Here is a 203,616-nt window from a genome sequence, read left to right as displayed (position 1 = left end):
TACATTTGGCCATTTCTCTGTCACAACTATCACACAAGGAGTGTCAACCCAGCACACTATTACCAAAATTCATGTACTTATAGCAAGCATCAGTTGAAATTAAAAACATACTATTATCAATTTATAATATTTTCATGATTATAACCACTTCTTACCGTCAAATCAATATTCAGTGATTGCATATCAAGTACAGTTCCTTGCAATTTTGCTATTTTTCTAGTACAAAGCTCTTACTATAACCACGAAAATTATTAGTACATTTTAATAATAACAAAAATTATAAAGCACATACCCTTTGCACAGCGCCAAATCAAGTGTTTGATTTTTCTCAGTGCTTTTCAATTTTATTGGCAATGTATCAGAAAACACTGGGAAAGCTTTTCTCTATTTCTGTCCTTGTTACAAATATTTACAAGGGCAAAATTTCTTCATAAGCATTTATCTTTGTATGTTTTTAGTAGAAAGGCAACCTGCCGTTATTCTGATTTTTAAATTTATTTTAATAATAGTTGAGGCTCATTGAGAAAGATCAAAAAGTAGGGTGTAATTTCTTTTTTCATCTATGATAATGTTGAAGTGAATTCCCTCATTTGAAGATAATTTAGAAAGGTGACATTAAAGCAGAGACATTTGCAAAGGAGAATTAAAATGGATGTGTTTTTAATCAGGTCTTACTTTCACACCAAGGAGCTCCTGCATTTAGCATGCTAGATGTGCTCAAAGAGTTCAGTCATGTGTAATAGAAGCCCAGTTAGGGAAAATAACTGAGTCTCAAACTCAGTCTTTGAATGCTAACCTAACCAATAGAGCAGATAAATTAATATCACCATTTAAACAGAAGAACAGAATAATTACCAGATACTTAACAAGAATTTGGTTCCTAATCAATTCCTAAGCTACTAAAATTAAACTGGTTCATGAGAAAACATACACTTAAAACATACACTTAAAACATAAGCACTTGTTCCTAAAGGCATCATATAAAAAAATTAACTAGTTCTAAAATGATTAAAGCCACATGAGAACTTGACCATACTAACAAACTCCTTCTACTGTAAGAATCAGTTTAAAAAAAAAAAAAAAAAGAGAGAGAACAGTAGAAAATAAAATCAACAACATTACTATATTATTCTCAGAGTGTCTGAGATCTTGCTAGTTCTGAGGATCAAATGGTGAAAGAGAGCAATCTATTAACAGACTTATTTTGATAACAGCAGGCTCACTCTAGTGAAATTACATTACATCTTATCAGAACTCCAATCAGTTGAAAAGTACTAGCTAGCTAGTCCTCTAAATCATTCTTTCAGCATGCTAACACTTCGTAATCTATTTTTCTATCCAACCCTCTAAGAAAGCTAAATAATTTATTCCACACTGTTTTTAGTTTTCCAGAAATGCATATAATGGCTGACATTTTCTTTTTTAAAAATCAATTCTTATGTTTCTACAATTTCCCTGGAAATTTGATAAAAGTAAGTTTTTTCTGTGAGGAACTAATGCTAACATACCTAATATTTAAAATTATGAATATAATGTGCTATTTACAGCATTGATTAAAAAATAGTAGACGGGAGAATATTTGCAGGTATTAATCATGGTTGTACCTATGCAGTAGATGGAATTTTTTTTTAGGTTTCTATTCATCGATATTTCAACTTTTCTTTGGTTAACATGTATTGCTTTTATAATTAGAAAAAGTTATAATAAAGTGACTTTTGGAAGTCAGCACCTGGGTTACTTTGGTCAGAGTTTCCTCTGAAATGTTGATACATTAAATCAACATATTTATATTATCAGATCCCACATGAACAAAATGTTATTCTCTGTTAACTCAGAGATCTCACTGAACCTTTTAAAACTCTCCAGCTAATCCTCACATGAGAAAACACTTAACCTCTTTTTCTTAAAGATAAAAGTTTTTATTAAAATATAGCTAACATACAATATGGTATTAGTTTCAGGTATACACCACAGTTATTCAACATTTATATACCTAAAGAAGTGATCACCATGGTTAAATCCAGCAACCATCTGACATGGTACAATGTTATCACAATATCGTTCACTGTATGTCCTATGCTGTACACTAGACGTTCCCAACCCCTGAGACCATCGCTGGTCTGTGACCTGTTACGAACTGGGCTGCACAGCACCAGGTGAGCAGCGGGCAAGAGATGAAACTTCATTCTTTATTAGCAGCCGCTCCCCAGCACTAGCATCACCACCTCAGCTCCACTTCAAATCATCGGGCTTTGGATTCTCATAGGAGCACCGGTTCCCGGTGCCAAAAAGTTTGGGGACCGCTGCTGTACACATCCTCATGACTTATTTGTTTTATACCTGGAAGTTTGAACCTCTTATTTTCTTTCACCTTTCCCCCCTTTTTTGATTTTTCAACTACAGTTGACAGTCAATGTTATTTTATATCATTTTCGGGTATACAGAAAACTAAACCTCTTCACTTTGAGTGATACACATTAGCCAAAACATCCCAGGTCTAGGCAGTTGAACTTTTAAACATCAATAAGTAACCAGAATATAAATAATATAAATCAAGGCTACTGACTAATTTAGAGAAGACTATTCAAAGTTCATTCAATGGAATCTCAAAAACAATAGTACTAAATGTGTTCAGCAACTTGTTACATATGTATTGAAATTTCAGATTTAGGGTTTTAAGCTCCCATGCCTCTCCTGTCAAAGGCCTGGTTCTACCTTGAAGTAGAGAATGAAATAAAAAAAATTACGTACTCATTCGAAATGTTTTAAAACTGTTTCCATTTTAATTCAATTATTGCTATTTAATAGTAATGCCTCTTTAAATCACATAATTGCCTCAATATTTGGCATTAATCTTTAGGATAGTAATGATTGCTAATTTATATAATATTCAATAACTAGACGCTTGAAATCTTTTGGCTTAAAACCACATTCTATTTAAAGACTAAGTAGGACATGGTGCATTTCTAGATACTGGAACTTTTTTTAAGGCTCATCAACAGTTAAATTTCAGTATTTCGATAGAAGAGATAATAGATTTTTTTCAGGTCATATACTACAAAAATCCTGAGAACCATCCCTTACACTTCTACTTAGAAAATACTTAAGCTAAAAAGAGAGAATGCCTCAAAATAACTCTTTAAAGATGCTAGATTAACTTAAAAGGGTTTTTCTAAGAAAACAGAAACAGCAAGAGTCATAACTAAAGATTTCCCTTAGACTGTTAGCTGGTGGGAGGGGCATGGTGAGATGAACTAAAAAAAAAGAGTTTGTGTTTTCCCCAACCGATGGTAAACACACACACAAACATAAACCTTTTACTTTAAAAGAAAATTCATCCGAAAAAAATGTCTTTACACCAAGGTACTTTTATTCTTCACAGTTTTCAACTTATAGTTTCCCTCAAGATCAGTTTCCAGAGAGTCTATTATACAGCACACACGAACTTTGATTTTACACCAATTCAAAATTATAAAAGTCAATATTTTCTTCTCTTTATTTAGTAGAGTTATCCTTGGTGTAGGAACTTTGACTTTAAAAACTCTCACTAACCATAATTTGTTAAAACAGAATCTCTAACAGAAATTCAAAGAATTCAGAGACCTTTGATCTGGTCACTTCCAAGCCTCAAATTATAGCCTAGTTGGCAGGGGGAGAATTCTATTGCTTGTGCAGCCTCTAGATAGCTTTTTATGTACTTAAGAGTTCCTGTTGAATCTAGCACCAACTCAAAATTCCCACCAGGAAGAAGGATCTCCCTGCCTTAGTTACCACTGAGTGGCTCCGCCCAGAGCGATGACCTGGGCTGACCTCGGACTCCGCGCGGTCGATGGTGGTTTCGCACCTGCGGACAAAGAGCGGCCAAACAACTTCGGAGCTAAAATGCAGCTCACAACCATCAAATCCCAAGTTGCAACTGCCACATGAATCTTGAGGAGCCCCCAATGTGTTTTCATCGCAAACGAGCTCCCTCTTTTGAACATGTTTGAGATCTATAGGTACTTTACACGCTAAAGAATATAGGAAGGCGATCGCTCCAGGGAAACGAAGGTACTTCAAAAGGAAAGGGGGCAAGGAAACAACTCATTGGTGAAATGACCAGCTCCTGTGCCCTTGTCAAGGGAACCGAAACCTGCTGAATTTCAAAAACGGGGCTGGATGGAAGTGGATTACATGGCATTTACAGGGCTTTGGAGGGAGGTTTCAATAAGAACCCACAACCATGGCAATAATGTCTGCCACACTAAGGGAAGAGGAAAGGGGGGTAGGCAGAGGCACCTTAAGAAAGAGTAAATAGGGTTGCTATGGTTACCAATCTTCAAGCTCAATTCTACAAAGGGAGACAGAGCTGTCCGCCAAGGCCCTTTCTTTGTCCGCATCCACACACCGAGGACAAACCTAGCGGCCAGCCCTGCCAGCCCGAGCAGAACCGAGGGCAGTGTTCCAAATAAATGACACCTTTATTTTGGCAAGAAACTGCGGGCAGTGTCTCATGGAAGCCAGCCCGGCCACCACGCAGTCCTTCGGCCGGGGCTGTTTCCCCAATTTGTAGAAGGCTCCTCCACACCCGACACCGAGTCCAGTCAGGAGCCATTCCAAACATGGCGCAGGCGAGAGTGAAGGGAGCCAACGAAACACGGTCCGACCTCTGCTCTTAGGTACAAAGGGAAGGCTAATCTCCAGGAAACCCGCGGTATAGAATTAACAATTCAAGATGCTGTAGTTTCCGCGAGTGGGAGTTGAGGAACCAGTGAGCAGGGCACAACCAAGACGCTGGGACACGCTTCACATCAGACACTACTGCAAGCAGCGTGGAAAAGACGGCGAGGTGAAGGAGCTCGAGCGCGCAGACGCGCGGAGTAACGACTCGAGCGCCTTGGCCCTGCCCCCGCTTCTCAAAGGCCAGGGGAGTTGCCCCAACGCGCTTGCGCAACGTAGGGACGTTGGGGGAGGGGAGAAAAGCTTGTTCCCTTCATTGTGAGAATCGCCCCGCCCATCACGGCGCGCGCGCGCGCGCGCACATACCACTTGCACAGTGGCACGCAAACACACGCACACACACAGACACACAGGCGCGCGCGCGCGCGCCGAGCTTGCCGTTCAGTCCCTTGCGCATGTTCTGGGAGGGAGGCGGCGGCGGCGGCGGCGGATCCTGAGGCTTTTTGCTGACTTTATCTAAGAAGTTTCTGGAAAGACGCAGCCCAAGGGAAGCTGGGGGATGGGGAGCGCAGGGAAGCGACCGTTTGAGAGAAAGAAAGCGAAAAATGCAAAGCACACCGCCACCGTCAAAGCAATGCCCAAGCCCACCGAGACCCTCGCGCCAGAGGGAAAAGCAGCCGCTCCTTCCTCTGCCTGTGCCCATCCCCGGAGGCCCCTCCGCACGGGGAGAAGGGAGAGGGCAGGGGAGAACGATGAGAGCCCTAAACGTTCACTGGATGTTTGCGTGGTGGAGTGAACGCCGGCAGCCGCCCTCTGGAGCTGACTGCGCGCTTGTGGGCCACCTCGGCTCTTCGCTCTGGAGTGCGGGGTCCGGGCGCCTTTGGATTCCACGTGGCTGCCAAAGTACTGGTCCGGGAGCTCTTTAACTCCCTTACTTAACCCCCTTACCTAGGGATTTTTTGATCCCAACTTTCCTATCTTGTTTTTGGTGACCTGGAGCTAAAGCTGGAAGTGTGGAGATCCTTAGGGTTTTCCCGCAGCCAAGAGACATTCTCGATGGGCAGAGGTAGCCTGGCAGGTGTCTCACGCTCAATTCTTTTGCAGTTTTACCCCTTTACGTAAGCGCTTCCTGGAGAAGGGGGGCTTTGGAAGAGCAAAGGCAGCACCCGCACAAAGGCCCCGTTGATGGTGGACTGGAGGGGCAGCCTGCGGGCGGTGCGGGGAGGCCGGAACATGGCCGTGGGGAAGGGCCGGCCCCGGCAGCTATCAAAGGGAAGCTGTGGCTGGCACGGCTGTGGTGGGGGCAGGGGTTCGCGGCGCCCTTTTTGTCTCGGTCTGCGCCCGCTCGCGACCTGGCCCGGCTGCCATTTTGTGGCGCGGCCGCCATTTCGCGCGGCCGAGGGGGGCAGGGCGGCGGGGGAGGGGCGCGCCCTGCTCGCGCGGGGCGGGGCTGGCGGCAGCGCCGGGGCTGCCCCCGCGGAAGCGCAAGCCAGCGCGTCCCCTTTGTTCTTCGCCTCCGGGTTCGCGGCGTGGGGCTCAGGCTCTGCCCCGGGTGCGCGCGCGGTCGTGTGAACCCCCCGAAAAGCCGCCGGGAGGCGTGCGCAGGGCGCACAATCTCTTCTGCCCTTGAAGCCTTTCCGGAGTGGGATTCTCCGCCCCACCCTTGCTGTGTGAAAGGAATACATTTTAGGAGGCAGTGCTCAGCACTCAACCGTGGGAAGCTGGAATGCCACCCTGAGAAGCAAGGCGCTTCCCGGAGCCTTGTGCTCCTGGGAGTGGCAGCCCCGTTTGCGTGCCCTGCTTTGAACCACAATGGCGCTTCTGCACAGAGAAGTGACATTGCGCAGCGTCGCCAGTGGGAGAACCAACAAAGGTGCTAAAACATCGGTGTAACCGAGAGGTCGGCCTCAAAAAAAAAAAAAAAAAAAAAAAGGCGGTGCCTTTGGAGTGCTGTCAGCCGTTGGAGAACCGGGACGTTGCTTTTCATTGGCTGGCGGTGAAGCACGCACTGCGCCACTATTTTCAGATGAGGGTTTATAGCCCATTATATCTGAGCCGTAAACTGGAACAATGGTTTAGAATATCTTATTTCTGTCTGTTCGGAATGACTTCCATTTAACCTCTTTTTTAGGTCCCTTATGAGTATGGAAATAACAAATCGACTCAATAAAATCTCTTATGTGCCTTCCAAAGTCGTTTCAAATCCTGAAAGAGCTATTTTTCTGATTTCAAGGGAAATGTTTAAATGGGAATCTTGGCATTTTAATGTTAACTTCGCCGCTCGCATCAACAAAGCCAGGAAATTCAAGAGTAATGCTGCTAAATTTGTTATCTAGCCTTGCTTTTTATGCAAAGTATTTTTTTTTTTCTTTTGGTTTTTCTTAACAGCAGCATAAGTTCATAACCGAGCCAGCCTTTTCTGGTTCAAGGCTTTTGGTGACACAGCTATAGTAAGGTTTTTGTGTTTTCTGTTTTTACTCTGAATAATTAAAGGGGTTTTGTTACATGTTTCAGTTACAGGGGGAGCAGGCTCATAACGATAGGATGAAAATGTAAAAACTATATTTGTCGCTGAAGGCACATATCAGGGTTTTCTGGCTTCTAAAAGAAACGCCTGAAGGTCCAAATTTCGTTTTAGTTCCAGTTTGGCTAAAAGCCCTTTGTAGTTTAATTTTTTATACTTTCAAGAATCTGTAAAGCACGGTACTGTATGTTCTTTTGGCGTAGAGAGCTTGTGGCATGTGCTTTTAAATGCTGTTACTTTTTGCCTGTACAATCAAAATTAAGTACTATGAAACTATTAGTTTTATTGGGAAATTAGGATATATGCTACTAACAAAACAAAATATGCCCCTGATTAGACAAGCAGTTGAAATCAGAGAATGAAGGGACAGCCCGTCTTTCACTTGTGCAGATGTAGAAGGATTTGTTTAAACAATTCTAATTCCTAGTGTTTTTGTTTATAAAATGTATACTTGTTTTACACATTTTACTATTACATTTAACACAAAAAGCACACCGAACAGAAGTTCAGAAATAACCCTCCTTCCCCCATCCCTCTTCCTCAGCCAAAAAGCCAAAACACTTAAACAGGTGAACTTCAGACTTGCAGAGAGCCGTGTTCAAATAAATAGATTTTGAAATACCACACACTCTCATGATCTGCCCTGGGAATGAAAATGTTTTTGTATGTAGTGCTGAGTCTCTTCAGTTTGTCAAGCCAGGCAGAACTAGTGAATTCCAGGATTACCAATTCATTGTCGCTGTAGTTTTTTTTTTTTTATTATTCTAAAACCAAGGTTCTGAATTAAAATGTACCAGTTTGTGTTCCCCGAAGGAGATTGAGGTGTTAACCAAAACCTTTCTACCTAAGATCCTTAAGGCGGCCAGTGTAGAATAGAAGGGGTGTGTGCTAGGCCCCTTTGATCATGCCTTTGATTTTGTTTGTTTAGTTTTTGGTGTTTGGTGAAGCTTATATGCAACTTTTCCAAACAATGTAGAAATACTAAATATCTCTATTCATTGTTCCAGGAAAGTACAGTTTTTCATGCCAAACTCTGGACTAGGAGAGAATTTAACATTAATAATATCTTTTCCTGGTAAAGATAAATGAGCTCCTTTAGAGACTTTAGTAATATGGGAAGTCCTTCAAAATATTTTTGGCAGCAGTTAAGCACTCCCACATGCTGTAATAGTGTTTTCCCCTTTGAGGCAAAACTCACAAGTTTAGCACTTCAGAAGTATTGGAGTTCAAAGAACAAATCCTTGCAGCCAACCGTATGTTTCTTAGAAAAATAGAAACATGTCTATAAAAATAAAAATTACTCCTGGAACAACCCAACAGTTATCCTGCCAGAGTACAAATGGCCTAACCTAAAAAAAATTTATCCTGACACTTGTGCAGATCATGTGAAACCTGTAGGCTTTGACGTCATGGTTTAAATGGCCAAGTTAGACAATACATCAAAAAGACTTCTAAAAGTCAAGATCTTATAAATAATTTTTGAACATCGACCTTCCGCCATATCTTATTCCAAGTACTTAGGATACACTGCTGATTAAAACATCCCTGTAATGGGGCTTATGGGGTGGGAAGAGAACAAAAAAGAAAAATAACGAGCAGTAAATGCTGTGGCGAAAATATAGAAAGGAGAGATGAAGTGTGTGTTGCAATTTTAAATGGGGCAGTCAGGGTAAGCCTTCTTAAGGAGATATTTGAAGACTTGGAGATATTTGAAGTTCGAAGGTGCTAAAGGGCAAACTATGGATATGTAGAGACGAGGTGCCAGGGAGAGGGAACGGTGAGTGCAAAGTCTTCAGGTAAGAGCATGACCGGCACATATGAAAACTAGCAAGGAAAGCAGTGTGGCTGAACCAGAAAGAGCAAGGGAATGTGTAGGAGGTGCTGGACGCCAAAGAGGGGAGGGGATTGGGCATAGATCTGTGGAAGCTGGTGGCCATAGCGGGAGAACCTGGGCTTGTAGTTGGCATGGAGGTGTTACATGATACGACTTGGGTTTCTAGAGGTATTTAGAGGAAGAGACCAAGAATAGAAGCAGGAGTCCAATGAGGGAGGCTATTTCAGTAATCCAAATGAAAAGTAAGAGTGGCTTCAATGATTAAGGGATCCCGGATACTTTGAAGGTAAATCCAAAAAGACTGATAGACTGAACACAGTTAATAAAAAGAGGAGTCAAGGATGAGCCTGAGGTTTTTGACATGGGCAACTAGAGGGTTGAGATGTAATCAACTGAAATAGGCAAGTGTAAGTGTTTTCCAAGGGCACATCAAGAGTTCATTTTGGACATGTTCAGTTTAAGATCCTTATTACATATCCAAATGGAGACATTAAGAAGGCTGTTGGATATGAGTCATGTTCAAGAGGAAGTTCTTCAGATATGTATTTTTATGTATTACGTGTAATTTTATATATTACGTATTATATATACATTGTGTGTGTTTGGGGGGGGGGGTCAGCATATACATGTCATTTGAAGTCTGAAACTGAATGAGATCTCCGAGGGAGTAGTGTAGGTACAGAAGGAAAGAACCAGGAAAGTCCTGAGGCATTTCACACTTAAAAGGTCTTGGAAGGCAGGAACTTGCAAAGCAACTGAGAGCAAACCAGTTAGGTAGGGAAACCAAGATGAGTAGCCTCTCGGAAGTCGGGTGAAGAAACTGTTTGAAGGAGGAGGGAGTGACTAACTGGAATGCAGCTGAGGGTTAAGATGAGGCCTGAGAATTGACTGTTGGAGCAACATGGAGGTCTGGTAATTTTGACAAGCTGTTTGGTAGAGCGGTGAGGGCAAAAGTTTGGATTGGGTTGAAAAAAATTAGTCTTTGGAAACGTACTACAGTGGAGTTGTAGGGGCAGCTACTAGGGACTGTGATGGTAGAAAGCACCTTCACTTTCAGAAAGTTCCTGGATCAGTATCAGAATCAGTAACTCAAACCTTAGGCTTCTGGAAGAATTGTTACACCCTCAAGATACAGTGTGCTGCTAGCCTTTTATCTGTTCCACAAGGACACGAATAATACACAATTTTTTTGTAAAAGAGTACTGCCTCCTATAAAATCTGCAAATTCTGAACTTGGAATTTAGTCAGTACTTGGAAGAATGTGGTCAGTAGGACAAGGAATCTAACACACAGGTTTTCCTGGAATTTATATAACCATTAGTGTTCACCAGTGGTCTGAGGTGATTCACCTGATCATGTAGGGCTTAGAGATGCAACCAAGCAGACTATGTATGCCCTGGTTTCTCAAGTGCATACCCCAATCCCTGAGGACCTTGCAGCTTTTGTTGGACTTCCTATAAAAATACTGGAACAATGATGGTAAACTGACTCCATCACAAGAATGGTAGTGCTCTAAGAGTTAAGTGCCCGGATGTTTCCTTTTCACAGGTCTTTGTCATCCCTTACCATCAGCTCGCTCTAGTTCCACCAGTCATCAGTGAACAACAGTTAACCTGCTTGGCTATGTGTTTTTTTATGAAAAAGTGTCCTGGGTTCAAGCTCTACCTTCCGAATTCTATATACTGATAAATATAGAAGTTAAAATTTTTATCTTCAGTTGTATTACCTTATTCCTTATTGGAGCATGTGATAAAATGTAGATGTAAAGTGTTAGGTATATTTTATCCTGAAACATTTACACTGAATAGTTGTTGAGAGAATCTTTATTTTGAAATACTGATCGATTCGGATGAAGCCTAGCGTGTTATGCGGCTAAGTTAACATATCTTAATTACTCATGAAATATTGCTCTCTGCAGTTCGTATAGACTAGTCCTCAACTGTTTCCCTGTCCCAGCACTCACCATGCTTCCATCATTACTCTGGTTCTTACTGGTAGTGATTCATTTGAAGGTTCAGGAGTACTGTCTCCCTAGAATGGAATATCAAAATTCCAGGAAATTCTGGCTTTTCTCACAACTCCTGAGAATCACTGACGTAGAACTTAAATATAGCAGAGGAACAAAAGACCATTTCCTTAACAAGCTCGTTAGTTGAGATATATTTCCGACGACAACTGCTCCCTAGAGAAGTCCAAAAATACTGTATCTTTAAGATTTATATCTCCTTTCTTACTTTGTGAAAATGTAGCATCCATTACATTGGAGAAATTGAAACTATTTGTACAAATATGTTGGAAGTTTCTAACCATCGGTTATAATTCTTCCTTTTGAGAAATATAGAACCAGTTTTGTTGGTTTTTGGTGATAAGTCCTTAAGTTCTCTGAATAGTTGAACTTATCTTTATGTGAAAGATCCCTAGTTCATTTATTCTGTATTTGTTTTATATATACATATATATATATAAAAATTTTTTTTTTTAAAATACGCCTTACAGCACCTGGTCTTCCTAGGTGGTCTCCTATCCAAGTGCTAACCAGGCCCAACCCTGCTTAGCTTTCAAGATCAAACATTGGGCTTGTTCAGGGTGGCATGGCTGTAGACTATGGACTGTGGCTCCACTGGGGCGTGAACCCAGGACCTTCTGCATGTTAAGCAGACATGCTAACCACTACACTATAGAACCACATCCTGTTCAATAAATATTTAATTGACTTTTAAATTAAATTAGAGAATGAGAGGAGTCTGCTGCAACAGGAGAGCAGGAAAATGGAATGGTAGCTGATAAAGGGCCAGTGGCTGAGGCAAATGGGATCAAGAGAAGTTTGTTATTAAGGTGGAAGAAATTACAATACTTTTTCACAACACTGCTGATACAGTAGAGAATTGATGTGGGTGGGAGAGAGTTGACTGGGTCCATGTCCTTAGAAACAGGAGAGGGAGCTGGATACATGAAGGAATTGGCTTTAGATAGGAGTATAAAATAATTCTCCTAGTAAAAGACCAGAACCCAGAACGATGGGTGCCAAAAGCTGGTGAACAGATGTGGTTGAGCAAGTCTATACAAGAAATGCCACTAATCTAAGAGGCGGTCAAAACAAATAAGTCATCTACGCTTTAGTTTTCCAACTGAAGATGAGAATAACATATAGCACACCAGTCAAAATGTCTTGGATTTACTTTCTATACTTTTGGGCCAGTTATTTCTGCCAGGATCTTGGTATGTCTTATTTCCCACCGAATGGTCGTTATCTAAAATAATGCCTAGCAAATAGTAGTTCAATAAATATTCATTGAATAATTTTAGAAATTAATTTATTAAATAACTGTACCACATATGTCATATCTACCCCCACAAATCTATGAAATGAAAATGAATATAAACATGCTTTATAATCTGAGAAATGTTACTCAGACCTCAGGTGTTTATGTTAGGGTGAGTTAGGATAAAGTCCACTGAATTTTTTGACTCCTTAAATGATCAATTTAATATAAATATAAAAACAGTCATTATTAGTTGGACTTTTTTCTTAGAGGAATATACAGAAAATTGGATCTGCAGTTATATAACTGACAAAAGTATACAGAAGCCAGAAAATAAAACTAAGTCAATTAGCTTTATGTTGATGTCATAAATTAGATTCCGAGTTACATTTACAATACTGGAGGCATGAGAGTTGCTTCTCTTTTCTTTCTTCCTTCCTTTGTTTTGCTTTTTGGTAGATTATAATTTTCAAAGCAGATACAGTTTCGTGGATGTACTTTTCTAAGTAACAGAATAAAGTTTTAAATTTATTGATGTTTCTCCCAAGGATTTTTTTTAACATAACCCAAATACACTGTTTTCATGATAAACTGCATGGTCTTTCTACATATTATATGACTAACCTAGACCAAAGTTCTGGTTGAAAAAAAATAACTAAGGAAAAAAAAAAAGCCATTCAGTGCATTTCCATTTTCTTAGCATTCCAGGGACTAAAGTAAGTAATATAGTCAATTGCTTGAGTTTGAAAGCAATTTCCAACATGCTGAGGTTTTATTCCTAGGAGAGGCCCTGTGGTCCTGACAGAGTTCCTGCAAGGAGAAGTGAATCTACTACCATGTCATCATTTTCAATTTTTCATCATTATCACTGGCAGTTATATTACGTAATTAGCCAAGGTCATACAAAAGGGTTCAGTGGGACAATTTAGGATTAAATTTAGGAATTAGGCATTAGGAACTCGTTGGGATTCCCTTAAGTGTTTTTAAGTGTTGCAGTACAGGGATGCCTAATTAGGCGACCAGCCTAGTTCCTGCTGTTATCCAGCACCAGGCCTTTTAGGATGACTTCGGAAAAAACACTTTGTTCTCAGAAAACCCTGGAAGTCAAGCTTAAGCCGAGGAAAGATATTTGCTGAGTAATGCAACTCAGTCCCCTTCCCTGTAAAGCCAGAAGTGCCATATGTGTTTTTCTAATTAGCCCCACCAGATTTCTTCTAGGTGTGATTATGTGTCATGAAGCTAACCATTCTGCCTCTGGGGATTTATGTATTCTCAGTAAAATTTCTCTACACCATCTGATGTGACAGTCTGACTATACAGGTTTCCTGTGGCCCAGTTCTAGGTCACATCAAAGGATTGTGCCACCTGGTCTTAACCTGCTTCGCCACCTCAGTAAACAACAACAGTGGCAACACCCACAAACTCTATCTGCTCTCACAGTAACACCAGCCCATCATGCATCTTGCACAGGGCACCTTTTAATCTGAAGGCTCTCAAAGCCAATGGCAAACATTAATTATACTTCGTAAATACCTCATTGATACTAGGCTGCAAGCCCCACTAGCCCCGTTTTATGACCAGACATCCCCAAATGAAGAGATGGAACCCCTTCTTTAGCCCACACCAAACGAGGACAAATCTGGGTCATGAGCACAGCTCCAGTTGCCTACTTAAGACTGTCTCTGGGGCTCTAGGAGAACTAATTTCCTCTCCATGTTCCCCCAATACTCAGGGTGCGTGAGAGAGGGTGCTTCTCTCTGAAATGATTACCTTTCTTTTGCTGATTTGGCTTCTGAACTTTCATTCTAGCTAGATGTGGGGATTTTTTGTGCTTGAATTCACCTTTGCAATTTGTCCAAAACAAAACTTGAAAGTGTCTTACATTTGCAGTAGTATGTATACATATCATCAAAAGCAATTCAAGCTCTTTTTGGCCAATGTTTTTCTTTCTCCTTTTTCTAAGACGGACCGAAAGCATCGACTGTTTTGGGTCTCTCTCTCAGTAAGAGGTTGCACTGTGGAGTCAGTTTAGCCAGTGCTGCCCTCTCGAGGTTGCAGATGTAGCTCCCCCACTAAAATCAGCCCGTGTGTGAGAATGAGCAGGGTGAAGGCACGTTGAAGGAACGAGTGCTCGTCGTCATGATAAACTGTGAACCTTTCGTCTGTTTTGCTGTGATAGTTTAGCGAAAGGAGCACTAACAGGGAACGACCGAGTCCTGTCTCAGCCGCTGGCTGGCTGTGTGCGCTCAGGCCTTCTCTCTCTCTGCGTTTAAGTCCCCACCCACAGAATGGGAACTACTGGTCTAGTCCAGAGTTCAGCCAACCGTTTTCTATAAAAAGCCAGATAATACTATTTCGGCCTTGGTGGGCCACATCATCTTTGTGGCAACTACTCAGCTCTGTTGTTGTAGCTCAAAGGCGGCCGCAGACAAAATGTGAACAAGTGAGTGCAGAGGCATGTTTTATTATGGACGCTGAATTTTGAATGTCATATGTTACATGTCATGAAGTATTATTCTTCTATCACTTTTTAAATTTATTTTTATTTTATTTATTTCTTTACTTATTTATTTTTTCTATCACTTTAACCATTTAAAAATGTGAAAACCATTTTTAGCTCCCAGGCTAAAAAAAAAAAAAAAAAAAAAAAGGCAATGAGCCAGATATGGCCTAGGACTGAAGTTTGCCAACTTCTGGGTTAGAGAACCTCAGAGAGCCCTTCTACAATTTTTAAAGTTGTCTTAACTGTAGTTCCTTTTCATTTCTTTTCCTTGGAGGATGACCCAGTACACGCTTCTCTAGTGTGATATGAGAGACATTAGAAGACATCTTGCCCCCAAAAGGCATCTGCCGACTTCATACTGGTCAGCCTCAAATACTAGCAGTTCTCCTGGAGCTGCGCTGTACACTGTACGAGACTGTCTAAGCCATGGGTGGCGTCAAGTACTTGAAACATGGCTAATCCAAATGGATGTGTACTATACGGTCAAATGCATACCAGATTTTGAACAACTTACTGCCAAAAAAAGAACCTAAACTATCTCATCAATATTTTATGTTAGTTATATGTCTTAAACAATATTTTGATCTATCGAATTAAATATATTCAAATTAATTAATCTGTCCTTTTTTATTTTTAATTTGTGGCTACTAGAAAATTTTAAATTGCACATATGGCTCACATTATATTTCTATTGGACAGCACTGCTCCAGAAGATTACTTGTTTCATTGATTTAAGCTTTCTCCCACATTCAAATGCAATATTCTTGCATTTGAAACAATATATTTAATTTTATCATCATTTCATATTAATGAGGACGTGATATAAAATCGAGCGTGGATTTTGAGAGGAAAGAGGTCCCAAAAGTTGTGTGTGTCTGGAAATGGAAGGTAGAGAGTAGAGATATCACTAAACATAAAGTTGGGGTGAGATAAGGCAGAAGCAAGCTTTCCCCCACTCATCAGCTATTGAGAGTTCTGGTCTTAACATCTTGGGGTTCACGTGACTGTCTTCTTTAAGAAATGAGAGCACTCGACTGGGAATCAGGAAAAGTGAGTCTCAATCTGGCCTGTAGCTTACTATATAACAGGTAAATCACTTTTTTCTAGCTTCCTCATCTACAATATAAGAGCTATCCTACGCACCTCACAGAATGCAGAAGATGTGTGAGAATACGTGTGAGCTCTACAATGTCCCAACAGCGTCTAGAACGTAAGTAGCATTTAACTTGTTGCATTAGCTGCCTCTAGCCTCCCACTGACTAGCAAACAGCAACTCCAACTGCAGTGTTGAACTGCTGCTTCTGCCCTGATTAGCAGTTACAGACCAAGAACCCGCCCTTCCTTGAGTGACAGCGGGTCCAAGACTTCCAACGCTAGTTGTGTCAGGTCATGTAGGGTGACTTATTAAGCCATACCTGTCCCATAGTCAGCTCCAAGGGAGTGCCTCTGTGGGTTAAATCCACATACCTCACCCAGTTGAAAAACAGTCACCAGACCTTGCAATGCTTATTCCCACCTAGGACCTTATCTTTGCTGTTTGCTGTGCCTATAAAGCTTTGTGTCAAGATCTGCACACGTACAGGTCTTTGACATAGATCAGATCTCAAACAGCACTTCCTTAGGCTCTTTGTCACCATCAAGAACACTCCTCTCCCATTACCCTAAATCTGTCCCTTGCTTTATTTTTCTTCTTTGTACTTATGTCTACCTGCAATCTCTCGTTCACTTGTTTTTGTCTACATCTCCCATTGGAATGTAACCTCTGTGCCTAGTAGAATGTCTGGCAATGGGCACCCAGTAGAATGAATCTCCCTAGCCTTCTCCCTCTCAGCTTAGCTACCTCCCTACTCCACCCAGACTGATCTCAGTGCTACCCAAAGAGTGTTTGTGCCTTACATAGGGCCAGAGCCTCTTCTGAGTGCCCTGTGACCACTTATTTTAAATTATTCATTTGTTGGATGTTATGTTTGAACAGGAAAAATAGAAAATAGTCTAAGTAACTCAAATAGAAGTGAATTTTATGTAGGCAATTGATTTAAAAAGAGTTGAAAGGGCCGGAGGAGCCAAAGGAGGACAGAGTCCAGAAGCCCACTCATCACGATGCTGATGGGCTGTCCTCAGGTCAGGTTTCCACCTTTGGTGGATCACTACCTTGGAACAAAGAACTCCATCGCCCACAGCACAACACTTTCAGCTTGTAGAGAGAGTCACGTGACTGACACCAAGATGGTATTTCAGAATTTCTTCAGGACCGAAATTCTGATTTATGTTTGTATCTGCCCCAGAGGTGCACTCAGTAAATAGCTGTTGAACTGAACTCCTACCTTGGCTGATATTGTCCATTGCCTCATCCCTTTCCCTTTCCCAATCCTGCTCCTTCCTCCAGCCCCACCTTCAAGACTCGCTTCCAAGAATACATCCCTCTCCAGCCCCCACTAGTCTCTGAGGTCTTACAGTATTTTCCTTATTGTCACTCATTTTGGCCTTTTTTCCTACAAATATTCATGTTGTTCATATCTTATTTCCCTGAGTAGACTGTACACTTCTAGAAGGCAGGAACTCTTCCATGTGGAACTTCACAGTCAGAAGGGATCTTAGTGTGTGTCCAGTCTAACCTCTCATCTAATGACTGAACCCCATTTATGACATTTCTGACAACTTCTGATTTGGTCTCTTGAAGACCTCCAGGTCTGGGGCTCTCTTTACTGAAAGAAATCTGGCTTGCTGTAGGAATATAAAAAAGATACTAAATACAAGGTTGTTGAATTCACGCTATTTGTACGTCAAGACTGAGTCAGTACTTGGCTGGGGGTGGGATGCAAAAGAGAAAGAACACTAAGGAATAAACAACTTTTTGGCTAAAAATGTTGAAGAATGTTTCCATCGAGCCACGTCCAGGCTGTAATTCATGTGTTGTGATTCAGCTCTTGCCCAGTGTTAATTATAGTAAGTGAATTACAAAACTTCAACTCAAATGTCTCTCTTTTCCTCCCTTAGGAAAGACTAGGGAGGGTAATCATTTGGGATGATATTCACACAGAAGGCTGGACCTACGTCTTATCCAAAGAGCAAACATTTGGCAAGGGCTCTGCAGCCTATGAAGCTCCTTCCAATACTTTAGCTCCTTAGAACTTTCTGGCAGCATTATCCTAAGTTTGTAAAGGAAGACACTGAGATTAAAGCCTAAGGGAGGCAGAGCCAGGTCTTCAGGGTACAAAAAGTCCAATGTTCTGTTTTCCATAAGGTAGCCATTCATCTAAAAAAAGCCCACCACTCTAGAGTTCACTCTGTTGTACAAAGGCTGACTGTGTCCCTAGAGAAAGAATCAGGCTCAGCAACTAGGTATGGACGCAGAGTTCCTCAGATGCCAAGAATCCCCCAAAAAGGGGAGGGGCCGACCAAGTACTTCTTTAGTCTCCTCTTCAGTCTCCCTCTCTGTTCATTAGAGAGGTAAATTAGTTCCTCAAATCCTCCCTATCCCAGCACCGTGAAATGTTTACCTGCATGCTAGGATTGGCCTGTGTGTCCAACAAGTGTCGCTTCCTGGACGGCATGATTTCAGGGCTCCGCCATGATGATGCTGGCCTCCTCCTCCATGCCACCCAACTCCATGGCTAGCTCAGCTGAAATGTTGCTGGAGCTTCTCGCCTTTTGCTTTAAGTGTTGTTTGGGTTAAATTTAAAAAGAAAGAAAGAAAAAAGACACCTTGGGAGTGATAGCATTTTAACACCATTAGTAATCACAAATCTAGGCGAATGAGTTTCAGAGTTTTTCCTGAGAGCAGAGTTTCTTTCTCTTGTTTAATGGGAAAATAAAATGTATTATGTGAGAGGTAAATAATAGTTACAGTAAGATAAGCCTCATAGTAGAACAGGAAAAAGAGCCCCAGAGTAGATCCACACTGATAGAAACTCGAGGTATGATACACATGGCAACCCTAACCTGGGGCAAAGTATAGCCTGGTGAGAGATGTTACTGGGATAATCCATAACCCATCTGGAAAGAAATGCAATGGACCTCATCTCACTGCACATGAGAAAAATCAACCCAGGTATTAAATATGAAAATAACAGTTTCAGAAAAATACAAGAGACGATTGTTAAGAGCTCAGGGTATAGAAGGGTTTCTTAAGATCGAAAAAAAAAAGCAGGCTATCAAGGGAAGAACTGAAACATTAGCTCCATCAAAACAAATCAAAAGACATCTTAAAATAGAAATTCTCAACTCTGGGTGCACAGGAGAATCACCTGAGGGGTTTTGGAAAAAACCCTAGAGCCTCACCCACTCAGAGAGTGAGTCCTGGCCACAGCCTCACTGCTAACTAACGTTTGCAGGGCCGGGAACAAAAGTACCAGTGCAGATTCCCATACCCAGACCTAAATATTTAAAAGCTACAAATCAAGTTAAACTATTAAATAAAATGTTTTCCTCTCTTCCTAGCTTGACAAATACACTTCTATAACAAGTTGGAAGGTCTGGTTCAAATGCAGAATTCTTCATCCCTTTGGAGTTCCCAGCTAGAGGTGGTAGCAGTTCAAGGAGTGCTAATCATTGGCCCCACAGGCTTTCCCCTTTCTTCCTACCTTTAATGCCATTCTACACTTCAAGAGACTCATGCACATGTCTGTGGACTTCCTACCAAAAGAGCCCTTGGCCTAGAAGTGCACGCACCAGCAAACAGTCCATTCTCAGAAGAATGGACCCTGGAAGAGGCCTGTGCAGGCTCTGGAGATTGACCTGGAGCATTTGGGCCATAATATCAGATTCCTGGGTACCAGGAACAAGGTGAGGCTGTGGCCTTTAGGTGGGCACATCCCTTTGGCTCCGTGGACTTGCTACAGAGCAGGTTCTTCTAAAAGCGGAGCCTTAACTTGGTCTTAGGGTGGGACTCCCTGAGCACCTGTGCTGTTGTGGTTGCTAACTTTTTATTGATGTTCATACATACAGATGTATGTACAGGAAAGTACACAAAATGTAGGTATACAGCTTTATGAGTGTTCACAAATATGTCGATTAAGGATGTACGCATTTATCATTAAAATTGCTTTTTAAAAGGGAATGACAAAAAGAAAGGACTGTTAATCACAAAATTCAGGGTAATGGTTTCCTCTGGTGGGGACTCAGGGGAGGGGACAGAGAAAGACACATTATCAGCAAATTGAGCACCAAGTTCACAGTTTATTATGCTTCCTAACTTAAATACGTTACATACATTCTTTTGCACACCTTAAAATCAACTCACGGTTTTTGTAGTCTAGACGTATTCTGCGGAAAGGCAAAAGAAGCCCGCATGTTTCAGATGCTCCCTGGAGCATTCCTACAGTCAATCGCCTTGACTCATGCAAAAACAAAACAGAACTTTCTAGGAAGAAAGGAAAAAGGAAAGTGTATAATCCATTGTAAAACAGTTCAATATAACAAGGTTATTTTTATCTTTCTTTACTAATTACAAATATAATACATAATATATAAAACTTAAGCACTATGTAAATCCAAAGCCTAAGAAGTAAAATCCACTCCCCTGCCCCCGTGCTCTATCTTGCAGCATCAGCACCATCAAAAATTCGGTGTGGATTCCTCAACCTTTCCTGTATCAGTAACATCATTACTGATTTTTGCAATAACATGATCATTTGAGATAAACTCCTCTGAACCTTGCTTTTTTACTTAGCAACAGTCTCTTGAACAGCTTTTTCTTTCTCACGTTGTCCTTTGCAGAGACGAGCAGATGGAGATGGAAAATGCCTTTCTCTCCCCACGAATCCCCACCACGCTCATCTCTCAAAATCCAGCTCAAGTATCACATCTTTGAATTCGTAGGGTGCCGGGGTCAGGGGAACCCCAAAGATCTGCTAGTCTGCCCTGGGGACCATCATACCCTATGAAATTGGTTTCTCTTAGCACTAAATCTTAGTGTGTGTGTGTGCGCGCGCATGTGCACGTGAGCACCCACACTGCAACTTACGTAAACGAAGATATCATATATCCATTTATTTAACCCAATTTACAGAGCGCTTACCATGTGCTGGTCAGGGGGGGAGTGGACGGAGAAGATTCCCATCTCATGGCACTTGTATACTAAAAGGGACATTTGGCAAATGAGAAAACGAATAAGACAATTTCTGATAAAGTGTGGAAAGGAAAACAAAACTAGGTGTGTGGTGTGACAGAGAGTGACCAGACACAGGGAGTCACCAACTGTTACATACTGTAGCTGATATTCCCAGGCAGGCCTGAAAGAAGTCATCCATCGGACAGCTTTAAACTTATGTCTCGTTTCCAGGCCACATGGCCTGTAGCCTGTTTTATAATTCCTATCATCTCGTGACTAGCACAATTGCATTGTGACTTGTGTGTGTCTTAAAAGGGTTCATCTATTTAATATAAGCATTTAAAATGTACTATAATTTTTATAAACATATTTTAGCATTTCTTTGTTTGGTATTGTACTGGGAGCCCCCAGAATGGAAGCATTCCAGGGCCCTCTTAGTCTCTACATGACCCTCATTTGGAGGAACCTGCCTCTTTTGAACTCGTGATTATACATTGTCAACTTATGGAAGACAGGAGGAAGTCCTACTGTCCTATTTTGTAGGGGAGATCATTAATGAAGAGTTCACCACCATGCATTCTAGCTTGTGTGGGATAATGAGGCAGATAAATTGCCCAACAGAGAGAACCAGACTTGGGACTTGGATCTGATTTCCCCAGAATGCTCAGGGAACATGCCCAGCTCTGTCCTGTCCTCCAGGGATTTTGTTTATCCTGTCCTGAGGGTATGGTCCAGGAGCCCTTGAAACCTTAGCCAGAGAGAGACCTCAGCTTCCAGAGACAAACTCATGTGTTGTTGGGAGGTGACTAATCTGAGGGACAAGCCCCTGGGATCATCAGGGCTTCTGACTTTTGTCCCTAAAAAGACTGCATAGAGTTGGGCATTTGGTCTCTATGGCAGATCACCTATTTTCCACTCCTGGTCACAGTTGCCAAACACTGTTTCCACTGCTCACCTGGTGTGATGGGAGAGTGAAGTAGGCTCAGCCAGGTGCAGAGGCACCTGACTGGGGCCAGTAGGACACCTGTGCCTGGCTGTTGTCTGTGTTACCAGCCGGCTCGCCCACACATTTGCCCTCTTGTTTTTGTTTATGTTTGTCTTGGTGGGCTCAGGCTGCTATAACAAAATACTGTAGACTGGATGGCTTATAAACAATCGACGTTTATTTTTTCACAGTGTTTGGCAAGGGCCCCCTTCCGGGTTCATAGAGAGCTCTCTTTCTGCTGTGTCCTCATCCGGTGCAAGGGGTGAGGAATCTCTCTGAGGTCTCTTTTATGAGAGCTCCACCCTCATGACCTAATCACTTCCCAAAGGCCCTGCCTCCAAATACCATCACCCTGGGGTGTTAGGATTTCAACATAGGAATCCAGGCGGGGGATATAAACATTCGGTCCATTGCAATGTTCATTGCACAAAATTAAAACAATATATATTTTAAAGTGGGCAAATAGTCATCTCCAATGTTTTTGCCGCTACAAGTAGTGCTGGAATAAACATTCTTTTATATCCATACTTGCATACATTGAAAGGAGTCTGGATGATTATTCTTTTAAAAACATTTATTGTTGTTATTACTAAAGAAATGCATGCTCATAGTAAAAAAAAAAAAAAAAGTCAGAATGAAACAACGGAAAATGGAAATAACCACACCTAATCCAGTTCCAATCCCTGAGATAATTAATACAGATTTTTCTCTACCTGAATTCAAACATTTTTAAAATAAAAATAGAATTGTTCTATGTGTAACATTCTGCAACTCGCTTTTTTATTTGCTATCTCAGAATGTTTAGATTCATTCAACAAATATTTATTGAACCCCCTACCATGTGCTCAGAAGTCAGGGACCCAGCAGTGTCCTTGCCTTCAAAGAATTTATGTTCTAGAGGAGGGGACTGATGTAGACATAAAACAAGTAGCAGTGAAAACCAAGAAAGAAATGACAGGTGACAAAATTTAACGGGAAGGCAATTTGTATGGTTTTATGTCATCTTTTAGCAATTCCACGGTGTGCGTGGAGTTTCCAGCTTTTCTCTGTTATAAATAAAGCTTCAAGGAACATCTTTGTCACATAAATTTGCATGTCTATGGGAGATCTCACATCCTTTTTTTTCTATCTGGGGCTAGCAACCATTGCCAGGTCCAGGGCTGAAAGGCGGCTCCAGTGAGCATCAGGATGCAGAGGGAAGAGCAGGGTCCCAAGCACTGGGGTTTGGGGGCAGATGGGAGAACACACCACAGCTCCGCCCTTTGCCCTCTGTACCTCTCCATTTGCAAAGTGGGGACGACCTTCTAATCTCAGTGTTACTGAAAGGATTAAATAACACTATCGCTCCTCATATTCTTCCTTTTGTTCTTTTATTCATTTACTCATCAAACAACTATGAGAGATCCATCAAAATACATCCTACAGGGACAGAGTTCCCTAATGAATAATGGCAAAAATAGTATACCGCCATTCTTTCCCTCCAGTCGGAAACACAGAGCCTTGCTATTTAAATTGTGGTGTGAGACCGGCAGCCCCAGGTGTTACCTGGGGGCTCATCAGAATTGCAGAATCTCAGGCCTCGCTTCAGGCCGGCTGAATCGACATTTGCATAGTAGCAAGGTGCCCAGGATGTTGCATGTTCATCTTAGTTTGAGAAGCACTGGTTTAGAGGGAAAGGTAAATGGCAGAGTTAATCATTTCATCTCTATTAGGGATCAGAGAAGGTATGACCTGAAGTATTCTTCTGGGTTGAATTTGGCTTTGTTGCCTAGACTACAAATATTATGGTACTTATCCTTTGAGGGAAAGAACTCAAAAGACCAGATTATTTCCTTAATCTGTTTCTCTAACCGGTTATGGGAACCTAGCCTGCCTCAAGCTTGAGCTGTCAGGGTTGGGAGGAGCCTAAGAGATCTTCATTCCAGCTCAGCACTCAGCTGCTGCCCTGACCACCCCCGCCCACCCCCACTTCACAGGTGAGGCCCTGAGAAGGGCAGTAATTTGCTTAAAGTTACATACCGACCTTGTGCTGACCTCCCCGAGTCTCCCAGCTGGTCCTTATCTCTTCCCTATGTCAAATTTGGGGCTATTTTTTTTTCCCTGTGAATTCAGCTTACCATTTTAGAAAAATGATTTAAAAAAAAAGTTTTATTGTAAAAAATTATGTGCTTATTGTAAAGAATTCATTTCAATTCACAACAAAGTAGAAATTGACTCAACAAGTCCACTCTTAGTTGTCTACCCAAGAGTAATACATGCACACAAAACTTGTCCGTGAAAGTTCATAGCAGCACGATTCACACTAGCCCCCAAAGGGAACAGCCAGAGAGTCCATCAGCTGACAAATGGGATAGGATTCGACAATAAAAAGGAATGAAAGGGCTGATACAAACTCCAACACGGATGAACCTTGAAAACATACTAAATGAAAGAAGCCAGGCACAAAAGACCATATGTTGTGTGATTCCATTTATAGAAATGTCCAGAATAGGCAAACCCATAGAAACGGAAGGTAGATTCGCGGTTACCAGGGAATGGCGGAAGGGGGAACGGGAAGTGGCTGCTCATGGATAGATATAGCGTTCCTTTTTGGGGTTATCAAATTGTCCCGAAATTAGATGTGGGGATGACTGCACAACTCTGTGAATATACCAAAAACCACTGGTTAAAACAACAACAACGATACTTTTTTCGTGTGGTATGTGAATTATATCTCAATAAAGCTGTTATTTTAAAAAATAAAGGTAGGAGGAAGAAAGTAAAATATTCTTTTAGTCCCCGCCCCACCCCCACTCCTCCGAGCCACCCCTCGTTTACTCCATAAACATTCACCGACGGCCTACTCTGCATAGTCTGTGTGCTGAGGACGCAGTGCAATGTGAAACAAATAACTCACACCCTAAGGGCAAGGGCGCCCCGGTACCCAGAGCCCCACAGCCAGTGCCTGTACCGCCTCCATAATTCCGCTGCCTAACCTCTGACCCTCACCTCCTTTCTTCCTGTCGCCAGCAATCCACGGGCCCTCCCTGTCACTGTCCCTTAGCCCCTCTTTCCTCACCGCCCTTCCGGCCCAGTCACTTGCCACCTCCATGGTCTTCCTCACGCCTCACGTCATCCGAATCACCTGAAAAAAGCCCAGCGCTGGTCGAAGCCAGCTCTCTGCCTACGCTGCGCCTGCACCTGGGCAGCCGGATGTGGCTGGAGAAAAACACTCTACCTTGCCAGCTGCCTCACCTTAAATTCATGACATGCATCCTGAGTGGGCCCTTAATGCGGTCAGTATGTCACGGTCATTCACTCTCCCCATGTGGCACGCCCTTCTCTCTATAAAACGGGGTTGTATAGAGTAATATTTCTGCCTCCTGGGCCTGTTGGCTCCATGAGCACTTGGTACAGAGTAGGCTCTCAATCAGTGATAACCACTGGGATTATCGTCTCTGGTCCTTGGTCCAGGGGCTCCCTCATGACCACCCCATAGTCATTTATTTTGTTCCACTGGCTGGGCAGCCATGGGTTCTTTTCCATTTTGGATCTACCTCCCGGGAGAGGAGGGGAAGTGGCATAGGGCAGTGAAATGCATGGCCGAGCTCAGCAGTAGAAGAAAAACTTCCTGCAGCCAATGTCCCGATTGCTGGGTCAAGCCTGAGTCAGACCGTGGGGCCAAAACGGAAAGTTACCAGGGCCTCAGAAAGGGAGTGTGGAGGAGCCGGGGGTGGTGCAGACAACCGGCTCGCCAGAGTGGACCCATGGGGCAGGGCAGGCCGGCCGCCCCCAGGAATCCAGGCTGCACCTCCCTCCAGGGAGCTGAGCAAAACCCAGAGGAAGGAGGAAGTGTGAGTCTGGCTCTCCCGTGACTCACTTTATCCAACTGGGTCAAGTCACCTCTCACCCCTGCAAGAAGCCTGCCGCCTGCCTTCCCACCTGACAGGATCGAACAACCTGAGTCTGTCTATTCAGAACACTGACCCGATTCGCCCACCAACACCCTTCATTCCTCCGCCTCAGTGTAGACACACGGAGACGTTTGCAGGTGCCTGCCTGGGTCTGCAAGCTGGTCTCGGAAGATCGTGGAGACAGTGGGAGGGGCGGGAAAAGTCAGGTTCTGGAAGCCGGGACTCCTGGGGCATGACTACTAACCAGCTGTGTGAGCCTGGCAGGTCTCACACCCTCCCTGGGATCCAGTCTCCACTTATGCGAGAGGGCCAGAGGCAGCTGGACTCATGTCCTACCGGTTCCTCGGCTCTGGAATTCTACCAGGGTTGGGCTTCCTCATCACCATTGCCCTAGGAGAACAATCCCAACATCTCCATACAGCGCGAGGGGCCCCTGAGGGCTTGGTCCTGCCACACCTGGACCTCAGCTGTGCGGCTCCCCCAGCCCCAGCAACGTTCAGCTGTGGCCAGATCAGAAAGCGCGCGGGTGGAGCGCCGGCCGCACGCCTCAGCCGGCTCAGCTCTGTCATCCTCTGTGCCCAGCTTGACATCTCTTTCCCTATGGCCTTTCTCTCCTGACCTGCCAGCTACGTGGGTCCCCTAGCAAGGGCCGTCCTTTTTTCTCTTTTTATCATTCAACTGAGCTCTGTGCCAAGGGCATTGACTGGCATTCAGAAGGGGTCAATAAAAATATTATGAATGGATGAATGAATGAATGAATGAATGAAGTGGAAGCTCCTCAGGCAAGCTGGAGCCATGGTTTGAGGCTGCACCAGAGCTCTGCCCTGCCAAGGAGGGGGTGCAGGTGGGAGGGGTGTAGATTTTCCGGGGAGGTTCCAGCTGGGCTCCAGCCCCGCCAGAGCCCCGAGCTGCCTGGCTCATGACTCACAGGCCCCAAACAGAGCTTTCTTAACCCTCCCCGGCCTTTTTGGCTCTGCCTTCTGATTAGGCCTTTAGGCTAATACCTCTCCGGTTTCTCTCCTGCTGCGTCAGTCTCTCCCTATGAGCTCAAAGTTTACAAGATCCCACTGGCTTTAAAGGAGCAGCTAAAGATTCCCGGGCCATATTAATGTTTCCTGAGAAATCCTTTCTCTGTTTACGGAGAGGAGAAAAAGTTGCCACCCACGCTGGCTAACGGTCCTTCTGATTTTCTGAGACCTCTCACCATCCACCTCCCATTTGGCATCTACCTCCTGGTTGCTGGGGTGGAGGGGAGCCCCACCCCAGCATTCCCAGGCTCCGGAGGTCACCAGGGTTAGGGAACACCAGGGCCAATGCCCTTGTTTCTCCTGGTTGCCTGGCCAACGACTTCCGGAGCCACCAGGGACTCGCTCTACTCCTGGGGACACTGAGGAACCACAGAAAGTGGGCGGGGTGCCCCCATCCCCTGTCGGTGGAACCCTTGCCCCTTTCCAGACATTTTCTCTCCCAGCCCAACACGTCCCCACTGGCAGGAAAGTATCTGATGGTCTCCTCTTGTCCTCGTATCAATGACAGGTAGTGCCTCCTGGAGCTCACAGACTTTTTTCTTTATCCCATTACTTTTTAAAATAATAAACTCTTAATTTTGGAATAATTTTAGATTTACATTGCAGAAGATCAAAGTTTCCTAATACCCTTCAGCATTTTCCCTTGTGTTAACGTCTTGTATTTGTCAGAGTGAGGAAACCAACATTTCTGTTTAGTCAGAAGCTGTTCTAGCCCTTTAGATGATAATGATAGTTATCTCCGTTTCACAGATGAAGGAAAAAGATTTGGAGAGGCGAATGACTTGACTGGTCACATAGCTAGGACCTGAAGGCGGCGGAAGAAAGGGATTAGGAGTGGGCATTTGAGGTCCCAATCACAGTGGTGTGACCTTGAGCCCTAATCTCCTTGTCTGAAGGATGGATCGTAAGTACTTACTTTAGGGCAGGAGCGGGACTAAATGAGGTCACGTCCATGGGCGTCTCCCTGCTCACAAATGGCCCCTGTTGTTATTTACCGGCAGCGTCATCATTACTAAGGAGCCCAGAGCTCCACCCCCCAATCGCCCTCTGGGCACCTTTACTGAGGGGAAAACAGACCCAACAGACCTTGCTTTGACCAGGCCCTTAAGACTGAGAGTTAGAAATCCTAAGAGGTAGCCCCACGGTGGCCTCTAGTTGAGTGTCCTCGGGCAAGTCATAGCATGTCCCTGAGCCTCAGTTTCCTTACCTGTAAGATGAGGATGGTCAGAGCCTCCCACCAGAAGTGTTGGGACGTCACCATGGAACAAACGTGGAGCAGCCCAGGGCCAGCCCCCCACCAGCTGTTAGTGTGGCCTTCCTCTGGTCCCTTGAGGGGCAGGCGGGTCACAGCCTGGGATTCACAGTCAGGCAGGCCTGGTTGGGTTCCGGGCAGGCTACCTGACCCTGCCGAAACCTGCACTTCCTGTCAGAAATAATCAATCATCTGACATATTCGGCCTCACCCCAAACAAGAACTCAGGAAATATAAGTCAGTTTCTGCTGCCCCTCCTCACCCTCAGGCCTAAAGAGGTTGTCTCAAGGTCAAGTAGCTGGTTAGGGTTTCAACCAGAGGGAAGTCTAGGTCTTGCTGGGACCTTGTCCCATCCACCTGAGCAGAGCCCAGGCCTGCCCGCCCTCTGCCCTCTGGGGGGCAGCTGCCACCTGTCCGCTGTTTCTTAACGCTGCTAGCCACCACCTCTCCTGGTCTAAAGGAGTCCTTACACAGCACCCAATGAAGAAAGTGTTTAAATTAAAAAAAAAAAAAAAGTAAAATCGTGACTTCCATGAAGATGTAATATCGACACGTGTTGAACATTTTCTTAACTCCTGGGAGAACCAGAGAGATGTCACAACTGACTGGTTCAAAAGGGCAACAGAAGAACATTCATATTTATAGATGAAGAATGTTGAAGTGAATGTGCAATTGGAGGCAAAACTGGCTTTTCCATAAGGGGGTGAGGGGACCACTTGCCAGACAGCACAGAATTTATCAGTGATCTACAACTGACTGAGTTGGAAAAGAGCTCAAAGACAATGAAAGCCAGCGATCTGTAGCTTTCCACTGAAATGCACATTTTTTTCTGCAGAAGGAAGGTCACGAATAGAGTGCATGCCATGGTCTCTAACCTGATGATCATTCACGGGGTTAGTATGCCTCATACAGTAGGAACGCAAATCCTTTCTGAAGGAATTGGGCAAACTACATCTCATGGTGAGTAAGAGGCCTAAAGCCTAAAACCAGCAAGGTTTTTTTTCGGCTGGATTTCGGCATCTGGAACACTCTAGAATATGGGTGCTTGTGACATGGGTCTGTAGCAGTGGCCTGTAGTTTTCACTGGGCCTGGTTTGACCCTGACTGCTGTGTGCCCTGGGCAGTTCCGCCCTCACTCTGATGCGTAGCTTCCTTGTCTCTCAATTGGGATATTAATAACACCTACTTCATAGGCTATTGTTCTTGTTTGAGTAGCTATTTGCCTATGAGAAGTGCACTTTAAACTGATAAAGCCATTTCTTTTAAAATGTCCTGTGGTCACTGGTATTCTTCTTTATCAGCCCAGCCTTCTTTGCTTTCGCTCTCCATTAAGTCCTCATTGCCACCACTTGTGAAGGGGGCAGCATCCGGCTGCCTGGGGGGGCTGGCACATGCTGGGTGGCGTTCACACCTCCAAACACAGCCAAGCACCTGGGTGTGACCTTGCGGGAGGGGCCCCCGGGGAGGGTGTGACAAGCATAAAGACTCTGGCAACCCAGTGGACCTGTTCGTTATGTGCTTACTGAGCTCGGGTTCCCAGGTACCAACTTGAGTGGCCGTGTGGGAGCTCCCAGGTGAGACCCTCTCAGCAGGTAGAAGTTTGGGCTGACAAGGAATTCAGTCTCCTGACACACTAGTCTCCCACCAAGAAGGTGTTTTCTAATTGCGGCAGTTCCACAGCCACATCGCTCACTCTCTAGTTTCCCAATTCATTTTCTTCTCTCTTTCTCACTGCAACCACGTGCAGTGGGCCGGCAGGAAGTATTCCCATCCTGCATCTGGAGAAGCTGAGGACCTGAGAGAGGCGTGAGAACCTCGGTGCCTCAGGGCCCCATGCCCAGTTCGCTGGCCCATGCTGCCCTCTAGTGGCTGTGCGCAGCACCTGCGTTCAGGAAGCCCAGGTCAGCCAGCAGCCTCTCTGGATTTGCACACAGCAACTGCCAGCCTTCCTAGGTCCCCAACCCAGGGGACGGATGCCCCCTCGCATTCACCCCTCTGTCTCTGAGCATTAAATGTATATTTATGTGTATATTCAAGTGTGGTAAAATATACGTAAAAAGCACCACCGTAACCATTTTTTAAGTGTACAGTTCGGTGGCATTTAAGTACATTCACATTGTTGTACAACCATCTCCCTATTCATCTTGACACTCTGATCTCATCAAACAACTCCCCCATTCCCCTCTCGCAGCCCCTAACCAACCACCCTTCTACTTTCTGTCTCTATGAATTTAACTACTCTAAATACCTCATCTAAGTGAAATCGTAAGGTATTTGTCTTCTGTGATTGGCTTATTTCACATTGCAGAAGTCCCCCTAGAAGTGTTCCTCTCATGGAGCGATTTGTAAATGTGCAGCCTGGAGACAAAGGCACTCCCAGGAATTCATCCAGATACCATCCCTTCAAACATAACCCACCAGAAGTCAGCCAGGACGTGAGGAATCACAGCACGAGATTATAATGTAATGATAGGAAAAAGCAAATCAAATCAAATTTGGGATCCCTGACAGCTGGGAGCTTGCCTGGCTCTCAGAGCTGGGTCTTGGTGACCTCTAATCTCACAGCTCTCTGTGGTTATGACCTGAGCACTGCACCTCTGGGCCAACTGCAAAAATGACCAGCACCCCCTCCCCGCAGCCTGGGAGCCACTGCTGCTTCCCTGCCAATCACAGCTGTAGTGCCACCTCCGGGATATAAATAAGTTAAAGTTCTCAATTATAGAACTACCCCTGGCTTACTGAGATGCCCCGAAGTTCCCCAGGCTGTGTGGCCGCAGCGAGCACAATAAACCCCACTTTGCTGATCAGGGGCATGTCCCCAGGGATCTGACTGAAGGGCGTCAACAGGCCCACTGAGGAATGCTGACTAAAGGAGTGATGGCTAAGCATTGTTGGCCAGTAGCAGAGGGAGCAGGTGGGTCCTGAGCTAGTCAGAAACCCACCATCCCAAGGTTTCTTTCTATCACAGCAACCCTCTGATAGATATTCGTGTTGTTCCCATTTTGCAGACACGGCGATCAAGGCCCAAAGGATTAAGAACTAGTCCGCACTATTGGATGGCAGCGCCAGGTCTGGGAACCGAGTTGCCTGCCCAAGTTCAGTGCTCTTTCCCACCACGCACCCTGCTCTCTGGGGCAAGCCCTGCTCCCGCTCTCTGAGCACATCCCGAGGGTAGACGGTGACTCTGCTATAAAATCTGGTGGCTCCGAGGGCCTCCTACAGCAAAGGCTCCACCCTGGACACCCTGTAGCCAACTCCTTTGCTGGTGGCCTGGGTCCAGGAGCAGCATGCCTGAGTTGACCGGTGAAAATCTTCATGAGCAAGGACCTAAGTTTCCTGATCGGCTGAGCTGAGCCCCAGTTTGGGAGGAAGGAGGTGCAGGCACTCGGCGCTTGTGCCACTGTGAACAGAGGCCCAGTGAGCATGTTTCGAGGGCTCTACAAGGGCCTGAGTTGACCTAGGCGAGATCTTAGGTGGAACACAGATGGACTTCTACTAGTTACGCATTTATTTTCAGGTGTGATAGGAAAAAACATGACTAACAACATGTGACCGCATAGCTATATTGCTTAGCACAAGACTACAGCTGGAAGTGAGCTTTCAAATGTTGGTTTAAAGACAATATTAAGGAAATACAAGAATAGGAGGTCTTTGGTTATGACAAAAATTGTGGAGATGGTATGTGAATGCCTGATTTGGTGACTCGCTGCTCTAAGCTTTGGGCAGGAAGCCATGCTCTGGTCCGCAGCCCCTGAGGGGTTCCACGGAGAAGCACCCCCAGTCTGTGGAGGCGGGCATGCTCAGAGGAGTGGGTGGGACATTGAGAGGGCTGGCTGCAGGGAGGAGAGCACATCTTGCTTGGACATTGGTCCATGCCCTGCAAAATGTCTAGAAGTTACAAAGCAAAGAAAGTGATTGTCCTTAAAAGGAAAGACGACTCTTCTAGGTGTGGCCTTGAGGAGGCAGTGGTCACGGGGCTGCCTGGGCAGAAGGGCCCAAGTGGGACTTAGGGGGATAAGCGGGGGACTGTCCTGGAGGGGTGCGTGTGCGTGTGGCCTGGGGGTGTGCACGGCCCCAGTCAAGGCTGCAGGAAGAACACTCGGAGCTCCTGCGCGCTGTTCCCAGCATACAGCAGGCACTTAATGTCTGTTGACTCACTGCTGCATGCAGGAGGCGTGCCAGGGGGCAGGGTGGAGGGGCTGCCCCCATCCTCGCCTGTGGGAATACCTCGCCCTCCCTCCTGCCTCTGCTTCTCCGGTTTACCGCTAGGCCTGGGCCCCACGCCACCAGGTGAGAAGTCCATGGCTGTGCCAATACCTGGTCACCTTCTTGTACATTTATGAACAAATGGGAGACATTACCTATTAAGACTGATCCGCCAAAAATAGAAAGAATGTGCCCCATCATTTAAACCTCACTTTTTTTTAAAAAGTGCTTTTTAAGCGACCTTGGAGTTTTACTCAAACAGCTCAGTCCTGCAAGCCAGAGCTGATCTCAGCACCTCATACGGGACAATGAAAGTGTCATCGCTAGGGACACGGGGTGCCTCCTGGAGACTCGCCCCGACTCACTCCTGGAAATGGGGTCACGGCCAGTGCTCAAGAGGGGCCAGAGGCTCAGAGCTCGGAGCGCACACCCAGGGTGTGACCTCACGCATGAAGACTTCCAACGCCCGGGAGAGGGGAGGAGGCAAAATTCTGAGAGGCCCCTTCCGCCTGCCACCCACTCCTGAGCTGGGGTCACAGACATGACAGGCTGGTCCTTGTGGCTCGGAAGGAAAGTGCGCAAAAGCAGGTCAGGAAGGGAAACCGAGTCGGGGAGGACCCTTCCTCCCCAGACCAGGGCCAGTGGATAGCTCAGGGCCCCAGGGCCTGGTGGGGCTCTCAGCAGCACCCCGCAGCACTCCGCTTCACGTGGCATGGCTTGCAGAAGAGATGGTCGTCCAGGGGGTAGCAGCCTTGGTCCGTGGGCTCCACAGACAGGAGGATCCTACAGTCCTGCAGAGACAAGGGACATGCGGTCGGGCCCCCGGCCTGAGTGTGGGGTCAGGGCTCACCCAGCATGTGCTGATAAAATGACCCGGGCAAACGCACGCCCTGAAGCTGAGAAGGTGGCTCGTCACCCCTGTCCTCCCAGCGCACCGGGCTAGGTCTGCATCCGGGAGGACAAGGCAAGGCACACGGGCCTTTCACTCACACAGTGTGGTGACGAGAGCAGAGTCAGCGCAAGGGAGAGCTGGACACTGCGAGACGTCCCCTGAGGAATCATGGAAAGATCTGGAAGGGCCTCGCCAACCACCCAGCGGCCCCTTTAGAACGTGAGCTCTGCGAGGCCGTGACCCCACGTCCTGCTGGACCCCGCCAAGGCCGGAGTCTGGTGTGCCACTGGCACACGGTAAACCTCTGCTAAGTGAGGAACTCAGTCTAGTGCAGAGCTTCACCTCACAGACGGGGAAACTGAGGTCCGGCGGGGGACGGGGCTTGCCCCAGGTCGCATAGCTGGCTCCAGACCCGAGACAGGACCAGGTCCCCAGCCTCAGCGTCCAGGGATCTTTCCGTTGTTCTACCGCAGGGACAGCTTCGACATTGGCACAAACTTTAATGTTCCAGTTTTCCAGTTCACCAGAGGACTTCAGAATGAGGAGGATGGGGATTTGGGGCCCGAACTGCTAACTTCGCCATTCTGCTGCAAGCACACACCTTGTCTGGGCCTCACCCGGACACACACTGGGCAGTAATCATGGGGACAATGACTGCCCAGAGACCTGGTTCAGGGCGTGGCTGGCGACCTCTGGAAGCTGCATTAATCAGTCCAGAGAGGCCTGTCCCCATAGAGACCATCTTGGGCTCACAGGCGCCCTCATGTGTCCTTTCTCTGCATAGCACCTCCAGTCTCTCAACGGGGAGACTTGGGCCATTTAACTCCAGGATCTGTGCTGTTCCTACCTGCCCTCTAAAAGCATCAAGTGCCAAACCTGAAGTCCTAAAGGGGCACATGTGACCTCTTCTGAATTTGAATTGAGTGAAGAAATACAGCAACTACAAACCCAGTCCCACAGTCTGGCAACAAGCTGGAGGGCAGCAGGAGGCTGGCCGGCCCCAACCCGGACGAACGAGCGTTGGAGGCACTTTTCTCAGCCTCAGTTTCCATCTTAAATGGGGACGATAACACCCACCTCGCAAGATCGTCATTAGGATTAAGTAAGGTGATCTACACGAAAGCCCTGTGCAAACTGAAGAATACTACCCAGTATGAAAGTACTGTTACCCTTCCAGCAATGAGCAGGAATGACAAGAGGGGTGTGGGTGGCATCTTGAAACCCATTTTCCTTCCTAGGGAAACGGCACCCCAAATCGGTCCAGGCCGCTGTGGTTTGAGCCTTACCATCTGAAACGGAACTGCTGAAGTCCAAACTCGACTTCCTGCAGCAACCTGGGTTATGCTCACGGTAGCCTTGGCCGAGCTGACCAAGGACAGGCAGGGAGCGGCCATTTGCTCACTAGCCAGGCTCAGGAAAATGCTAACTGTCACTGGACATTATGAGGGCTACGGTGGTGATAACAGCACTTGATTTTCGTCATTGTTCTTTCAAGATGTGTTATCAGCTGGACCTTGAGCTCTTAACCAACAAAGACAACATATTTACGAAGCAGTCTGTCAACCTCTCCACCAAGCTGCCTTGTCACTATCGGTGAAAACAGCCTCTGGGCTCCAGGTATCTCTTTGAATAAATGTTTAGAATTACTCATTGGCTGATTAAGAGATTTGCTCTGAGTCCCCACTTAGGTGACATTCGCAAAGTCGCGACCTTTGTTGTCATCGCCAGAGAAGACAGAAATACCAGGGACATGCAGGTGACAGGAGGAGAGGTGGGCGAGGACTCTCAGAGCCTCGCCAGAAGGACCGACTATATAATTTGCAGGATCCAGGGCAAAATGAAAACGCAGAGCTCTCTGTTCAACAACTAAGAATTTCAAGACAGTGACAGCCGAGCTTCGAAGCAAGCATGGGTCCCTACTGAGCAAGGGGACCTGTGTGGCTCCCTGGGCATTTCGTGCTGGGACTACTGCGCCGGCTTCAGACCAGCCTCCCCATCTCGGCCTCGCCCCTCCCGGCAGCCCGAGGTCCAGACTCCTCGGCCCGCACACGGGGCCTTTCCTTCTCTCTGACCACACCCTCCTGCATTCTACACTCCAGACACACCTAGGGACATCCACGTCCTCTGATTCTTCAGGCTTGCTCATGCAGGTTTTTACAGACCTTTGCCTCTTTCTGGATTTCCTTTCCCCTCACTAATCATCTGGCAAACTTCTACTATCCTGCGAGACCCAGGTTAAGCCTCGCCTCCTCCTCGCCTTTAATTCTAGCACCCTGGTTAGACTCGACCACTGCCTTCTTAGTCCCAAAGCTGGTTTATACATGCTCGTTCCCTGAACCCAGAAAGGACATACGTGGTGTGGGTCTGTCCAGCATCCCCTTCCTCCTTCCCATGCTTGTATCAACTCCCGTTTCATAGGGTTCTGCATCCCAGCGGGTTTTAATTGTAGTCCCTGACCAATGATTGGTTCAGAATGGGCATGTGACCCAAGCTGGGCCAATCAGAAGCCTTCTTGGGAATGAATGGGATCCCCGGAGTAGTTGCTAAGTCAACAGCATGTAAACCTGGGCCAAACATGGCCATACACTATACCCTCCTCCTCATAGAGGACGCCAGCCCACAGAGAGAGAAAAATGAAGCAAACACCAAAAGGGAAGAACTGAGAGATGGAGCGAGAGCCCTGAGGATATCATCTGATACCATCGAAGACATAACCACCGCGCGCCGTCCCATGATTCCCTTTCTGGTGGAAAGCACACTGAATTTGGTTTCTATCATTAAGTCAGAGTCCTGATCAATAGACTCTATTCACAATCACTTCCATTCTTATTTGTTTCTGCTATTGGACAGTAAGCAACTTCAGAACAGAGCCCTCACCCCGCCTTGTCCCAGCCCAGGGCCTGGCACCAGCGGGCTCTTAGACGTGACCCACAGCAAATCGTTAAAGCATCACAGCTCTACTCACCTCACACCTGTAGCAGTTTTCATGGAAGTTTCTTCCCATGCACTCGATTTTGAAGGCATCCTTCCCATCTCGGGGGATGATGGGATTCTCACAGATGCTGCACACCGGGGCGAATTTCCTAGAGGGGAAGGAACCCACGCTCGGGAGGTGTTCACGCCGACGACCACAGAAATTAGCTGTCAGAACGGGGGCTGGCTCGAGTTCACCTCCCGGAGCTATTTCAGACCTGTTGCTATGGGACTGCACCTGGAGCTACAACCACAAGAGCCTATTTCTTCCTGGCAGGAGTAGATGGAGAGGTGTATGTAATTAGACTCAGCTTCCAGGGTATAATTAGCTGGAGGCAAGGAAGTGACTGGGTAATGTTAGAGTCTGAGAAAGCAGAGACATCTCATGTGAGTTTAGTGGGGCTGGGCCCATTTCATTTATCTTGTATTGTAGGTCATCGCTTTTTCCTCCTCTTCTCGCCTTTTTAATGGGCACATCTGTCTCTTCCCTTGGGCGGGCACTGAGCTTCTGGGATATATGTGCAGCGACTGCTTCCTACAGCTCCCGGGGAGGCACTGTGGTCTGGGGGTTGAAAGCGAGGCCCTGAATTTAGGTCGATGGGGGTTTGAATCGATACTTCCATATTTACCAGCTGGGAGATTTTGGGTACTTAACTGCTGCATGCCTCGGTTTCCACATTTGGTAAAACAGACCCCTTAATAACCCCTGCCTTGATAGGACGGTTTTGAGGATAAACTGGCCTAACCCAAGTGGAGCGCTTGGTACAGTGTAGATGCTCAAAAAGTTAGCTGCAAGCAGGTGCACGGTCAGAGTGAGGGTGTGTGGAGCAGGCAGGCCGGTTTCTGCAGGAAAGCTCTGACCCAGCCTCGGCACTCAGGCTCAGCTCCTCCATTCTGCCTGAGTCCCACCCTGTGCCCCCTGTGCTCGGGACCCTCTCCTACCTATAGAAGTCGTCCAGGCAGTACACCTCATTCTGGTTGTCCAGGGCAAAGCTCTCGTCCCCGATGCAGCGGGCACAGGACACACACGTGAAGCAGGCTGGGTGGAAGGCCCGGCCCAGGGCCCTGATGATGTGTTCCTGGACCACCCCGCCACACTTGCCACACTTCTCCAGGGTGTCCTGAAACAGAGGGCCATTGCCTCAGAGCCTTCCCTTGCATGTGCCACAAGGGGTTTCTGACTAGCTCAGAAGGGGCTGAGAAGGCCAGTGGTGCAGGAGAGGAGCTCAGATGGACGTAGTCGGCCTGTAACTACTACCCCTGAATCTCCGCTATTTCTTAAAATGGATCGAGCCTGGCATCGTGTCCTTGGCTTACAGTGACTGCATGTTTTGTTACAAGGAAATGCTTGAGGCCAGTGTCCACTAGGGCCCATAGAAGAAATTTTTCTTAAATCTCAGAGTCAAGAAAAGGAACTCCTAGAGGACTGGTGTACTTTTCATTTTATGGACAATAAACCTTGAAACTCTTTCCCTTTTCCATTTGGCCACCTGGAAGCTCAGAGTCGAATTTCATGCTCTACCTTTAAGAACAACTGTAGGGGTCTTTCATTTATGTATTTTGGAGTACTAACTTTCCCTTTGGTCTCATCTCACTTTCTACTTTGATTTTCTTCTGTTCTGATTTATTTATGTCACATTTCATAGTATTGTATGTATTCTTTTAAAAAAATGTGTTTTTCTTGTGGTAAGTACACTTAACATGAGATGTATCCTCTCGACACATTTTTAAGTGTCCAACATTGTTGACGAGAGGTATGGGTGCAATCTTATAATCTTATATGCTGCCTCGAATCCCTTCAGGAAGGAGAGGGGATGAGACAGAGATATTGACAGAGGCAAAGAGATGTCACCGAGGCAGAGAAGAGGCCTCCCTCTCACCAGTCCATCTTTTTTCCTAGACATGTCTCTTCCCTTCCTGGCTGTGCTCCTGTTCATTTTAACCTGATTTCATCTTACATATATATTTGGCGGAGGCACCATTTCCCTCCCTAGCGCACTGCTCAAGTCCCTCCTGGCTGTTTCCGGCTCTCAGCACCCCCTCTCACCTCTGCTTCCCCTCCGTGCCTCACCCCTGCCTGGCTACAAGCTGAAGGAGGGGGATAAAGACATACCACTGTCATGTCGAGGGGACAGAGGGCTCCTTTCTCCTCCCACAGTGACTCCTTGTTGCCTGTGGGCAGATCATTCTGATTTTTCTAGATGGTACCAACTCCTAACATCCTAACTCCTCAAGTCAGTACTTTTCCAACTTCAGAATCACTTGAGAGACTTGTTTAAGATGCAGACTGCCAGGTGCTATCATCAGGAGGACAAGGTGAGGCCTATGCACATCCAGGTGGTGCGTTTGTGGGTGATCTGTACACCGCACTGAAAAACGCCACAAAAAATGCCACCACACGCCATTGGAGAGTCAGCGATTCCAATATCCTGGCATCCTAACTAGCTCTCTTGGGCTGTGTTTGGTACCCAGAGGTAACACAGACTCCTCCGTTAGACCGTTCATCGGAACCTCGTGGCTCTAGGTGGGAGAGTGGTCAGATCACAGACAGGATTCAAAAATAGATGGGCATAGGGTAGAACTCCAGCTCCATCGCCTTCTGGAGTGTGACCCTGTGTGACAAACTGAGTGACAGCCGCAAAGATGCCCAGGTCCTAATCCCTGGAACCTGTGACTACCCTGAGACTTTGCAGGTGTGATTGAGTTAAGGACCTTGAGATGAGATTATCCTGGATTATCCAGGTGGGCCCTAAATGCCATCAACAAATGTCTTGGTAAGAAGGAGGCAGAAGGAGATTTGACGCAGAAGGAGATTTGACGCAGAAGGAGATGTGATACTGAAGCAAGATACTGCCCTGTTGACTTTGAAAATGGACCAAGGAATGCAAGGAATGCAGCTTTAGACGCTGGAAAAGGCAAAGAAATGGCTTCTCCCCTCGAGCTGCGGGTAGGGGGAGCACATGCTTTTGAGTTTGACTCACTGAAACTGATTTTGGACTTCCGACCTCCAGAACTGTAAGAGAATAAATGTGTGCTGCCTGAAGTCACCAAGTGTGTGGCAATTTGCTACAGCAGCCACAGGAAACTAATACACCCCGACTGAGCTCCTGCCCTTCTCTGGGCCTCGGCTTCCTCATCTGTGAAATGCATCGAGAGCGCCTACCAGAGGCCCAGGATTGTAACAATAGAACATCTCCCAGGTGCCCGGCTTGGCCCCTGGCACCTGGAGAGCTGCCGTGGGGGGGTTACCTGGTAGCAGGGTTCGCAGAGGGGCCGCCCATCCTTCTGGTAGAAGCTCTGCCCGGCCAGCTGGCGGCGACAGGTGCGGCATGTGAAGCACTGGGCGTGGTACTGCCTCTTCATGGCTTCCACGGCCAGCTCTCGGGGGGACACGGTCTTGTGGCAGAAGGCACAGATGTCTGGGGTAGAGGAGACACGGGCCATGATCCACTCGGCCTGGGAGTACTGTCCCCAGTCACCACCCGGGACATGCCCAGAGCGCCAGGTCTCTGCCTCGAACTCCCAGGAGGTGCTGTGAGTGTGGCCCGGTCTCCCGAGGCTCTTGAGGAGCAGTAAAAGGCGTGTGCGTGGCTTAGGAAAAGCGTGTCAGGGCAACTGGGATGCCGTCTGCAAAAAATTAAAGAGTGGGGGCTCTCCCATGACACCTCGCACCCAGGTCACTCCGCATGTGCGGATCTCAGCGTGGAAAACGGATCCACAAGGACACTGGGGGAACCCAGAGGAGAAGCAGGTCACGACCCTGGGGCAGAGAAGGCCGTTCGGTGCACGGTAAGTACTTACTACTGCTCATTAAATGAGTGGCCCAGCGCAGGAGAGGCTGTGGGCAAACGGGCACTGCGGGCCAGAGCGTGGATCGGGCCGACCAAGGGCAGTGATTTGGCAAAAATATTGAAGTTACAAACGCACCTGCCCTTTGACCATCGTGCTCTCTCTTCTAGGAATTTGTCTCACAAATTTGCACGTGAGCAAAATGACCCACGTGCAAGGCAATTCATTTTGGCCTTATTTGTCACATCAAGAAGACACCCAAGCACTTGTTCAGACAGCTAGTTAAATGCGCATGGTAAGACTCGGCTGAGGAATATCATGCAGCTGTGAAAAAGAATAAGGAGCCACTCTATGTTCTGATGTGGAACGAGTTCTAAGAGGTATGAAGGAAACAAAGTGCAGGAAAGCACAAAGTTTGCTATCATTTGTGGAAAAATGGGGGGGGGGGCAGTGATACATATTTGTATTTGTTCACATAGGCATAAAATAGCTCCGGAAGGGTGTGCGAGACATCACCAACAGAAGCTATCTGTTCAGGGACGGACTCTTCACTGTGTACCTTTTCTATTTTGTACTATGTGAGGGTCTTATGTATTCAAATACTTAAGCAGTGAAAAGAGTTCAAGGCATTTTTGCTATCAGCAAATTTTGTTGGTCAAATTTAAACAGATTTTAGTTACAAAGGAAAAATGGTTAAGGCCATGCAGATAAAGGCCTGTCACTGACCTGTGAGCTGGGGCAGGCGCTCTGGTGCCTGGTCTCCCGGCTCCCAGGCGGAAGCCCATGCCAGCCTCACGAGGGCCCCTGGGGACCCTCCAGAATCCTCCCAGCCCTGTGCCCGTACCTGTGGATGCCTCTCTCTCAGGGAAGCCAACGGGCTCTGCTGGGGGAGGTGGCAGCCTCTCCTCTGCAGGCCTGAGATGACCGGGCTGAGGCTGGAATGGAGGCCCCTCCGCCAGCGACTGTGGGGACAGGAGAGCAGGTAGGACAGAAGTCATCCAGTGGGGACCCCATTCAGCCCTCTCCGCTCTGCTCATCTGGTGGCACCAGGCACAGTTAGCCCCCTGGAGCCCCTCCCACTTCTACGAAGGGCAGAGGATTACACGTGGGTTTCCTGTGCAGTATAAGGGATTTAGATCAGACCCAGGAAAATGTCTTCTCAGAGCTAAAGGGGCACCTGAGGGGGAAAAGAATGTGGCACCCCTTCTCCGGGACCTTGAAAAACATGACCAGTTTTTACCAGCTTCGAAGAGCTTCGAAGAAGAACTGCCCTCAAGCAGGAGGAAGGACTAAACGAGCTCCAGGCTTAGAACCCCTGACAGGCCCAGAGAGCACAGATTCCCCCGCCCCAACCCATGGGGCTCTGTCAGGGGTCAAGGCCTTGGCGGTACCTGGGGTGGGGGCGGGGGCGGGGGCAGGTGCAGCTGCTCTAAGTCCGAAATGAGTGATGCCCCCATCGAGGCCGGGGGCTGGTCATCGCAAGGTGGCAGGTATGCGGGCGGGGGGGGCGGCGGCGGAGGTGGGAGGAGGTCCAGGTCGGGGAGTGCGTCCTCGCCATCCAGGGCTGGAGGAGGAAGAGAGCATCCTGCAGCCGGAAGGGAGAAAGGATGGGCCGCGGTCAGTGCAGAACGGAGGAGGTGTCCGCTTGCCCGGAAGGCTGTGCTGCGAGGTGGCTGCGGACTCGGGTCCAGGGTCACCCAGACCTGGGATCCATCCCTAGCTCTGCCACCGACTTGACATGTATCTTCCGGAAAGAGACTTAGGCTGAGTCTCCGTTTGCTCAGTTGGGAATGGGTATCCATCGGTCGGGGTTGTTGTGAAGACTGCGAGGTGACGCAGGTGAGGGCCTGGCACAGTGGATGGGACGTGCCACCGGCTCAGAAAACAGCAGCCGTCAAAGCCCTCCAGAGCGGCCCTCCCACCCCGCGGCTGGCAGGCCCGAAACCCCTGCCAGAAGGCCTCGTTGGGATACGAGGAGATCCAACCCCTAAGGCGCAAAGCGTGGCTCGGGGACCCGCAGCCGTGCCTGTGCGAGTGTTAGAAATGCAACTTCGCCTGCCCCCCACCCTCCCACCCCAGCCTGCAGAACCAGACACCCAGCCATGTGGAGCTTAAGCCCTCCCCCCAGGTGGTGCTGAAGCAGGAACCATCGAGTAGTTCAACAGATTCAGGTAATAACCATCAGGTATTGAAAGCATTAAGTGGACGGTTGATGGCGAACTTTCCAAACGAGCTGGACACCACCCACACACAGTTAACCTCAGCAGACGGCAGGGGCCTTTCGACCTACGCTTTGCTATAGGAAGCCATGGGCACCACCTCTGAAGTGTTCTCATCGAAACAAGCCCAACACATAAACCAAAGCCAAACACAATCTAAGCAGGTCTCCTGAGTTAACCTCCATTTATAATAAATTTGGAAGGCAGAGGGGCCAGCTGGATAAGACCACAGGACACAAAGAGACAAATCAGCATTCGGGACATTCTATAGAAACTGACCTTATTTCTCCAAGTCAGAGGTGTGACAGAGAAAAAGAGAGACGATTTCCTCAACATTAAGAGACTTTAGAGAAGAACCACCAAACATAATTGTAAATATTTGTGCTGGCCAATGAAATCGCCACCACCACGTGCGGCCATCGAGCACATGAAAGATCCACACTAACACAGATGTACTGGAAGATTCATGGAAGAAAAAAGGATGTGTACCACCTCATAATCACTTTCATAAAGACTACGTGCTGAAATGGTACTTTTTATATATTGAGCTGCATCATACACCTTATAAGAAGTAATACCACTTAACTCTTTTCACTTTTTTTATGTGGATCCTAGAAAAATTTAAATTACATGTGAGGCCTGCATTTGTGACTCACCATATTTTTTTTTTGGACGGTGCTGGTATAGATCTTATTTGATCCTGATTCAAAGAATGAATCATCTCACTTAATTCTCCTCATTTTGAAGGTGAGAAGTTTAGAATTCCACTGAATGATATAGCTCAAAAGAAGGACAAGACATAATGTAAACCATTCCTTCTACTACAGTCCAATAGTTAAAAGGCATTTTTATGACAACTCAGGAACATTAATTATGGGTAGAATATTAGATAATCATAAGGCATTTTTATTTCGTTTGTGGTTATGTAAGGAAATGGCCATATTTAGAGATCTTCCCTGAAGAATGCGGGACTGAAATGACCTGATTACTGGCATTTCCTTTCAAATACTTCACAAAACAGAAGAAAGGAAGGAAGATGAAATAAATATGGCAAAAACTTAGTAATTGTTGAAACTGGACGTGAAGTTTCCGGGGTTCCTTGTACTGTTTGTTTTCCCTACTTCCGTGTATGTTTGAAAGTTTCATTAAAGTGAAACACACACACACACACACACACACACACACACACACACACACACACGGGGGTGGCCCTGCATTCTGCCTGCTAGTCCTTGTGCACAGCCTTTCGGACGCTCCCGGCAGGGAGGGAGGCAGCGGGCGGGGATCACCCAGCTCCTGCCGCAGCCCCAGGCCCTCCGCGCTCCAGGAACAGCCACTAGAATAACTCCTGCCCCTTCGTGCTGTCCTGACAAGGGGCTGCCCAGCCCCCCTGGGGAGGCTCCTGGAGGGTCAGGAGAGAATCCGTAGTGTGGGACTGTGAACACACCCATGAAAACCCTGTCACTGCCTCGTACAGGGTGAGTGCTATGAAGGGTGCCTCAGGGTAGAAGACACGGCACTCTGCCTACCTCCTGCCGCTGCGGCTCAAGGTAGGCCAGGCTCCACCGAGGTCAGGCTGCCTTGCTCTAGACCTTGCACTAGACACTCATGGAAAGCAGACTGCAAGTGTCCCACACCCCGCTCCCTAAAGGCCTGGGCTCTGGTCCCATCCTCTGCTAATCTGCAGCGGCACCTCTCTGGGCTGCCGGGAATGTACTATACATATGGGAAGCTCATTCTAGCCCTGTGAGCACACCACAGGACCACCTGGGGGCTTGTTAATGCCCCACCCCCAGAGCTTCTGATTCAGCAGGTTAGGGGTCAGCTCAGAGAACTGATATTGTTTGAAAAATTCTGGATGCTGCTTGTTCAAAGACCACAAAGATCACAGCATCAATGTTACCTGGAAACACGGTTCAAAAACCACAGCATCAACATTACCTGGAAATGTGTAAGAAATGGCGACAGACCTGCTGAATCAGAAACAGCCAGGGTGGGGCCAGGCCAGCTGTGTCTGAACAAGCCCCCGAGGATGCTGAGGCCACGAAAGTGTGAGAACCATGCTCCAGATGAGCCGAAGTGAGTCAGGAACCAGGCGCGGAGACAGCAGAGCGCTGAGGCCTCTCCCGGGACTTGCCTTAGGCTGCAGACAATAGGCTACGAAGGGTGGCAGGTCCCGGCAGGGACAGGAATTCGAGACAAAGTGAGGGACTTGAGGTGACAGGGCAGGTGTGCAGAAAGAGGGTCAGAGCCGAGCGACGATGACTTGGTTCAGGTGGTCCAGGGCAAGAGCAAAGGCAGCAGCCTTTTAAAGAGGAGCCGCGAGAAAAACTGACTTAGGAGTAAGAGCAGTGGAGTGGCTGCGAGTGTCCAGCGTGGCATGGGGCAGGAGTGAGGGGGAGGTGGGGGCTTCTGCCAGCATGAAGGGGACAAGCGCCAGAAGAGGCATCAGATGGCAGCCTGCTGTAGCGATGGCTTTGAGCGCCCGGCCGGACCCCACGGCCCACTTTTGTGTTCTGTGGGCAGACCAGACTCATGTCCAAGAGGCTCACTTAGCAGGCATCTCACTCCAGCAAGGCTGAACCCCAAGATTCGCTGTGCTCTGCTCAGGTTCACCCAAGTGGCAAACAAAATGGCTGACCAGTCACCGTGAAGCCACTCATTCCCGAGGAAGGTCTTTTTTTTTTTTTAATCACATTCCTGTGATCTTCTGACTATAATTCCAATAACCCATGGAAATGTTCTGGGCATCCTGGCATTTTGGCATCTAAATAATATTTCCTGAGCTCCGTCTCCTACCTGGAAGGGACATAATTTTCCTTTTTCATGGAATCACATGTCCTGAGGTGTGAATCTGGTTCATCGTGGTCCACGCTCTCCTATGTGGAGAAGCAGCTGGAGAGGCTGTGTTCTTAGGATGTGTGGTAAGGATGGAAAGACCCATTTAGGAGGTCGCATGTTACACGAATATCGACATACTCTCACGTATGGCCCTTTCTCCTGCTCCTTTCTGGCCTCCTGTGACCGGCACTTCTTATTGGTGTCTAGGTGGTTTTCAGGGTGGTGGCTGCGCAGGGCTGCCCTAGCCTCGCTAGGGACAGCAGGCTGTCCTGGGGAGCTCAGGTGCCATCCTGAGCTGGCCTCTCTCCCTTGGCGCCTCAATGCCTCCTTGCTCCAGCTGGTGCCCTGCCAGACAATGAGCCGTCCCCCCGCCTCGGGGCCTTGGGTTATTATCCCTCATTGCTGCCGCCCAACCCAACAACTGAGACTTTTCATGGAAGTGGCAGGGACAGAGGACTAGAAGGTTCTCTGTCACCATGGCAGCGGGGCCAGTCCAGACGAAGTGCAAGGTGAAGGAACAGTCATTTGTGAAGTATCCGTTCTGTGACGGGTGCATCACTACTAGATAACCAAACTTCCACTTTCCAGAGGAAAGCAAGCAAGAAAACGGCTTGTCTAAGATCACACAGCAAGAGAACGGCAGAGCCCAGGAGAGAAGAAGGTGGCCCTGCGGGTCCTTCCGCTGGCCAGATTCACGCCTGCCTCGGGCACCTCGCACGAGCCGTTCCGCTGCCCTTCACATTCCACCTCCCCGGCCGGCTCCGCCCTGTCACGCAGGTCTTGGCTGAATGTCACGTCCTCGGAGACGCCATCCATACAATGCTGCACCACATTTCATTCCTGAATAGGACTCGTGTTTTCCTGACATTATATTTTACGTTTTCATTACCTGTTTCCTCCACTAGGATACAAGTTTCACGCAGACTGAAAACCTCGTCTCTCTTTTCATGTCCCCAGTGTCTGGCCTAGAATATTAACAGCAGGTAACACATTTCACACTTTCTACATGACAGGTGCTGGGCGAAGCGTGTGTGTTAATTCATCTAATCCTCGAAACAACAGTTTGAGAAACGTGCCATTATTATCCCTATTTTACAGATTAGGAAACTGAGGAACAGAGAGGTTAAGTGACTTGCCAACATCACATAGGCAGGCAGCGAGGGAGCCAGGATTCAAGCCCGGGCCTGCGGGTTCCAGAGGTTGCTGGCACATTCGATGCTTGATAAAAGAAAGAATGAATGGCCCGAGTCTGCCCTTTCCTTCCCACCTCAGTGCTGCGTCTGACCGGGTCTTCTGCCCCCTCCGCACCCTCTTACCTCCGTTGGAGAGCTGCGGCGGCACTGGGGCTGCGGCCCTGCCGGGGGCTGTCCAGAGACCGGGCCTGCCTGCTGAGCCGGCCCCGGCTGCCTTCGTGGGGGCGGAGGGCTCCCTGCTGCGGCCAGGCCGGGCCTCACAAGCTGCGCGCCTCACTTCCTCAGCCACAGCCTCGTGGCGACGTGGCGGTGCCAGGGTGATAAACACAGACGAGGCGACGCGCTTCTCAGGTTTTGAGGCCATTGCCTCGGGCGCCTGGTGGGGCTGGGGGCGGAGCGGAACTTGGGCTCAGGCAAGGCTCAGGGCTCAGGGGTACACATGGCGGGGACGCGCAGGCCCCTCCCCCAGGGAGACAGGAACGGCCACCCCACTGTGCCAGTGGGGCCCAGCCCAGCCAGAGAAGGGGCTGGGGATGTCCTTTGGGGGAGGGTAGGTGTCCACCAGGGGACTTGGCTGCAGGGTGGGTCCCAACAGTCCTGACTGCCCCTCCCCGCGAGCTGCACAGCTGGGGGAGCAAAGGGCAGCCCTGCCCCTGCTCACCTCAGGAATGATTAATTTTCCTCCTCTAAGAAGTGTGAGGAAGGAGCAGCTCCTCTAGCTCCCCCCACCCTGCCTGCAGGGCCACACCCGGAGTTACTGCCCTCACCTGGGAACTGGATTCTCCTAGGATAGCCAAAGTCACCAAGGTCAGGCCAGCTCGCTGTGGGAGGAAAACAGTGTGAACCGTTCGGAGCATCAGGGCTGGCCTCCAGGAAGCAGAGGCGACAACCATCACAGCTACTGGCGACTAAGGCCTGTTTTGTGCACATGCTGCCCTAAGCATTTTCTGCCTGTTAACTCATAAATCCCCCAACGCGGCTGGTGGAGAGGCACTGTGACTATTCCCATCTTACAGATGAGGAAACTGAGGCAAAGAGGTGAAGTTACTTGTTCAGGGTCCCGCAGAAGTGGAGCTAGGAGCTGAAGCCGGAGGCCACGCTCTTGGCCACTTGGCTCTGCTGCCCTCTCCCGCCCCGCCCACAGCCAGCATCCTCTTCACCATCAGCCAATCGGGTCTTGATTCTATTGCTGGAATCTCTCGCCCTGCCCCATCCCCAAAACCAGGGCTCTGGCTCAGGCAGGCGCCTCAATGGGCTCTAATCCTGCCTCCTACCCTGTACCTGGAGTGATCTTTCTAGATCATGAAGCCGTTTCTGCTCTACTCGAAAGCCCCCCACTGCCCTCAAGGTAAAGTCCAAATTCCCCTGGCCTCAACCTCTTTTCTGACAACCCTGGACCACTCGCCCTTCCTCGACTTTCTCCCTTACCTGCCCTGAAGTGTTTTCTACCACCTGTTCATCCTCCCTCACCTCCCAGACAGGTTGAATTTCAGCGTTTCCTTAGAGGCCCAGCTCCTCCACGAAGCCTCCCCTGATTCCTGATCTGTTTGCTTCCCCAGAGTGATGACAGCTCACAGGGCACACTGGCTCACTGTCACCCCCCCCCCCCTCATAAGTGACTGCATGTGTCATAGGATATGTCTGTGATCTCTGTGTGACCTGAGTCCAGCTCACAGTACAGGCATCAGAGCCGGGATCTGGGAGCAGGGTGGCCGAGCGAGCCTGTTTTCGGTCGCTGGGGTGGTTCCTGCAGACAGCAGCCTCCGGGGCCAAGGCTGAAGTGGGGCCGTAGGGCGGGGCAAGTCGACCACACTCACTCAGCTCAGGAGCTTGAAGTGGGCACCCAGGGGGAAAGCATGCCCTTTTTCTGTCTCACTCTCCAGCTAGGCCACCCTGACGTGGCCCCAAAGCCCAGTCCACAGGTTCACGGGGGAAGAAAGTAAACAGGGACCCAGAAAGGTAACCTCAAGAAGTGGGGCCGGACGGGTGAGGGGTAAAGGCACTGAGGGACCCTAATGGTGGACTTGGAGCCTGAGTGGCCACTCGAAGGCCTCCCTCTGTATAAAGCCCAACCGGCCACCGCGGGCAATCTTGGTGACTGATGGGAACAACAACAAATGCTCGCGAGTTCCTCCTAAATTGGTTTATATGTTTGGTTAAAATGTATAGCTCGGTCGTAAAACATCTGTTCCAAAAAAGAAAGCAATAAAGGAAGAAAGCTTCAGAAGTTCTTTAAGCTATTATTCTTGTTTCTTGTTTTCTAAGTGATGTTTTGAAGGATTTATGCTTATATTGACTGTCATGGTCTTTGGCTTTATACTTTGCTACAAGTTTAATTACCTATTTTTGTAAATAATTTTCAGAGTGCATGTGAGATTTAATACAAAAAAACAAGATCGCTTGCTGAGAAAACGTTGGCTGTGTGACGGCCACTATGCCCAGTGCTTTCTGTACCTCAAAGCTCACCGAATCCTAAACACGGCCCATTTCGTTCCTCCTTTACAGATGGGCTACGTGATGCCCCAAGGGGTCAGGTGACTTTTAAAGGCCATCGTGGGAGACTCTAAGGGAGCACCATCCGACCCGAATCCATGGGTGTCTTTGGACCTGAGCCACACTTCTTGCAGGAAACCCCCAAATCCTCAGGCTTGTTCTCACCCCAGAATGGCCCCATCCCGACCAATTACCTTGTGGTCAGTGCATTCTGGGCTGTCCCCAGATGGCTGTGGATGCCCCCTTGGCCTCCTTCCCACTCTGCTCTGACCCTGACCCCATCCTCCCCCACCCCCGGCCCCGCCTACCCCTTCGGGAAGTTGGATCTGCAGTTTCTCGGAAAACATCCAAGGCAAACGTCCCAGTGCTGAGCCAGATGTTCACAGCTGGGCACCCCCTCCCCAAACCCTCTACAGTTCCTGTAGGGACTTCAGGCCCCAAGGGAAATGGCCAAGCTGGGGACTTTTCAAAGGCTGGTCAGTTGGGTCAGTCAGGCCCTGGGAGGAGAGGGAGGCTCAGCTTCCTTCTGGTTCCACTGCCCCAGGGGCCACTTTGGAATGGGGTACATGTGAGAAGGCTCCCTGTGGGGCAGCCTCCCAGCCAGCCTTACCCAGGGGACCCTCCACCCCCATTCTCCCTCCCCCAGAGAGCGAATCAGAGATCCAGTTGGGTAAGCAGAGAAAGTGGGAACAAAGGGAAGGAAAGTCATTTCCTGTCAAGAGGAAGGAAGGAGGCTGAGATGCAGCCAGTCAGCCACCCAGTCCGGCTTCGGGCTGCAGTCAGGGCAGGGACAGGCAGGCTGGCGGGGGGAGGGTCTCCAAGAGCTCCTAGCAGGCCCCCCATACTGCTCCTCTAACCCCCTCCAAAACTCTGGAACCACCCCTAAGCTTTGTTCTTCAATACTCTGTAAGCAGTCTATGCTTGGTTAGGAATTAAACTCCGGTGGAAGTGGGGGTGGGACTGCACCCCCTCAGGGGACCTGGAAGCTTTAGATAGGGGTTCCCCCTTTCTCTCGCCCACCGCAGGGAGGTGGGAGGCACACGGAGCTGGGTTCACACGGCCCCGTCCCCTGCCTGCTGGGTGCCCCTGAGCAGGTCACTGAACCTCTCTGGGCTTCGGTTTTTTATACAGTGAGAATGAAGTCCGTCCTGAAGGGTGGCTGGCTGCGAGCGTAAGAGGGGAGAGAGCGCTCAAGATTTTGGTACTCAGTAAGTGCGAGGAGACGGCCGGCCGGTTATTCAGCCTCCGAGGGTAAAGAAGAGCCCCCGGGAGGACCGGGATTCAGCTCCCGCCGCTCTGAAGAACAGGAGTCCAGCCGCTGCCCGGCCTCCTCCCGCCTCCTCAGATCTGGGCTGGAGGATCCACGCCAAGATGCACACACCTTGGAGATCGCCCAGCTCACCCCTTCCCAGCCACCTACGAGGACTAAGGCCCAGAGAGGGGCAGTCTTGGCGCCCCTCCCTCCCCTCTCCTGACCCCGGCTGGGTAAAGGGCCCCAGAGGTCCGCGAAGCTCCGGAAACCCGGCGCCCTCCCGCAAGCAGCCGAGCGCGGCGGCTGGCCGGGTCACCGTGGGGCGCCGCCGGGGACTTTAATTCGATCCATGTGCGGGACGCTGTCCTCTTTGTGCGGAAGCTTCCGCCCTGCCCACTGCTGCCCCTGGCGCCCCGCTCCCGGGCAGGGACACCAGCCCTCACCCCTACTCCGGCGACACAGACCGAGGGACTGAGACGGAAGGACGGTCCTCCTCCCCGGGTCCCGCAGGGCCCCTCCGGGAGCGCCGGGGTCGGGGTCCCGGCTGGGGGCAGGGTGGGCTCCGGCCCGGGGCTGCCCGCCCTGTCACCTGTGTGTAGCCGGGGCAAGGACGGAAGGACGGTACCCGCACCCCCAGCCCCGCTTACCTGGGTCTCCCGCACACCAGCCGGCTCCAGTCCGACGCCCGAGCTGGCAGAGCCGCGAGGAGCGGGCCTCCCGCCCCTCCGCCCTCCCCGCCCCCTGGCTCCCTCCGCCCCGCAGCCCCGGCGCCTTACCATAAAAGGTGAGGCTTGGGGGAGGGGGCCTGGGATTCCCGCCGAGCGGAAACGGCCCCTACCTGCCCCCCCACCTGGCTGGCCGCGCCCCGTGCCGCCTCCTCCCCCTCCCTTTGTTCCCTCGACCCCTCCTCCCTTCCCGCTGACCCGGGCCGAGAGGGTGTGCAGCCTCCCCCACTGCCCACCTCCCTACCACCTCCTGGTCCCCCCTCCCCCGTGTCCTTTGTGTACCTTGAGTGGTCCTTACCCTGCCCCCTCCCCTAGATCAACTGGGTTGGTGGCCCTACCTGCCCTCTCAGGTGGAGGGGGTGTTTACACTTCATTTTGGCTGGGAATCTCCCAAGGTCCTCAGAGTTAGGTGGACTTGGGTTCCATGGCCTCTCACTGACCTAGTGACCCTGGGCAGCCACTCCACCTTCCTGAGCCTCAATTTCTTTGGGGGGGTATGGCTGCCTACTTCTCAGGGTCAACCTGAGGATAGAAGGTATTAATGATGGTGAAGAAAACACAGAGAATGGTTAATATATGCTTGACTTGGGGCTTTTTGGGGGGTGCCCCAAAGAAGCAGGTCACCTGGGTTTGGCTGTCCTCAGCTGTCACTACCTGTCTGGAACCCTTAAACCCTTTACAGGTGGGTCCCAGAGTCGTGGACTACATACACTTACAGGAGGCCTGGTAGACAGGGCCTAGATGGCAATCGGGTCACCTGTTGGGGACCCCCTCCTGCCTCCTGCACGCGCCCCTCCCCCCCCCCAAGCTGGAGTGGACAGATAATGGAGCGGGGAGGGAAAGCCGAGCCCGGGCCCTGGGGCGGGAGATGGAGCCGGGATGGGCGGCCGTGTCCCTGGAGGCCTCTGGATCATTGCTGGGAAAGAGAATCTGGGTCTGATTCAGAGGCAGATTGTTCTTCTGATTAAAGCCACAGCGGCTGAGGCCAGAGGAGGCCTGGACCCAGCGCCATCTGGGGGAGGCCAGGCATGGTCTGACTCTAGGGCAGACGCTACAGTCCCCCTGGCCAGGGTGGCTCTTGGGCTGCTCTCAGGGGGCTCATGCTCACCGGGGTTGTGTGTGGGGCGGCTGCGGGGAACCTCGTCCCATACCCCAGCACCCTCCCCTTCCTAAAGCCCTCACCTACTTTTTTGTCATCCTTTTTTCATTTGATCCTCACAGCTGAAATGGAACGTCCCTATGATTTCGATTAAATTTAGTTTTCTAGCCTAGCTTTAGAAATCGCATTTCTCTCCCCTTTCCCCCTTTCTCTCTCTCCTTCCCCCTCATAGACCTAGCCAGCCTCTCCCATGGCCAGCAACTCGCAAGGCAGCAGAAGACAGGAGCCCAGCCTTGACTGCTGGTCACAGGATCCAGACCTCTGGCAGGATAAAGATAACATCTTGACCTAAGTTACGTTCGGCTCCTGGAATGACCCCCTGGCTACTTTCCCATGAGACCTGGACAGTGGGACAGGGGGAAAGACCTCAGAACTGTCGTCGACACCTGAAGGAATTACTTATTACCCTCACCTTACTTCCTACCAATCAGCTCCCAGCATGACCCCATACCCGCTAACCCACGGTGTCCTACGATTTTGCTTTATAAAATCTGTACCCTACACACCATCAGGAGGAAGTGGGAGTTTGGGGCATAAGGTCCCCATCTCTGTATTGGCCAATTCAGTATCAAACTATCTTTTTTCTTTCTATTCTGTAAACTCCTGTTCAGGCATTTCTTTGGGCCAGTGCGCACAGGCAGGCGAACTCAAAAACAAAGCAAAGCAAAGCAAAGCAAAGCAAAACAAAACATTGGCGTTCCCGTAACAGCCACTCTGCAATAACAGCAGCAGCAGTAGCAGAAGTTGCCATTTACAGAAGTTGCTGTGAGTCCATGTCTGGCCTACAGGTCTTTCCTTTTGATCCCAGGACAGCTCTGTGGGGCAAGGCTGGTTATTCCTGCTTCACAGGTGAGGAAACTGAGGCCCAGAGAGGCTCAAGGCCACGTAAGGGACAGAGCTGGATTCAGACCCAGACTAGTAAGCAGTAAGGTTCACTCTTCTGGGACTGTGTGACTGTCACTATTCCCGGATTCAGAAGCTGAGGCCCGGAGAGACAGCCCGAGCCCCCTGGTGCTTGGAGCTAGACTCCTCCCTCCTCCCTCCGCAGCACCCCCCCCCCGCGACCCCCACCCCCCATCCCCCAAGGAAGGAGGTCGAAGGACCTTAAGGAGGAGGGTGAGATCCGGGGGTTTTCAGACATTTTTGGCTATAGAACCCCCTTCTCAAGTGCTTTGTGACGCAGCAGCTTATTTAAAACAGAAAACAGGAAAATGCAGCTGCCCTCCGTCACTTATATGGTATCCATCATGCCACCACATCACACCCCCAGGTGGGACAATGAGGTACCAAAGCATTGGTTTGGGGCCTTGTCCATGGTCCCGTGGGCTCCATCTAGGACCCAGGCATCCTCACATCTGCTCTGGGCTAAGACTGGCTGGGGATGAGGGAAGGTCAAAAAGGAATGTGGGGGGCGGCTGCCACCACTTACCTGCCGTCCAGCCCCTCTAGCCACCTATCCCCGCTCTGCTGCTGTTCCCAGGTGGAGAGGAGTGTCCTGGCCAATGGTCGCCTGGACCGGCCCCGGTGTCAATGTCACCTCAGCAGGTGCCAAGCTTCCTGCAATGGAAACCCAGGAAGTGTGCTGCATGAGAACACATGCCCTTTGTCCACCCGCCCGGAGGCCCTGCTCTCCTCCTCCCTCCGTGCCGGCCTCGGACCCGCTTTCTCCCAGGCAACTGAGCAAGAGGTTGTAGCAGCTGAGACCCTGAGTGGCAGGGAAGGCGCGGGACACAGGTTTGGGGGCAAGATCCAAGGCAGTGGGGACATTTGCTGCTGCCCAGTCTGCCGGGGAGGAGAGTATGGCACCTGCTGCCGACAGTAGGAGGGCTTTGATTCAACGAACGTTAATTGGGCACCTACTATGTGCTAAGCATGAGTCAAGGAGGTCACAGGAAGCAAGTCAGACACAATCAACCTTAGTCCTCATGGAACTTACAGGAAGTTGGGGGAGATCGACATATAATGCAAATTAGTATAATAATTGCCAGTGGTGAAGTGTGCTCTGGAGCAGTAGTCCCCAACATTTTGGCACCAGGGACCGGTGCTCCTATGAGACTCTAATGCCTGATGACCCGAGGCGGAGCTGAGGCGGTGATGCTGGCGCTGGGGAGCGGCTGCAGATTCAGATGAGGCTTCACGGACTCACTTGCCGCTCACCTCCTGCTGTGCGGCCTGGTTCCTAGCAGCCCATGGACCAGGACCATCCGCAGCCCGGGGGTTGGGGACCCTTGCTCTGGAGGAATGAACGAAGGACTAAGACGGAATAAGTAGCGCAGGTGAGGGTAGGGCAGGCCTGTCTGGCTGGGTGGGGGTGACATTTAAGCTGAGACGAGGAGGAGCCAGCTGAGAAAAACACAAGAGGGGGGGGGTTGGGAAAACAGGGGTTTTGAGGTCAGACTTAGGCTTAACTCCCAGCTCTCTGGTGCTGGCTGTGACCTTGGCCAAGTTCCTTCCCTCGCCAAAGCTCCATTTCCTCACCTGTAACAGGAGAGCTTGGCCGGATGCCCTTGGATGGGGGACTTGAATGCTTCTCTTTGCAACTGCTGGGGACAGAGGCACTGAAAGGGCACCCTGGGGCCTCGCCCCCGGTCGGTGTCCCACCAATGGTAGCACTGGCTATGTTCACATCATCCTTGCCCGGTTTCCAGAGCTCTCTGCCCACATGGTCCATTTTCTCTGCAGCTAGGTCCAAGGATAGGGACAAGCTTCCCGGAGCTGAAGTCCTCAGGGCCCAGAGACCTCATGAAAGGGGAGCATCTGTCTGCCCAGCGGCCCTTGCCCTTGACAGGTGCCGCTCGGGCTGGTCAGAGCTGAGCTGTCAGGCCCAACCTAGGGGCGCCCAGATGTGCACCTGCATGAAGCTGTCTATCCAGGTCGGGAGGGGTGCCCACTCCTCAGCAAACAGTCTCAGAAGCACCCCGCGCCCCCCGACCCCGACTCCTGTCCCGGGGTCTCCTAGCCCTGACTCGGCCCCTGTCCCTCCCTCTCTCCTTCACTATGCCACTGGAGTCAGGTCAGTTCAACATATTTCCTGAGCACCTACTGTGTGCGGGGCCCTGTGCTAGGGGCTGGGCACAGTGTGCATCATACAGAGAAGTGGAAGTCCCCCCCACACACACACACACCGTAGCAGGCGCAGGGATGGGGAAGCGCAGATTGAGTAACATCGGTTTCTGAGAGTGAGTCCAGCTCCACCACTTGCCAGCCTGTTACCTCGGGCAAGCCGCTTCTCCCCGAGCCTCAGTTTCCTCTTGTAACCTGAGGTTAGTTGTACCTTCCCTGTGGTTTCATTGTGAGGATTTGATAGGATGAGTGTGGATAAATATGCCCGGTGCTTAGCAGGTATTTACGGGTGAGTTCCTTTCCTTTTCCCTAGAGAGCGGTTTGAGGATATTATAGGGAGATGAACAAAATGCCGAGGGTAAGGAAGAGGCTTAGTCCTGCTGAAGAGTCTAAGGGGCATGGATTCTGTCAGCCAGCATCACTTTTCTGGATTCTGGTAACAGTATCCAATTTCTGTTTGGGGAACTTCACGCCCACATTCAGGGCCTGGCTGGAACTATTTGGAGAGAATCTATTTTTCCAGGTTGTCAGGATGCAAGCTTGGCACCATTTTTGCCAACATTTGAGCCAACATGAGGGCAGGAGAGCAAAGATGATAGAGGAAAGAACAGATTCCATAACTTCAGCTGCTGGATCTAGCCATGCCTGAAATCCTCCCCTGGATGTCTAGAGCCAACGCATTCTCTTTTTCCTTTTTTTTTCTTCAACCAGTTAAAACTATGTTTCTGTTGCTTAAAGCAGAGTCATGATGAAGACTGGTGAGATTCCATGGGTCGGGATCACCTCCTCCTGGCAAACTCTGCACCCGTCACCACTGTTGAGAAGTCTACCCTGATGCCTCTAAGTAGGCTTAAGAGTCATTTTCATCCAAAGCTGTGGGGTTGTACTGAGAGACTTCTCTCATCAGAATGGGAGCAGGGCTATCTATGTCTTATTAATCTCCATGTCTCCAGCACCCAGCACAGTACTTGACATATAGTAGGGGCTTGGTAATTCCTATAAAATGCATGAGTGAGGTCTTAAGTAGCTGGACGTGCAAATCACAGAAGAAATAGTAGAGTAGTGAGCTGAGAAGAGCTCGGGCTTTGGAGTCTAACCCACTTGAATTTGGATCTTGGCTCCTGTACTTATTAGCTCTGTGACCTTGAGCAAATCATGCCATCTCTCTGAACCTTGAGTTTTCTTCTGGAGAGAAAGAAAGAACAATAATCAACTCCTCCGAAGGCTGTTCTGAGAGCTGGGGAGACAGTGTTTTAATTCCTCAATGAAGAGTTGCCATATTAACAAATCTATGGCAAGTGAAATGCAAATAGGCTCATTCTCCCCGTGGGGAGGTGGGGATTTCTTTATTCCCTTCTTCCTTCGGGGTCGGTCCCTGCTTCTGCTGCCTGAGCTGGCGCCTCCTTCGCTGTCCCCTTACTCAAATGTGTTCATTGACCCTTTGCAGCAGAGGGGCGTGGCCGAGACTGAGTTATAATCCCTTCTGGGTGTGAGGGACACTAGAGGCCACAGTCAGGCTCTGGGTTAAGTGCCCTACCTCCATCACCTTGTTCAGTGCTCTCAACAGACTGGGAAATAGAGAATAACTCGCTCAAGGTCACATCCATTAGCGTCTCACTCGAACCCAGGTAGTCTAGCTCTGAGCTCCTTTATCCAACAGGCTGTGTTTGTGGGGAAATGTTCAAATACCATGAGGGAACTAAGCGAACCACAGCCGGAGCTGCTCGCAGGCCCCAGCCTGTGTCCTCTCGGGCCCAGCAGCGCCCAGCCTCCCAGACCTGGCTGTGATAACAACGTCTGGGTCTTAATTCCCTCCTGGTCCAGGGGCGTGAGCTGGCTCTAGCTGGCTCTGCTGGTTCCCACGGCCAGGCCAACACTTAGCAAACCAGCACGGGCTCCCGAGTGTGGGTCATGGAGGCGGCTGGAGGCTCAGCAGGTTGGGAGGGCCCCTCCTTGACCCTGGCCTTGAAGGTCAGAGCCCCTTCTCTGTGGAGAAGGGAGGAAACCTTAGCGTCACTCCCTTTGGAGGGTTCCTGAGCTTGTCCCAAGCCCTCAGTGGCCCGCTCAGGCTGAGCCCCTATTCCCTCGCCGATCCCATCCGCCTCCCTGAACCACCCCCAGTGGGAGCCTCCATTCTTGGCAGCGTCTATTTCAGCACCCCTGATCCCCGAGACCCCTCCTTACTAAAGTGCAAAGTGGCCTAGACCCTGCCACAGCCCTCAGCTGGCTCTCTCACATCTCTCTTTGCCAGAGGCGGCCTTACTGTGAAGTTAATGAAACCTCTGCTCAGGCATCTAACTCGCATAGGCCCCCGTGAGGGCTGGGGGTTGCTGGGAGTTATGGAGTGTTCTGGCATGTGGGGTACAGCCAGGTTACCCTTAGGAACCATTTTCCACTAAGCGTTCCTGGCAAACTGCCCAGAGACATGTCAGGAGAACGGACCCAAATCTCCAGGGCTCTAGCAATCTGTTCTTTTCTTTCTCATTCTCAAATCCATTTTCATATGAACTTCGCACTTTTTTTTTTTCCCTAAAGGGGGCCCTTAAAATTGATCCGGCCCTGCTTATGATCTGCTCTTGACACTGGCTAGACCATCTTGCCCTACCCCCCAGCCCTTCTGTGGCCCCCACAGGTCTGGGGAAGGGGGTATGCCAAACCTCTTCCATGGCCCTGCCCACCTCCGTGACAACATCCCCTGCCGCTGCGCCCCTCAACCCTTTCCTTCAGCCCTGTGTACCCTTCCTTAGCTCCTCAGGCCACTCAGGACCCTTAAGACCTGCCTGAGCTTTACGGCCATCGCCTTGGCCTGGGAATTCCCACTCCACCTTCAGGATTCGGTCTCAACGGCTGTTTCCCAGCGAGGCCTCCCTGAACCCCAGACCACATCACACACCTGGACCTTCCATCAACGCCGACCACACCTGTGTGTGATAACTCCACTCCGCCCCCAGAGATGCCCCATCTCAATCACCCAGTGGAAAATCAAAGGGCTCCTCAGATTCCTCTTTCTCTCAAGCCCACATCTAATTGATCCGAAAATCCTATCAACTCGTCAAGAAAGTCCAGAATCCAACCACTTCTGGCTACCTCAAGGGCTACCAGTTTGGTCCAAGGCCCCATCATGTCACCTGGGTTACGCTGAATGTTTTCAAGCTGGTTAGCTGTTTCTACACTTGTCTATTCTAAAAACGGCAAGGAAAGGAATCCTGTAAACATAGAAGTCAGGATTATGTCACCTCCTCGTGCAAAGCCTCCGCTGAGTGCCTACCAGAGGAAGATAAAATCCTAACCCTCACCGTGGCCCTGACTGCCGGGCCCCTGCCCACCTCCGTGACCTCACCCCTGACGTGCCATCCTCTCTGTAATGCTCCAGCCATCTGTGGAGGGCAGATTCTAAGATGCTCCCCAAGAACCCCCGCCTCTGCCACACCCAGTGGCTTGCTTCTAACCGACGGAATACAGCAAAAACAGTAGGACGTTGCTTTTCACGTGGGGTTACAAAAAAGACTGTGACTTCTGTCCTTCTTGTCTTCTCCCCCTACTTCACTTGCTTGCTCGGAGGGAGGCCAGTGGCCCTGTTGTGAGGCCATCCTATAGAGGGGCTCATGCGGCAAGGAACTGAGGGAGACCCCGGCCAACAGCCAGAGAGGAACTGAGGCCCTTGGCCCAACAGCCCACGAGAAACTGAGTCCTGCCGGCAACCACGGAGTGAGCTTGGAAGCGGATCCTTCCCTAGTCGAGCCTTAGAGCTGACACTTTGACAGTGACTGAGAGAGACCCTGAGCCAGAGGAAGGAGCCGAGCTGCACCGAGGCCCCCAGCCCATACAAAAAGTGAGACCATAAAAGTCGTTTGTTTTAAGCAACTAAGTTCGGTGGTCATTTGTTACCCAACTGTAGATAACAAATACATCCTTCCTGCCCTGTAGCCCCTTGTCACTCCATCCCCTGACCCAGCGTTAAGTAATTACTTGTGAATGAATGAATAGGGAAAGGCATGCGGGACACCCAGAGGGTCAGGCCATAGCTCAGAAAAGCAACGAGCGGGGGAGGGGGCCTCAGGCAGGAGGTGGCTGGCTCTCCCTGATCTCAGCTGCCCCAGAGGTCACCATCCCCTCTTAGCAGGGGCTGGAGGCTCTGTCCTCCCACTCTTCAGAAGGGCGCTGCTCGGGGCCCAGGGTCTGGGCTCTCGCGGTCTCTGTGGGAACAGGTTCCAGCGTCATAGCCCTGTTCCGGACCAGACCTTTTGGATTTCCTCTGCCATCCAGACTTCGGGCCTATTTCTCTTTGTTTGGTATGGAACTTTGCTAAATGCCTCAGTCAGAGTGATCTAATTTTTATACCCTTGTCAGGCTTTTCACAAAAAATAACTTAATAGATAAGAAAAGAATCCTATTGCAGCCCACACGTCCTCATTTTTGTTTGGGAAACAGTCCTGTGTCTATAAAAAGGAAAGGACGGCCACGTCCAATCCCTCCCGGTTCTGTCCCCACCGGGTCCAGGCTGTGCCAGTGGCCAGGAGGCAGGAGAACCTTCCAGCAAAAACAGAATGGTTGGAACCCAGAGCCCAGTCTGGGTCTGGCAACTGGCTGGCCCTGTGCCCACCTAACTGAGCCATTTCCTCCTAGACTGAGGCGAGTTTCCTGCCCAGAGGGGACTGAGCGCACTCCCAGGCAGAGGGGGGTTGGGTGCTGTATCGGGGGAGGGGGACACCCACAGGCGTGTCCCCACTTCAGCTACTCTGGGGCTGAGATGCCCCTCCTGGGGGTAGGACAGAGCAAGGTATCAGAGCTGGGGCTCCAGTTGTCTGTTGGGTGGCCGCTCCTGGAAGGATCAGCTGAAACCGGCCCGTCCCGCCGTGGGGCCGGCCTGCCCCTGTATCCCAGCTGTGCCCCAAGGTGGCGAGTGGAGAAACCTAGGCCAGACACTATCCATTCTAAAGCAGTAGCCTTTGTGTGACCATAGTGGCCTTGGCTAAGTGAGACCCATCGGAGCCTGGAATCTCCAAGAACCTTCTCCAGGCCTCCCCTCCTCCCCGTGCCTCCCCTGGGCCTCCAACAACCCGACCCTCACGAACCCTCGGAAGCCCCCTGGCTGGGCATCTCGTTTGCCCTGTGGGGACCCTCAAAGCCCATGGAAGCAAGCTGCCCTGCATGCTGCACGGCTGGGCCAGGAGAACATGACTGTGCTGGAGCCTCAGACTACGCGGGACAAAAGGTGGCCAGAACCCCATTCCAGAACGTGCCAGGCACGGACCTGCCATATTTTTCATGCCCATCTCTGTTAGTTTCCCTGGCCCCGATCCTTCAACGAGAAGAGGGTTGCAGGGAGCATGCAAAGCCCTTGAGCTCTGGGCTTACGCCACCCAAATTGAAACCCTGACTGCGCCTAACTAGCTGTGAGCCCTGATTAAGTTGCTTAAGTTGCTTAAGCTCTCTGAGCTTCAGTTCATGAATCTTAAAAGGCATAACAGTACGTACCTCTTGGGGCTGATGTCAGAATGAAACGAGACCATAAAAACGCCCGGCACAGTGGCCAGCACATGGTAGGTGACCGAACCATGGCAGCTGTTCTGACAGCGCAGAGAGGGGCGGCGGCTTACCCGAGGGCACACAGCAGATAAGCAGAGCTGGTACCCCGCTTATTCTCGTACACTTGGTGGCCTCCTCGAGCTGGGCCCTGCAGGGAAAGTAGGCTGAACCGGCTGAGACTGGAAGCATCCTCATGGTCTTAGACAAGCACCAAGAGAGGCCTTTTCAGCATCGTGCTCCCTTCAGCTGATTCTCAGCCAAGGATGGTACAGGACGGGACACTATCCGCCCAGGACTACAAGCGGGTGCTAAACTGCGTGTCCATCCCGCCACACCCCGTCACTCCCTCTGTCACCTCGATAGTAAACTCCGGCCACATATCCCCAGAGCCTGCCCCACTCAGAGGGCTGTTTGGTCTCAGAAAAGCCTCCTTTCTCTCTGCGTATTCGGGATTCCAAGCACAGGCTGAGAAAACCATCTTTATTGTTCGTGGAGAGGGTGAGGGAGGCCAGAATGGTGGGGGGAGTTCTGGGGACACCCTTCTCCCCATCTCCACTTCCCCACCAAGGCAGGTCCGAGGGGGCTGTGTGTTCACTGCCCACCCTGAGAAAAAAAAGAATTACCCCACGGGCCTCTAGGTGCCCCCACTTCTGAGGGCCAACCCTTCCCTCCATCATGGGGATCTCCAGTGCCCGCCCCGAGTTCTAGGTGGGGGCCAATTCTGCCACTCTGCCTCCAGGCAGCATGCTGGGTTAAAGGCCTCCAGGTGAGCCTAGGTGGGCCTGAGATAGACTCTGAGTCCTTCCTGAGGCAGGTCAGGAGGGGGCCGTCCCCCAGGGCTGGGCAGGTGCTGAGGGACGGGGCTGGCTCGCTCGTTGCTGACACCGAAAACCTCTAGGATGGACAGTCCTGAGGGGAGGAGGGGAGGAAATGATGGAGGATACCGCCCAATTCTCCATCCCCTGGGGGGGGCCTCAGACCTCCATTTATCCAAGACCTTCTCATCTGGGGCCTCCGGGGCACAGGTCTAAGGTTAACACCAGGTGAGAGAGAGGATTCCAACTCCCTCCTCCGCCATCCTAAGAGTTTGCCCCAGCTCTTCTTAGACTTGGGCCTGTCAAGGCTCCCAGGGCTGTCTGGAGCAGGGTTTCAGTGTCTGGGGGGACGCATGGGGTGGGGGCGCCCACCTGTATCTGGCAAAGGTCGAGCAGAGTGCGGACACCCATTAGGCACCAGAGCTCGCCCAGCAGGGAGACGAAGACGCCCAGGAGGTCCAGCCAGCGGCCCACGGTCAGCAGCAGCACGAAGAGGCCGGCCATGCGCACCAGCACCGTCTGGACCTGGCTTTGCAGGCCAGGGCCCAGCCGCTGCTCCTCTGTGGGGACAGGGTGCCTGTCACCGCCTGCCCGCTGCTGCACCCAGGGCCCCAAACTCACATCCAGCTGGATGGAGGCCAGAGCTTCCAGCTCCCTGCTCCCCTGCCCCAGGGCCAGGCTTCTTCTCCCCTCGCAGCCCCTCTCCCTTCTTTCTCGCCCCACGCACACCCTCGGCAGCACTCCCACAGGGCAGCGGTCACTGCTGCCTCCCAGGCCTCACTGCCCACCCGCAAGTGTTCCCTCCTGCGGCCAGGACACGCCGGCCTTGAGCTGCGGCGGGCGGCCTGACTCCTCTCGCCTGCGCTCCCACGTCTAACCCGTCAGGAAGCCCTGTCAACCCTTTCTGACAAGCGGATCCCCACCCGAGCGCACCTCGCCGCTCCGCCACCCCACCCCGTGCCGGCCACCTTCATTTCTCACCGCCATCTCCTCACTAGGCTCCTGGCTTCTGCTCTGGACCCTACAGCTCAAGCGTCTACTCAGCACTGAGTGACCTTCTAAACTCATCAGCAAGGTGAAATCATTCCTATGCTTGTGACCCTCCAGCACTTCCTGCTGCATTTGGAATAAACTGAGAGCCCCTCATCCACCCTGCCCACAAGGTCCTGCCCGATCCGACCAGCGCCCGCTCAGCAGCCCCATCCCACCCCTGACTTCGTTCCCTTTGCTCGTACCCCCCACCGTCCCGGTTTCCTTGCTGTTCATCGAGCGCTCCAAGCTCATTCCCACCTCAGGGCCTTTGCACCTGCGGCTCTCGCCTCCTTGTCCTGCCCCAGCCCCGCCCTGCAGCCAGGCGGCAATTCCTGGAGTTCAGATCTAACCAGGTCACTCTCTCCTGCTTAAAAGCCGGCCACGGGTGATTATCAGACTGCCCAGCCTGAGTGGCGAGGGCTCCGCTTCGGGCCCCTGCGACCCAGCCAGCCTCATCCCCTCCCTGTGCCCTTGGCGTGACGAATGTACCAGTATTTTTCAGTTTGAGGCTGCCACGCTCTCTTACGTCTGGGCTTCGGCATACGAAGCCCTCTGTCAGGGTCTGTTTTTCCCCTCACTTCTCGGGGGGCCTCTGCTTATCCTTCAAGGTCCACTTCTAGCACTATCTCCTCAGGGCTCCCACTGCATGCTGTGTGCACCCTCCTCTGGGCTGTTCCACAGTACGGCCTCTGCCACCAGGCTTGGCACTCTGGCACGGCAGGGGCAGGGCTGACTTGTTGGCCTCCTGGGGCATCTAGCACAGTGCTGGGCCTGGGTCAGGCAGTGGGATGCGAATGCCCGGCGAATGCCCGGGACCCTGCCTGCGGTCCTTACCCTGCATGTACATGACCAGCAGGGCGTAGCAGATGGTGAGCGGTGTCCAGAAGCGCACAGCCTCCGAGGTGCTCAGGAAGTCCCGGTTGATAAGGGCCACAGCCGCCAGGTCGCCCACAGCGAAGGCCACGGCCAGAGCGCGGCCCAGCAGCTTAGGGAGGCCATGTGCGCCGGCCAGCAGGCCCAGGCAGACCCCACAGCAGCGCTGGCGGCTGTGCAGCTCGTACAGGCGGCAGACGTGGTGGCAGAGGCGCCGGGCGACCCCGCTGAGCAGTGCGGCCAGCCCGAGGCCCAGGAGCAGATTGAGCGTGCGGTGAGGGGCGCCCTCCTGCAGGAAGCTCAGGCTGCAGGTCAGCCCGCAGCCCAGCGAGAACTGGCAGAGCAGGTACAGCTTCAGCCTCTCAGTGCCCCGGGTGCCCTGGCCAAAGAGAGACCGTGTCGGTGGGGCTCAGGCCTCCCCGCACCCTCGGGGCCCCACGAGGGCTGCCAACGTACAGACGCTCCAGTCTCTAGGAGGCTGGAGCCCGAAGGACCCCTGGGAATTGTTCCCAGAGAGGGAATGCTGCCCGCAGGTCGAGCCCTGAGGGGGTCATTTCTTCTGGCTTAATTTCAAGCATGATCATGATGTGGGATTCGTCTGCTTGCTGAAGGGTGGTGACTCGGATTGAAGACCTGGGTTCAGAGCCTGACTCTGCCTTTTGTGGGTTGCTGACAACAAAGCACTAACTCTCCGAGCCTCGGTTTCCCCTTCTGTGCCAAGGGGACCACACGGACCTTCACCCGCTGTGGTGGCGAGGGTGAGTGGGATGACGCACTCAAAATATCCCGAGCGTGGGAAGCTCCTGATACCCAGGGGCCCCTGCTAGCATCTTCAAGGCCTCAGGCCGTGTCCACTCCGACTGGAGACTTTGCCTTGGCGGTCACGACCTGCTCTCTGGTCTCGATCTTTCAGAAGTGGGGTGGTGCGGACACGGGGTGCTCCAAGGGGGCCCAGTTTCCTGTGTTCTGGGGCGAACACCTGGGCCCAGGCCCGGCTCACCTTGCCCAGGGAGAGCAGCGTGGAGATGGCCCGGAGGGAGAACTCCAGCACCACCAGGGCGGCCACCCGGGCCCGCACGACCGTCAGGATCAGGGCCAGGCCTGCCAGGTGCGCGGTCTCCAGCGAGGCCCATCGGGCCCGAAGCCGCTCCTTTTCCAGCCGCCGCTCGGGGTTGCTGTTGGGGCAGAGTGGGCGTAGGCAGAGGGGCAGAACCACTATCCTGGGCCCTGGATGGGGTCCAAGGGCCCCGGGCCACTCTCCTTGGCCGGCAGGAGGTCTCTTGCTCCCAGTCTCCCTCAGAGACCAGAGTGGCAGCTCAGAGCCCAGGGACCCTAAGGGGCTAGGAGTGGCCAGGGAGGTGAGCACTCACTTGGCACAGCCCAGGAAGAAGTAAACCTTCAGGAGGCTGTTGAGGACGGAGACTCCGAAGGCCCCGACGAGGCCTGAGGGGCGGGAGGGAGGGAAGCGTGCTTGATAGGGTTGGAGGAGGGGCGGCCTAGGTGGTGGGAGAACCACGTGGGCAGGGTCCACCCTGCGCTGCCTGGAACAGGTGCTGGGAGGGGGTGGGAAGGAGGCGCTCACCTTGAAGGAGGGCTTCGAGGAGGCTGGAGCCCCACTCGAGGGAGGAGAGGCCAGGGAGCCAGGAGGGGAGGGACGGCAGGGAGAACATGGCTGCCGGATCCAGCCCCAGCCTCGGCTAGGGCTGGGCTAGGTCCGCTCAGAGAGGCTGACGTCATGGGGCAAAGGTGTGAGGGGGGGGGAAGGAGGGGCCGAAAGCCCAGGGCAGGGAGGGGAAGGAGGGGAGGAGAGCCAAGGGCCTTAAACCTGCTGACGGCAGGATTAAGGGGTGTTGGGATCAACCGCTGCCCAGGTCTTCCAGTGGGGTGAAGGGGCATCTCTGGGGCTGTCTGTCTCTGTCCCTGTTCAAATCCGGTGCCCGTTCTTCTTACTTTCCCTTAGGGCTTGCCACACAGCGCCTTCGTGAAGTCCCGGGCCTTGACTGTTATCCCCCGCCCTCCCCCGCTCCCAGCCTTAGGTCTGGGCTCTGCCCTCTCAGCCCAAGGTCTGGAAGGGGACGCCTATCCCCCCACCCACTGCTCTGGGGTCCAGCTCTGGGCCCTCTGGGTCTCAGCCTCAGGAGGATGCCGTGACCATCCTCCCTGTGTCCGCTAGGTGGCAGGCCTCCCCTGGGCCGGACGGGGTGGGGCTGGCCTGACAAATTCTTTTAGATCCTCCTCCTTTCCCAGACTAAGTAGAGAGCCAAAGGGCAGGGGTGCAGGGGTGGGGGAGACTGAGGCTGCCGGCAAAGAGGAGTCGTTGAAGTAAACAAAATAGAAAACTTTATTGGTTTGGAGTGTGTGGTTGGAGCGCTCCTGGGGAGCAGTCTTCCAAGACATGGGGTGTGGCAGGAAAGGCAGTTCAGGATGCCAGGACGAGGACATCTAGCTCTGCTACTCCTTGGGGGAGTCGCCTCCCTGGCCCGGGCCTCAGCGTCCTCATCTGAACCACGAGCACCTCGAGGGGGTCCCTTTCCAAGCTGTCATGAGGATCTGGAGGATGCCCGCAGTGCAGGGCACCCAGGAGGGGCTCCGGAGGAGCCCTTAATCGATGCCATGGGCCGAATCATGTCTCTCCTCCACATCTCTATACTGAAGCCCTGACCCCCAAGGGCCTCAGAATGCGACTGTATTTGGAGATGGCGGTCTTTAAAGAGGTAATGAAGTTAACGTGAGATCACTAGGGTGGGCCCTACCCAGTATGGCTCGTGTCCTTATAGGAAGTGTGATTAGGGCACGGACATGCGCAGAGGAATGTCCATGAGAGGACTCAGAGAGAGACCAGCCGTCTACGAGTCAAGGCCTCAGAAGAAACCAACCTCGCTGGCACCTTGGTCTCGGACACCTAACCTCCAGAATTGTGAGGAAATAACTTTCTATCGTATAAGCTGCCCAGTCCGAGGACTTTGTTACAGCCTCCCCAGCAGACTAACTCAGATGTGACACTCTGGCCTCCCGGTGTGCCCTGGGGCCTCCCTCAGGGGGGACTCCAGACCCCACAGTCCTGGTCTTGCTGAGTTCAGTTCTCGCACAGTTCCGGGCTGGGCAGAACTGAGTTCTAGTCCTGCCTCTGCCACGTCGAAGCTGTGTGGCTTTGGTCAAAAACACTTCACCTTTCTGAGCCTCGACTTCTTCACCAGTAAAAGAGGATTTTACCACCTCATGCAGTCGTCTGAGGACAAAGCGAGCTGATGCATGTAAGTGACCCAGCTCATGGCGATGCTCGGGAGCGGGCTTTCTAACAATGAGTAGTAAGGCTCTGGGACAAGGCGACCCCAAACAGAGAAGGAAGGGAAGAGAACTTTCTGGAGAAGAGAGTGAGTGGAGTGGTGGGCCACAGGCCTGCGCTGACCAGCGCTGTCCATGCTTTCCCTGGGCCCAGTTGGAGCGGGGCGCCAGGCTGCACCAGGATTCGGGGTGAGGGACGCCGCCTAGGTGTCCTGGTGCCGGCCCCGCGTGGCCAGTTTCCGGAGCTCATCCCAGAAGAGCATGCTGAGGATGGTGTGGGGGCCCAGGCGCAGGTAGCCGGTGCCCAAACCCTTGTAGAGCGCCAGGGGGCCCTCCTGCTGCCAGATCTTTACCAGGCAGTCGGCGAGGCCCCCATACAGCTGGCCCTGGGGACAGATATGGGGTGGGCATCACATGCAGGGCCCTGGCTGGTGCAACGGGCTCTGTTTGTGTGTAAGGGTCTCTGGGGCACATCAGAAAAGTTGCTTCCCCCAGCTAGATAGATGGCCCTTCAGGTTGCAAAATTATGAAAGGGGTCTCTTCCTCTAGGCAGCCACAGCCCTTGCCAGGGGCTCGGCCTGGCTGGTGGCGCACAGGTGGGTTTCCTCCCTGACTCTCCCTGTGGAGGGCACCTGTGTACTGGGCAATCATGTGCCAGGGCACGTGATGGCTGGTGTGTGTCTGTGAGGCCGTGGGGTCAGGCCTGGATTTCAGTTCAGGCTCCTCCTCCACTTACCAGCTGGGTGACATCAGGCAAGGGACTTGTTATCTCTGAGCCTCGGTTTCCTCATCAGGAAAATGCAGGTGGTTGTGAGGATGGAATAAAATCCAGCTGCCAGAGTGCTTGGCATGCGCCTGAAAGCCGGGTGCTCAGCACACAGACGGAATGCATGTGTGCGCGCGGAGGTCACATGTCTGTGTCTCTCTGGCTGTGTGTGTGCTGGGGGGGGCAGGGTGCTCTTCCAGCTACCTGCATCCTCACCACCTGGTCCCCTGCTCACCTTGCCAGCTCCATCCACGGGCTGATTGTATAGCCGAGTGCTGACCACATCAAACGGGGTCATGACTGCAACCACAGCCACGCTGCTGATCATGCCTGCAGCCAGGGCCACCAGCCAGCTGTCCTCTGGGAGCCACTATGGGGATGGAACAGGCTGCTGACACCCGCAGCAGCCTCCACCTGGAGGCCGGAAGAGCTGCGGAAGGGGAGCAGGCCAGGCCCCTCCCCATCCCCAATCTCCCCCCCAGCTCCTTCACAGCTTCAGGGTTCACTGCTGACCCCCCCCCATTCCTGCTGGACGCAATACTGGTCTGTCACCAGCCCCTGCGATGTGGGGGTCTAGCTGGAGATGTCAGACTGTGATTCAGACTCAGACAAGGAGAAAGGAGGCAGGGAGCCCTCCTCGCCCCTGTGTTTCTGGGTGGGCGCAGGTGCCCCGGCCCCTCACCTGCTGCTCCTGCACCCAGGCCTTGGCAGAGGCGAAGGTGGCCAGCTGGGCAGCTGAGCCGACCGTGACTCGGGGCACAGCCCCACCCACGCCCCTCCACAGCCCTGCCAGGCCCTGCTGCCGCCAGATGGTCTCCATGGCACCCCGGATGCTCTGCGGGGAGAAGGCACAGGGTCACTGTGCAGCCCCTGCCAGCCCAGGAGCCCATCCAGCCGCAGGAGCCCTGGGGAGCGATGGTCCCACCTGGTGGGGGTGCTGGTGCCCCACGGCCACCGCAGCCACCGTCTGGGCCTGCAGCTGCGTTTTGACCTGTGAAAGCGAAGGTGACAGAGGGCCTGAGGAGGGAGCCCTGGGACAGCCTGGCCAAGCTCTGTGCGGAGGGCATCCCTCCCTGTGTCCTGACGCCTGGACCTCCCTGAGCCCGCACCGCAGCTTACACACAGGGTGGGGTGAGACTCCTGGGCCTGCACCTCACGTGACCTGGGGCAAGTTACTCAGCCTCCTCCAGGCTGCCTGCTCAGCCTGGAGAAGCTGTCCCGAGGAGTGAGCGAGATGACGAGGGTGCCGCCCCCTGCCTGTGACGCAGGCCCTGGCTCCGCGGAAGCTTGACCCTTAACTCGCACAGGCCACGCAAGCGGCCACGTGGGTTTGAGCCAGCACATCCCCTGCTACCCTCTGCCCCTACTCTGGCTCAGGACCTGCAGGACGACGGGGACCCCAGGGGAGTGATGATGGGGGCAAGGGGAAAATTCCAGGTCTGGACGGGGATGTTCAGGAGAGCAGCCCCACCCAACCTGCCCCGCCCTACCTGTCCACTGAAACCAGCCCGGGGAAGCTTCGGAGCCCCAGAGGGAACTGGGTCACAGGGTGGTAGAGAGTGGAGACAAGGCACTCACCAGGTAAGCAGGGCTCCCCACGAAGGCTCCCAGAGCCCCGGCCACAGCACCTGCGACCACGGTGCCACCTGGCTGCTGAGCGAGGCCAGCCTGGCAGGCTAAGCCATAGCAGTAGAAGCGGACGCCGTTCATGAGGCCCTGGTAGAGGAGGCCGGCAGCCAGTCCCTTCTGCAGGCCGCACAGCCCGTCCGCACGGGCCACGGCAGCTACAGAGGCCACCAAGCCCCGGTAGGGCCGAGGGTAGGTGCCCGGGGCCTGCAGCTCCCCCTGCAGCTGCAGCCGAGTCTTCACCACCTCCAGAGGGTTGGTGAAGACACAGGCCAGACAACAGGCCGAGGCGCCCAGCACTAGGTCCACAGCTGGGGCCACTGTTTCCATGTCCTCTGCGCCAGCGGCCGGCTGTGTCCTGGTCAGGGGCATAGTCAGGGCCTCTGGGGTGCACCACTTAGGCTTTCTGCACCCCCAAAAGGCCACAGGGCTGGGGGCTGAGGAGGCCTGGGGCCATGTCTGGAGGGCAGCGGTCCGGCTGGGACAGGCCTGCAGCAGCTACCAGGCGCTACGGCTACGGAGTTCTCTCTCCAGAGGCCACCTGCTCAGCTCCGTGGCCCCTCGCTGTCGGTAGGCTTGGGACACACCCCCCACCAGCTCTGACCAATCCCAGCTGCTTCTGTTCTCCACACCTCCTGTCAGGGACGGGCCTGGACCCTGGGATCTGGGGGAAAGGTCACCTGGGACCTGAGGGAGGTTGGGGGCGGGGAGAAGGTGCCAATCAGCCCAGACACATCCTTCTGACCTTCTTCTAGTCCTGCCCTCCCTCTATCCCTGGGGCAAAGGGCTGGTGCCTCTGCCCTGCCTCTGGCTTAGCCAGTCCTGCTGCAGCTCAGAGCTCGGGAGGCTCCTGGCACAGTGCCCCGGCGACTCAGCAACTGCCGCGGTCCCACCCCTGCCACATTTTGTGTGATGTCTCCTTTCCTGGACTGTTTTCTGATCCGGCTCTCGCAGTCCCGGGTCCCCCTGGTCAGTGAGCGCAGAGGTAGAGGGCTGGTCTGGAACCCCAGGCTCTGTGATCATGCGTGCCCTGGGCACGTCGCTTCTTTCTTCTGAGCTTCAGTTTCTCCATTTGTAAAAGGGGGACATCGGTACCCACTTCAGAGCTCCTTCGGAGGATGAGAGATGTGTGAAGAACGTGCCCACCACAGTGCTTCAGCCAATAAAAGGCGGCCCTCCCCCGCCCCCGCCCCCTTCCTTGGGGGCTCCGGGTGGATAGGAGATGGAAAAATAAGGGCTGTTGTGTCTCAAGGAGGGACTAGTGGCTTTGGTCACTTGCTTGGTAAGGACTTGCCCCTGAGTCCTACCCTCCTCCCGGGGGGGAGCCCCGGACATGCAAATGGCCTTCTGTGCCTGGTAATAAGGGCCCTTCCACTCCTCGGCACCATGAGGAGCCAGGCTGCTCACCCGGGGGCCAGCACCACCCTGCCCACCTTGGCCTCTCTCCGCAGAACAGCCCTCTCCTGCCAGAGCCACCCTGAATCACCCAGGTCCCAGTCAAAATAAGAGGCAGAACCGCCCCGCCTGGAACTCTGCTTCCGGAGCCTCCACACCCACCTCTTCCTGTGTGAGGCCCTGGAGGGCCCCGGTGCTAGCGGCTTGAGGGCCTCAGGGCTCTGCCTAGCCGGTCAGGCCTGGCATCGTCTGGTCAGCCCCTGGGGCGGCAGCTCAGCAAGAGGCCTTGAGGACAGCCTGAAACCGGTCTGTTTATCCCGAGCAGCCTGCCTTTACCTCTGCTCACCCCCCCCGCCCCGCCCCCGTGCTGCGGAGGCTGGGGAGGTGGCAGTTCCATGCCCTGGCAGGGGAGACATGCCTCCAGACTAGAGTGGCCTCTGCCCTGGTCACTGCAGGAAACAGGAGGGAGGGCAAAGTTCAGGCCAAGAAACTCCGGGGTCTGGTTTCTCCAGATGGTGAGGGCCGCAGGGGATCTGGTTCCCAGTGCTCCCAGAGTGGGCACAGGGCAGCTGACGGAACATTTGTAGGATGAAGAATGAAGGGCCAAGGGGCCTGAGAAGAGGGATTGGAGGGTCCCCACCTCCACCCTGGTCAAAAAGGGCCAGTGACAAGGCTTGGCAATATAACATGTCTATTTTATTTTAAAAAACCAAACCCAGACCACCTAATTCCTTCCCCCAGAAGGCCTCTGACAAGCTCTTGGGAAGGGTCTGGCTCCAGCCAAGCAGGGGACAGTCAGGAGGCACCAATGTGGACACCGGGCTGGTGGCTGCACCCTCTCCCAGCCCTCCTCCCTCGCCTCTGCTCCCTGTGAAAGGAGACGGCCTGCTTCCTGGGTCCCTGGGCACTGCCGGATTCAGGGAGAGGCAGGAGAAGGGGGCCATGGACATGCAGGGCCTCCCGGCGGCCACGGAGGGGCAGCCTGGCCTCCCGCCCCCGGCCCGGCCCCGGAAGGCAGGCGGCGGCGCGCTGGGGGCTGGAGCGAGCGAGGACGTGCACTGAGGCCTCATGTCCCAGCTCCCCCGCCCGGCCAGGCGAATGTTCAAACACGAACAAGGGTGGCTGGGCACCCGGGGCCCCACGGTGGCCCAGGGGAGGCAGAGGGGACTCCGCCCTCCCCGTCCTGCTCCCCTCGGAGTTGGAGTTCTCATCGCCGTCTCGTCGGGTGCGCCGAGGCGCCGGGCCCAGGGAGCGGGCCGTGCAACCACAGAGCCCACAGGGCTCGGACCCTCTGTCCCTGTGCTTCCTGGTGCCCGCCTGCCCGGTGCGCCGCCCCCATCCTGGGTCCCCGGGAGGGGACAGACCCTGCTTCAAGCCCCACTCGGTGGTTCGGCCGCCTGTGGCAGGAGTGGGCTGTGGAATGGGGACGGGAGCCGGGCCCCGAGCCGCACGGTGGCACAGGGTCAACAGTGTGCGCCGCCTGGCGCGCCGCCTGTCCCGCCCGCCAGGACGCCAGCCAGCTCCGCCTCAGCACCAGGGGTCCCGGGAGGCTCTGCCTCGGCAGAGGCTGTCGCTGCGCTGCCAGGCGCTGTGGATGAGGCTCAGGGCGTCCTCGAACTTCTTGGTGGAGGCTTCGTGAATGGCCTTGTGAGGGAGGTCCACCTGCGTGGGGCGTGCAGAGACCCCGTGAGGGCCGTGTCCACGTCGCTAGATTCTCCTGCCCTTCGAGGAGGGGCTGCGGCTGACGACGGGGCAATGCTCTGAGCCTCCTCCGTCCAAGGAGGGCCCCAGCTGTCAGGCGGGCCCCACGCAGCAGGCCCTGCGCCCCAGTGAGCTCCGCCCTGTGAGCATCCTGCCCCCCTGGAACGGCTCTCTGCCTCAGCCCCACCGTGGGCACTTAACATGTGCTTTCTGACTGGAACCAAGGTCAGGAATGGCATTTCTTGGGTCCCGCTTTCAGCTTTAGTCTCAGACTGACTGCGGGGCAGGGCTACCCTTTGACCCTAAATGTTCAGTCTGCCCTGGAGCTATAGGTACAGTGCTGTCCCCAGGTGCCCAACTCCTGCCTCGGTCTGTGCCACACAGGGCTCTATTCCCTAGGGAATGGCTCTACTCCACAGGGCCCTGGGTGGCTGGGTACCTGATAGATGGTTTTCCACCCAGCGTTCAGTGCAGACAGGAATCGTTCCAGTTCAGACGTACAGCTCAAGTAGATAACCCAGGGCGGGAGGGGCTGCTGGCTGTCCCGGGAGAACTCCTGCGGAGAGCCGGGGCCCAGGTGAGCGGACACCATGCTCCTTCCTGGGGGCCTGCCTCCGGCGGCCCCCACCCAACTCACCAAGACACAGTACTCCCGGTCCGGTTCCGTGGAGACGGCGCTGATGTCGGCCAGCTCGGCTGTGCCCAGGGAGCGGAAGAAGCTGGTCTGGCAGTCCTCATGGCACGTGAAGAGGCGGTCATCGGTGATCACCAGGCAGCAGGGGATGCAGGGGCTGGGAGTCACCCCCTGGGGGATGACCTGAAGGGCATTGGCAGAAGAGCGAGGAGAGGCGAGCTGGGGCCGGGCCGGGGCTGGTCTGCACCAGAACTCCCCATTCTAGGGGCCCAGCCAGAGGTCAGGCAGGCCCCGCCCACCTCAGGAGTACAGGTGGGGATGGGGCGACAGAGTGTCCAGGCCACAGGCGGCCCTGAGCCCCAGGGTCTGCTCCTGGGCTGTCCCGCAGAAGTCCCCTATCTTGGTCCTCACAGGTTGCTCTGTGACTGACGTGGGTTCGGGGAAGGGACCCAGGATGGGGTCAGGAGGCCCGGCGAGTGGCAGCGGGAGGCGCTCACCCCCTTGGACACGGCCTGGCAGAGGTGTTGCATCCAGTCGGCCATCTCGGCCTCGCTGTCGGCGCTCAGCTCCAGGCACGGCCGGTCGGCCAGGATGACCTGGAAGGCGTGGGGCCGATCCGTGGTGTTGGACCGCCGGCAGCCACCGCACTGCTCCCCCCTGGGCCAGAGGAGGAGGGGTGAAACGGGAGCGAGGAGGCGGGGGCGGCACGGGGTGGGGGCTCTTCGGCGCGGCCGCTCGAGGCATGTGGACACAGGGCCTGCCCCATAGCCCCACGGGCCGGAGGGTACCAGAAGGTGGTCCGGACCCCTCTAGCTCTCAGGAGAGGCTTAAAGCCACGTGCCACCTTTTATGTCCACAATCGCCAAGATCCTTCTAGATAACTAGACGCGGCCAGGTAAGGGGTGAGGATCGGGTCTTAGCTCTCAGGACCGGGGCACACCGTTCATATTCCCTCTATAGGCCGACGCTTTCTCCAAATGTGTGAGTCCATGTTCCTCCCCCTGAGGTCAGGAGCTCCCCAGGTCTGCCTCCCCGTCAGACCGGGGGCCTGGCTCCCCTGTCAGACTGGACCCTGTATAGGCGAGTGTGGCTCCTCTTGCTTTCCTGAGAGGAAGCCTCCCCTCCCCCTGCTCCCCCTCCCATGAGCTCCTGCAGCCCTCACAGCTCGGCAGGATGCGGGGCGCTGGTCAGGGCTGCCAGATGGCACGGGACTGAGGGGGGCAGGCTGAACTGACAAGAGGGAGAACCAGCTCAAGCCGGGGAGAAGAGGGGCCCTGGGCCCCAGGCTCAGCCTGAGCCCCTTGACCTTCAGGCAGCGATGCAGGACCCCAACACCTGCCCAGCCCCATGGCCGGGGACACTCACCCCATGTTCACTGAGAGCAGCGGTGTGACATCGGTGCGGTCAGGGTACTGGTAGAGGATCCCGTTGCTGCAGGGCACGACATGCAGGGGTGAGGCCTGTCCCCAAAACTGGGGGCCAGGTAGAGCCCAGATCCCTGGGACTCCCCACAAGTTGCGGCCCTGAACCCCAGAGGCCGGGGTCCTGCCTTCAGTGGCGGGGAGTGGCGGGAAAAGGACTCCAGAGGGGCAGCAGGCGGCACTGCTCCCTGGGCACGCTGGGGGCAGCTCGGGGTAGCCCCAGGCCAGGTCTGCGCCTGAGGCCTGCGAGGCGGGCTGGGTCCCAAAGACGGCTGGCTTCACAGAGAAGCTCTAACATCCTGCGATATGTCTACTCCACAGCCCTGGGGAGGAGGGAGCCACCCGCTTTGGGCCTTTCTCTCTGCTGGGGCCCTGACAGCCCAACAACCTCGGGGCGGAGCCCGAGGCTGGAGCTGCGGGGACTCCCACCTGAGCACCACGAAGCAAGTCTTCCAGTGCTCCTTGCCCAGGTAGGAGGTGCCTGCCTTGTAATGCAGCATGCCTTCTTTGGTGATGACACCCTCGGGGGCTGAGCAGTGGCAGGGAACAGGGCCCAGAGACTCGTCCGCGGGGTCCTCCCAGTGCACAAGCCCGTAGAAGCGCACAGTGACAGCGGTCGCCTGGGGAGGGGGCAGCGGACAGAGCAGTGAGGTCTGGGCCAGCACCAGGAGCGGCCACTGAGAGAGTGTGGACACACCCCGAGTGCGGAGGCAGGCAGGAATGGGGGGGGGGCGCAGGACGGCCCCTCCCAGGCGGGTGATGGAGAAACGCTAAAGACGTCTCTTTGTACCTCCTGACTCTAACGCCAGGGCTGGTGTCTCAGGGACGCCCCCTCCTCCCTGGGTTCTTACTTCACACTTAGATTCCTGAGCCACAAATTTGGCCAGCGCCAGCTTCTCCATGGTGGCATCGGTCAGGACGCTGGGGTATGGTGGTTCTCGGCAGCCTTTGATCATGGCGGACTTCAAAGAAGCCAAGAAGAATCTGCACGGGGAGTGGAGTTTGCTGTCAGAGGCCTGGGGGGCCCCCACCCCTCAAAAAGATAAGGCTCATTGTTGAGGGCTTTTGGCCTGCAGGGGTGACAGATACTTGGGGCAGGCACCTGGCCGGAACCTGAGCTGAGGGCGGCGTGCAGGGCAACGACGGGGTAGCAGTCCGTGGTCATCCGATGGTGACTTGGAAAAGGTCTAACCAATCCCAGTGACCAAGGGGCCTTGGGTGGTGACAGTGAGGGAAGACAAGCCGAGGGGACACGGTGGACAACGACCTGATCTCATCACACGCCGTGTCCGTAGGGAAGTGCGCGTGTGGGGGCGGGGCATGTAGCGTCCAGCAGCATGGCTTGTGCTTTCTTTCCTGTCAGGTGACTCATGCCAGAACCCTCCCTCTCTGCAGGTCACCTGGGTTGGCCACGAGTCAATTGTCCAGGGTCTGTTCACTTCCCTGCCTTTCTGACCAGCTTGTAGGCTCCAGAGAGAGCAGCTCCGTACCCACTTCCCACGCTCCACCCCCCGAGGGCGGGGAGTCCGGGGCACGGCCACACCAGCTCAGCGGAAGGTGGCGCCTGTCACTTACTCAGCCAGGGCCACGTCAGCCGTGTCCAGCAGAAACTGCTTCCTGCGGTTGGTGCACACCAGCCTCACCGTCTGCTGGTCCAGGCCCACCTGCCGGAAGCCACACCCTCGCATGAACGCAGGGCTTGGCCACTGCCTGGCAGAAGAGGCAGCCACAGCCAGACTGAGGGCTGGCTGGGGAGGGAGGAAGGCCACCCTGAGGGTCGCCAAGGGACCCTGGCATGAGTTAGGGAGAGGTGGTCAGAAATACAGCAGAAGAAGAGGCGGATTCGAGCTTGGTTCTTAGGCTCAGCATCACATACGGAAGCTGCTCAGAGATCAGCTGGCGCCCACCCTGGGGGCTGTGGCAGGGGACATGCCTTGCTCTGCAGCTCTGAGGGTGGGTGACCTGAGGAGCCACGCCCTGCAGCAAACACCAACTGCGGGGCCTCAACTCACCGACACGTAGTCAAGTTCATTGTAAGAAACGGCCTCTTCCACCAGGTACGGCTTCTCTGTGGCCCCTGCGAGAGGAGAACCTATGTCTAGCACCTGCGGTGGCCTCTTTTCACGGCCCCTGCTCCATTTTCTAAGACCCGGCCGTGCCCTGCGATCCTGAAGGGCTCACGCCTTGGGGCTGCTGGGACTGCGAGCATTTTCATCACCAGGCGCCAGGAGGTTGAGAGACCCTCGGGGTGCGGGGGGGCTTAGGGAAAGGGGGCGGCAGGCACCTTTCCGGAGCAGGTAGACATAGCAGTCAGTGAGCAGCACGTACAGCAGCTGCAGGGTGCCCTCCATGTGCCCCGTGCTCATCCGGATCATCTGCAAGGTCCCAGCAGACAGGTCGGGTACTGCAGCCCCGCCCCCGGGACGCTTACCCCGCCCTCCCCAGAGGCTAAGCCGCCGGCCCCGCCCCCTGCCCCGCCCAGCTGCGCCGCCCTTGCTCATTCCCCGCCTCCCAGGCCTTACTCTGAAGAGCTGCTCCTCATTTTCCCGAAACACATGGATCATCAGCAGGAGTAAGTGGTTGTTGTCTACTCTGTGGAAGGGACAAGTGTGGGGGGAGCGAGGTGTCAGGCTGGGCAGGGGTAGGAGACGTGAAACAGGCCCAGAGAGGCCATCCACGCACCCTGAGGTGATACGGAAACCCAGAGGCGGTTCAGGCACCCAGAGGCAACACGGTTGCAGCGGCCCCGCCCCAAGCCAGGAACGAAAACGAGGCAGGGGAGGGTCACACGCCTTCCTACCTCCTAGCCCGGGTTAGAGCTCCCAAGAGTCATGTTTAGTTTATTTGGAAGACAGACACCCAATGTCCCCTGCTTCAAGGACTGGGAGAGTCTCTCACAGGAGCCGCACAGCCGGCCTTGCTCACCTGAACTCCGCCGAGTGGGTCATCTCAGAAGGGCTCCCCTGCCCCTCCTCCACCCCAGAGTCCTCGGCGCTGCTCAGACACGGGCTGGGCTGGTCTCGCTTGAGCTGGCAAAGAGCCTCCTGGGTCCCAGGCTCTGGCTCAGGCACGGGCCCGTCAATGACCAGGGGCAACTGGGTCTCCAATTGCTGGGGCTCTGGCTCCTGATCCTCCCCTGAGCTGTCCCTTAGGGGCCGAGGCGCCTGTCCCTCTCCGCCTCCTCCTGCCTCTTCTTGGCCAGCAGCCGCAGGGCCACCAGGAACATGCAGCGGTTGGCCAGGCCCTGCAGGGTCATGGTCGCTGCCACCTGATGTAACAGTGCTTGGACTCTCGACGGTAAAGCGGTAGAAGTCCATGGGGGCTGGGAGCCCCTCGCTAAAGTCGCAAGATGGTGGCCTCTCCGGGGCACCCCCCGGAGAGCCGGTCCGAAAGGAGTGGTCTGAGGGCTCGACGTGGGGCCGCCAGCTGCGGGGGTCCAGCTGCCCGTTGAGCTGGTCGATGACCTTGCTCAGGGGCTGCCCCACGCGCTCCACGGCGGTGTCCTTCATCCCGGGGATGAGCAGGCCCATCTGGCTGGGCTCCGCGCGCTCGCTGCCCTCGGCGGTGCTGCCGGGCCCCTCGGCCTCCTCCTGGGTGTCCGGCGAGGCCCGCCCAAGGCCTGGGCCGCTGACGTGGCTGTCCCCGTCGCCCCTCCTGGCTGCGGCGTGCTGGGCGCAGGCTGGGTGAAGTGGACTTGCTTCCTCATCCGACCTGGTCTTCTTCTTCTTGCCCGTTTTCTTTTTCTTGGTGACCCTGGGACAGAAGTGATGGGGAGAAATGAACACCCGAGCACCACGGCATGAGGGACGTGAGACGGGCGGGGGCGAGGGAGGTGGCCTGCGACCTGTGTGGGCACGGCCAGAGCCGCGACGGCCCTGCGTGGCGCTGGGTGTGAGGCCCTGCGCTGCGGACAGCTGTGGGCCGGGCCCCGAGGAGTCCCCCGCGGCTGGCGGGGGCAGGGACCGGCCTGGAGAGGCACGGACGGCGGCAGCCAGAGGCCGGTCCCTGCACAGGGCCTACGACTCCAGCTGGCTGTGCGCTGGGGAGCAGCAGGCGCCGGGTCAGACCAGTGGCCCCTCCGCCCAGCCCTCCCCTTAGCATGCGAGCAATGACCTTGAGCCGACCCTGCTTTCCGTTAGGTGTCGCTGCGGACAGTGTGACCAGAAATGCACTCGAAGTCTTTGGGGCTCAAACTCCTGGCACCCGCTCCTGGGACTAAGCGACCTGGGTCTGAGCGGCCCAGCCTGGGGGAGTGGGCGTCCTGGCTCTGGTCGCGTGGGGGTGGACTGGCCAGCAGCCTCGGGGAGAGGCTTGACGTGCACATGTTCTCGCTCAGCGTGCACAGTTTCAAGAGCGGGAGCCAGGGGAGGTCGGGGCGCCCAGCAGGCTCTGGGCCGAGGGTTCCCCAACTCGTCATCCACCTCCTCCTTCCCGTCAATGTCCCTCGATGTGACAAAGATACTTTTCCTTGAATGAGTGAGCCATGCTGAACTAGAATTAGGACAAATCTCGGAAATTGTGCATTGATGTCTAAGAACTCCCTTGGAAAGAGGTCCAGTCCGAAAGTGCTTTCTGGTCCTGAACGGACTGGACAAATGCCCCAGCAGCCGGGGCATGGCCCCAGAAGCTAGCTGTGGCTGTTGCCTGTGTCCCCTGACCTCTGGGCTCGGACCCGCCGTTTCCTCTTGCTCGAAGTACTACCAAGGAGGGGAGGGGCAGTCTCCGGGAAGATGCCCAACTGCCCTCAAGGGGGTCCCAGTCTGCGTGGACTAAAAAGCGACGCTAGGAATGGACGGGACGGACACCAGGGTGTCCATCTGAAATCCCCCCCCCCCCTCCCACCCCGCTGACCTGATGACTTCGAGCTCTGTGCAGGGGTCTGACAAGTCCAGAGCCTGGGACTCCGCCTTCTCCTGAGAGGTGGTGTGCACAGGGGTGGTGTCCGAGGACGACACGGTCTCTGCCTGGTCCTCATTGAAGGGGTTGTGGCGCTGGGTGGGACTCTTGGTGGAGGCCTTGCTGCTGGTCGGGTCTGAGGCGGTGGAGCGGGGGCCACTGACAGTGTCAGTGAAGTCTCCGTCTGCGAGGACAGGAAACAGGACACAGCCCATCAGACACCATCTGGGGCCCCCAGGCCCCCAAAGCATGCCTTCTCCCACAAGGAAGGCAGGTGACTTCCCTCCAGGGAAACCTGACTGGGGTGGCCGTGTCAAGAGCAGAAGCCCCAACCCAACAGGACATGGGATTTGTGCTTTAAGAGCCGCTTGGAGGGACCACCGTCTTCACTGCCATCGTCACCACCATCGGGAGCCCTCGAGCTGTGGCGATTTGGCCAAATTTGAGTTAAGAGCTCCGGGCTGAAGCCCCCAGGGATGGTGGCCCTGACTCAGGAAGAGGAGACGGGCCACACACCCTCAGGTGAGCCTCAGAGCCCGCCATCGGAGGACGTCAGAGGGTACCAGCAGCCCCTTTAGCCCACGAGGCACTGGCAGGGCCAAGATACCCTGAAGCGTCCCCAACAGAGGCAGACAAAAAGAAACAAGAGAGAGAACAGAAATCAGAGCAAACGGGGGGCGGAGGGCAGAGGCTGAGAGGACAGGACGAGGAGCCCAAGGGGTGAGGAGCGCGGGGAAGCTCAGAGAGGAGCCGGAGCACCGGAGAGAGAACGAGATGCGGAGGGGACGAGAGCGGTGAGCGGGTGGCTGCTCCCCGACGGTGCCTCGCCGGCAACCTGTCTGCACACTCGGGGGGGCAAGACCAGCGCCCCTTTAAGGGGTGTGCTGAGAACTCGGTTTCATTCAAGCCTCAGCTCACCTGCTGGTCCACTCTTACCCCTGCTCCACGCGGGGGACAAGGCGGGTGGAGGATGCTCCTGCCCCTCCAGAGTGGATGGAGCTGGTTTACCCCAACCACCCACCAACCAGCGACACTGGGACAGGACGTGGAGAGGTACAGCACACAGCGCACTTCCCTGGTGGCGATGGGAGCCACCAAAGCAGAGGACTGAAGCCCGGCCGGTGGAGCGGCCCGGATGAGGGTTAATGGCAGGGGACGTGTGGCCACTCTCGCTCCATTAGGCAGTGTACACACGTCTTGCTGGCCATTACCTGCCCAGGAGACGTGGCGAGCCTGCCCCCTACCCTCAGCCCCGTCTGGAAGAGCCCAGCTGCTTCTTAGTGGATCTTGGAAACCACTGGCAGCTGTCTGCTAAGCCAGCACGTCACTCATATTTTTTAAAAAGTACACTGTCTTTTAATATAAGAATAGAGGAAGAGGCTAGAAGCAATTGCCAGCTCTGTCTGTGAAAATCCCTAGCAACATATGAGACTTTCTTCTGATGTCCTGGGACCACAGAGCCTGTGGTCCCAGATGCAGAAAACCTTGCCCTTCTGTCTCCAGGAAGCTTCCTGCAAAGCCCACGTGTTCTGGTTCCAGCCCTGGAGGTCTGCGGCCGCTCACGGGAGGAGTCGGAGAGGTGAGGGAGCAGACCGCCGGACACGGCGGGTGTCGAGGCCGGGGTACCCACCGGTCCTGTGAGCGAGCCAAGGTCTATGGAACAGCCACCCCATCCCCGGAGTTTGGCGCTGCCCCCACGTCTAGCCGTCCTCAGGTCTGAGTCGAAGACCGAGACCCCCTGAGGTGAGCATCCAGGGCATGCGCCGGGAACTCAAGAGAGCAATTCGACCCCCGCTGGATCGCATCTCGCCCGGCCCTGGAGCCCGGCGGCCCGAGCAAGCAGTGCAACAGGGCTGTTAGTCCTCGGGGCGCAGGGAGCTCCGCAGGGCTGTGAGCACGGCCAGGCCCTGCGCGGCAAGTGACCGCAACAGGCAGCAAGGAGCTGGGGGCGGGGAGGCTGTTAGTGGTTAGACCCAGAGGGGGACGTGTCAATGACCAGCAGGTGTGCTGCAAGCAGAGGCCGACAGGATCGATGATGTCACGATGGAATTCTGGACGGCAAGCCGACCGGAACTAGAAAGGGGGATGGATTCTTCCGTGCTACCCGCTTGGCCAAATGACACAACTTATTTTTCCCGATGCTGTATCTTATTTCCCTCAAACTTAAGTGATTTCATATGCATGTTACTTGGGAAAAGATCATCTGTCACCTGTTACTTAGAGATCATTGCTCTAACGACGAGGGGCCAGCTGCGGGGCAGTGGGGAAAGCGCCTTGTCCCTCCTCCTCAGAGGCTGGCCTCCCCGGCAAGCGGCCCACAGAGCAAAAAGCTCAGATTTAAGGAGGAAGCATTAACCTTCTCAGAAACATGCCCTATGCTTTGAGTAATCATGGGAGCCTGGGGAATACAGCTTCATACATTTTCACAAGCCCAGAAGCGAGGCGAGGGAGTAGGAAGCTGCCCGGGCAGTACTGCCACCTAGTGGACACGGTGGGAGGGTGGACAGATTTTATTTCACTACGCCTCAAGAAGAGCCGGAGAATCTCCCTATAGGACGTTTCAGCTGTACGTGGGCAATTTCTCCCATCTGGACCTCAGCCTCTTTCAAACAATATCCAAGAGGAAGTCATTAAGAACGGACTGAAGGAACCAAGCCCTCTGCCTTTGCTTCTTGATGCTCCTGACACAGGAGCTCATCTGACCTACAGGAGCTTGCAACTCACATGTCCAAAGGCATTGCTTTCCAGACAAGTCAGGCCACCAGTGCCTCACAAGTCGGCATCAGAATCGGGAAGGGGGAATCTGTGTGTCCCTGAAAAGCAGTCACTTAGCGGCTCCGTGTGGCCACTGCAGAGGCAGGAGTCCCGCCCTTGGCAGAGGGAATGTGTCTAGGGCTAAAGGTCGAGTTCTCCTACTGCAGAATTCCATCTAGTAGAACACCAAACTTGTCTTTATTATGATCATTGACGTTATTATAAATAAGGAGCTGATTTTGAGTCATGCAGCAAGCTTGGCATGGAAACGTTGCAAAACAGGAAAAGAGGGTAATAGTGGACTCTGTCCCACCTTCCCAGTCTGTGCTGGGTACAGACGGCACTGCTGGAAACACATCTCCAAAATCATAATCTACAAAAACGAGGGACAAAACTGGAGATTAGAAACGGGCAGTGGAAGGACAGGGAGGGCGGGGACGACAGGGTGGGAGACATGGGGAGAAAACGAGAGAGGAAAAACTGAACTTTCTCCGTTTTATCCCACCGCCTCAGGGGGACTTATTAGGATGCCCGCTGCCTCAGCTCGGGCCCTGGCGCAGGCGCCTCTGACCAGCTAGAGCGGCGTCCGAGGGCAGGGAAGCTGGTCCTGGCAGAGGAGAACCAGGCGGCCCCACTGCACCTGACCTTCTTCCCTCTCCCTGCCTTCTTTGCCCCTGCAGCCAGCAGCTGAGATGAGGTGGGCGCAGGGGGACACCTCCGTCAAGGGACAGTCTGGCTGCTCCTTCGAGGCCTGTCCCTCTGCTTCCTAAGGCAGCCCCGGAGTCCACCCCGAGGAGACCCAGCCGCTCGCCGTCTTCTGCATGTGCGACGAGCAATGCAAGCCGTGCTGACGGCGAGTCTCAGCGTAACCGTCCTCCCCCCGGGACGTGACCCACGGGCACAATTAGAAATAAAGAAAAAGGTCAAGGTTTCAGTGCTGATGCAATTCTAGGGAGCTCAGGGGCTGGACCTGTGCTTGGATCCCCTCCCCTGGGGGCAAGGCGGGGCGCAGTAATGAAGAGACCTGGTTTCCCCGTGGGTGGGACAAAGGTGGGGAAAGAGCCAGTTTTGTGAATGAACGCAGGGGCCTAAGGTTTGAAAGGTGTTGGATCAAGACAACAAAATGACCCACAGTCGTGATGACGTTCTTTTTGTCTTTGATGCAACAGATGCAATCATTGTTGACATATTAGGGACTCAAATTGGATGGACTCAAGAGGCACGGGGGCAGGGCTCCCCCTAAACTTTGCACCTATCTGGCTCTCGACCCTTCCTTAGCTTCTTTCTGCCTAGAATCATGGGACAACCTCCCCACCACAGGCCACGCTCACCCCTGCTCCAGCAGGAAGAGTTTCCAGGTCACGCTTTCCTTGACAGAACCTCCCCTCCCCGCAGGCATGTGGCTATAGCTTCTGGAAAAGGGTCTAACGTTCATAAGACCCTTTGATTTTTTTCATCCCCAGAATCAGCTTAGCCACCACAGGGATTTGGAGGCAATGCAGATACGGGGGAATGACTGATCCTGCTTAACTTCACATTTCAACCACCGGACCAAAATCAGCCAAGTAGGATGTCACCCGGCCCGGCCCTGCCTTAGTGGCTCCAGAATCAGTGTCCCGGCCGAGGCGTGGCTCCTCTGTGCCCCAGGCCACTTACCCTCACTGGAGGGGGCAATTGCGCTGTCGTCCCACTCCAGGTTAGTGGAGGTGACGGAGTTGAAGGAGTTGAGGGACAGGCTGTCCGAGCCATGGACCGAGCTGGGCAGGCGGTCCTCGAAGTCCAGCAGGTACTGAGGTTTGTAGTAGTCGGGCATGTAGGGGGCCAGGTCTAAGTAAGGGGCATCCTGAGGAGAGAGGGGAGGAGGTAGCTTTGGTGGTGGGAGGCCTTGGGGGGGGGGGCGGGGCTGAACACGAGGCCTCTGGGGGCCACGGATCTGCCTGCTGTCCCCTCCCCCACCTGGTTTTTCTGTGGGAAATCAATGGGCTAATGGTACTAAATTCAGCAACGAGCTGCTAAAATGAGCACCGTGACCGGCTGTGAACCAGGCCAGCAGAGACGCCAGAACCCAGCTGTGCCTGCAAACCCCTCCTGGACCTCTTTCCCTGGGGGAGGTGCTCGTTTTCCCCGATCCTCACTACTTTTCGGTAGCCGAGCTCCTTTTCCAGTCTGTGCTGATGGGACAGGGACCTAGGAACTGGGGGCTTTGGTCAGATGGGGAGCTGCAGCCACCTTGACGTGTCTGCTCCAGAGTCCCGTCAGCTCGTCCAGGGCCAACAGTGTGTGACAGTGCAGGAGGCCGGACCACATGACGTGGGCGGCCGGGAAGCGCGGGGCCGGTGACACTCCCAGGGCCCCAGGGGGCACTGGACGGACCGTCCCTGTCAAATGCTCACGTCCTGAACGTCCAGGAGAGCACTTCAGTGCCGAGATACCCCAGGCGGTGTGGCTTTTCTCCAAGTTGGCACAGAGGTTGGAAGGAATCAGCCGAACCAGGAATCCTGGCCTTAGTTTAAGCCAAGAGAGGACCGCCCTCCACTCGCTCCCTCTGCTCGGACCCCGACCCTTCCCTCACCTGAGTAAACCCTGCACTGCTCAGGCCCAGTCACGTCCGCCCGGCTCCCCGAGCAGGGCCCCAAAAATGAAACCCCGTGCCCACCCCACCCCCCTTACTCCCCGTCCCCACCCCCGGTGAGAGCCATGGTGTCTCACCAGATCCAGGTCGAATCGAATGAACTCCAGCCCAGACACCAAGGTCAGGAAGAGAGTCAGGTGATCGTGGCTGCAGACCAGGGCGTTCCTGTGAGCCACGAGAGGGGATGATGGTGGCTTGGGGACTGGCTGCCAGCTTGGCCCGACCTCATCAACAAGCCTGCTGTGTTGAAATCTGACAGGTGACATCCTCGCTCCCTGGAGGGCAGCCAGCTCGACGCGGCCTTCACCCACCCCGCTCGGGCATTCTCTCCCTGGATTTGGAGCCACAGGACACTTCACTGCTAGAGTCTTCAGATGTTTGGGCCGGCAGCATAAGGCCCACCTGGCTCTCGGCAGCTGCTGTGAATACTCTGTTCCTGCAGCCGCCCCAGCAAAGGCTGAACATTCTAGTGCGATCTGAGGCCTGGGCAGAGGATCAGGCAGAGGCAGAGCACCAAAGCGCGAAGCAGGCAAGGCCCTAATGGCCCTTTGACCATCACTGACACGTCCGCAGTACGCGGTGCCCGGCCGGGCCTCTGATGTGGAACACCGTGCTGCCTGCATGTGACAGGATGTGACAGGAGACTTTGGGGCGAGGCTCGAGGCGAGCTCTGGGGCTACGTGAGACAGACCATGCGCACACTCACTTGACATAGTACTTATGCAGCAGGCCCAGGTTCTCCTGGAACAGCCGCAGGTAGCTCTCCAGGGAGTTCTCGTTGAGGGCCAGGTACAGCCAGGCCCGGCCTGCAAATGAGGGCAGGAGTAACCGGAAGGAAGTCCTGGCGGGTGCTGGCTTTGCTTGCCAGGCAAGGGGACAAAGGGAAGAAGGAATGGCTAAGGGGACCATATGCTCCGATGGCCTCGTCTCTTATTAGAGTGCCAATCGTTATTTTCCCGGTCAGACCCTACCCTGCTGCTGGCCAGGAAGCTCTGATAAAGAGGACAGATTGCCAACTTTGGACGGGCAGAGAAAGGCAAGGATTCTGCATGATCCTGGAGGCTAACGCAGATCCTCGCGCAGGGAGAGAAGCGAGAGTCCTCATTAAGGGCCTGGGTTGGGATTCGATAGTCTGGTTCTCTGCAGCATCTCGCTCCCCTTGACCCCGCCCACCATCTCCGACAAGCTGCCATAGGCAGGGAGAAGAGAGGCCTCGTGGAGGGCACCGGCATTTAAATGCCCCACTGCGTCTGGAGGCCACGAAGTAATCGGTCTCCCGGGGCTGACCCTGAGGCCACGCCCGAGGCCACACCTGAGCCAGAGCTGCCCGCAGGGAGGGCGGAGCGGGTCCTCCCCAGCACCAGCCTGGTACTCACTGCGCCCCAGGTTGGTGGCCACATGCTGCAGCACCTCGATCTGCCTGATGGCCTCCCTCCGGGTGAAATGTACCACGAGCACCCAGTAGCCAGATGAGAGGTCTTGCAGCCTGAGAAAATAGGACAGGAGCTGCTAGGACCTAAACGGGGCCGCCCTCGGAAGCTGCAGTCAGTCGGTCCACCAGCCTTCGCGTCCGTGGTGAGCTCAAGGCTAAAAGCGACGGAGCCCCAGCGGGACGCACGGGCGCAGCTCGCCGTCCCATTTCACCTGCCGCTAATCCGCAGAGACGGTTTACTGGGATAACTACAGAGAGCCTGCGGCCTACCCGAGGGGGACAGATCTCTTTCTGCCGAGGGAAAGAAGACATGAAAGGCAGACGACGAGGCTAGGAACGCCTCTCCGGAGGCTCCTGTCGAGCCCTACCGCCCTCTCGGGATTCTCACCCGTACAGCAGGGCGTGGTCCAGGTGCTCGCACAGCCGCTGCAGGACCTTATCATGGTTCCGGATGGCAGGGGTCTCATCCTCACACGCAGCAAAGTAGCTCTGCAACTGCAGGTGGCGGGGAGAAAAAGCAACAACCCCAAATCAGAGAAGGATCGAGGGGAAGGCCGCGGCCGCGCTGGGTCGGAGAAGGCAGCTGAGGAAAGTGGCCAGAGGACGTCCTCGTGACGACCGACCGACAGACGACGGAGGCGTCTACCATCCTGCACTGGAGGGCCCAGAGGCCAAAGGCCGCACCCTTAGAGCCCAGGCCCCAAGAGGCGGCACTCAGCGAGGGCTTTGCATGGTAACGACTCGCTGCTGGCAAGGGAGTTGCCTAGGGACGTGCCTAGGTCTCAGGTGGTACCAGGCTTTGAGCCAGAGTCACTGAGCTACACAACCCCAGGGGCACTACACACAGTGTCCCCTGCACACATGTGTGACAGTGTAAACCCCTAGCATAAATGCTCCCGCCCCTGGAGTGGTGCAAAAACGCAGGCCCGGCTTCAGACTGGCCCTTCGCACGAACTGAGGGCCCGGGGCCTGCGGCGCCCGCTCCGACAGCCTTGCCAGAGGCTGGCGTGGGACGCTGGATTTGTCTGAGGCCCCTGACAAGGCTGGATATGGGCCTGGGTCCATGCCAGGCTCACGTCAAGCCCTACGCTGTTCCCAGGCTAGACCGGTCAAAGGAGGTTTGGAGAGCGGCAGGATGGGCAAACCCCACCCGGCCGATGAGGTGAGCGCGGCTCTGCAGGCTTAGTCGAGGCGAGGGAGGCCCAGCTACTTGGAGTGAGTTCTTTGCGGGAGTCTCTCCCGCTTCATTTTAGCCCTGCTCTGGTCTGCCGTTGCCCTTCCGGCGGTTAGGAGCGCGAAGGACACCAAGAGAGAGCGCTCATCCCTGGACACGCCTCTCAGGTTTAGGCTCTTGGCGCCGGACGAACAGACAAACGTGTTCTCCAGTGTCTCCGGGAAGCAGCGGTGGAGAACAGCAGCAGCAGGCGAGCACGAAGCAGTCTCTCTTGTCTGTGGCCCCGAGCAAGCCCGGCAGCCCCGCCGGCCGGGGACAGAACTCAGCCCTTCTGGATCTGCCTCCCTCCCGAAAGGCGGGCAAAACGGAGCCCCAGGGGGAAAGGTTTCCAGAACTGGAAGAGCCACGTGCCTGACAAAATCACACAACTCTCCCTCTGCAATGGCTCCAAGCCTTGCACACTGGTATTAAAAAACCCCACAATGTCGACACCCAGGTTTTTCTTCTGTCCTCTCTCCTTCCTTCCTTCCTTCCTTCCTTCCTTCCTTCCTTCCTTCCTTCCTTCCTTCCTTCCTTCCTTCCTTCCTTCCTTCCTTCTTTCCTTCCCTCTCTCCCTCCCTCCCTCCTTCCTTCCTTTAAATTTCAAAGTCCAAGTAAATCCGAGATCTGAGAGTCTTAGATGTTAGAGCTAGAGGAGTCTTTATTTAGCTGAGCGAGGGAGACGTGTTTGGAACTCAGAGTCCTTAGGTCAAGATACCTTACAGTATTTGCTCATCATAAAAATGCAAGCAACCTGGAAGTGAGTATAAAGACCTCCTGCCCCCTCTTCCCCGCTGCCAATAGCTTGTGTATGTGTATAATGTTTTCCCTGCATAAACTGACTTAAAAAAAAAAAAAGTGAACTAGGAGAATCATACTATAATTGTTCTGAAACTCGCTTTTACTTAACACCAAGTCAAGCATATAGTTCCATACCATTACATACTATATTCTTTTTCATAGTCGCATTGTATTCTAAAATATAGTGTATCATGTTTTGACTATTGTTAGATATGGATATTGCCTCCAATTCTTTGATATTACACAAAATATTGCAACAAACATTGGCGGATCCCTGTGTGGGCGTTTCTGTCCCGTGGGTGTGTAGACTGGAACAGCAGAGCTAAAGAACAAGTATATTTACAATTTGGCCGGAACCTGCCATTTGCCCTTCTAAAGGTTGGATCGATCTACATTCCCACCACGCTGGCCAGCACACGATATAATTAGTCTAATTTTTGCCAGTCCGATTGGTGAAAAACAGTACCTAAGTGTTTTAAATTGTATCTCTCTGACTATCAAATCTGTCAATAGTCTCCTTTATAGTTTCCCATTTTTTCCAGTCTGATATTACAAGACTAACTCTATTCTTCTATAGTTTTAGGACTTCTTTATGTTTAGGTTTTCTGTATATGGCATGAGATAAAGATCTAGCTTTATTATGTTTTGGATAAATAATCTATTTATTAATGGTCCCTTACTGATCTGTGATTTAGTATGTCGCCTTTCTGTTTTGCCCATTGTCCATTGCTGTGGCAGCCCCGTTTCTAATTATTTTCACTTTACTCATCATCTTGACACGTGCAGAGTAAGTCCACACCATCCCCCAACTATTCTTTTTCAAACTGTTTTGACTATTCTGGCGCATTCTTTAGAATCAAGTTCTATTACAATTCCCGTTTGGATTTGGAGTAGAATTATCCTGAATCCAGACATTATTTGTGGGGAGAAAGAACATTTTTGCAATACTGAGTCTTCCCATCCAGGAACATGATTTTTTTCTTTTTTTCCCATTTGTACAGGTCTTCCTTCATACCCTTCGGTAAGTGTTACGGCTTTCTTTAGACAGGTCCCGCACATTTATTTCAAGGTGGGTTACATACATACCCACGGTATCATGCCTTAGGGAACAGTCTGCAACCAGGGAACAATTTCTGCAAAAAGTATAACAGAAAGAGTAAAATGCCATGGGGTCTCTGGGCAGGACTCACGGGTCCAAAGCCTGGCTCTGCTCCTAGAGTTGGGGACCTTTGCAAAGCACTTAATCCTTTGACCCTCATTTTTCTCTTCTGTAAAATGGGTTAAAAGGATTGTTTAGAGCTGAGCTCTCCATACAACAGCCACTAGCCTTTATGTGACTATTTGAATTTAGTTTGAAAGTACACAAAATAAAAAAGTCAGTTCTTCAGTTGCATTAGCGACGTTCCAAATGCTCAATGACCACACGCATGTGGCTAGTGGCCACTGTATTGGACACGGAAGATACAGAACATTTTCACCACCGCGGAAAGTTCCACTGGACAGTGCTGGTGTAGGGGAGTAAACGATAAAGCCTCCAAAAGGCTTAGCATAGGTCCAACTGGCCAGCAGCGAGTGCTCAATGCACATTAACCAAGATTATTGGAAATAATGGATCTAGTCTTAGTCAAACTAATGACACAGCACTTGGCTGGACATAAGTTCAGGCGCAAAGAAGACACGATGATGAGCTCCTCTTTCCAGGACTAGCATTCTGTTCACTAGTTCACTAGCAGGTGGTTCCAAAGCCCGTTCTTTCACCCTTCTTTTACAGCTGGCTGTTAAGACTGTCCATGACCGCTGGGGACAGGAGAACTTGATTCAGTGCCATGACCCAGCACAGTTCTTAAGAGGAGCGGGAAGGAGAAAGGGAATGTCCGTGAACTAATGACAGGAGAACTTCGGGAGCTGTCAACAGCTTGAGCTCTGCTTGGGGAGCTGGTCAGCAAAGCATGACACACAAGTAACCAGCAGGGGCATTCGGCCGGTGGCCACTCACTGCATCAGTGAGACCGGCAGGCTCTGGCATCGTGGGGAGTGGGAGGAAAGCAGACACGGAATAAATGGGGCCCTTGAGCAACAGAATTAACGGAATGAATAGAACTCTGCCTGGAAGCACAAGTACTGACCTTTATTCCAAATTACTCTCCAGTTACATAAAGCACCTGCTGGTGGAGCTAAAACCGGCTACGAACAGAGCCATCGTTCACGGAGTGCTTCCCGGGTGTGCCAAGAAGGTGGCGGAGTGGTTAAGAGTGTGGGTTCCGGGGTCAGACAGCTTGGATCTGAATGTGGGCTCTGCTACTCACTCACTGTGTGACCTTGGGCAAGTTACTTAAGCTCTCTAAACGCACGGTCCTCATCTGGAAAACGGGCTCGGTAACAGCACCCTCCCCACTGGTTACTGCGAGAGTTCTTACAGATACGCTTACACTGTATTTATCAAAGTACATGGCACCTTGAGGACGCTTACTGTGAGCAGCTATGATGACGACGATGTGCTTTACAAACACTCATTTAATCATCACAGCACCCCCCCCACCCCAATAAAGTATGTCCCAGAGATACTGAGTGGCAGAGCTGGATTTTAAATCTTTTCATCTAACCTGGGTTCAAGATCCCAGAATGAATGATGTGTGTAACATGTCATATGCTGTTCTGATGTGACGTGGGAGAACCCGCTGCCCCGCGGTACGTACGAGCTCAGTGTCTCTGCGGCCCTGCCGCTCAGAGCGCGGACCCAGAGGAAAGCCAGTGTGGCTTCTTCAAGAGGAACACGTGCCCGTTACCGTCTCCATCCCTTTGCCCCGCACTGGCCGCTTCCCAGTGAGGACTGGTTAACACAAGCCCTACTTGCTCCAGGAAGAGCTTTCTCCACTTCTGGGAAGAAATTTATCCAGCTGATCAGATTGCTAAGTAGTTTTGAGTGTTTCCTTTCTGTCCATGTAGATTTGGGGGAAAGGTGAAATTTCAGAGTAGGGACTGGCAAATTCCAGCCTGTGGGTCCGTCTCCTATTTTTGCAAATAAAGTTTTATTGGAACACAGCCACACATTTGTTTTTGTCTTATCTACAGACGTTTTCCTGCTGTGATGGCAGAGTTGAGTAGATGTGACAGATACAATATGGCCTGCAGAACAAAAATATTTACAGTCTGGCCCTTTACTACAGAAGAAGTGTGCTGAGCAGAGGTGGAAAGGAATGCACTCCTGTGACAGGCTGGCCGGGGGCTGTCTCTTGCTCAAACCTCAGTTTAGCAGAGGCCAGAGGGGGACTCGAGCCTTGAAGAGTCGGCTATTTCAGCAAATACTTACTGAGCGCCTACCATGTATATGTCAGATATTATTCTTACACAGCAGTCCCTGCCCTTGTAAAACTGACACTCTGGGGGCAGACAGAGACGAACTATATGCAGGGGTCGGGAGATCTGTTATAAATGTGGGGTCAGAGAGGATCTCACTGAGCAAGTGGCTCCTGAGGCCTCTGGGGGAGGACTGTCCTAGTTAGAGGGAATGCGGGTACGCAGGTCCAAAGGCAGAGGCGGCTGTGAATGTGGGTCTGGAGTTTAGGGAAATGTCAGCACCATCGGCCTTTAGACGGTATTTAAAGCTGTGGGACTGGACGAGATCATCTTGGAAACGCAGAAAGAAGAGGGTCTGAGAACTGAGCCAGGGTCCTTCCATCATGAAGCTGGGGGTCCCCAGCCACAATGCACAGCAGAACCACCTGGGGAACCAGAGAAAGATAACCATGCCCAGGTGCCTTCCCAGACTGACTAAGTCAGAAACTCTGGAGGCGGGGCCCAGGAACCAGCATCTCCTTTTAACATTCCCCAAGTAATTCTAAGGCCCAGCCAGAGGAGCACACATTAGCCTGAGAAGGCACAGCCAGCAAGGCAGGCGGACGTTCTGGGCAGGGTGAGCTCCAGAAGCCAAGTGAAGGAAGCTTCCAAAGGGCGGGAATGACCAGTTCGTCGGGGTCACATTCCCACTTAAAGGGAGGTGCTGGGAACGAGGACGGACGGACGGACGCAATGCGAGAGCGAAGGGCTGGGGACGAGAGCCTGGGAGGGGCTCGGCAAGGAGAGTCGGAGCTTATTTGGATCCTGCTTCAAGCACACGAGGTATTTAAAAAATGACACCGATTTAATACAAACCCCATCAAAATCCCATTGGCATTTTTTAAAGAAACAGAACAAAAAAATCATCAGATTTGTATGGAAGCACAAAAGAATTGCCCGAGCCATCCTGAGAAAAACGAATGAGGCTGGAGGCATCGCTCTGCCCAATTTCAAATTACACTACAAAGTGACAGTCATCAGAACGGCATGGGACTGACAGCAAAACAGACACACGGACCAGTGGAACAGAATCAAGAGTCCAGAAGTAAACCCATATTTATATGGGCAAATAATTTTTGACAAAAAAAGCCAAAACATACAGTGGAGAAAGGAAAGCCTCTTCAATAAATGGTGCTGGGAAAACTGGAAAGCCACCTGCAAAGGAATGAAACTAGACTGTTGTCTATCACCAAACACCAAAATTAACTCAAAATGGATTAAGGACCTGAATCTAAGACCTGAAAGAATAAAATGCATAGAAGAAAATGTAGGAACGAAACTCAAGGATCTTGGACTTAAAGAGGATTTTATGAATTTGACCTCAAAAGCAAGAGAAGTAAAAGCTAAAATAAATAAATGGGACTACATCAAATTAAAAAGCTCAGCAAAAGAAGTTGTCAACAAGGTAAAGAGACAACCATCCGAATGGGAAAATATATTTGCAAGCAACACCTCCAATAAGGGCCTAATATCCAAAAGATACAAAGAACTCATACAACTCAATAACAACAAAAACCAAATGATCCGATCGAAAAATGGGCAGAGGACCTGAACAGACACTTCTCCCTGGAGGAGATACAAATGGCCAACGAACATTTGAAAAGATGCTCAGCATCACTAGTTATTAGGGAAATGCAAATCAAAACCACAATGAGATACCACCTCATACCTGTTAGAATCGTTATAATCAACAGAACAAGTAATAACAAATGTTGGCAAGGATGCAGAGAAAAAGGAACTGCAAATTGGTGCAGCCACTATGGAAAACAGTACGGAGGTTCCTCAAAAAACTAAGAATCGATCTACCATATGATCCAACAATCCCTCTACTGGGTATTTACCCCAAAGACTTGAAAACTCATATCCCAAAAGATATTTGCACACCAATGTTCATAGCAGCATTATTCACAGTGGCCAGGACATGGAAGCAACAGTGTCCTACGATAGATGACTGGCTAAAGAAGCTGTGGTACATATATACAACCGAATATTACTCAGCTATTAGAAGAGATGAAATACTGCCATTTGCGACAACGTGGATGGACCTCGAGATAATCATGCTAAGCAAACTAAGCCAGACAGAAAAAGTTGAAAATCACATGATATCATTTATATGTGGACTATAAATCTAAAAGCAACAAATGAACAGGACAAACAAACAGAGACTCATGGCCATGGACTATAGACTAGTGGTCACCAGAGGGGAGGGAGTGGGGGAGAAGTGGGGAGGTAGATGGTTAAAAGGGGGTCGAATATAGGGGGATCGAATATATAGTAGCTGAAGGAAACTGGACTTTGGGTGGAAAACACACAATAGAATATACAGATGTCAAATGATAATCATATAATTGTATTATGTAACTGTATAAATTATATAATTGTATTAACCAATGTTACCCCAATAAACTTAATTTAAAAGGCAATGACACCAGTGAGGCATTTGGAACTTAAAAAACTTAGTAGACATTTTGATGATACTGAAGAAAAATGAGCATCACATTGTTTAAGGTATGATGGTAGTGTTGGGTTATATGGGAAGAAAACACTCATCTTTGAGCGACGTTTACTGGAAATGGTCCGGGTGCCTGGGACGCGCTTCAGAAGAGCAGAGGGAGGGAGCTAAGTGGACACGAGACCGTGAGACCGTCCGGGAGATGCGAAGAGCTGCACGCCGGGCTTCAGTATGCCACATGGTGCTGCCTGCTTTCGGTTAGAAGGGAGAGGGGAAGGAGGAGGAGGGAGGGAGGGAGGGGAGGAGGAAGGCAGGCAAAAGAGGAAGGCAGCGATCCAGAAAAATCCTCTGACCAGTTTTGCCAAAAGGGTGGCAGGAAAACAAGATTGGAGTAAAAAAAAACAAAACAAAACAAAACGAAACAGTCCGGTCCTTGAGCAGGAAGGCGGGGATGGCTCCACGGGCCCCGGGAAGGAGTGGCCGCACAGATGGGAGCCCAGATGCAGGTGGGCTGGTGTGCTTGATGGTGGGAGGATGAAAACGTTCCCACGGAAGAATATTTAAAAATATGCGAGGTCGGCTGAGAACGAAGAGAAAGATTTAAAAAGTAATTTTTTATTTTTATTTTTTAAAAAGGAAAAAACTGGTTTCCCTTAACTCCCGCCTCCTCTGCAAGCATATCCTCAGACCACACCCTGGGGCGGGTCCTCTGGGTTCTCAGGCACCAGGCCAGGAAGAGCTGGGCGCAGCCCACCCGGGACTCTCCGGGCTAAGCAACAGTGCTCCCTGCTGAGCACACAGCAGGGGAATGGCCGTCACGAGACTGTGCCAGGCCCCGTGGCTGCAGGGCAGTGTGGGTGGCACACGCCAGCCAGAAATGCCTGACTCAGAGCATTTCAGCGGGGTTGGTCCCACTCTGCTCTGAGCAGCCACAGCCCAGCCCCCTCCGCCTTCCCTGCTCCTTACGGACACACAACCAGACACACAACCGGACATACGACCACAAAAACGATTTCTGGTTGCTTTTAAGAAATTCTTCCAGAATTGGTCCCTAATAGGAGGCTCAAAGGTCAAGCTATGAAAGATTATACATGGCCAAACAAATATAAGAAGGTCACAGGCGCCCTTTGCTTCCTGCCTGGTCGGTCAAGACTAAGGAGGCTGCAACACTGCCCAGTAAACAGATGGGCGACCTGGACCCTAACTCTGCAGCCTACTCACAGGCTGTGTTGTGGGGGGCGTGGGAGGGCATGGGGGCGATTCCCACTCCGACATTCACAGAGCAGAGGAAAAACCCCTGTCCCGACAGCGGCAGGAGAGCCTGCGAGGCTGGACAGGCACAGGGCTGTGACCGTGCCCGTGTGAACTGGCCGACCACTGCGGGCTCCCCGCTGGGCCCGCTGCCTCCCTGCCCAGCACACGGACCTGACCTGTCGATGCAGAAGCCCGGTTCTCTTCCACTGCCCACGGGGGAGGTCACCAGGCAACAGCAGCCTCCCCAGTGGCTCCGTGGAGACCAGGTATTTTTCAATGACAGATGTTGAGAACGCCCTCAGGAGTCCGGTCTAGGAGGTGGAAATCCAAAAGCAGAAATGACCTCAGAAGAAGAAAGGGAGAAATGCCACCTGACCTCAAATCATCTCTTTTAAAAAGTTAAATCCGTGGCGGCCCTGGTACATGGGCTCAACTCAAACTCAGAGCTCCACGGAGCGGCCGGCGACCCGTTAGGCCGCCTAATCCCTGAGGCCGCGTCTCACTGGACGCTGCTGCAGGGGCGCCGTGGGTGAGAGATGACAGCCAGGGGACACTCACTGCCTGCCTGGCTTTGGAATTCGCGTCACGGCGTGGGGGCCGATGGGTGGGACCGCCCCTCTGGGGCCCAGGGGAAGGCAGAGCTCAAGCTACTTACCTTTACCTTTGGGGTCCGGATGTCCCCAAACCTTGATGCCTGCATCCCCCCCCACCTCGCCCGCCCAGGGAAAGGAACCCTCAGAGGGGTCGTCCACATCAGTGACAGCTAGAGGAGGGTTGGCGTGGTTAGAGCTACGCAACGTCCCACCGAATCGACTTGCTCACCCGGACCCTGCGTCGGCAGTCTGCACTGGCTTCAGGCACAGACTCCCACGGATGGGAAGAGCCAGACCACTGCTCATCACCCATCTCCTCAAAAACAAGCAAGCAAACGAATAAACGAACGAGGCGGCAGGCTGGAGTCTTCGAAGTCTTAGCAAAGCTTCTATGAACAACGCCGAGGCCTGCCTGACGGGATCGGAGCGGTGGGAGGCGACAGGGCTGGGCGCTGGCCGGGCCGGAGGCCTTCGGAATCGGAGGGCGCGCGGGCCCTCAGAAGGCATTTGGTTGTGAAGTGGAGTTTCCTGAGGCCTCTCATTCAGGAAAAAAAGCCCTGAGCAGGAGGACACGTTGGGGGAGTCAGCGTGAGCGAGAGACAGGCTCTCAGTGAATGAAACCCAGACTTCCGAGTCAGGCAGGACCCTCGCTTTGCAGGCAGGGAGACTGGGACCCAGGGAGCTGGAGACGCGCCCTGTGCCGCCTGCCTCTGTTCGGTGGTCCCTCTGTTTTACTGCAGCGTCTCGGCCAGGTGTGCGCAGACACCCCGGAGGTAGCTATGCCTGGAGCCCCTCCTGCTTCTACCTCACCTGGGGATAAAACGAAGGCCTGGGCGCCTGCTGTAACCTTCTGGAAAGTGTTACCCCAACGCTTCACCGAGGACAGCAGAGCAGTAGGGGCGTTGGGCCGTCCCCAGGGCTTTGTACAGTGGGAGCTGGGGGCCGGGGGCCAACGTCAGCAATGTCCGAATCCCTTCTTTCCTAGTCAACATGAGAGCGTCCACTGCTCCCCCGACCCCAGGCAACCACAACGCTTCTGACTCACTCTCCTAATTTTAAAGTCCCTGAGATGCACCCCCCCGCCCCGCCCCCCCCCCGACCTCGGCCTGGAAAATATTCCATTCCAAAGACAATCAATTACAGTAGAGTATAGAACTAGAGAACCCTGAAATCGCCGCTGCGTGAGAACCTATCAGAGATCCTGCGATTCAGAAACGACCGGCCTGGTCGCCCCTGCCCGGGGCCGGCTTGTGCCCAGGCTGGACAGCATCGGGGGCTGATGGCCAGCGTCACAGCATCACGACCTCAGCGTGTGCTGTTTGTTCACCATGGGCCTGCACTGTTCCTTAAGTTGGGTGAAATCAATGCTTCTTAACCATTCATTTGCCACTAAATACACCCAAAGCATCTAGCTTTCTTTCCCACCTCCCAAATCACGCTCATTAGCCCTTTTGCTGGAGAGGTGGCAGGCTCTGTTTTAGCAGCAGCTCTTTTGAAAGATATGCAAGGGGTGGGGGTAAAGCTAAAAAAAGCAGGTGCTTGAGTTACGTGGTTTCTTTTCTGTGTACATGACAGCACAAGGCGACTGGCCTCGCTGGGCACAGATCTTTTGGGTAATTTGACAGAACATGGTCTCCAAAAGCAGTGAAACGCTTCTCCTTCCTGGAAGGGGAGTGTCCCAGCCCCAAGGCCCCAGGATTGTTCTGCCTCTGAACTCGGCACAGGGCTTGACCTCTGAGGAAGGGACCAAGGACTGCTTTCGGCGGGGGAGGAAAATGGAGAGAGGTTCAGCCGAGACGTCCCTCGGCAAACACCAGGGACCCAGAAGCCAACCGGTGGCCTGAAAGAGCTCACACTCGCGACTCTGCTCCATGCGTCCACCGCTGGGACGCTGGCGGCAGCCGGCGGAAGCCCCGCGCCCAGGGCTGCGTCTGGCGCTGGCAGGAGAAGGGAGTTTTCCGGAGCTTCACGCTCATGTGTCTTTCACGGCCCGAGAACCTTCGCCGGGTCTGCGGTCATCTTTCAGTTCCCTTTCCCTCTGCCGCACCTACGAAATGACCTCACGGAAGCTTCCCCCACCCGGACAACCATTTTGTTGGAAAGGAAAATGGCCATCACGTCCCTGTCTACAGCACGACATGAGGTTGGGGAGGACGCAGGGGAGACCCCGGCCTCCGGTCCAAGGCCTGTGCAATACAGTCGGACACTTCAGCGGCGGAAAACGTGAATGCAGCGTCGGGAAGCGTGACAAGAGCTCCATGGACCACAACCCCATAATGGTCACTAAAGGACACTGCGGAGGGCCGGGGGGTAGGGACCTAATCCACGGTGGGTGGTTCAATGTCTGTCTCCGCTTCTAGAGTGAACGCCCCAAGGGGCAGGGGCTTGGCGAGCTCTGCTCACCGATTCCTGAGACTAGCGGAGCGCTCAGCACACGGCAGCCACCCCACGACTGCCTGCTAAATAAGCAGGTGGTTTCATGGAGGCCTGGCCCGCGAGACTGGCCCGAGGGGATGGATTATCTGATAACTTCCAGCGAAATGGAAAGAGCCTGAGCCAGAAACATGGTTCGAGTCCAGCGTCTGCCCCTTCTGAAGGTTACAACCTTGGGCGAGTTACTCCCCAAAGCTCATCGCCCCCACGTATGAAATAGGGGTCACGACGCACCCTGTAAGCCTGCCGTGGGCCTGACTGGGGAAACACGAGGTAACAGCAGGGGGTGCGCGCGTTGAGCGTGAGGGTCCCCTGGTGCTATTACTCCCCTTCTTCTCGGTGTGTGTAGACACGTCACGCCTCGGTCGTCTGTAGCACCCAAAATAAATGACTTAGGGTGCCAATGGTAAGAGAGGTGCAGTGCTTGCAAAAATGAAGTGTGGAGGTTTTCGTGGATTTCACTCTTCCTCGTTCTCATCTATTACCGGGTTTCTAAGGATCTGTTAGTTCTAACTTTTAAGTACAGTTACTTCCTTCCTTATGTATCCCTATAATGTTCGTAAACACTTGCAAGCCAAGGGAAAAGAGATAAATTACGAATCTACAGAATGGGGCGGGGTGTCCGGCGGGGCCAGCTGCTTCGCTAGCAGGACGGAGGAATGCTCTCGGGACCTGGGATGTTGACAATCACCAACGGATCGATGACCCGACCTTTCGGCTCCAGCCAAATGGACTCTCCCAGAAACTGTCCTTATTCTCCTGCCTCGAACAGTTCTAAAATGTTCTAGGACGTCCGCGCCTTAATCGAGCAGCAGCAAGGAGGACAGGGTGCGAGAGGAAAGGTCACCCAAACCAACCAGCCCCGCTGCCTAGGCCGGCCCAGAGGTGGTCACTCCGCATCGCACTCGGAGTTCCACCAGGTCCCAAGGGAGAAAGAAGCCTCTTCCTCAGCAGCGAGGCCACCTCGGGGGGAGCTTTCTATTCCGAGGCCGACGAGCCCCGCGGCCACCCTCGGGTGTAAGGGCACCGCCAGCTCCGGCGGCACCACACTCTGGCCAGGGTGAATCCCGCTGCTTGCGGTGGGCACCGAAGGCTCCAGGCGGGAGAGCCCGCCCAAGCGCCCCGCGGCACCTACGAACGCCAGGCTCCTCCCTCTCCCCACGGGGCTTCGCACTGCCAACGCCAGCTCCTTTCTTTCCACATTAAAACGAGTCTTCGCCACCCCACCCCTCACTCAGCATCAGTTTTCAGACCTCACGTTTTTGTTCGCTAGCAACAGATTTTCCATTTTGCTGGAAATTTCTTTTCACGAGAGGCTCCATCCAGCTGAATGAGTTTTCAGGGGAGGGGGCCTGTTCTATTGCTCCGCGAGTGTTACCTGTGACTAGAGAGTGACTACAGAGACAGCCACAGCTCACCCTGACGGAGCAGGGGGCCTGCGGCCGCCAGCTGGCAACCTGCATCTGTGTAGCCCCTGGGAGCAGGTGAGTGCCTGCCTGGCCTCTGGTCACTGGTCTGGATGGGCCGGAGCCGAGCCACGGACAGAGGGAGGGCCCAGGTGCTCTGTGGTGGGACGGAAAGGTCCACAGCGTCACAAGGCTTCACACAGAAACCTAAGATTAAGAGAAGCATTTTGTGGAAGGAGAACCGTATCTTAAAATGGAATGGGCAGGGCTCAGAAAAAGCAGTTACCACTTCTGCATAGCATCTCACACTGGGCCTGGGTGGGGTCGCTCATGGGGTCAGGGGCACACATCTGTGCTTCCTGTTTAGGGGCCTTAGGGTCCCTCGCACCCCTTACTAGACAGCCTCTTTTTCTGGGAGAGAAACAGCTAGGCCAGTGCAAGCACAGAGGCTGGGAGAGAGGAAGTAAGCTGCGATCCTGACTGTCAGCACTTCGGGTTATAAGACATGCGTCCATATCTTATTTAGATCTCTGCCTGGGTAACTCAGGTCACCAGGGATTTTTAGAACTTGTAAGCTTTTAAAAACTCTTGAAGAGTCTTTCCATGAAGCCATGGAGAACAAAACTATTGACTGAAACCAAATGGTCGATCAATATGATTCCCACTTACATCTAACCACCAGGCCTGCTCTAGAAATGAGCTGCCTGAGCCCGTCTTTAATGTACTGGCAGGCCTAGCTAGCCTACCTGAAGGAGCTGAAGGTGGGCGGTGGGTGGGGGAAGCCCACCACCCACATCAGCCTTTCCAGCTGCCTTGACAGGCTGGGTCAGACGACAGCTGCTGCCCCCTCGCTAGCGCTGGTGGACCCCGGGGTGGAGACTCCTGCCCCCTGCAGGGTCCGCCTGCCCAGAAGCAGAACCTCCGCTCAGGGCCTAAACCGGTGAGGCATACGTCTGCCCAGACCGCGGCCGCAGGAAACCCGGGCTGTGCTGGGTGAGGGAAGGTTGTCACCGCCTGCAGGGCAGTGACTTTACCAAGATTCGTTTATTTACCCTGTTCCAAGGGCGTGAAGTCGGGGCTGAGGAGATGGAGAACGGGAGCCGCCGGCTTTTCATTTTACACGCTTTTCTTCCTTTTCTTTTTTTTTTTGTAAACGATTCCTCATTTTCTTAGAATAATGTCTCATTCTCTTATCCTAGTCAGCACCCCTTCGTGGACACAAGAGCACCTCCTTAAGCAAGTCTTCCTGGACCACCTCGTCCCCAGCAAACTCCGCTGCCAATTCTTGATCACATCATTCTGCCTGACGCCTTCGTAACACTTGGCGTGACCTGAAGTCACCTTTGTATTGGTTTGTTCACTAACTTACCACTCGTCTCCTACTGAAATATCTGCTCTGCGAGACCAGGGACCTTATCTGCCTTGCGCACTCCTACCCCCGTAGGGCCCAGGACGGTGGGGACACACTGGAAGGTGATCAGTAAATATTTCTGAACGATTGACTACGTGGACGTGCGATGGGATTTACGAGCGTCCGTCGTCACTGCGCGAGCCTGACATAATGAGCACAAACACAGTTACGACAGAGGCTCGGTTAACTGGGGCGGGCCACACCAATTTCTCTGAAAGTGACCCCGGGCCTACCCTGGTGAGGACTTTTTCGTGTGTGCACACATGGCACACACACGGAATCTGGCCTGCCGAATCAGGCCTGCTGCCTGTCATCATAAACACAGGTTTACTGGAACACAGCCACACCCCGGCAGGAATGGTCTGTGGCTGCTTTTAGCTACAAGGGCAGAACTGAGTAGTTGTGACGAAGATCACATGGGCTGAAAAACATTTACCATCTGGCCTTTTGAGAAGTTTGACAAACCCTGAGCGTGAAGAAACAGGGAAGGGTCGTGTAAGACTCTGGTTGAGAACTACGCAAGGGTAGACTGCAGGGTTCACACAGACGCTTGTAGGTGATGATGACAGCTAACATTTCATTTAGGCCTTGGTATGTGTCAGGTATTGCGCTGAATGCATTGCTGTATTATCTCCCGTAATTTCATCCTCGTTGCAACACCATGACTGAGGTCTAGTAAGTTGCCAGGGTTGACATGCTCAGTGACAAACGCAGAATTCGAACGCCGGGATGTTCCTTCTACCTCGAACGTCCGCTTTTCTTTCTCTGAATCCTCCTGATTTGTCACGACTCAGTTAAGCCATCCTGTGAGGGCCTCTCCCTGCCCTAGGGATTTTTAAAATTCTCCCTCCAACCAACATACAAACGGTTGGAGGGCAGCGGCTGCTTCTTACATACGTCACGTAGCCTTCGCTCAAACTGCACCTATATGCAGTAGACACTCGCGCTCCTTAAAACAAAACAAAACTCGTGAAAACCACTGCCTTCCTTCCCCTGAAGAAGATGCTACTTAGCAGAACCAAATGCCAGCGCAAGATGCCAACACTGTCTTTGACTTGGACGTTTCTCTTTCACTGTTAACAAATCAACCACTACAAGCTTTACTGACCTGGGATGTTTCTGCTACCCTCTCCCTTTCGAGAACAGGTGAAAATTCCTTTCACTGTTATCATGTTCATTTACCTGTGCTAACCATTAAGCTCTCCTATCTCTCTAACCCCTAGAAATCCTGCCTTCGTATCGAAACACAGGTTCCCTTGGATCCAGGTGGGAGAGCATCTGTTTTGCCTCTCTGGTGTTACAGTGCACGTTCACCACCACAAAATCTAGGTGTGAAAAGAGCTGAACTCGACAATGCTGCTTGGGGTGAGTGGTTACACTTGGGGGTGTAGTTGCTGAGAGGAGAGCTGGGGTGGGGGAGGGGTTCTGGGATGATGGTTATGTTCTGTTTCTAGATCTAGGTGCTGGATACATGGATGTGTTCACTTGGTGAGCACTCATCCAGCGGTACACTTAGAAGTATAGGTATACTCTGTTTTCTGTAGGTATATTCTATTTTAATAAAACATTCTAAAATATCCTCTTCAAACAGAATAATACACAACGGACTTTTTTTTTTTTTTTGCAGAAATACATATTTCATGTTCTTCGTGCAATATCCTTCTAAAAGGATCAGTAAGGCCATTTCACTAGTGGTAGGATAGAAGGGGAAAGGTAAAGCACCCCTCAAAGTGCTGTGTAACGACTTTCGGTGAGGCTGGCGCTCCAGGACGGATCCAACGCCAAGACACCAGCCCTCAACGCCTGCCTTGCAGATCCTCGGATGCATAACACCAAACGCACTGCGTGATGCAAGAATCTTAAAACGGTTCTCTGAACCACAGCTCACAAAGCAGGTTCGTAACAAGCCCAGGTGGTGTTGTATAACCTCAGGTGGTGAGGCACTTAGTCATCTTCAGACCCTGCAAAAGTGAGGAACTGGCTCTACCATGAACCAACAGGAAAAAGCTGCCACTTAGCTACAGACCGAATGTTTGTGTCCCCCACCCCTCTGCCCCCCAGATTCCTATGTTGAAATCCTGCCTCCCACCCCTGTGCGATGGTATTAGGAGGTGGACCTTTGAGAGGTGCTTATTTCATGAGGATGGCACCCTATAAAAGAGATCCAGGGGAGCTCCCACCCCCCCACTCCCCATGTGAGGCCACAGGGAGAAATCAGCAGCCTGCCACCTAGAAGACGGGAAATGTGACAGATACATTTGTTTAAAAGCCACCCAGTCTACGGAAGTTTGTTACAGCAGCCCAAACAGACTGAGACGACTTAGTAAGACTAAATCAAGCCCCATGCTAAACGCTCTGCATACATACTCTCCTGAAGTCTTCACAACAAGCCTAATTTTCTCCCTGCTTTACAGACGAGAAAACTGAGGCATGGAGAGGTTGAGGAACCGACCCAAGGTTACAGGGTATTAACCGGCAGGGCGAGGATTCAACCCAGGCAGCTAGACTCCAGAATCCACATTCATGACCATGATGCCAGTCAGGCCTTCGGCTGTGGTGCACCCAGGGATGGGTTTCCAGTTTCTAGTGTGCAATGCATATCTTCTCGAGTGCATTACAGCTCAATAAAATGTGCGTGTCCAAACGCATACAATTATAAGAATCTTGACAAACAACTCCTTCGTAATTTACTGCTCTGATTTACAGAGTGAATCTCTATCTTCGAAAGATCCCTGCTTACACAGATGACAGCGTCCATGTCTACTGCCTTTCGAGGCAGGACTTTCCCCATTTATCTGTTGGAAATCCAAAGGCAAAAAGCCTGGCCCACCTGAAGCCATAATCAGCCTAGATTAGCTCAGAAAGGTCAGCAGTCTTTGTCTTCCATTACAAAAGATGTACTGACTTTTAACAGAGTATTTGCTCATCCTGTACTCCTTGAGTAAACAAAAACTATACCCGATTGCATTAGCAAAGCTCAGGAAAACTAAACAAAACTTTTGTTGGCTATCTGCAGTGTTACTATTAGTTGCATTTTTAGAAGAATGTTTTAGTAGGAGCATTTTGAATTTACTTTTCTTTGTAGCCACACCGATCTTTATGAAGGGTAAAATTGCCTACATTACTTTTGAGGAATTTAAGTGGAGAGAAAAACAGTTATTTAAATATATTATCTTCATTTTGGTTTGTTGAAGTGATAAATAATTTGATGAGCCTCTGCACGCCCTGTAAGTCACCCCCATCCCCAGTTTCCGAGACTAACAGGTGAGCAAGGAATTCAAATTAGGGGGAAGAAATCCAACAACATTCCTCAGATGACTGTCAATTCTGGTTTGGTTTGAAGCGAATATGAATTCTATTTCCAGCACAGGGACCCTTTTTCAGATAAGCTGACTTCCTCGCACACAGTTCCATACCCTTAATAAGTAATGATTTTTTTCTACCCGGAATTGGGACAATGATCTCTTTTGCAAGGCGCCTCACCAAGTTCTCTGAGTCATCATCCAAAATGCAATCGCTAGGTGCTTCAGGTTCTCAATCGAGCTAGGAAAAGGCTCTTCCAAACGGCCATCCTTGAGCAAGATTATTCAGGGAACTTCCCAGAACGAGAGGCAATGTCACCCAGAGCCAGGAAAGCTGGAAGCTGCTTATCAGCGGCCCTTGCCCTGACCGTGGACTCTCGAGATGCACGCCCGGAGGACGCCGAGGATGCAGGGATGCGGCCCAGAGATGCGCTGCGGGCTGGGGCCTCTCAGAGCTTCTCTGCGGCTCGAGCGGGGGGTACTGGCGGGTCGCCGCCCCTCTAAGGGACGCAAGGTCCCCAGGCCAGGCTGGTGGGAGCTCTGAGGACGCTGACCTCAACTTTGTTCTTTAAAAATAGCCCGAGAGGCCGCCGTGCTCACGTGAGCGGCCCCGCTTCCCCTCCATGGGCCGGGGGTTCCCGGCGGCTCCGCGCCCCCAGGATCGCGGGGGGGAAGGGCGGCTGTCCCCGAGCCCCGGTGCCAGGAGGGACCCCCGGCCGGGCGGGCGGCCCCGGCCCCGGAGGGGCCGCCGGAGGCGGTCGGGGCGGGCGGGCGGGGGCCCGGGGCCGTGCTCACCTTCTTCACCGACAGCGAGATGTTCTCCAGGATGCGGTCCTTGACCTCCCGCGGCTCCATGTCGCCGCCGCCGCCGCCGCCGCCCCGCCGCCGCCGCTTGCCGCGCCGCGGGCCCGGGGCCGTGGCCAACCGCTGCCGCCGGCCGTGCGGGGGCTCCGTGGTGCCGGCCGCGGGGCCCGGCGCCCGCCGCCCGGCCGTCGCGTCGCCCGGGCCCTCGCTCCGCCGCGGCCCGGCGGGGAAGGAGGCCGCGGGCCGTGCGCGGCGGCGGCGGCGGCGGAACTGATGTCAGGCGGGGCGGCGCCTCGGCGGGCGCTCGGCTGGGGCGCCCGCGCGGGGAGACCCCGGGGCTCCGGGGGTCCCCCCGCCCGACCTCCGGGACCCCGCCCTCGTCAGCCCACAGGCCCCGGGGCCCCCAGAGGCCTCGGCCCGGGCCCTGGCCTTTGGGGACCACTCCGGCCGGGGACCCCGGAGGCCCCCGCAGACCCTACCTGCACCCTCCCCTTCTTCAGCCCAGAGACCCCTCGCCATGCCAGGACCCCCGAGACCCCCTCAGCCCGCAGACCCAGGCGCCCAGGCTTTTGGCAGCCTAGAGACCTCAGCACTCCCGCCCATCTCCACCCGCCCCGGAGACCCCAGCCCTCTGGCCTCACAGGCCACCCTGCCCCTCCACCCCGCAGTTCTCACCCCCACCGCCCAGTCCTAAACTTTCGGGCCATTTCAGGTCCCTGGCGCCCCCCCCCCCCAAACACACCCTCTCTATTTCACCCAGGGTCCCAATGCCCCTTCTGATTCGTGCCCTTATCCCACTTCTCCGGTGGACCCACAAACCCTGAGGGCCCCAAGTCCCTCAGCCCTGACACCCACCATAACAGTTCTCATCCCCTGCACCCCCACACCTCCACCCCTCTCCCGCCTCCCCAAATTCACCATCTCTTAAAGCCACCTGCACACAGAGTTCTGTCTCCTACCTGGCTCATTTAACTCATTCAGTCCCATGTAAATACATTCCTGGTACATCCATTAGTCTCTTCTTTTCATTCTTTTTTAAAATGTCTATATATAGATATATATATATATATTTTTTTTCACTTTTTAAACATTGAGATATAATTGACATATACCATATTGGTTTCAAGTTTACAGCATAATGATTTGGTATATGTATATATTACAAAGTGATCGCTGCCCCCTTTATTCTTAAGACGCCTCAATTCTCGACTTTGGCACCCCAGTTTTCCCTCTTCTCTGCTCAGGCCACCCCTCCCCCAGCCTCCCAGACCTAGTTACCCTAGCACCTATCTAAAACTCTGAGGCTACAGCTTGTCCTAAAGGGACCCCACCCCATACACACCCAAAGATCCCTCCCCCACCCCTCAGTTTCCCCAGGAGAGACCCAGGATGGTGGCTGTTATTTTGTTTTGTTTTTATGTGACTGCATAAGAGGACAAAAGTATGAGTCAGGGAAAAATACTTGAGAAACTGGGATGCTGCATTCCATTACCACCTCGGCATCCAGGGGAAGAGTCGTTAATATGAGTGAGGGCAGTGGCGGTGAGCGCTGAGCACTGACTCTATGGCACACACTAAACTCGGTGCTTTGCATTTGTCTCGTGTAGCCTCACACAAAAATTCTCGTACAGATACAATTGAAGGATGGGGGTAATTTTCCTAAAATCATACAGCAAATGGTGGAGCCCAGAAACCATTTGTATCCTCTTCTGGGCCAAGGATCCCTTTACATTTTTCCATATTATTGTAGGAGGCGACTCCATAGGGGTTGGTCTATCCCTTTAGGGAAAGAAGCAAAGTCTCCACACCCGGGGCATTTTCTTATTAGTTTTGGGTTGCAGCCTCCGTGGAGCTGGACAGGGGCAGAATGGCAGGTGGGAGTGGAGGCTACAGTCACTGGATGGGCAGGGTGAAGGCTGAGAGCAGAGGATACATTAATGGAGGAAATGGTCAGGTGTCTGAAGGTGTTTGTGGCAAGGAGGAGGAAGAAGGGCTTGAATGACCAGTCTAATAGCTTTGGTGCACTCCCTTCCCGCTCCACCCAGGTTAGGGTGCCTACGGGCCCTAACCTGCTGGGTGCAACTCCAGCTCATGAGAATCCATTCAGCCCAAAGTAGAACCAACTAGCTTTGTGATTCTTTTACTGCTGTTAAGTAGTAAACCATCTTCTGGGCAGCATCTTAATGGCTTGGGCACATGATAGTGTTATCAGGTATTTTTATTACTTGGCTGTATGCCTGTCATGTGAGGAGGTCGGTGGCATTTCCGCCATATTGCTTTCATCTTCACATTGGGGGTTGATCACATACAACATTCAAGAGGAACATCTGGTCTCACAGCCTACCACATTCCTAAGGTGTGGATAGGTGTGTGAGTGGGTGGGAGAAGAGAGGCATATTATAGGGGAGAGGGCCAAGTTTGGGTGTTCATGTGCAGATAATGCCCCTTGCCCAGAGCTCAAATGGGGAACCCATCCTTGTCTACCAAAAATAGAGCAACTCAAAAAAACAAAACCAAACCAAAAAACCCCAGAATGCCTATCAGTCCTGTTACTGGCAGTCATTTGAACTCAAAATTGAAGCCCATTCATTTATTGCATAAGACTGCTGATCACGTGTAAAGTGCATGAGACTCTGAGGCATCAAGAGTCAAAAGCCTCGGCTGACTCATGTGATGGCCTTGAGCAAATCTCTCGGTCTTACTTTCCAAATCAGTAACACAGGAAAAATGATTTTGTTGCCGTCGTTGGCCTTCTTCTTCTTTTTTAACATTGTCCTCATCCAAGTCTCCTACCGCTAAACTCTGTCGATGAGGGAAGAAGCTGGGAGAGAAGGCAAGATCTTACTGAGGCCATATCCCTGGCCCATCCAGCCTCCTCTACAATTCTTTCCAAACATGTGTACTGCCTCCGAGAGGAAAAAGACGGGGGAAAATTCTGGCAGCTTCATCCTGACACTTCCTTAAAAAGACAGGACTGTAAAAAAAAAAAGAAAAGAAAAAAACATGGAGGGCGGTATGAGAGACAAATTCCGCTTTTCCCCTCAACTCAAGGCAAATAGATTTGTGTTTCCAGAGGAGGGAGTAAATATTTCTCCTTGGCCTCAGGCTTGTGGAGCGGACGCGCTGTCTGAGAGGCGGAGGTGGGAGGGGCTGGTTGTATATAACAGCAGTGGTCCAGGGTCTCACACCTTAATTCGCACACCTATAAGTGCAATCTACAACTCTGGGACTGGGTAAATCCATCCAAGCAGCTTTAACCTAGGTCGTGTCACTTCAAAATGTTGAGCATCCCCTTCCTTCCTCATTGCTGTCCAGTCAGCAAGATGGGCTGGTGAAAATTGATCTGTCATTCAACCTCCTAGTTTAAAATCCTTCCAACGGCTTCCTGTCATAGCATCTGAAATGACATCTATATTCTTTTCTCTGGTTTCCAAGGCCATAGCTGATCTGACCCGGCTTCTCTCCCTGGCTCATCTCCTACTCTCTCTGCTGGTATGTGCTAGCCCCACCAACCTTCTGTTTCTCAAACATATTTGTGTGTTACACATCTGAGGGCCTCTGCTAGGATGCTCTTCCCCAGTGTGGCAGAGGCCTCCAGCTGTTCACCAAAATCTGCTCTCTCTACAGTGATAGCATTGCAGCCAGGCAGTGCTAGAGTACATTTTCCAGCATCCTTGGCAGTAGGCACAGCTCTATTATCAAGCTCTGTCCAGTAGAATGTGAACAGAAAAAAAAATGATCCATTTCTAAGTGGGGCTTCTCCATGCTGTTTCTTCTTCCACTAGGTAGGCTGAAGCAAAGGGGATGTCAGATTTACAATAGGTAAAGAGCCTGGTTCTCTGAATCATTGCATGGAGGAGAGCTGTCCATTAATCAGGGACGCTTGTCTTGGACTGCAACATAGGCAAGATACGAACTTTCTGGGCAATAAATGTTTAAATGTTTGGCCTCTTTGTTCCCTCAACCTAGCCTAACACCATACTTCCCAAACCCTCAGCTAGCAGGAGACTTCTTGTCAATCAGGCCTCACGTTAGCTTATCAGATCTTTCTCCTTACTCAACATTAAGTAGCTTCTAGTCCCTTCCAGCATGCCAATTCTACTAAACTTTTATCACAGAACTTATTACTACCTAGCATTTTCCTCTTGGTTGTCATTCGTCAAAGACACTGCCATGTGAGCTCCATGGGAATCCGCACCTCTGCTCAGTTCAGGCCACGCTGTGTTCACAGCACCCACTCACTGTCTAGCACACGGTACTCTATGTTTATTGAATTAATATCTTCTGATGTTTTAATTCAATAAAGATGCAGATTTTTTTTTTTTTTAAACTGGTCACAGAAGTAAACGGATAGAAGGAGAACTAGGGCCAGTTTATAAGGCTGCTTATCCTTATGTCTGATTTAGGCCTTTCCATTCCGGGAATAGAGTAGGTGAGGAAATACAGTCAAAGTGTACAACCGTCAGCAGAGAGGTGCTGTTTGCCAGTGTCCCCAATTAGTCTGGCAGTTGGGTGTGATAAAACGTACTGCTTCACATGGAAGCCTGCAAACTTACTAACCTCGGAATGTCAACTGTCCTTTCAAACCTACGTTAAACACAAACTCAGCAGTCATCCTGGACTGGAATCTCCAAACCTGCAAACGGACCTCAACGACCTGGCTCGGTTTCAGGCCCAGTTTTGCTTTGTCATCCCACTTGTGATGCAGTCCCTTAGGGCCGAGACGAGAAACTGAGGCAGCATAACTGTGTTCATGGATTTATTCATTCAAAACCTATCCGAGCGCCTACTCACAGCTGTGGGCATTGGGGATATAGCAATGAAAAGGACAGACAAGTCCCTACCTTGAGGAACTTAACGTTGTAACGGGGGAGAAAGATAATTAACAAGGCACGGAAACGAAATGCAGCACGTTAGTAGTGGTCAGTGCTCAGGGGAAAAAATAAGAAGGGAAATGATACAGAAAGGGGGCATGGGTGGCTACAATTTTAGATTAAGTAGCCTTACTGAGGTGACATTTGAATAAGAGCCTGAGGAAGTGAGAGATACCATGAAAGTGTCTGGGGAAAGAGCATTCCAGACTGCGCAAATACGGAGAAGGCCCTGAGGTGGAAGCGAGCAAGGCAGTTCCAGGAATATGGTCGGGGTGGCTTAGAGCCCGGGGAGGGGACAGGAAGCAGGAGGTGAAGGCAGGGAGGTCAATATTGACATTGTAAGGGCTTCGGCCTTCACTCTGAGTCGGGGCCTCTCCTTGGGGGCGAGGGTAAGTGTGGCCTGTGTAACTGAAGGACGACCAGCTGATCACCACTGTGCTCATCTTCTCTGGCACAGAAGCATAGACTTCACAGCCTCCCTTGTAGTTTGGTGTGGCCATGTGACTAAGCTTATGGCCAGTGACCGAGGTTACACCCCTTCCAGGCCGGTATATAAACTTCCACGACGACCCTCATACTCTTTACCCGTTATGTCAGTTGGATGCTAATGGTCAAAGTACCTTGGAAGCCCACGTTGACGAGGACAGAGACCTGACCCCCTGAACGACACAGGGCATGGGCAGAGGCCTCCCTTGTCACACATTAGACTTAGAATTGCCCAACTTCTGGAAATTCCATTTAGCTTTCTTATCTCTTATGTGATACAATGACTAATAGCAGCTAACATCTAATGATGAGGACTTATTAGGTGCCGGTACTTTTTGGAAGACTTCACATTAGCTGGTCTAATCCCTATAACCGTCTGCAAACTTACTAACCTCAGAATGCCAACTGTCTGTTTTGCAGATGAGGAAACTGAGGCACAGAAAGGTAAGGTAATTTACCCAAAGTCACATAGCTGGTAAGTGGCAGAGCTGGGATTCAGGCCCAAGCGGCCTGGCTCTGGAGACCAGTCTGAACTAAACAACCCATCACCAGCGTCCTTTTGACCACCGTGAATCAAATGCTCACGTGGTAACAAAATGCGTAACTTTTATATCAGCAGGCGGCTGGCCTCCTGCAATTGGTACCTGGAAGTTACTTTAATGGTTTGGAGACGCTCATTTTTTTCTGGGGTTCAGGCACGCAGCCACAAGTCACAGAGCCTGGGTATAAGTTATTTAAAGGGGCAGAAAGATGAGACAAGGGTAATAGTTCACAAACCATCTCAATTTAAAAGAAACTGATCAAACAAGAGTCTTATGATAAAAACTTTATTGTCTTAAATATCAAAGTTTTACACATCACTTTTCTTCAGAAAGTTCCTATTAAAAAAAGAAAAATAAAATAAAGTGTTTTGATTATTTAGGGCTGACTTACATTTCATTAAGTGACAAAAACTCAAACCCAAATGCATCTAGTTCACTGAGCTGCAGACAGGTCCTACGTCCAGCCCTTAAACCAACGGCACAATGCAACCAACTTTGGGATTCCTGAGTTTGGTTCCCTTAAGTTCTCAGAGTTTTCCAACTCTCAAAACCAAAGCATTATGGAGTGGCTGAGCTATTGGCAAGCCTACTTTGCCAATCAGGCCAGTTCTTGTAAGATGCAGTAGTCTAAGGATAGTCGGGAAAGCACACGTGAGCAACTGTGAGAACAAATAAGGGGGAGAAGTTTCTATTTGCTAAGATTGGCCAAGTGTGGCTACAAGACTGGTAAACAAACCTTACTTGAGTGCAAAGGCCATTGGCCCAACTTGCCATTTCTGAATTAAAGCGAGCGAATCAATTTTCATCATAGGTACACAGTGAAAAAAACAAATGCAATCATTATATGCTGAATTGCTCTGAGTATCACCGAACTGTTTCGAAAGGATTAGACTAGAGAATGAAAATAGGATAATTCAGAGGGAAAGGTCCCGGATGAATGGCATAAACTCAGAAAGCTGTGGGGCCTTCAGGGGAGGAAAAAGAAGTCTGGTCAGCATCAGGTAATCTTGGAGCAAAGGAAATCTGGTAATAATGCGACTGGCCTCTGGTGGGAAACAGAGGTCTTTTTTTTTCAAACCACAGATGCATTCATTCAAGTTGTGTGTAAAACAAACTCCTGGCAAATAACATCATTTCCTATCAGATATGTATTTTCCAGGAAAAAAGAACCCAGCATGCCCCTTCCCCAAGTCAGCTAATGAAAACCTTCCTATGGTACCTATTTAAAGAAATACAGTTCTGTAAGAATTAACCTAACTTTGTAGTCTATGCCCCCACTCCAGATTTTCTGTAGTTTGCTTAGCTTTTTAAGAAATAATCTCCAACTCCTATACCCTTGACCATTCTCTCCACAGATTTCATTCTATAAGACTGTGCCCTAAAACTTATCAGCGATATCCTTTCACCTTATGGCCTTGAGGGTCTAGATTACCAATTACCAATATGTAACTGTTAAACCTTTGAGTTTTCTCATTGTAAACCTTCTAAGTCACTAGTAGTTAAGGTCAAGAAGTTCTCCCTGTATGCGTCAGGATTCCAACATACGTGGTGACATCTTAAATAACGTCCTTTTGATGGAGCTGACCTGAGAAAGGTTCGGAAGAGCCTTGAATTCCCTTGTAAATTTCTGCCCATCATCGGGTCCCAGAACCTTGCTTGCTACATTTTCTGCTCTAGATTCCCATTTTCACATCTTACACTCAGCTGCTTCAAAACAGCAAACTCTGCAGAATTCTTGCTGAGTCCTGTCGCCCGGGTAGTCGGTGTTCCAGGGCAGCCACGCTCGAAGGTGCAGTGGGGAGGATCCCACGGCACACTCCCACCCCCGCCCTGCACGGGACGGGGTCCTGAAGCAAGGAAGGGCTGTCGCTGGTGCATATTTAGGATCACGTTTTATTTATCTGCACTTCGACCCTGTCCACAGTATAAATTGATTTCTGAATATTTTCTCCCTTCAAGTATTTCTATCAAATGTTCGAACTTTTTTTGTCATTTTTTTTTTAAATTAACTTTTTAGAGAAATTTTAGGTGCACAGAATCTAAGTCTATTTTGAGCCTTATTTTCCCAGTCCTCTTTGAATTGGAATCATTCTAGGATGACGTTTAAAATAAAAGCCTGCTAATAGGCAAAAACACAACTTGTTCTTGAAGCAAAAATTTGTTTCACGTCTCCTTACTAGACTGAAAGCGTCACAAGGGCAGCTTCCACCTGTCTCAGTCCCCCTGGTCCCCCACTAATACCTGGCACACAGGCACTTAATACATGTCAAATGAATCGATGAATTCTTGTTCAAAGACTCATACGGCATAACCTTCAAGAGAGCACCAGCTTCCTGTTCAGATTTTTCTCGAACTTTTTCTTTGTTTTAACCACAATACTGAGAATACAACGAAGAACACGACAAACAACCAGAAACCACGTTTTTTGGTACTCCCGATGCACAGAGCACTGTTACCACGCTTCCATCCTGGAGATCTAACGATTTGGTGCAGGATAATTCTGAACGAGCAGTAAAGGTGAGCCTCGGGACCATGCCACACATACCCTCCAGCCCCAGGAGGGTGTTTTCCAACTTATCCCCACCCATATTCCCACTCCCATTCCCTACCAAAATCTGATGTCTCTGATAAGCGGAGAAACTAAGGCACAAGGGAAAGTCAAGCACATGGAAAGTTCACCCCTAAGTTCTTCAGTTTATTCAATGGACTTTTAGTGGCACCTACCGAGGGACCACTAAAGTACAGAATTTGAGCCATGATTTTACATTTCCAGTTCTCAAGGACATACTTGAACTTACTTTGTTAGGAATTGGTATTTTTAATTCATAGACAAAACTATGTTTATTTTCTGGGACTCCTACCATGAAAGGCAACATCCATCTTCTGGGAAGGGAAACTTTTGATAACTTTTTTTTTCTTGTTTACTCAGACTATATTAAGTCATCAAATTCGAAGGAAAAATTTGTTTTTTTGGTATTTTTGGAATGGCAGAATGCACAATCCAGTTAGCTTCCCTTATGTTACCTGTGATAAGTGTGAAATATGTAACAGTTCAATGATCCTCTTTAGCCTCACGGCAGGTGGCAAACAGGTAAGAAATCAGAATGCACTCTCCTGGCCAGTTATCTGCAAGGCAGTTTTTTATACACATGGTGGGGGAAAAGCCACCACAAATGAAAAACATATCTGTAGATATGAAAACTGTTTGCTTTTTAATCTATGTAAAATTAACTGTACGGTATCTGTCAATCACACACATATATATATATATATATACACATGAGCTGATGGTTAAACCAATGAAATTTTTATGGCTTTTACTAGAGATAGAAGTGCTAAAGGAAGAACAGGCAGATTCCATTTTAACTGGTTATCATAAAATCAGTGATACAAAGTCTCATACATCTTTTCATTTTTATGCAACCCTCTTGCTGGAGAAATGCTTTGGGGAAAAAAACACATGGGGTTCGTTTCCCTTTAGTGCATATGGAGATAAGGAGCTCTAGGAAGTTTCGTAGGCTGCAAGGCAAACAGTTTTAACACACACTCACCATCTATCCAGTTCCTTTTGCCAAGCAACTGGTACTCTTTGTATATTTACGGCTAAAGCCCAAACTGTGGGATGAAGGCTACTGGCTGGTGTCTGGAGGCATAAACAGGTCCAAGTAGAAATAATTCTTACCAGCCTTGATGGGCAAAATTTATAGCCTAGATATAGCTGTCTGGTTACCAAGCACATTCTTACAAACAGGAACCATCTCAAGGGAAAATGCAGAAGTTATATATATATACATATATACATATATACATACATACATACATACATACATATAAACCTTCTCCTCTCTTTGGTGAATAAACTGAGACCATCCTTGGAGGTAAGCGCTAATCAGAGAGCTTGTCCAGTACTGGTTATGGCAAAGGAGTTGTCCAGTAAAGTGGCCCATTACTGGATATGGCTGGCTGTTATCAGTTCTGTTGGTAACCAGAGGAGTTTCACAATGATCTTGTCTTATTCTTGGAGGAGTTAATCTCTAATTTCTGCACGTTGAATAAAAGTTGACAATGAAGGTTCACTAGTGTCTTGTTCCTTAATTCCCTTTGTGTTCTAGAACTGTCGAATTTAAAAATGATTCAAAACCCTAACAACAGCAACAACTTTACTTTCATACAAATGGACAGGAAGATCTTAAAATGAAAATCAATTATACACACTAAAAAATAAATGAAAAAGGACAAGGATATTTGGCAAGTGGGTTAAACTCATTCGAAGTATTCCTAACAAGAATACATGTACAACTATAGGCCTAGTCAACTTTTTTTCTAAAAATAAATATACATATACATATACATAAAAAGCTATTGCAATGAAACCTTTTCCAGACTGATATTCATACTCCCCCTGGGATTGATCCTCAAATCTTCACATTGTGAAAAGTCAGTGGCCAGCCTCTGAGTGGTGTAAGCCACCTACTCACACAGAAAACCGAGGCTTCTCATCACACAAAAGACCGTTTTGGAGGAGCCTATTGTCATTGTCATTCCTCTACCGTCCACCCGACTCTGTGGCCCTAAAGATTTATTAGTTTAGAATAAATTCCAAACCACCACCCATAAAGCAAATACAGGGACCCATTGCATTGTCATTAGATTTTGCTTCATCAGCTACTTTAATTACAATCACAGCTCTAAGAATTGATTGACAGAAATCCTATAAGCAGCTTCCTAGTGCATCTTACATCTTTGGTGTAGGGCAAGCAAAAGGGTCTGTAACATGTGATTGTCTAAGAGAACATTTTAAAGACAATCTGGCTACCCTGTTGTTCTGAGTGCCCCCTTGAAAACTGTGAACTACAACTCCTGTCAACCACTTCCTAACTTCAGAGCATCATGATGAATCTATGCGACTTTCCGTACATTTCTAAAGTCTCCACACACACACACACACACACACACACACACACACACACACATATCACAGTCAAAAGAAAGAAGATGGAATAGAGTAGAAATGTCTGTAAGTGTACCCAAATTAAAATTTCAAAAACTCCTGAGATATGAGCCTCCATTTTGATTGTGCTAAATGATGTGAATTTTGATGGAAGGAATATGTTTTCGAAGAGAGTCAGACTTTAGACAAAATCATTTAACACTAAGTTCACAAATCACCCTTTCAAAAGTTCTGTATCAAACACATTGCAAACTGTAACCTGGAATTGCGAATTATCATGCTCAAAATTCTTTTCAATAAAACTAACCTTTTAGATTCCTGCTAGGTACATAAGAGAGCTTCTGGGGGGGGGGGGGATATTTAAAATCTATCCAGTAGGATTATTGCACAGTGGGGCCCACAGAACAATGATTCCCAAGGGCTAGTCCTCATATAAAAAAAGGCCACAATAAATACATCTACATACTATGCCCCACTCTAACTTGACTCGGTAAACACAAATATGACAAATCTTGCTTAAAAAAAGAAACTCCTGAGGAAAGGAAAGGATGAAAAACTCTACCAAGGCCACTTAAGTCAGAAACTGCATCTGCTACTTCCACTGCCGTGAAGGACAGCCACCAAACACAATGACCATTTCGAGCACCGAGATGAAATGGTGACAAGGTTCACGCTTCATCTTTCACTCAGTTCACAGCTCAAACTGAGCTACAGAATCTCCTAGAAGATGAGTTTAGAAAGGAAACAAATTGCTGGCAATCAACCCATCGGCTGAACTTAAGTTCATCATTAGTCATTCGGGGTTGAGGTGTAATCAGTGAGATGCTAGCAAACCCAATCTCTAGTAAATTCCAGTGTTTTAGGCCATTATTTTTCACTCACAGTTCTTCAAACATCAGCAAGACATTTGCAAATGGAATTACAGGTTTTTTTTTTTTTTAAATCTGGGTAGCACCATGTTTCAATCTAATGTTAATTCTCCCACAAGATTTCATCCAAGGTATTTGGCAGTCCATGCACCAGCCTCTGATACACAAAGTAAACCAACTTTTAAACCTTCTTGAATCATCCCTTTAAAATGTCAAATCCTAACCACATAAATAACCACTCTAGAATATTATTCAATTATTCTCCAATTTCCCATTATAACTGATGAATCATAATGCACAGAGAGCACTGGGTAGAATTCTAAACACCAAACCACATGGTCAAAAGTTTGTAACTTGACAACCGAATCCAATAAGCCATACTTTGCCTATAGCACAGACACAGCCAAAGTGCGAAGATAATTAGCTTTTAGCTGCATGGGTGGTGGGATTTCTCTCGGCTTTTGCTTTTCAAAGCATTCACTCTCATTCTAAAATGGTATGCTATACACGAAACCATCAATTTTATTCCAGAATACATCACCTTAATGAGAATAAAAAGCTTCTGTATGCACATACTGCCAATACATTTAAAAAGGCCCAAATTTTAACAAATAGAATAGACAAATTCATCAGACAAGATCATAAATTACTTTGGCCGAAAAAAATCTTCAAAAAAAAAAAAAAATCTGGCTCAACATTCTGCTTGCAGGTTCCTACGTATACTGTATATGTGGTGAGTGTGAGTGTGAGTGAGTGAGTGTGTGTGTGTGTGTGTACATAGCTTTTTTTAAGGGAATGGAGTAAGGTCTAGCCCACTTTTCCATGGTTATGTAGGAACTACAATGTTCTTTGCCAGCAAAACGAGAAGTGCAAGGTCTGCATTTCCACCAACTTGATGCAAAGCCCCAAGAGCTTCCTGCAAGGTAAAGCCAGCACGGAGAATCCGGTCGATGTCTGCGGCAGGAAAAATTAACGGTGTAAGAAGGGAGAGGCTTGAGGATGGGTAGCTAGGAGGTGGCTCAAATTCAAGAAGTGGCCCTGCAGCTTCCAGACAGACATCTTCTCTGGTCTCAGGCCTGTCTGTCACTGGATTCTGTGTGCCCTGACCCAAATCTTTAACTAAGATGAAATCTGATGACAAGGACTTAGTTTGCTCTGAAGTCTGACTGAGTGCATCCTCACCTGCTAAGAGCTTAGGTGAAATTTCTACACCTAAGGTGCAGTGTAACTGATGAGACATTTTAGCTGAGGCCAGAGTGACAGAATTGCTCTCGTTTGCTGATTCTGTAGACTTGGGGACACCTTCATCATCAGTTAACGGGCCATCGCCTGGACCCCTGATGTTAATATTTTCTACGTCTTCTGCCCCCGTGCCAGCAGAAGTGTCTGTTAATTTTTCTGTCTTCACTGACACAGATACGGCCTGATGAAAGGAGATCTGTGAACACTGTTCACTCTGGGTAGCTGTGAGATGCTTATCTGAGGTGCAGCTTTCAGAAAGGTCCTCGACACCTGTTTGGCCCTCAGCTACCGTTTCTGATTGACAGACGACTTCTTCACATGTACTTTCTGAAGCTGGTTTACTACTAATGACCAAAAGTTCATGAAGTTCCTTCAAGGCTGCTGTTATAGACGAGCAAGATTCCTCTGCTGACTCCACAGAGGGATGACAGCTGCTGCACAGACCTAAAGGCGGGGAGCAAGTCCCATATTCTTTATTTGTTCCAGACATTTGTTCAACATTACTTTCTGGGAGCCGTAAATTTTGAGTGGAAATGGAATTACTCAAAATTTCAGATGAAGGGGTACATTTTGATGTTTCTACTTCCATCACAGGATTATCTAAGGTGAGATCAGATGCACCAATGTTCTTGACGTTGGCATTCTGACCACCTGCTGAGTTAAGCACAGCGACTAGAGAGTGTTCATCTAGATCTACTTCCATAAATGTTTCTGAATTTGAGCAGTCAAAGCATCCTGAAGGGAGAATATTTTTCTGTGTACCTGGAAGGCCCACATCCTGCTGTAGCCTGTCTTTTTTCATTGTAGCTTCCACATCAATACTTTCTGGTTGAACCTGTTGCCTTCCTTCAAGAAGGTCAAGGTCCCCTGTGTTACAAAGCTGTTCCTGGTCACGGAGAGCGCTCTGCTGTACAACCTCACGCGGTTTGCTCTCTGGTTCTTCGTGCTGCTGAAGGCCATTCGCTTGACTCAGATTCTGACATTCCGGATGCCAACCCTTTTCACCTAGAAACCTCTGTGGTTCTTGCATCCTAGTTGTTGTGACAGACACACCAGCTTCCCGTCTCGTGTGGAGAGGAGACGTGAGGCCCGGGGTGCTTCTTTCAGCAGGAGATTCCGCCAGGTTATCTGCAACGATGGCTTCTTCGGATGAGCTCTGCAAGGGCATAGATGGACTCTGGTCTGCTGGAGAAGCACGACCAGGAAAACCCTGCAGAGGAACACGGGCTTTCTTCTCAGAGGTGATCTGGCATTCAGCTGAAGCCTTCACAGCTTTAGGTTCGATTTCGTCCGGGTCACTGGGCTTGAAAGGGCAGACTGAAGCAGAGACAGAGCGAGCGAGGCTCGCAGGATTACCTCTCTCAGGGCTCTGTCCTAAAGGACGGGCTGGACGGCTGACTCCACCTGAAGTTGGTAATGATGACATTCCCAGTGAGGTAGTTTCTTCACTGCTTTTCTCTGTACGGAACAAAAGGGAAAGGGAAAAAGATTAGTAAGTTACAGAGGCCACTAAATTATCAGAGGATACAAATCTGAACAGGATAGAACAAAATCGGGTCCTTAAACTTGGGTTTGTTTATATTTATAGACTTGTACAAGAACCATTCCCACTGTGGTAGACAATTTAACATCACACCATTGAAATAAGAGGTAGGCATGTTCTTAACAAAATATGTGTATTGTATCTCAATATTTTATTTTAAGTGCCATTAATAAACATCCACATAATGGCTGGGTTCGTGCTTGAGACTGAAGGACATTTATGTATCATCATTCTCAGTGAGCTCATAACCCTAGAATAGTTTCTCCAAGTGTGTTTGCTCTACCACTTGCCCTAAAATCCCCTGGGATGTTTGCTAGGCACAGAGACTCTAGGGAACCAACCTGGGGAGCAAACCTAGGAATCTGCATTTTAAATAAGCTCCTCAGGTGATTCTTAAGTATGTTACAAATTCTGAAGCCGTTTGCACTAGAATGATTACCAAGCCAAGGAAGCTTTAGTATTTTAAATGTGAACACTAAGGTTATAAATAAGGAGTCTAAAATCAGGTATATTTGGGACAGGGCAAAAGTTATAAAGAGAAAGAAGAATGTAATATTTGGGGACCTCCAGAAGACAGAGGAGTAAACATTCTATTTAATTCTATCCAAATACCCTGAAAACCATGATAAAACTATGTGAGCATGACTCAGAAAACAAAAATAAAGCAAAGGATCAAAAAGATTAAATCCCAATCAACATCTTACCAAATAATGCAACTTTAGGAAAGATTATTAGTTGCTTTTATCACACTAACACAGTACAACTAAGTAAGAACATTTCAGTATTTTAAGAGCAGGGGAATGCTGGGTCGGGGGTAGAGTTCAGGCGGTAGAAGGAGATAGTTCACGATGGTTTTTTAATAGGCAATGACGACTTAGATCCACTGCAACTTAACCGTGACTCACATTAAGATGGCAGGCTTAGCCATTACCTCAGTGTAAGCATCATGACATTAAACGTCAGTTCAACTCTCTTTCTGCCACTGACCCAGTTAGAAATGAACTTCTATGCAATTATTGTAAGACCTTTAAAAGTCAAAGGCTGGTGACAAAAATGACTTCGCAGTCTGACGTGTAAGGGCAGATGTGAACAGTAGCCTCCGACGCGGGGGTCTGACCTTGACTTGAGAAGTCGTGGAGCAATGCAGTTACAACTCAAATGGCTCCAAATCGTTCTATGCCAACAGCGATTAACAGCGTGAGAAGATAAAGCACTACGTCAGAGAGTTACTGATTTCTTGGGAAACAATCTCACTCATAGTTTAATGGCAAATGAGAAAACTACATTTATCTCAGTGCAAACTATATCCATTAGTCTAAAACAGTTATTATTTATCAATCTCTAAGGCTGACTATGAAAAAGATTCTATTTTGAGTTAATGTGAACAGAAAAGACGCATTATAGTCAGATGATCTCGTTAGCAGCATGGGGCTGGCCATGATCATGGCCTTCTGACAACTGGTACGACAGTTCCAACGACTGGGTGAGGTCAAGGTGAACGTGTCCTCAAAGCACTGTGTACTCACTATAAAAACAGCACATAGTCCTCCTGTAGCAGGATGGTCAGTTTCACTGGCCTGAGTCCTAGACGTAGGGGAGGACTGGCTCAGTGCTACATGATAGGACTGAGCTCAGTGCTACAGGATAGGAGAGGACGAGGACAGTGGGTCTAAGAACTAAACTATGCCTGCTTTTAACCCACCCTTACAAGAAAAAGGAAAAAAAGAAGAAATTAAGAGCTATGTATCTTAATTACAACCAGCCTGCAAACCCCTATAGAGTCCTAGGTCGACAGTTTAAAAAACCGCCTCTCCTCCTCTCGGTACGGCACTGATACACGCCGGCCGACGTCGGCCTCACTTACACTATGAGAGCAGTGCTTCCCGTGGAAGGTCGGAAAGCTAAGGAGAGTGGGAAAAGCAGTCTCAGCTTCTGCTGCTGGGACAATAAAACTTCAGTCTCGCCTATGTTATTGACTCTGTGACCCTGGACAAGTCGCCTGGCCTAAGTTTCCATTTCTTCTTCAACAGATGAAATCTCCTGCCTCTCTGTAACTCCAGGTAGTTGTGCGCAGTAATGTGAAAAAAGAACTTTTAGTTCTTCAGAAGAAAGGGACTTGTGAAATCCCTAACAGCACAGTTACTTCCAACAGCAAAGTGCCGAGATGCTGACATTCCTGATTTGATAGTTGCAGTGTAAGATGGACACTGTTTTTACTGGGACTTCCCTGCCCTTGGACTGTTGTAACAAAAAAAAAAAACTGATAAAATTTCAAACAGGAAATTATGCTTAGGTATGTATGTATGCCGACGTACGAACGTAAATACAGGCTAGTTGTAACCAGATCGAACGAGGTGAGATGTGAAGGACAGACGCTACGTTCCAAAACTGCTGCAGATGCAGAGACTTTCAGACCACAGACGACGACCGGATGAAAGGCTTAATTAAGGCGGTGACTATAAATACCTGGTCTGGGGCCCACTCCAGCTGCAGTACACACACACTACATGCATCATGGCTTCTGACGCTCTGTTTGAATTAGGAAACAGACAAGCAAACTTGGGTTAACAATGCAAACCACACAGCATGCGGGGTTATAGTCTCCATTCCTTTGTCATCTTTAACATCAGGAACTGGGAGAGTCAAAGCTGGGGAATGTGTCTGTCGTTGGGACATCCAAGATTCACTGGTTACTTTAATTCTCTCACAATACATAAAGTAATCTGTCAACTTCAACAGATTTTTCAACAGAACTTGGAAAGAAATTAATTTCACACACAGAGAATCAGGGGCAAACACGTGAGACAGTGAAAAAAAGTTGACCCATGGACGGAACTACACGACATGGCCATCTCACGGAGTAAAACACATGGAACAGTCACTTTCCAAATTTCTCTCTCAGTTGAGATTTATTTTAGAAGAAAAACAAACCAATCCTGACTATCTATCCTGACTTAATTTACTTTTTAATCTGTTTTTAGAACATATCAGATACAGCGCCTCTTCTTAATAATTTTTCAATTGATAAATAAGATCAATTGGTATAGTCACCAAAAAACAGTTTTTAACAAAAATGCTTTCACTTACTATGTCCAGAGTTTTGATTATGATGATGCTGGGAAACTGATGTTCCCAACAAATAGGACCTGATATTGTACGATTATTTCATCACTTGACATTACGAGAATCGGCGCACGTCGACGCACGGTCAGCGACACCAGGTCACAGAGAGCGCCGCTTCCTTGCACTCCTTCACTGGGCACAAACTGTGCTTTCTATCTGAATCTCCTAAACTTTTTATTAAAAGGCAATTACCCAAAGAGGGACACTGTTATTAGGTTAGAAAGCACTGCTACCATGAGCTGTGTTTCTCAAACAAAAGCAGCAAACTGTGTGTGTGGGGCGGAGGAGGGGAACAGAGATTTCACAAAATTAAAATATGCCCCATTTTATTAATACATGGTGTTATGACTAAGCTCACAAGTTACTACGGAAATGTAAGATCTTCTAAGTAGGTACATCAAACTCATTCAAGCTTGCCTTGCAGGGAAGATTAAAACTATGAATTTATTCTGCCTGGTTGTTCAAAATTCTCCCTTTCTTACAAAATACTTAACTCACAACCGAAACTGTACTTCATACATAAAACTGAGCTAAAAGGTGCTGGCGGAGCAGATTCTGAACAAGGCCAGCTTGGAAAACTCCATCTGCTCCCCACGCCCCGTCTATGGAGGCTCAGGGCGAAACCACTGCACGTTCTCCAGCAAAAATACATGGGCGAAATCTGGCTGCTTATTTTTAAAGCTCTTATCCTTTTTGTCTTTAGGGGAAGCCACGCCCTGAACTTGTAGCTCTAATACATTTTATTAAATACCAGAGAATGCCATGTGATCTTAGTTACTGATGAATACTTATGCTCCAGACTTTAAAATAACCCAAACTTAAAAGTTCATTCTCTTCAGCTTCTAGAAAATGCATTCTAGAGTTACTGTTCTGAAACAGATGGGAAAAAATTACCCACAGAAATGGAATTTCAGCAAAACTGTGTCCTTCCATTTTACCAGAAAACTTGGCTTGGTCTTTAGATTTGAGTAAGCTACAACAATTGAGACTAAGGAAAAAAAGTATTAGGTAGCTTCATTTCAATAGTTTACATACTATTCTTCTTCGGCCCAGTGACACACTAGTGTGATGTCATTAATAGCATATTCTGATTAATGTTCGATTATGCTTCTTATTGCTGTTTCTTCTGTCTCTGGTGACAGCACTGTCAGCCGACATTAAAAAGGCTAGGGCTGCGTAATCACAATGACCATGCTATTCTTCAAAATAAATGGGCCTAAGAAAAGGAGAAGAAAATTTCAGGGAAATACTGTTGAACTCGTAAGAAGTGTCTGCTTACTGTTACAATTTTCTTTGGGGGGGGGGTACCACAAATGATTTTTTTAGGAAGCCTACCAAAATGTGCCTATGCAAGTAACTCCCCAATCTATCGTGCACCTACCAGTGGACTGCTGTTTGCTGTTTCTTAATCTGTTGAAACAGTTTTTCTTTATTGTACTTAGAGATGGAAGGAGGCAGTAAGAGGACAAGGAACACATCTGACAGGACAATGAGACTGATTACGAACTGGAAAGGGCCCTCTTCCCTCTGAAGCTTGAACTTCCCTGGCTCACCCGCCAATGAGAGTATTATTCAAGAGCCTGGCCACTGCCGATACCTGTATCCTGTACGGACTTTTGAAGGGCTTCTGCTAATTCTTGGTCTGCAATGTCCTCTGGCCTCACGTCCTCTCGCCCGGCCCCATATGCCAACCGGGCACACTCTGGTAACTCGCCCTCGGGAAGGAAGGTGGTCTGTGAGCCTGTGGTGCCGATCACCAGGACATTTTTCTTGAGGTCAATGGAACACTTACAAGGAAGAAACCAAAGACTGATGATAGCAAGTAAAACACCATGCGGAAAAATTATAATCCTGAATCAAAACTCCATTTGCGAGGGGCAACCATGACAGAGACAGGTGGTTCGAAAAAACTGTACCTGAAGGTATTTAAACTTTAACCAAGGTGATGCTGTCTGTTAATTCAGAATTTTTTAATATTTAAAGTTTAAAGCAGAATAACTTTTATAAGATATAGTTTACACTTATGTGTCTAACACAACATCTGTTCATGTCTGAGTTTAAATGTAATACATATTCGTTGTAGAAAACTTGGGAAAATGCCAGGCATAACCAGCAGCCCTACCTTTCACAAACACGTAAGTGACTTTCTCATAAAACTGAGACATACCACTTAGATGGTTTTACATTCTGCTTTTTGTTTACTGTATAAGTACAGTTCATATTTAAACTCTATACTAATGGTCTCAAAAGTGGTACAGATGTAAGACAATGTCTACAAAAGTGTTCTCTATTTCATACTCATACTACCCTCCTTTTCTGTGTATTTTTGTAATTCTTTAATACAGGAGAGTTACACATATCTATATAGTTGGAGACTCCTGGTCTATATCATGACTAAAAATATAGAGGAAAATAGTGACCATATGGGTTTTATTTATACGTACATTCACTCATTCCTTCTACTTAAAATTCTGTACTTTGAATAGAAAAACAATGCAGTATATTGTAGAAATTTAATATTAAAAAATTTTAAGGAGTGTAAGTGACAAAAATATTGACTAGATATGAAATCTTACTGCGAAGAATTTTACTACCCAGTGGATACTAACTGCTTCTTCAATGAGTTTAACTTTCAACCAATTATTAGGCTTCAGAGCATTTGCAGAAATATCACTACAAATGAAAATACAAAACATTCTCTCTGTACATTTCTATTTCTGGTATCTTATGTGTACCCTCTTCCTTAATCCTGAAGCTCTTCTTCCCAAGTTTTTTTTCCCAAAGTACTGTTTAACTAGCTATTAATGACATAAACTTATGCTTGCAGTGAAATCACCGTGTTATCTATACTTCCCTACAAACTCATCAAAAAAATTACTTGAGTTCTCATCAGAAACTAAAATTCCACAAGGGAACCAAATTGCCCATTATATCTCAAAACAGATGGCAAGATTTAAGATTCAGAGAAATTTCACACAAACAGATTCTGTATCTACTTAGACGTAATTTCAAACCTTGTACGATATCATTAATTAAGGACCTTTCTAGGTCTGAAGGGTCATGCTTCTTAGTTTTCCAGCGTACACAGCCAAGAGAAATGATGCAATAACAACCATGGAAGATACAAAAAGCCAATGCAGAAAGAAAGTTCCGAATTACCTGATGTCGTTTCAGCATGTCCAGTCCCAGGAGCATGTCCATGGGCTGCTCCTCAAGTATAGAGAAGGAACACGCCAGGAAATCCCCTTCGATCTGAACCTGAGCTGAAGCACATGACGAAGAGAAGAGGTTACTGACTCCTGCTTCGAAAGGCCAGGCAAGCTTTGGACGTGTATCTACCATTTCTGTGCCCTGCTTGTTGCAGTCAGTCAAGGCCAAGGCAAAGCATGTACACAGATGAATTAAGGATAAAAAGAAAATCCTGTAACATTAATGATCAGTCTAAAAGTCAATGAAGGCACCAGCTAGTGAAGTGGATTTAAAAAAAGGAGACCAATTTCTCCAATAAAACACCCACATCCTGTGCATGTACAAAAGGTTTTCGAAAAGGGAAATAAAATCTGTACACTTTAAACCTTTTAAATTAGCCTCCAAAAAGTCAACTGTTTATTACCTGTTATAATCAAGTTTCTATTTGCCAAACCAGAGACAATGACAAGGCCTGTGTTTTCTTGGAGCCTTCTGCCTTGCTTTACACATTCCAGGTTTTACTATTATTACGTATATCTTATAAACAGAAGAGTGTATGAAATATATGTATCCTATAGAGCCTAAAAAAACAAACACCCATGCATCTTTTCCAAGTTAAGGAACAGAAAACTAAGAAGTCTCCTATATGTCCTACTGAACATGACTTATTCTTTGCCTCCTCCCAGCCTCTTAACTCTCTTGAGTTTTGTGTTAATCATTCCCAGTTTTTCTTATAGTTATTACCAGCTTTGTATGATTTCCAAGCAACATGTTATCTCGTTTTGTTTTTGAACTATAACTCGCTTTTACTCAAAAGATATTGAGGTACTTTATCCTGACAGATGCATGTGACTATCTGTCTTTGACTTGACAACTCCCCTTAGAGCACTGTAATGTCTAACACGCCAGAATTGACGTAGCCACTCCTCCTACAGGACTTTCTGAGTTGCTTCTAGTTTCCGCTGTGATAGCAATGCTAACATGAATATTCTTGTACTTGTCTCCTGGTGTGCCATGAATTTCTCTGAGGTATATTCTAAAGAGTGGAATTATAAGATTCTACAGAATATTAGGCTCAACTCTGCTTGGTGATACTGAATTATTTTCTAAAAAGTTCCCAGTAGTGCATGGAAGTTCCCATTGCTCCACACTCTCACCAACATTCAACATCACTAGATTTAAAATCTTGCTAATCTGGCAGCCAGCTTCTCCACAGCAACACTGACAAAAATTATGAAGGAAAAAGATTTCCAACTCAGCCAGACTGGTCAAATGTAGGGGGAAAAAAAGGACATGTTCTGATATTTAAGGACTCAGTTTACTCCCATACACTTTTTCTCAGGAAGTTACTAGAAGATGTACTCTAATAAACTGAGGAGCAAAAGAAAAAGAGGAAGACATGGGAATTCACACACTCTGACATAAGACCAAGGGATACGCAGCCCTTCAGGCCCTGGTGAAGGGAAACTCCAAACAGCAGCAATGAAGCAGCCCTGAATCACTCGTCCAGGCTCTGTAAGCAGCAGCTTCAAAAGGATGAAACGTATAAAGGAGATTTCAACAACCAGGTAAGTGTTTGGGGATAAGGAACACAAAAAACCCAAGGACCAAAACCTAAATCAAACAACAAAAAACAAAAAAATGCAACGATTCATTCCAAGAAAAGGAAATGCAATCAGATGACTAAGCTCTCAATAGTATTTATATAGTCATATCGGTAAATAGCACTATGAACATGTTATTTAGGAATATGGAGGTAAACGCCAAAAGAAATTAGCTCCAACAGTTGAAAAAGATTATCTATTTGGAGCAGGAAACAGAAGTACATAGGGGACTGATGTTTTTGTAACTGGCTAAACCATGCACATATGTATAACTTTAATATAAGGTTTAAAATTCCTAGGGATTAGGCTTGCTGGATCAGATGTACCTATCCTAAAGAAGAAATTTTAAATCCACAAAGACTCCCAGTGCCGTTCGCTCACCTAGATGTACCCTTCCAATAATCTTCTGCGTGCCCACTCCTTTGGCGATCCCAGCCCACCGACGATCCACCAGCCGCATTATATTACACCTTTCGGCACAAGCTTGGCTCATAATAGTCATCTGGGCACCTGGAGGTGAAGGGAAACATCAAATAATAAAGACAAAATCCGCATTTGTGGTGACATTTAAAATGCAGCCCTAAAACAGGGCGGAAAGCAAACAGACCCAGGCTTTTGTCTGCATGACACTATTCCTATCTAGTGTTCGCTGCCATGCTTAGTTCAACTTTCAGTTCCACACTGGAATCTGAAACACTGTAGGTACCTGACATTGCGAGAGAGAATATTTTGTTTGAATGTAGTAAGTAAATGATACTTAAAAACTCTGCCAGTAGGAAGCAAAGCTATCTGGAAAGGACTTCCAAGACAGGTCAAACTGTCTACAGATGGAAACGCTGAATTAACTACTACTCTACACTCAGATCAGTTTTCACCGAGTGTCACACGAAACATCACATCAAATTATTTTTATTTCAAACTTGGCGACACTAATTTACCAGTTAAAAAAAAAAAAAAAAAAACGCATCAAACAAGTCTCTCAAAAAACTGGAACTGAACTCATTATTCTCTGCTCCAAAAATCAGACTCTTTCCCTTTCAAGAAGTGGGCAGTGGGGGTCTTTCCTCTCCCAGTGACATGTCCTCATCCGCAGCTGGCATCGGCCTGTGCGGAAGGCACACTTCTCTAATCTTTATCTGCAGTGCTAATCTCTCCCATAGACTCTAGTTCCATATCCCTGCACTGGACACTTCTATCTTAAAGTCAACAGGTATAAAACTCCTCTCTAATCCTCACTTTGGATTTCTCTCCTTGCCAATGGAATTATTTTCTTGTAATCACAAAACTTAGGCATTGTTCACTTTTGAGTCTTCTTTTTCAAGCTTCCTCTCTACTCTGTTCATAAGTTCTATGTGATTTCTGTAATTTCTGACCCTCTTTCTTCTAACTACAGCAATCAGCCTAGCTCACACTCTATACCACTTGTTAGTGGACGATTTCTCTGGTTTCCAAACTACCCTGTGGATGTATAATTTAAAGCAAGTTAACGGTCTGGCCCTTAGGGGTGAAGAACTCTTCAGATCAGTCACTGCCTTGTATCTTTCTAATATATTGCCTTCTTCAGATCAGTTATTCATTTGCTCAAAGATCCTCAATGGCTCCTAGTCTTCATAAGATTAGCTTCAAACCATATCACCACAGAGTCAGATCCCACTTTATCCTGGCACAGCTATTTCCGGCTACTATAGACTAAAGTAAAGGTCTGTATCCCTCCAAAATTCATGTTGAAACCTAATCCCCAATGTGATGATAACAAAAAGTAGGGCCTTTTGGGACATGATTAGGGCACGAGAGTGGAGCTCTCATAAATGGGATGGTTGCCCCTACAAGCGACCCCAGAGCGCTCCCTCACCCCTCCCACTATGTGAGGACCAAGAGAAAACTGCCATCTACGAACTAGGAATCAGACCATCACCAAACACAAATATGCCAGCACCTTGATCTTGGACTCTCCAGCCTCCAGAACTATGAGAAGTAAAGCTGTGCCGATTATAAACCACCTGGTCTATGGTGTGTTATAGCTGCCCGAACAGACTCAGACACCAGCCTTATATTCCAAATGCTCTCAACCCTCCACTTTTATCAGGAGGAATTTGTTCTCTTTGCCTCTTCCTCACTTAGACTTCTCCTTGCAGAGTGCCCTTTCCCCTGCCTTCACTTTTTCTGAATTCCACTTACACTTTAGGGCCCAGCTAGAGACCCACTTTCTCCCGGACCATCCTTTCCCAGTGATCTCTCCTCAAATTCAGTTCCAACATTTCCTGTTCATATGACTCATCAGGCACCTTACACTTACTGGGCACTGAAAGAAAGCTCTTGGCATTTGAGGAAAGTTAGATTCCAGAAAGCCCAGCGATCACAAAAAAAAAAGTGAATTTGGGACGGCATTTCTCTTTTCTTCCTCCTTCCCCACTTTACTCCACAAAAGCTCGTTTCTGATGTAAAGGAAGCAACCCTAGGATGAGAAGGGGCCTCTCACTGCTCTCCTGCCTTTCTCAAGCCTCTGCTTGAAGCCCCAATCCGACGCCCATGGAGACAGCTCAGTTCGAATGCCCTCTCTTTTGAGGCCACACTGGGCACCCTAGTGAGAGTGTGGTTTTTATGTTCATCCAACAGGCACCTGATTTTTGCACAGTGGTTAAGACATCTCGTATAAGCACATAAGGAGCTGAATCCAAAGTCTACTACTTATGAGTTCTGTGTACCTGGAAGAGTGACTTCACCTTTCTGTCTAGGTTTCCTCATCTATAAAATAGGGTAATGGCAGAAGACAGCTCACAGCAATATTCTGAGGATTAAATAAAACTGAGTAAGATGATACATATTAAGCACCTTAGTTAATTAAGCATGAATTACCATGGTGCTTGGCACACAGTAAGGGCTCAGTAATGCCAAGTGTCATATTAGTGTCTCTTATGTATCTGTCTCTCTCACTCACAGGAGCCCTGGGAAGCCCTAGTTAATGAGTTTTACCCTCAAGCATGCAGCACAAGGCCTGGCCCTCAAGTACAAGTCCTTATCTTCAGCGCACAGCACTCAGCGGTCATTTTAAAAACTAAATAATCAGTGGGTTCTTCTCCCAGGAATGTACACATCTCAAGATACAGAGTAACGATAACTGAAAACTAGCGTGTGTTCAAGTATTTGTGGGTGAACAAATGGAGGAACACTGACTTGAGCGGCAGGGCTTGTACTACTTTAGGAACTCATCCTGTCTTACAGCCTCGAGACACCCAGAATTAAGACGCATGAGACCCCTGTCACGCTTGCATGCTGCTGCCCTGTGTGTGGTCTTACAGAAAGGCAAAGAGTTGTTGCCAGTTAGAACTGGGATCATCTGGATCCTCAAGTGCCAAACTCCCTGCCTTGTCACTTGCTGTGAAGCCATTTAAGGGAAGAATCATGCCCCACATGGTCTGTACTTCTCATTGCTCCCGGCAAAGTGAGGGCACACAGGCCTGGTGGAAACATCTGTTTGACCTATACTCTCTACACAGCTTCTTCTTATAGCTTTTTATTGTAAACCCGTTGATTCCCCAAGAAAGTCAGGATGTCAAACGAGGGGAGGTGGGAAGATAAATACAAAATACAGAAGTAGTTAAGAAATGATTAAAGAAACAAACCTATTGCAAACAAGGAGAGACTGGCAAATGAAACACTAACCCCCAAGTTTGTTGATTTAGTAGTCCAACTGGCTACTGCCATCTTTAACAGGCACCAGAGTCTGCCTTTCCCCCTGTGTCAGGTCAGAACGGTGGACAAAGAGATAAAGGCATAAAAGACAGACACATCACCTGAGTCGACAAAGGCTTTCACAGGATGTCCATTCACTTTGCAGTTAATATAAAGCATCACTACTTGGCCAAAACTTTCTGGAGCCTCTTCCATAGCTATTGTCATGTTCTCCTCAATGTTCTGCTGCCTGTAACAAACCAAAACCAGGTATGCTGAAAGCATTATTTCCACGAAAAGAAATGTTTCCGAGGCACCATGTTAAAAACAGATGTGTACGTATTTTTTGCTCTGACTACAGCAGCTGAGCCATGAAAATGGAAATGGTGCGCTACCCTGCAATCGAGGTTTAGCAGGAGGCAGTGAGACACACAGAAACCTAAAAGCATACAAATTACCCTCTTGTAAAACGACCACGTCTGTTCTCTTTACAAACTCAGAAACGAGGAAATACACTTCTGGAGAATAAGGGTCATAATGCTTTTTCTCCTGTAAGGTGTTAGAATCTCACAAATGCTTCTCTTTTAACTGGTATACTGGGTGCCTGGGGACATTGCTGCTGTGCAGTGTATTACATTGTTTGAGGGGGAAGGGGGAGGGCGAAGTGGGTAAAGGAGATCAAATATATGGTAGCTGAAGGAAACCGGTCTTTGGGTGGTGAACACACAATGGAATCTATAGATGTCAAATTATAATGTACACTTGAAAACAATATAACTGTATTAATCAATGTTACCCCAAATAAACATAATTTAAAAAAAGAAAAAAATTGTTTGAAAATATAATATGCGGATGTTTAACTGCTTGTTTTGCATCTGCTGCTTAACTTGGAAAACTCTCAAGACTGAGTTTTCTAATCTGTAAAATATGGACAATTCGTCGTACAGAATTGCTGAAAAGTATAAAGGATTGATTACATAATGCCAACTCAAGAGTGAATGTTCAAAAAATGTCCATCTACCTACTAGCTATCAGAAAACTACACACATACAAATATCACAGTTCACCTGGTTCATCAAGTCGTTTCCTCAAAAACTGAACCTATTCTAATTCTTCTAAGAAAAAAGCACGTAAAAGGGAATCTCAGCTTACTTTAACATCTCATACCTTCATTCCCAAACTCCTTTCAAAACCATAACCAAAACTACCAATATTAATGGAAATGAGGACAGGGGCTGGATCACTTATCTGAGGGCTGAGACAAGAACAGAACAGGGTCTGTTGTTTAGGTAAATTACACTGTAAACCAGGGCAGGCAAACTACAGCCCACTGTGTTTGTGTAAATAAACTTTTAAGGAAACACAGCCGTATCATTAATTTACAAACTGGTATTATCTATGGCTGTTTTGTACTGCGCTGGCAGAACTGAGGACCAGTGACAAGAGATGGTGGGGCCTGCAAAGCCTAAAATATTTACTATCTGGTCCTTAATGGAAAAAGTTTGCTGATCCATGCTCAAAACTCTAGCCTTCTCTTTTTGTAGTAATGCTCTACCTCAATTGAACTGATGATTTTTATTATTGGTCATTTTGTAATAAAATATTAAACTTCTCAGAAAGTCTAAGGCACATTCATTTAGTTTAGTTCAGCAAATATGCAAGCTATTATACCTCGGTGTACATATACCCTGTGTATGGTATATGTACACTGGTATAGCATATCAAATAAAACTTTAATAGGCATCTGATATAATTATACAGCTTTTCTCCTATGCCATATTATTCAGAAATAACCCAAAATTAGTTGTGCACTCCTGAACTTGTATTGACTCCAACCAAGGTGAGTTTTAGCAAAAAATGCTGAGATAATACAGGTTACTTTGGCTATTCTGGGCTTTGTATACAGACAGTCTCTTTACAGATACAAGGTTTTCTCCTTTAAAACAATGTGTGCATTACCTCATTTCCTTTACCTCACCCCTGGGAAAAACCAGCCATATGGATACGCCTCATTTCACTTCCACCCTTCCAAGAGCTTAGTGCCACTGCTTGGCTGTGATGCCTCCCCCCACCCCCTCCCCTCCTGCTTCTTCGGTTGAACGCAATTATTCTTGAGAATTATGTCGGGTTCCCTTATAGCTGCAATGTGGTCTAGTTCCGAGAACATAAATATCTTCCTATTTCTCTGGGTAGATTTAATTAGATGTTTCTCAAAGATATTCATTAGTTCTGATACAATTAATGAGAATGCTTAATCAACAAGAACACAAGTGCATTCCCTTAGAGCTGTCAAGTGATTCTGGAATACAATTTATATTTATTTGATTTCAAATGTAGCCAGGGAAATAAAAAAAACCATTATCTGACTTCCAAGTTGACAGTATAATATAACAACCAACTCAGGCTTCATTTAAGTAACCAAAGATGATGACAAACCCCTATAAGTACTACTGTCACATTTATGTTCTTAGTTACACTGAGGCTTTCACAATTAGCAACAAAACCTGAATCAGTTGGGAGAGGCGGGGGAGCAGCCATTCTTTTATTCAAAGGACTGACTGAACAGTGTCTTGTGACTAGTAATGTGACCAGGGTTAGCATCAGCATCATGGCACCTGCTTGGGCCCCACCCCTTAAGATTCCGATCCAGCAGATTTGGGAGTAGAGCCCAAGCACCTGCACTGTTAAAAGCTTTTTATGTGATATTAATGCAGCCCCACGTGAGAACCACGGCATTAAAGAACTGGAACAGGAAATGTGCCTGGCAGTTGTTTAGCCACTGAGGCCAGAACAAGAACTGCGGAAGGAAAAATATTCAGGACTACAAGATTCCATCTGCACAGAGCTCTCTCTCCTAATCCAATCATGTTCAAGCCCCAGATTTTAATCAGGGCTCAGGCATCATGTCTCAGGAAAGAGATTCTATCAGCCTGTGTAACCAGCCTAGCAGTTTCACCAATTTGGGGCTTCTGCTCAGTCCTGGATCATCTACCCGGAGGTGCTTTAATGAGGCACTGTGGGCTAGTCAGAGGGTCTTTATTAAAATTTTAGAAGAGAAAGTCATTAAGTTAGGTACCTGATACCTTTGTAATGTTGAATTAAAATGGGAGGAAAATGGAAGACAGAATAACCAAAAAGATTGAAGTTACTATCTCAAAATGCAAAATAAGGAATCTACCTCAGAACAGATGCCCAACTAATACAAGATGACTTGTAGTTAGAGAAATCCAGACTCTCCAACTTTTGCTCTTGAGGCTAAGGCATCATTACCTTATATCTTCTTCTATTTTTGCCTGAGCTTCAAGATCAAACGGGTCAGCAGAAAAGAGACGAATCCTTTCTTGCTCTCTCCTGGCTCGGTCTTGCTGCTGCTCCACAAGGACCCTAGAAAATTTCTCTACAAAAATAAGGGTGGAAATCTTAAGTGCCATCAGATTTCATGCTTCATTAGTACTTTTCCACATCAAACAATTTCTCAAAATACAACTGTAAGAGATGTAGAAAGGATGCGTAAAAATTAAATAAAAGCAATTATATTTACTTTCTATTCTTTGAGGCGACTTCTTCACCTAAATTCAGTGTAAAGAAATAAAGCATTTGCCAAATCATTTAGTCTTACAGAAAGTTATCCATCATATTGTTTCTACTCAGAAATAACGACTTTTCAATTTAAATCAGTGGGGAACGATATCTGTGTGGCAGATAAGTGACCCCACTTTTCCCCTCCCCATTGTCCTTATTCTGCTACTGAAAAATAAAAAGAGTATCACAAACCCCTTTCTCCTCTTCTAGTTTCATTTCCATTATAATACTCTCTGCCTTAAAGCAGATAAATTAAATGCAAACTATTGTTAGCCTATCTATTACTACCTCGTAGGTGATAAGGCAGGAAAATTAGTAAAGAGAAAATATTGCTTGCTATAAGGTATATATTACAAGAACCACCTTTATTTTTCTATTTATTAAATGGGGGCACATTTAAATGTGTAATTGGTCTTTGGCAATTACATACGATGCATAAGAAATTAAAGAAACCAAGATAATGGTCATATGAACTAATACACACAATATGGATGAATCTAAACAATATTAAGTTGAGAGAAACAAGCTGGACACAAGAGGACATACTGGTATGATTCCATTTACATGAAGATCAAAAATAAGTAAAACTAATCCAATGATTATCACAATAGTGGTAACCTATAAGGGAAGAAAACTGACTATAAGTGAAAATAATGCTACATTTTGAAGTAAGAGAAATGTTCTCTATCTTGATTGGGGCAGTGATTGCATGAGTTTGCCAAAACTCAACGAACTGTATACTTAAAATCTGTATATTTCTCTGTAGGTGAATATTACTTCAATTAAAAAATAGTTATTGAGGAATGAGTTAAGTATCTACGTTTTAAAATTTAATCAGCATAGTTTCATAAACCCAAGAGTAAAACTGGAGAAATTTACAGAGAAAATTTTATTCATAAAGATGACTAAAAATAAATGTTCTGTTAAATAAAAGAATGGCTCAAATATGGCTCTACATAAGCTGTTGGTAAGAACCCTGCTACATGTTAAACCTGGGGTGGATGAGTAAATAGGGGGATCCATTTTGCTACACAGACTGATGGTGTTGGGCCTGTTTCCTGTAACTAAAAGGCATCAGCTGATTTATTGGTGTTCTAATTAAAGGTCTAATTAAACAGGTTAAAATATCAGCACCCAGGTTATGTGCTATTAAAAATTTGGGGAAAAAATGCGAATGGAAGGGGCTTGTCTAACTGGATTTCAGAACTCCGTGAGGCCCTAAAATTCTGTCTCTGCTGCCAATGAACTCGGCCTTTGACCTTAGCACTAATTTACCTCTCACGGATCAACTGATATGTTCAACAAATCATGTGACACAGTGGGTTGAACACACTAGTTGCTTGAGTGTCTCCACATTTGCCGCGACACAGCACTTCACCTCAGGTCAGCTTGGTGGCCTTCCGGACTGATAAGCTTACCGAGATCACCGCTGAGCAGAGCGTCCGCCAGGGGCGGGTTGCGTTCCTTCAGCAAGGACAGCTCATGGGGGTTGGCCAGCAACATGTCTCGGAGCAAGGCTGGATTGTCCAAGCCCTGAGGAGATGAAGCTATTTCTCCGGGAGATGAGTGGGACTGCTGTGCTCCTGGTGGCTGCCGCTGCCGGGAGCTCGATGTGCCAGGCACAGCTATACTACGAAAGTCTATTCGGGGTAAGTCTGTTGGGGAAAACCGATTCAGTTTACTTCAAATGACTCCATAAAAACAAGCATTTGAAGGAAACAGCAGAACATTTGCTCAGACATGGTATGTAGTAATAGTTAAGAGGTAATCGCAGACATTCTAATGCCCTCTCCCTTGCCCCTTCTCATGCCGACTTTGGGTATAGATTGCAGTCTGAGAACGAACAGGTAGGAAAGAATAGAAAAGCGGGGTGTGGGGAGCACAGATAATGGTGGCAACCTCCAATTTGTGGTTTAGAAAATATCTTAAAATAGATGTTTGAATTTATTTTTGTTTTAAAAAAATTAAAGCTAGTCTCAATAAATAAAACTGCATAATTAGATGTTGAATTCTACGAGTCTGTGTGTTACACACATCAGTTCTTTGAATTTGCACTTTCTTCTGTGCATCACTGCCGACTTCTCGCACCCGGGGTGCTGGCAGGTGTGACCACTTCACAGGAGAGAAAAACAGAACAGGAACCCGCACGGGTCCTCAGTGCCGACAGGCTGAGAGGCTACGACTCGCAGGTTCTATACTCCAGGCTGAGGTGACCTTACTAAAATGAAAGTAAAATGAAAAGGAGCTTTACACAAAGGACCCAAATATTATATGATGCCATTTATATGAAATGTCCAGATAGGAAAATACACAGAGACAGAAAGTAGACTGATGGTTGCCAGGAGGACTGGGGGCAGGTGGGGAGTGACTGCGAATGGGCACAGGGTTTCTTTTTAAGGTGACAAAATGTGCTAAAATTGATTGCAGTGATGGTTGCACAACTCTAAATATGCTAAGAATCATTGACTTGTATCCTTTAAATGAGTGAATCGTGTGGTATATGAATGATCTCATTAAGCTATTATTTAAAAAAGTTTTATTTTTTAAAAAGGAAAAAGAAAAGAATAGAAAAGTAGAGCCAGAATGAGGGATAGGACTAAGTACATCCCCGTTTCTTAAATCTCAGAATGTATCTGATGGTCACACTTGTCCCAAGTCTGGGGCTATCCTGAAGCCATCTGGACCCCAAAGAGAAGAAAGGAATGCTTCAACTCGGGCATAAGGTTTCTACTACTTAGCATGGGTATAAGTAGTCACTTTCTTCAAAAAGACCCCAGCTGGCAGCTGGGGGGGTGGGGGGGAGAGTGTGCGCGTGCGCATACACATATGTATGTATAAACTTCCAACTAATGAAAAGGTGACGTGGCTGGCATGATCTCTGTGAGGCAATCCTACTGTCTAGCGAACACATGTGGGAAGGCCTTCTTTGCAGGTTGAGAAATGTTATCGCCAACCCTGCTATCCTTATTTTGAGAGTCCGTTCACGTCAAAATAATTCTGAATGCCTGTTCACCTTATAGACCCGATCCCATCCCACCTTCACCCATTGGATCTCTCGTCCATATGGGACAGTACAGAGGGGGAAAAAAAAAGGACAGTAAGGCTCCAGAACTAACATTCTCACCAAATTAATCGAAAGAAGATTTGGGTTTTACTGAGTGGCATATCTGAACGACTATGCTCTTTCTAAAGTTTAACAGTAGCCCCAAGGGAGTAATGGAATCCAGATCTGGGAGGAACAGTGCTTGACGACCTCTTACAGCCCCAGTTTCAGGCTAAATGGAAGCACTGTGTCCTAAGCTGCAGTCTGTCACCACCTGGACACCTATCAGCTGCTACCATGAATTTAAAAACCAAGTGACCTAGAGACTAAACACTTGAAAGAAACCTATGAGGATATGGCAGGGAATGGGAAAAAATTAACACATTTCATCAAGTAGTTCCACATCAGAACCCTGTAAACTTTCGTAGATCATAAACCTGAGTATCTTAAAAAGCTATGGACCCTGCCCCAGCAAATGCACACAAACCCACCCACACACACTCTGCTTCTTACTCGGGGACAGAAAACCCTCTTAAACCCCAAGGCGCAAATTCCAGATTATGAAAACCTACTCTAGATGGAGCGTCTAAAACAAATAATTGTTTCTTTCTACATAATTAACAAAGCTGGTGAGAAAGAACCACCCAGCTGCTAATGTTCATAAAACTCAGTGTAATGGAAAAAGCACCAAGTTTTAAGTCCTGTCCCTTCACTAGCTATGTAACTTGGAAGGCGTTATTTAAAATCAGAGTTTCGTCTGTTAACGATAATAAATTAAGAGGAGGAGTCTCTTCCCTTACATCTGAGTTCAGAGATCAGGTGAAAGGCGGCTCCAAGTGCCTGGCTGATCGTAAAATGCACCACAAAGGCCTGCCGCTGAACTCCAGCAGCTAAGTCAGTCCAGAAATCAGGCCTATGTAGCCTCTCGAGTCCTTCCTGAAGATGAAACCATCACTGATAACCACAGAAGCTGGGATCTTCTGAGGGCCTGCTCTGTGCTCAAGGTTTCACAGGCATTATTCTCACATTAATTCTAGGAGTTGGGTTAGTTATAGTACCTTATGGATGAGGAAACTGACTCACAAAAGTTAATTTGCTCAAGGTTACACAACAAGCAAGGGGCAGAGTCCAGATCTGTATCTTGGTAGTCTGCATCTAAAGCTAATCCAAAACTCTGAACCACTACACTGTGCTGTACTGTACTGATGCTTGTGTCAGGGGACGCTGAACCATGCTGAGATGTCTTACTTGGAAAATGCACTGGAGGTCGAGGGTCTGCATTCTCCTTCTGTCGTAAAATCACGACGTCTCCATCTTTCAAGCCGTAAGAAGCCAGTGATCTGTGGTTGTCTGTGAGAGGTCTTTCAGCATAGACAATCTACAATCAGAAAAAGAGTCAACAGAACGAAGGACTGAGAAGCGACATGGCGCAAAGCAGAAAGACTAGTTTTCCTCTTCATCACATTATGTCACTCCTGCTCAAAACCCTCCAGCAGTTTCCCACCACACCTAATATAAAAGCTGAAGACCTTCCCACCATCGAGGCTCAAAGTACCGGGTCCCAGCTCTTCCTCTGACCTCATCTTATACCATGACTGCTGTATCTCACTTGCTCTTCTGAGGAATGTTCTTTCCCCAGTCATTTTAGGTCTCTGATCAAACATTACCTCTTCGGAAACCTCCTCTAATCCCCTCACACCTCACATATTATATATTTATTTCTTTATTGCCTTTCTGCCCCACTAAAATGTAAGCTACTTGAGGACGAGGACTTGGTTTTACTTGCCGTATCAAGTGCCTAGAATAGGACCTGTTAGATAAATAATGCCCTACTATTTGTTGAATTAAAGGACAAATGAATCTATGGACATAGTGGATATAATTTTAGATTCAACTTTGAACAGGGAGGGGAGTGGGAATGGTCTATTCTGGGTCTGCTAATACTGTTAGGTAATGTGTCTACACCCCTCGCCCCCATTTTAGTGAGACAGCGCTGACACATAAACGCTACTAGTTTCAGGTACACAGCATGATCGTTTCATATATGTACACAGTAAGTGTAGTTCACATCCATCACCTCGTTCAGTTACAAAATATTTTTAAATCTTAAATCTTAAAAATATTTAAGATTTACTATGGTAGTAACTTTCAAATATATGATACGGTATTTTTAACTTTAGTTATCACACGGTACATCATATCCCAATGTGTCCATTTTCAAATACTCCTGCACACTGGCAAGTCTAAAGGGTTCCCAGACCTCATCCTTCCTGCATTCTCCCTTCTTTTCTACCACCCATGTTTTATCGCTCATATTTTTATCACTCACGTTTATGAGTGGAAGGCCTTCAGAAAAGAACAATTAAACGCATATGGGAAAAAGGAACAGGGGTGTACTACTAGTAAAATATTTTTATGATGTGCAATCAAACACCAAAGAAAGAAAGCCTGAGTGCATAAAAATAGATGAAGCGATGTGCTGTGGGAAGGACAGGAACACACAAAGGGCACGCTATAATTTTACCACGAAGGAATATAAAACCACCCTGCATCATTATACGCTCCAGAGGGGCATTCAGAATAAACTCAGTCTTTGACAAGTTTTTCTTCCTCACGATTCACTTTTCACCAGGCCACATGCAAGCTGAGGAACCGGAGTTCCATCCTGGCTCCGACACGGGCCCCGCCCCATCACTGGCTGGTCCAGGCTTCACGTTTCCCATTTGTCAAGCAAGCACTTGGGGCTAGATACTCATTACAGCTGTCCCTTCCAGGTCTTTCTGCTACACTACCATTTCACAATGTTTCCTTGCATGTCCTCACAGCTCTCATAGTTAAGAATGCCTGACACAGAAATGGAAAAATACAGAATTTAAACTGGAAAAAAAAAAAAAAAAAAAGGGATCAGTCATATCTGCTCTTAGAATTGACACTGAAATAAGGAACTGAACTAAGAGAAAACAGAATTTAGTACATTTTAAAATAAAAACTTATGGGGATGAGGAAATAACTGAACTACAGAATCTGTAAATCCAATTATATTCTATAGATTATATACATGATTTGAAAAAACATTGTTAGTTCTTCCCCTCACTTGCAAAATTAAAACATGTCACAACAGACTGGACCTGTTACTCTATCAACCAGTCACACTCCCTTATATAAGTATATATCTCACAGTAAAAGCACACCAGAATTGTTTGCAATACAACCTGAGAATCATTTTATAACTTGTGAGATTGCTTGGAAAAACCACTATAAGTCCCAAGTGACAAGTGTCGCAGGTTGAGGTGTAGCAAGAAAGAACAGGCATGCCCAGAGAAATGCCAGGCAGGCAGCTCTCACAAAGTGACGTCAACATCGTGAAGCTGTCTCTATGAACGCATCAGTCGTCCAAGGCCTATTCCTTAATTTCCCTGGTTCACGAATTCAACAATTAGTATATTTAGAGATACACAATTAGTCAACATATTCTAACTGTACTTATAGGAGAACATTTATTTATCTACAACAAGCAATCAAACCTAGGAGAATCAGAATCCTCCTATTCACAAGATCGCTGAATTCTCTTCAAGCTGGAAAGGCTACCTGGAAAGGCTTAATAGTAAACAGCTATCAGTGAATGAGCTTCAATGAAGCGCCAGCATCATACTAGGTTCTCAGTCTCCCACTTAATCCTCAAAGCCTCTCATTTAAGTCTCATAATCATCTTATGTGGTAGGCATTATTTGTCCCATTTTATGGACAGGGAAACAAAGAGTTGAGCGACCTGAGGCAACATAGCTATTAAGAGAACTGGGAGCAGAACCACATCTGCCTGACTTTAAAGCCCATACTCTTCCTCAGCACCACATACAACTCTCCCAAATAAAAGCCCAAAGTGGCCTGGTGAATTAGATGAGCAACCTTGACAAGAGCTATTAAGCCATCCATCACCATTAAGGGCCTATACTCACCAGGGGGATCAAATGCCACCCATTCATTGCTCAATGTATCCCCTGCCCCGAACACAAAGAAAGAAACACTACCACCCCTCACTCTCTGGGCTTCCACTTTACAAATGCCATACGCCACTCCACTGCTCAGTTAGCAGTCTTTCCTTAGACGACAATATACCTTTTTTTTTTTTTAAGGGGGGCAGCCTGATCTAGCAATAAAAATGTTATATATTTCATATACATCAAACATGTATATGAAATATATAACAATGCTATCTGCCCCAACTTCCTAAAAATACTGGACTGGGGATTGTGGGTGAGGAGCAAACATTCTTCACAAAGTCAAAGTAGCAGGTGTATTCCATTTTAATCCAAGGACATAAATGAAATAAAAAGCTTAGATGAAATTATCATTTCTTTTTGTTAAAAGAGGGTTAAGAGTCTAAGGAAGACAAATATTTTACAGCTCAGAATAAATCCCAATGATTTTCCAACTTAATATATTTATCACACCAATGGTTTCAAATTTCTACCAGTAAAAACAAAATGAATTCTGGTAACGGCATTGGTGATGCTTTCCACCGTTCATCATATCCAACTCAAAGGCTACGAAGTTTAAAATTTTTGTTTTGACAGTTATAAAAACATACAGCAGGAACATTTGTACGGTTACAGGTCTTAATCTGCACAAGTGGCAGAAATGATAGTACTCATTCCAGAGGAGGCATCCCAGAGATTAAATTCTGGTACTAATCAACATACGAAAACAAACTAATACAACTTCAACACACTTAAGCATGATGTCAAATGCTTTCTGGTCTCTAAAGGAGTACCTTCGATCAAGAGAATCATAACATTACTTCTAGCATTAAGGACCATAAACTGGCCACAAAACCTTTGGAATCACATTTGAATGGCTTCATAACAGTATCTACCATTAACTGAAAGCCCACTATACACCAAGTGATCGACATATACCGTGCCATGTAACAGTCAGCTTTACTTTTACAACCATTCTGGAAGATAATTTGGCAAAAGTTCTAAAAGCTCTTCGAAAGACCTGGTAATTCCCTAAGAATTTATACTGAGAAAATGATAAGAAATGAAGACAAACTCTTAAGTACACAGGTATCCATGGAAATGTTACTCGTAACTGCTTCCAATTTTCCCAAATTCAAATACCCAGGAATATGAAAATTGTTAAATAAATTCTAGTATATGTGGAGGATGTATCATGTGGCCATATAAATAATAAATGTGAAGAATTTATAATATACGGAAGAATCCCGACAACGTAGTATTGACTGAGGAAAGATATGAAATTGTTTATACACTCGGATCATCATATTTAAAAGATATATTTAAACTATAAATAGGAAAAAACTAAAAAAATATATACTAAAAAGTAAACTGCAGTTATCTCTGGGTTATGAGGGAATAAGTAATTATGTTCTTCTTCACTTTTTTTTGTTACAAGTTTTTCATGATACGTAGTATTTATCAGAAAAAAAATAGGTGAAAATTATCTGAGAAAATAGACATACCTAAAACAGCTACAATAGGAAATTTCAGTTTCCACTGGTTTAAAATAGTGTTTTACAAACCACAAATCATGCTGTGTGCAGAGCTACATTTCCAGGATCATACTAATTGTAAATTACTGCTATTATTTGGCATTTAAATATGTCTTTCATTTGCGAGTCCTTACATATTCTGCACTTTTTTTTTTTTTTTTCCACCACATGCCACCTACAGGGGTAAATTACAACAATGTTTCAATAATACAAAGACCTTAAAGTGAAACTAAGTTCTGATAATTGTTTGAAGTTTGCCCAGCCAAGTCTGCATGGAAGCATCAAACAGCCGTGCCTGGCTTCCCAGCCTGCACTTGTATTAAGAGATGGAACACACCCGGCTTTAATCACATGTACGAGTAGAGATGGTTTCTATTCTAAATTTGTTATCATCGCATTATAACTACTATAATCAGACCAGAGCTGTTAAAAATTAACACCTTTTCGAAGTGTATGCTTATGCACAATTGGTGATGTGAAAGGCTAAATTCTAAACCAGTGATCCTCAACATAAGACAATTCTTTAAGAATGTTAAAACGAAAATAGAAAATATTAGAATTTCCATTTCCATTTATTTTTATCCTTCCTTCAATTCTATTCTGTGCCTGTTTATAAGGTACATACTACTTCATGTATATAATGTAGTTGATGCTTATAGTTATTATATACATGTAATATACATGCATATATAATACACATATTAGCTCATGTATATAATTTATTTTATATAAATCGCAAAGATGAATGTTCCAAAACATGTTACTCAGATGGACACATGACTGAAAAGGTTTGGAGACCAGTGGTCTGGACACATAGTGACAAGAAAAAATAGCCAAGAACATAAGAAAAAATATTCCTTTTAGAAATGAAGGTGAAGAATGATAATAGAGAAGATAAATAAGATGAGTGAGGTAAAACAGCAGAACTGTCAGAGGGAGGAAGGGAAGGTGAGTAATAAAGGAGAACCCTAGGAGATAAGAGTGGGGGGATCTCATGTGAGTGAAGGTGCTATATTTGTGGGTAAAAACTATAATGATTTGGTGAAAGGAAATGACTCAAATGTCTAGGGTGGATCCTCTTCCTGCCTGATGGGCAGAGCAACTGAAAATGAAAGATGACCAACCGACCACCAGACATCTTTAAATAGATACTGTTAAGTTACAATGGAGCCAACAAAACAACTTGGAAAAGGGGAGCTGTTTACAGCTATACAATACAGGCTTAAGGGTAGTTGGAGCCCAGGTTTCCATATGCTAATTTGGCCTGGGATGGAAGTAAATGCCAAAATGTTGACCAAAGGAATAAGAATTTGGAGTTGGCCTAGTTGTTTAATTAGTAAAATATTCTTAACATTCTGAGCCGGGAGAGGACAGTGCCTGCTTTGACCATACGATTAATTGTTTTTCAATGAGATATCCTCTTTAATTTTTTAAAATTTCCTGTTATGGCCATCTCAAAAAGCGAAGGAACACAATTTCAATCTGTCTTCTTCCAAGCCCTAATAACAACAAAATCAATTTACATTTTAACTTTTTATTTCCCCTGCCAGCTGGTGATTATAACCAGGGTTACTATAACAGCGGGAGGGAAGTGGCAATGGAAAAAGTCACCTTCAAAAATTTAAGAGTTGATTTTCACTCCTTACTTAAATTGTTCTTTCTAGCTCTCCACTTGAGGGATTAATTGACAGGAATTGGTTCCCGAGTTTTTGTGGATTAGCTTTTTGTAGAAGTCGCAAAAAATCCCTTTTACCAATTTCTTGGTAGTTTCTGCCAGTATGTAATTGAGTTACACCTTTTGCCCTGAAATAAATGCTTTCTGGTTATTCAGCTTTATGCCAAAGTTCTAAAGTTCACAGTGTAAATCATACGCCAATCTGAAAAAAATACTGACCCATTTGTTTATCATAACGTAGGGCAGAACAAACTGTGGTTGGGCAACAGTTTTTGGAACTATTTCATAACTGCAGTGGGAAATCAAGATTTACATTCTGGGGACCTGAAGGATTTCTATAATTTTCTTAATATTTAGACTATGTCCTCCAAGGTCTGCTTAATCAAGTCAGGATTTAAATGTTATAGTGTGAAGGCCACGGTGTTATTGTCACCAACTCCGGTGGCACCCCAAAGCATTTTGAGAATAAATTACTCTGCTTATTTAAAATGTAAGAGCAGCTTAACTTCTACCTAGCAAGGGAGGGAAATGAAACAAGGAAATCACACTGAGAAGATACTAGGCCATTTTAAAGCCAGCATCCACACCTCATAAAGTACTGAGCTTTGAAATGACCCAAACTCTGAATTGTGACCTGAAAGAAAAAGGGATTTTGGTCTAATACCAGGCGAAAAAAACCACAGAAACAAATAGTTTGAGTTGCACTAATAACTGCTTAAAAAAAAAAAAAAATTAACCAGAAACCAATGTAGTAGGGGAAAGGGAAAAGAGCATTTCCAAAGGCCTCAAAACAAGGTAGTGCCGGTCCCAAACTTTTCCCTTCAGAGTACAAACCTGTACATTTAAAGGTAAATTATGTTTACTTAAACAGGAACCCTCTCCAAAAAAGCAGATCAACATCTTCCAGTGATTCAAACTGGTATTTCTGGTTGGGGAAGCAGGATGTATGAACTCTTGCAAACCTAGGGCTTCTTCTTAGGTCCACAAAGACGTCCCAGACTGGGCATGTTAAGGGAGAAGGGGCCAAAGAGCCAAAAGGTGGGGCGGTCAGTCCCCGCGCCCCTCAGGCTGCAGTGGGTGCGTCTGCGGTCAGGTTCTCCTCTCCCTCCCCTCTTACACCACCCCAAACTCGGAGTGTGTGGGGGCAGCTACCGATTCCAGCTCCCTCCCGGATGTGGGGGCGAGCCGGGAATGGCCATCCTGCTCCCTCCACCCCCAATTCTTCACCAGTAGCAAAGGGAGAGCGTGAGGCCCCGAGGCGGGAGGGCTAGCTCCGGAGAGAGGCCCCGCTCCCAGCCCGGCTTACCTGGCTCTCGGCTGCGGGGATGCCGGACTCCAGCTCGCACAGCGCGCGGAAGTTGTGCAGCTCAAAGTCGGCGTCGACTTGAAGGGAAAAGGTCACCTCGGAGAGGTCCCTCCGCACACAGTACACGGTGAGCAGCATGGCCCGGGCCCGACCCAGCTTGGCTCGGCCCGGCCTCGGTGCAGGGCTGCGGGTGGCCGGCCCTTGCTGGTGCTGCGAGCAGTCGGCGCGGGCTGCTTGCTCGCTCGCCTGTTCTCGCCTTCCCTCACACACGCTCAGTGACTCACTTCCGCCCGCCGCCACTCGCCTGCGATTCTGTCTCCTGCTTGCCTTCCTGCCTGCCTGCCCCTCCCTGCTGCCGCAAAGCGCAGCTGTCGCAAACGCCAAAACGCGGCTGCCGTAAAGCTCGCCTTCGCGACAGCGGGGGGGCGGGGCCGGGAAGGGAAGCGGGAATCCAGCAAAGTATTGGACCAGGCGGGCGTGGGAGGGGAGAAGGAGGAAGGGCGAGTAAAGAGGAGGGGGGAGAGCAAGGAGCAAAGATGTATTGATTAATTTGTTTAATAATAAGTCTGTGGAGGATTCCACAATGTCATTTATTCCTCCAGCAGGCATTTATTAAGCGCCTACCTTGCGGACACGAAGATGCATTAAAATACAGGTCTTTGCCCTTAAGAAACTCTAAAGCTAAGGACTGAGGTCTAAGTGCATAGTTCTAAAACGTATTTTCCTAAGTAGAGATTGAGGCTCAGAGAGATTAATTTACTTTCTGTCCCGATGTTTTGGGGTAAAACCAAATTCATTACCCTGCCTAGTTTATAGAACCCCCGCTCACTCTGGCCCCTGTCTTTCTCTCCAGCTCTGCCTTCTGAGCCCTTCCTTCTTATTCTCTGCCCTCCCAGCCACATTTTGACTTTCATTTCCTCCAAGGCTCTATTCTCCTGCCTTGTAAATAGTTTTGGCTTTACTTGGGCTCTTTCCTAGCCCTGGCATGCTCCAGCACCTAGTGCAGTGCCTTTATTGGACTTAGAATCCACTGGATAAAATATTTGCTACTTTCATGACTTAAGGTCACATAGCTGATGAGTGACAGAGGCCCAGAACATGAGGATGAGTTGGAAAAGGAAGATAAAATGGATACAAGATTGGTATCTCCCTATATACCCCACTCCCCATCCAGGGAGTAGGGACCCTTCTTCTACAGTAATGGAAGGGAAAGAGGAAACAGGATGGCTATGGAGGGAGGTAAGTAGGTAGGGGTGGGGACAAGAAAGTGAAAGAATAACCAGCTGAAAGACTTTTCTCTGTAAAGGAGGAGGGAAGGTAATCTGTGGAGAATAAAGAGAGAAAGTAGAGGAGGAGGCGGGGTTGAGAAAAGTAGTCTCAGCTCAATAAAACGTAAACAGCAAGGCTACGTAAGGGTTCATTTTTCTTACAGGATAGGGAGCCTGGAGGTCGACAGCTGCATTGGTTCAATGACTCAATGATATCAGAGCCAATATTTCTGCCAATCTTTAGGCCTTTCCCTGAGGGCCACAGTATGACTGGCTGCCTCTACTCCATGCATCAACTTCTTGTTCAAGGCAAGAGCTTGTCCAGAAGAGCCACACTACATTTCTGCTTACCTCTCACTGGCCAGAACTGTCATATAGATGCAAGAAAGGCCAGGAAAGTGAGTGTTTAGCTTTTGTCACCTCTTAAAAAGATATGATAGGTGGAAAGGGCAGTGGAAATGGGTGTTAGGTAAGAAATATATGGTGGCTACTACAGCAGAGAAGATTTGAAATAACCATTGCCAAGTTGAAGCAAGTTCAGTAAAGAAATGATGTAAGATTGCCATGATGTAAGTGGTGTCAAGGATTCAGATGAAGTTGAAATAATGAATTGATTAATTTTTCTGTGTTACATTTCCTTTCTAGTAGTGCTCAGGTGTAACATTTTATCTTCCAAAGATGGCCATGACAGTATCTCTCATCTTGTATTTTCTTCTTTTGATGTGATCATCTTATATTTTCTTCTTACATGAAAAGACGCCTAATCATTAGCCATCAGAGAAATGTGATTTATAGCTCAATAAATCTATTAAAATTTTTTTTTTAAGTTTATGCTGACTGCTAAGTGTAGAATAGGTTTTATTGGGGACAAAAGGGTAACCGGAAAATGTTTAGGGGGCTACAACAGGAGTCCAGATGAGAGAAATGATGGACGAGAGAAGCAGCAGTTGAGACTGAGAGAATCAGGTGAATTAGAGAGAGATTCCAGAGTCAACAGCACTTGCCAATAGATTAGACTTGGAGAATGAGTTAAGAAAAAGGAAACTCAAGGAACAATATACACTCAACACATTCCAGTAACCAGTGTGTATTCTGTCTCTCTGTTGCACCAGGAATCAGACCCAAGGTCCTAATTCTAGGAAGGAGGGAGGTCTTCTACAACACCCTCCCACATAGATCCACCAAGCTGTTAGCAGAGCACTCTGCCAGCAACTCTGTTCACTAGCCCAATGTGCCTGAACTACTCATTCCCTACCCTCCTGCTTCTCTTAAGAGAATCACTTCTGGAGCAGAGAATTTCCACAGTTTTCACCAACCAGCCCTTTCCCTCTTGGCCATCATACCTTTTGGACTCTGCACAGTTGCCTTGGGATCTGGCTCACAGTGTGGACTCCAACTTCTCTCTCATCACCCTGAGATAGACTTTGCACCTCTGTTACTCATGACTGCAAATGGCTTGAGACATTTCCAGTACTTAATTCTAAGTCAGGATAGGGTGGGGTGGCTCTTGAGAGAAGGCCTTGACCAGCTGGGCTACCAAACAGAATGAGTCCATGTATAGATCATTGCTGGGTGTCAAGAATCTTGCCAATGATTGCTAATATTCATTGAATGCTCATTTTGTGCCACTCTTCTAAGTATGGTGTGTGTACTGAATCATTTAATCCTCACAAAAATGCTATGAGGTATTATCTCCACTTTACAGATGAAGAAACTGAGGCATAGCAGTGTGACCGAGGACACACAAGTAATAAATGGCAGCTTCGGGATTCAAACCAGGCAATATGACTCAAGTCCATAGTTTAACCACTATTTTACTCTGCTACATGTCAGACCTCATTTCATCCTTTTAAAAGACCTCAGAGATAGAAACTATTAGTATTCATTCCCATTTCATGGATAAGGAAACTGAGGTATGGTTTTAATTAACTTGCCCAAATTCATACAGCTAGTGAGTGGCAGTTTCTCCAAACTGGAATTTTATGATTGAAAACATTTCCAACCTTAAAGTAGAATACAAATGCCCTGCCTGCATGTTATTCGCGAAGACACCTCGCTGTGTTCCAAAACCTTGTCATCACCACGTGGCCACTATGAGCAAAATATCTGTCTACCCCTAGGTTATTGCTTAATTCTTTTCTACCAGAAAGAACAAATCAGTAAAGAGATCTACCCTGGTTGGTTATAAAAACTTCTATAATAAAAACTAAATCCCTCAAAACACTAAGGTACTTGTTTGATATTTGTGACCTGTTTTTTTCTTTTTTAATTAGGCATGTATGTGTTCTTCAAATTTTTCCCTTATCACCCATTTCTAGTTGCTCAAAGAAGCCTATCACACCTTATTGTTTCTGGCACATCAACCGATAGCAAACAGTGCTCCATTTGACTCATTTTACCTAAACACAAAAACTCTTTTCATTCGGTTTCTTATTTCTTAGGCTAGGATCATGTGCATATGTATAATGCAATGCCTCCTCCCTTTCCTGCTTATCTTCCCTAAAATCTGACAGTGTTTTTTTTTTTACTCCAATTATATTCTAGGTCAATTCTTCCTCTTCGTTTCCAATGTACCTTGTACCCATTGGGTTATCAAAACATTTCAGGTAATTATAGCTGTAATTTTAAGAGCCATAGTTTGCCTATTGAGAAACTTGGAGGTAGAGATCATTATGTACAGGAAGTCTTCACTTGTTGTCATCAATAGATTCTTGGAAACTGTGACTTGAAATGAAATGAGATATAATGAAACCAATTTTACTATGAGTTTATTGGTATAAACAAGATTTAAGTCCTTATGGTACATTTCTGGTCATGAAAACATCATCAAACATCTAACTAAAGACCTGAAACACTTCTAATATTAAACATTAAAATAAATGTGAGCTATACATACATTTAATAAAGATGAATAACAACAAGTAAGATAATTATTTTCCAACCCTCATATTCCAGTTCAGGATCATGGGTAGCTGAAGCCTGCAGCGGACAGCTCAGGTGTAAGGCAGGATCCTGCCCTGGACAGGGTGCACTCACACACACAGCCACACTCACTCAGATTGGGACAATTTAGATGTGCCAATTCACTTCACATGCACATCTTTGGGATGTGAGAGGAAACTAGAGTATCCAGAGAAAACGTATACAGCCATGTGAGAGTGTGCGAACTCCACACAGACAGTGGCCCCAGGCAGGGATCAAATTTTTTTCTTATCAATGTTATAATGAAACGACGTTCTTCGAGGACCTGATGTACCAGAGTCCGACCTGGGTGAAACTACAAAAGAGGCCACAGTTTGTCCTTGGCAAGCTCAACTTTATGCTTCTTCCTTGGCTTCAGAACTTTCTCTTCACCTGTTTTTCTTAGTTCTCATGTGCTCTTACTTTTCTTCTTCTGAGAGTGGGCGCTGCCAGTGTCAAAATAATAATATTATAATATTATAATATTGTGGATATGGTCAAAGTCTTTTAGCCATTTGGAACAACTTTATTCCACTCACCATAATCAGCAATAGAACAATATTGGGCATGGACTATTCATTTCATCAAAAAACAATCGTCAACACCTATTGCATGCCAGACATTGTTCTAGGTACCAGTGGTACAACAGGCAGCAGGATAAAGGGCCTAGCCACATGGAGCTTACATTCTAGTAGAATATGGTAGACAAAGAACATACAAAATGTATCAGGTGTTGATAAATCCTTTGGGGGGCGGAGAGCAAGCAGTGGATAGGGAGCATGCAGTGGTTGCTACTTTACACAGGGTGGTCAGGGAAAGTCTGTCTTATAAGGTGATGTCTGAGCAGATGAATGAAGGAGTAAGTCATGTGGACATCAGAGGAGAATACTTAGCACAGGTAATGGCGGGGGCAAAGATCTAAATATGAAGCATGCTCACCCTGTTTAAGAAATAGCATAAAGAATAGCTCTTCTGGCAAACAATGAATGAGAGTGGATAGGAGCCCACAGGACTAGATTATGTAAAAAAGTGATTATAAGGACCTTGGCTTTTACTGACTGAAATAGGAAGCCATTGGAGGGTGTTGAGCAGAGAAGGGACATGATGGGACATAAATGTTAAAAGATCTGTATGGCTGATTTGTGGAGGAAGGCAAGAATGGACTAGTTAGATGGTGATTACAATAACGGAGGTGGAAGATCATGGGGGTTGTGACCGGGGAGGCAGCTGTGCGGCAGTGAGGAGTGGTCAGATTCTGAACTTATTTTGAAGGTAGAGCTAATAGGATATGGAGTGTGAAAGAAAGGAAGAAAGGATGGGTACAAGGTAATGCCAATACTCCATAGTATACATAGTACTTTAAACTCCTCTGCTTTCTAGAGGGAAATTGATTAGAATGAAAGGATGGTATGGCCAACAACCTCCTGGGCAGTTTTAAAAAAGGAGAGCTAGGCCATCTCAATTATCTCAAATCTTTCATACTCAATGTTATCTTGGATGTTTTCGGGGTCCACACACATCCTGGTGTGCACACTGGGACCTAGATTTCATGAACTGATATGTAGATGACTAGGCTCTGTCCCCTCATTCATGAGAAGCTGAATTAGTTCTCAATGGAAGTTCTACCTTTCCAATAACTACTTCAGCAAGACCGTCCCCCTACATCCCCCTAAATAACTCGTTGCCCCAAATGCAGTATCTCTCTTCAAGCCAGCGCTGAATATACTGCCTAACTCGGTGTCCTTAATATCCCTAATTTCCACCCTTTATTTGCCGGTGTTGAACCGGTCGGTCAGAACTTTGTTCCCAGAGGTAGATTTCGGCACGTGACGAGTCTTAGTCTCAGGAAATGCTCCCGCACGACTAATTAGCCTCACGAACACAATTTAGCACCATTTTATCGGTTCACTACGGCCGGGACAGAAAAATCTCAGCTGCCCGTTTCATCTCTCTTTGGTCACGCCAGGTAACGCCAGGACTTCCTGCGGGGCCGGGGCAGAAACCCCAAAACGCACTCCTCGGCCCGAGTCACCACCGCCGACAGGTTTCTGCGAACCTTGTGAAAACGCGCGTGCGCCGCATCACGTGCCTACGGCGTAATCTTCTAGTGGGCAGTGACGCATGATCACGTGACGCAGCCGGCCAATGCCTGGCGTCCGCGCTTTGGGCTCCTGGTTGCTAGGCAACTCCGACCCTGCTGGGCTTCGGCCTCTTTCTATCCCTAAAGGTAGCGGTGTAAACTTCAGAACCAGCCCATGCTGTTGGATGTGCCAATGCCTCTGAGGGCTTTTAGAGGCTGCTGCTTTCTCTGTGGCGGAAGCCCTGGTGGCAGCCCCCACCCCTTTGCGACTTCGAGGCTCGGACTCCGGCGTCCGGGCAGGCTCTTGTTCCTCCGGGACGACTTGGCGGCTGGAGTGCCGCAGGGCCGCGCTGGTTAGCCTGGTCCACTTACGAGTTCCCTACCTTGGCCACCTCAGCTCGACAGAACCGGCTCAGACTGTAGTTCGGGCAGAGGTGTGACTGATGCGGTGGCAGGGCGAGAAATTAGTGCCTGGTAGAAGTCCCAGGTTTGGCTTCCTGCGGCTTCCTGCAGCTTCCTTGAGGCTTACGTCCAAATTTGGGCTTGTCGCTTTGGCCAGAGAAGGGAAATGGACAAAAGAGACTCTATGGAATATGCTTCTTTCCTGCAACGATTGTGTTTTGAATAGTAAACTGAAGGATAACATATTTCAATTAAAAAAAAAAAAAAAAAAAGGAAAGAAAAGCTATTCCGAGAAGTGAAAAGAGAGTCAAATACATTTTTGCCCCTAAAGTATATAAATTTGACTATTTTTTAAAAGGTCTTGGCCTTGGGATTTTTAATAACAGTGACAATCTTTTGCAGTTCAGTATTTTCAATCCAGGAAAACTCACTGTGTGCCTGGGACTTGTGTGTAGTTCACTGTTTATATTTGGATTGCATTTCACTTATTTAATTCTGTTCATCAGCTATGTGAAATAAGGTAAGCAGGTTTCACTACCCTTTTTTTCACGCATAAGGAAACATCAGAAAATTATTTCCCAGACATCGGTGCTTCTCAAGCTTGAATGTGTATAGAACAATCACTTGAGGATCTTGTTTAAATGCATTTGAAGAATTTTTAGGTCTGGAGCAGGGCCTGAGAATTTCTGCATATCCAACAAGCTCCCAGGTGCACATGATGCTGTTGGTCTGATGCATACAGGGAATAGTAATAGCCCTAGGTGATTGCTATTCGTACTAAATAACACCACTGCCTGCTTTCCATATTTTGCCAAAACAGCAATTTCTTAACATCTGTGAACTTTCAGTTACATGTGAAAGGAAAGTCATTGGATGGAAATGACAAATAGTGAAAAGCAGGTAGTCCACATGGAATTTCTATTCAGGACTCATTTTGGATTATTTTGTTAGTTTGATCATCTGAGAATTCACAATATTTGAAATAATAGACTTAAAACTATCAACCTTCTGTTGTTAAATGGCTTTAAATAGAGAAGGTGCATTTTCTTCTGACATTGAAGGACGTACTTAATTCAGAGGACCCTCTGATCCGGAGCTGACTACCACTGACACAATAAGAATCTCCAGTCTGTTTCTTTTAAAAGTTTCTTCAGTGAGAACAGACATGCTGTTATGAACACAGAGACTAAGCAGTGAAAACTAGCCAATTTATGCTCTATAAAAGAAGAAATTTTAAATGATGTATGAAAAATTAGATATCCAGGAATCCAATACAATGATTTATAGAAAATGATGAGGTTTCATATATGTAAAAATTAACGAAGTCATTGTATTATCATTAATGAGAGATTTGAATGTCCCAAGTACGCTCTTTGACCTGGGTATAGTATTGTGGTTTTCTTAATATTTCTTGTACTTGGGGTTCAATGAGCTGCCTGGATGTATGGGTTTTGTTTTCATTAAATTTGGAAAAATTTCGGCCAGTCTTTCTTCAAATGCATTTCTGTCTACCTCTCTCCTTTGAGGTCTCCAAGTACACATTTATTAGGTTGCTTAAAGTTTTCCCATAACTCAATGATACTCTGTCCTTTTTTAAAAAACTTTTTTTTTTCTCATTAATTTTAGATGTTCTATTGCTATGTCTTAAAGTTTCCTAATCTTTTAAGGGGCAATATTTAATCTACCACTAATCCTCTCCAGTACAATTTTAATCTCAGAATTGTAGTTTTCCAAAGCGTGAAGACTAAGGTGCCACATCCAGTTGGAGGAGGCCTATCTAGATTGTGTTCATGCTTTCTGTTCAGCATTTTTAGTGGCAACTTGGATGAAGTCAGAAGAGCAGGTTTGTCAGGTGTTCAGTTGACAGGGCATCAGAAGATAGCACTAATAATTCAGCTGACAGGAACGAGATGAAAAGAGATCTAGAATAATGGATCAGAACTAACAAAATGAAATACAGAGGCCATAGTTAAGTTTGAGCAATTAGCTGCACCAGGTGAGGGAGACTTGAGTTCATGCCTTAAAAAAGAAAGCAGTGATTTGGTTGGTTGTGCACTCTATAAATTGCTAGCATGACATATTTGTTAGAAAAAAAATTTTGCTTTATGTTGCACATATAAAGTGGTCGTATCCAAAATAAAGGAGATAATTATCCCCTCTCAAATTGTAGTTTCACGTCTAAATGTTCAATTATAATCTTTTTTGTATTTCCCATAACTCTACTTTTAACATTTCGAACATATGAAACATAGTTATAATAACAGTTTTAATATCTTTGCTGTTAATTCTAACATTTGTGTCTTTTCCGAGTCAATTCTTGCTGACCTATCTTACTATGGGTCGCGTCGTCCTGTCCCTTTGCATGCCTCATAAGTTTCGATTGTATGCCAGATCTTGTGAATTCTACCTTGTTTAGGATGTTTTTGTATTCCTGTAAATCTTGAGTGTGTTCTGGGATGCAGTTAAGTTACTTGCAAATAGTTTGATCCTTTTGGGTCTTGCTTTTAAGATTTGTTAGGACCAGAGCATTGCCGACTCTAGGCAAGACCTCCCAGCGTTCCATAAATTATGAGATTTTCTAATCTGGCAACGGGCATAGGCTCTGTTCCCAGCCCAGTGTGTGTGTGCATCAAGCACCATCCACTCTCATCCTTTCAAGTGGCTCTTTCCCCAGCCTCGGTAGTTTTCTTACCCACATGTTAAGCAATACTTTGCTGAGTACTGGCAGGGGACTCTCTATGGGTCTCTGGGGTCCTCTCTCTCCCTGTACTGCTCTCTGCTATCCGATACTCTGTCCTGTGAACTCCAGCTGCCTTGGTCTCCCTGGACTCTCGACTGTCTCCTCAACTCAGAGACTCCACTCAGTGTCTTTCCCTGCCTCAGTTTCCTTTTCTGCACCGTGGCCTGGAAACTCTTGGCAGTAAACCAAGGCAGTAATAAGGCTCACCTGGTTTGTTCTTTTCTCAGAGATCACTGTCCTTGATGGTCCGATGTCACTGTATTGAAAACCCATTTTTTCATGTTTTTTTGTCCCTTTTTCGGTTGTTTTAGTGGGAAAGTAAATCTGGTCTCTGTTTCTCTGTCTCGACTTGTAGAAGTGGAAGTTGAAATACCACACCCATCTGGAAAACTTACCACTCAAAACCGTTGAATATTGAAACTAAGTTAGGTTGCATACTTTTGAACTTGATATTGAAATCCAATTTACTCCCAGAGAAGACAGCTATTATCTTATCTCTACATCCTTCCAGTCTTAACCAATAAATAGCCTGGCACTTGGCTAACACCAAGGCTGGAGTGGATGAATAAACTATTTTGAGCAAACAGCTGTCGATCAGCTTATGGTGTTTTCTTCCAACATTTGTTGATGGGCTTTTGCAATTTTCTTCTTGTCTGCCAGTAGCAAATGAAAGCTAGGCAAAATGGAAATTTCTGGAACTTGTTATTCATGATTATAATTATCCACAAAAATACACCCTTTAAAAAAGCTTGTTTACAGGAATGAGGGGACTTTTGGGAATGATGGAAATGTTCTAAAACTGGCTTATGGTGATGGTTGCACAAGTTTACAAAAAAAAATCATTGAACTGTACACTTAAAATAGGTAAATTTTGCGGTATATAATAGAATATATAGATGTCAAATTACAATGTACACCCGAAAATTATATAATCGTATTAATCAATGTTACCCCAATAAACGTAAAAATAAATAAATAAATAATAGAAAAAATTTTTTGTGGTATATAAATGACACCTAAGTAAAGCAGATTTTTAAAAAGTTCATCTTAAAGATTTCCAAGACATTTTAAGGTGAAAAAGGAGGTTGCCGACCACTTTATATAGGCTAACCCAAGCTCTGACTTTTTTCGAAAACCTTATGTATACATTGAAATATAACCTTGATTTGATAGGTATAGACTACAGTGGACTTTCACTTTGTCCAACACACGTATTACTTTTGTAATCAGAAAAAATTAAAGATCTTAAAAGGAAGATTAAAAATTGGCAATGACAAAGGAAAAAGGGTCTATTTGACCCGTCCACAAGGCAGTGGACAGAATGTTAGACTAGAAATCAGAAAGCCTGAATTCTAGTTCCGTTCTCTGAACTCTGAGCCGAGACAAATTACTTAGCTGCTGGCTATCGTTCCAGAAACCGGGTTTGAGTAATGAAGTGATTATTTGGAGCCTGGATCTGAAACTTCAGTGTCAAAAAGTGGAGCTCTGAAGCATTTTTGAGAGCAGCTGTGGGAATTATGTCAATACAGGGGAATCCTTTTATCCTCTTAGCTATGGGATAAATGACACTCCCTCCTTCCCAACCAGTCTGACTGGAACCTCTGACAGGTAAGACCATCTGCAATTCTGGATGCTGGGGAGGAAGTTGCCATGCAATGCACAGTGATGTCACTGGCTTGGTACTTCAGTTTCTTTATCAAATATAAATACTGCATATTCTTTATGTTATAGGATAATTAGAAGGACAAATGAGATATGAGGTATATATTGTGTTGAATTCAGAAGGAAATCAGGATGTAAAAGCACATTATTAAAACAACGAACACTTTGTCGTACCATTGATTTTATTATCCTGCAGGAAACATTGTCTCAGATCTGTTTTATTTGAGAGCTCTAGCTGTACTTCAAGCATCCATTCTTACCTTTCAAACATGTGTAATGATGTTCCCCTGGTTTAAACTGCCAAGCATGAGTTGGCTTATTGATGGACTTGTCTAAACAGCATTTTCCATGTGTCCCATAGCTTTGCGTCACTTTAGAACTTCGGTTTTCAGCTACAGTCCCTTTAGTCATCAATTATTGGCTATTCAGCTTTACGAATAACTTGAGTCAGCTCTATTTACACGGAGTATATAGTTTATAATTAATAATAAGCCCTTGTGTTTGCCTAAATCCTTTCTCTCTGGGGACCAGGTTGTTGGTGTACTTTCAGCTCTACGTCATCCCCAGGAAGTCGGGGGAGGTTAGCTCCTCCAGTCACCACTCTGCAGATGAAGAGCTACTTGGAAGCGGTTCACTTCCTTAGAACGGGGCAAAAGAGGAATGCCACCTCAAAGAAATGCATAGGACACTGGCTGGGGCTTGCAAAAATCTGAACATTTCCTTCAAGAAAAAAAATAAATGGTGCAAAGGTTACGTAATAACCTTATAAACGTTGTAAAGATAACCTATTTTATAATAAAATTGTTGTGATTGGAGAATGAAATCAGACTGACTAATCCCTAAACTGCGTACTGTCTGATGGATGATGGAGAGCTCTCTCTGTTTCTCGAATTCTCTTTGTTAGCTGGTTAAACAAGTTTTCGGTGCCCTCTCCTGCCTTGACTTTGAAACTGCTTAACAGTAATATTCTTTAAACTTCACTGGGTGCGCCTTTCCTTAGATAAACTCATGCTCTCATCTTCCTTTCTCATTTTGGACTAGAGAGAGACCGAGAGGGCAATTACTTGGTGTCTGGCTAAAAGCGGGCGAATTAATCAGCCTCCAGGTATCCATCCATTTGATGAGCTGAACAGAGAGACGAAACAACCAATCTAATGTTAAACAGTACATACTGTTATTTTCTGTATTAAAATGATAACTCCACGTAAATGTGTAAAGTATTCCCTGAGGCATTGATGAGTATATACATTGATGGGTAAAATAAGTAGAAGAGTGGAGATTTAGACAAACTTTGATAGTGTTCTGAACATGCTAAAAATATCTGTAAATTTCTTTGGGGACAGGGAAACAAGGAAGATAAAGGTAAATTTTAGGTGTTTCAGGGAGGCCGGAGCTGCTGCAAGATCATTCCTGAGCCTGTGCAAGCACAGACTCATTCAAAGTGTCACCTCCTTCTGTGGGGCCCTTGCATTATGCTCTAGGCCAAAGGGAACCCACACAGACAGACAGTTGTAATGTGTATGGTGTTTTCCTCATCCTCTTTGGCTATCACAGTTTTTTGGCTGAAACAGTAATCTCCCCAGAGCTGCTCCCTACAGCTTCCAGAAGATCTGTCCAATCATTCACTTGCCCATCAAACATTTGTTACATTACTTGTTTTCACCAGGCACTGTGCTCAGAGGCTGGCTTAAAGGACAAAGCAGATATTGGAACTTGTACAGTTTACTAGAATAGCGCTTTGGACCCTTTCTTCTGTCATGGTACATGCAGAAAATGATACAGTTTGTGTGTCCCACTGAGATGAAACTGGGAGTAAGAGGGGCACAGATTTAGGGGCATCTGTATGTGTTTTGGTAAAAAAAAAATTAATGGCATTTTCTACATATTGTATAATTATTATTTGAAAGATAAAATGAAAGTATTACAGACAGACAACATTAAATGTTGAGCTTATATAAAATTTCCACATATTTTCAAAATTTTAGTTTTATTCTGTGATTATAACTTTTTAATATCAGGTTTTATGCTTGAAATGGCTATATGTAATAATGATCAGGACTTTTTAAGGAGGATCTCTTTGAGGTCTTCGTAGCCATGAATAATTAGAAACTCAAATAGGTAATAAAGATTTAAAAATTTTAACATTAAAACATTTATAAAAGTATTTAAAGAAATGTCTTATTTTTCTTTCATTAACAAGTATACAATTGAAATTTCTTGTGATAACATGAATGGCTTTTGAATCCAATCAAACTCTTTCATGTGAAGCATTTTTATATAATGACAGAGCTCTGATTTAAAGCGTGTTCCTTCGGGGTTGGTATTGCCTTGGTGTGAACTGGGACTCACTGTTTATAACTAGCTGGCATCTGTTCTGATTGGTCAATGTCTGTGCCATCTCAGATGTTAAATATTTTTAATATCGCCCTGCCCAGGAACATTGGTAAAGCAGTCACCCTAAAGTTAGCTTGGACACAGCTTGGACACCAGCTGAAAATGGACAGACATGTCTGAAACTATGTGAAGATGTAATTGGGTCAGCCACCTGGGACTGCTCTGACCAAAACCACCCACCCTCCCCCCGCCAACCCAGTCTCCTTGCCCCTTTGCCCCTGACCAGCTGCACCTTGGGTGGTTGCTCTTCCTCCTCGGGCCCCTGGAACCCATCTCCTCTAGCGGAGCCCTAGGCCCTCGTCTGTGACGTGCAGTGGCGCACACTGTAGCTGGCCTCCGAAGTGGATATCCAGGTGGGAACACGTGCCAGTCAGCAAGTGCCTCTGATCCTGCTGCCTACTCATGGGGACCGCAGGGCAGGATGTCAGACTCTGCTCTGCTTGGATCGTGTTCTCAGATCGCCCAGAGGCGACTGGCCTAGTTGGTGGCCCCAAGGGATCTGTATGCTGTGTCCCATAACACCAGTGTGCTATGACTACTGGTTGGGACACTCTGCAGTAGAGGAAATAAAACAAGGATAACACTCCCTATTATTAATAACGTGAGGATTACAGTGCTCTTGCACAGTGGACGTCATTTAATTTTCCTAAGAACAACCAGTAAGGACTATCACCCCATTTACACAGTAGGAAAGAGGTTCAGAGGGTGAGTTGGCCAAGTAAGGCCACCCTTCCCCAGCTAGGTCCCTCAGGGATGTACACGTTGGTGAGCTGGGTTCAACATACATTATTGGAGTGACAGTTCCGCCTGAAGACATTTGGGGAAAATTTAAGTGGTCAATAATATATTTTTATGCAAAAAAATAGGTATGTGTTATGAAAGCAAATGAAAACTGCACAAATTTGTAAGATCATACATGGCATGTCAAAGATGTTGTGATTAACAGAGGACTCCTTCAAGCTACGTCCCTAGACCGAGACGGGCAGGAATGGAGCTGACTTCTCTCTTCCGTCGTCAGTGAGCGAGTTACACTGATTAAACTCTTTTCTGATTCCAGATCCCATACTTATCCCGGGGAGAAAATTGTTAAGGTTTTAAGAGCGTTTCAGAGAAAGTAGTTTGAGCGCAGGCTTCAGCTGAACATGGGACCTGTAGAGACAGGAGCTGGGGAGAGTGCGTTCCAGGCAGAGGATGTGGCATGGGCACCATTTAGGAGGCGAGAGGGCGGGGATGTGGGAAGTGGACAATGCCTGGAGGGACAAGTACATGAAGATGCGTAATGGGAACTATGATTAGAAGATGTGGCTTCAGGAAGTGTTACCTGGCAAGGAAGTCTATGTGATGCCAGCAGCGAAAGCTAGAGCTGGGACGGCTTAAACCAGGGGAGCGGCGGGGGAAAGGAGGGGGAGGGCTTGCATGCAAGGAGCCGTCAGGACTTTCCAAAACATGGGGCAGAGGGCCGGATCCGAGAGGGAGGTGGCAAGTTGCTGGCTGAACTTGTAGCCCACCTGAGGTGCTGTCAAAACATCCAGGTGGGGAGTTCCCAAACAGGACCAGAGCCCAGGGCTGCGATTTGGTTTGCGAATTATCTGCTTGTAGGTGAAAACTGTCACCTTGATACGGAAAGAGACTGCCATCAGAGAAAGAGCCTCGGGAGGGATAAAAGGACAGCAGAGGCACACCTGGTCAAAGAGGCCACCTGAGGAAAGTGTAACGGAATGATGGAAAGTGGTTGAAGAATTGTCACCTCGTGCCTGGTACAGGAGGCACTCGGATATTTGTGAGAATAAAAGAAAAACCAGAAGTAACAAAACGACACAGTCAGGACAAGCACTATGAAAGAAATAATGGTAGAATTTGGGCATCGAGGTGTTAAGAAAATAACTAAGAGATTGTTATATTTGTTTCCGAAAATGGTGGGGACGCACGTCCTCCGCAGCCCCTTTCCAACACCGAACAACCTTACTGACCACTAAGGTGACCTTTCCCTGCCCTGCAGGGTGGAGGTTGGGATGGCGTGGGATTTAATGTGTGACTTTCTTGTAAAGGTTTCAATATAATGAGAACTCGGGCCTTTTCTATTCCATCTTAACTTCTAGAGATTAAAAAATATGTAACACCACCAAGTGGCTCACATAACTTCATTACAGATCACATCTTTTTCCCCTTAAAAATAAAGAGGACGGGGATCAGTGGACTCTCCTCCAAGTCCATTTTTAGGAAGGTTATTTAGAAAGACTCTGCTTCCTGAAAATCCCACCCAGACATTTCTTGATAATGTTATTCTTTAAAAATGCATTTGTAATTTATCTCGCTTAGTGAAAGGTCTTTTCCCCTTAAATCTTTTGGGTTAAAAAAATATTGCCCTGAATAGTAGAAGCAGCTGCCAAGGGCCTCGTGGGGGCAGGGGTTGTGGGGTGCGTGGGGGGGGGGGTGGCGGGGTGCAGACACACCTGGACAGCGTGGTGGGCGTGAGTGGGGAACTCCGGGCCTGGTTCTATTAACCAAAGAAGCCAGAGACCGAAGTCCACAAGGAGGTGTAGGCGGAGAGCTGCTGTGTCCCTGGGGCCCCTCCCCTGCCCTTGATTCCCGGGACACCCCTGCCCTTTGAGCCTGGGGCTGCTTGGGCTCTGGCACATGTGCCCTGGCCACTGCGTGGACCAGCCTGGTCAGGCAGGCTGGTGGGCAGGAGTCATGCTGCGGCTGCTGGCGTCCCGCTGGGCCCGGGGCCCAGGGACCTGCGGGGGCGTGCATTCTGCCACCGGCCTCTGCGACACCGGCTTCAGCTCCAGCCGTAGGGCCTCTGACACCTCCCGGAACCAGCCCCCCAGCTCTGAGTTTGTGGCCCGGTCCGTGGGTATCTGCTCCATGATGCGGCTGCCTGTGCAGACCTCTCCTGAGGGGCTGGACGCTGCCTTTGTCGGGGTGCCCCTGGACATTGGGACTTCTAACCGGCCTGGGGCGAGGTAAGGCCTAAAGGACTCAGGAACACGTGGCCGGACAGCCTGAGTGCCACGGAGAGGCGCCAACTGGCACCTGGCTCACCCGGGGTGGGGTTAGAAGCTCATGCCTGGCTCCGAAAGGCCCCCTACCCCCTCATTTGCGAGAGAGTTGATTCGCATCACTCTCAATTAAGCAACCCTGAGGGCTCAACCATAGGTAAAGAAAGGGGGTTCTGCTGCCTGAGACTTCTCCAATCCCTGATCCCCAGTCCTTGCTGGGATTGTGGCTAGGAGGACCCTCAGTTTACCGTGGCAGCGGAAAAAAGCTGGCCGCCCCTCCCCCAAACCTCTAGATGTCACCTGACTCAAGGATTGCTCAAATTAAGGCAATTTCCCTAAGATCAAGTCGGAGGAAGTAAAGGTCATTTTCCTAATTGTTGAGCGTCAGCTACTCCTGATTCAGCTCAGCGGCATTATTACATCCGACTACTGGTCTGAATGATAAATGCCACCATTTATTAAATGTCCACTAAGCACAAGGTGCTTTGCATGAATGACCTCCCTTAATTCTTATTACAGGGTAAGATAAATATCATTATTATTTTACAGATTAGGAAATTGAGGCTCAAGGAGATTAAGAGATTACCTGAGGCCACTTAGTAAACTGGTGATGGAGAGGGGGCCTCTTAGATCTGTGCCTCTGAACTCTTCCATGTGTAGCCAGGATCAGTGGTTCTCAACCAGGGTTATTTTGCCCCCAGGGGACATTTGGTAGTGTCCCGCATTTTTGGTTGTCATAACCTGGGGGAAGGGGTGCTACTGGCATCTAATGGGGACAGACCAGGGATGATGTTAAACATCCTACAATGCCCAGGATGGCTCCCCATGACATCCAGCCCCAAATGTCACCAATGTAGAGGCTGAGAAGCCCTGCCTAGACAAGACCTCTGAGCCTTTAGTGATGGCTCACAGGATGGTTCTTCTTCTTCCAGATTTGGACCCCGACGGATCCGGGAAGAATCAGTGCTGCTTCGGACAGTCAACCCTAGCACGGGGGCCCACCCCTTCCAGTCCCTTATGGTGGCAGACCTAGGTGACGTCAACATCAATCTTTACAACCTTCAGGACAGCTGCCGCCTAATTCGAGAGGCCTATCAGAAAATTGTAGCCGCTGACTGTATTCCTCTGACCTTGGGTAATGGCATCCGTAAGGGCAAGGGCAGGTCCCTGCCCTCGGGGTTTAGTAATGCCGGGCCTGAGTACAGCTACTTCTCCAGGGCAGGCCACAGTGACTGTGGAGACAGAAGGATAGAGAACATTATTAATTCATGTATTTTAACCCCCGGGGAGAGGATATTTAAATGTCGGACTCGTATGACTGATAGGGATGGACTAGAGTGAGGCGAGTGAGGACGCATTTGCCTCCGTGCAAAATGTAAGGGGTTACGGAGAAGGTCAACGGGAACTCTTACCGATGCTCCCCTTTTGTCTCGGGTTCCGATTTGGCTCAGAACATGGTCACTGGTCCTATCTTTCTTTAAAATTTATCATGGACTTTGTTTTCGTATTGATTTTGAGTTTTAAAAAATTTTGGCGTCCCTTAAATTTGCATCATGTGCCTCATCCTCCTCACCTTTGCCATAGCCCCCGACCCCAGGCCTGGGGAAGGCTGCCGACAGGGGCTCAGTGTGACTTCCGAACTATTTCGAGGACATCGTCTGAATGACTTCGAGAGGGGACCTGCGCAGGCAGTTCCTTCCTCACGGTCTAGAGCAACCAATCAGGTGGCTTTCCCTCCAAGACCCCCGCCCCCGGCCCCTCTCACTGCATTTCTTTCTCTTCCGGTTCGAATCGTTAAAATGATACAGACCTTTTTTCTAAATATTGAATTTATTTATTTTTTTTCCGAAATAGAGTGTCTAGCTCGAAGAGCATAGTGGTCAGAAGTGGTTTCTCGATGGCGTGGTCTGAACCCTCAGCTCCACCTTTCACAAGCTATTTAGGCTTCGTTTCCTCATCTGTGAAATGGGAATATTAATACCACCACCACCTACCATGTCATATGGTATGGGGAACATAGAATGAAAGTGCGTACAAAATGCCCAGCGTTGTGCTCGGCGTACTTTGAGCTTTAATGAACGTTATGTATTATTGTTATTAACTTAGGCTGTCAATAGCAAGACTTTTCTAGGCTGTGCTGTTCAATATGGTAGCCACTAGCTGCATGTGGCTATTTAAAATTAATTAAAAATTACTTATTAAATAATTATTAATCATTATTGATTTAAATAAAAAATTCAGTTCCTCAATTGCATGAACCACATTTTAATAGCTACGTGTGACTAGCGGCCACCATATTGGCCAGTACTTTTATAAAAACTGTCTATTATTGCAGAAAGTTCTATTGACAACACTGGGGCATTTTACCTGTCGGCTGTTAACTTAATTTCCTCTTTTAAATGACAACGTAATTTCAAACGTCCGGTGGCCATTTCCCCAACACTGAATAAGATCTTATTTTAGCTGGGGTTATAGTTCTTCAGTCTAATTGAGAGGGTGGCAGAATCGGGCAAATTGAAGATCCCTCTGTGAACGGCACGGCCCTCTAATCTCGTCCACTTTCCAGATGTCTTCTTTTTTCTCTGTGCAGGTGGAGATCACACAATTACCTACCCTATATTGCAAGCCATGGCAAAAAAGTGAGTCTCAAATGTCTGGGCCCAAACAAGGTTTCAAAATTCGGGAGCTAGGGAGCTAAGTTGTTTGCTGCCAGCTGGCATCAGGTGACCTCTGCTGGGTCAGGTTGTTCGGGATGACAGGCATGACCGAAGTTGCTTCTGTGAGTCGAAACTAAGGTCGGGGTCCAGGTGTCTCTGTCAGTCACCAGCTGGAAGCCAAGACAATTTATTATTAACACTTCTGCACCCTGCCCCCCACCCTTGCCCTAGATCTGCTCTGGTATGCACGCTCAGCCTCTGTTGGGGGAAGATGAGCCCCTAGTGAAATACGCAACCCCAGTTAGCTTGTTTGTTTTGCTCAAAGGCCAAACACAAATACTGACAGGCAAGATCATGCTACTTACTGAGGAGAAACCCTCATTTTTCCTGTAAGGGTCCCTTTTTTCCCCCAAAATGAGAAGCTGGCTTTCCTAGTGGTGGAACGCTACCAGGGATTGACTAAGTTTGGTTAATTAGTTTGGGGAAGAGACAGATGGGGCCAAGGCGGCGGCAGTTCCAGAATTCATAGATTGGAAAGACATGGAGGCAGGATTCTAATTTGGGGTGGGTGGGTACAAGTCTTGTTCTGAAGCTCCGTGTGCCGAGCATGGTTTTGGGTCGTGTGTTTCTGTTGGATGGCCAGCAGCGCTGATGGAGATTATGGCAAGAGGGCTGGGTCGAAGAAGCTTCTTGGTGCCACAGCTGGAGCAAGGGCGGCTGAGTTTATCCTTCATTGTCATCCTCCTGGCTCTCTGCATCTCTCGGTGAAGAAAATCCTGGGTGATAGGTAGTGGGCGGCAGCGAAAGCACAAGTCTATTCTGGGCCTGACTTCTCTGAGTTTATTGTTCCGAGATAATAAGTCATTTGCAGATAGAAACCAGTCACAAGGCCAGTAACGGATGCCAGGTCTCCCCTCCTTAGCTATGCACTGTCATCGAGTTTTGGTGGATTGGAGGGTGGCTGTGCTCAGGCCCCATGAGGAAGCCTGGGCCCTGAGCTGCCCTGTCGTCATCAGGCATGGCCCTGTGGGGCTGCTGCACGTGGATGCTCACATGGACACGGCCGACAAGGCCCTGGGAGAGAAAATCTATCACGGGACACCCTTTCGCCGATGCGTGGACGAGGGACTCTTGGACTGTAAGCGTGTAGTGCAGATTGGCATCCGGGGCTCGTCCATGACCTTGGATCCCTACACATACAGCCGGAAACAGGTGACAGACCAAACGGCCCTTCCCTCTGTCCCCTGCCCGCAAAGTGCCTCTCGATTGTCTACTCCATCCATGGCGGCTATGGATTCAATAGAGGCTTTAATAATCAACTTCAGAAAATAGGGATGAAAAGTTGACTTTGCACCAAGAGGGTCACATGGAGCAGAGAGGAGCAAGGATGTTAGTTGATGGGGTAGAGGAAGCCTCGTATCGCTGGGGTGGGGAGACAAGCAGGAACGAACAAACTCCTGGATGTTGCTGGCTTGGAAAAGAGCTGAGGAGGTTCAAACCCAAGGTGACTGGCTGCCTTCTTAGTTCTCATCCTCATACTCCCTAGGCCAGGTGGCTCCCAGGTAAATACATAGGACAAGACCCCCAACAGGAAGTGCCCAAGTCCCCTGCTTTTAGAGCGTGCAAAGGCCAGTCTCTGGGCGGAGCTGTTCGGGCAGTGCTGGCATGAGCTGTCCTGAGTTTCTCACTCGGGCTTCTCTCTGATCCCAGCTCCACAGATCACCTTGGGCTTTCTCCCTGCTTCTTTACCAGCTGCCATTCCTACTATCCTCACCTGCAAAATGGGGATGACGGTTCCTTCCTCGTGAAGGCTGATGGTCAAATGTGACGTGCACACACAGAGCTCGGCTTGGGACTGGCACGTAGGGAATGCTGCCATGCCGAGGCCTTGCACGCCTGCTCTTCAATTCCCACCTCCTCAGGGCTTCCGGGTGGTCCTGGCTGAAGACTGCTGGATGAAGTCGCTGGTCCCCCTGATGGGGGAAGTGAGGCAGCAGATGGGAGGCAGACCCGTTTACATCAGCTTTGATATTGATGGCTTGGATCCTGCCTATGCCCCAGGGACGGGGACCCCTGAAATTGCTGGTCTCACCCCTAGTCAGGTAAGGAGGCTCCATCAGCGACCGTTCCTGGGAGGGAGGATTTTTAACTCCCTACTTTTCTGGTCCTTGTAGCAAGTCTTCGGCAATCAAGGTAGGATTTTAAAAACTGAGCACTTAGGTCTTTATACTGCCTGCAGGGCTGACTGTAGGTTTGAAAACCCCCTTACTGAGAAGTGGCTGATTTTAGCAAGTGCCCTCATTTATCTGGGATATCACTGTCCTTTATTTGATCTTTCTGTCTCTGGTCCTCCTGTAGTTGGTTCATGGGGACAATACTGTACGACCCCTTCTTAAGGACACTGAACTTATCTTTTGGGGGTTAAATTGTAAAAGTGTGAAGTGTGCTGTTGGATTAACCAGCTACCAAAGGCATTCAAGAGTTTTAGAAATACCCGAATACAGCTCCCATGGGGTACACTGAGCGTAAAGCAGGGAGGCAGAATGGAAGTGCGGTTGTAACGAGGAGGTAAATCCAGGCGGTCGGGCCTTCGTTTAGTTCACTACCCTCCCCTTGGAGCCTAGAACAGTGCCTGACATGTAGTAGGTACTCGAAGATATTTGTGAGGAAACAAACGAAGGCTGCTTATTTAATTATCCCATAGCCTCTAAGAAAGGAGGATGGTCATAACTGCCTCTTTAAAGCCGTTCTCAGTTCTCGCCAGTTTTCTGAAACGCAGTCCTCATTCCTCAGCTTATCGTCCTTCTGGACTTTTCACCTGCAGAAGGAAAACTCGGACAAAGCACCTCTTCCTACCACGCGCCTCCCTCACGCCGTCTGCCGGCCACATCTCACTGCTGGTCCTTCCACCTCGGGGCCTTTTGCACGTGTCTTTCCCTCTGCCTGGGCTGCCCGTCCCCTGCTTATCTCTTTGGTCACCTTCTTGAGCCATTTCCCCCTTGGGGAGGCCTTCCTCCACGTCTTCCAATGGGGGTACATGTGCTCACACTGTTCTATGCTTGCTTTTCTCGAAGCCCTTAATTTGGCATTGGAATAATTGGTTTCCTTGTCACCATCATCAAATCACACTGTGGAGCCCTCAGGAGCAGGGGCCGAGCACTAGCCATTTGTGTGTCTCCGTGATGCCCGCCAGCATGCCCAGCGGTTTAATGTTTACTGAGGGAAAGCAACAGTTCCAAGTCAAAGGTGGCCATGGGCTGGGAGAAATCCACAGGGGCCTCTGCTGGCTGCTTTTCACTGGAAATGGTTCCCACTGTGGCTTGATCTTGGACAGGCTCTGGAGATCATCCGGGGCTGTCAGGGCCTGAACGTGGTAGGTTGTGACCTCGTGGAAGTTTCACCGCCGTACGATCCTTTTGGTGAGTATGCAAGAAACCAGTGATCCATAGGCAGCAAATAGTTTAAATGATATTAATCTAGTTAATAAGTAGCAGATGGATGAGTCCTTTTGCATAACTCGGGAAACTGCAGAGTATGGCCTACGATGAAGAGAATAAACCTATTATTATACACCTTACAAACATGAGCTAATGAACTCTAATAAAACCCCTGAGAGGTGGCTAAGTATTATTAGCTTGCCCACCCATCAGCAAGAGAAAAACAGCTTGCAGTTTAGGGACAGGGTGGCACAGCTCTATCCTTTGATATTTCATTGAAAAGTGAATTCTCAAAGGATAAATAATACTTAGTAATATTAATGAAGTGGGGAGTGGGCTGGTTTAGGAGAGCTATTCAAAGCAGATACCATCCCGATAATTCTAATTTAGAAAACCTTACACATTTAGGCCTATTAGCCTCAGAGGGTGGATAATAAACACAATATGCACCATTATTACGTTTTCCTTTGGGGGAAGATCTGTTCTCAGAGAAAACGAAACCTCTGAATGTTAAAATCCTATTTCCAAATGAGGCTTGCTGGAGCAGAACGGCGGGGCGGGAGCATGTCCCCCGGGCAGTCCCCTAGAAGAGCAGGGAAGACAGGCCCCTAGGGAGGAAGCACACAGGGAAGGCGGCTGTGGGTCCCGGGGGTCTTCACTGTTGCGTTTCACGCCTCTATAGGAAACACAGCCCTCTTGGCGGCTAACCTGCTGTTTGAGATGCTGTGTGTGCTCCCCAAAGTGACAGTCGTCTGAACCTTGCGCCTTTCGAGGTAAAGCAACAGATGGTGTCAATGACAAATTCTCAAGAAGGATTTATGAGCAAGCAGTCTGAGTACTCAAAGAGTTTATGCCAATAAAACTTTCTGTTGGAAGTGTCACTGGTGGCTGTAAAATCGGGGCATTCAGTAGATGTCTAATCCAAACGGCTATTTCGGAGGAGTTTGAATTAACTTAAAAAAAAAAAAAAAAAAGCACTTGTGCTGCACTAGTTTTTTTCCTTTAATGGAAGATGATGGAGGGAGGATAAAGGGGAAAGGGATAGAGAATTTAGTTCAAGGTTATCTGAAAATGAGAGGAATGAAATAAAAGAATGACTATGAAATACTACTATATAAACCCTCCATATTTCTGTAGTATTTTCCTTTAAAGTACAGTGCCTCCTCTGAGGAGCTCGGGGCTGCATTTTGGTTTTAGGACCATCGTGAACGTCAACAAAAAATTTGAAAGAAATGAACGCGCAGATCCTAATGAACTTCCCACTTGAAAGCCCAGGAGGTACAGGAAACGTCTCCTGAGCGGGATGAGGCCAGCTGGCCTTCAGAGCGCCTTGAATGACACTCCCTTAAGCCGCTGCCTGCAAGTCTCAGTTCTGCACTGTCTACGCTTCGAGTCCACACACCCTCCATGACAGCGGTTCCCGAAATTTGCGCTTTGGACGTGCGCATCTTAGGCATGTGCTGAGTTACGTGCAAATTCAGGATCGAATCATTTCGCAACGCAGGAGCTACCCGTAATCATCACACATTAAAATAGTTTATTTCTGTTTCCAGTCGGTAATAGTCTTAAAACAAAAATAACATCAGCTTCAGTGCCTGTTCACAACACAAAACAAAAACAACATAAAAAAGACACCATTTGCCAAATAAGTTATTTGTTCCTAAGAGTATCAAAAGTGCAAAATATTCACCTTTTCAGATCTGTCTCGAAAGTACAATTATTCTTCTTGACAAACTGAACAGATAGATTCAGCAGCTGTCACACTGCGTTTGTTTCCAGGGGACAATGGCAAGTATTTGGATGTAAGCGACAGTTCAGTTAAAGTGTTTTGCATCAGCTTTTAAAGAATTTTGCTTTAAAAAAAAGTTCAAGTGTTTGCTTCTCATCCCGTTTCCCGAATAAAGCAAATTGCTTAAAACACAAATCAGATCCCATTTCTCTGTATACCAGGAAAACATTTATGTACCGAATGGGGGAGGCTATCAACCTATTATTTGAAAACTGCAGCCAAGTTTTCATGGTCAATAAGGGACGGCAGCGAGACCATGGTACCTAATGGCCGTTGGGGCAGGCCTGCTCGTTGCGATTGCTTAGCTGGGGTTGCTGACCTCTATGTTAGACAAATTGTGCAACTGCCACCTCGGCAATAAAAATATATTTTTAAAATAGGCATAGGCATATATTCTACAAAGGTTTTTTTTTTTTTTTTTTTTTTGGCCAGTTTTCATCCCCTTCTAAACATGATGCATAGTCTCTACCAACCGGTAAAACCTACCTCTAAAATCATCAATGTCCACAGTTTCAAGATACATAATAAAGTGGGAGGTTAGCTGGTTTAGGAGAGAGAGTCAAAGACTGCGAAGACTAAGAAGTTAACTTCAAACTAAAATCAGGCCTGTGATTACATACATCGGCGAGAGAAATGGTGGCATTGGCTGAGCACGACAATGGCTCAAGGTTTGACACGAAAGTGAATAAATTAATGGAAACAACATTCAGGAGGAAAGGCTTGGGTGGTCAAGGGTAAAGTTCATTTTAAAATAAAAGCTCCCAAGCATCTTCTTGGGAGACCTATTTACCAACCCCCAAAGAGACCTGCAGAAAAATTTTTTGACTGAAATATTTGAAAGGAATATTTTCAATTCTATTCTCACTTTACTTTCTTAGTACAAATGGAAGATACAGCTGTCTGAAGGCGCTTTTTATTTTAATAAAAATTTTTTAAATGAACAAATCTGGTGTTTTTGGTTTTTAGAAATTAAGGTCAAGAATCCCATTAGTACTGGAAATTAAAAATAAAAACCTACCACCAAACCAAAACATACTCATATAAGCAACTTGGCCATAAGAGACGCAGAAGTTTTATTTTGCAGACTGGTGCGCCAGGCAGCCGAATGAAGTCTGTAATCTTTTCCACAGGCCATGTGATGTGGCAATCAGAGTAAGCGTCCACTTTTAGAGGATAAAGTGGAAAAATGAAGCCTGGTGGTGACTTGATTTTTTTCATAAAACTATAGCTTCCATGAAAACTATAGGAACTCCTGGGCTCAAATAATTTATCACTTGCCACTGGAGCTCAATATTTAAATCATTCAGGATCCAAATGGCTTGGTTTAAAGCAATTATGTTTAAAGAAAATAATAACTTCTTTTGCTCCATCACGGATTCTGACCCTTCACGTTACAAACTGCCTTTGCTATCTGAACAGAGCACTCTCTGAGGCTGTCCAGACACCACTGGTGGTTTTGCTTGAAACGGAAAAGGCAAGCTCTCTAACTGGCCAGGATGATCCAGCCTGGAGTCCACCGTACACTGTGGCTCAGCCACGCCCGACCCTGTCACTGGTGAAGCGGCTGCATGTTACAAGAGAAACAGTTGAGATGAGACGTCAAAATGTAGGCCGGAAGCTCAAAGTAAGACTCTGCAAAACAGGAGTCTAGAACAAGTCTGGGCTCACTTGTCACTAAAGACAATATGAAGATACAGCACTTTTGGGGTAACAGTGTTCAAAATACAATTGTTGAGAAATGTTACGTTCCTTGATACAAAGACACGTCTGGTATTTTACTAAAGAGACACCATGGGAGTGAAGAGGTTCTTTGCGCCTGACTCGGCAGGTGGGAGGACGTGTCTTCGGTTTAGCATCTACCGGCATATAGCAGCTCATCTCTACGTTCAGAGAACAAGGTTAAAGTCATGGCTCCTAAAACCCATACCCCAAAACTGACAGGGGGAGAAAGGCATCGGAAAACATACACGTCAATGGCTCGAGTCATTACGGTACATTACAGTGCGGGCTCCTCCTGGCTACGCCTAGAGATGGGGAGGCGGCTGGTGGGACGCTCGCAGAGGGGTCACTTCGGTCACTGCCCAGCCCTCCCTTGTCTTGCCTTGGGAAGAACACCCAACTCACACGCAGTCTATCCCACTCGTCTCTATCCTTGTAAAACCACGGCTGACAAACTGATGAGGGGGATGCCCCCGAAGTTGACATTAGCCACTTACTACCCGAAAAACCATCGAATGTAAGACTGCTTGGAACGAGGCCTCTTTCCAGACACGGGGCCTAGAGCTGCTGCAGGTTGTTCCACTCTGACGGCAAGCACTGCGGCGGAAGCCCAGCGCGGCCGGGATGGGGAGGAAGGGAAGATGACCCAATCAGCGGCCGGCACACCAGGCTCACGAGATTCCATCCAGGTCCCGCTGTGGGGTGAGCATCTCTGCTTCCCCCCCAGCACAGACGGGACAGAGGAGGGTGCTGTGAGCGCGTGACGGGCTTGACGAAGGAAGAGGGGATGAGCAGTCTACTGTAGATAGTGGGGCATTCAAATGAGGAAAGAAACCCAAAGGAAGTATTTTGATCTACGGAATTCGACTTGTGTTTTTCACTCCTAGGTTAGAACAGGACAAAGGAAAGATTCTTCTAGCCGTTGTTCTAGAAGAATAATCTAAAATCTATACTGTCCGCTGTGATTGTTTGAATCCTGAAAATACCTGTTTGCAGGGGCCTGCTAAAAAGTCTGAAGAGTTCAAGTCTCTCTTTGAAATCCTCTCAGTCTAGCTCAGGCCAAGAGGGAATATAAAACCTCTGCAAGGAGCCTTCCAACAGGCGTTCCATCCACAAGGACAACTTGCTCAATTTCCCCTTGATGGGCCTGGATCCAAGGCCACAGGAAGATTTCCCCCGAGAGTCACCCAGATGGAGGGAAGAGTCAAGACCACCGCATGCCCCCATGGCCTCCTCTTCTTCCACTGTTTTTTGGGGCTTAAAGAGGCAGAAGTATTTCTTGTGGCCATTCAGAGCCAGTACATAACCAGTATAGTCACGTTCCATGAAATGCTTGTCATACTGGTTTGGGATCGGGGCTGCATCTTGAGCGAACTCTAATAAGTATTCAAGCCATTCTCTGTGTTTATCTAGACTCAGGAAGGAGAAGTGTAGGCAGCTGCTCCTGTAGGAAGAAGAGAATGAGGATTTAGAGTATTTCCTGACACATTCAAATACGGGAACAAGAATAACTCAGCCAGACTTCAAATTACAGGAAGAGGCTTCAGGTCAGACGGGGCCAGAACATGGAAAACGTGAGGATTTCTGTGGCAGCCGGACAGACGGCTGCTACGGCGGCGGCAACGCTCCACTCATCCGTTTCCCCGTCCCCTGCTGGGTGTCACTTATGTCACTCTCGTATCCAGCTACGGGACAACAGCGAGAGCTACAGAATAGTTTTCTGAAAGGGCTCAGGGAAGAAGCACGAACGGAACATGAAGTCAAGCAGGGAGAAACGGTCCCCTCACGATGGCATAGCCTCCTGGATTAGAAAGGTCACAGCCAACGTCTGCTGCACGGGTGAAAGCCCCTCGCGGTCCGAGAGGAAAGGATGGATTCCCCAGTCTTCTTTGCAAACGCACATGCTCTCTGGCCCTTTCTCCACCCTTCTCTCGCTCACACACGGCCTACCCGGTGAACGTGTAGACCTCCAAAGCGAACTTCTGTAGCAGGCTGGTCTTGGTGGAATTCGACAGGATGAGGACGACGTTCATGTGGCCTGGCCTCAGGCGTACCAAGTTACTGGTGTACGTTACATCTGTGAGTTCGGTTACCTCCACGAAGCCTTTTTTGGGAAACTTGCTGTGGAGAAATATCAAGAAGTGAAGATGTTATCAGGATAGGAGAATGCCATTACTTTTACAAAGAGCGAGCAGCAGAAACTGCTATGCTCTAACCAGACGAGATACGGTATTTAATATTCTCGAGCCTGGGACACTGGCGGGACTGGGATGGACCCTACATGGCGATCCTGGGCCTACGAAGAGCCGCTCAGATGCTGCCGTTCAGCTGGTAAATGCTGATGAAGGTCCCGGGCAGTTCTGGTGATGCTACGTTCTCTGCTTCCGGCTCATCTCGCATCTCTGACACGCTTCTTTGCCTCCCGCCGTCAGTATTAAGTCGGAGACTGAGAAGCCGACGAGACGGAGCAGAGGGAGACCCGGCGTCTCAGTGCCTTCAGGGTCTCAGTGAACGCAGACCAGCGGTGACCCTCCCCGAGACCCACACCTCCCGCACCAGGCGGCGGACCGGAGTTCTTCTGTCTACCACGTCCTGACACTGCGCTACCAGCCCGCACCGTCGGTGGGGCGGCTGCTCAGGGGAGGGGCTGCTGTTTTGTTTCAGAAACCTGCTGTTTTCTCTGGCGAAGCTGGGCTCGGTCTTCCCGGCCTTCTCCTGGGCTTCCTCTTTATCCGGAGGGCTGGACTCTTGCTCATCATTTGAATCACTAAAGTGAGGGGAAAAAAAAAAAAGAATTTTACAAGAAAAAGGAGCACCGAGAACGAGGAGGTGTGGGGCTCTCCCTTGCGGAAGCGCTGAGAAGCCCCGGAGGCATTTACCTGAAAGCCTGAACCATGACGGTGCCGAAGAGGATGAAGAGGGCAGAGAAGAGCAGCGACAGGAGGGGCATCATTTCCCGCCTGAAACGAAGGCAACGGCTTACAGACTGCTCAGAGCGGCTGCTGGGACACGGCAGCGAACGACTTTAGGTCGCCCCTTTCCGACTCAAAGAACCCCCAAACAACCCCAAACCAAAAAGCCTGCATAACAACCAACACCGTCTAATTTCATATGATTACAGAATTTTTTTTTTTTGGCAGGGGGGTGGGTGGGTGGTGGGGAAAGCGGAGGTCTCCCCCTCACTGTTGTAATTCATAGACAGCTTATTCTAAACGTTTAATTTGGTGTCTCGGTATCACAGGCCACACTTACTACGTCCCGCAGAAGGAAACAGTAAGACGGATAACAAGGGATTTGACTGTGAACGTGGGAGAACGTTCTGGTGCTGAGGGTATTAACAGTGACTAAGAAGTCTGTACAATTATTTCCTTTATTTTGATTTTTTTTTTTTTTCCTGGCTGGAATAATTCAGACATGGCCCAGAGGGGTGGGGCAGGAAGAAAAAGCTGACCTTTCGCAATTTCCTCTAGGACTGGTGCTCTACAGTTTTATGCACCCACGAACACTGACGAAAGGCCCGTCATTTATCGGGAGCTATGCTGGGCACCAGGAACCACAGACCTGACTGAGACGTGCTTCTGCCCTTCAGGAGCCCACATCTTATGGGGGTAGGAGTGGGGCGCCCCTCCCTTCTTTGTAATTCATTGATTGGCTTGCACATCCACACACCGGACTCCATGTGTGTGAGGCCCTGATGAAGAGGACAGTCCCACAGTCCGCTGTCTAGAAGGAGAGCCGGAGTGATCCTTTCTTTCCCAACCAGCGGGAAAGGGTCGATCAGCAAATATAAATAAAGTGAAGTTACAGAAAGAAAAAAGGGCAGCGGTTGTTGAAAATGTGCAAACATTCTTCCACTTGCCCACGTGGAGCACACGCTCAGATCGAAGAAGACTCTTTTCGACAGACAAAAGCGGTCCTGCTATTAATGGAGCCCGAGAAATTCGATCCAGCAATATTCCTACCAGTTGTTGTGAAACAGGCTGTCCCAGCAGTCCGAGATGTAGTCAGAAGCGGAGTAGAGCCACTGAAGGAGAAAAATCTATCGAGAGAGAAAGCGGATGACAGTTAGGACGGGATCCCCGAGCCCGGTGAAGTCCTCATCCCCAGCACGGCTCCGCTGCCGAAGCTCTGCTCGGGCCCCAGGAGCCCACGAGCCCCACCCGGCGCCCACTCTCCTGGGCCACATGCTTACGGGGGCAAGTTCATCGCTCAAGTCGGGGAGCACGGCTTCCGAGGACAGAAGAGCTGGGTCTCTCCGCAGCTGGTCGAGATAGCCCAGGAGCGTGAATTTGTCTCTCTCGCTCCCTGCCCAGGGCTCCTCCAGGGTTTTATACACCACCCTGCCGGCCGTGTTGCGCCTTTCTAGGATAGACACCTGGGAGAAAAGGAGAGAAAAACCCTGAGAAGTCGCCAAAGAATGTCACGTTAAACTGCTGTTTGATTTCTTGTTAGGGAGGATGGAGAAAAGGGTCTAGCGAGGTGAGCAATGTGCTCAAACACAAATGTGGATGAGCATAAAACATCTAGAAGAAATTTAAATTTTTCTGACAAATTTTTAATGAATTTCCAAAGCTTCTGTTAAAAGATAAAGCTCTTTTTTCTCAATAAACTTTGTTCTACAACCTCTGACTCAATTTTACAATAAAGAAGCCTTTGTTTTTTAGAGATTTTCCACAATTACCAAAATGCTGAAATGGAGAAGAATTTCACGCTGTAGAGAGTGATGACGAAGGAGGGAGGAGGGGTCAATCAGGATGACGCGAGAGAGGGAGGCGTGAGGGAGGGGGAAACTTCACAAGCACAGGGCTGGTCGCCTGAGGAAGACTTTGCCAACTAGATACTGGAATACTAGACGGGCCGTGGGGAAAATCAGTGCAGAGGACTGACGTCCTTTAATCCTCAGTCAGAGGAAAGGTACTTCCTGTGAAAGCCCAAGGCTGAAAAACTAAGAGGTGAAATCACCGTGTTGAAAGACTGTTTTAAGAGGAGGCTTTCAGAGATTTCTGGATTTCCTGGAATCTGTATTCAAAACTCTTGAGGAAGGAGGAAATGGAATCAAGTGCCATGTGCTGCGAAGAGCTTGGGATCGGGGGCAAAACGTGACTCACCGCTGCCTTTCCTTGAAACGTGTCGCTGTCTGGAAGTAAAGCGTCGGTAAACTCCCGCTGCCGGTTGCTGTAGACGTGCACGAACCTCACTGTGTCTTGCGTGTTTGCCAGGGCGAAGGACAGGAAGGCCTCGAAGGGCTTACTCAACTTGGTGGCTTCGGCAGTCAGTAAAACCACACAGTACCTGCACCGCGACAGAAGAGAAGACTTACAAGCAACCCCAGAGCCCATGATGAGAACCTGCAATGGCAAGTGGAGGTGAAGAAGGGGAGGTGGCCATCTCAGAGACGCGCATACACTTCCCTAATAAAAACTGTATGTTCAAAGTCCAGTGAGAGAAGCTTTGCAAGTCGCTGACAACTTGCTTCTCTCCCAGACTGGTGCTGTTTTTCCCAAACCAAACTTTACCACCCTTGGGAATTTCTTTCAAGGCAATGGTCACCGAATCCTTGGTGCAGAAGGGCCTTTCAGAAGCCATGGTTCTAGTTCTCCCAACACAGGCGGGGCTGGTCGACTTTCTCGCAGGCCAGAGGCCACTGCGCCTCATTCTGAGGGCTCCTTTGCAACGGTTCCAATGGAAAGTTCAGCTAATCACTCGTTCATTCATGTACTCAAATATTTATTGAGCACTTACTATATGCCAGGTAAGACAGACAATGTTTTCACCCTTGTGGAGCTTATCTTCCAGTGGGGAAGACAGATAATAAATAAATAGAGCATGACAAATAGTGACAAGAGTTACGAAGAAATAAAGAGAAGGAGAGAGAGTCTACGGTGGGGTGGGAGTCATACTCCATCGGACAGGCTGCTCACCTGAGAAGGTAAAAGTTTGAGCAGACACTTGAATGAAATGTGCAGACAGAGCTGCAAGGGCAAAGACCCCAGGATTGACACAATTCATGGTTTTAGAAAGGTCCTGGCTGATGTGTGGAGAGCTGATAGGAAGGTACGAGAACGGAACGGAAGCAGACTGGTTAGAAGGCTAACGTAGTGGTCCCAGTGAGGGATGACGGTGGCCTGGTCCAGGCCGGCAGTGGTAAGAAAGCAAAAAGTCTGTGGATTTGGGATATTTTTTGAAGGCTGTGTAAATAACAATCCTTGAAGTCCAGGATATTCTTCTTTTCATCTAATAAGGTCTTTCGTCTTTCTTAGTCTATAAAGGAATCTGAAAAGTCTAGAAATATAGGGAAATTTAAAACTATTAAATATAACCAATATCTTTTCTTTCTAGATCTAGATACCTTTTGCAGGTGAAACAGCCCCCCTAAATTTAAAGCCACTGATTCATTAATCTGAAAAAGGTATAACAGACTTTTTCCCTTTATTCCAGACTTTTTAGATACTCTGTAAGATTAAGTATGCCTTGGCCTTCCTATTCCAGGCTAATTATTTTATTTATTTTTATTTTTTAGGTGAGGCAACCCTTGGTTGACCTCACAGACTGCAAGGACCTTCCTTGTCAGCTTATAATCTCTTATTTTTTTATTTTTTACGCCTATAGTACCTGGTCTTCCTAGATGGTCTCCTATCCAAGTACTAACCAGGCCTGACCCTGCTTAGCTTCTGAGATCAGACGCGATCGGGCTTGTTGAGGGTAGCATGGCCGTAGACCAAGCTAATTATTTTAACATTTCCTCAGTATCCTACACTTCCCTACTGTTAAGTCGTTATCCTGGCTCTCTCCAAGACCCCCTCCAAGACCTGCAAAGACTTACCCTGTGGGGAACGTTCTAGTTGGAATAGTAACTCTCTCATACTCTGTGCATCTTTAAAGCAGCCATCTCTCCCTGACACCTGGCTAATGTCTGCGCATTCTTCGGGGCTCAGCTAAAGTGTTAGACCTTAGGGAGATCTTCTCTGACCCCTAGGCGAGGCTGACACATCTAGTAATTTGGCCCTAAGGGACCCTGGGTTAATACACCCCACTACTATAATAGTCATCAGTCAATATCTGTTACATACAGAATAAATTCTGACTGTCACGGAGTAGATGTTTAATTGCCCTGTAGTAAAATGTGACACAGCCCCTCTATGGCAGCGACAAGCAGAAGAAAAGCCTTGAGCCCTTACTTCCTCTGTCGGTGAGACCGTTTCACGGGGCAGAGTTCATGGAACAACTTCTGGCTGGTGAGCCTGGCTGCCAACAGATACTTGTTTTGGGTGATGAAGTCATCAATGACCTGTTTCTTCATACCACGGGCCTGGAAAAACACCCAAGAAACAGTTGATTTTTTATCCAGTTTTCTCACTGCAAATGGGCTTTCCTTTCAAGCTTAATAAAAACGTGGCTGACCCTGGCTACAGTAATATAAATTAATATAAATATAAAATAGGGAATATCTGTCTGAGTAAATTGACATGTGGTCTATTTCTACAATGCTGGTCTGAAAGCAATGATGTAGTTATTTCAGGCCAAAGGATGGTCAAGTGGCTTTCTGTGGGTTAGCTGCTGTATACTGTTTCATGCTGGCAGATTTAAAAAGCCAGTCATTTTGAATTTAGGCAAATTTACTTCCATTTAAGATTTGCAGCAAACTGAACAATTAAAATAAACGCCAAAGTAACAAAGTTACCAAGTAGAAAAGGTGGACTACAAAATTGTATGATGACTGCTTTGTTATTATGAACTTTCATACACTTTGAAGGATTGAAATGATATGGCAGGTTCTCTGATCACAATCTAGAAATTAATGAAATGTAAACCAGAAAATTCTTTCATGTTAAACATACTCGGTAACTTATTGATCTAAGAAGAAAGCATATCAGATATTAGAAAACATTTTGAATTTGAACGATTACTGAAAATACTATTTATTAAAACTCCAGGACATAGATAAAGTAGTACTTGGAGAGAAATGTTAAAATAACATAAAAGAAATTAATGAACTAGGCATCCATATTGAGAAATTAAAAAGAAACAGCAAAAAATAAAAGTAGAAAGAAGGAAATAATAAAGATTTAAAAAAAATAGAAATCAAAGAAATAAACCAAATATAGAAAAAGAAGAAACAAAGAATCAACAAAGCCACATTGGTTCTTGGGGAGAGCTAGTAAATCCTCTGGTCACACCGATCATGAAAACAAGAGAAGGCACAAATAACCACCATCGAGGATGACGAGGCGGAAACACTATCCATTTGCAAATTTAGATGAAATAGAAAAATTCCTTCTAGTTCAAATCGCATGATTACACGGACGCTTGCCTTCAAGGCAACCTTTGTGCTTTGGCATGAAGCGGACTGCTTTCTGCGCCTTCCCATTTTGTCACACAGAATTTTAAGAATGCTGAAAGATGTGGACTCAGGGATGGATTTATTTTTGAATAAAGTTAATACTGCTGTTTGATCAAGGCTATGAAGTAACACAAGCGTTGTTTGCCTTCACGGCGGGTGCTTAGGGGCGAAGAACACGGCCACTGGCGGTCTGGTGCCGGCGCCTGGTTCACGCTCGGCAGATTTACTCCCTGCTGCTTTTGCGCCATCAGTGCGAGTGTCAACAGAAAGGGCAAGTTACGTCAGAGTGTTATTGTGAAGAAAGTTTTGATCTCTCAGGCTCCCTTAAAAGGCCTTGGAACCCCGTAGGGGTCTGTGAACCACATTCTGAAAACTGCTGTGCTAGAGAAACTTGTGCTCAGGTGCGCTGGGACCAGTGTGACGTGCATGGCACCGAAATGTCTATCAGCAGAAGAATGAAAAAGCAAATGATAACGTGGCCATAAATACTGTGTAGCAAAGGAAAACAAATTAACCAGAGCTACAGGAAGCAACCCGTGCTTCTGGTGTTAACTAAGCCGGCTGCCATTTGGAGCACTTGGTTTATGTTAAGCATGCATTTTTACATCCATAGAGAACACACTGGTAAAGCATCCACTGCACCAATAATTCTGTAAATATATCTGAGTTCCCCAGGGGATAAATAACAATTCTCAACAGCATAAGCTATTAGTAAAGCACGATTTACGCAATCTTCATGGATTAACCCTGGATTGAGCTATCTTCCTTTCTCTCTTCCCCTGCTGGCACTTGTTTCCTTCCTGACTCCTCGGCAAGTTCTGTCACCATCAGGCACCCTCTCTTTTATTTCCTGGGGGTTGTCCAGTTTTGTCCTTGGCTCACTTCATGCCTTACTTTACTTATGATGCCTGGGAGATCTCCCCAGGACATCTAATCGTCCATCATCTAATGATCCACAAATCTCTGTCCCAGCTCACTCGCCTTTCCTAAGAGCTAGGTCCCTGTATGCAACTGGGTGATGGACAAGTTCCCTTAGCTCTCTCCTACAGGCCGTTCTCATTCCGTATGTCCATAACTCAATCAGTTACCTTCTTCCGAAACCTGCTTTTCTTTCCTTACTATCTACCTTCCCCTTCTTGTTCTGCCACGTGCAACGTCCTTCCCTTCTCCCCCTAGTCTCAGGTCTCTGTCTATGTTCACGTGGTACCCAGAGTTTATCCTGCATCTAAGTGAGACGCCTGTAACGGTGGACAGAAATCGCCTTTAGGACTCTTTCTTCCCCTGACTTTGAATTGCTTGGGGACGGAGACTAGCTCTAGATGTCAGAACTGGCTCTGTGTTTACTATACAGTAGGCGGGCAATGAATTCATTGACTGAAGTAAAGGACTTTATAGAATTTTTCATGTTGCCTCCTTTAAGAGAAGGTGAGTCAAAGGATCATTGCTGATTAAAAAAAAAACTAACATTAATGTATAAAAGAATACTAGTTCATTTTAGGGATTTTAAATAACATATAATTTTGCCATCAAGAGATAACCACTGTTTTGATGTATTTATTTCCAGTTTTTTCCTACGTGTACACATGCACGTACGTGTGCACACACATTCATGTTATAAAACTGAGATCAGTGCTTAAGCTGCATATATAATTTTGCATCCTGTTTGCTCTTTCACCTTATTATGAAAATTACCCACATCATTAAGTATTCCTGAGTTGCCATTTTAAATGGCTAGACAGTCCCTGTTCGGGAGGTACCAATAATTACCCTACTGTTGGACATTTATATTTCTCCTGTGCTTTTGCTGTTATGAAGGAGAGTTAGCATCTCTGTATGTAGCTCTTCGACTGAGTTCCTAGTCCCTTAGGAAGGATTTCTACAAAGTAATCTCACCTCCCTCAGCTCTCCATTCAAGCATCACCTTAATGAGTCCCTTCTCCGCCCCTTCACCTTAAAAATGTGAACCTTCTCCTCCAGTACTCCACAGTTCTCTTTCCTGCTTTATTTTGATCCTTAGCACTCATCACTACAGAATATACCACAACAGACTCTGCCTCGCTGATTGTCTGTCGTCCCACGAGGACGCAGGATGGGGACTTCTACTGGCTTTGTTCAGGGCTGGATCCCGCACGCTGAGCTATGTTGGGCACACATCGGGGACTCAGGTGTACTCTTGCTGAATGAATCTAGGCAGTTATCGCCTAATCGCTTTTCTGAAAACTTCTGAAGCTTCCTCCAGCAAAGTAAAAAAAAAAAAAAAAAAAAAAAAGAGTGTGCCCGTTTCTCTATACCTTCAACACTACTGAGTATTTTTACTTTGAAAATCTTTAGCAATTTAATGGGAGGAGAAAATGTTAAATTTGCTTTTCTCTGCTTATTGGTAAGATTTAATTTTTAAAAGTTTTTAATAGTCTTAAATCTCTTCTCAGAATTTTGTTCATATTCTTAGCCTATTTTGGGGGGACGTTTTATTTAAAATTTTTTTTTTTGAGGTGAAATTTACATAATGTGAAATGAACCATTTGAAAGTGTATGCTTCAGTGGCATTTAGGACCTTCGCAATGCTGTGTAGCCGTCACCTCTGCCTCGTTCCAAAATGTTTTCAACATCCCTAAAAGGAAAATCTGTGCCTATTTAGTGGTCGCTCGTGGGAGCTTCTGGTTTGATCTCCTTGATTAGAAAAAGCTCATTAGAAAGTAAAGATAATAACCTCCTCTATATTAGCTATAAATATTTCCCAGCTTATTAACTTAAAAATTTTAAGTATTTATATAAAAATTTAAAACTTGTAATCAAGTTATTAAGATTTTCAACAAGATTTTTTCCCAACAATTTTAGCTCTTTCCTTTCTTGAGATACTCATTCATACGTTCTCACAGTTTTTTAATTCCTTTTTATTACTGTTTTATATTTAATCCAAAATTATTTTTGTTATTTATTTTAGAATAAGATTATTGATTTTCCAACAGGGGTACTGTAGAGGTAAAAATTATTATTATCTTTTTGTGGTAAAATACACGTAACATGAAATCTACCATTTTACCCATTTTCAAGTGTATAATTCTGTGGCATTAAGTCACGTTTATATTGTTCTGTAACCATCATCATCTGCTTCCAGAACCTTTTTATCTTCCCAAACTGAAGATGCACCCATTAAACACTAGTTCCCTTTTCCTTCTCCACTGGCCCCTGGCAACCACCATTCTACTTTCCATCGAAAGATTATTTTTTAAGCAAAATAGTACCAAATCAGATGAAAAACAAACTTGTTCTTAAATTCTGTGCCTCTGAAGGAAGAAATTAAAAACCAGTTTTTCCTCCTCACCTGCTTTGCTCCATTGTGCTGTGTAGTATTTACGTGAAGGCCCAAGATAAAACATGAGGACAGTCTTGAAACCGGGCGACCTCACGTACCTGGATAGCATCTGCAGGCTTCTCGACGTGTTCTTTAAAGACCAGCATGGTGGGGGCATAGACATTGACGTTGAACTGCCTCGTCATCTCTTCTGCCCCTCTCAAACTCACACAGACATATCCGAATGACAAATAATCTTTGTATGCAAAAGCGGTCAACTGTTAGGGCATAGGAGAGAGGAGGAAATGAAGTCGATAGCATCTAAATTACAGATCGAGTGTGGCTCGTTCACATCAGTGGCTGGAGAGGAATGCCAGCTTGTTGCACAGCCCCACCTGGGCTGCCACACCCTTGTACACTCATAGGGATTCTACAGTGTTCGTGCACAAAAACGGCACCAACCATGTGAAACACAAATACTTCTTTTTTTTCAGATAGAACAAAATATTCGTCCCACTGAGATCTGTACTGGGCGAGAGGCATGGAGTGTTTGAGGAACAACCTGAACCCCAATGACGTAGGACAGCAGTGACCACACAGGACACTGTCCTCTGGCATCTCATGTCACCGTGCTTGTGCTGGAAGTGCGAACAGGGTATCAGAAACTCAATAGTCCCCATGCCGCAGGGAGACCCTAGGTTGGTTACACAACAGTGTCAGTATCTCAGTATATAAAATAGGGATAGTAACTGTACGATTGGGCTCTTGTAAGATTAGGTGACATTATATGTGTGGAAAGCACTGGCAGAGAAATAGTATCACTAGGTGCTCAGTGTACAGTGGTTAAGGCAAATTTCTGGTCTTCAAACGTTTCTCATGGGTTAAGCTTTTACTTATAAAAAGGATAACCAGGTTACAAGTTCTTTCTACCAAAAGAAGAGAAAACATCTCCCAGCACATACAGTACCTTGTACGGCAGGGGTACAACAGGCATTTGGTCAAACAGAAGGACGTGTGGTTTATTCTCCTGCTGCCAGCCAGAGAGGAATTTGACATAATTTTTATTTGTAACCTTAAATTGAAAAGAGGATGTTAATTTAAATATTTAATTTTCAACAGGTGTATTATAACCAGTCGATAAACAAAAACAAATATGAGTAAAATATTATTTTGTAAAAATAAGAAACGCGCACAAATCATCTTTTGTCTTAATGAAAACCATTTAAAAGAACAGAGATATTGATTTCATATTTTCATGCGTTCCAACTCTTACAGACTGAAAGCATAATCTTTTCTAAAATTATAAAAAAAACTGAGCTTTTGAAGTTGGTTTTTGCTTAATTACACACTGCACATCTTCATCTACTAACCTTAATCTATTACCTTTAATCTAATGCAGAAAATAATGCAACAATTGCTCTTTTAAAATGGCTTAAATAAAAATAAGTGGGCCCACCCCGTCTATACTCACATAATTTCATTTACTGCCACCTGAGTGGTGTTTTTTTTGTTTCCCTGTTTATACCTTAAAATAATTCTACTGAGAGAACAAATTAAAAACATGAATAATTAAATTTCTATCTAGAAATTTTTCAGTTGTTTAAAAAATTATCCTTCTACTCTGCTTCCAGAATGATCGATATAAAACCTCAATCTGCTCATTTCACCCTGTTGCTGAACTCCCTTCAATGGCTCCATCACCTGCAGGCCACGGCCCAACCAAGTTCCTTAATGGGGCATGAGGCCCTCTGAGGCCCTCGCAGGGAGATTCCTGTGAATCGCTCTACCCTCATCACCTCCCACTCAGTCATGACTTTGTACAGAGCAGGCTGCTTCGTGTCCCAGACCTCTGCCTGCCTGGGACTCATTCCCTACTCCTCTCTCCTCTTCTAATAAACTCAGTTCAGGGTCATTTCTGCCAGGAAGCCTTTCTCGACCCCAAGTCGGGCTCTTAACTTATCAGATGGAAATAATCGTCCCCTAGACTGGAAGACCCTTGGTGTCCTCAGCAGTGCCTGGCACAGGACGGCTACTGCATGAAGGCCTGAGGACCTCCCAGGACGACCTTTTCAGGAGCCTACAGTGCTCTCTGACAAGCTCCTTTCTAGCTAACTCCAACACATATTTCTTTTGTGGACAGTCCTGCTGGCAGGACCGTCTACGAACATGGTATCTGTAGAAATACAATGAAAATATCTGTATGTTCATTTCCCCTGGTATTGTTAAAGGAATGTGTCACTTAAAGCAAAACAAGAAACCATTCCTGTGATCCCTACCTTAAGTTACTGGGGAAAATAACGCTCCTTAAATAGAAAAATAAACTAGTATGAACTCTGCGCCTAGCTTCTTTAGTTCAACCTTTTGTTTGTAAAATTTATTCATAGTGTTGCATCACTATATGTTTTGAAAGTTCTAAAAAATAACATTTGATTTCATGGAATCTGGTGTTTTCTATAGATCATTAAATATATAATCAAATATAACTTAATTTGAATGCTCGCATAAGAAAATTATCTTTCGATGGACAAATTCAGAAAGAAATCCTTCGTCCTATGTTGCAGTCTAATTTTTTGTTTAGAAAGCAGTTGCTGTCATTTTAGGCTCACGTTCCTACAACTGTAAATCTTCACAGTGGTCACTGACAGGGAGAAATTCTTTTGGTCTCTCTACTTCATCTGCTGCGATTTTCAGTCTCTGACAGACTTCACCGAAATGTTTTCCTTTCAGTGATTAATATGTGTCTTGCCCTGCTCGGAATGAAACTCTGGTCTGAGATGGCCACAGAGATCGGGGCAGCCAGCAGTCCCAGGCACCCCGTAAACTACTTCTCAGCCAGGTACTTACTTTCTCCACCAAGTTCCCCGGAAGAAGACTCTCTACAAATTGCCGCAGGTTCTCGCGGACAACTGCATCATGGAAGAAGGAGATTTTCCCGTTTATGATCCCCAGGATAGAGGGTGTGCTGTGTGCTCCCAGGTGATGGGCCAGGCGCCTCTCGTACCCGGCGTGGACCACGCCGATTCCCACACCTGAAAAGTAGGGAAGACCCACATGAGACCGTTTTATGCCCTCTGGCAGTTGAAGAAGTGCGCTAGTTTCTTGGCCTGAAACTGAAATTCAGACCTAGTAGGACGGGGCATCTTTCCTAACAGGCTGCCTGACACTTTTTCGCTGCTGGGATTCTAAAGCGGCTCAGTTCTTCGGCACAGCAGTCTGGGAATATTTAAGAAGAGTCGCAAATCTTTCTTTTAGTCTGATGTTTCTCAGTTTGGGAGCAGATCATTAGGAAACACTTCAAAAGAAAAGAGAACAATCTATTCATAGCGTTCCCAGCCATAAAGAAAAAAACTGTAAACAATCCCCAGATCCAACCGCTCAGTGATGGTGGGGAAAAACCAGGATTTGTTGATGGAGGTCATAGTTTCTCACTTGCCGGAGCATGTCTCCTTTCTATAGAAATTATTTTATAGAAACAGAAAATACAGATTCTCAAAAGGGGAAAAATGAAGTTAAAATCACTCAAAAGCCATATCTCACATAACTCCCGTTGACAGTTTGGTACCTATGTGTTTGTACTTTTTCTTATACGAGCACATGTACGTCTGTAGACACACATGCAGGACAACACGGGAGCATCTGATACCATTTCTCTTAACACTTGGATAACTCTTCCTGTTCTTTCACGCGACCAAAGTATGTGGAGGACCAGTTACCCTGCTCAATGCTGGAGACGCCTTAAATGTTAATGGGCGGTAAACATACATTTTCTCTTGCATGTCTAACAGACTTCGAACATTTCCCGAATCGAACCCCTGATCTCCTGCCTTGAACCTGTCCTACCCAGGCCTTCACCATTTCACTGACGACAGCCTCCTCAGGCCGAAAATCCCGAGTCACCTTCGACTTCCCTCGTCTCTCATATCCGCATTCAATCTGTCAGCGAGTTCTGTGAGTTCTGCGAGTTCTGTCTTCAAAGCGTGCCAGGATTTTGACTTTGCCCATGTCCCTCACACACCCCTCTCTGTGTCATCGCCACCGCTCTTCCCTGGGTTGCTGCGGTACCGCCCAAACGGTTCCTGTCTCTGCTGTCTCCCCAGCCTATTCCCAACACAGCAGCCAGACTGCTCCTTCTGTAACACAGGCAGAGGTCACGTCGCTCCTCTGCCCAAACCCCGCAGACTGCCCCGGTTCACTCAGGACACAAGCCACCATCTTCACAAAGGTCCCCCACTGACCTCCTTCCTCCCCTGCTCCTCATGCTCGCCTGGCTCCAGCCCCCGGCATCCTTGTTCTTTCCCAAACCCACGGGCATATTCCTGCCTCGGGGCCTCGGTTCTGGCTGTTCCTCCCGCTTGGAGTGTGCGTCCCCCTGACATCTGCAGAGCCGGCACCCTCGCCACCCACACGTCCTCCTCCAGGGGGGCACCCCACCACCGTACTTAGACCTCCGCTCCTCACAGGCTCCCCCTCGACCCGCTCACCTTCCCTATTCCACAGCACTTAACCGTCTTCTGAGACGTCACGTGCTTTCCTTTCTCTGCCGGGTCTTTACTGTGCCTTCCCTGCCGGACCGCGTGCAAGGCAGGGGTCCCTATACAGTCCACGATGCATCCCAAGCACCAGAACGGAGCTTGGCCTGCGGTCGGAGCTCAGCGAAACCGGGCCATCGATCTGTTTAAGCAATTCTTTCTTTTTGCACACTTCCGTCTTTTACTATTGTAGAGAATATTTTGATGGGCATCTTTGCACACCTGTGTGATTCTTTCCTAATTAAATTCCAAAAATGGAACTGCTGAGTAAATGGCAGGGATCACAAACTTAAAACTTTAAAATTGTCAGGTAGACTAAACAAATTCATCTGCAGGCTCCCTGACTGTGACCCCTGGAGTTTCCCAAGGGCAGGAAAGGGGGGACCTTACATGTCACATAGTCCATTCCCTTCATTTTATAGATAAAGAAATTCAGGGAGACGAAGTGATTTATCCCAGTTTCTGAGCTGCTAAAATTCTAGAACAAGACCTAAACTGGATGTTCTAGAGCCAAGCCTGGTACACTACTCTGTCACTCATGAGGCAGAGACAATAAAACGGAACGACGCCAATAACGGAAGTACGTGTAAGAATTATGCGACCAGAAGAAAGAACAAGAGGACAGCGGGCACGTGCGATGAGGAACCTGGTTTTCCATAAAGACAGAAGAGACATCACCAAAGGAGGGCAAGCGGCCACACAGCAAAGGCCCTGGGGTGGCATTAGCGTGCCCTGGGCCCTCGGTAAGTCAGGGAGCACACCCAGAGCTTCACGGGTAGTATCGCTTTTCAAACTCACAAACACCTGTTATCTTCACGAATCAGCAAACTGGGCCTTAGAGAGGTTGAGGAAAACTTCGCTGGCATCAGTTCTTGGGCCGTGGAACCAAGATGTGAACCCAGGCCCAGTTGAGTGCGAAACCTGGGTCCTCCCCTCTCCGTGACCTCTGAACACTGCAGCGATTGATTCCCTAGAGGCCAACTCACCCTAAAGGACCCTACCAGGGACTGGCACGTGGACCAGATGCCAATTTATCATCCGATCTCGTGGAGTATGCCTTTCTAGTAACTGCATCATTCGGGGTGCCCTCTGCTGGATTTCTGAACACATAGGTACTGGATTTAGTCATCAGAAAGGTGGCTGGTGGGCCTGGAGTCAGGACAAGAGGTGCAGGCATTCTCGGGAAAGCAAAGAACTGACGACATCTTCGCGCCTGCTGTTTACTCTCCCCCAGTGTCCCTGTGTTCTACCCCCGCGGGCTGCCTGTCCAGGCTCACGCCGCAGCCATGCGCCCTGGCACTCCCCGGGATCACCCTGCTCTGTCACGTGCGCCCTGGCATTCCCCAGGACCACCCTGCTCTGTCACGCTCTGCAGCATACTTTGTTTCCACTTGCTAGAAGATAAACTCAATGAGCACAGGGACTTTTGGCTACTTTGTTTACTGCCATATCCCTACTATCTAGAACAGTTCCTGAGGCACTCGATTTTTTCATAAACAAACACGTGAATCAAGTAAAGGATTCAAAGTCAGGTCCAGGTTCAAAGCCAGCTCTGCTACCACCCATTCACTGTGTAACTTTAGGCAAGTCCTTTAACTTCTCTGAGCCTCAGTTTTCTTTAGTTGTAAAATGCGGGTAAGTTGTTTTGAGGATTAAATGACATAACATAAAAAAGAACCTAACCCAGAGCCTGGACTACGTGGGTGCCTAATTAATCACAACTCTCATCACCAGTATTTCACCCAGACCATGCTGAAGTCTGAGACCAAGACTGTCCTATGTGAGGGGGTTTCATCCTGCAGTAGCCTGCCTCTTCCTCCTGCAGAGTGGGAGAAACGATGGGGAACCCCCGCCCCGATGCTGTCCCCTCCCCACCTTTCCTATGCGCCATCAATAGAGCTTTTTTCCAGTTAAAACAGAATCCAAGTGATTAGGTTTCATTTCTTTGACTTAAAATTCCCTTCGAGTCTTTGAAATTACACACATCACCTTCATTGTACGTGTTTCCAAATACAGAAAGACCATTTTCTTGGATCATTTCTAGAGAGGACTTTAATTATTACTATTATAATCCCATTTCTAATTTCTGAAGGAATTTTATCCACCCCCACCCCCCACATAGATTAACTATCAGACGGATTAGAATAGAATAAAGAATGATAATATTTGGTGTTCAGATTGGTGGTATTTTTCCTGCTGAAAAAATATTTAAGAGTATAATAAGAATTCCACAATTCTCTTAAGGTCCAGATCTAATCCACTCCACGCCCCTTGTCCAAGCAGTGAAGGATGAGTAAGAAAAGTTGGCGGCATTCTTTTCTAAGACTCAGACTGGGAAATGACCATAATGACAGGTTGGTGACTTCGGGTCTCTAAGCCACAGAGAACAACAAGTCCATTTGTCTTTTCCTCTGCCTTCAAATTCTTTAGTGTTCAGGGTTCAAAAAGCAAGCTCAGCTGGGCCAACAGCACGTGAAACTATTCAGGTGTTATCATCTTGATTCAGGATAACCCGGAATCCGAACGAACTGGAGTAGCAACTTTAAAAGGAAGGCAAAGTGTATGTGATCTCTTTCAGAAACATTATTTGATTTTTATATGGATTGATGTTTCTGGCTAATTTGCAGATCCAGGGGAATTAAAAATATCAGTATTTTCTCCTCTTTTTGAGGTTGTAAGAGGGTCTTTCTGTATAGTACTAAGCATCTGTGTCATGACTCTATTTTGAGGTGCCAAACTATATTTGTTTTCATTATACAATCTGAAATGCGTATCACACATTTCACGGAAATTCTTTTTCCCCTGTGTAGTACACACACGTCCATTCTTCTTTCAATTTTTATATGTGCCTTAAGGGACGGTAGCGAGCCAAATGGAAGAACATGGCGCGGCCAAATCTGGCTCAACACAACCTGTTAATGAGCAAACCACCAAACATTGCGAAATAAAACAAAATCAAGGACATGGAGCTGAAGTGGATTTTTTTTTAAAACCAGTTTCTAGGTAGACCCTTTTCCCAGACAGTATGAAATTGTTACAAACTGAGCAATTCCTTGAAAGAGAGGAATTATTCCTTCTTTTAAAATAAAAAAGCATGGCGAATAATCACTGTGCAATCATTTAAACTGGGTTTCCCTAAAATGATATTTGATTTCCAGACACTCGACCTCCTTGATACCTGGTACTTCTGCCTGCACCTGCCAGGGAGCACCGAGTGTGCAGTGAGGATTCAGGTGTGTCTCTTATTTGAGTTTCTTGGACACAAGGAGCAAGTTTTACTAATGTCTGAAGCAGTGGGGCACAGTGGCTAAAGAGCGAACCTGGACCCCTGGGTCCACATCCCAATTCTGCTGCGTATGGAGAGAAGGAACTCGACTGGTTCCTTCTTGGGCCTCAGTTTCCACATCTGTAAAATATGGATAATAACAGTCTCTTCCTTACTGTGTTACTTTCCAGAGAAAGATAATCCATACACAGAATATGAAACAAGTGAAATGCTCCATAAAACTATTATTATTATAACGTATACATTGGTGTCTGATACAGTACTTCGTCAAGAAGAAAGTTTTAGATGAGAACACAGAATGATTTCCTCATCATCTTTTGCTTACTATATTATTCTGTACTTGCAAATGTGAGGTTGGCATGAATTCTCAGGGTGCATATTTTCTCTTCGACTAAACGGTAAGCTCGAGGTTGGGGCAGTGCTGACTATTTCTGGGCCCTCCTCCACAGCATGGCTGCCTATAAATGTTGATGTTTTCTGCACACTAGTTATTACCACATTGCATGACTGTACAGTCTACCTAAATAGCAACATTTCTCTTCCGGGTAGAACTGTTCTAGTTTGTTCATGTATGGCAATTCAGGCATTTTATGTTATTCTGTGATAATGTCCAAGCTTCCCCAGACCACTCAGCTGATCTCTGCCATTGTCTGCTCTTTCTGTCAACTCAGAATAGAAACATTTTTGGCAGTATCTGTCCTAAAGGGTAGAGCTGCCTCACCTGGATGGGGTGTGGCCATGAATACTGCGATGGTCTCATCTCAATGACACCCGATTGTAATCAAGCAGAACCCGATTATCTTCAACAAATCTGGATGTTCCAAAGGGGTGGGAGTGGGAAGGTCGGGGGTGGAGTAGGGGAACGCACTCATCAATATTACTTTACGGATCTAAATCCAGCTTCATCCATTCTTGTCATTGTGAATCCTGACCCATTACGATTACATAGACAAAAAGAACAGCAATGCCTTCAATCATCAAAGATTTAAGGACACTGAAAGAGTACAGCATCGTGTTCAGTGTAGGGACTGCAGAGCCAGACTACCTGGGTTCGAACCCGCTTTGCCAACACCAACTGTGGGACCTTGACAAGGTACCAAAAGTGAGCTAAGCATCTATAAGAGGGATAACAACAGCACCTGCCTCCAAGGGTTGTTGTTCAATATGAGCTGATACTTACAATAGTCCTTAGCATACGGTAAACTCTCAACGAATATAAGCTGTTATACTACGCTTGCATTATTAACGTCACGTCATCACATTTAGTATGTCTAAACTGCAGTTATTATTCAAAACCACTTCTTCCCACATTCGACTACTCCCTGCTTTCTCTGCCCATCCAGCAGCTCAGTCAGAATGCAGTCGGTCCTGACTCCCTGCTGCCCTTTCCTCATTTCTCACATTCAGTGGTCTCCAGGAGCCAGGTGCCTTCAGACCTCCATTGATCCTACCCCTGAAATATCAGAAACCTGTCCACCTCTCTCTACTCCTACCGCCCTAGTTCAGGCTGATGGCTGCTGTCTTGCCAGGGCTGGTAATCTCGCTGTCTCTATTATCACTTTAATTTCTCCCTCATATAGCTTTAACAGGTAGCTTTCCAGATCACTCCTCCATGTAAAAAGTTTCCTTGGTTTTTATTACCTACTATAAAATAAAGTCCCAGCTTCCTTAGCCTGGAACCTACCGCTCCTTACTGCCTGACTCCTAGGATGCCCTCTGCTTCTTCCTCTCTCGTTTACACCCATCACACCCTGCGCTGGTCTTCTGAGAGCGCTGTACTCTGCCTGTACTGTTCCCTCTGCCTGTAACACTGTTCCCCCATTTCCTGCCCAGCCAACCTCTAATCACCTTTCAAGACTTAGCTAAAAGTCAGTCAAAAGTTGGTGCTTGGTTGTCAGTGAGTTGAAGAAAGTACATTTAAGAAAGATTTCTAAAAGGAATAGGTGCTTTTAAAAATTTTACGTTGGTGAACCAGAAAACCCAGTTAATCAGACAGTCTCTAAGGTCCATTTATTAAATACTTAACATATATATCAGGCACTTAAAAATTGGTCTGACATTATTACACCCCTTTTAGAGATGAAGAAACTTGAGTTAAATAATGCGTCCAAGGGCACAAAGATAATAAATGACAGAGCTGATCTGAACACTGGTCTATCTGACCGCAAGGCACGTGGTCAGGACGTAACCACAGTGCTTCGCGACCTCATGGCCTGTCCGTTTGCAGGAATACGCTGGCCCTGGCCTGACCGCTGTAAATGCAGATTAGGACGGTCGTCCTAATCGATGCACGAGTTTCACCTCCGCGTTCCCTCACTGGGCCTCACCGTCAGCTGCTAGAGGAGGGAGGGTAGAGCAGTCTTCAGCACGCAGCCAGCACGGCGTGAGTCGCAGTCACGCCTTGTGATGACGGAGCCGCTCTCCCAGGTTCTGCCTGGCCTCAACCTCTCACTCCGGCGGTGCGCACCACCAGCAAGACCCGCCCACTGCGCTCTGCGCGTGAGACACTGTGCCAAATGGATTCATCTTCCAAGAACTTCTCTAAGCAACCTCAGGAAAGTGTTTTAGCAACAAGTATGAGTACCTAAGTGCTTCTGAATGACAAGCTGAAAATTTCTGTTTTATAATAAATGAGCTGATGGTTTTCAGTGGTATGCTGTCTCCAGAAAAATCCCGGCCCTCAGCCTCCATAGCTGAGTCTGTCCCTTTTTAGTTACTCAAAAGTAGGTCTGCTGATGCCCATAACACATGTACACACGTGAGCATGCACACGCACATGCATGCATGCACGTACACACTTAGTTCAGTAATTACAACTTTTAGGAGTGATTAAAATAATTGGATCACTAAAATCTTCCCGGTGCTAAGTGGTAATGAGAAACAATGGAATGGCTCATCTGTGATCAAGGATGGTAGCCCATGACCATAGTGTTATGGGCGGCCGGCATTGTGTCCCCCTGCCAAATTCATATGTTGAGGCCCTGACCCCCAGTACCTCAGAATGTGCCTGGATGGGGCTTTAAAGAGGTAATCAAGTTGAAGAAATGTCATTAGGGCTGTCTTTGATCTAGTGAGACTGGTGTCCTTACACGAAGAATTCAGGACACAGAGCGAGAGTGGGAGGGCAGACTCGTGCGCGCACAGAGACGACTGTGAGAACACACAGGCAGAGGGCGGCCGCCTGCGGGCCGAGGGCCGAGGCCTCTCAGAAGCAGCTTAACCTGCTGACCCCTTGATCCTGGACCTCTGATCTCGAGAACTGTGAGAACATGGACTTCTGTTGTTTATGTGTATTTTCCTATGGCAGCCCTGGCAAATTAACACACAGTGAAATCACAGATACCATATGAATAATCTACGAATCCTACCAGCCTTAAAACCGACAATTTTTTTTTTTAATGCCTACAGCACCTGGTCTTCCTAGGTGGTCTCCCGTCCAAGTACTAATCAGGCCTGACCTTGCTTAGCTTCCGAGGTCAGATGGGATTGAGCTTGTTCAGGGTGACATGGCCGTAGACTCACCAACAATTTTTAACCTTCTTCTATGTATCAGGCCCCTAACTAGATGTTAAGAGACTAGATAAAGTTTCAAATTAGTAACGCAAAGTGAAAGTGGCTGATACATTTCCCCTCTCTGAAAATGTGTCTGTGGAAAACACCAGTCACCATGAACTTGTGAAAAGAAATGGCACTGTTCCTTCTCTCCAATATCCCACGGAATTCTCCTTCTCCTATACAAACATCTTCCAAAGAATAAAATCATCTTACCCAATCCTTCCAGCTCTTGAACTACTTCCTTCCAAACAGGCTCGATATGGATACAGCTAAAGCACCAGTCTGAGGTGATCTTAATGAGGTAGGGTTTCTTGAAGCTATCCGGAACCACTTCATTCACATAATGTGAAAAGTGCAACAAATACTTTTCATCAATGGAGTCCCGTCGCTCAGAATTAAAAGGGAAGTGAAAAAAAGATTCGTCGAAATAAAAATTTTCATGGAAATGGCGGAAGCGATACTCTCGCTGCTGCTGCTTCTGGTAGCCCTGGTTCTCTCCAGCATCTCCATAGTGATCATAGTTTGATCTCTTTTCTTCATTGGAAAGAATCTAAAAAGAAAGAAAAAAACAAGGCAATTATAGAATGACAAAAGGTTTACCCAAAAAACTTTCCTGTAAGTAGCTTGGAAGACAAAGGAAGACAATAAATGCAGATATGACACAATTAAGTATTCTAAATGCAGTCACTCAGCATACCAGCAAACTCTTCTTTCAACAGAAACATTAAGTATTTCAAGACCAAATTACTTTAGTCGTTTAGATACGCTCGTATTGGACTTAAAGTTTTTGAGCTATCGTAATACTAAACGCATCAGTAAAACAAGTAAAACTTAAGGTTGATCGCCAGGGCTCAACTACAAGAAAATCAACTAGGTCATACCATTTAAGTTGGAAGAATTCAAACCAAAATATGAAAAGCTGAGAACACCAAAAAGTAACCACAGAATTGAGTTCGGTGTCTTACGTGTCAGCTGACTCTGTTTTAGGATGATGCGTCGTCCTGAGCTAAGCACTGTCTGTTGAAAAGCATCATCCTACACAGACTGGGACACCATGGACTTATCTTTTATGAGTCCCGTCCAACCTACTGAAGCTGACATGTAGAAAGCTGTTGAAAATCTTGTCTTTAAATGTATTTGTGACCTTTTGTCACTTTAATAAATATAGGTAAATTGTTTTGAAGTTCTGCACGTAATGATTCTAAAAAGGCAACAGAGACATATATTCAGGGTAATTCCACAATCCCAATTACAGCCTTTAACACAGGCCATTTTTTTCAAGAACTTAAGTGTTCAGAAACTAGTTTCAAAATACTGAATGTGAACGAATATGGTCTACCATCAACGAGAAACTGGGTCAAGGGCACAAGGAACCCATCCTGAGAGGACTTCACAAAACTAATTACCTAAGGTATATTTTATAAGATCTAATGGATGCGTTACAAAGGTAGACACAGTACCTCATAAGCCTTGCTAATTTGAATAAATTTGTCTTCCGCTCCAGGATCTTTGTTTTTGTCAGGATGCCTGAAACACAAATGGGCAGGCAGTGAGAATGGATTTAATGTTTTACACATCATCAATTAACATCCTTGTACACACAGTTCACTACATCAGAGGCAAATGGAAGGCTACTTTATTAGGACTGTTTCTTAAAAATAAATGGTAGAAGCAAACAATTGCTTCACATGCCTATAATAAATGTTAACTTTAAAACAGGCAGTTTCTCCTTTCCGTCTGGCGGCAGCCATCAGGTGAGCCACGATGGGCGCTCACAAGTACATCCAGGAGCTATGGAGAGGCAGCAGTCTGAAGTCATGTGCAAGATTCTTCTCAGGGTGCGCTGCTGGCAGCACCGCCAGCTCTCTGCGCTCCACAGGGACCCTGCCTACCTGGTCCTATAAAGCGCACAGGCTGGGTTACAAGGCCAAGCATGGTTATATCATGTATTGGATTCTTGTGCGCTGTGGGGGCTGCAAGCGCCCAGTTTCTAAGGGTGCAACCTGTGGCAACCTGTCCATCACGGTGTCAACCAGCTGGAGTTTGCTGGAAGCCTTCAGTCAGTTTGTTGTCAAGGAGCGAGCTGGACGCCACTGTGGGGCTCTGAGTTCTGAAGTCTCACTGGCTTGGTGAAGATTCCACGTACAAGTCTTCGAGGTTATCCTCACTGATCTACTCCGTAAAGCTATCATACGGAAGCTGGCCACGGCAGGGAGATGCGATGACTGACGTCTGCAGCCCGCGAGGGCCGTGGCCTGGGAGAGGCCCGCAGGTTCCACCATACTCTTGGTGGTCCTCACCACGCGGCCTGGTGAAGGCGCACTACTCTCCAGCTCCACCGTTACCGTTAACGTAAGCAACGTTTGCAAAATTCTTACCTAATAAACAATTTAGGACACACACACAAAAAAACAGGCAGCTTCTCCCCAAGGCACTTCGGCTGGGCACGTTTTCAAAGCCCAACGCGAGGCAGCACTGTGGCTTTTCGCTGAGGAGAGGTGGGAAACGTGCGTGCCTTTCTTTACGCTGCCCCCAGGTACCGCTAAGGCTGGCGCAAGCCTCAAGTCACTCATCCGTGAGAACTGACTTCTCTTCCCAAGGTGGCAGTGTTGCAGCCTGATGTCACAACGATGTCAATGAAGGTATTTCTTATGATAATTCAGGTACACTTAGGAAATAGCTTTAAAGATGCAACATGAATTTGTTTTGTAACAACCATGTTTCAAAACAGCATCTTGCTGCTGAGGTTCAAATGAGAACATTTTGGTTTTCATTATTAGTCCGGTTATCCCATTCTACCTGTGATTGTCTCTTACCTATAAACGGATAATGATTTTAAGGCCACATGTTTTAAGAGGTGAGCAAAATCATGCACTTTATGCAAAGCGATTTCAACTAATACTAGAACTAATATTTGCTATTAAACACAGTTGGCAATTATCCATTTTGCAGTCATATATTTTTCTGTAATTTGCTGAGTTTACACCGATTTCAGCTTGGGGTATTTTAAAGTCCTGGAAAGTAGGGGCTGAGTTTCATGTCCTTAGAACCCCTAGGATCTAAATCAGTGTTAGATTTTTCGATGTTCATTTTAGTAAGAGACTCTATTAGAGAGCTTATTCATTATGTAATCACTTCTGCTAGCAGCTAGTCAATTTCCTCTAGCAAAGGTTCTGGAAAGAGAATCCACTGGGAAGCAAATGACTACTAAAAATAGCACCAAGTATACTGGAATAAAAAAATTTACCACTTGACCACCTTATTCTAGCAGAAACATATTTGAATGAATTATACCACATATTCTGATTTCTGTAAAAAGAGAGAAGCTTCAAATGGTGGGCTGTTAATTTGGACATTGCTCCTTCTTTAACTACTTAATCCTTGTTATGAACATCACTGGGGAAAAAAAATCTTAGCTGGGTGTAATGAAAATAGTATGACAAAGAAACAAATGATGGTTTCAAAGAATGTTTCTGGATGACAAAAAAAAAAAGTGTTTTAAATATTCAAACTTAGGCTAAAGGCTGAGAAGATAGAATTATGCAATCACATAAATGAAGACTCAACGCACAGAACTCCGTAGGGGGAGAAGGGTAGGAAGGGACCGAACCAAAGAGAGAGCTGTGAAGGCAGCTGGGTTAAAACCACAGATCCTACCACAGAGGAAACTGAGGCCCAAGAATTGGGAGGAAACCATGGAACAGTTTCAGCCTATAAGGAATATTTTCCTAATCACACAGAGACACCACAAAGTTGAAAACATTCAGAAAACGATAAATTCAGCTCTAGGAAAGTACTGTCCAATGCTATTTTCTCAGTGTATATAAAACGCTTCACAAACTGCAATATAATACACATCCTTTAAATTTCAAGAAAATACTGTACTTGGTATCTCCTGGCTGTTGAGCTACCTCTAAGGGAATAAAAAGGAACATAGAAAAAGTAATATAGTTTGAATGTCAACTGTAATTAAAAGAGAAATAAAAAATACAAAGAGTGACAATAAACATAAAAAGTAATTACTGTGTTAGACATATCGATTTACTGTTAAGGCGACTGACCACGTTATACTCATGTGCTTCAAATCAAATTTTACGATGCCTTTTTCTTGGGTTGGGAGTTGTTTATTTTGCCCATGTAGATGACAAAGGAAAAGTACCTATGATAAAGCTTAATTACTGGGAGAGAAACAGAGTTTTCCTGAGAGAAAAAGTAATTTTAAATGGTTTCACCAAACAAGGGGAAAGCTCTTGAGAAGTCTGAGCAACACTATCAAGTAGTAAGTAAAAGCAGAGGAAAGCTACAAATCCAATTCAACGATTAATCACTTCCCTGGCCATAGCTCATTTTGAAAAGTCAAACTGAGAAACTACTATTTTCAGTGCATATGAAACCACTACGAAATGAAACAAACTATTTCAGTGATGAAACACTGCCATAACTAAAATAGCAGAAAATAATAATACAGCGAAAATACAAAGGTAAAGTAAAATTTTAGACTTTCACTAGATGATACTCTATATATCTCCATGGTGATGAATTACTCCTAGAGAGAATCTAATTAAGGAAGAGAAGCATATGATCCATCTAATTAATATCACAACACCCTTTTCAGCTCTGGAAGACAGTAAAGTCAAAGCTGTGTTTTAAATAGGTCCCACATACTCAAGCTATTCCTTCTACTTTTAAAATGCTGTCACAGGCCATACCCTGTACAAAAGAATGTGGCTACCTTATGAATTCATTGCAGATTTACACATTTTGCTTTAAACATAAAGAGGCAAAAGTTTGAAATGATGCAGAGAGCAACTTTGCTGTAAAGAGAACCCCTGGAAAGAGGTCATGCATAATTAGAGCTTGTGTTTTTAGTATCCAATTCTGGATTCCTCATGATATGAATATGATCTAAAATATCTACTCAAAACATTACATTTTAAAACTATCTTTTACTTTTATCACAACCAGCTTAAAACTAAGAAACATCTTTCGTTGAAGAATAATGGGCGTCAGGCAGTCATGCACAGCCTACAATGCCATCTGCATGAGGCAGTTTTGCTCCTGTATAACTTCCTGCCCATCCAAACATTAACTCACTCACTCTTGCTTCTGTCCAAATTGCTAAGTGATCAACAAACAAAAAGCAATAAACTACGTTTTGGTCTTCAAAGGTCCAACTATGGAAGCTGGGGGTAACATAGACTTAACTCTAAGTATAATTTCCTCACTCATAAAAGAGGGGCAGCAACTCCGCTCCCTCGCAGAGGATTAATGAGATTTAAACGAGACAGAAAATTGAAACTTGGAGCCTAGCATGCCACAGGCGATGATCAAACCTTGGGGAAGGCTTCCCATCCCAAACCTTCCGCTTGGTTCACCCAGCTTTGTAGTCACCTGTGTCCTTTCCCTCCTCTCCTCCTGCTGCCCCTCTCCAGATATATAATCCAACACTTCTATTCCTTTGGCAAGTCCACAGCATTAGCGGAAGAAACTAATGATCTCTGTCCAAAATAAGTTTTAAATTTATTGCTATCCTGCTAATTCACAAACACGTGTATATTCTCTAGCACATATATTTATCTACAGGTAAAATTATGATTTTGCTATAAGATAATTTTTAAAAGTGGTATACCCGATTCTTGAATATTTCTTTCAAATTGAGGGCAAAAAGCTCTTTAAACATTTTTTGAAAGCTTAAAACTGAATAATTTAGAAAACAGAATTGGATAGTATTCCCTTTAGCAATGACACTCATAAAGAGTTATGTTATGAATAACATCATGGGAAGGGTAGGTCATCCTTACCTATGTTGATTGTAGATATATTTTAAAAATTAAAGTTCCCTCTTTAACATTAAATATGCTAACAGTATCTAGGGCAATTAAAGGGGTTTCAAGTAACACGGGATTTGGGTTGAATCACCAAAAATTATAGGATAACATGAACATTGGTTCTTTCGAGTAAAATATTTTAGACAGATATATAGTATATATTTGTTGAACACAGAAACAGACAAATAAAAACTAACCATGATTTAGGCTTCATTCTCCTGCTAAAACTGCTTAGCTTATATTAAACTATTTCTTTATTTCACCTACCATTCCCGGGCGAGCTTCTTATAAGCCTTTTTAATATCAGCCTGACTGGCTGTTCGGCTGACCCCTAGGACTCTGTATGGGTCAAAATCCAACGCAGACAGAATTTGCAGGATCAGAACCAGAACTATCAAGAACTGCCAGGATATGCTCAACTTTTTCACTTCCATTTCTCTTCCTTCCCAGAGCTGAAATGATTGAAGAGGCAACAGTTTCAGTGGTAGAAACGCGGAATGTCTTGCTTTTTAGGTAAAGGTATAAGATATGTAGATGAAAAACAAAACAAATAAAAGATATTTTGCAGGAAAAGTGCCAAGCTGTTTGAGCATACTTTAAAAACCAATAATCTCACTACTATTTATATCACAAATAAGAACTATTATAGATGAAAAGATGAGCAATAAGAATAGCAGCTGTCTAGAATCCTTGGATTAGAAAAGCTTTAGAAATGACTAAAAATGAATGAGATGAATAATAAGCAAATGTGGAAAAACATAGGAAATCAAAGTGACATCTCAATTATACGATTTCACTTAATGCTGACAATTTAAACTTAAAATACGACTTAAGAATACTTCGCTGAGTATATGCTACATAATTTCACGAAATCATTAAGATTTACCATGTGCAAAACTACCAGATGAGATAGTTGTGACGTTCTTGGGAGTTAAATAAGTACAAATATAAAAATGAGACACTTTTATAAAACTGAGCAAGTATGACTTAATATGCCTCCCTTCTATTTCTCACCAAGCCCATTCCAACAACAACAAAAAAATGACAAGCTGCTCTTTAATTTGATCATTGGCAATATGGTCATTATAAACAGAGACCTCAGGAAATGCTCAACTTTTTCACTGAATTTTGAGAAAAAGTGATGAGAAAAAATTAAGTTTTCCACATGAAGGGGAATTAATGGCACAGACTGAAGACCAGACATGGTCTTCAAATACAAAACCTCCACCTTTGTAAGTGTAGAGACTGAATTCATTGTGGGTTTTAGAGATAATTCTGCCTCGTTAATGAAAAAGGCAGTGCTGTAATGCACAGACACACTGCAGCATTATGACCTTTGTGATATCAAACAAAGTTTTTTCAGGGGCCATATTTACTTTTACTTCTTATAAATTACTACAGTTTTAAGGTTCAAGTGTCTATTGTGACACCTTAAGAGGGTGGGCAAAAGCTGTAACATTGGTGGATTTTGACAGGTGGAAGTCTAAATGCTGCTTGCGAGTCCTCACGAAATTGACCAAACTGATGGCCAATGTTTAGAATTGCATGAATGCTGAATAAAACCCTAAAACAAATCAGTCTTTTCCTTGTTAAAGCAACCTATATAACCTATTCTATCCTACAAAACACCGACGGCGAGCTAAAAATTGGGAACGTGATATAGCTACTGGTTAAGCATTTGGGCTCTGAAATCAGACTAAGACTGGGATCCATCCTCCACCACTTTATGACCTTGGGCAAGTTACTTAAACTTGTTAAGCCTCAGTGACCTCATTAAAAAACAGGGGTGAATAATACCATCTTGAAAGGATCAACATGGGAGTTAAATGTACGTAAAGGATTTGCTGAGCACAGGGTCAAGAGTCAGTCGATAAGTGGTACTTATTATTTTTTCTACCGTGCAGTGCAATCACTGCCTAATTCAACTGTGTCAGTCGCCTCCAGTTAGAGGGCCCAAGTGGCGGGGGGCTGTGAAGTTCTTTTGCTGACAGCTTGAGGGTTCCGGTCTCAGGGTAGGAAACAACGTGCCCAACAGGTAGACTACCGCCCTCGGGCAATATCACCTAAACCTGGCAGCGGCTCCCAGAGACACGCTCGTGGCCTGAGCCCCGCCTCGAGCTCTCGCCGGAGGTCGCAACCCTCCAGGAGACGGCCGCCTCCTCTGCTGCCCTTCGAGAGCCCTGGGCCGGGCCCTGTGGGCTCCCGGTTCCCCCCAGGCCCAGCAGGGACCGGGAACAAGGAGGAACTGAAAGGAGATTCCTGAACCTGCCCGGTCCCGCCGCGTCCGCGGCTCCGCGCGTCACGCCGGGAAGGAGTTACCGGGAAAGGGCACCGGCCTAAATGACTGCAGCGTCCGAGATCCAGTTAGTCCGCTGGCCGGGAGCCTCGGGTCCACACTAGCGCTCGCCGGGGCCCGGGGAGGGGAAGGAGGAGGAGACAAGCCTGAAGGGAGTCACGTGATACTTAAAGGCCCGGCGCATCGCAGGCATGGACTGAACAGGTAGAGAGCGTCTAGTCTAAGAATCTGTTTTGACCCTTGTCACCCGCCGTCTGCGCGTGGACCTGGCACGGTTGCCATAGGAACGAGGAGCGCTCTTTGGCTGGATTAAAAGGGATGGTCGTGACCAAAGAGGTCAAAACGTGCCTCCTAGCGAGGCTAAGTCGCGATGCATGATGGGATGCCAAAGAGACCTCCCCGATCCAGGAAGGAGTTTCCAGTCCAACCTGGAGATGGCCCTCGTCTAGCAACAGTTGCTAGGGTGGGGAAGCAATTGCCTGTCCCGGTTCTCTTTACGCCTATTCATAGAATTCTAGAGCGTCAGAGTTGGAAGGAGGCACCTTAGGGATCCTCTCCAGTCCAACTC

The 203,616-nt window shown here is 48.1% G+C and overlaps 7 protein-coding genes, 1 non-coding gene and 3 pseudogenes across 22 annotated transcripts; 2 read left to right on the top strand and 9 right to left on the bottom strand.

The window, feature by feature from the left end:
- Positions 1-11,629: 11,629 nt before the first annotated feature.
- TRNAV-AAC lies at positions 11,630-11,702 on the bottom strand. Its single transcript has one exon. It is a non-coding gene; the product is annotated as a tRNA-Val (tRNA).
- A 19,778-nt stretch (positions 11,703-31,480) lies between these two features.
- FBLIM1 (filamin binding LIM protein 1) lies at positions 31,481-50,589 on the bottom strand. The gene is made up of 9 exons (XM_016128311.2): positions 50,499-50,589; positions 46,874-46,927; positions 46,230-46,491; positions 41,245-41,438; positions 40,698-40,815; positions 39,314-39,483; positions 37,007-37,185; positions 36,057-36,174; positions 31,481-32,990 (listed from the first exon to the last, which is right to left on the bottom strand). Exons 3-9 carry the CDS (start codon positions 46,468-46,470, stop codon positions 32,877-32,879), a joined length of 1,134 nt encoding a protein of 377 aa, XP_015983797.2. The 5' UTR covers positions 46,471-46,491; positions 46,874-46,927; positions 50,499-50,589; the 3' UTR covers positions 31,481-32,876.
- Positions 50,590-52,871: 2,282 nt separating this feature from the next.
- On the bottom strand, positions 52,872-65,066 carry TMEM82 (transmembrane protein 82). Of its 4 annotated transcripts, none has more exons than XM_016128318.2 (6): positions 64,630-65,066; positions 64,418-64,490; positions 64,048-64,222; positions 63,009-63,426; positions 61,515-61,702; positions 52,873-53,292 (listed from the first exon to the last, which is right to left on the bottom strand). In XM_016128318.2, the coding sequence occupies exons 1-6, from the start codon at positions 64,715-64,717 to the stop codon at positions 53,269-53,271; spliced, it is 966 nt and encodes a 321-aa protein (XP_015983804.1). In that variant the 5' UTR covers positions 64,718-65,066; the 3' UTR covers positions 52,873-53,268. The 4 variants fall into 4 exon arrangements, with proteins under 4 accessions (XP_036084902.1, XP_015983804.1, XP_015983805.1 ...); XM_016128319.2 differs by lacking the exon at positions 52,873-53,292 and adding an exon at positions 60,787-61,236 and having other exon boundaries at positions 64,630-65,063; XM_036229009.1 differs by lacking the exon at positions 64,418-64,490 and having other exon boundaries at positions 52,872-53,292.
- A 304-nt stretch (positions 65,067-65,370) lies between these two features.
- SLC25A34 (solute carrier family 25 member 34) lies at positions 65,371-70,680 on the bottom strand. Of its 3 annotated transcripts, none has more exons than XM_016128316.2 (5): positions 68,677-70,680; positions 68,024-68,089; positions 67,781-67,933; positions 67,334-67,468; positions 65,371-66,718 (listed from the first exon to the last, which is right to left on the bottom strand). In XM_016128316.2, the coding sequence occupies exons 1-5, from the start codon at positions 69,094-69,096 to the stop codon at positions 66,536-66,538; spliced, it is 957 nt and encodes a 318-aa protein (XP_015983802.1). In that variant the 5' UTR covers positions 69,097-70,680; the 3' UTR covers positions 65,371-66,535. The 3 variants fall into 3 exon arrangements, with proteins under 3 accessions (XP_015983802.1, XP_015983800.2, XP_015983801.2); XM_016128315.2 differs by having other exon boundaries at positions 66,603-66,718; positions 67,069-67,468; XM_016128314.2 differs by having other exon boundaries at positions 66,602-67,468.
- A 113-nt stretch (positions 70,681-70,793) lies between these two features.
- PLEKHM2 (pleckstrin homology and RUN domain containing M2) lies at positions 70,794-104,838 on the bottom strand. Of its 2 annotated transcripts, XM_016128309.2 has the most exons (20): positions 104,586-104,838; positions 85,978-86,084; positions 85,534-85,643; positions 84,864-84,963; positions 84,235-84,322; positions 83,182-83,368; positions 81,839-81,898; positions 78,727-78,955; positions 76,801-77,628; positions 76,398-76,467; positions 76,160-76,250; positions 75,888-75,952; positions 75,451-75,539; positions 74,727-74,859; positions 74,305-74,495; positions 73,820-73,885; positions 72,952-73,111; positions 72,458-72,637; positions 72,260-72,376; positions 70,794-71,781 (listed from the first exon to the last, which is right to left on the bottom strand). In XM_016128309.2, exons 1-20 carry the CDS (start codon positions 104,643-104,645, stop codon positions 71,647-71,649), a joined length of 3,066 nt encoding a protein of 1,021 aa, XP_015983795.1. In that variant the 5' UTR covers positions 104,646-104,838; the 3' UTR covers positions 70,794-71,646. The 2 variants fall into 2 exon arrangements, 1 of the variants encoding a protein (XP_015983795.1); XR_001594870.2 differs by lacking the exons at positions 70,794-71,781; positions 72,260-72,376 and having other exon boundaries at positions 72,495-72,637; positions 72,952-73,050; positions 104,586-104,741.
- A 5,929-nt stretch (positions 104,839-110,767) lies between these two features.
- DDI2 (DNA damage inducible 1 homolog 2) lies at positions 110,768-146,133 on the bottom strand. 5 transcript variants are annotated; one of them, XM_016128295.2, is made up of 9 exons: positions 145,808-146,133; positions 138,563-138,692; positions 135,690-135,926; positions 133,960-134,086; positions 130,812-130,939; positions 127,399-127,527; positions 125,384-125,487; positions 123,822-124,011; positions 110,768-119,016 (listed from the first exon to the last, which is right to left on the bottom strand). In XM_016128295.2, exons 1-9 carry the CDS (start codon positions 145,943-145,945, stop codon positions 117,143-117,145), a joined length of 3,057 nt encoding a protein of 1,018 aa, XP_015983781.2. In that variant the 5' UTR covers positions 145,946-146,133; the 3' UTR covers positions 110,768-117,142. The 5 variants fall into 5 exon arrangements, with proteins under 5 accessions (XP_015983781.2, XP_015983783.2, XP_015983782.2 ...); XM_016128297.2 differs by lacking the exon at positions 145,808-146,133 and adding an exon at positions 121,568-121,630 and having other exon boundaries at positions 138,563-138,677; XM_016128300.2 differs by lacking the exon at positions 110,768-119,016 and adding an exon at positions 121,568-121,630 and having other exon boundaries at positions 145,808-146,128.
- Positions 146,134-161,942: 15,809 nt separating this feature from the next.
- AGMAT (agmatinase) lies at positions 161,943-172,758 on the top strand. Of its 3 annotated transcripts, none has more exons than XM_016128350.2 (8): positions 161,943-162,280; positions 163,249-163,451; positions 164,907-164,955; positions 165,990-166,185; positions 166,896-167,075; positions 168,308-168,392; positions 169,093-169,183; positions 169,608-172,758. In XM_016128350.2, exons 1-7 carry the CDS (start codon positions 161,952-161,954, stop codon positions 169,164-169,166), a joined length of 1,116 nt encoding a protein of 371 aa, XP_015983836.2. In that variant the 5' UTR covers positions 161,943-161,951; the 3' UTR covers positions 169,167-169,183; positions 169,608-172,758. The 3 variants fall into 3 exon arrangements, with proteins under 3 accessions (XP_015983836.2, XP_015983837.2, XP_036084900.1); XM_016128351.2 differs by having other exon boundaries at positions 161,952-162,280; positions 169,686-172,758; XM_036229007.1 differs by lacking the exon at positions 169,608-172,758 and having other exon boundaries at positions 161,952-162,280; positions 169,093-169,267.
- On the bottom strand, positions 170,598-203,345 carry DNAJC16 (DnaJ heat shock protein family (Hsp40) member C16). 3 transcript variants are annotated; one of them, XM_016128348.2, is made up of 15 exons: positions 203,018-203,345; positions 201,020-201,204; positions 196,385-196,451; positions 195,138-195,474; positions 186,399-186,583; positions 184,522-184,626; positions 183,674-183,832; positions 179,097-179,227; positions 177,027-177,210; positions 176,111-176,293; positions 175,881-175,957; positions 174,798-174,878; positions 174,587-174,685; positions 173,869-174,039; positions 170,598-173,362 (listed from the first exon to the last, which is right to left on the bottom strand). In XM_016128348.2, the coding sequence occupies exons 2-15, from the start codon at positions 201,184-201,186 to the stop codon at positions 172,963-172,965; spliced, it is 2,346 nt and encodes a 781-aa protein (XP_015983834.2). In that variant the 5' UTR covers positions 201,187-201,204; positions 203,018-203,345; the 3' UTR covers positions 170,598-172,962. The 3 variants fall into 3 exon arrangements, with proteins under 3 accessions (XP_015983834.2, XP_036084899.1, XP_015983831.2); XM_036229006.1 differs by having other exon boundaries at positions 203,089-203,345; XM_016128345.2 differs by having other exon boundaries at positions 203,072-203,344.
- LOC118604974 lies at positions 178,519-178,637 on the bottom strand (annotated as a pseudogene).
- On the bottom strand, positions 194,769-194,887 carry LOC118606840 (annotated as a pseudogene).
- On the top strand, positions 196,689-197,275 carry LOC107501819 (annotated as a pseudogene).
- Positions 203,346-203,616: the final 271 nt, after the last annotated feature.

Source organism: Rousettus aegyptiacus, unplaced genomic scaffold, assembly GCF_014176215.1.
Source record: "Rousettus aegyptiacus isolate mRouAeg1 unplaced genomic scaffold, mRouAeg1.p scaffold_m13_p_1, whole genome shotgun sequence".
Lineage (NCBI taxonomy): Eukaryota > Metazoa > Chordata > Mammalia > Chiroptera > Pteropodidae > Rousettus > Rousettus aegyptiacus.
This window is presented reverse-complemented; position numbering and strand designations above follow the sequence as displayed.

Bases quoted from the DNA above. Each gene is read 5' to 3' on its own strand.
- FBLIM1 (XM_016128311.2), bottom strand. From the start codon at position 46,470: ATGGCCTCAAAACCTGAGAAGCGCGTCGCCTCGTCTGTGTTTATCACC. The intron at 40,816-41,244 runs GTACCGCCAAGG...CTGTCCCCACAG, and splicing joins CGCCCCCGCCCCCACCCCAG to TCGCTGGCGGAGGGGCCTCC. The intron at 37,186-39,313 runs GTAACCCCCCCA...CCTCTGTTTCAG, and splicing joins TCTGCGAACCCTGCTACCAG to GACACCCTGGAGAAGTGTGG.
- TMEM82 (XM_036229009.1), bottom strand. From the start codon at position 64,943: ATGCCCCTTCACCCCACTGGAAGACCTGGGCAGCGGTTGATCCCAACA. The intron at 64,223-64,629 runs GTGAGCGCCTCC...CTGCCCCAACAG, and splicing joins CCTCGAAGCCCTCCTTCAAG to CAACCCCGAGCGGCGGCTGG. The intron at 61,703-63,008 runs GTAAGGACCGCA...CTGTCCCCACAG, and splicing joins GCTGGTCATGTACATGCAGG to AGGAGCAGCGGCTGGGCCCT.
- SLC25A34 (XM_016128314.2), bottom strand. From the start codon at position 69,096: ATGCCCCTGACCAGGACACAGCCGGCCGCTGGCGCAGAGGACATGGAA. The intron at 68,090-68,676 runs GTGAGTGCCTTG...TCGCTTTCACAG, and splicing joins TGGGGAGCCCTGCTTACCTG to GTCAAAACGCAGCTGCAGGC. The intron at 67,469-67,780 runs GTGAGGGGCCGG...CCATCCCCATAG, and splicing joins CCTGGGTGCAGGAGCAGCAG to TGGCTCCCAGAGGACAGCTG.
- PLEKHM2 (XM_016128309.2), bottom strand. From the start codon at position 104,645: ATGGAGCCGCGGGAGGTCAAGGACCGCATCCTGGAGAACATCTCGCTG. The intron at 76,251-76,397 runs GTAAGGCCTGGG...GGGACCTTGCAG, and splicing joins ATGAGGAGCAGCTCTTCAGA to ATGATCCGGATGAGCACGGG. The intron at 74,496-74,726 runs GTAAGAACCCAG...CCCCCTCCCCAG, and splicing joins CTCAGGAATCTAAGTGTGAA to GCGACCGCTGTCACTGTGCG.
- DDI2 (XM_016128295.2), bottom strand. From the start codon at position 145,945: ATGCTGCTCACCGTGTACTGTGTGCGGAGGGACCTCTCCGAGGTGACC. The intron at 135,927-138,562 runs GTAAGACATCTC...TTTCCCCAACAG, and splicing joins ACCTCCAGTGCATTTTCCAA to ACTTACCCCGAATAGACTTT. The intron at 119,017-123,821 runs GTATCGGCAGTG...TGTTCCGTACAG, and splicing joins AAAGTCCGTACAGGATACAG to AGAAAAGCAGTGAAGAAACT.
- AGMAT (XM_016128350.2), top strand. From the start codon at position 161,952: ATGTGCCCTGGCCACTGCGTGGACCAGCCTGGTCAGGCAGGCTGGTGG. The intron at 164,956-165,989 runs GTGAGTCTCAAA...TGTCGTCATCAG, and splicing joins TTGCAAGCCATGGCAAAAAA to GCATGGCCCTGTGGGGCTGC. The intron at 167,076-168,307 runs GTAAGGAGGCTC...GATCTTGGACAG, and splicing joins CTGGTCTCACCCCTAGTCAG to GCTCTGGAGATCATCCGGGG.
- DNAJC16 (XM_016128348.2), bottom strand. From the start codon at position 201,186: ATGGAAGTGAAAAAGTTGAGCATATCCTGGCAGTTCTTGATAGTTCTG. The intron at 179,228-183,673 runs GTACGTGAGGTC...GTGTTTTTCCAG, and splicing joins AGCCTGCAGATGCTATCCAG to GCCCGTGGTATGAAGAAACA. The intron at 174,686-174,797 runs GTAAATGCCTCC...CCCTCACTTTAG, and splicing joins GTCATGGTTCAGGCTTTCAG to TGATTCAAATGATGAGCAAG.